The 288,358-nt window shown below is 45.0% G+C and overlaps 3 protein-coding genes across 4 annotated transcripts; 2 read left to right on the top strand and 1 right to left on the bottom strand.

The window, feature by feature from the left end:
• Window positions 1–72,650: 72,650 nt before the first annotated feature.
• PPARA (peroxisome proliferator activated receptor alpha) lies at window positions 72,651–186,715 on the top strand. The gene is made up of 8 exons (XM_040345778.1): window positions 72,651–72,795; window positions 131,204–131,300; window positions 135,100–135,354; window positions 164,371–164,528; window positions 167,646–167,784; window positions 177,395–177,594; window positions 181,104–181,551; window positions 185,286–186,715. Exons 3-8 carry the CDS (start codon window positions 135,126–135,128, stop codon window positions 185,531–185,533), a joined length of 1,422 nt encoding a protein of 473 aa, XP_040201712.1. The 5' UTR covers window positions 72,651–72,795; window positions 131,204–131,300; window positions 135,100–135,125; the 3' UTR covers window positions 185,534–186,715.
• Window positions 186,716–217,289: 30,574 nt separating this feature from the next.
• On the bottom strand, window positions 217,290–223,930 carry CDPF1 (cysteine rich DPF motif domain containing 1). Of its 2 annotated transcripts, none has more exons than XM_040345776.1 (4): window positions 223,823–223,930; window positions 223,294–223,406; window positions 222,994–223,105; window positions 217,290–217,492 (listed from the first exon to the last, which is right to left on the bottom strand). In XM_040345776.1, the coding sequence occupies exons 2-4, from the start codon at window positions 223,404–223,406 to the stop codon at window positions 217,376–217,378; spliced, it is 342 nt and encodes a 113-aa protein (XP_040201710.1). In that variant the 5' UTR covers window positions 223,823–223,930; the 3' UTR covers window positions 217,290–217,375. The 2 variants fall into 2 exon arrangements, with proteins under 2 accessions (XP_040201710.1, XP_040201711.1); XM_040345777.1 differs by lacking the exon at window positions 223,823–223,930 and adding an exon at window positions 223,590–223,633.
• A 712-nt stretch (window positions 223,931–224,642) lies between these two features.
• Window positions 224,643–275,225, top strand: TTC38 (tetratricopeptide repeat domain 38). Its single transcript, XM_040345775.1, has 14 exons — window positions 224,643–224,802; window positions 228,926–229,003; window positions 235,826–235,907; window positions 237,375–237,546; window positions 238,255–238,428; window positions 240,661–240,736; window positions 244,365–244,484; window positions 247,928–247,987; window positions 249,283–249,321; window positions 251,712–251,784; window positions 261,821–261,986; window positions 267,344–267,503; window positions 270,678–270,751; window positions 275,063–275,225. Exons 1-14 carry the CDS (start codon window positions 224,773–224,775, stop codon window positions 275,154–275,156), a joined length of 1,398 nt encoding a protein of 465 aa, XP_040201709.1. The 5' UTR covers window positions 224,643–224,772; the 3' UTR covers window positions 275,157–275,225.
• Window positions 275,226–288,358: the final 13,133 nt, after the last annotated feature.

The following is a 288,358-nucleotide window of genomic DNA, read 5'->3' as shown; positions in this document are numbered from 1 at the left end:
ATAGTGTTTATCCAGCTTTAGGGTGGACTTATCCTTTAATAACTACCTTTCCTAACTAATATAGCAGTGTTTGGGAATTGAATTACTCAGGTGTGAGCATGGCATTGTGAAAAGAACAGACGGAGGCCACATGTTCCCCCACACCTGGAAGCATAAAGGTGGAGTGGTGCACCAAAGGTCCATATCAGCGGATGTATCAGCAAAGTGACAGAGCTTCAAAAATATAATTTACAATTATCCAACTGGGAACAATCATAAGCATGTTTTTGACCATTCAGTGAAGCATTCTGCAGCAAAACTGCTCAATAAAGGGCAACCACATGCAGTGTTGGGACAATTCTTCTGGCACCCAAGGGAAAAAGGTCAAGGTTACCCCCTTCTTGATAGCAAAAAATAAACACTCCTGCACACAAGTGAGTTACAAGGTGGACCAGTTCATAGTGGATAATGCCTCAGGCCTTGCTGCCCTCAAGGATAGGGGTATCCTAGCAATCAAAAGAGAAAAAAGGAAAAGAGGGCGCACCAACCCTGTGCATTATCTTTGGGTATATTTTAGGGATGCACCGATACCAATATCGGTATCGATGCCGATACTAGGCATTTTCGTGAGTATCGGTACTCGCGAAAAATGCTCCGATACCGGGAGCTGATACCGGAAGTGACGTCGCTTAGGAGCGAACTGCCTCCTCCGCCTCCCCGGGGCCAATCGCAGCTTGTCACTTGTGGAGGCGGGGCTGGTCTGTGAATGATCGTGGTGTTCCCGGAACAGCGGCACGTGTGAGTCCTGCCTTTCTGCCTGTCGTGCTGTGTGTCTCCTGAGGTCTCCCTCTGTTAACTCTGTCAGCGCCCCCCCTCCCTCTCTTACAGAACCCGCTCCCCCTCTGTCAGTCAGTCCACCTCTCTCTATCAGCCCCCCTCCCCTCTGTCAGTCACCCCACCTCTCTCTATCAGCCCCCCTCTCACTCTGTCAGTCAGCCCACCTCTCTCTATCAGCCCCCCTCTCACTCTGTCAGTCAGTCCACCTCTCTCTATCAGCTCCCTCCCCCTCTGTCAGTCATCCCCCCTCCCCTCTCTGTCAGCACCCCCCCTCTATCAGCCCCCCTCCCCCTCTGTCAGTCAGCCCACCTCTCTCTGTCTGCCCCCCCCCTCTGTCATAAGAGTCGTGGTACAAGGACGGGGTCCCATGAGGACCAGAGTGAATGAAAGTGTTCACTGTACACTTTGTTAGAAAGGGCCCCCCCTCCGGGTCCCATTATACTCCTTTTTAGTGTCTAATGGGGCCTGTAGGGGACTCTTTGTAATAGACTCTCTAATGGACACTGAAAGGGCCTCTGTTAGAGAGACCCCCCAGGTCCCATTAGACTCCTTTGAAGTCTCTAAGGGGTCCTGGAGAGGGGTCTTTCTCTAACAGAAACTTTCTAAAGGACACTGTTAGGGAGAGACCCCCCTCCAGGTCCCATTAGACTCTGTTGTAGGCTGCACTGATGGGGCTGCACGGGCAGGGCGGGTCTTAAACAGGAGGGGTGTGGCTTTAACAGGAAGGGAAGGGGCATAATTAAATTAGGGGGTGCAAAAGGAGGAGCAGAGACAGCCACCGAGGGACCCCAAAAGACGAGGATCGGGGTAACTCTGCACAGCGGAGGTAAGTATAACATATTTGTTATTTTTTTGTAAAAACATTTGAACCTTTAGTACCACTTTAAGTTAAAAAACTACTCACAAACATATGAAATAAAACTCGAGATACAAATAATCTCCAGATGACAGCAAATGGTCTAATGACAACAGACTCCAGATGGTAATAGAGGAGATTTCAACGGCCACTGCCGGCTGACACGTTTCGAATGAATACTTTCTTCCTCAGAGCCTAGCAGTGTTGCCTCCTTCAGCTTCCCATATATATATATATATATATATACACATACACCAATGTGCATTCAAAAGGCACCTTACTGGGTGGCTCACGGCCAAAGGGTAATGCCCACTAGGCAAATAGGGACGCCACACAAAAAAGACCCCCCCGGGGGGGGGGGACAAAAGAAAATGTATCCTCCTGGAGATAAAGATGCCAAAAGTGGGCCGTGCCGCATAAAAAAGGGGTTTATTGATACAAAAAATTAGCAATCACATAAAATCAGACACTTTAACATCCAAATAGGGACGCCAACCATAATGGCACCTACATAGGTAAACAAATGACACTGGGAGGTGCCTTTTAAATGCACATTGGTGTATGTGTATATATATATATGGGAAGCTGAAGGAGGCAACACTGCTAAGCTCTGAGAAAGAAGGTGAGTGTTGTCAGCCCTAGGATAGGAAGGATGTTACTGGCAAATTGCCAAGGAAAAATAAAGGAAAAAATCCTGAAAAAATATAAAACAAATGCAGCCACCACAACTAAAGTCTTATAAATATAAAATTGTTGTTCTTGAGTTTAGGAACACTTGTGTGCACTATAGCATTTTTAAACTGCTCTCCAAAACATAAAGCAAGGCACAGGTCACCTCAGTTTTGTTTTTGAGTTTCCTTAAAGCCCACGAAGCCTTCTTGTCATACACAGACATTGTCTACATGTGTGAGGCCGGAAATATGGAGCCATGCCATAGTTGGAAAAAGTGGCTCATTTCAGAAGATACAGGACTGCCCAGAGAACATTGTGGAGAAAAGGAGGGAGGAAGGAGTTACGTGTCAACACTGATTACTACAGAACAGGAGCCAATTATTTCCAGATACCAGGGCCATATGGGATTGCAGCCTTTTTGATGCCAGAGGCAAACACTAACATCAATACTATATTTACAATTCATCAACCAATGTATACAACCTGACACCCACAATAAAATTCAAAATAATAGTATATAGTATAATATACAAACAAAACACCACAGTTTATATATATATGACTTTAAGAATTATGCTCAGCAAGATCATTGGGATGTGTCTGACAAGTTTCCCCAATGTACCTCATGGTGTGTTATGTACTGTAAATGAATTCTGAGTAGGTGTTTTCTTCTGTCCTCTCAGTGCTGGTACTGAGACATCTTTTGGATGTTTAGAATTTTGTCTTCCCCTGACAACAGAACCTCACTATCATGTGGTTGGCTTGTACAATAGTAGAAGGCCATCTACCCTGTTTCCCCAAAAATAAGACCTACCCTGAAAATAAGACCTAGTGCTATTTTCCAGGAAGGCTGCAATATATGCCCTACCCCGAAAATAAGCCCTAGTTAAAAATGCTTGTAAAATCCTATAATCCACTATATTACAGTAGTTTATAATGTACAATGTGTGTGTTTCTGTAATATAATTGCGGGGAAGAGAGCTGCGGCGGGTAACAGAAGTGCAGAGCGGCGCTATAACAAATGTATTTGGCACAATTATATTACCCAAACGCACACATTGTACATTATATACTACTGTAATAGAGTGGATTATAGGATTTTACAAGCATTTTAACTCAGTTCACACTGGGGATTCCTGACAGGCAGGGAGAGAGAGGGGAGAGAAGACATCACATTACATGGTAAGACCTACCCTGAAAATAAGCCCTACTATGTCTTTTGTTGACATAATTAATATAAGACCTGGGCTTATTTTCGGGGAAACACGGTATTGCTCCTCTTTCTACTCCTCAGTAACAACCAGCCACCCCTCAATCGCTTAATTTCACCCCAGTATATAAACAACTGACAATCTTCATTTTTTCCCTCCACCATGATGATTTTTCCCTTCTTCCCAGGCATAATAAACTTGAATTATTTGCCTATAGTTTCAATAGTTCTCTGTCCACAACCAACTCCAGCTGTCCCTCCTCTCTCATCCTGTAGTTCACAATCAGCTCCAGCTATTTATTCTCTCTTTTCCCATTGTCCCTATGTTAGGATTAAGTTCATCTCCTGGTGGCACTATCCTGCTCTGGGCTGTCTGCTGCAGTTCCAGCGTCCACCAGCAGGTGTCTCCCAGAAGCCAGCAGGATCAGCCACACCTGGCTCCAGCTGCCAGGTGGATATTTAAGGCTGCTCCTCCCTTCCCCCAGTGCGTCATGATTCTGGTCCTTTCCTGTCTGCCTGCTACCAGCTTGTGCCTGATAACCTGCCCTTGTCCTGATCCATCCTGCACCCTTGTTCTATGCTCTTGTCCCCAGCCGTGTCCCTTTCCTTGCATCCCTGTTGCCTTTTCCCTTATGTTGTATATAGATAGCTGTTAGGTTTATTAGTTATTCTTGTTCTTGTTTGCTGGAGTGGTTTATGTTTTCACTGGTTGCTGTATATGTTTATTGGTGTATGTTCACTGTAAATAAATATCACTTTAATGATAAATGCTTGTTTGGTCTCAGTTCCTCTGTGTAGCTACGGGTCTGGTGGTCTTAGACGCTGAACCTGACACCCTAATTACCTGCAGCCCAGTCTTCTCTCTCTTCCCAGAGTCCATGCCACCTCTGCCTTCTGTATTCACCTTCCCTGGTCATCTTTAATCTCCTGTAGCTCCATAATGTTTAGGCAGGATTGCTCCTAAATTTATCTGCCAGGTGTAGTTACCTTGGCTCTTTATTAGGGATCAATTGACTTCACCTTAAGTCTAGAATTGCTGTCTTCTCTCCTCTGCCGCTAGGTGGCCGGGTATCTGGTGACATTTGATAAAACAAGGGCAAAGCAAGGACAGATTAGGAGTATCTGGGGTATCTCAGCCAATGAGCAGGGGTTTTCTTAAATCCCTTAGCCTGGTGGGAGATCCTATATATATTTGGGTGGAGTCAGGTGATAATTTTCCTGTGCCACCTGGATGGCTGTCTGGGTTGATGTGTGTTGTATTTGCCGGGCTGCTAGGCTGGAGTTTGGGCCTATCCTGGGGGCATCTGGTTGCTAGGCTGTCTGAGAGCCTATCCGGAAGCAAGAGAGCAGCGTAGGGTTGCGATTGCGGCTTGCAGTCCAACCAGAAGTGACGGTTCTGCCCACCGGAGAACCTGTCGTGGTCCTAGGTAGAGGGGAAGCTGTTGCCACTAAAGGACCAACCGTGAGAAGCTGAAGCAAGTACCAGATCAATATTCCCACCAACCAGGGATGGTAAAGAATTGGGAAACTTGAGCAGGTGTCAAGCCAGGGACCCAGCAGAGCAGAGGTGACACTTGCAGAGAAGCCTTGTGTGTCAAGCCAGGGATCAAGCATGCCAGTGGGGTGAAGCTTGAGAAGTATCTGGAGTGCTAAGCTAGGGACCCAGCAGAGAAGCAGGGGTGACACTTGAGGAAGATACTAAAGTGAAGATTGAAAGAGCTCAAGGTATTCGGTGGCAGTGAATCAGCAAGTTTAGTGAGAGAGACTGGGAGCTCAGTGGGTTGCGAACCTACACAAAGTGATTGTAGAGAAAGTAAAAGAGTTTGTTATAATTCGTGTTAGAGATCTGAGGGTGGGGGCAATGAAAGGTAATTGTCTCTGGAAGCTTAATCCATTCTGGCTGTCCCTCCTACCAGACCCTGACCTGATCCCAGTACTTCTTACAGATTTCTTTAGATTTAACATGGATTCTGCAGATTTAAGTACAGTGTGGGACACGGCTAAAGTTTACTTACGTGGCCAATTCATGAGAGTTATATCCCGGATTAAGTCTAATACTAAGGATTGGGAGATGCAGGTCCTAGAGGAGGCGCACCACTCAGAGGCAGATTATGTAACAGACCCTACAGATAATAACAAGAGAAAATGGATGGCTTCTCAGTCTATGCTTAAAGATTTGTCACTACAGTTAGCAGAGAATAAAAGGTTCTTTTTGAAGCAGAAACACTTTGAGGAGGGTGAAAACATGGGTCATATGCTAGCGCTCCTGGCCAAGTCACAACAACCTCCATATTGTAGCAGTGACCGATGCTAAGGGTGAACTATGTTACTCCACACAGTCCATTATGGACTGTTTCACTAAATTCTTCCAGGATGTCTACACGTCCAAAGTTCAACCTTCTCTGGAGGATCTCCATTCCTTTCTGGATAGATACCCTATACCTCGTCTATCCGTCTCGAGTGTGACCCTACTTAATGTCTCTTTATCCGAAGAGGAACTCCTGGATGCACTGGCGCATGCTCAGAATGGGCGAGCGCCAGGGGCTGGTGGCCTACCATCCGAGGTGTATAAACGCTATTCTGATCAACTGATTCCTACCCTCTTAAAAGTTTATAATACAGTCTTTGAAACTGGTACGCTCCCTCCCACCATGAATGAGGCTCTGATAGTAGTCCTGTTGAAACCTGGAAAGGATGCCCTTTCACCGGATTCGTACAGACATATCTCCCTGTTGACGTTTGATGTGAAGCTTTTGGCCAGGGTCCTAGCCACAAGATTATCCAAGTGTATCCATCATGTGGTACACAGGGATCAATCTGGCTTTATACCAACCAGATCCACATCCCAAAATTTACGTAACCTGTTCCTCAATATACAAGTACCCGCTGACAATCCTGGTAATAGGGCCATCTTCTCTCTGGATGCTGCCAAAGCGTTCAATACTGTTGAATGGCCCTATTTATGGGAAGTAATGAGTAGATTTGGGGTGGGTCCCTCTTTCCTAAAATGGGTTCAATTGTTATATAGCTCTCCCTCGACGATAATGAGAATCAATGGTAATGTATCTGAGCCCTTCCGACTTTTTAAGGGTACACGGCAGGGGTGTCCTCTTTCACCCCTGTTGTTCGCCCTGGCTCTAGAGCCATTGGCAATACACTTCAGGGCCTTGCCAGGTGTCACTGGCTTCAGGAGGGGACACAGGCAGGATGTTATCTCTTTATATGTGGACAACACTTTCATTTATCTTGGAGACAATGACGATTCTTTGAGGAATGCGATGAGTTTGATTGCAGACTTTGGAGAGCTGTCGGGTTTCAGTATTAACTGGAACAAGTCGGTGCTTATGCCCTTAGACCCTTTCATAAACCCCTACCTGATTGTGCAAAAACATACTTGTAGTTGACAAATTTCAAAGTCACCTGTACTTCTAGTGACTTCGGACCCAACCCAGTATCTGTCTCTGAATCGGGTTCCGTTGCTCCGTAAATTCAGGGAGAAATGCTTGGCTTGGACGAAGCTCCCCATTTCAGCGACGGGAAGGGCAAATTTAACTAAGATGGTTTGGGCCCCACAGCTCCTATACATTTTCCACAATACCCCAATTCGGATACCACATAAATGGTTTACTCAAATAGATGCCCAGTTTAGGGACTTGATTTGGGGCTATAAAGTAGCGCGGATAAGTCTTTCCACATTACAGTTAGCTAAACTGGGGAGATGGCGATTCAATTAGGTCATTGTTAGTCCCCTGTGGATCTGAACTTCCCATTCTATCCCACCTAGAGGCAGGATTTACTCATTTATCACACACCCTCCCTACCATAGATATGTTGAACTCCCTGTTATTATATTATATGATTTTGGTAAATCTGAAGACAAAAATCTGCAGAAATATGGGGCTTAAGGCGCTGAGTAAATTGACAGTGCTATAAGTAATGAATAGTACTAATGTACTTTTTCCACATTTGAAATTGACCCTTCACAACTTGTGAGAAACAGAACAATTAAGCAAAATGAGAGGAGAATGTAATTTTAAAATACCTGTGACTCTGCATTCAAGCCCAGCCATAATTGTGCAATGTGAATGCACCCTTTGCCAAGTACGTGGAGTTTAAGTAATTAGAAGTCTTTCTGCAAGTTTAGTAATTAAAGCTATTTGTCCCCCAGGGTCAATGCTGCAGAACTCTATAAGCAGCTTGTTAATTAAGTCCACAACAAAGATAGACGTCAGCTGGTACCTGGGGCTGCCGCTTTCATCTTTCCCTACAGTCTGGGCCGAAGACAGACTATAGATGACAGAAGTGTCTCCTGACACCCCGGGGTGACCCAGCAGCTACAGTATAGGTAGAAGAGAGGGTCCTGCGCAACATATGTGATGATTATGTAACATATACTTCTCAAAACAATGTTTGTGTATTAGCATGTAGATCACTATGTTTTTAATTATGTCCCTTTTTATAAAGCATTTTTCAGCTTTTTACAAAACATGTTGAACAACTTACATCAATCCCTGAAGAGCTTACAATTTAATTGGCAACCACGTTGCACTTAATGTAGAATCACTTAACCTTACAATATGTTTTAGGATTGGAGAGGAAAACGCAAACAGGAATCCAAAAAGAACATAAAACAGTGGAACTGACCCCAGAATACCTGCTCTGTGAGGTCTCACTGCTAAACCTTTTAGGAATTGCAATATTTCCCCATTGTAGGTGGTCTGCACTTTGATTAACGATTGAGCACCCAGGTGAGTAGGTATGGAATGTGGATTTTTACTCAGTTAGACTGATATAAAATGTGATCGTGGGTGTAGCCAACCTCATGTCTTACTATAGAATTTAAACATTCATTCTTAATGTGGGACTGTTCATGAATTCTACCCAGGATGCAGGAGAGCATTCTTGTGGGGTTTTGAACCTTTCAGCTTTCCCGGGACACAGCAATAAGTCAGTGTGACATCAATCTTCTGTATGAGTCTCTGGTACTTTGCCTGGGTCTTCCCCACGTTTTGCTCTGCAGTCAGTGACAAGGTATTTCTCACAGCCAGGTGCACACACACTTCAGCTTGTTACTCCAATAACCAGTGTACCGGATTTGTTTTGTTATTTTATTGGATAACTTGGATAGGGAAAGTATATAGTAGGATACGCCAAAATGAACTATTCACATGAAGGACTTTGACTTCCTGAAAATTACCCAAAGTCATTGCAAAGGCACATGCATACTCTTCACAGCAGCACAGAGCAATGTCCCTTAGTAAAGTAGTAGACCATTAGGAATGCCCGGGCACTGCCCCCTCTCTCCTCGCCACCCCCTATATGCATAGATAGATTCATGCATAGCATGAGTCTATCTATGGCCGCCTCCTATTCATGCGTCCGGCCCCTTTCGGGTCACCGAGTGCATGAATTACAGCTGCCAGGGTTTTTTCTTTAAGCACCCGATTAAAGCCATTGGCTCTAACAGGCTTCAAAATAGGGTGGACTCGGGACGCTGATGATGTGTCCGGTGCCCACCCGGGTGTGTTACACCAGCGAATGAATATTCACTATTGCAACACTGATCCTCCTTCCGGTCAAACGGGAAGCAGGACTGATACCCATCACCCGATTGGCTGAAAGGACAGGCGATCCTAAGACCAGGGTTTTCTACACAGACTTCAGGCTCTCAGATCCCCCACCTGAAGTCACATGGCAGCAATTCAGGCTCTCAGGTGGCCCATCTGAGGCCACATGGCCTAAAGTGCTGGGGGAACAAAGCCTCTCCCTCCAGCTTGGTGCAACCCTCTCCTGGGAATGACCCAGAGCCCATGTGCACCTCAAACATAAATACAGGCACCCAGCATGCCTAGGGGACCCCCCCTTACAATTGGCTAGGGCTGTATGCATATTCATGCTGCTCATCTGCCTATTCTCCACCTATAGCCCATAATCTTCCTAGTTTGTTGAGCACAGGGACACTCAGACAGCATAAGCAGCACCAGAGCACACAGAGCAGCCTATACTAATCATTCACAGCTCTCTGTTAGGCATACAGCACATACATTTACATACCTCCCAACAAGCACAGATTCTGCGGGATTTTCCCGCACTGACTGCATATTCCGAAAGGGTTAATTTTCCCGCACTGAGGGACAAACTGCAAGCAACCCCCCCCCCCCTTCCGCTCAACAAGCGAGCGGAGCTGAATGGGCAGTACTGTAGTAGGAGGCGAGCGGAGCTGATTGGGCAGTACTATAGGAGGAGGCGAGCGGAGCTGAATGGGCAGTACTGTAGGAGGAGGAACCCCCCCCACTCAACAACTTAAATTCGCGCCCCCCACTCAACAACTTCGACCCCCCCCCGCTCAACAAGTTAGATTCCCCCCCACCTCTCAACAACTTAGATTCCCCCGCTCAACAAGTTCGATTCCCCCGCTCAACAACTTTGATTCGCACCCCACCCTCGCTCAACAACTGTCCCGCAGTGGACTTTTTAAATGTTGGGAGGTATGCATTTACCTAGCTGTCTAAGAAGAGAAACCAAAAACTATAATACACTCATATCTAGGGTGCAACGGTCACCACCGTTTACGACCTTCCATCCCATCCAAGACAACTTATCGACACTTCACAATCAGGCAAATGAACACGACCCATAAGAATTCCCCCCCAGACACGAGACACACAGCTCTGTGCTTCTGGTTTCAAATGTAATACAACTTTAATGGTTTCTTCTCAGCTTTTTATGCAGTTACAATCATGTGACAGTATTCAAAGGGACAATGAGATCTCCACCCCCCTAATCACACACTAAGGCTAATTACTAAACATTCTAGACGTGTCGGCGCCGGCCTATAATTATCATGATCTAATCCCTGCACATTCCTTCATTAACAGCATAACAAACAAAACACCATCACACACTGAGTTCCCTAGGCAGACGTTCTGTCTCCGCATACAGCTTGACACCTATGCACACCTCTGAGCATCAATAGGCTTTAGACAGTGTTATCACACAATTAGAGGCCTTTCAAGAGCCAGCCTTATTTAACATGTTAACAGTCTTCACAGAGAGATGAGTCATAGAATATTCTTTGCAGGCATTAAGGAATATACTGTAGATCACTGTCCACGCCAAAACAATCCAACATGTGTCCCCCATCTCCTGGCTCAATCTGTGCCCAAAAGTCACTCCTGTTACATAGGGTGACCACATTTCCAAACTACAATTCAGGGACACCCCCCTTCCCAAAAATCAGCTTGAGCTGTAACGAATCACAGCATAGTGATTGGACACAAGTGGCAGGATTTATGATTTCTCCAATCACAGACAGGGGGCAGGGATTGTGCTCTTCCAGGCATTCCCGGCCAGGACAAGTATTGTCAGTGTCAGGGATCGGATAGGAGACTTATTTGATGAGGTCGGCCTCTCTTATATCTCCTGTCCTGGCTCCACTGAAGGTGAGACAGAAGAAGCCGGAGGACAAGAGGGACACGAGTGCCTGGAGCAAGAGGTCCAGCGAGAACAGCTTGGCAGGAGTTTCCCGGTGGGCCGATGGCTCAATGAGCTGGCTTCAGTGACAGCGGACCGCCGCCCCCCTCCGCTCTTCTGTCTCTCCCTTCCCGCAGCGCTCACCTCCTCTCCCTCCCCGCAGCGCTCACCTGGGGGGAACAAAGAAGCAGGGGGAGGACCAGAGGAGCAGGGGGGACGACAGAGGTGCATGGGGGAGGGGACAGACAGCTGACTCAACAGCTATGGCCTGGGAGTTTCTCACTTCTGCCTAATCTTGTCCCATAAGGGGGGGGCACCAAACTGATTCCTTTCCCCGGGTGAAATAATGTCTAGCTTCCCCACTGGTACTGCCTATAAGAGTACCAGTACCAGCTGTTCTACTCTAATAACCTGTCAAAGTGGGCCAGTCTGGATGAAGTCCAGGGCCAAATTTTTGTCCCGGTCCAGCCCTGGTACACGCTATCAGATTTTTTTTCATTCAACCCAGCAGGCTTAACAAAAAAACTCAGGAGCTCGAGAGGATCCCGGTTATCCAGCTGATGTACACACAGGCTAAATGCCGGCCGGCTTCCGCTGAACATCCTGATATTTAGCCCGTGTGTACCGGGCTTAACCCTCTCTTCCCAGGACACTGAGCCAAGACACTTTGCAAAAGAGGATTGCTGGAGTGGATGTCTATCAATCATATGCCACTGCTGCGTCAGGGAATGGTTTTGGGCAGCTAGGGGGCGGTTCAAAAAATCTAGCAGCGCCCAAAGGGGACACAAAGTTTTATCCTAGAGAAAGATGGTGGAAGCATTAAATGAAGCACCAAGCTCCAACATTTTGTAGGAAACTGTAATTTTTATAAACTGGGGAACAGCTGGAATCTCATTCCAATTACTTTAGGCTATAAAAAGTGCATGTAATCAAAAGAAAAAAAAACACCATTTTGACTTGCCTGTCCTAAACCTGAGGCGGTTGATTATTAAGAGCTTAGCTGGAACAAGGACTAATGTGATGGTCTCAATGTATTCTGAGAAGTGCTATGGGGTGTAGAATGTATTGGCACTGTATAAATTAATTTAAAAATTGAAGTGAAGCTCGTTTATTTTTTTCAGACAAAAGAATAATCGCCTCTCCGTTATGGAATATTGTCACACTTGTCCCCGGTGAAATCACGGTGCTGTCGGACACATTGCCTGACACACATTGTTTCGTGTATTTGAGGTGTGAGGTGAGTGCAGAGCTTGTGGTAGGTGTTCCTTGCTGCAGGCAGAACATGATACACACCCAGATCTGTGAGCTCATTAGAAGCACTCAAGGCATGTCAGGACACAGCTGTATCCCCACTAATCGGTGTGCATGGTATATTTGTATTTTCTGAAGCTGTTCACACACCATGCACAGACATGTTTCCACTTCTGCGTTAAATATCCTGGCACGGGATATCACAATTGATTAGTTTCATTGCTGACTTAAAGGACTCCAGGGAAAACTTAAAAAAGAAGTAATGTTTAGTGAAAACCAATTTATAGGATTTAAAGCAGATATAAGACACAAATTAATGCTACTCTGTATAATTAACTATGTTTGTTAATTCAACCAGTGTAAGTATATAACCATTATACAAAAAAATCCAGAGCTTAGGTTGTGAGACTCTGTTAGTCCAAACTTGGTTATGTAAACAATATCAACTAGTGTTAGAACCTGAATTTGAGCTAGAATCAGCCTCCTGCAGCAGAGTTTAGACTCAAAGAGGTGAGGGAAGAACTGGGAGCCAATGCTGATAGGAAGAGAGATTAGCATAAATAGGAGTAGCATCACTGTTGCTGCTCTTTTACTGTCTTGTCTGCAGGCTGGGAGTACAGAGATACCATCTTAATTGGTGGTACCCTCTGCCTGGCTGTTCTTAGTAGTGGCAGAGGTGTGTAAGGCTCCGTTTACACCTGAGCATACTGGAATCGCGGGGCAGAATTCTGTCCATGATTCTAGAATTGCGGCAAAGCATGGGACGTGTTATCTCTTAATGGTGTGTCAAAAATCGCACCGCCTAGCGCTCCTGGTTCTGTGCCAAACGCCTGTCAGGTTTTTTTATATATATAATTGACAATTTTTATAAAACAAAAAGAATGTAGGCATTACAAACAAAGGACATTGTATATCAACTCCTGACAAATTTTCAAGAAAAGCAAAGATCTAAGGGTGTTTAAGACTTGTATCCACAAGTTAGCTGCAGATAACAGTTGCATTATATTACATTAACCATTTAAAGAAGAACAGTCTAGCATTATGAACAGTATCCATTGAACCCAAAACTCAAAAGGGCCGTTTCAGACATAACAAGGCCCAGGGAAAAAGTTTAGCACCCAGAATGATGCCCTTGTATAGGAACCAGAAAACAACAGAGAGAGAGATGAGGAGAAAGAGAAAGAAGTGGGGAAGGGAAAGACCTGAGCTCATCACTCCTGGGGGGTATAGAGTGGTGGAACTACAACCAGAAAGAGGTAGTAGAGCCTTCCCGGGGATCTTCTCACAAATGCCAGGGCTCCCATATTGCATTATGATGTTCTACCGTATCGGCAAGACGTTCTGTGGGGGACTCCATAATCTCCACATAGCACATAGTTTGATGGAGGTTGGAGGTGTCAAGATATGAGACATGAATTTCTTAGCCAGACTGGGTAACCTTTGAGGAAGTAGCCCCAACAAGAACGTTTTCTGACAAGGGAAAGTCTACATCAAACTGTTGGTGGAGGAGATCATGCACTGTCAGCCAATATAGTTGTAGACGTGGACAGTGCTGGTGAATATAAAGCAAAGTGCCGCGGCCTTTACGGCAGCTCCAGCAGCGATCAGAGGCCGAGGGGTATATGGTCTTCAAGCAGGTAGGAGTAAGATACCAAAAGAATAACACTTTATACTTGTTTTCCTTATAAAGGGTACAGAATGAGCTTTTAGCCACTTGGGACCATATAATCTGCATTTTTCTATAGGTAGTTCTTCTTCAATGGCTTGTTATCATCCACTCATGTACCGGTGTTTACCTTGAGTATCTATCGAATACGAATTCAGTCGTTTATAAATATCTGAGAGTAAATCTTTTTGTGATGGGCCAGTGAGAACTAATCTCTCAAATGGGGTCAATTTAGAAACTTGGAGGGCAGGGGCGAAGGATAAAGCATAATGGTGAACTAAAGATAGCCAAAGAAAGCTCTGCGAGGCAAATCATGTTCCTCAAAAGATAGTAAAGTTCTCGTTATAGGGTTCACTAAATGACCAAAGTGAAATAGTTTCTCGACAACCAGGGGGAAATCATTTGGGAGATGAAACTATCCAGCATCTTTGGGTTATAAAGGAAAGCTGTCAATAAAGAAGCCTCAGATGGGAGGGAGTGTTTATGGCTCAGTGTCTCCAAATAGTACGAAGTAACGCCATATAGTGCAAAAGAGAGGCAGAAGGCATTTCTGCATCAACATTCCATAACAGGTTGTTCGGGTGAATAATTCCATGTGAAATTCAGTAGGTCGGTCTGAAAACTTTGAAGATGCACCATAGGGAAAGGGATCGGTAAAGTCATGAATGTGTATAGAATCTTAGGTAGAATCGTCGTCATTTTTACTGATGCTATGTAGCCCAGCCAAGAGATTTCAATATGTCTCCATTTAGTTAAAAGGGATCTAATTGATGCAAAGAGGGGCTTAAAATTAGCTCCGTAGAGGGAGTCATACCACAAGGTAATGTAAACCCCAAAGTATTTAATAGCAGGAGACTATTGAGCGGCGAGGCTTCTGATTTTATAACCAGACAAAGCGCCAAATTCGCCAGGAATCTTATGCAGATAAGAGAGTAATACCCAAGGTTGCGTCAAGGTAAGAAGGGGTCAAGGTAAGAAGAACATTGTCTGCAAACAACAAGATTTTAAACTCCTGTCTCCTAACTGAGACCCTGTGGACATTTAGGTCATTCCGAATCTGGGCTGCAAGTAGGGTGACCACATTTCCAAACTGCCATTCAGGTACACCCCCCCCCCCCTTCCTAAAAAAAGAAAGAAATGTTATACCTTTTTTTGTGACCCCATAGATTTCACTGGTTCATCCTGGGATCTGCAGTTCTTCGCTGGTTGGGGGGGGGGTCACATCTTCAGCTCTGAGGGGTTCATGGTGGGACCTGTAGTCCTTCACTTTTGGGGGTCACATAATATCTAAATGTGACCCCCCCAAATTTGAAGGGCTACAACACCCAGCATGAACCCCTGAGATCTAAGGGTGTGATCCCATAGATTTCACAGGTTTATGCTAAGGCCTGTAGTTCTTCACTATTTGGTTGGCGGGGGGGGGTCTCACATCTTCAGCTATGGGGGGTCATGCTGGTACCTGTAGTCCTTAACTTTGAGGAGGTCACACCCCCCAAAGTAAAGGACTACCTCTCCCAGCATGAACCCCTGAGATCTAAGGGTGTGACCCCCCCCCCCAAATTTGAAACTCCCAGCATGAACCTGTGAGATCTAGAGTGTGATCCCAAAGATTTCACAGATCTATGCTGGGATTTGTAGTTTTTCACTATTTGGGGGCGGGGGGTCACATCTTCAGCTCTGAGGGGTTCATGCTAAGACCTGTAGTTCGTCACTAGTTGGGGGGGGGTGTCACATCTTAAGCTCTGAGGGGTTCATGCTGGGACCTGTATCAGTTTCATCCTGGGACACTGTATTGTCCCAGAGTGAAGGTGCCCGGGACAGACCTGCAGAATGCAGGACTGTCCCGGGCAATCCGGGACACGTGGTCACCCTAGCTGCAAGAGGCTCGATATACAGAGTGAACAGCAAAGGAGAAAGCCCTGCCTCGTCCCATTAGATATAGTAAAGGGAAATGAACTAAAAGTAAAAGAAAATCACACATTTTGGGTTGTCCCCAGAAAAGCAATAGAAGGGAAATTTCCAAAGGGGACATTGGTTCTGGTTCATTTGCAGGGATTTCCTCCGACTTCCTGCTTGGCTATGGGACAGGAAGTGAAGGGAAATCTCTGCAATAGAACACAGATGGCGAAAAGAAATCAGGCAGGAGTTATAACCCCCCTTTACTCTAAAAATAAAAAATAAAGTTTTGCCTATAGTTTTACCGGCATCTTAGACCAGCATTTTATGTGTCTGTGAATTCAGAAAATGTATTTTAGCGTAAGTAGTGTTGCTGGTTTGTCTGTATTTGTTTCTATATAAAATTGCAATAAAATGTTCAGTAGTGGACAGCAAAAGCTCTAAGTGTCGTTTCTCTCTGGTGCTTCGTTCCTCTGTAATCAGCATGTGACACTTCTGAGAAGTTTTCCCAAAACATGAGATACATTTGTGGGGGGCAGGGGCTCAGCAGACAGCTTGTCTATTCAGAACACAGTTCTTCTGCTGGGTGGAGGGGGGGGGGTGTTTTTCCTCCAATCAGCTCTCACACCCCCTCCTATGTGCTCCTGACAGAACAAGAAAGATTTTGAACATAATCTTCTCTTTTGAATGGGTGCAGGGGTGAGAAGACTGCAGATAAAAAAATAAAACCTATATAGGAGGATCTTTTTTCATTTCTGTGTATCACCTCAGGCTGTTTACATCACTGGGTATATGTGAGGGTTTACAACCCCTTTAAACAGTAGAAAGAGAGGCACCGGAAGATAGAATGGTCGCCACTGTTAGTACCACAGACCAAAATTAAACTATCAGCCAGAAAAGGATTTTGTATATATGGACTTTCTCGGTACTGATGATTGGGGTCGTTCATCCCCCTCTCTATTTTACCTTTTGGTAACGATCCCCTGACCTGGCTTTCCAGGCCAGAGGCTATTCAAGTATTAATTCATGTTTATTTCAGTGAGTCAAATCAGAAAGTTATTAAACTTCAATCAGCCAAGGCTTATACTGTATTTAAAAATAAGAAATACAATTCAATTATTATTTCACCAGAGGGCAGCAGAGCACATTTTATCAGTTCAGTATTTTAAATGGCATGCTTATCAGCCCAAATGTTCTTCACAAAATATCCAATATTGCAAGCACCAAAAACAGTTTTTGGTAAATTCCCACCCACTTAGCTACCCAGTAGAATGAAGGAGATCTTTCCCTGGGGGATATTAAAGCGAAACTAAACTGTATCTGAGCACAGCAAACTTTAAACGCTATTTATTTTATTTTTAATTTTCAAAGCCAACTCCCTTATTCATCCATGTATCCATGCTTTTTTTTGCTGTAAAATCACTTTGAAAAGCACCCTACTAGCATTTCTAACGTGGACATCTTAAAGTGTCTGTAACCTAAAAAAAAAAATGATCCTGTTCCCTTAAAGCATGTTATACAGCACAGTGCTTGTGCTGTGAAATTTGGCCCCCTGTAACACCTGAAAAAATACTTCCATCCTGATCCTGCCAGTTTGTGCCCTTCCCTCTGTAAACTGATCACGATTCATTATGACTGCTGAGCCCTGACACTGTGGTCAGTTTATGTGCCTCCATCATCCGCAGCCTGCTGTCCTGTGACCGTGCCCTCCCTGCCTGTCAGCTCTCACTAGCGCCCCCCGCTGCTACAAAATGATGTGATCTTTATATCATCCCCATTGTTAGATAAAAACCTGTATCTTAGTGCATGTACTTTATTTGAGAAAAAAAAAAAAACGATTTCTACCTGTTTTAACAGCATCTCCCAGCGATCAAGTGACTCCCTCCCCCTCTCTTCCCCGCCTCCTCGGCTGACATCAGCGGGGAATCTCGGCCCCACCCGCTGGAGCTATCAGACTGGAAGAGAAGTGAGGCAGAGTCACGTGATTGCCATGAGATGCAGTTAAAATAGGTAGAAATCTGCTTTGTTTTTTTTTTAATAAAGCACAGGCACTAGGAGACAGGTTTTTATCTAACAATGTGGATGAGATAAAGATCACATAGTGGCTTAACAACCACTTTAAGTAAGGGCTGATCATTCATGTAGCATTTATTTCCTGGAATCCATCTGCTGTTTGCTCAGGCATGCAGGCAGGAGAGTGTGCTTAGCTAAAAAAGCCCATCCTCCACATAAAATGCCCAGGATGACTTCTTGAAAGTAAAACATCATTTTTGAGACAATGTAAAAAAAAAAAAAAAGTTAAAACAAGTAAATATACTATATCTTCCTATCTATTTACAAATGCTAGCAGCATAACGATAAAAATTGTTCTTATTGATCGAGAGAGTTTAGTTTGACTTTTAAAACCAGTGGGTGATTCAACCATCCAGCAACTGCCTGAAATTTAAAGAGTCAGCAGCTACAAAAAGCATAGATGCTGGCGTTTAATAAACATACACTTACCTGCTCCACTGTCCAGCGACGCTCCGCTCCTCTCCCCCCATCTCCGCCGGCGCCTCCATTCTAACTGTGGGCAGCCGGCCGTGACAGCTTTTGGCTTCACAGCCGGGCACTCACTGTGCATTCGCGAGTGGCGCTGCTCTAGCTGATTGGACAGGCGATCGCCTGGGACCTGTCATGTGTCCCAGGCGATCGGCAACAGGGAGGGGCCGCCGTAGGAGATATGACGTATCGCATAAGCGGTGCCTGGGCGGAAGGAGAAAGTGGGACAGGAAGTCCCACTCCTCTTGAAGCCCCCACTTCCCCCCCCCCCAGAAAAAAATTACATGCCAAATGTGGCATGTAAGGGGGTGAGGAGTGGTTTAGGCGGAAGTTCCACTTTTGGGTGGAACTCCACTTTAAATATTAGTTTTGAGGTTGGTTAAACTTTAAAGATATGCTGTTGTCTAACTAGGTAAACGACGTAAAAAAATGCGCCAGCCGGACGGACGTTCGTGGATTGCCGAAAATAGCTAATTTGCATACTCAACGCGGAATTTGACGGAAACGCCACCTAGCGGCCGCCAAAAAATTGCAGCTTAGATCCGACGACGTACTAAGATGTACGCCTGTCGGATCTAGCCGAGATGCAGTCGTATCTTGTTTTGTGGATACAAAACAAAGACACGACACGCAAAATTTGAAATTACGCGGCGTATCAAGAGATACGGCGGCGTAATTGTTCTGTGGATCTGCCCCATAGTGTATATATTTCTATTACAGAACATGTTTTTGTGGATGTCGTTTTTAGCTGGCACAAAAGTGACAAACACTTTAAGTAAGTGTAAGGTAACGTGTAGGTGGTTTTATATTTGGATCCTACTGCTCTACAAATCTGACACATGCCATTCAATCATGGAAAGCTGGTGGACCTACAAGTCAGCAATCACATGCAAACGGCAAACTTTTCCATGAACATCTGTAGGATGCATCTGTTATAGACATAGTCAGATGTATCACTCGCCATCTGTGTATCACATTAATTCAGCAATGTTTTTCTCACACAGAGGCACCTGTCACGCAGTTATAGCATATTACCATTGCAAACAGGTAATGCAAATGTTGAACTATTATCTATATTTGATGCTATGCAGGGTGTCACCAGCAGAGGGTGCTGCAAAGCTTTTGATCGTCCTCAGCACCCCGTTCCAGTAGCTGCCCTTTTTTTTCCTTCAAGAAATCAGAGTTTGATTGAAAGGTTATGCAGTGATTTGGATGTGCAGTTATCGGCGTACAACCGTAGCCTACCATTGATCTGTACAGGTGACTATACAAACACCTGTCACTCCCGGACACAGAGAAATTGTCCTTTTTCCTAGCGTATGGCTATCTGCACCTGTGTGAATGAGCCCCAATACTTTAAAGCAGGGCTTTTTTTCCAAAGAATAGGTGCAGGTACTTCCTATTGCAAGTCACCCCTTGTCTCCGCTTACCTACATCTCAGTACCACCCTTTTCAGAGAATACAGAACCAAGTATAATTTAGCGGTGCTAATTTATTTAGAATGTGTTAATAAATTTCATTGAAATCAATCAAACATTAACATCGCTGAAAGAATACAATAATTCATCTGAACTAAAAGTTCATGTAGCGCCCCCTTGCTTTCAGCATGGGCACTACGCTAAAGTTAATGGGGAATGGGAGAGTTACTTTGCTCCCATTCATAATCTGTTTAAATTTTGGGACTTCTGTCATTCCAGAAATGTCCACTGGGTCAGTCTGTGGTCCAGGGATGCAATACCATCCCTGGCCGGCAGTTGGCGCCAGTAAGTAAGTTTCTGGCGGAGTAAGTTTCTCCAGAAGCCAATCAGAGGAGCTTTTTCCCTCGTGGGGCGTGCTGGAGAGGATTATATCTGTGACAGGTGTCATGTGTTCTAAAATCTTTGCGGTGTCCCGTTCCAGGTGCGGCATTCACCTTCAGGGTGCGCGCATCTATGGACCCCGCCGGCACGGCCTACCTGGCCAAAGCTGCAGGCTGCATTGAACTTCTTTCGGAGGTAAGAGGGGACCCCAGTGTTTCACTGGGTTCCTGGACCTATTGAGAAAATCCCAGTCCGGGATCGGGTGACTGGGACGCTGACAGGTATGCTTGCTGTCATCCGGGTACCTATATAGAAAAGTTTACTGGGAGGATTCGCTCTCTTTATCTACCTAATTCATTTATTGTAATTGGCCTGTGGCAGAGGCCCTAGAGCCGGGTCTGTGAGAGGGGCCTGTTCCTCCCAGAAATCTAAAGTGACACCTCGGCTGCCAGGCTTGTGGCAGGGGTCTGTCCGGGGGCACTTCACCCACTCCAAGCAGAGTGGTGACGAGTTACAAATTGGTACTATATAGAGCAGTATTGCTCCATTGATATCCAGGCCTGATACCGCAAGGTTTTCTCTCTCTCTTCCTTCATCAACCTTGTTCTTCCCTATTGATGTTGATGTTGGCCGTGTTTGGCCTGGAAATAAAGCATTGGAAAAACCTTTATTCACTGGCTCACTAACTCTGTTCTCAAAACTACACCCCTAGACAACGCCAGGGTAACTTAGTAGGCCGATCCCAAATCAACCAGCGGCTCCTTCGGGGGTGAGCGCTACACATGGGGGCTCGTCCGGGATTCGGCTGTTACCATTGGCAACCAGAAAGTGAGAAAGTATTTACTAAAGAGTGGAAAGTGTCCGGTGTTGTGTACTTGAACTATCCGGCAACAAGGGAGTTAACCTTGCATCGTTAAGCTTGGGCGTACGTGCGGCCTAGCACGCGCCTGCAACGTGTCCGTACAAGTTCTTTCAAGTGGACGGAGCCACCCTCCCCTGCGTGAGACGTGCAGTGTGATTTCGCGCCAAACGGGGAGGAGAAACGCCCAATTTTGCGCCAGAGCAGCAGAACCACCTTTACTTCGAACAAGAAGTTTCGAAGGCCCCTGCTGCCCTGAGGCGCCCCGTGACTGCCCCGAGGGTCCTTTCTGTGACTGCTGCTGCTGATGTGTCGGTGATGGACACGGGCATCCGCTTGTCCCCGAGGGGACAGTTCGTGCTGCTGTCCAGCAATGGGGTGGAGATGATCGGGCTAGCCTGCCCCCAATGCACGGAGCTGACCGTCAGTCTCCTGCCTTTTGCCCGATGCCGTTGCCGGGCCCCTCTGTTCAAAGTCCTGCCACTAGTCCAACCTCCACAGGAATACCACCTGGATCGATCTGCGGGAATCCTCACCAGGGAGGAAGAGACTGTGGAACCAGAGATTGCCGCAGAGGTGGAGGCCTTGTGGCCGGAAGTTCCCCCCACCAAGGAGAACGCGGAGCCAGAGGCCCTGGATGATCGGAGTGCCATCGGCCTGTCCATTAAAGCTTCACTGCCAGCTGCCTGGATCGTTTGCCCCCGGGAGGCAAGCCCATTGGGCGAGATGGGAGAATTGAGTGACTTTGTGGCCCGCGCGGCCTGCATACAGGCCAAAACCACCCACGAGGCCGTGTCGGTTGGCGCGGCCTCCATTTGATGTGTGCCCACCGGAGGAATATCTCTCCGACCTATTGACTGGGGGGCAATGCGGAGGTCCATTTGGCCTAACCCGGGCCACTGCTTCGCTGACCTACCTCCCCGCTGGAGCGGAGGACTCTTCTGACCCGGAGTTCTGGTCGGGGACTCTACCATAGAGGGCGATGACTTGCCCGACCACCTGTTTAAGCCGCGATTCCCCGAGCAACAGGGCTTTGGGGGATGTTGGAGCTCTACGAGAAGAAAAAGGAGGAAGAAGAAGCGCCCTGTTCAGAGTGCACCTTGGGGGCCAAGTGGTCCATGTTTACCGTGAGGGGTGGGTGAGTCCATTGTGTGATGTTCCTGTTAGACTCACCGCTCTTCCCACCCGGGACATGCCGTCCCATTCGGGGTGCCTAGTGTTCCCGTTGCCGGGCCCTGTTTGTGTGATCAGGTGAGTTGCCTAGTTTGGGCGCTCACCCAAGAAAGGGGAAGGTTACGGACAAGTATGCCCCACTCTGTTTGATTGTTTTTTTTTTCTCCCGGTTTTCCTTTTTTCCCCCCTGCTCCTCCAGAACCACATAAACTTTTGGGTAGAACTCTTGGGAGGGGATTGGGTTCAGTCAGATAGAGTGGGGATCTTGACAACTTTCTTTGTGCAGCTTTGGAACGTCCAACTAGGAGAAAGAACTATTTTTTCTATTTTGTGTTCACTTCCTTTTGCTGCTACTTCTGCACCTTTGAATTTGTGGCTATTGCAGTACCAGCGCACTGACCGCTAGGGGCAGTGTTCTGCACCGTTCTTTGTAGGATAATATCGTTGAATTTTGGTACTTTGATATTTCTTGCATAAAGTATTTTCTTTTACAGCACTTGCAGTTTGGAACTCTTTGGGGGAGGAAACTTTGCGTTCAGGCTTGAGCGTGCAGTTTCAATCCCAACCTCAGAGGTTGTACATATTAGGAAGAATTATATTGACACATTAGAGAGTATATTGTACGTTTTTGTATGTTTTCTCATTTTTTCCTATACAGGATTTCTTCTGGACCCACCTGCTGTCGAACACTGCGGAGAATGGGCAGATAGATAGCAGGGTTGTGTATGTTGTATGTCTTAGGCCATTTTAAGAATTTGTATTACCATGTGTGAATTCTGTCCTTGCTTCTTTTCCTCCTTTTTCTATTTTTTTTAGCAGGTATCAGGTCAGCATTCGGGCTCGAATGCTTTAGGACACTGTGGACAGTGTCAATTCAAGTGGGGGGAGTATGTAGCGCCCCCTTGCTTTCAGCATGGGCACTACGCTAAAGTTAATGGGGAATGGGAGAGTTACTTTGCTCCCATTCATAATCTGTTTAAATTTTGGGACTTCTGTCATTCCAGAAATGTCCACTGGGTCAGTCTGTGGTCCAGGGATGCAATACCATCCCTGGCCGGCAGTTGGCGCCAGAGGGATTCTGGCGGAGTAAGTTTCTCCAGCAGCCAATCAGAGGAGCTTTTTCCCTCGCGGGGCGTGTAGACCACACAGGTTTCAGCCCAACCCAAACCACAAGCTCCACAGAAGATCAATGGCTATCGAGCAGAAGGCAACAGAGGCGGCTTGCGCGCATTCATTGAATTGAATCAAAGCATAGGGACACTCTTTAGCTGATCCATAACAATTTTTTTTCAAAGGTATTGTGATTTATAGATTCTTATAGACATTGGTTATTAATTATAAGAATCAGGATGAATGTAGTATTGTATAAATGTAAAACAAACATCCAATAAAGTGTATCAAGTCTAACAATGCACTAAGGAAGAGTAAGAGGCCACAAGATTTATGTATAGAGCTGGATGATAGATAACCGTGCAAAAGGAGAGCAATCTATATATATAAAACTCAACGTGTGTGTGTGTGTGTGTGTATGTATGTATGTTCCAGCATCACGTCCAAACGGCTAAAGATATTAACATGAAACTTGGCAAACATGTTACTTATATGTCAGCAACAAACATAGGATAGGTGGTTTAACCCTTACCCACCCCCATTTGCCATGGTCGGGGTTTTCCTTTAAAGTCCCATTCAACTCTATGGGAAATACATGTTACTTCATAACTTCCAAACGGCTGTACACATTTCGATAACACTTGGTCACATGTTACTTATATGTCCACTTAAACTATAGGATAGTTAATTTATCCCTTAACTACCCCCATTTGTGAGGGTCGGGGTTTTTGTTTAAAGTCCCATGCAAATCAATGGGAAATGTATGTTCCCACATAACTTCTATACGCCTGGAGATATTTCAATAATACCTGGTACACATATTGTCCAAACGGCTAAAGATATTAACATGAAACTTGGCACACATGTTACTTATATGTCAGCAACAAACATAGGATAGGTGGTTTAACCCTTACCCACCCCCATTTGCCATTGTCGGGGTTTTTCTTTAAAGTCCCATTCAACTCTATGGGAAATACATGTTACTTCATAACTTCCAAACGGCTGTACATATTTCAATAACACTTGGTCACATGTTACTTATATGTCCACTTAAACTATAGGATAGTTAATTTATCCCTTAACTACCCCCATTTGTGAGGGTCGGGGTTTTTGTTTAAAGTCCCATGCAAATCAATAGGAAATGTATGTTCCCACATAACTTCTGTACGCCTGGAGATATTTCATTAATACCTGGTACACATATTACTTATATGCCAAATAAAAATATATGACAGTTAAATTAACCCTTACCTACACCCTTATATAAAAGATGGGTATATTTATATTACTATGATTTTCCTCCCCAAAAGGTTAAGATAGGAAGACCGGGCAACGCCAGGTATTCAGCTAGTCTATATATATAAAACTCAACGTGTGTGTGTGTGTGTGTGTGTATGTATGTATGTTCCACCATCACGTCCAAACGGCTAAAGATATTAACATGAAACTTGGCACACATGTTACTTATATGTCAGCAACAAACATAGGATAGGTGGTTTAACCCTTACCCACCCCCATTTGCCATGGTCAGGGTTTTTCTTTAAAGTCCCATTCAACTCTATGGGAAATACATGTTACTTCATAACTTCCAAACGGCTGTACATATTTCGATAACACTTGGTCACATGTTACTTATATGTCCACTTAAACTATAGGATAGTTAATTTATCCCTTAACTACCACCATTTGTGAGGGGATCCTGGGGGATCCAAGAGACCAGATGAGTCACCACCGAGCAGCCACACCAAATGAGCCATAAACCTGAGATCACATAGATACTAACAATATTACATTTCGCCAGATTTATTGGATATTATTAAAAAAGTTCACAATTCTTAAAACTGGGACAAAAGATATTTGGAAATAAAGGTGACAAAAGCAACAAAAAAAAAGAAAAAAACACAAATCCAAGGATGATTATCTGTTTTACCTCATGCAAAACCCTTCAAAAAGAGCTTAAAGGTTATAGCATAATTTAACCCGGAGGGGAAGTGGCCCATAATTTGTATATCCATCTCTGTTGTGTTTATAAAAGTATCTTATTCCAATACCCATTTTTGGGGTATATGGCCCAGATTCACGTAGAATCGCGGCGGCGTAACGTATCGTAGATACGTTACACCGCCGCAAGTTTTCATCGCAAGTGCCTGATTCTCAAAGCACTTGCATGAAAACTTACGCTGGCGGCCTCCGGCGTAAGCCCGCGTAATTCAAAGGGGCGTGTGCCATTTAAATTAGGCGCGCTCCCGCGCCGGACCTACTGCGCATGCTCCGTTTTGAAATTCCTGCCGTGCTTTGCGCGAAGGGACGTCATTTTTTCGAACGGCGACGTGTGTAGCGTACATTTGTATTCCCGGACGTCTTACGCAAGAACAAAAAATGTTGAAATTCGACGCGGGAACGACGGCCATACTTTATACAGCACATACGTGGGCTGTGTAAAGTTAGGGCAGCAAAAACGACAACTAACTTTGCGATGGCAAACTAGACTAGCAGCGACGTAGCGAACGCGAAAAACCATTGTGGATCGCCGTAACTACTAATTTGCATACCCGACGCTGGTTTACGATGCAAACTCCCCCCAGCGGCGGCTGAGGTATTGCATCCTAAGATCCAACAGTGTAATTCAATTACACCTGTCGGATCTTAGGGCTAACTATGCATAACTGATTCTATGAATCAGTCGCATAGTTAGGAAGACCCTAAAACAGAGATACGACGGCGTATCAGGAGATACGCCGTTGTATCTCTTTTGTGAATCTGGGCCTATGTATCTTATGGAGTGCTGCGATTTACATTTTTGGACATTTACCCCCACCGATCTTCGTAACATGCCTTCCCAATGCATGCAACGGATATGTCTATATGATAGTTGTCATAGTTCTAGTTTGGTTTTACCAACATAGAAAGAACGGCAATCGCGTGTGATCATACTATATATACTAGTCCCTGTGTGTGACAATTTGCAAAATGTTTTAAATTAAGGGATTCACCATTGGGAAGAATCAAATGACTTTTCCCCATCATGTAAGTATAGTAAGGAATAACAATATAGGGAAAAGGGGAAAGACGAAAAAAGAAATTACTCAAAAAAAGGGTAATCAATGGTCGGACTTTAGAGGCAAAACAGACAGGAATATTAAAACATATATAATGTTATTACAAAAATAGGAAAATATACAAAACAACTCAATATACAAAAAGAAAAAAACATACAGGATGTAGAGTATGAGAAATATCCCCTATGCGTCGTCTATGCGTTTCACCGTGAGGCTTCTTTAGGACGAGCAAAAGAAGGTAATAGTGAAAAAAAACATTTCACTATCTTGAAATAATCCGAACCATATAGACATATGTCGGGAAGCTCATAGATAGAGAAATTCCATACATAGTAAAGGGTGGCTAAAAATATCTCCGAAAGCTCCAGAGAGAAAACTCCCTCTATACAGAGTATTAATTGCGGGAAGGTGCCACACATTAAGCAAGCCAAGCCGGTTCAGAAATGGAGAAACATTTATTCCGGGGCGATCCGAGGAGGGAACAGAGGAGGCTCATAAGCGCCCAGTGTGATACAAGTAAGTATTTTGATCCTGGATTCAGACAATTATATACTGGAAAGCCCCCCGAAGCAATCAAGCCAGATTAATATGGCGATTAATGCCGCAATGTTTGCCCCGGGGGATAGCCTGTGCTATACACGTGTATAGCACAGGTCTCAGAGGGCTTTTCCAGATTCAGATTGCTTCAGAGGGCTTTCCAGTATATAATTGTCTGGATCCAGGATCAAAATTCTCAACGTGTAGGTGGAAGATCACTAGTGACTTTTTTATATGTTTGAAGAGTAGCTCCTCACAAGGTAGTCTACTCACTTTATTAAAGGCTTTTCGAAGGCAATTTTTACTATAGCCTCTTTCCAAAAATATATTCTTTAATTTATCAGCTTCTAGTTTGAAGGTTGAGTCCAAAGAACAATTCCTTCTCAGTCGCAGATACTGACTGAAAGGTATTGAGTTGACAAGACTAATAGGGTGGAAGCTGTGAGCATTGAGTATGGTATTGCCAGCTGTACTCTTGCGATAGAGACTGCTAGCAAGATGTCTGTCTGGCATTTTGGTTATACTCTTTTGTCCAAAAAGGTCACAGTAGTCCGGTCATAAGTCATAGTAAATTTTAAGGTAAATTAATTGTTATTCCTAACTTCAAGACATTGGCATAGGATGTCTTCTGGGCCCTCCCAGATGAGGAATATTTCGTCTATATACCTTTGCCATGTAGAAACATGGCAAGTGTACATGGACAGCCCCTTGTCTGAGGCCCCGTACACACGACCGAACATGTCTGCTGAAACTGGTCCGCGGACCAGTTTCAGCAGACATGTTCGGTCGTGTGTACGGCCGACCGGACAGGTATCCAGCGGACATTTGTCCAGCCGACCGTTTTCCAGCGGACAAATGTTTCTTAGCATGCTAAGATACATGTCAGCTGGAAGCCTGTCCGTCGGACATGTTCGGTCGTCTGTACAGACTCACCGTACATGTCCGGTCGGCCGCCATCCCTCGCATGTGTCGAAGTGATTTGACGCATGCGTGGAAGCATTGACCTTCCAGGGCCGCGCACGGCCGTGTAATCGTCGTGGCGACGGCGCGGCCACGTCTCCGCGTATCGTGTGAGCGCGGATTTCTGTCTGATGGTGTGTACAACCATCAGACAGAAATCTCCGGGCGGACATGTCCGCTGAAAACGGTCCGGCGGACCGATTTTAGCGGACAGTCCGTCAGTGTGTACGAGGCCTGAGAGAAAGTATCGCTCCCATTCCCCCAGGTACAGATTGGCGTAGGGTGGGGCACAGCATGTCCCCATCATTATGCCCTGCACCTGGAGATACTGGGAGCCATCAAACAGAAAATAATTTTGCTGCAGGATAAATTCAAGTCCTGAACTACTTTAGAGACCAATCATGTATGCTCATATGCGACAGGATCTTTTTTACAGCTGCTAAGCCAAGATTGTGCGGTACTGAAATATTCAATGCCTCCACGTCAGATGTGACGAGGTAGGCATTGGCTGGAATTAAAAGATTATCAATAACCTGAAGGAAATTAATTGTGTATTTTGTGAAAGAGAGTAAGGAAATAACATGTAGCTGAAAATATGCATCAATGACTTGACTCTCAGACAGTCCATCATTGCCAGAAACTATGGCCCAGATTCTCATATAATTACGTTGCTCCTGGGCAGCGTAACGTATGTGATTTACGTTACACCGCCGCAGGTTTACAGCGTTAGTGCCTGATTCTCAGAACACTTACCTGTAAACTTGCGGCGGTGTATCGTAAAAGCGCTCGGCGCAAGCCCGCCCAATTCAAATGGGGGGGCACCATTTAAATTAGGCGCGTTCCCGCGCCGAGCGTACTGCGCATGCTCCATCGGGTAAATTACCCGACGTGCATTGCGCTAAATGACGTCGCACCAACGTCATTTGCTTAGATGTTAACGTAAATGGCGTCCAGCGCCATTCACGGATGTCTTACGCAAACAACGTCGATTTTTTAAACGAACGACGGCCATACTTAACATTGGCTGCGCCTCATAGACCCAGGGGCAACTTTACGCGTCGCAAAGGCTACGGAAACGTGGTAAATTCTCTACGTGGAGCGCGCGTACGTTCGGGAATCGTGGTAATTTGCTAATTTACATAAGCAACGGGGAAAACAACGTTGGCGACACCTAGCGGCGGGAAAAAAAATTGCATTTAAGATCTGACAGCGTAAGAGCCTTACGCCTGTCAGATCTAATGGGTATCTATGCGTAACTGATTCTAAGAATCAGTCGCATAGATACCCGGGGCCAGATTAGGACTTACGACGGCGCAAATGGTGTTGCGCCGTCGTAACGCCTTTAAGAATCTGGGCCTATGGGCTTACCATTTGGGTTTGTAGGGTTTTTATACAATTTCGGGAGGCTATAAAAAGTTGGAATTGTGGATGTGATGATAAGTCAACGTTTATTTTGTTCTTGTCAATTGAGTTTTTACTACATAGGGTTTCTATTCCCCAACCCATCCTTTGGGGGAGAGGGGGGGAACCTCTTCCCTGGCTAGGGGGAAAAACCTGAAGGTCTGAAAGTGTCAAGAGTGATAGTGCTAGAAGTGTCAGATAGAGAAGAATCAGAGTCACCCACCACCTCACCTTGTGTATAACCTGTTGGATAACCAGAAAGAGATCGTGAAAGAGAAACCATTTGTTCTTCTGCTGTTGTTCAGGTATCCCATCACCATGATAATTTTGAGGGCATGCAATATTAGGTCCCGCAGGACCTTTAACCTGTGTGAACTGTGGAGGAAAACCAGAAACATAATTGTGATTAGTCATTTGATGTGTAGTACTTTTGAATCTACCTTGTTGTGTTTTTTGTGAATTAATCCATTTATAAGCTCGGCCCTCATCTAAAGCTAGTTTATCTTGCCAAAAAAAATATCTCTTTAGACTGTAATGCCTCGTACACACAATCAGTTTTCCCGACAAGAAAAGTGTGATGTGAGCTTTTTGTCAGGAATTCCGACCGTGTGTATGCTCCAACACACTTTTTCTGTGAGAATTCCTGCAAAGAAAAGATTGAGAACAGGATCTAAAATTTCATGACAGGAACAATTTGGGAATCGCGGTTGTCTGTATGCAATTACGAAGCAAAAAAAACGTGCATGCTTAGAATCAAGTAGAAGAACCGAACTGTCTAATGAACTTCATTTATCTCGGCTTGTCGTACGTGTTGTATGTCACACGTTCTCAGGGCCGGACTGGGACTGAAAACCAGCCCTGGAAATAATTTCATACCAGCCCCATAACAGTATTATACCAGCCCCACAGCATAACGTCAGAGAGAGAGGGGGGGGGGGTGCAACAATATGAGAGAGAGATGCAATGCTCTGCAGGCCAAAACAACTATAAATGCACATTTATTTTTACCTGCTTTAAAAAAAATTAAATAAATTCATGAGAGAGCAAGAGAGGGGCCGGGGTGCAATGGTGAGAGAGAGGGGTGCCATGGTGAGAGAGAGAGGGTGCAACGGTGAGAGAGAGGGTGCAACGGTGAGAGAGAGAGGGTGCAGCGGTGAGTGGGAGGGTGCAATGGTAAGTGGGAGGGTGCAACGGTAAGTGGGAGGGTGCAACGGTGAGTGAGAGTGCAACGGTGAGAGAGTGCAACAGTGTGAGAGAGAGAGAGAGTGCAACGGTGAGAGAGAGAGAGAGAGTGCAGCAGTGAGAGGGGGAGAGAGAGAGTACAACGGTGAGAGAGAGAGTGCAACAGTGAGAGAGAGAGTGCAACGGTGAGAGAGAGAGAGAGTGCAACGGTGAGAGAGAGAGAGAGTGCAACGGTGAGAGAGAGTGCAACGGTGAGAGAGAGTGCAACGGTGAGAGAGAGTGCAACGGTGAGAGAGGGAGAGTGCAACGGTGAGAGAGGGAGAGTGCAACGGTGAGAGAGGGTGTGCAACGGCGAGAGAGTGTGCAACGGCGAGAGAGGGTGCAACAGTGAGGGGGAGGGTGCAATGGTGAGAGAGAGAGGGTGCAACGGTGAGAGAGAGAAAGTGCAACAGTGAGAGAGAGTGTAACGGTGAGAGAGGGTGTGCAACTGAGAGAGAGTGTGCAACGGCGAGAGAGGGTGCAACAGTGAGAGAGAGAGGGTGCAATGGTGAGAGAGTGCAACGGTGAGAGAGAGAGAGAGAGAGAGTGCAACGGTGAGAGAGAGAGAGAGTGCAACGGTGAGAGAGAGAGAGAGTGCAACGGTGAGAGAGAGAGAGAGTGCAACGGTGAGAGAGAGAGAGAGAGTGCACCGGTGTGAGAGAGAGAGAGTGCACCGGTGAGAGAGAGAGAGAGTGCAACGGTGAGAGAGAGAGAGAGTGCAACGGTGAGAGAGAGAGTGAGAGTGCAACGGTGAGAAAGAGAGAGAGAGTGCAACGGTGAGAGAGAGAGAGAGAGTGCAACGGTGAGAGAGAGAGTGTGCAACGGTGAGAGAGAGAGTGTGCAACGGCGAGAGAGGGGGTATCAAAGGTGACAGAGAGAGAGGGGGGGGGTGAACCATGCTATGGTGAGAGAGAGATTATTATACAGATTACAATTTGCAGGGGCAGCAAAGGTGACAGAGAGAGAGAGGGGGGGGGTGCACCATGCAATGGTGAAAGTCTGAGAGACTCTCACCATTGCATGGTGCACCCCCCCCCCCCTCCTCTGTCACCTTTGCTGCCCCTGCAAATTGTAATCTGTATAATAATCTCTCTCTCACCATAGCATGGTTCACACCCCCCCCCCCCCGAGATTAGTGTACAGATTACAATTTGCAGGGGTAGCAAAAACGACAGAGAGGGGGGGGGGCACCATGCAGAGAGGGGGAGGGGGGCACCATGCAATGCCTGGTGAGAGAAAGATTGTTATAAAATCACAATATGCAGGGCAAGCAAAGGTAGGTGACACTGACAGAGAGAGGAGTAGAGGGGGGGGGGGGCGGGCTGCACCGTGCAATGGTTCATTATACTGTGACCTGACCTGAATTCTTGAGCTCCGACTCCGAGGACGGCCGCTGCCATTCACTCCTCCTGTGCTCTCACTTGTTACCTCCCTGCAGACAGACATTGTGGGCGGAGCTGGCGCCGCACAGGCAGATGAAACTTGGAAGGGGGAAATAGAGCAGAAGAACCACGGTGTTCTGACGTTCTCCTGCTCGGCTCCTCCCCTCAAGGTTTACATGGTCACGCGATCAAGGAGTCCTCCGCAGGCGCCAGATAGCCTTAGACCTGAGGCTGCAATTGGACTATATACTTTCTATCACGTTCACCTACCACTTTAAGGGGATTGGTTTGCAGGGGGGGGGGGGGCAGCAGCCCAATTCACGATCCTAAGCGCAGGCAGATTATTTTTTTTTATTTTTTTGCATTTAACCACTTGACATCCGGGCCTATTTTGGCACTTTTCTCCTTCATGTAAAAATCTAAATTTTTCCCTAGAAAATTAATCAGAACCCCCAAACATTATATATATTTTTTTTAGCAGACACCCTAGGGAATAAAATGGCGGACATTGCAAGGTATTTGCGCAATAATTGTTCAAATGCCTTTTTTTGGGAAAAAAAAACGGTTTCATGGATTAAAAAATAACAAAACAGTAAAGTTAGCCCAATTTTTTTGTATAATGTGAAAGATGTTACGCCGAGTAAATAGATACCTAACATGTCACACTTTAATATTGCACGCACTCATGGAATGGCGCCAAACTTCAGTACTTAAAAATCTCTATAGGCGACGCTTTAATTTTTTTTACAGGTTACTATTTTCGAGTTACAGAGGAGGTCTAGTGCTAGTATTGTTGCACACGCTCTAATGCACGCGACGATACCTCACATGTGGGGTTTGAAGGGCGTTTACATATGTGGGTGGGACTTGAATGCAAGTTCACTTCTAAGAGCGAGCTACCGGGGACAGGGGTGTTTAAAAAAAAAAAAAAAATGTATTTTTATTTTACTTCATTTTTTAACTTTAACACTTTATTTTACATACATATTTTTTTTTTGATCACTTTTATTTCCTATTACAAGGAATGTAAACATCCCTTGTAATAGGAATGTGTGTGACAGGTCCTCTTTATGGAGAAGCCTACAGGCTTACAAGCATGATATCGGTGAAAAAAATTCACCGATCTAATGCCGACAGTGTATGATGTCACGCCCGGACCTCTGACGGTCATAGAGATGACTGGTGATCATCTGGTCACCAGTCATCTCTATGCTTTCCCAATGAACGCCGGCCGATTCGCTCTCCGGGCCCCCGATGGCACGGGAGAGCCCGGAGAAGCACCGGATGGCGGCGGGAGGGGGGGACGTCCCCTCCCGCCGCCTATAAGAACGATCAAGCGGCGGAACCGCCGCTATGATCATTCTTATGTTGCACAGAATCGCCGGCTGAAGATGGTGATATCTGAATTATGCCTCTAGCTGCAGGCATCATTCAGATATCACTGCACAAAGCTGAGGACGTCGATGGATCTCAAGTGGTTAAAAGGTAGAGGGGGGGGGGTTGACCATGGAATGGTGAGAGAGAGAGAGATTATACAGTCCAGATTACAATTTGCAGGGACAGAAAAGGTGACAGAGAAAAGGGGGTGCACCATGCAACCCCCCCCCCCTTTCTCTGTCACCTTTTCTGCCCCTGCAAATTGTAATGTGGACTGTATAATCTCTCTCACCACCCCCACCCCCCTCCCCTCTCTGAGATTATTAGACAGAAAATTTAGATTTTCCAGGGGCAGCAAAGGTAGGTAGGTGGCAGAGAGAGGAGGGGGGGGGTGCACCGTTATATGGTGAGAGAGTCGAGAGAGATACAGCAGGATTTCTAGCCTTTTTTTCCTCACCTGCTCCAAGGGTGGCTGGTTACCTTCTTCTCCTCTGCGACACGTGACTCTGCACTGGGCGAGTGGGCGGTGCTGGCGCCGCACGGGAAGAAGGGAGAACGTCTGACGTTTGTTTCTTCTCCTGCTCGGCTCCTCCCCTCCCTCAGACACGTGACACACACGATCGCTCCAGTCCAGAGTCATGACAGACACAGCCGCGAAAGTGCAGCGGCGACTCGGCGAGCATGGCGGCCGCAAATCGCCGGCGGCCGGCCGCCGCTGCTTTTAAACATAAAAAGATTATGTCACATGTGAGTGAGGTGAGAGGACAGTCTCTCCAGTGGGCTAAATTGAAAAGTGCGGCCGCGATGGCGGCCGCCGCCGCCCGTGGCCCGGCCACACAGGCAGCTACACTGGTTGATTTTTTACAGACAGCAGGCGGCCTACCGGGAATTTTCCCGCTATCCCGGTAGGCCAGTCCGGCCCTGCACGTTCTTGACATTCGGAATTACGGACAGGATTAGTGTGACCGTGTGTATGCAAGACAAATTTCAGCCGTTTTCCTGCTGAAAAAAAAAACATGATTTTCCTGTCGGACAAAACTGATCGTGTGTACAGAGCATTAAAGTTTTTTATTGTGACACGTTAGACTTTCTTTTAGTTTAATTTCATATTCTTTATAAAAAGGATTTGTATTAAAGGAAGTGAGTTGTGTTTCCAAAGCTGACAAATCACTGTCCAACTTTTCAGTCTGTTTCCTATATTCTGTACTCAAAATAGTCATAACTTTTTTAGTACTTGTAAATACAACTCACTTCCTTTAATACAAATCCTTTTTATAAAGAATGTGAAATTAAACTAACAGAAAGTCTAGCATGTTACAATAAAAAAAATCTTACAGACTAAAGAGCAAAGGTTTTGGCGAGATAAACAAGCCTTTGATGAGGCCCAAGCTTATAAATGAATTCATTCACAAAAAAAAGGTAGATTCAAATGTACTACACATCAAATGACTAATCACAATTATGTTTCTGGTTTTCCTTCACAGTTCACACAGGTTAAAGGTCCTGTGAGACCTAATAACACAAGCACAAAAAGAAATTATCATGGTGATGGGATACCTGAACAACAACCGAAGAAACAAATTGTTTCTCTTTCACGATCTCTTTCTGGTTATCCAACAGGTTATACACAATATAAGGCTGCATTCACACCTGAGCGTTTTGCCGCCTGAAGCGCGACGCTCAAAAACGCTAGAGGGGAAAAAATACATTATTCCCTATGGAGATGGTTCACATCTCCACTCCAATACGCCTGACGCCGAACGCCTGAAGCTCAAACAAGTTCCGGACCCTTTTTTGTCGTATCGGGCGGTTTGGTCGTTTTTGAGCGTTTCTATTTCCCATAGAAAGTAATGGAAACGCTCGATTCAAGCGACTAGCGCGACAACGATTAAAAAAATCTACCAACATAGCAACAAGTGATGAAAAGATGATCATTTTTCCTATTGGCTAAAATAAAAAACGTCGAAGTACAAAAACGTCGGACGACGCTGTATGCAAACGTGCAAATAAGCATGAATACGTGCGACAAAACGCCGGAAAAAAACGCCGGAAAAAACGACCGAACGACCGACGCTCAGGTGTGAATGCAGCCTCATGGTTTTACAGTAAAAGACAAATGTTTAAAAACAATCTTCATTTAAAGTCATGGCAAGCAGCTAAATACACAAGACCAAATTCAGGAATGGGAGCTATTTACCGGCCAAAGGGTTTGTATTTCTATCACTCCAGTTCTGAGATTTTAACAGCTATGTTTAAAAACACAGCACAGCTCTGGCTGGCAGGACAGGAGACCTGATTTTTCTTTGCTGCAGTTTAGTAGCACTTACAGGTCTTGTTCCTTTCCCATCCTGTGACTGGACAGTGAAAAGAGAAGCGGCATACTGATAGACAAGTCATAGGCTCCTTGTTGTGTGTCTAAGCTCTGCTGTACAGAGACTGCAAGAGGCTGATACCAGGTCAAATTGAGGTACTTAACGCTGCTTGCATTTAAAAACAAAATACATTTAATGATGTACTAATAAGTATAGAGCTGCAATATTTTGTGCCTTGTATATCTGATTGGATATGCTTTAATTACCATTCATTTCTAATTCTATAAACACATTACATGGGCTCTCCTGAGGAGGTGAACGTGGCATTCTGGCTGGACGCTAACTGTTCTAGCAGATTAGGGACAAGCTTCTCTTTCCAGAGTCGGGACAAGAATCCCACACGTGACACTTCTCATCGTGTGCCAGGGAATGCAGCTCCTTGGTCTGTGTGGGTGTTTGTTGGGCAACATCCTGAATTTACAGAACACTAATCATATTTTTCTGTACAGTGTCATCCAAACACACAAACACTTTATATGATTATATTACATTATAAAACTATTAAAATGACTCACAATAGAATGGTCTGTGTTACCCACAGCAAACAGAGTCTTCTGTTCAACAATTCATTGATCGGCTAAATCGGAAGCACTCTGAATATATCAGAACATTGGTTCAGTCCACAAAGGATCATTATTTTTAAAAAAGTGACAGTTCATTTCAGGTAAAGAAGAACTATGGAATACTGCAGCTGCTGACTTTTAAAAATCGGACACTAAGGCCCCATGCACACGAGACGCTGCTAAACTCGAGTTCAGAGGCATTTGGGCATTTTTTTCAACTGCCCCTGAACACATTTAATGTTATCCTATGTGTCCATGCACACAATCACGTTTTTTGGCGTTTCAAAGCAGTTGGGTTTAGGGCCGTTTTTCCAAACCCAAAATTTTGGGTTCAGAAGCTTTCAGCTTTTGCGTTTTAGACGCAAATCGCGGCAAAACGCCGCTAAACACGGCAAAACACGGCACAAATAGTTTGATTCTGAGCTTGGGGAGGGTCTACAGTGTTTTGGGGATAAACGCTGACAGCCGTAAATCGCGGTAAAACGCCGCAAATCGCGGCAAAACGCTGCGCAATTCGCGACAAAAACGGGCGTTTTAAATGCCGGTTTTTGCCTTTGAAAAGCTGAGATTAGAGGCGTTTGTAATAGCGTCTCGTGTGCATGGGGCCTAACTGTCCCACGGTTCAGCAGTACAACGGAACGAAGCCCCGCTCCTCTTCCCCTCCTCTCTGCCACGCCGGCATCACTACTGTGGGCGCCCGGCTGTGGCTTCACAGCCCGGCACGCACTGCGTATGCGCGAGCCGTGCTGTACACTGTGACATGTCCCAGATGATTGCCGAGAGGTACTTCCTTCCGTTACCGCTGTCCCCCGGGAGGAAGTGGGAGCTGAACGCTCTAAAAAGAGGGTTTCCACTCCCCCCTCGCCCCCAAAAAAATGATATGCCAAATGTGTCATGCCAGGGGGTCACCTTCCCTAAAAGCGGAAGTTCCATTTTTGGGTGAACTCCACTTTAACACAGCAATCTTTGTCCAGCCTCCAACCAAAAAGCATACTAATACACACTGCTGTGGTTGTGGTGTGGCAAAAATTATAACACAGTGAGGGGGAAAGGGGGTTTAGACTGTTTCAGCCCCCCTTTTCCTCATGGGATTTTTGCAGGGGACAGTTTCAAGGCTCCCCTAGGGTTTTTAGGCGGGAAGCAAAGGGATTGGTTAAGGGGTTTAGTTGCTAGGGGTGAAACCCGAGGTGGTGATAGGTCAAGGAGGTTTTTGAGCGGGAAAGATGTGGATTGGTTTAGGTACTTGGGTTGCTGGGGTAAATTTGTGGGTTTAAAGGATCCGGATAGGTCAATCCGGGTCATCTGATGTTCCAGAATTTTCCAGTTCTGGAAAAATCCCTATTTAAGGCGCTGGTTCCGTGGATCGGGGCCAGCCGTTTCCAAGGGAGAACTGACAGCGGATCTCGCCACCCCCCCCCCCCCCTTCCCTGGTCGCGGTATAACTTTGGTAAATCCATTTTGCAGGTTGGCAAAAGGGGATAGTGGTTGGAAGATTTAAGGAGTTTATGCAGCTTGAGTCGTAGTGGCTGAGCTGTAATCTTTTATTGATGTGATTGATATAAGTTTAATAAGTAATGGTATTATTTTAATAATCATTTAAATAAACCAATAGTTATGCCGCGGCCAATTTTATTCCAAAAAAAAAAAAAAAAATTCTTGTGATGTTAGTAAGGTTATTTAATAAAGTATCTTGTGTATTTATTTATTTATTTAAATTAAAAAAAAAAAAAAATCTTGATTTGGTGTGGTCTCAATTCTTGGGTATGTCCAGGCATCCTGCATTTAATCCCATGAGGCTACAACAAAATTGTGTGTAATTCACACAGTTGAGGCGCAGTGCTGTGGGCTTTTAAAAGTGAGAGTAAGCGACATATCACCTCAGAGCCCAGGGCCGCTGATAAGGCAGTACAGCCAGCCCTCCTGTACTGAGTCCGGGCCTCATCAGTTCAAAGGGGGGGCCCAGGCATCTGCTGAGTAGGAGGGCCGGCTGAACTGTCCATTTGTCAGACACCAATCCTCTTCTGCCTTCTCCTGCAGTGCTGCCAGCTTCTCCTCCTCTTTCTCCCTCTGGATTCACTGCAGGGGAGTGGGTTCTAGCACTTGTGCCCCTCCATCTGCTATCCGGTCCCCCATGTGTGCCCCTTTCCCCCGCAGGGCTTTCCTCCTATCAGAAACAAGAAAGTAGGTTATATGGTTTCCAATGGCATAGTTCACACCAGTGCAGCCAGTTCCAAGGCTTTTCAGTTCCCCCCAAAAAAAGTAGAGCATGCTGCATTTTTCCTGCACTGGACTGTACTGGAACCTAGTAAAATGCATCAAAAACACACAGAAACTCACTGGAATGCACTGAAACGTATCAAAAACACACTGGAGCCTAGTATAGTAAAAAAAAAAAAGAACGGGAAAAAAGAAGAAAAAAAGCACATGGAATGCATCTTGAAACGCATCAAAAACACACTGAAAAGCATCAAAAACTTGTAGAAACCCATCCGGAACAGATGTGGAGTGTTTTTTTGTGGTGTGAACCAGCCCTGACAGCGATCACATTTCACTGCCTCCAACTTTTATATAACAGCGGCTGGGTGTCCTGTCCTCCCTCTTTGCTGACAGTGGCCGTCTATCAAATGATCTAATGATAAGATTTGGGAACTGAGCTCAAAGAAAGGCCAGCAGAAGGCTGAGATAACTTTTATCTCATTGAGAACTCATAGGTTAGCCTTTTTAAAAGTGTAAACATTAAAGAGACCCTGTCACCAACCAAAAAAATGCAGGCAAACGCTTCTGAACCTGCTAGCAAATTTGACTACATCAGAAGCATAGGTGTGCGAAAGCCTATTGCATTTGGGTGTGCACCTCAAAGCTCAAATGCATATATATGTATATATTTATTTAAAATGTATTAAAACCTGGACAGTGTCAGTGGGGCAGTGGACGGTGTCAGTCAGTAGGGCGGTCGAAGGTACCAGTCGTTTTTTATTTTATTTTATTTATTTCTTAGGAGCCTCATTGGGAGCCTTTGATGAAATATCAGCGTTCTAAACAGATGTCTCACTTTTGCGACAGAGAAAGAGATGGAGGACAGAAATTTCCCAGTCCCTTTCTCTGTAGCCTCAGCTGCACTATACAGTGAATGAATGGGAAGTGCTCTGTGCTGAGCGGCTTCCTGTTCATTCACAAACTGAAGCATAGTAAACACAGTTTACTACACTTTAGTTATGAATTAACATGGTGAGTGATTGATATTGAAAAAAAGAAGAGGAACAGGGACAGTACAGGCGGCGAGGATGGCATATACTGGTACCGATCCACAGTATTTTCCTCCTCCAGCCGAAGGGAGAGGAAGTGAAGAAGACTTTCAGTGACTACAGGAGGAAAATACAGATCAGATCCAGTAAACGCCTCCCCTCTTGTCCAGGTACCAGGAGTTGGAGTATGGTCTATCCATTACCTGCCCATGATCAACAGGTAGATCGTGATCAATGGGTTGCCAACCCCTAGATTAGAGTATGCCCAGATACACCCAGCACACATCCTGCACATGCCTATGATCAGAAGAGTTAATCCCCCAGCACAGCCCCCTCCCTCCTTGTCAGAGGCGTAGCCTGAAGCTTGTGGGCCCTGATGCAAAAGTTACCCTGGGCCCCCCACTTCCACCCACCACTTCTACTATGTGTGCAGATACACCCACTGCACGCCAAGATACTCAAAGTGGCTTAAGAGTTTTGAGATTCCAGAGTTCCTCCTTGCATCAGGATAGGGACCCCTGGCATCAACGCTGTATCCTGGCCTAGGCCAACAAGGCCCAGTCCTAGGGCAGCACTTTGCAGGGGGGCAGCACAAAAAGAGTCCCGGCCAGCTTGCAGCACACTGTTAGGCAAATTAGTCTAGCGCCCCCATAAAGCAGCTGCTCGGCATTCCGCAACTGTGTGTGGGGGGGGCGCTTCTAATTTTGACTGTCCTATCATCCTGGACCACAAACCTTCCTCACTGTTCTATGTTTCTGTTGCACCATTGGCATGGGGTTATATTTTCTTAGTCCTCTAGTCCTCTCAATAAAATTATCAGAAATGTGTGCTTAAAGTAGGACTATAATCGATACTTTTTTTTTTAAATTTTGGATAGAGTAAGGGAGGGTTATAGCCCCTGTCAGTTTATTTTTTACCATCCCTGTCCAATTGCGGAGATTTCCCTTCACTTCCTGCCATATAGACAAACAGGAAGTGAGAGAAAAACTATGCAAATCAAGGGAATACATTGCCCACCCCCAGGGCCCTCAGAACTAGTGTCCCCCCCCTAAAATTTCAGGGGGCGGGTCTTAAAAAACAGGGTGTGGCCTTGACAGGAAGGGGTGGGTCATATTTAAATTGGGAGGTGCAGAAGTTTAGTCAGGCCTAGGGCAGCACAAAACCTAAATACACTACTGCCTGGCAGGTCACTTTCCCATCCCAGCACTGTATACAGTTCCTCCTCCACACAATACACAAGGCTGAAATCACTAGACATGTGTACTGCCGAAAAATGTATTCCTTTTCTCATTAATTTATTTTTATTTTTTTTGTTTTCCGGGTCATTCATTATGATCGCAATTTGTAAATTTGAAGATGTGAAAGGATAACTAACTAATAAGAACTAACTATTAAATTATAGGTATTGAAATTTCCTTTCAAATTCGGCTGTTAGTGAACGTAACGAATACGAATTTATCCAAATTTACAAATTATCCGAAATAATAAATGCCGCATCTAAACAAATGGAACGTAGCTAATTAATATTAAATAATAATAATACATTACTATTTTTATTATTAATTTGTTACGTTCCATTCGTAACTTCCGATAAATTTGTATTCGTTAAGTTCACTAACAGCCAAATTTGTAAGCAAATTCCAATGCCTATAATTTAACAGTTAGTAATAGTTAAGTTATTTCAGATTTTTCTAAATTACGAATATTCGTAAAAATTTGTTAAATGGGTTTTCGTTAATTCGGATAATTCCGAATGAACTAATTTGTCGAAATTCATAAAAAAATAAATTAGGAACGAAACACATTGCACATGTCAAGAAAACACAATCCATTACACACAGTCTGTCAGCCTTCAGAGTGAATCTGGCTTTAACCACTTAAGGACCGCCTAACGCTGATATACGTCGGCAGAATGGCACCGCTGGGCACAATCACGTACCTGTACGTGATTGTATAAAGCCCAGCGGTGGGACGCGACCTGGTCCGAAGCTCTGTGACCAAAAACGCGGGACTCGCGGACCCGATCGCCGCTGGAGTCCCGCGATCGGCCCCCGGAGCTGAAGAACGAGGAGAGCTGTGTGTAAACACGGCTTCCCCGTTCTTCACTGTGGCGCTGTCATCGATTGTGTGTTCCCTGATTATAGGGACGCACAATCAATGACGTCAGACCTACAGCCACACCCCCCTACAGTTGTAAACACACTTGAGGTCACACATAACCCCATCAGCGCCCCCTGTGGTTAACTACCAAACTGCAATTGTAATTTTCACAGTAAAACAATGCATTTTAAATGCATTTTTTGCTGTGAAAATGACAATGGTCCCAAAAATGTGTCAAAATTGTCCGAAGTGTCCGCCATAATGTCCCAGTCACGAAAAAAATCACTGATTGCCGCCATTAATAGTAAAAAAAAATAAAAAAAAATAAAAATGCAATAAAACTATCCCCTATTTTGTAAACACTATAAATTTTGCGCAAACCAATCGATAAACGCTTATTGCGATTTTTTTTTACCAAAAATAGGTAGAAGAATACTTATCTGCATAAACTGAGGAAAAAAAATGTTTTTATATGTTTTTGGGGGATATTTATTATAGCAAAAAGTAAAAAATATTGCATTTTTTTCAAAATTGTCGCTCTATTTTTGTTTATAGCGCAAAAAATAAAAACCGCAGAGGTGATCAAATACCACCAAAATAAAGCTCTATTTGTGGGGAAAAAAGGACGCCAATTTTGTTTGGGAGCCACGTCGCACGACCGCGCAATTGTCAGTTAAAGCGACGCAGTGCCGAATCGCAAAAAGGGGCCTGGTCCTTTACCTGCATTTTAAGGCGGTTGTTGCAACTTTTTATCTCAAACGCGTTTTTTGGTGAAAAAAAAAACAGTTTTGTGCTTTAAAAAAAACTAAACTGTAAAGTTAGCCCAATGTTTTTGCATAATGTGAAAGATGAAGTTACGCCAAGTAAATAGATACCTAACATGTCACCCATCAAAATTGCACACGCTCGTGGAATGGCGCCAAACTTTGCTACTTAAAAATCCCCATAGGGGACGCTTTACATTTTTTTTACTGGTTACATGTTTTGAGTTACAGAGGAGGTTTAGGGCCAAAATGATTGCTCTCAGTCTAACGTTCGCAGCGATACCTCACATGTGTGGTTTGAACACTGTTTTCATATGTGGGTGGACTTACGTATGCGTTCGCTTCTGAATGCGAGCACACAGGGACAGGGGCACTTTAAAAAAAAAATGTATTGTTCATTTTACTTTATTTTAGTTTGACACTTTTTTCCCCAAAAATGTTTTGTTTGATCACTTTTATTACTATTACAAGGGATGTAAACATGTAAACATCCCTTGTAATAGGAATATGGCATGACAGACCCCCACATCTCACCTCTAGGCTGGGAAGCCTGAAATAATAAAAAAAAACAATCCTGGCTTCGATCGTAGCGGTGAGTCGGTAGAAGCACCGAAGGGTGGCGGAAGGGGGGGACGTCCCCTCTCGCCTCCCGTAAGAACGATCAATCGGCGGAACAGCCGCTATGATCATTCTTATGGTAGGGAATTGCCGGCTGAAAAAGCTGATATCTGAATAATGCCTGTAGCTGCAGGCATCATTCAGATATCCCCTTGCGGCTTCACTGCCCGTTTCCTACTGCGCATGCGCGAGTCTCGCATCGCTTTTGTGAATGAGCGGCTGCTTTCTGGGATACACACAGTTCCCAGAAGGCAGTGCGTCCCATTTCCCAGAAGACAACACGGGGAGGACGAGGAAGAAGACCTGCCGCGGTATGGGAAGAGGCAGATTAGGAACCTCCGCATAGCAACCGCCATTTCTGGTAAGTAAAAAAAAAAAAATCTTCATTTTTTTTACAGGATTTTTGTGTATTTGTTTTTTTTTTTTTTTTTGAGTGGAACTCCACTTTAAGTAGTGCCTTGTTGCTCCCCTTTCTTTCTCTGTTTATACATGGCACCCTTGGCTGTCTAGAGTGGCACTGCCAAACAGTCATTGCATTTGATAGGATATAAACAAGTCAACTTTTGTTGAGCCGGGTGGTGCTTGCACAGCCATCAGCGGCTTGAATTTTGAAATCGGTCAAAATGTGAACCATCTATGGCCAGGCCAGGTTTAGACCTTGGTTCCTTTATTACATTTTTAATTGGACCACAGTTCTCCTTTAAAAATATAACTCATTTCATTAGACAACACATGAGGTGAGCTAAGTCTGGTGAAGTAATCTCTCAGTAGGGTTGGGTGCGATCAGTTATGTTTGTGCCAAAAGTGAATTGGACTTGTGTGCTACATACAAGATGAGCTCCACCTCTCCCGTATAAAGTACTTTAATCATATTAATAAAATAATTTCTGGCTTGAGGGGAAAAGGTTGTCTTCCAGCTGAAAAAAAAAATGACAAGTTCCAACGTGCCAGTTTGTGACATTTTCACAATAAATTAAACCTTTTGTTAGGCTAAACTGCTAAGATAAATCAAAGTTCTTAGAGGTTCCCTTCCAGGATCATTGATGTTAATGTTGACTTGAACCTGGAAAACCAAGCCCTTGCACGTCTCCTTTGACTTCCTATTAATCGATGAGTGTGCCCATTGGTGGACCAAAAAGGAAGGTCAGGGGGCTGAACAAAGGGGGCCAGAAAGTCATTCTCCCCATTTAACTAAAATATATATATATATATATATATATATATATATATATATATATATATATATATATATATATATATATATATATATATATATATATATATATATATATATATATTATAAAAGAGGGGAGTAGGAATGTTTCCAGAAACAGATAATGGCGTCTCACAATCGCAAGTAATCAATAAAAATAAAAGGAAAGAGAATGAGATGGGGACACAACGCTCCCATAGTCAGGGATTTTTAGTGAGAGACGTCAATGCTGTTTAAAGGTAAGCACACTGCACACATATAATTAAAAAAATGCATCAAAAAGGAATTATGAAAAAAAAAATGTATCAAAATGTATTAACAAACATTAAAAGCAGATAATCAAATATTGGGCATGGACCACAATAGTTACACAACCGAGATACAGCAAGATGCAGATGGCCAACAAGTTTCGCACAGTTGTGCTTCATCAGGGCCTTGCACCCATCTTTCGTGTTGTGTGGTCTGTGTAGGACATAAAAATATGTCATTAATATACAATGCATGACAACTTATTACTTGGTAACAGATATTGGTAACAAAGTTTGTTATGTGCTCACCTAATCTGCTAAAAACTGAATTAACCGAGCGCGGCCCAAAGGTCCCGATACTGGGAGGAGCAACCAGTTCAGCAATACCAGTGGTAGCCAGATCCACTGGATAAAGAGGTGCGGATATTAGATCGTTCAGGTCACCATCAACAGATCAGAATCTGTAGGTTATTAAGAAACGACATAATAGCACAGGAATACTGGCTTAATCTGGAGTTAGCTCAATGAGCCATGCTATACAGATTATGGTCAAAGAATAATATTGTTGTTCCTATATATACCCCAGGGTGGATGCATATAATGATATAATATATATATAGTGGATTTAGCCTCATAGAGAGAGAATCCCATATATACTAATTATAACCCCCAAAACAAAAAGGATGATACATAATGTATAGTAACACTTAGTTAAAACCAAAGGGCTAAAGAGCTAACAGCTAAAGTAGTTGATATTACAGATCAAAATTATACAGCAAGTTAAGCCTATATGGTACATAATTAGGCAGGGCTAAGGGTACAGAGCCTGGGATATAACAGACTACTGCAGTCTCGTATCCAAGGACATTGATCAATGTCCTTGGATACGTGAGGGTATTGGATGTCCTTTACCGAGAGGTGGTTTCCACAAGTCCAGGGTGTTTGTAGACTGCAGTACGATTGGAATTGTATATTTAGCCACATGCCGACGTGGCGCTTTTTACATCGGCAAAACGAAACGTCCTTTTGCTAAAAGAATTCAGGATCATCTATATTATTTGGACGCAGGCTTATTATATACTCCGATCTGCAAACATATTGGACTTAATCACAGTTATGACCGTTCATTTGTTTCGTTTTTTGCCTTGGAAGTCATCCTGTTCCCTGAAAGAGGAGGTGACTTTGACAAAAAGATACTTCAACATGAGGCCAAGTGGATTTTTGACCAACGAGCCACATATCCACTGGGCCTCAATACATCACTATCCTTTAAACCTTTTTTATAGGATCTCATGTGTTATCTGTTACCAAGTAATAAGTTGTCATGCATTGTATATTAATGACATATTTTTATGTCCTACACAGACCACACAACACGATGGGAGGCAAGGCCCTGATGAAGCACAACTGTGCGAAACTTGTTGGCCATCTGCATCTTGCTGTATCTCGGTTGTGTAACTATTGTGGTCAATGCTCAATATTTGATTATCTGCTTTTAATGTTTGTTAATACATTTTGATACATTTTTTGAAATATAGGTGTCCAGTGTGCATAGCTTTAAACAGCATTGATGTCTCTCACTAAAAATCCCTGACCATGGGAGAGTTGTGTCCCTCTCGTTCTCTTTCCTTTTATATATATATATATATATATATATATATATATATATATATATTAAGGTTTTGGAGTTTCCAATATGCTTAGGAAGACATTTTAGAGAAAATTCATACTTAAGAGGACCTCCCTTTATTTTTCAATTGTAACTTACTGTACCTTTTTTTTGCCAGGTTATCCTTATTAAAACCATTACCATTTTGTTCAGTTGTGTCATCAGGAGTCGGTCGTCGCTTCTTGAATCTTGCAGCTGGTCCATTGATGATATGCTATAACATACATTCTGTAGATTTCCCCAAAGGCTCCTGGGATGTAAGTATCCCAGGAGGTTGCAGGCAGCTGGGGGTATGACATCCTCAGCAAGATGATACATATGGATGGATGGAGCTGATTTAACTAAAACAGTTACCCCCCCCCCCCCAAATTATTTTCTCTCTCTATATCTATATCTATATATACATTTTTGTAAATATTTTACATCTTTTCATGAGACAATACTGAAGAAATTACACTTTCCTACAATATAAAGTAGTGAGTGTACAGCTTGTATAACAGTGTAAATTTGCTATCCCCTCAAAATAACTCAACACACAGCCATTAATGTCTAAACCACTGACAACAAAAGTGAGTACACCCCTAAGTGAAAATGTCCAAATTGAGCCCAAAGTGTCAATATGTTGTGTGGCCACCATTATTTTCCAGCACTGCCTTAACCCTCTTGGGCATGGAGTTCACCAGCGCTTCACAATTTGCCACTGGAGACCTCTTCTACTTCTCCATAACGACATCACAGAGTTGGTGGATGTTAGAGACCTTGTGCTCCTCTACCTTGCATTTGAGGATGACCCACAGATGCTCAATAGGGTTTAGGTCTAGAGACATGCTTGGCCAGGCAGTCCATCACCTTTACCCTCAGCTTCTTTAGCGAAGCAATGGTCGTCTTGGAGGTGTGTTTGGTGTCATTATCATTTTGGAATACTGCCCTATGGCCCAGTCTCCGAAGGAAGGGGATCATGCTCACGACCGGACTGGCCTACCGGGATACCAGGAAATTTCCCAGTAGGCAGCCTGACCAGGGGCTGCTTTGAGCTGCGGCTGCAGCGCTCCACTCCCTTCTGTCCTCCTTGGTCTGTGTGTGTACAGTAGTGCTCTAACAAGGTCCTGTCCCCCTAGACCGGCTTGTGAGATAGTCTTCTAGATGGAACACTGATTCAATCAGTGTTCCGCCTATCACACGAGCCGGTCTAGGGGGGCGGGACCTTGTTACATACAGTGGGAGATGACCGCTGTGTGTTCCATGCATGAAATGGTAAAGCTGTAATCATGGACACACAGAGGCTCCAGTGGTGGACACACAGAGGCTGCATTGGTGGGCACACAGATGCTTCATTGGTGGGCATAGAGGCTGCAATTGGTGGGCACAGAGAGACTGCAATTTGTGGGCACACAGATGCTTCATTGGTGGGCACAGAGGCTGAACTTTGTGGGCAGAGAGAGGCTGCAGTTTGTGGGCACACAGATGTTCATTGGTGGGCACAGAGGCTGCAATTTGTGGGCACAGAGAGACTTCATTGGTGGGCACAGAGAGGCTGCAGTTTGTGGGCACACAGATGTTCATTGGTGGGCACAGAGGCTGCAATTTGTGGGCACAGAGAGACTTCATTGGTGGGCACAGAGAGGCTGCAATTTGTGGGCACACAGATGCTTCATTGAAGGGCACAGAAGCTGCAATTTGTGGGCACAGAGAGGCTGCAATTTGTGGGCACACAGATGCTTCATTGGTGGGCACAGAGGCTGCAATTTGTGGGCACAGAGAGGCTGCAATTTGTGGGCACAGTGAGACTGCATTCACGGGCATTCCTTCTGAGACAACAGTCATGCAGACCAATTTGATGCAGTGTGTGGCGTATGGTCTGGGCACTGACAGGCTGACCCCCCCCACCCACACCCCTTTAACCTCTGCAGCGATGCTGGCAGCACTCATACATCTATTTTCCAAAGACAACCTCCGGATATGATGCTGAGCATGTGCACTTAACTTCTTTGGTCGACCATGGCGAAGTCTGTTCTGAGTGGAACCTGTCGTGGTATACCGCTGTATGGTCTTGGCCACAGTGCTGCAGCTCAGTTTCAGGGTCTTGGCAATCTTCTTATAGCCCTAGGCCATCTTTATATAAAGCAACAATTCTCTTTTTCAGATCCTCTTTGCCATGAGGTGCCATGTTGAACTTCAGGGGTTCAAATAATTATTTCCCCCACTGTATATATAAAGTCTTTCCTGAGAAAATATTTGTGAATTAATACTTGTCCTTTTGTCATCCACCCAACCTGCTGCATCAAACCATTACACAGCATGAGAAGGGTGACCTGCTTCTGCAGACTCTGTGTCGCTGCCCCTCCTCATCCCTGTCCTGTAGACCAAAAGTCTCCAAACTTTCTAAGCAAAGGGCCAGTTTACTGTCCTTTAGACTTTAGGGGGCCGGATTGTGGCAAGTGGGAGTAGAAAATGTCCCGGCGTCAGTGAAAGTAAACAATGCCCCATCTTTGGTATAATGGGGGGAATAGTGCCCGATCATTGGTGTCAGTGTGAGTAAATGTGCCTCATAATTGATTCCAGGGAGAAGAATAGTGCCCCATCGTTGATCTCATTGGGAGGAATTGTGCCCATTACTGTTGTCAGTTGGAATAAGTATGCCCCGTTGTTGGTGTCAGTAGGAGGAATTGTAGCCCATTTTTGGTGTCAGTGGGGGGAATAGTGCCCCATTGTTGGTGTCAGTGGGAGGAATAGTGCCCCATTTTTCATGTTCGGGGGAGAAAAGTGCCCCATCGTTGTTGTCACTGGGAAGCACCATGCCCCATCATTGGTGTCATTGGGAGGAATTGCACCCCACCATTGGAATCAGTGGGAGGATATGTTCCCTATTGCTGGTGTCAGTAGGGGGAACAGTGCCCCATCATTTGGTGCCATTGAGAGGAACTGTGCCCCATCATTAGTGTCAGTGGGAGTAAACAGTGCCCCATCCTTTTTATTAGCGGTGGAATAGTGCCTCATTGTTGGTGCCAGTGAGAGAAAGTGTTCCACATTGTTGATTTCAGGGGGAGGAATAGTGCCCCAGCATGGGTATCATTGGGAGGAATTGTGCCCATTGTTCTTTTGTGAATGGGACATGGCATGCCCCATGATCGGTGTCAGTAGGAGGAAATGTATTCCGTTGTTGATGTCAGTAGGAGGAAATGTATTCCATTGTTGGTGTCAGTAGGAGGAATTGTGATCCACTGTTGGTGTCAGTGAGAGGAATTGTGATCCACTGTTGGTGACAGTGGGAGAAATAGTGCCTCATTCTTGGTGTCATTGTGCCAATTGTTTTTTTGTGAATGGGAGATGGAATGCCCCATCATTGGTGTCAGTAGGAGGAAATGTGTTCTATTATTGGTGTCAGTGCGAGGAATTGTGATCCATTGTTGGTGTCAGGGAGAAACTGTGATCCACTGTTGCTGTCAGTGGGATGAATTGTGAGTCACTGTTGGTGACAGTGGGAGAAATAGTGCCTCATTCTTGGTGTCATTGGGAGGAATTATGCCCTATTATTGGCATCAATGGGAGGAATTGTGTCCTATCATTGGTGTCAGAGGCAGTATTTATGCCCCATTGTTGGAGTCAGTGGATGGAATAGTGCCCCAAGGACTGGATAAAGACAAACGAAGGGTCACATTCAGCCCCCAGGTCACAATTTGGAGACCACCGCTGTGTACTACTAGTGGACCCCACACTGGTGACAACCTTGAGCTCTCATTATCTTGTATACTCGCCTATGCAGCCACCATAGGTCATCAGATTACAGAGCAGGTACTCAGACTACAAGCCTGATCTCAACTTTCAGCCAGTGTCTGGCTGTTCTGCATCATAACAGGTTTCAGGGACCACTAATCAGAATGAAGAAGCAGCCTAAAACTATAATGCCGCGCACAGACGATCGGACATTCAAACAAGAAAAACGTGGATTTTTTTTCAACGGATGTTGGCTCAAACTTGTCTTGCATACACACGGTCGCACAAATGTTTTCAGGAATTCCGATCGCCAAGAACGCGGTCACGTACAAAACATACGACGGCACTATTAAAGGGAAGTTCAATACCAGTCGTGTTAGTAGAAGTTTGATGAGAGACGATTCGCACTTTTCAGCTTTGTGCTTTTCAGTCCGTTACAGCGCGACGAATGTGCTATCTCCATTACGAACGCTAGTTTTACCAGACCGAGCGCTTCCCTCTCGCACATGATTCAGAGCATGCGTGGAATTTTGTGCGTTGGAATTGTCTACACATGAATTTACGAGAATGGATTTTGTTGACGGAAACTCCGACAGAAAATGTCCGATGGAGCCTACACACGGTCGGAATATCCGACATCGAACATTTGTTGTCGGAAATTCCGAGCGTGTGTATGCGGCACAACAATAGATTTGTTTAAAGTTGTTTCTTTAATTGAAGAAAGTAAAAATATAGTACGCTGAAGAAGTAAATAGTAAACAGATAATCTGTTATAAAGATAGGTAATATTTCTCTTGGCAGATGTTAGGTTGCAGTGACAGATGACCTTGTGTGACTGGGATTAGTGTATTAGACACTGGATTATTTTTATATACTACAAAATAAGACCTCCACGGCACGCATTGGAACCTAATAGTGAGAACATGTTGGCCCCGATTCACGTAGGAGATACGACGGCGTATCTCCAGATACGCTGTCGTATCTCTGAGCCTGAGGCGTCGTATCTTGGCGCCTGATTCAAAGAATCAGATACGCCAGAATTTTTCTAAGATACGACCAGCGTAAGTCGCCTACGCCGTCGTATCTTAACTGCATATTTACGCTGGCCGCTAGGGGCGTGTACGCTGTAATCATGGACACACAGAGGCTCCAGTGGTGGACACACAGAGGCTGCATTGGTGGGCACACAGATGCTTCATTGGTGGGCATAGAGGCTGCAATTGGTGGGCACAGAGAGACTGCAATTTGTGGGCACACAGATGCTTCATTGGTGGGCACAGAGGCTGAACTTTGTGGGCAGAGAGAGGCTGCAGTTTGTGGGCACACAGATGTTCATTGGTGGGCACAGAGGCTGCAATTTGTGGGCACAGAGAGACTTCATTGGTGGGCACAGAGAGGCTGCAATTTGTGGGCACACAGATGCTTCATTGAAGGGCACAGAAGCTGCAATTTGTGGGCACAGAGAGGCTGCAATTTGTGGGCACACAGATGCTTCATTGGTGGGCACAGAGGCTGCAATTTGTGGGCACAGAGAGGCTGCAATTTGTGGGCACAGTGAGACTGCATTCACGGGCATTCCTTCTGAGACAACAGTCATGCAGACCAATTTGATGCAGTGTGTGGCGTATGGTCTGGGCACTGACAGGCTGACCCCCCCCACCCACACCCCTTTAACCTCTGCAGCGATGCTGGCAGCACTCATACATCTATTTTCCAAAGACAACCTCCGGATATGATGCTGAGCATGTGCACTTAACTTCTTTGGTCGACCATGGCGAAGTCTGTTCTGAGTGGAACCTGTCGTGGTATACCGCTGTATGGTCTTGGCCACAGTGCTGCAGCTCAGTTTCAGGGTCTTGGCAATCTTCTTATAGCCCTAGGCCATCTTTATATAAAGCAACAATTCTCTTTTTCAGATCCTCTTTGCCATGAGGTGCCATGTTGAACTTCAGGGGTTCAAATAATTATTTCCCCCACTGTATATATAAAGTCTTTCCTGAGAAAATATTTGTGAATTAATACTTGTCCTTTTGTCATCCACCCAACCTGCTGCATCAAACCATTACACAGCATGAGAAGGGTGACCTGCTTCTGCAGACTCTGTGTCGCTGCCCCTCCTCATCCCTGTCCTGTAGACCAAAAGTCTCCAAACTTTCTAAGCAAAGGGCCAGTTTACTGTCCTTTAGACTTTAGGGGGCCGGATTGTGGCAAGTGGGAGTAGAAAATGTCCCGGCGTCAGTGAAAGTAAACAATGCCCCATCTTTGGTATAATGGGGGGAATAGTGCCCCATCATTGGTGTCAGTGTGAGTAAATGTGCCTCATAGTTGATTCCAGGGAGAAGAATAGTGCCCCATCGTTGATCTCATTGGGAGGAATTGTGCCCATTACCGTTGTCAGTTGGAATAAGTATGCCCCGTTGTTGGTGTCAGTAGGAGGAATTGTAGCCCATTTTTGGTGTCAGTGGGGGGAATAGTGCCCCATTGTTGGTGTCAGTGGGAGGAATAGTGCCCCATTTTTCATGTTCGGGGGAGAAAAGTGCCCCATCGTTGATGTCACTGGGAAGCACCATGCCCCATCATTGGTGTCATTGGGAGGAATTGCACCCCACCATTGGAATCAGTGGGAGGATATGTTCCCTATTGCTGGTGTCAGTAGGGGGAACAGTGCCCCATCATTTGGTGTCATTGAGAGGAACTGTGCCCCATCATTAGTGTCAGTGGGAGTAAACAGTGCCCCATCCTTTTTATTAGCGGTGGAATAGTGCCTCATTGTTGGTGCCAGTGAGAGAAAGTGTTCCACATTGTTGATTTCAGGGGGAGGAATAGTGCCCCAGCATGGGTATCATTGGGAGGAATTGTGCCCATTGTTCTTTTGTGAATGGGACATGGCATGCCCCATGATCGGTGTCAGTAGGAGGAAATGTATTCCGTTGTTGATGTCAGTAGGAGGAAATGTATTCCATTGTTGGTGTCAGTAGGAGGAATTGTGATCCACTGTTGGTGTCAGTGAGAGGAATTGTGATCCACTGTTGGTGACAGTGGGAGAAATAGTGCCTCATTCTTGGTGTCATTGTGCCAATTGTTTTTTTGTGAATGGGAGATGGAATGCCCCATCATTGGTGTCAGTAGGAGGAAATGTGTTCCATTATTGGTGTCAGTGCGAGGAATTGTGATCCACTGTTGGTGACAGTGAGAGGAATTGTGATCCATTGTTGGTGTCAGGGAGAAACTGTGATCCACTGTTGCTGTCAGTGGGATGAATTGTGAGTCACTGTTCGTGACAGTGGGAGAAATAGTGCCTCATTCTTGGTGTCATTGGGAGGAATTATGCCCTATTATTGGCATCAATGGGAGGAATTGTGTCCTATCATTGGTGTCAGAGGCAGTATTTATGCCCCATTGTTGGAGTCAGTGGATGGAATAGTGCCCCAAGGACTGGATAAAGACAAACGAAGGGTCACATTCAGCCCCCAGGTCACAATTTGGAGACCACCGCTGTGTACTACTAGTGGACCCCACACTGGTGACAACCTTGAGCTCTCATTATCTTGTATACTCGCCTATGCAGCCACCATAGGTCATCAGATTACAGAGCAGGTACTCAGACTACAAGTCTGATCTCAACTTTCAGCCAGTGTCTGGCTGTTCTGCATCATAACAGGTTTCAGAGACCACTAATCAGAATGAAGAAGCAGCCTAAAACTATAATGCCGCGCACAGACGATCGGACATTCCGACAAGAAAAACGTGGATTTTTTTTCAACGGATGTTGGCTCAAACTTGTCTTGCATACACACGGTCGCACAAATGTTTTCAGGAATTCCGATCGCCAAGAACGCGGTCACGTACAACACGTACGACGGCACTATTAAAGGGAAGTTCAATACCAGTCGTGTTAGTAGAAGTTTGGTGAGAGACGATTCACACTTTTCAGTCTTTGTGCTTTTCAGTCCGTTACAGCGTGATGAATGTGCTATCTCCATTACGAATGCTAGTTTTACCAGACTGAGCGCTTCCCTCTCGTACTTGATTCAGAGCATGCGTGGAATTTTGTGCGTTGGAATTGTCTACACATGAATTTACGAGAATGGATTTTGTTGACGGAAACTCCGACAGAAAATGTCCGATGGAGCCTACACACGGTCGGAATATCCGACATCGAACATTTGTTGTCGGAAATTCCGAGCGTGTGTACGTGGCACAACAATAGATTTGTTTAAAGTTGTTTCTTTAATTGAAGAAAGTAAAAATATAGTACGCTGAAGAAGTAAATAGTAAACAGATAATCTGTTATAAAGATAGGTAATATTTCTCTTGGCAGATGTTAGGTTGCAGTGACAGATGACCTTGTGTGACTGGGATTAGTGTATTAGACACTGGATTATTTTTATATACTACAAAATAAGACCTCCGCGGCACGCATTGGAACCTAATAGTGAGAACATGTTGGCCCCGATTCACGTAGGAGATACGACGGCGTATCTCCAGATACGCCGTCGTATCTCTGAGCCTGAGGCGTCGTATCTTGGCGCCTGATTCAAAGAATCAGATACGCCAGAATTTTTCTAAGATACGACCAGCGTAAGTCGCCTACGCCGTCGTATCTTAACTGCTTATTTACGCTGGCCGCTAGGGGCGTGTACGCTGATTTACGCGTAGAATATGTAAATCAGCTAGATACGCCAATTCACGAACGTACGCCCGGCCGTTGCATTACAGATACGCCGTTCACGTTAGGCTTTTTCCGGCGTAAAGTTATCCCTGCTATATGAGGCGCAGCCAATGTTAAGTATGGACGTCGGGCCAGCGTAGATTTTTCCGTCGATTACGTCGTTTGCGTAAGTCGTTCACGAATAGGGCTGTGCGTCATTTACGTTCATGTTGAAAGCATTGGCTTTTTGCGTGTTATTTTGGAGTATGCGCACCGTTCGTAAAAAGCGTCATTTACGTGGGGTCTCAATACATTAACATAAAACACGCCCACATGTTTCATATTTGAATTAGGCGGGCTTACGCCGGCCTATTTACGCCACGCCGCCACAACTTTGCTTTGAGAATACTGCACTTGCCTGTCAAAGTTGCGGAGGCGTAGCTTAAATAGGATACGTTACGCCCACTCACAAATATGAGAATCTGGCCCGTTGTGTCTGAGCTGCCCAGATGATTTACAGGTGAATAAAATCTCCTCAGAGCCGTGCTGACTCAGTCTTATCTAACAATTGGTACTCGGGGCAGGTAGGTGATACAGCCTATCACAATACACACACTAAACCTCCAAATAGAATAGGAATAGGCAGGGGAAATTTTCAAAATTGTTAATGCAGCAAAATAACAATTTCAGCAGCAAAACATGAGACGCCAAGGTAAAATTTGCACTAAGAAAAAAATAATTGTTTTAACCACTTCAGCCCATTTGGCTGCCAAATGAAAGGGCGACTTTTTGCGATTCGGCACTGCGTCGCTTTAACTGACAATTGCGTGGTCGTGTGACGTGGCTCCCAAACAAAATTGATGTCCTTTTTTTCCCACAAATAAAGCTTTATTTTGGTGGTATTTGATCACCTCTGCTGTTTTTATTTTTTGCGCTATAAACGAAAATAGAGCTAAAATTTTGAAAGAAAATTCAATATTTTTTACTTTTTGCTATAATAAAATATCCTCAAAAAACATATAGGCCCAGATTCACGTTGGAGATACGACGGCGTATCTGCAGATACGCCGTCGTATCTCTGACTCTGAGGCATCGTATCTTGGCGCCTGATTCAAAGAATCAGATACGCCAGAATTTGTATAAGATACGACCAGCGTAAGTCTCCTACGCCGTTGTATCTTAACTGCATATTTACGCTGGCCACTAGGGGCGTGTACGCTGATTTACGGCTAAAAATATGTAAATCAGCTAGATACGCCTATTCACGAACGTACGTCCGGCCGTCGCAGTACAGATACGCCGTTTACGTAAGGCTTTTTCCGGCGTAAAGTTATACCTGCTCTATGAGGCGTAGATGAGGCGTACCAATGTTAAGTATGGACGTCGGGCATGCGCCGTTCGGAGAAAGCGTCATTTACGTGGGGTCACAATACATTTACATAATACACGCCCACATCTTCCACATTTAAATTAGGCGGGCTTACGCCGGCCTATTTACGCTACGCCGCCGCAACTTTGCTTTGAGAATACTGCACTTGCCTCTCAAAGGTGCGCGTGGCGTAACATAAATAGGATACATTACGCCCGCACAAAGATGCGCTCTCCTTCGTGAATCTGGGCCATAATTTTTTTTTCTCAGTTTAGGCCGATACGTATTCTTATAAATATTTTTGGTAAAAAAAAATAGCAAAAAACGCATATTGATTGGTTTCCGCAAAAGTTATAGCGTGTACAAAATAAGGGATAGTTTTATGGCATTTTTATAAATATTTTTTTTACTAGTAATGGCGGTGATCAGCGATTTTTATCGTGACTGCGACACTATGGCGGACATATCGGACACTTTTGACACTATTTTGGGACCATTCACATTTATACAGCGATCAGTGCTATAAAAATGCACTGATTACTGTATAAATGTGACTGGCAGTGAATGGGGTTAACCACTAGGGGGCTAGGAAGGGATTAAGTATGTCCTAGGGAGTGATGCTAACTGTTAGGGGGGGTGACTTACTGTGACACATCACTGATCGCTGCTCCTGATGGGAGGGAGCAGACGATCAGTGTCAGTGTCACTAGGCAGAACAGGGAGGTGCCTTGTTTACACTTGCCTCTCCCTGTTCTGCAGCTCTGTGACCCGATCGCGGGACACCGGCGGACATCGAGTCCGTGGGTCCCGGAGCTCGCGGCAGGGTCACACGCGTGCTGCCGCACGTCGGGAAATTCGAAGTGACGTATGCATACGTCACTTTGCCCAGCCGCGCCATTTGGCCGACGTATATTCTTGCGAGGTGGTCGTCAAGAAGTTAAAATGTATTTGGGGGTTGGATTTTTTTAAGGGTGTATTTAGGGTAACTTAGTTTATTTATTCTATTGCCCCTTGTATATGTTTTATCATTTATCATGTGGTTGGGAGTCGGAAAAAAAAAAGTGGTTGGACCACATTTTTACCGCCCCTCTTTAAAGAGGTTCTTCAGTCCCGCCCCCACCTCCCCCAAAAAATGTAATGCCAGCAGCTGCAAATTCTCCCAGATATGATCCCTGTGGATACAATGGGCCAGATTCTCAAAGGCGCTACGACGGTGCAAAGCCTTTTGTAAGTCCTAATCTGGCCCGGCCTATCTATGCGACTGATTCTTAGAATCAGTTACGCATAGATATCCCTTAGATCTGACAAGCGTAAGGCTCTTACGCTGTCAGATCTTAAATGCATTTTTTTTTCCCGCCGCTAGGTGTCGCCGACGTCTTTTTCCCCGTCGCTTATGTAAATTAGCAATTTACGACGATTCCCGAACGTACGCGCGAACGACGCAGAGAATTTACGTAAGCGTAAACTTGCCCCTGCTAATATGAGGGGCAAGTTTACGTAGGTCCGCCGTATGCCATGTTAAGTATGGCGTCGGGTCAGCGTCGGCTTGGTCCGTCGGTTACGTTGTTTTCCTAAGTCGTCCGCGAATACGACTTTACGTCAATGACGCCCACGTGGGCGTCATTGACGTTTTCCGTCAAGAACTGGAGCATGCGCACTGGGCTATTTTAAGCACGGCGCAATCGCAGTTCGATCGGCGCGGGGGCGCGCTTAATTTAAATACAAGCCGCCCCCTTTGAATTACGTGGCCTTACGCCGGGCCAATTACACTACGCCGACGCAAATTACGGAGCAAGTGCTTGGAGAATACGGCACTTGCTCCAGTAGGTTGCGGCGGCGTAGTGTAAATGGCTTACGCTACGCCGCCGCAGATTCTACAAGAATCTGTCCCTATATATGTCCATCCGTCACTGTCCATGGAGAGCTATATTATAATAGTCCAGAATTGGCATACTGGCTTTGGGCATTCCCGACGCTCCCCTCTCCCACCTCTCCCACCTTACTACTGTGAATATCCTTCCCTTCTCTTTCCTATTTCCTTGTTGCAGACATTACTGTTGATTCAGACTTGATTTGCTTATTGTTTCATGGCCTCTGGTCATATTAGCTGGTTCATCAATACCATATATGACTCACAGGCTACAAATTCTGTTTACTATTACGCAATTTATACTGTTAGATGTTTTTACATTCTCACTAGATATATTCTAGCTGTCTACAATTTTTTTGCCAATTTCAAAAGTTCTCATATGCTTTTAAATTCTCAAAAGTAGTTTGTTGGCGACTTCGGGGGGGCCATTTAAACAGACATCAGTGTAGGAACCCGCGCAGATGTCTGTCAAATCGTCCCCGAAGTCGGACTGCATTGCCGATTGCGCGTAAAGGCTCATACACACGGTCAGACATCCAACAAAATTTCCCTTGGATTTTTGTCCTAATTGATTTGTCCGGTCACACCCATAGCATACACACAGTCAGACTTTTCTGCAAACTTTTCTAAAACTTTCCCAACTTCACGTGTTTTTTTTTGCTCTTTTCTTTACCGCCACCCTTTGGTTAACTTCTGCTATTGTTTGTTGCTATTAACATTGGTTCTGAGCATGCGTATTTGCACTTTGTCCAAAAGTTGGCTGGCTTGCTGTACACACGGTCAGACAAGGCACCATCAGACTTTTGTTGTCGAAAAGTTGGTCCGTTTGCAGACCCAACTTTTTGTCGGATGAAACACGAAAAAGTTGGTCCGATGGAGCGTACACACGGTCGAACAAATTCGAAAAGTTGCAGATTTTGAAGTTGGTTGGCCAAAAGTCCGACCGTGTGTATGGGGCTTTAGAATTGTTTTCTAACCCGCAGCAATGTGAACCTAGGCTTAAGCTGCAATAGGCAGTAGGGTAGCATATTTTATTATATGTATTGCTCATGGGAATTGTGTTTATTACTTGTTTTTGTGTGTGTTTTCCTTTTTTTATGGGAGGCATTTGGGGGTTTAGTTTAATTTATTGCTCCTTGTATATGTGTTTTTCATTATTTACTTTTATCTTATAGATTTTATGGATTTTGATTTTGGAGGGGTGTATTTAATATAGCTTTGTTTAGTTTAAATATTACGTTTTGCATTTTTTTTCCCTTCTTTTTCCTTTGTTTTTAAAATATTGTCTTTAAGTTTATTTTTTTTATTTGTTTATGTTCTTGTGCTGTGGCCCGGTAGACTTGCATGGGTCATGTTCAGAGATGGTAACGTCTGCCGAATGCAACTTGCTGTTTAATTATTCCTAATTTATTATTTATAAACATAATGACATTAGTTTTTGCCAGGGCCGCGAAGTGCAGCATCATCGTTTTATAAATGAATAAATATAATTTAAATAAATTAATATATTTTTCTTGGATCTCTTTTGTAATCAGCATGATATGATTCACAACAAAGGAGAAAGAACTTTAATAAAACAAAGCAAATTCCCCATCACATCAGTGTCCTCACCAGAGTCCCTCCTTACATCAGTGTCCTCACCAGAATCCCCCATTACATCAGAGTCTCTCCTTACATCAATGCCTCATCAGAATCCCCAATTACATCAGTGTCCCCATCAGAGTCCTTCCTTACATCAGTGTCCTCATTAGAGTCCCTCCTTACATCAGTATCCTCATCAGAATCCCCCATTACATCAGTGTCCCCATCAGAGTCCCTCCTTACATCAGTATCCTCATCAGAATCCCCCAGTACATCAGTGTCCCCATCAGAGTCCCTCCTTACATCAGTGTCCTCATCAGAATCCCCCATTACATCAGTGTCCCCATCAGAGTCCCTACTTACATCAATATCCTCATCAGAATACCCCATTACATCAGTGCCCCCATCAGAGTCCCTTCTTACATCAGTGTCCTCACCGGAGATCCCTCATTACATCAGAGTCTCTCCTTACATCAGTGTCCCATTAGAGTCCCCAATTACATCAGGGTCCTCACCGGAGATCCCTCATTACATCAGAGTCTCTCCTTACATCAGTGTCCCATTAGAGTCCCCAATTACATCAGTGTCCTCATCAGAGTCCCCCATTACACCAGAGTCGCTCCTTAAATCAGTGTCCTCATCAGAGTCCCTCTGTACATCAGTGTCCTCATCTGAATCCCCCATTACATCAGTGTCCCCATCAGAGTCCCTCCTTACATTAGTGTCCTCACCAGAATCCCGCATTACATCAGTGTCTCCATCATAGTCCCTCCTTACATCAGTGTCCTCACCAGAAACCGCCATTACATTAGAGTCTCTCCTTACATCAGTGTCTCACTAGAGTGCCTTCTTACATCAGTGTCCCCATCAGAGTCTCTCCTTACAGCAGTGTCCTCATCAGAGTCCCTCCTTACATCAGTGTCTTTGCCTAAGTCCCCCCTTATGTCAGTGTCCTCATCAGAGTTCCTCCTTACATCAGTGTTCCCATCAGATTCCCTCCTTACATCAGTGTCACCATCAGAGTCTCTCCTTATATCAGTGTCCCCATCAGAGTGTCCCCTTACATCAGTTACTCTGTTGGGGACGGGAGAGAAGCAGAAACTGTGCACATCAGCTACAGGGCAGGTAAATTCTTATAGTGGGACGCAAGTGGAGCAGTATATCATTTATTTGCACAAGAATAGTAAAGGGAAAGGTGAACCCTCTTGTTTGTTTTAGGGCTCATGCACACTGCAGCTCAAAAATGTCTGATTTTGTTTGAGCTTTATTTTTTTCTGCCTCTGAATGCCCCTCTATGTTAGCCTATGTGTCCATGCACACATAGGTGTTTACGGGAGTTTAGAGGCAGAGGCATTCAGAAGCAGAAAAAAACGCTCACCAAAGCTGCGTTTAGGAGAGGATAAAAAGAGCTTAAATGTGCCCAGACACGTGTAAATGTGTCTAAACGCACGCTATTGCGCATGTAGGTGCATTAAGCACTTAAAGAGTTTGTTCATTTTAATGGCCAGAATAAAATAATATTCTGGCCATTAAATGAATTAACACCTAAGTGCTTGATGTGCCTAAATGCATTTGCAAAAATGCAGCTTTAGGCGCATATTTGATGCTGATGTGTACATTGGGCCTTATTTGCCACCTCTGTCTTATTGAGGATATTACCCTTTACTTTCCATCCCAAAGACATGACAGCAAATGTCTCCCCACTGAGGCAATCGTCAGTGACAAGTGTCACTGGAATAAGTGTCCCCATAGAAAGCTTCCCCTCTAGTGCTGTTCTGATGACAACATTTAATACTTGCCCTTAGGGCTGCTGACATAGGAGTGTCTATAGCAGCCTATAGCATTTGGGTGTGCACCCCAGAGCACAAATACACATGTCAGGGGAGGGCTGGCAGGGGGGGCAGGGTGGAAATCTCCCCCCGGGCTGGTGACACTATGCACAGCCACCAGCCGCCACTACCAAATGCTGTTTTTGCAGAGCAGGAATATGCCTGCTGGAGCTCTGTTAACACTGGTCATGGCTGCTGCTCACCTCCCACTGTGCAGCAGTGCCTGTGTCAGCTCCGAGGTAGATGGCTGCAGAGCTGAGCTATGTCTCGTCTCACACATAGCTCAGCCTTAGCGCACAACAAGGCGCTGACATCCCCTTCTCTCTCTGCACAGACTCGAGGAGAGATAGAGCTCATCTGCTCCTCCTTCTTCTGAGTCTGCCCTGCCCACACTCCCTGGGCATGTGTGGGCACTGGACAGGAAGTTTGAACCCAAAAAAGCATCAGACAGCCTGCCTGCGCCTCAGCCTCCATCCTGGTAAGCTCACCCTCTCTAGTCTCTCCTGCCTCCCAGTGTATAAAAAGGGGTGCTCTGTGGACTTTGTTAAAGGAGAGGGGGGGCAGGCTTTGGTGAGCAGAGACCCTCTTTACACAATAGTTCACAGCATGCACACTTAAATCACGTTTCCCAGAACACCCCTTACATCAGATCTGATGTATATGGGGTCTGTGCGGACTCTGATGTAAGGGAATGCTCTGTGCGGACTCTGATGTAAGGGGAGGCTCTGTGCGGACTCTAATGTAAGGGGAGGCTCTGTTCGGACTCTGACGTAAGGGGAGGCTCTGTGCGGACTCTGATGTAAGGGGAGGCTCTATGTGAACTCTGATGTAAGTGGGGCCTCTGTGTGGACTCTGATGTAAGGGGGGCCTCTGTGCGGACTCTGATGTAAGGGGGGCATCTGTGCAGACTTGGATGTAAGGGGGGCCTCTGTGCGAACTCTGATGTAAGGGGGCCTCTGTGCGGACTCTGATGTAAAGGGGGCCTCTGTGCAGACTCTGATGTAAGGGGGGCCTCTGTGCGGACTCTGATGTAAGGGGTGCCTCTGTGCGGACTCTGATGTAAGGCGGGCCTCTGTGCGGACTCTGATGTAAGGGGGGCCTCTGTGCGGACTCTTGTGATCATGAAAAATCTTATAGCTGGATTCAGGCACATTGCCGCATCTTTGCGGCGGCGTAGCATATCGTATTTACACTACGCCGCCATAAGTTAGCTAGGCAAGTACTGTATTCACAAAGTACTTGCCTGCTAAGTTACGGCGGCGTAGCGTAAATGGGGCCGGCGTAAGCGCGCCTAATTCAAATTAGGCTGAGGGGGCGTGTTTTATGCTAATGAAGGTGACCTGACGTGATTGACGTTTTTTACAAACGGCGCATGCGCCGTCCGTGTACATATCCCAGTGTGCATTGCGGCAAAGTACGCCGCAAGGACGTATTGGTTTCGACGTGGACGTAAATTACGTCCAGCCCTATTCACGGACGACTTACGCAAACGACGTAAAATTTTCAAATTTCGACGCGGGAACGACGGCCATACTTAACATTACTAGTCCAGCTATTTGATGGAATAACTTTACGCCTGAAAATGCCTTACGTAAACGACGTATCTTTACTGCGACGGGCGCATGTACGTTCGTGAATAGGCGTATCTAGTGATTTACATATTCTACGCCGAGCGTACTGATACGCCGGCCTAACTCTCTCTGAATCCACCTATATGACTGCTTTCCTCGATCCATCACTTTTCCACGCTCTATGGGCCACTTGACTGGACTTTCCCCCCAGGCCTAAGGCTGCCAGCTCTCCCCTGCGTGTGTGTATATCAGTAGAGCAGTGAACGGTGTCAGTAGCTTTTATTTTTATTATTTTGTTATTATTTTTTACAATTTCACTTATTATTATTAGGAAGGGACTGAGGAAAGTGAACAAATGGGAAGTGCTCTTTGCTTAGCAGCTTCCTGTTCATTCACAAACTGAAGCATAGTAAACCATTTTGTTTGGCGTGTAGTTGTTCTTATGCTGTGATGGTGTAGAACATAGGTGGCAAACACAAGGCCCGCGGGCCGAATCCGGCCCTCCAGGCCATTTCATGTGGCCCTCGCACCTCTCCTGCAGCTGCAGCAGAGCTCCAGCCAGGGCCGGACTGGCCTACCGGGATCCCGGGAAATATCCCGGTAGGCCGCCTGCACTCAGTGCCCTGTGGCCGCTGAAGGCTCGGAGCTTGTCCGTTGCCTGTCAGTCGGTTAAACAAAGAGCAGCGGCGGCCGCCGCAATACCTACTCTGATCCGGCGCCGCCCACTGAACTGCCTCCTCTCCTGCTTCCCTCAGTGATATCTATGCCTGAGTGGAGCAGGAGAATGCCGAGCTGCTGCTTGATTTCTCCTCCTTCCATCTATCCCGTGCGGCGCCAGCTCCGCCCACTGCATGAAGAAGAGCCACGAGTGAGAGCAGCAGGAGAATAGGAGAAGTGAACGGCCATGGAGGTTCTCAAACTCTCATCATTACAAGGTGCATCTCTCTCTCTCAAAGCAAACTACCGTAATTATTTTGTTTGCCTGTAAATGGTTTGCAGAGCATTTTAATCTCCTTCTCTTTCCCACCATTGCAGCCCCCCCTCTCTCTCTCTCTCCCCACCATTGCAGCCCCCCCCTCTCTCCCTCCACCATTGCAGCCCCCCCTCTCTCTCCCTCCCTCCACCATTGCAGCCCCCCCTCGCTCTCTCTCTCCCCACCATTGCAGCCCCCCCTCGCTCTCTCTCTCTCCCCACCATTGCAGCCCCCCCCCCTCTCTCTCTCTCTTCCCACCATTGCAGCCCCCCTCGCTCCCCCCCCCCCATTGCAGCCCCCCCCCCTCTCTCTCTCTCTCTCCACCATTGCAGCCCCCCTCGCTCTCTCTCTCTCCCCACCATTGCAGCCCCCCCCCTCTCTCTCTCCCTCCACCATTGCAGCCCCCCCTCGCTCTCTCTCTCTCCCCACCATTGCAGCCCCCCCTCTCTCTCTCTCCCTCCACCATTGCAGCCCCCCTCTCTCTCTCCCCCCACCATTGCAGCCCCCCTCTCTCCCTCCACCATTGCAGCCCCCCTCTCTCCCCCACCATTGCAGCCCCCCCTCTCTCTCTCCCCCACCATTGCAGCCCCCCTCTCTCTTTCTCTCCCCCACCATTGCAGCCCCCCCCCCTCTCTCTCTCCCCCACCATTGCAGCCCCCCTCTCTCTCCCCCACCATTGCAGCCCCCCCCTCTCTCTCTCTCTCTCTCTCCCACCATTGCAGCCCCCCTCTCTCCCTCCCACCCACCATTGCAGCCCCCTGTCTCTCTCTCCCCCACCATTGCAGCCCCCCCTCTCTCCCCCACCATTGCAGCCCCCCCTCTCTCTCTCTCCCCCCACCATTGCAGCCCCCCCCTCTCTCTCTCCTCCCACAATTGCAGCCCCCCCTCTTTCCCCCACCATTGTAGCTCCCCCTCTCTCTCTCCCCCACCATTGCAACCCCTCTCTCTCCCCCATTATTTCAGCCCCCCTCTCTCTCCCCCCACCATTGCAGGCCCCCTCTCACCATTGCAGCCCCCTCTCTCTCTCTCTCTCTCCCACCATTGCAGCCCCCTCTCTCCCTCCCACCATTGCAGCCCTCTCTCCTTCCCACCATTGCAGCCCCCCTCTCACTCTCCCACCATTGCAGCCCCCCTCTCCCACCATTTCAGACCCCTCTCTCTCCCACCATTGCAGCCCTCCTCTCTCCCACCATTGCAGCCCTCTCTCTCTCTCCCTCTCTCTTACTATTTCAGCTCCCCTCTCTCCCACCATTGCAGCCCCTCTCTCTCGCCCACCAATGCAGCCCCCCCTCTTTCCCACCATTAAAGCCCCCTCTCTCTCACACACACTATAGCAGCACTTCTCTCTCTCTCTCTCTCTCACCATTGCAGCCCCTCTCTCTCTCTCTCTCTCTCTCTCTCTCTATTGCAGCCCCCTCTCTCTCTACTGCAGCTCCTGTCTCTCACTATTGCAGCCTCTCTCTCTCTCCCTCTCTCTCACTATTGCAGCCCCTTTCTCTATGTCTCACCACTGCAGCCCCTCTATCTCTCATCATTGCAGCCCCTTTCTCTCTCTCTCACACCATTGCAGCCCCTCTCTCTCTATTGCAGCTCCTCTCTCCCACCATTGCAGTCTCTCGCTCTCTCTCTCTCTCTCTCTCTATTGCAGCTCCTCTCTCCCTCCAACCATTGCAGTCCCTCTCTTTTTCTATTGCAACTCCTCTCTCTCACTATTGCAGCCCCTCTCTCTCTTACTATTGCAGCCCCTTTCTCTCTGTCTCACCACTGCAGCCCCACTCTCTCACCACTGCAGACCCAATATATCTCACCATTGCAGCCCCTTTCTCTCTCGCTCACCATTGCAGCCCCCCTCTCTCTCTCTCTCTCTCTCTCTCTCTCTCTCTCTTGCAGCTCCTCTATCTCTCTCTCTATTGCAGCTCCTCTCTCTCACTATTGCAGCCCCCCCTCTCTCTCTCACACACCACTGCAGCCCCTCTCTCTCACCACTGCAGCCCCTCTCTCTCTCATCATTGCAGCCCCTTTCTCTCTCTCTCACAACTGCAGCCCCTCTCTTTCACCACTGCAGCCCCTCTAGCTCTCATCATTGCAGCCCCTTTCTCTCACTCTCACCATTGCAGCCTCTCTCTCTCTCTCTCTCTCTCTATTGCAGCCCCTCTCTCCCTCTCTCTCACTATTGCAGCCCCTTTCTCTCTGTCTCACCACTTCAGCCCCTTTCTCTCTCACCATTATAGCCCCTCTCTCTCACCATTGCAGCCCCTTTCTCTCTCTCTCTCGCCATTGTAGCCCCTCTTTCTCACCATTGCAGCCCCTCTCTCATGGAGTTAACTTATGTATTATAATAAAATAATATACTGTAAATAATAATAAAATGTGAATGTATTTATTATAATAATAAATAAAAAAAAATTTCAGGTAAAAAAAATGTGCATTTATATATATATTTTTTTTGCCTGTTCTCTCTGCATTGATCTCTTGTATCATGTCCGCAGTCTCTGACCATCTCCTGTATCATGTAAAGTCTGCAGTCTCTGAGAGAGTTTGGAGAGGAGTCAAGAGTGGGAGTGTCGCTGGGATGGGGGTCATGGGAGAAGTCAGAGGTGTGTGGACTGTGGAAAGGAGACTATAGGAAAACCAGAGCCACCAAGCTGGAGCCGCCTGACTGATCCCTGCAAGGTGCACCTAAAAGGAGGTCAGTGACAGCGCCGCAATGTGAAAGCAGCCTACCTTAGGCTGCTTTCACATTGAGGCGTTGGGGGCGTCGGCGGTAAAGCGATGCAATTTTTAGCGGTGCTTTACTAACTTTTTTGCAGTGCTTTTCGGGGGGCAGTGGGGCACTTTTTTTTTTATGTAATCTTTATATATCTAAGATATTTGCAGATAACAAACAGAATAACATGAGACAGGACAAAAAAAAGTAAGGCCACAATGCATGGGAAATCTATCGCCAGGTACACACAATCTGCAAAGTAGGAAAGGCCTAGGAATATTGCGGGGTGCAGTGGCGGAACTACCGCCATAGCGACCCACGCGGGCGCTATGGGGCCCGCAGCCGAGTGGGGCCCGGTGAGGATGAAGAGCCCCGCCATTTCGTTCCGCCCGCTCCACTCCCCCTGCATTTATGTGTGACAAATAATTGTTTGTGATCCTTGCCGCCGCGCAGTCCTGTGGAGGAAGAGGAGGCGGAGCTGGGAGGTTGTCACAACCTCGATCATCCAATTGTTTGGTCAGTAGGTGGTGTGCTCCTCCCCTTCTCCCGCGCTCTGCGAATCTCCTAACAGCTGTACCATGTGCAGAGCGCGGGTAATGCGGTCCCAGGAGCTCATTGACCTCACCCAGGATGGACGTTGGCCATAGTGAAGAAGACAGACCTGCCACTGTGATGCCACCTGCCAGAGCAGCGCGATCATCGGCGAGGTACTGTGCATGATGGTCCGCTGCCTGACACTGCTTGTGATGACCTCACACACAGCCCAAATGCCTAATGCCACCTACTGTCTCCTGTCATCATCATGCTTCCTGTCATCCCCCTGTTCCTGGAATCCCAGTGGGATGCCAGGAACAGGGGGATGACGAGGAGCACGATGATCCCACCATCCTACTTCTGAGGCCTGTCATACATTTTATCACCCCTGTCATCTCCATCCTCCCCGTCACCTCCCTACCGCCCACCCCTGTCATCTCCATCCTCCCCGTCACCTCCCTACCGCCCACCCCTGTCATCTCCATCCTCCCCGTCACCTCCCTACCACCCACCCCCGTCATCTCCATCCTCCCCGTCACCTCCCTACCACCCACCCCCGTCATCTCCATCCTCCCCGTCACCTCCCTACCGCCCACCCCTGTCATCTCCATCCTCCCCGTCACCTCCCTACCACCCACCCCCGTCATCTCCATCCTCCCCGTCACCTCCCTACCACCCACCCCCGTCATCTCCATCCTCCCCGTCACCTCCCTACCACCCACCCCCGTCATCTTCATCCTCCCCGTCACCTCCCTACCGCCCACCCCTGTCATCTCCATCCTCCCCGTCACCTCCCTACCGCCCACCCCTGTCATCTCCATCCTCCCCGTCACCTCCCTACCGCCCACCCCCGTCATCTCCATCCTCCCCATCACCTCCCTACCGCCCACCCCCGTCATCTCCATCCTCCCCGTCACCTCCCTACCGCCCACCCCCGTCATCTCCATCCTCCCCGTCACCTCAATACCGCCCACCCCCGTCATCTCCATCCTCCCCGTCACCTCCCTACCGCCCACCCCCGTCATCTCCATCCTCCCCGTCACCTCCCTACCACCCACCCCCGTCATCTCCATCCTCCCCGTCACCTCCCTACCGCCCACCCCTGTCATCTCCATCCTCCCCGGCTCCTACTGATTTTGCAATATGGTGAGTTGAACTATTTTATATAACAATGTAATAATAGAAATTATGCACTTCAAGCATTTTATATTATTATTATTTTTTTTACTAGTAATGGCAGTGATCTTTTTTTTTTGTGAGACTGCGACATTGCGGTGGACAGGTCAGAAACTTTTGACACATTTTTGGGACCATTCACATTTATACAGCGATCTGTGCTATTAAAATGCACTGATTAATGTGTAAATATCACTGTCAGGGAAGGGATTAAATGTGTTCCCTGGAAGGTGTTTCTAACTGGGGGGGTGGGACTGACTGGTGGAGGAGAGAGATCTCTGTTCCTAATCACTATGACACTATGACAGGTCCTCTTTATACTCCTATACATGTATAGAGCCATAACAGGTCCTCTTTAGTTATAATGATATCAAATAAAATCAAATAAAGGATGTGGGGCATTTTGGTTGGCGTGATTTTTTTTTGGGGGGGGGGGGGGGGCCCATACAACATTTTGCTATGGGGCCCTGTGATTTCTAGTTACGCCCTTGGCGGGGTGCATACAATTCTATCAACATATAACAACCATGATGTAAATTCACACATCTATGGATCACCCCTACCAGCTCCGGTCAGTGCATCCCAGTGGGGCACTTTTAACCCCCGCTAGTGGCCGAAAAAGTTTAAAACTATGGGGCTGGTATGACATTTTTCCAGGGCTGGTTTTTATTCCCAGTCCGGCCCTGGCTCCAGCCCTCCTCTGGTCCTACTTCAGACCCTTACTTTCTGCTTTTAACCAATGCATCCAGCTTCTTCCCAGCAGCAGCATAAGGAAAGGGGGGTGCACTGTGATGTAAGGGAGTGTGGGGGACTCAACTTCTGACGGTGGGGTGGCTCTTGACATCTAATGTAAGGGGAGGGGATGCGCTGGACATCTAATCTTACAGATACAACCGGCCCTTTTGAGGGCAATCATAATGCTGATGCAGCTAGAGTTGCCACCTCATCCCTTTAAAAAGGAACACATATGAATTACACAGGTTCTGAGGTTAATTTAATGCAGGTAAGGCACCAAATGAGTCTAATTACCACCTTAATTAGCCACAGAACCTGTGTAATTAATATGTGTTCCTTTTTAAAGGGATGAGGTGGCAACCCTAGATGCAGCCCACAATGAAATTCAGTTTGACACCCCTGGTGTAGAACATTAATAGCAACCATTTAAAGGTTAAAAGACAAGCTAATTTGTGGGACAAATGTACCCTCTTACCTGTCAATTACGGTCTGGGAGGACATCAATTATCATCTACTGTATCCCAACAATCACCCAACTGTAGGAGGTACAAAATGGAGCCCACAAGCAGATTAAACTGGAGCATTCCTCCTGCAGTGCCCCCTAGTGGGAGAAATGCTTATTTTTGCTGTTTGAGAACTGCATTGAGAAGTACAGTGTTACTTGAATTGTATTCCAGGATTTGCTTGTCTTGAGCTGAGAGAACTTGCAAAAATGTAAGACTTTACAAAAACCTTGGGTTCACACATGTGCGATGTAGACTCTGCGTGTGATTCGCACAGGGTGTCTGTACGGTGCAATTTCAGCCATACATATCAGTATCCCCCCCCCCCCCCTCATACACAAAGTGATGTCAGTATCCCCCCATACACACGGCAATGTCAGTATCCCCCCTCCCCCATACACACAGTGATGTCAGTATCCTCCCCATACACATTGATGTCAGTCCCCCCCTCCCCCAAACACACAGTGATGTCATTGACCTGCCCCCATACACACAGTGATGTCGTTGCCCCCCCACCCTTATACACATTGATGTCAGTGCCCCCCCTATACACAGTGAAATCAGTGCCCCCCTCGCACACACAGTGATGTCATTGTCCCCCCTATACACACAGGGATGTCAGTGCCCCCTCATACAGTGATGTCAGTGCCCCTTCATACACACAGTGATGTCAGTGTGTCCCCCCAATACACACACAGTGATGCATTGTCCCCCCTTATACACACAGTGATGTCAGTGTCCCCCCCCATACACACAGTGATGTCAGTGTGCCCCCCCATACACACACAGTGATGTCAGTGCGTTCCCTATACACAGTGTAGTGTCCCCCCTATACACACAGTGATGTCATTGCCCCCCTATACACACAGTGATGTTATTGCCCCCCTATACACACAGTGATGTCAGTGCCCCCTATACACACAGTGATGTCAGTGCCCCCTCATACACACAGTGATGTCAGTGTCCCCCCTACACACACAGTGATGTCATTGCCCCCCCCCCCCTTATACACACAGTGATGTCAGTGTGCCCCCCATACACACAGTGATGTCAGTGTGCCCTCCTCCTCATACACACAGTGATGTAATTGACCCTCCCATACAGTGATGTCAGTGGCCCCCCCTATACACACAGTTATGTAATTTCCCCCTTATTAGGGATGAGCTTCGAGTTTGAGTCAAACTCATGTTCGACTCGAACATTGCCTGTTCGGCGAACAACGAACAATTAGGGGTGTTCGCGGCAAATTCGAAAAGCCGCGGAACACCCTGTTAAAGTCTATGGGAGAAATCTAAAGTGCTAATTTTAAAGGCTAATATGCAATTTATTGTCCTAAAAAGTGTTGGGGACCTGGGTCCTGTCCCAGGAAACATGTATCAATGCAAAAAGAGGAGAGGATTCATTCATAAAAAAAAAATAAAAAAAATAGCGTGGGGGTCCCCCCAAATTCCCTTCAGGTCTGGAATGGATATTAAGGGGAACCCCGCCGTCAATTTAAAAAAAAATGACGTGGTTCCCCCCAAATATCCATTCCAGACCCTTCAGGTCTGGTGTGGATTTTAAGGGGAACTCCACCCCAAATTTAAAAAAAAATGGCGTGGAGTTCCCCCAAAAATTCACACCAGACCCCTTATCCGAGCACGTTAACCTGGCCAGCCGCAGAAAAGAGGGGGGGACAGAGTGCGGCCCCCCCCCTCTCCTGAACCGTACGGTACACACAGTGATGTAATTGACCCTCCCATATAGTGATGTCAGTGCCCCCCTTTACACACAGTGATGCAATTTCCTCCCTATACACACCCAGTGATGTAATTGTCCCCCCCCCTATATACACAGTGATGTCAGTGCCCCCTCCATACACACAGTGATGTTTTGTCCCCCCCTATACACAGTGATGTAATTGTCCCCCCTATACACACAGTGATGTCAGTCTCCCCACCCCCATACACACAGTGATGTCAGTCTCCCCACCCCCATACACACAGTGATGTCATTGCCCCCCCTCTATACACACAGTGATGTCATTGCCCCCCTATACACACAGTGATGTCAGTGCCCACCTCCAGTCCATACACATAGTGATGTCAGTGCCCCCCTCCATACACACCAGTGTTGCCAACCATCCGTATTTTTACGGACAGTTCGTAAAAACTGGCACTTTTTTCCCCCGTTCGAAAATGTCCGTGGTTGCGAAAATGTGCCAGTAAAAATAGACGAGATCGGTTCGGCTTGGAACTGCGCATGGAGATTGGAGGCAGGGGGTGATTGGAGGCAGGGGGTGATGGTGGCTGCGGTGGCAACGCAGAGGGGATGGAGGCAATAGAGGCAGGGGGAGATTGGAGGCAGAGGGTGTTAGTCTGCATTCACACCTCCGCGACAAGTAACGCCGCGTACGCGGCGTATTTTGCCGCAATTTTATTATTTTTTTTAACAAATCTTTCCCATTGCTTTCTATGGCCGAACGCCAATGCCGCCTGAAAAAAAGGGTCCGGGACTTGTTTTCAGGCGGCAGGCGTACGGCGTCTATGAGATGTGAACCATCTCCATAGACAGCAATGGGAATTCTCCCCTCCAGCGGCACGAGCGTCCGGCGTCGGGCGTTTTGTCGCCAAGGTGTGAATGGAGCTTTAGTGGCAGGGGGTGATTTGAGGCACCGCAGAGGGGGTTGGTGGCACCGCAGAGGGTGGGGGATGGAGACAGGGGTTGTTGGTGGCACCGCAGAGGGGGATGGAGGCAGGGGACGATGGAGGCGGGGGGGTGATTGGAGACAGGGGGCCTGGGGGAGATTGGAGGCAGGGGGAGATAGTGGCACCGCAGAGGGGGGTGAAGGCAGGCATTGTTGGTGGCAGAGGGGGATGGAAGCAGGGGGTGATGTGACTAAATAATTTGCCCTTATTATATCGAAAATAACAAAAATATGTTTTTTTACCTTAATATCTACCTTAAATCGCATTGCTATTTGCCTAGCGTACTTGTTTGTAGCCTAAATACTGAAATTTGCACCTAAAAATGTAATTTAGTAACTTTTGTGAAATGCCAGTAAAAACGTGGCTGTGCCAGTAAATTTCAGGTCTCGTGCCAGTAAATTTCAATCTGGTAGGTTGGCAACACTGATACACACAGTGATGTTATTGCCCCCTCCTATACACACAGTGATGTCATCGTCCCCCCTATACAAACAGTGATGTCAGTGCCCACCATACACACAGTGATGTCATTGTCCCCCCCTATACAAACAGTGATGTCAGTGCCCACCATACACACGGTGATGTCATTGTCCCCCTATACACACACACAGTGATGCCCCGTTCCCCTCTGCACGCGCACAGCGTACCGCCCCGCCCCGCCCTCTCGGCCCCGCCCATTCCCCCGGTTGCAGCCAGTGACTGTGGCCGGTCCGGGAGGTGTGTACGGGGGGCTCGGCCTCCTCCTCCGGGCGTCACATCCGGCGCTGTCAAAGGACAGCACAAACAAGGACGAGCCGAGAGAAAGCCGGACACCGGGCGGAGGGAGAGCACCGATCACCGGGAGGTCAGTGATCACCAATCGGTATAGGAGGGGGAGGGGCTGTCCTCCTCATTAACTCCTTCCCCTCCTTATAATCACAGCCCCAATAACTCTGTACAAGCCGGGAGGTGTACATATCCTTCCATGTCCACATACAGACGTTACACTCTGTACCATTAACCCTCCATAGCCCGAGGTGACCATGATATATATCATAGATTAACCCTTCACAGCCTTCTCCCCCTGACATCCCACACATGTCAGGGTACAGACACCTCCAGCGTCACAATAGTCACCCTCTATAATAATACCGGACCATATTCCCAGCCAAAGACCTTCTATAATAATACCGGACCGTATTCCCAGCCAAAGACCTTCCATAATAATACCGGACTGGTAACCCCTTCAGAGCCACATCGCTGTCACTTCATTGTAATGATCCCTTTCCCAGCTGATACAATGTAACTTCATGAATTCATCCACAGCCCCAGACAATGTATAACATAACATCAGTGACCTTCCATAACACATGCCATGCCTTTAACCCGTTCAGGGCCACAGGATTGTCACCTAAGGCTAATAATAATCCTTTAAAGGCCTCAGCTGATCTGCTGTAACCTAATAGTAGTATTGATCACCATAGACGCCCATAGACAATGAATAATAAAACACTAGAGTGCATCCCTATTCCTACTCTGTAATCTAATGCTGGTAACTCTTGCACAGCCTCAATTGGCACCTATGAGCAAGAGGTACTGTCCATCACCCACCTCAGTACTGTCCATCGCCCACCTCGGTACTGTCCATCGCCCACCTCGGCACTGTCCACCTCGGTACTGTCCATTGCCCACCTCTATACTGTCCATTGCCCACCTCTATACTGTCCATTGCCCACCTCTATACTGTCCATTGCCCACCTCTATACTGTCCATCGCCCACCTCAGTACTGTCCATCGCCCACCTCAGTACTGTCCATCACCCACCTCGGTACTGTCCATCACCCACCTCGGTACTGTCCACCTTGGTACTGTCCATCACCCACCTCAGTACTGTCCATTACCCACCTCAGTACTGTCCACCTCGGTACTGTCCATCGCCCACCTCGGTACTGTCCATCGCCCACCTCGGTACTGTCCATCGCCCACCTCGGTACTGTCCATCACCCACCTCGGTACTGTCCATCACCCACCTCGGTACTGTCCACCTTGGTACTGTCCATCGCCCACCTCAGTACTGTCCATTACCCACCTCAGTACTGTCCACCTCGGTACTGTCCATCGCCCACCTCAGTACTGTCCATTACCCACCTCAGTACTGTCCACCTCGGTACTGTCCATCGCCCACCTCGGTACTGTCCATCGCCCACCTCGGTACTGTCCATCGCCCACCTCGGTACTGTCCATCGCCCACCTCGGTACTGTCCATCGCCCACCTCGGTACTGTCCATCACCCACCTCGGTACTGTCCACCTTGGTACTGTCCATCGCCCACCTCAGTACTGTCCATTACCCACCTCAGTACTGTCCATCACCCACCTCAGTACTGTCCATCACCCACCTCTATACTGTCCACCTCGGTACTGTCCATCGCCCACCTCGGCACTGTCCATCGACCACCTCGGCACTGTCCACTTCGGTACTGTCCATCGCCCACCTCTATACTGTCCACCTCGGTACTGTCCATCACCCACCTCTATACTGTCCGCCTCGGTACTGTCCATCACCCACCTCTATACTGTCCACCTCGGTACTGTCCATCACCCACCTCTATACTGTCCGCCTCGGTACTGTCCATCACCCACCTCTATACTGTCCACCTCGGTACTGTCCATCGCCCACCTCTATACTGTCCACCTTGGTACTGTCCATCGCCCACTTCTATACTGTCCACCTCGGGAATGGTCCATCACCCACCTCTATACTGTCCACCTCGGTACTGTCCATCGCCCACCTCGGTACTGTCCATCACCCACCTCTATACTGTCCACCTCGGTACTGTCCATCACCCACCTCTATACTGTCCACCTCGGTACTGTCCATCGCCCACCTCTATACTGTCCACCTTGGTACTGTCCATCGCCCACCTCTATACTGTCCACCTCGGTACTGTCCATCACCCACCTCTATACTGTCCACCTCGGTACTGTCCATCGCCCACCTCGGTACTGTCCATCACCCACCTCTATACTGTCCACCTCGGTACTGTCCATCACCCACCTCTATACTGTCCACCTCGGTACTGTCCATCGCCCACCTCGGTACTGTCCACCGCCCACCTCTATACTGTCCACCTTGGTACTGTCCATCGCCCACCTCTATACTGTCCACCTCGGTACTGTCCATCACCCACCTCTATACTGTCCACCTCGGTACTGTCCATCACCCACCTCTATACTGTCCACCTCGGTACTGTCCATCGCCCACCTCGGTACTGTCCATCACCCACCTCTATACTGTCCACCTCGGTACTGTCCATCACCCACCTCTATACTGTCCACCTCGGTACTGTCCATCACCCACCTCTATACTGTCCACCTTGGTACTGTCCATCACCCACCTCTATACTGTCCACCTCGGTACTGTCCATCACCCACCTCTATACTGTCCACCTCGGTACTGTCCATCGCCCACCTCTATACTGTCCACCTTGGTACTGTCCATCGCCCACCTCGGTACTGTCCATCACCCACCTCTATACTGTCCACCTTGGTACTGTCCATCGCCCACCTCTATACTGTCCACCTTGGTACTGTCAATCGCCCACCTCTATACTGTCCACCTCGGTACTGTCCATTTTTGATAGATCAGAGTGGGATGAGAACACCTGTCAGGTTTTATTATTGTCTGTACCCCTGTTGTAGAGATTCACCTTATTTACAGCAGTTATGTCCCTCGTCAGCTGATGTCAGGTTTTTGGCCTCTTGATTGGCTGACCGGGGATAACATGATCCCAGGCATGTGCACCGGAGTCTGTCATTCTGGCACGTCAGCAGTAATGGTAAAAATGTTAGCGGGCATGTAAATGTGTCCTAACATGACATTACAGAAGAGACTTGGCATATGGTGTCTGCAATAAGGAGCTGCCTGCTCACAGTATTTTTATATTTTGTTGTATGTTTGGTTTCACTTTAAAATAGTTGTAAACCTTCACATATACCCAGTGAAGTAGTTGGCCTCAAGTGATGCACAGAGATGAAACAAAGCCTCCTACATAAGTTGTACCTGTTTATCTGTAGTCTTCTGTTCTCTACATCAATTCAAAGTACAGAATTTATAAAACTTTACACACACACTGCAGAGCTCAGTGAGGAGAGCTTATTGGAGGGAAGGGACCCCCCCCCCCATTTCACACAGCACACAGGGACAGAGCTGAGGCTGTCAATCACAAGCTGTGTGATGGAGATCTCTTCCCTTTCACCTTTTTTTCTCTTGTTGTCAGAATGAAGCAGCAGACAGAAATGACACTCAGTGCTCTGGATTGAGACAGGTACACACTATAGAGATTTACAACCTTGTAAACATTATTTTCAGTTACCAGTCAGTTTTGGATCCAGTTGGAGAAGACAGATGGAAACATTCTATTAACATTTGAGGAGCCACACAAATTTTAAATCTTTAAGTTTCAGTCCGTAAAAAATAAATAAGAAAAAATACTGTAGCTGCTTACTTTTAATTTAAGGACAGTTACCTGTCCAGGGATTAGAGCTGGGCGATTTTCTCCCAAAAAATAATAAAACTTGATTCACGATTTGAATCAAGTTTCTTTTTTTTTTTTTATGGACACCGCGCCGGTCCTGAGGAGCTGCAGGCAGGAGTTTTTAGGCAAGGCTACGGCTTCGACCTAGTTCACGGCGTCCAGCCTCGCGGACTAGGCCGAAGCTGCGGCCTCGCCCCAAAAACTCCTGCCTGCAGCTCCTCAGGACCGGCGCGGTGTCAGCGCCGGTCCTGGTGAAAAAAAAAAATCAAAAAAATCTATTTTCTGAAAATCTTAATCAATTTGGCCTCTCAACTCGATTCTAGATTCAAAACGATTTTTTCCCCAGCCCTACCAGGGATCCCGCAATGCCAGCACCCTAAGCTGATTTGTCAGTCGGCTTCAGGTGCAGGTGCAACAGTAAGGGAAACAGGAAGTGAAGCCTTGCAGCTTCACAACCGGTCTCCTACTGTGCATGCACGGGTCGGGCTGTGCTTTCTGAATAGTAGTCCTGTAGTCTTCTGGGGCCTGTGTGTGTGTGTCTAGGAAGGCAGTGGGAGAAGGACCAGAAATGTCATCGATTGCCGTGCGGTGCGGTGATCTTACCAGGAAGTTGGAGTGGGTACCTGTCTAAACCAGGTACCCGCTCTCCCCCCCAAAAAGTACCAAATGTGGCAGTGAAGGGGGGAGGGTACGAACAAGCGGAGTTCTGTTTAAACGGAAAACAGTTACAGATTTTTTTTTTTATATATATATTATTTTTAACCTGAAAAACTGTTTGAATCGGGCCTAAAAATTCCAAATGCATTCTAATTGGATCCAGCTGAATGGATGGAACAATTGGAATTGTGTGTGTACCATGTGTTACAGTTTAAAAGGAACACTAATCATTAGTAAAGATCATGATGATAACGGACACCATGACTGCGGTAGTCTGATAACCATTTCACAACTGACATTCAGTTATTGGCATTCACTGGACCAGACCTACAGACCATAATAATAATGCTGTGCTGGACTTCACTCCAGGCCATTCACTGGCCTGCCCCCTCCCCACCACCCTTCCCTTATCGAAAGCAGGTTTTACTGCTTCCTTTATCACTCTTCAGGCTCCCTGTCTATAAAAATAGACAGCTCAGGAGAAAAGTGTAGACCCTCCCATAGACTGTGTGTATGCAACCGCTTGTGCCCATAGCATGTAACTCCCATGGTTGGGTATTCTTGTTGGCAGCCTTTGCCTATGGTATGTCACCTCCTTAGACAAGGCATTCATGCTGGCAGCCTTTGCACCTGGCATGTCGGCCCCATAGCTAGAATATTTATGCTGGACAGCTTGTGCCCATAGCATGTTACTCCCATAGATATTCATGCTTGCATCTATAGCATGTAGTTTAGTGAGGGTATTAATGCTGGCAGCCTGTGCTTATGGCATATAGCTTCCATAGCCAGGGTTTTAATGCTGGCAGCCTGTGCCCGTAGGTAGGGTATTCATGCTGGCAGCCTCTGCCCGTAGGTAGGGTATTCATGCTGGCACCTATATCATGTAGCTTACTGAGGGTATTAATGCTGGCAGCCTGTCCTTATGGCATATAGCTTCCATATCCAGGGTTTTCATGCTGGCAACCTGTGCCCATAGATAGGGTTTTCATGCTGGCAGCCTGTGCTTTGTATATAGGCTATTCATGTTGGCAGACTGTGCCCGTAAGTGGGGTATTCATGCTGCAACCTGTGTCGGTAGGTAGGGTATTCATGCTGGCAGCCTATACCCATAGATGGGGTTTTCATGCTGGCAGCCTTTTGACATGTCAAATCGCATCAATGTGAGCTTAGGCTAGGTTCACACTGCTGCGAATTCAAAATCGCGGTAAAATCGCGATTTTACCGCGATTTTGCGGCTGCGATTTTGCCGCGATTTCGCGGCTGCGATTTTGCCGCGATTTCGCGATTTTTGCCGCGATTTCGATTAAGGAGACATCTGTGCAGGGTTCAATGTAAATCGCGGCCCGAAATCGCAAAAAGTAGTACAGGAACTACTTTTTGAAATCGGTGCAGCGCCGCAGATGCGGTGTCGCACCGATTAGGACAGTGCCATTGCCGACAATTGCCGGCAAATACCGCCGATTTGAGATGCGATTTGACATGTGAAATCGCATCTCAAATCGAAGCAAATCGTACCCAGTGTGAACCTGGGCTTAATGGAAGAAAGCGATTCTGTGGACAGGTTTATTTTATACACATAATGAGTTGTCATTAGGAGCATCTTTTTAAATTGACAGGACTAATCTGTGTACCACATGAGAACATACTGTGCCCAGTCTGTGGGAGCCAGAATTATTGTTGGTTGGTAGGGGATCAAATACTTACTTTATTCACTGAACTGCAACTCAGTTAATAACATTTGTATCATGTGTTTTTTCTGGATTTTTGGTTGATATTCTGTCTCTATCATTTAAAATACACCTATGAAAAGAATAATAGACTCTTCATTTCTTTTGTAAGTGGGCAAACTTACAAAATCTGCAGGGGATCAAATCATTATTTTGCGCATTGTATACTTTCAGTCTGTGTTCTTGGCATGCAACTTCCATAGATGGGGTATTTATACTGGCATCCTGTGCCCATACTCCCTATGAATTTATACTAGCAGTCTGTGTCTCTGACATGCAACTCTCATATATGGGGTATTTATTATGGCAGCCTGTGTCCATACATAGGTTATTCATTCTGGCAGCCTGTGCCCATGGCAAGTAGCTTACTTAGGGTATTTATACTAGCATACTGTGTCTCTGGTGTGCAAGGCTCATATATGGGGTATTTATACTGGCAGCCTGTGCCCATACATAGGGTATTCATGCTGGCAGCCTATGCCCATGGCAAGTAGCTTACTTAGGGTATTTATACTAGCAGTCTATGTCTCTGGTGTGCAACGCTCATATATGGGGTATGTATACTGGCAGCCTGTGCCCATACCTAGGTTATTCATGCTGGCAGCCTGTGCCCATAGCAAGTAGCTTACTTAGGGTATTTATACTAGCAGTCTATGTCTCTGGCGTGCAACGCTCATATATGGGGTATGTATACTGGCAGCCTGTGCCCATACCTAGGTTATTCATGCTGGCAGCCTGTGCCCATAGCAAGTAGCTTACTTAGGGTATTTATACTAGCAGTCTATGTCTCTGGCGTGCAACACTCATATATGGGGTATTTATACTGGCAGCCTGTGCCCATACCTAGGTTATTCATGCTGGCAGCCTGTGCCCATAGCAAGTAGCTTACTTAGGGTATTTATACTAGCAGTCTGTGTCCCTGGCATGCAACTTTAATAGATGAGGGTATTAATGCTGGCAGCCAGTGCCCATAGCATGTAGCTCTCACCAGAATGTGCATAGCTGTAGCCTGTTTACACATCATGTGTTCTGACTGTTGCTGTGTCTAGGACATCCCCCAACGTGCCCTTTAAACCCTGAGACTTGCAGAACAGGAAAACCCCTTAGACACATTATGGCTTGTTGTAAAGATGGGGGATGGGAAGGAATGCATAGAAGGGAGGGTGTGTGTATATGTGGAGGTCTCTGTTACCAGGAGTGCAGTGTATCCCACCCATGTGTGTGCCTGACATGGTGATATTAACATTGATGGTCTGCTATGCCCATCACCATATTGTAATCTGGTGTACGAGTGTTGGTATTGGGCATTGGTTGCTTATGCCACGTTGCTTGAAAAACTTCTCAGCGTGACTAAACAAGTGTTTCTTGGCTTGGATTTGCACCTTCTTGTGTGTTACCATGTGTTAACGCATGTTGATAATATGCACTACATATACATTCATATAGGCCCTAGATATGAGCATGTATGCGTTGTAGTGTGCTGTGTTTTCCCCCCCCAAAATTTTTTTTTTTTGGTTCATCGAACCTTGTTAAGGGTCCCTCAGAAATAGTTAACATACATTAATGTGCATTAACATACGCACACATAGACGTGAATGGGAACCAAAGAATCGGCATACCCAAAACATCAAAATATACCTTCTATGTTTTACGTGTAATCGCTACCAATATTGTTCATCTCTGTGTTGCATACTATATAAATGGTAGAAAAAATACTGCGCTTATCCAACAAAGTAAAAAACAGCAAGCAACTATAAGTGTTATATTACACTAAAAACAGAAATGGATACAAAAAAGCTGCGCTATAACATGTGACTAAATAAAAATCCCTCTCAGTAGGGAAATTAGAATGATGAATGATTGCAATAACACAAATGGTATTGAAATTATTAAATTATAGCTTTCACTGATTTGGATTGTTGCAATTTGTGTTCAATACCATTTGTGTTATTGCAATCATTCATCATACTATATAAATGGCTCTGTTTTGCCGCTTCTTTTGCCGCTAAACGTTCTTCAGTTTGTAATTTGAATAACAAGTGAAAAAGATGGAAATCAGATTAAAGCTGAACTCTGGGATAAGCAAATATTGTACAAGATCCATGTGTATTGTTCCTTGGTGTTCTTTCTGTATTTCTCTCAGATCTGTGCAGTAATCCGTGGTAAAATGTTGCCTCTGTTCAGGAGCTTCCTTCTAGGCTCCATTGACACCTAGGCGATTTGAATCGAGGGCGGAATCGGCACCATTCTGCCTGCAGTTCCACAATCGCGGCAAAATGCCGAGCAATTGTGACGCGATTGTCGCACGAAAAAATTGCACAAACAATATTGCGGGACGTGTCACCCAAAAGAAGTACTGGAACTTCTTTTGGGCAACACACATCCTGCGATTTTGTTTGTGCGATTTGATGCGTGACAATCACAGCAAAATCGCCCCCGTTTTGGGGTGCCATTGAGAAATAATGGCATTGCAAAAACATCCCGTGATTTGCTGCGATTGTGTAATCGCGGGCAGAATCGCTGCGATTCTGCCTGCAATTCAAATAGTTTAGGTGGGAATGAAGCCTTAATAAAGACCAGTTACTGCTGCTCTCTCTCCTTGTGCAGGGTGAGTGGTCCTATCTCCACGCCTCCTGTCGTTTTCTTCAAGCAGTCTGTAGTGGGTGGAACCTTCTGGGTCCCTCCCACAGCTCTGCTTTCTGCACAGGTTATTTATCACACAGTGGTGATTTCACTGCTACTTTTAGAAAGTAATATCTGGGTTTACAAAGACATTTGGTGCACACAAATGGCTAGATTCAGGTACGGGCGTGCAATTTTAAGACGGCGTAGCCTAGCGTGTTTACACTACGCCGCCTTAAGTAAGAGAGGCAAGTACATGATTCTCAAAGCACTTACCTCCTTACTTAGGGCGGCGTAGTGTAAACGCATCGGGGGTAAGGGCGCCGAATTCAAATGGGTTGGAGGGGGGCGTGTTTAATGGTAATGAGGCTTGACCTCACGTTTTTGACGTTTTTTGGCTACTGCGCATGCACCGGGCGCCTACATTTCCCAGTGCGCATTGCGGCTAAGTACGCCGTACGGGCCTATTGATTTCGACGTGGACGTAAACGACGTAAATCCCGATTCGTGGACGACTTACGCAAACGACGTAAAAATTTCAAATTTCGCGGCGGGAACGGCGGCCATACTTGACATTAATATTCCACTAGAGCCTAGCTCTAACTTTACGCAGCCTATCTCTTACGTAAACGGCGTAAAAGTACTGCGTCGGCCTGGCGTACGTTCGTGAATCGGCGTATCCCCTCATTTACATATTCTACACCGACCACAATGGAAGCGCCACCTAGCGGCCATCCAAAATATTGCAATCTAAGATAGGACGGCGCAAGCCGTCCTATCTTAGATAGGTTTAAGCGTATCTCTGTTTGAGCATACGCTTAAACTTAGGTCGGCGTAGATTCTGAGTTAGGTCGGCTTATCTACTGATAAGCCGGCCTAACTCTTTGTGAATCTACCTAAAAGTGTATCAATATCCTTTGTGGCTATAGAGCAGGTATAAGCAATTAGCAGACCTCCAGCTGTTGAAGAACTACAAGTCCCATGAGGCTTAGAAAAACTGACAGCCACAAGCATGACACCCAGCAATGACTCTCCTGGGCGAAATCCCATACATATATGGCTTTGCTCAGAAGAGCCACCAGAGGGGGCGTAAACCCGCTGCACAGCAGGGGACTCAATGTGCGTGGCCGGCGGGCGCAATTGCCACCGGCCACGCACGATCGCGTGCACGAGAGCCAACATGGAGATTTGTGTGTTTGTAAACACACAAATCCATGTGCTGTCAGAGTAGAGGAGACAGATTATCTCTTTCTACAAAGTAGACACAGCGATCAGCATGTCATCTTTCATAGTTAGTCTCATCCCCACACAGTTAGAACACAGTGAGGGAACACACGCTTAACCCCTTGATCAGCCCCTAGTGTTAACCCCTTCTCTGCCAGTGACATTTATACAGTAATCAGTGCATTTTTATAGCACTGATCGCTCTATAAATAATTTGTCAATGGTCCCAAAAATGTGTCAAAAGTGTCCGATCTGTCTGTCGCAATACTGCTAAAAATCACAGATCACTGCCATTATATAGTAAAAATAAATAAATAATAAAAACGCCATAAAAATGACATAAATCTTTCCCATAGTTTGTAGACGCTTTAACTTTTATGCTAAACAATCAATATATGCTTATTGCTAAATATCATCCCCTTGCCTCTACTGCTTGCACCACTCAAATCCATGCCAGGGGTGAGGAGAGTACCCGGTAACCAAGCTTACGACTCGATTGCCTTTAGTTTTGTTTGACATCATTGATTCTGGTGCCTGGTGATTTGAGTTGGGAGTCCTCTGCCTTGTGTAAACTCCAACTAGATGCATGTCTGCTCAACCTGTTGGCACTCCGCCTAGGTTCACACTGCTGCGATTTCGGCCGCAATTTAATGTAAATCGCGGCCCAAAATCGCAAAAAGTAGTACAGGAACTACTTTTTGAAATCGCAGATGCGGCGTCGCACTGATTAGGACAGTGCCATTGCCGACAATTGTCGCCGATTTGAGATGCGATTTGACATGTCAAATCGCATCTCAAATCGTTCCAAATCGTACCCAGTGTGAACCAGGGCTTAAGCTGTTGCGGAACTATGAGGCATTACAAAACTGACAGTTAGGCCCCTTTCATATGTGCGGACCGTATGCCTGCTTTTTCATCCATCCGTTTGTGGATGAAAAAGGGACATGCATTGGTCTCTATGGGATTGCGGGTGTCAGCGGATAAACATCAGCTGACACCCGTAATCACCCGCCTCCGCAAAGATCCGATTTTGCGGACGGAAGAAAACCCTAATTTTTTCTTCCGTCTGCAGATCGGATCGGATGAACACGGACACACGGTCCGTGATCATCCGATCCCCCATTGGGGAGAGCGGAGAAAAGACAGGGCGGTCCCTGCACAGTGTGCGGGGACCGCTCTGTCACCTGCCGGCTCAGCGGGGATATACGGAGCGATCCCCGCTGAGCTTACGGACACACGGAGGCGGATCATTACTGATCCGGCCCGTGTGAAAGGGACCTTACAAGTATGACACACAAAGGCAGAGCGAGGCATGATGAGATTTGTCCTGAAACAGCTGGAGGGCGACAGGTTGAGCACCCATGATTACTAGAGTAACTTAGAAATATCAAGGCGCATTCTTTCTTCACTCTTGGATGCTATATTGGGTAACGGAGAAGAAAAGGAACAGGCTGCTGAGGAGGACATCATTCTAGCCCTGGGCAGCGCAGGGCAAGGCAACAGGTTCACTTTAGGTTTTCTCTCTCCAGGTGTGTTCCTGGGCAACTGTTTAATGCTCCAGATTTTATTATCAGCTGGGCTAAAGGCATATTGGCATTTCTGCATTTGCAAAACACAAGCCATTATAATGTTTTGTAATAAATAATACTTTATACATGGTAATGTAGACTATACAAGGTTATTAAAATAATAAATAATAGACCAAACCAAGACCATCAAAGATGGTGATAAATTGGCCGCGGCACCTTTATTGGTATAATTTATAATACAAACATTAAATATATTTAAATAATTATCTTTATTAAAATATCCATAAATAAATATTTAATTTCAAATATATTTTCCAAATCTTTCAAAAATTCTCACTCAGTCATAAGACTCAAGTGATTGCCATAAATAAAATATCAACCAAGTGCCCCCTTGATTCAAGGGTGACAGACCACATAAAAGGTGCTGCGACACCTGTGGGCTTTATATACCCCTCTACCTCACGTGTATGAGTCATCAGTACACATGTTTTTCCCGCCTGAACTCACATGTCCTTCCCGCTCAAAAACACGCGCAAATCCCGCCTAAATCCTGTTTTCTTACCTCACAAAAAATGTGTTCACTGACTCCCATTTTTTTTTTTTTTAAACTCTATAACCCAAAAAAAAAAAAATGTTTTATATTAAATATTGTGATAGCCACAATCCCATGTAGTGGGCACTGATGATGCCCCCTTTTCCATTATGTGGCTGAAAGCTCTGTGGGCATCTGACCATCAAGCCTATATGAGTTTGTTGGACATCTTGTTCTGATGGCCTTATATGAAGTTGGTCCTCCCCTGTGGCTGCAACAGCCTCCACTCTTCTAGGAAGACAGTCAACAGATTTTGGAGTGTGTCTGTGGGACTGGAAACATTTATATGTAGGAGTACTCAAACACTTCTGATCATATAAGTGTAATGGTTAGGTGTCCAGAAACATTTATAAAATGAAGCTGCAGGACTGCATTAACAAAGGGGCAATTGGGCATTTTTCTAGACATGCCAAGACAGGCATCCATCAAGATGCTTGCTAGGGGATAGAACTTTAATAGAAACCTATGTTGTATTTAGAAGATCATCCTCTTTCACCTTTTTACATAGAATGGAGAAGGGTTATAATTAGTAGTTATTTTAAATGTCCTTTGAAATATGCTTTGATTCTCGTTCGAAATGATAAAAAATATGTTCTAAAGATTTTCCTCTCACTTCCCGTTCTGCTGACCACACAGGAAGTAAAGGAAAATCTCCCTACGGTGAGTCAGTGGCATCAGTTTGAGATGTTTCTGAGACTATTATGGGCTCCTGCAAACAGGTACGGAAATGTTATGCAGTCTTGCTGGCAGAAAGCTGAAGAATTATGCATAAAAATTCATAGATATCTGGAAATATACAGACCTATGTCCATATGAGTTGAGATGTGCACAGTGAGCTGTACTCTGGCTCTAACACTTTAATGTTTACATCTTTCCCCAGCCACTAGTCGCTCACTAGGCAGCGATGGCTGAGTCGGCGCAGAATGACCTCAGTTTTCAGTCATTCTAGGTTACTTAAAGCCAAGGTCATTCTGCGCCTGAACCACCGCAGATACCTACGTTTTGTTGATGTTTACATGTGCCTCTGAATGAAGCATTTACTAGGCAGCAGTGTTCATGACATGTATTTGTTCACACAAACCTTCACAGGCATACTTTGTAAAATGTGTCCAAATTTTACACAGCTCAACTATACAGGGCAATACTGACCGAAGCACAGCTCTGTGAATGGGCCCATAGCATACAATACTTCTGTATAAAACTGTAGACAGATGGGATCTAAACGCAGTATTTTATACTTTTATACGTCCTTGCAGTTAGCAAACAGTAGGCCCTAAAAAGCACAAAGATGGCGCTATAAACTGACAGAGGTTCTAAAATTTCTGCATTCTGTCCTAACAAAAAAAGTTTTGGAAAAAAGTTTGTGAGGGGCTTCTACTTTAAAGTGTTGGTTTCCTAAGATAACTGTTATACTTTCACCAAAACTCTTCAGGCTGGCTTCACAGCTAAAAGCACATTTACCTCATGTCACCACAACGTGGCAAACACAATGCACTTACAGGGGCATTTATTTAAAATGGCATCCCAATGCACATGTATATCGGGTACTAAGGCCCCATGCACACAAGACGCAGATGCAAACTCATCTAAACACACGTTTTCAAATGCAAAAACCGGCGTTTAAAACGCCAGTTTTTGCCGCGTTTGCGTTTATAAGCGTTTAGTTAAGAAACATCATAAGACTCCCTAAACTCAAAAAACAATATTATTTAACCATTTCAGCCATTTTGTGAGACCAGAGTGAGTAGCAGCTGAGAGAGCAGCAGTGTACGTGTATTTAGCGTGTCACTTGCCACATCACCTGCCACAAACTGCGGATTGTCCACTTGCCACAAGTTGTGAATTGTCCACTTGCCACATCACCTGGCCACTCCACCTGCCACAAGTTGTGGATTGTCCACTGGCCACGTCACCTGCCATGTCACCTGGCCACGTCACCTGCCACAAGTTGTGGATTGTCCACTTGCCACGTCACCTGGCCACGTCACCTAGTCACGTCACCTAGCCACGTCACCTGGCCACGTCACCTGCCACAAGTTGTGGATTGTCCACTGGCCACGTCACCTGCCACAAGTTGTGGATTGTCCACTTGCCACATCACCTGCCACGTCACCTGCCACAAGTTGTGGATTGTCCACTGGTCACATCACCTGCCACGTCAACTGGCCACGTCACCTGCCACAAGTTGTGGATTGTACACTGGCCACGTCAACTGGCCACGTCACATGCCACAAGTTGTGGATTGTCCACTTGCCACGTCACCTGACCAAAACACCTGCCACAAGTTGTGGATTGTCCACTGGCCACGTCACCTAGCCACGTCACCTGCCATGTCACCTGGCCACGTCACCTGCCACAAGTTGTGGATTGTCCACTGGCCACATCACCTGCCACGTCAACTGGCCACGTTACCTGCCACAAGTTGTGGATTGTCCACTTGCCACGTCACCTGGCCATGTCCCCTGCCACATCACCTGGCACATCACCTGCCACAAGTTGTGGATTGGTTACTTGCCACATCACCTGGCACGTCACTTGCCACGTCACCTGCCACAAGTTGTGGATTGTCCACTTGCCACGTCACCAGGCCATGTCACCTGGCCACATCACCTGCCATGTCACCTGCCCAAGTTGTGGATTGTCCACTTGCCACGTCACCAGGCCATGTCACCTGCCACAAGTTGTGGATTGTCCACTTGCCACATGACCTGGCCACGTCACCTGCCACGTCACCAGGCCACGTCACCTGCCACAAGTTGTTGATTGTCCACAATGCAATGCAAGCAATTACATTTTTATTTTTTTATGGTTTTTCATAATTTTCCATCATTTTGAGATTTCTAATGTAAAAACATCGGTCACCTTTAAAAACGCCTATAAACGAAATCGCGACAAAACGACGGTACCGCGTTTTGCATCTGAAACGCGAAAACATTTGCGTCTGAACCCATTTTTTTGCTTCTGAAAAAACGAGCATAAACGCAACTGCCAAAAAATGCAGAAAAACTTGACTTTGTAGCCTATATAATTCTGAGGGGACAGTTGTAGTTTAAAAGGTTTGTTTATCTAATTATTACATCTATTAAAAAAAAAACTACTTAGATAAGGGGTGTCTGTGGATAAAAAAGAATTGTACAGCTTAAGGGCTCTTTCACACGTCCGTTCAGTTTTTTTAGATCAGTTTTTTTTTCATCAGTTGATCCGTTTTTCCATCAGTTTTTCGTCAGTTTTTCATCAGTTTTTGCATCAGTTTTTCCATCCGTTTTTTCATTTATTTATTTTTTGGGGGCTTTTTACATAGAAAAACAGATGTTAGCGGAACGGATGATAAACGGATCATCCGTTAACGTCCGTTTTTCATCCGTTCCGTTTTTTAGACGGAAGAAAAATAGGGTTTTCTTCCGTCCAAAAAAACGGAACTGAACGCAGACGGATGCTAACGGACTTTAGCGGATGGGCTCTTTCACACGTCCGTTCCGTTCGTCCGTTTTTTGGACGTCCGTTAACGGACCGCAATGCTTCCCTATGGGCTAGCGTCCGTTAGCGGATGAGCATCCGCTAACGTCCGTTAGCATCCGTCTGCGTTCAGTTCCGTTTTTTTGGACGGAAGAAAACCCTATTTTTCTTCCGTCTAAAAAACGGAACGGACGATGATCCGTTTATCATCCGTTCCGCTAACATCCGTTTTTCTATGTAAAAAGCCCCCCCCAAAAAAAAAAAAACGGATGAAAAAACGGATGGAAAAACTGATGCAAAAACTGATGCAAAAACTGATGCAAAAACTGATGCAAAACTGACGAAAAACTGACGAAAAACTCATGGAAAAACGGATCAACTGATGAAAAAAAAACTGATCTGAAAAACTGAACGGACGTGTGAAAGAGCCCGAACTAAAGTTGAATAAAACCCTTGCTCTAGTTGTGTGCTATTTACATACCTCATGAAGCCTGACTGGAAAACTCTCAGGATGTTGCTAAAGGTGCCCAGCTATAAGGCCCCTTTCACACTGAGGCTTATTTCAGGCGTTTTAGCGCTAAAAATATTGCATAAATAACGCCTGAAAGAATCTTGCCCCAGCATTCTCAATGTGAAAGCCTGAGGGTGCACTGGCTGGAGGAGAAAAAATCTCCTGCAAGCGGCATCTTTGGATCGGTAAAAGAGCGGTGTGCATATACTGCTCCTTTACCGCTCCTTCCCATTGAAATCAATGGGACAGCGCGGCGGTTTGCAGGCGGTATTAACTCTTTTTCCGCCGCTAGCGGGGGTTAAAACCGCACCGCTACCGGCCGAATATCGCGGTAAATACGATAAAATCGCGCCGATATACCGCCACCGCACCTCCAGTGCCCAGTGTGGCCTTATTGTTCACCTTCTTCATCACAGGAGTGAGCTCTCAAACGCTAAGCTCAGAACTACTGCATCAGGGAAAGCGCATGTGAGGGGTTTTAATCTGAGAAAGACCTCACTCCTGTGATGGTGAACAGTAACAGCAACGTCCTGCGAGTTTCCAAGTCAGGCTTCATGAGGTACGTAAATGGTCTACATCTATAGCAAGGGCATTATTCAATTTTTGTCAAAGCTGAACAGTTTTTTATAGCTACAGATGTTCCCTATGTGTGCACATGCAGTGGTTTGGTAAGGATGAACTATGCCTTTAAATAAGAAATGCAGTGGACCCACTTTTCTGACCTCACACAGCTGTTAGTGGATGGTAGTTCTCCTGCGTAGAAATGCTCAGGAGAGCCCTTGGATGTCAGTGGGCCTTGAATCTGATGCCCAGATTTGCTCTTTGAGCTCAGAGTCAGCATAATTTACCTCTGCATTTTCCTATCATGAGAATTAGGGTGTTAATTTCCAATGACGTTACATCATTAGCTTTGCATGTCCTGGCTAAACTTGGCACTGGCAAAGCCACCTACAGAGTTTTTTAGCAGGCAGCCAACAACACACAAGAAACCATCTGTGTTCTCCATGACGCAGGAGAGACCCGTGACTGGGCCGTAGTGAGTCTGTAGGCTTATCCAGGCTGGCAGTGCAATAGTGCTGTGCTAAGTGCAGTAAGCCTCGGCATTGAATCAGATCATGGTTATCTGATCCTTGAAGGATACATTCTGATTAGCTGGTGTGCCAGTGCCCATTACCTTACTACTGGATAAGTCTGGTACTGTCACATGTAGTGATGAGTAAACTGTCCAGTGTTTTGCCTGAAAATTGCAAACCTGAACCCCATTGAAGTCTAAAGGATCCAAATCTTGTAATTTATTGGTATGGTAAAGCATAAGTGACGTTTTGAAACGATTGCCGCTAAATGACAGTTCCTTCCCTATGCCTGCTTCTGTTTGTGAACATAGGCCCGGATTCACAGACAGCGGCGCACATTTATGCCTGCCGTACCGTATCTCCTGTACGCTACGCCGACGCAGCGCAGAGAGGCAAGTATGGAATTCACAAAGGACTTGCTCCCAAAACTGCGCTGGGTTTCCTATGCGTAAGTCGGCGCATGCTCAGAATCACGTCGGAACTACTCCCTAAGATACGTCGGATCACTGCCTACGGCTTGAACGTAACCTACGCCTAGTCATATTCACGTCCAACGTAAACTACGTAAAATAAGCCGGATTGTTCCCTTTGCATGGATGCTGCTGAGTTACACCTCCTTTATGGGGCATAACTTTACGCCGGACGTATGACTTTACGCGCACTGCGTCGGGCGCACGTACGTTCGTTATTCGGCGTATCTCCCTCATTTGCATATGTGAATAGAAAATCAATGGAAACGCCAAATGCGTCCAGCGTAAATATGCGCCCACTCTACGTCGGCGTAGGCAAGTTACGTCGGTCGGATGAAGCCTGTTTTTAGGCGTATCTTAGTTTGTGGGCCCGGCGCATAGATACGACGGCGCATATTTGCACTTACGCGGCGTATCTGGAGATACGTTGGCCAAGTGCTTTGTGAATCCGGGCCATAGAGTCTGACAGCTCCTGGGTGACGTCATTGATCACATATGGTTATGATCAGATTGTGCCAGCAGCGTCAGCCAACTTTACTGACCAGTTTACCAAAATTCAGCTGCCAGCCAGGTTGCTGCCATTTGCTGTGAGAGTGCAGTGGAAGAGGATAGACATGGGTCATCATGTCTATGTAGGTGGGTAGTTGGGGCATTGTTCATTATGATTGATTATGGATTTAAATTGCTGAGTGACAACACTGACAATGCATTTACTCATTTACAAAAAAATGTACAATTTAAATAAAAAAATATCCTCCGTCCCCCTCCCCCCAAAAAATGTGTAACTTCACCGACGCTTTGTGTTCCATAGATGTAGATCCATTGTTAATCAATGCCCAGATGACCCATTAAACAGGAAAGTGATGACCTAAGCATGATGATCCACCTGCTGTACTCCTGTCACAGTTAACTGTTCCCTGGCACTGCTGGAGCATAAGCAACAGCACAGAGGAACCTGGTCGCAGTGCAGAAATTAAAGGGTTTGTAAAGGAAATTATTAATTTTTATCTTAATAGCTTCCTTTACCTTAATGCAGTGCTGTTTTCATGTCCTCATTGTTCGTTTTTGCTCTCAAGTTGCTGTAATTCTTCTCTGATCTCCACACTTCCTGGTTGTCTGTTTCCTGATAACCACAGTACTGGGAGCTTTCTCTCTGTGGTCACTAATCAAGGAGGTGTGTCTAAAACCCCACAGCACCAATCCGTTTCGTTTTCCAAACCAGGGTTTGACAAATTTGCTTGGAATCTAGGAGCAAATGGCGTTGCGCCGTCTTAAGGCCTTTGAGAATCTGGCCCAGTGTAATCTATTGACTGTGCTCAGGATACAGACCACATTTTAAGGAAGCTGCCTAGTGTCCTATGTTGCTAGGATGCAGGCGACTATTGCCGTCTAGTCTCCAATGTTGCTCGGATTCATAAACTGTAATTCATGGTACTTGCTCAGGACCTTACATGCAGATTTTGCTATAATTTTTTTTCTGTATGGATCTAAACGCAGCAAAAGTGTACGATCTTTATTCAGCTGTGTGCGAAAAATAGAATTATATCATATAGCGCCTAAATTCACATGCAGTTGTAAAACATCCCCAAAATGTAAAGGATTTGTGTATTTTTATTGTTGGCCTTTAAGCCACAAAAGACCCATGCCCTGCTGAATGGTAGTTTTGAAAAATGTAAAAATTATTTTGCAGTGGTACATGCGGTGCCCAGTTCACAATTTTTTTGCTTAGAATAAAGATTGCGATTCTCGTGGCGTAATATCATCTTTCACATTATACAAAAAAATTGGGCTAACTTTACTGTTTTTGTTTTTTTATTTTTAATTTTATTTTTTATTCATTTAAGTGTATTTTTTCCCCAAAAAATGCATTTGAAAGACCACTGTGCAAATAGAGTGTGATATAAAATATTGCAATTTTATGCTTTAGGGTCTCTGCTAAAAATATATATATAATGTTTGGGGGTTCTAAGTAATTTTCTAGCAAAAAATACTGATTTTAACTTAACAAATGTCAAGAAAAAGGTTTGGTCTTTAAGTGGTTAAACTTCCCTCAGAAGTTCATTCCTATGATCTAAGAACGAAAAGTTACAATGTTTCTAGTTATCTACCAGAGGGGACAATGGTGTGAAAAACTTGGCATGCTGCCCGTTTTTTTTTCTTTTGACAGCAGAGAACTCCCTACACTTATTACATGAATGAATTGGGGAATTCTGCATAGAGATCGTGAGGGGGGTTGAATCGAGATCATGATTTTTTAATGATTAATCATGCAGCTGTAATTTAGCATCTAATGTATATGTGTGTGTGTATATCTATACTGCTCAAAAAAATTAAAGGAACACTTTGAAAACATATCAGCTCTCAACGGGCAAAAAATCTCATGCTGGATATCTATACTGATATGGACTGGGTAATGTGTTAGGAATGAAAGGATGGCACATCATTTGATGGAAATTAAAATTATCCACCTACAGAGGGGCTGAATTCAAAGACACCCCGAAAATCAAAGTGAAAAAATTATGCAACAAGCTAGTCCATTTTGCTGAAATTTCATTGCAACAACTCAAAATGGTCCTCAGTAGTTTGTATGGCCCCCAAGTGCTTGTATGCATGCCCGACAACATCAAGGCATGCTCCTAATGAGACAACGGATGGTGTCCTGGGGTATTTCCTCCCAGATCTGGACCAGAGCATCACTGAGCTCCTGAACAGACTGAGGTGCAACCTGGCAGCACCAGATGGACCGAAACATAATGTCCCAGAGGTGTTCTGTTGGATTTAGGTCAGGTGAGCGTGGGGGCCATTCAATGGTATCAATTTCATCATCCTCCAGAAACTGGCTGCATGCTCTCACCACATAAGGCCGGGCATTGTCGTGCACCAGGAGGAACCCAGGATCCACTGCAGCGTAGGGTCGGACAATGGGTCCAAGGATTTCATCCTGATACCTAATGGCAGTCAGGGTGCCATTGTGTAGCCCGTAGAGGTCTGTGCATCCCTCCATGGATATGCCTCCCCAGACCATCACTGACCCACCACCAAACCGGTCATGCTGAACGATGTTACAGGCAGCATAAAGTTCTCCGTGGCTTCTCCAGACCCTTTCACGTCTGTCACATATGCTCAGGGTGAACCTGCTCTCATCTGTGAAAAGCATGGGGCACCAATGGCGGACCTGCCAATTCTGGTGTTCAATGGAAAATGCCAATCAAGCTCCACAGTGTCTAGCAGTGAGCACAGAGCACACTAGAGGACGTTGGGCCCTCAGGCCCCATGAAACTGGTTTCTGATTGTTTGGTCAGAGACATTCACACCAGTGGCCTGCTGGTGGTCATTTTGTAGCGCTCTGGCAGCGCTCATCCTGTTCCTCCTTCCACAAAGGAGCAGATACCGAGTCCTGCTGATGGGTTAAGGACCTTCTATGGCTCTGTCCAGCTCTCCTAGAGTAACTGCCTGTCTCCTGGAATCTCCTCCATGCTTCTGAGACTGTGCTGGAAAACACAGCAAATCTTCTGGCAATGACACGTATTGATGTGCCATCCTGGAGGAGTTGGACTGCCTGTGCAACCTTTATAGCGCCTTGTGCTACCAGTAGTGACACTGACCCTAGCCAAATGCAAAACTAGTGAAAAACAGTCAGAAAAGATGAGTAGGGAAAAAAATGTCAGACACCTCCACCTGAAAAAAACATTTCTGTTTTGGAGGTCGTCTCATTGTTGCCCATCTAGTGCACCTGTTGTTAATTTCAATTAACAGCAAAGCAGCTAAAACTGATTAACAACCCCCTCTGTATACACCTCTCCCCCTCTGCTACCTAACTAACCAGATCAATATGCCAGGAGTTCTGATTCAAAAGTGTTCCTTTAAATTTTTTGAGCAGTGTATATACAGGTCATTCTCAAAAAATTAGCATATTGTGATAAAGTTCATTATTTTCTGTAATGTACTGATAAACATTAGACTTTCATATATTTTAGATTCATTACACACAACTGAAGTAGTTCAAGCCTTTTTATTGTTTTAATATTGATGATTTGGCATACAGCTCATGAAAACACAAAATTCCTATCTCAAAAAATTAGCATATCATAAAAAGGTTCTCTAAACGAGCTCTTAACCTAATCATCTGAATCAACTAATTAACTCTAAACACCTGCAAAAGATTCCTGAGGCTTTTAAAAACTCCCAGCCTGGTTCATTACCCCAAACCGCAATCATGGGTAAGACTGCCGACCTGACTGCTGTCCAGAAGGCCATCATTGACACCCTCAAGCAAGAGGGTAAGACACAGAAAGGAATTTCTGAACGAATAGGCTGTTCCCAGAGTGCTGTATCAAGGCACCTCAGTGGGAAGTCTGTGGGAAGGAAAAAGTGTGGCAGAAAACGCTGCACAACGAGAAGAGGTGACCGGACCCTGAGGAAGATTGTGGAGAAGGACCGATTCCAGACCTTGGGGGACCTGCGGAAGCAGTGGACTGAGTCTGGAGTAGAAACATCCAGAGCCACCGTGTACAGGCGTGTGCAGGAAATGGGCTACAGGTGCCGCATTCCCCAGGTCAAGCCACTTTTGAACCAGAAACAGCGGCAGAAGCGCCTGACCTGGGCTACAGAGAAGCAACACTGGACTGTTGCTCAGTGGTCCAAAGTACTTTTTTCGGATGAAAGCAAATTTTGCATGTCATTCGGTAATCAAGGTGCCAGAGTCTGGAGGAAGACTGGGAGAGGGACATGCCAAAATGCCTGAAGTCCAGTGTCAAGTACCCACAGTCAGTGATGGTCTGGGGTGCCATGTCAGCTGCTGGTGTTGGTCCACTGTGTTTTATCAAGGGCATGGTGAATGCAGCTAGCTATCAGGAGATTTTGGAGCACTTCATGCTTCCATCTGCTGAAAAGCTTTATGGAGATGAAGATTTCATTTTTCAGCACGACCTGGCACCTGCTCACAGTGCCAAAACCACTGGTAAATGGTTTACTGACCATGGTATTACTGTGCTCAATTAGCCTGCCAACTCTCCTGACCTGAACCCCATAGAGAATCTGTGGGATATTGGGAAGAGAAAGTTGAGAGACGCAAGACCCAACACTCTGGATGAGCTTAAGGCCGCTACCGAAGCATCCTGGGCCTCCATAACACCTCAGCAGTGCCACAGGCTGATTGCCTCCATGCCACGCCGCATTGAAGCAGTCATTTCTGCAAAAGGATTCCCGACCAAGTATTGAGTGCATAACTGAACATAATTATTTGAAGGTTGACTTTTTTCTTATTAAAAACACTTTTCTTTTATTGGTCGGATGAAATATGCTAATTTTTTGAGATAGGAATTTTGGGTTTTCATGAGCTGTATGCCAAAATCATCAATATTAAAACAATAAAAAGGCTTGAACTACTTCAGTTGTGTGTAATGAATCTAAAATATATGAAAGTCTAATGTTTATCAGTACATTACAGAAAATAATGAACTTTATCACAATATGCAAATTTTTTGAGAATGACCTGTATATCTATATAGAGAGATATATATATATATATATATATATATATATATATATATATATATATATATATATATATATATATAAAATCTATTTGGCTTCCATAGAGTTCAGCACTATGTTAAGAGTTGGCTTCCATAGAGTTCAGCACTATGTTAGAGTTGGCTTCCATAGAGTTCAGCACTATGTTAGAGTTGGCTTCCATAGAGTTCAGCACTATGTTAGAGTTGGCTTCCATAGAGTTCAGCACTATGTTAGAGTTGGCTTCCATAGAGTTCAGCACTATGTTAGAGTTGGCTTCCATAGAGTTCAGCACTATGTTAGAGTTGGCTTCCATAGAGTTCAGCACTGTGTTCAGGGTTTGTGAGCTTCCTGCCGAGTTCATGAAATTTCCACCACTCCACTGGTTCATCCATAACTAGTATGAAATTTGTGTCTTTAAAACTGGATGGAGTTCACCTTTAAGGAATAATTCTGGGATATGCCAACAACAAAGTGCCAAAAAATCACCATAACGAACCGGTGTAAAAATGTTTACACAGAATACTGGTGATTGGGCGCAGCAGCACACGCCTGTAATACAAAGCTCCTATCTCTGCTGGGTCACACCAGGTCATGAAGTTTGGTTCAGCTGAGACTTGCACAGTGTGGTACCTCCCTACCTAATAAGTAGGTGATATTTTTGGTTGTGGCAGCAGAGCGAAAAGTGCTGGAAAACAACAGGTCTCAGGATGACGTGTTTTATTAAAAAAAAAAAAAAACAAGCAATAGAAGTACTGAAACATATTTTAATTGTATTGCAGATTTAATAGAGATCTTTTGCAGTGGCGTATTGCAGGGTCCTCAGACTCCAGTCTTCTTTTGAAGGTTTGCGTAGCCTGTTATTATGGGTCATTTCACAGGCCATCTTCTCTGATAGTAAATTAAATGGCGCCCTTCTCGTTCCTTCCGTATATGAGCTATAATAAACATTTGAGGATAAGTGGTGTGCATCTTAAAGTGACATTTGTATGGTCATTTATGTGCAAAAAATGGTTGTTGCATGAGATGCAACCCCTAATGAAATGACATTTAGTTTGTAAAAAATGGGTATACTAAACAATTGGCATTTTGTTTAACCCCTTCCCTCACTCCCAGGATCCCTTTAAAAGATTCTGAACACCTGGGGCAGGAAGGATTGGCTGATCTGTGAGACCGCTCTCAGCAAAAACAATGGCTGCCCAGTGATGCATATATGTGGCAGCACTCATGCAGCCCCAGACCAAGACACTCCCACCATCATGCTTGACTGTAGGCAAGACACTTGTCTTTGTACTCCTCACCTGGTTGCCGCCACACACGCTTGACACCATCTGAACCAAAAAAGTTTATCTTGGTCTCATCAGACCACAGGACATGGTTCCAGTAATCCATGTTCTTAGTCTGCTTGTCTTCAGCCAACTGTTTGCGGGCTTTCTTGTGCATCATTTTTAGAGGGGTCTTCTTTCTGGGATGACAGCCATGCAGACCAATTTGATGCAGTGTGCAGTGTATGGTCTGAGCACTGACAGGCTGACCCCTTCAACCTCTACAGCAATGCTGGCAGCTCTCAAAGTCAACCTCTGGATATGACGCTGAGCATGTGCACTCAACTTCTTTGGTCAACCATGGCGAGGCCTGTTCTGAGTGAAACCTGTCATGTTAAACCCCTGTATGGTCTTGGCCATCGTGCTGTAGCTCAGTTTCAGGGTCTTGCCAATCTTCTTATAGCCTTGGCCATCTTTATGTAGAGCAACTACCGTATTTATCGGCATATACCAGACACTTTTTTGCCCTTAAAATCAGGGCAAAATCGTGGGTGCGCGATATACGCCGATACCCGCTTCCCGCGCTGAGTTTGAACTGCGCCGCCGACCTATACCGAGCGCAGTACACTCGGGTACATTCGGCCAGGCTCGGCTTCGCTCGCGGTCACGCTCTGTGACGCCTCCTAGCCTTTATGCGTGAGAAGCCGAGCGTGGCCGAACGTACCAGAGTGTACTGCGCTCGGTATATGGCGGCGGCGCATGTTCAAACTCAATGTGGGAAGCGGGGATTCGACTGAGAGACAGCGCGGGAGGACACCACCGAGGCCGCAGATGGACGCCGGACCGGACAAGGCCGCCGATGGATGCCGGGCAAGACACAAACGAGGGGCATTCAAACTGTAAGTATTTTTTTTTTTTTCTAAAAAAAAATTCTAAAATTTCCCTTCTAGTTTGGGGATGTGCGCTATACGCGGGTGCGCACAATACCCCGATAAATACGGTATTCTTTTTTTCAGATCCTCAGAGAGTTCTTTGCCATGAGGTGCCATGTCGAACTTCCAGTAACCAGTATGAGAGAGTGAGAGCGATAACACCAAATTTAACACACCTGCTCCCTATTCACACCTGAGACCTTGTAACACTAACTAGTCACATGACACCGGGGAGGCGAAATGACTAATTGGGCCCAATTTGGACATTTTCACTTAGGGGTGTACTCTTTTGTTGGCAGCGGTTTAGACATTAATGGCTGCGTGTCGAGTTATTTTGAGGGGGCAGCAAATTTACACTGTTATACAAGCTGTACACTCACTACTTTACATTGTAGCAAAGTGTCATTTCTTCAGTGGTGTCACATGAAAAGATATAATTATTTAAAAAAATGTGAGGAGGTGTACTCACTTTTGTGAGATACTATATAACAGACTAATGGTGGATTCATGTAATTGTCTGTAATTGATGCAGAATTGACTCCAACCCACAAGAGGTCTAATTTACCGCCACGTTTCTTATCACAGATATGGAGACCATTCCTAATGAATTTGTCACAGCCACAGAACCAGAATGTAAAAGCAGCGCAAAAAAAGAACAACTTAAATTTGTCTCATTCATTGCACATGGCAGAAAAATATTTGCATGGCTGTTCTGGATTTGGCACAGGACTTTGCAATGCAGCCATAATGGCAGAAAAGTATCACAAATATGGCCTCCAATATTATTAATGTATCTCGCCTGTACAAAACTTTGCAGACAGATAACTGAGCAGTTTGAGGAAGCCTTGCAGAACTTGGGGCGATCCGTCCCTCTATTTGTACTGGTGGTGACAACTGTCACTGCAGAAAGTGAGGGAAAAATCGAACATTTTAGAGTTTTCCCCAGAACAGGAATATTTTATTTGTTTATTTATTACAGGTACTTATATAGCACCATTCATGTACGCATATATTATACATTCACATCGGTCCCTGCCCTCAAGGAGCTTACAATCTAAGGCTCCTAACTCACATTCATACATACACAGACTAGGGCCAATTTAGACAGGATCCAATTAACCTACCAGCATGTCTTCGGAGTGTGGGAGGAAACCGGAGTACCCGGAGGAAACCCACACAGGCACAGGGAGAACATGCAAACTCCATGCAGGTAGTGATGTGGTTGGGATAGAAGGGACATTTCCACTGGGGACACCTGTTCCTGTCACAATTGTCTAAGAAGGAATGCAAAAGGATCCAAAGGACTGCACACGTGAAAACAGCATCTACTTTATTGATAATCTTTAAAACGCCATATACAGCAACAGTAGACACCGTGGGAGCAAGGAAACGGTCAATGCGTTTTGCGCTGCTAGCCCTTTGGATGCTATTGAATTTGTTCCACATGGCTGGATTTGCGGTGCTTGCACCTGAAAACATTGGAGGTGAAAGGGACTGTATGGCCCACCTGGAGGAGCAGCAGCATACACATTCGGGTTGATTTACTAATACTGGAGAGTGCAAATTCTGGTGCAGCTGTGTATGGTAACCAATCAACTTCTAACTTCAACTTGTTCAATTAAAGTGTTATTAAAACATTAACAGTAAAATGAGTCTCTATATACAGTAAAGCATACTTGTTATACTCACTGTGGAACCTAAGGGGTTTGTCCTCCGCATTGTGTAAAAAGGCTGTTTGATCCTGGCTTCTCTGAGCCTCCCGTTCTTCCACTTCCCCCATCTCCTCATAGTACAGAGCCTTTGGAGTCACTCTGCACATGCTCAGTTTGGTGTGTATTGCTAGAGAGTTTTTTTGAGGGGGGGTGCATGTGATCAGCACATGGCCAATCAGCACTGTCCAGACAGAGGGTCAGGAGTCCTGCAGCCTCATAGGACAGTCAGAGGAAAATGAAAACTCCTCCTACAAGCTTTTTTTTTTGCATTTTCATGTTCTGTGCAATGTGGGAGACCAGATATAGTGAATGCAGGCTCCTGGGTTTAGCAACACTTTAAGCTTTGGCAAAAAAAACTATAAGCTGACTGGTTTCTATGCAGAGCTGCATCAGATTTTGCATGCTCTAGTGTGAGGAAATCAACCCAATTATTTCTAAGTAGGGGATTTCCCTAATTTTGGGGGATTTTCTTAAACTTATCGGTATAAAAAAAATGTATAGTCAAGGACCATATACTTAAGTTAGAATAATATTGTCATGGAGTGCCCAACCCTCAATATACACAATGGGAAAAGAGAATTTGTAACGGATCTGGGCGTTAAATGGTCTCCTTCAGACAATTAAAGATGCATATTTGCAATTAAATATTAGATAATAGAAAAAAGACATATAAACATAAAACAGTGGGGGGGGGCTAACACACACACATACACACACACCCCTAGTGTATATACAGAATATCAAACAGAGATGGTACATTAAAGTAGCCAACATGTTTCACTTTCAATGTATCCGCTTCTTCAGGGCTTGCTAGCTTCGTAACTAACTCAGAATCTTAAAGCCATCCAGGGCATCTAGATTAGGGGGGAGACCAAAAGTAACCCACATCATCAACAGTGACCACATGGCACAGAAAACACAGGTCTAATATATATACTCCTCACTTAGGATGGAAAATGAATAGTGCTCCATTAAGGGATCAGTTCACATCCTCAATATACTTGTTAGATCCACAATCATTGGTTAGTAATCCGATCCCAAGAAGTACTACAAGTATGGATGTCACATGAGGTCGCCCATGTGGAGATATAGGAAAATGAGTGTTGTCCTCCTGTGGAAACCGCCTACTATGGGACAAGTCTGGGGCTCCCGAGGATCCTGTACACCAACATTTTCCTATATCTCCACATGGGCGACCTCATGTGACATCCATACTTGTAGTACTTTTTGGGGTAGGATTACCAACCAATGATTGTGGATCTAACGAGTATATGGAGGATGTGAACTAATCCCTTAAAGTGGAAGTAAACCCTCCTATTTTTTTCAGCCAAGGAAGCAGCCATCTTGGCCTTTGTTCAATCTTCAACTGCCATGAAGCTGCACATGTGATCAGTTATGACACCAACCATTGGATGGTTTGACAGTTTGGTTGAGAGCACAAACAATGTGCAGTTAGCATTCCCACGACCCGGCCTGAAGCTCCATGACCGCAGCACTTTTCACATTTTCAGCACTTGTAACAGGCATGTAACAAAAAGCAGTATTGTCAGCAAATTCCCGACATGTTTCAATCTAAACGATCATCATCCACCCCAGATGATGATCGTTTAGATTGAAACATGTCGGGAATTTGCTGACAATACTGCTTTTTGTTACATGCCTGTTACAAGTGCTGAAAATGTGAGTGTAACCCCTTTTTTTGATTTTGCTACCAAGTAAACTTTTAAACGGATTTACACTATGTGCATCTTTGCCTTCTTTCTTCCTACTTCCGTGTCTGAACCTCCATATGGACCCAAGTCTACAACCTATTACAAGGTGCCTCTGAACCGACCTTCACCTGATCCTGTGTTGGACTTCACCTCCTCGCTGGTATCATCAACTTTAAGCGCAATTGACCCATTAGGTATATGCCTATTTTGGGTCCACAGCTTCTGGTAAGCCTCCATTCACTTCGGTGCTGGATTTATACATCTTTTACCTATTAGGATTTTTTTTTTTTTTTTTTATTGAAGCTTTTTGCACATTTACCCACTTTGAACTGAATTTTGAGGATCTATTTAGTAGTAACTTTTTTACAGTTTATGTTTATGGACTACTTCAACGTGTTTCATATGGACACTTTTCTATGATTGGCTAATTATCAATATACCCAATCCTTTATTTCACTTATAATTAGCGCTACACTTTGTTTTATTTTGTTTGTTTTTCGGAATTGATCTATTCTGTGGTGTTGGCTGCAATTTATACGTTTTTCATAGTAGCGCGGTGTTTATCTATACTTCCAGTATAGTTATTTTCGACAGCAAAAAATTACCTGACCGGTTTAACCCTTTCATGTTTCATCCAAATCTCAAAAAAAAAAGAAAAAAATATTCTGGCTTTACATACATTTTAAGGAAACAATATTATCATCAGTGCTGCAGTATGGTAACTTTTTCTTATTGGACAGATTCTGTATCTGGTGATCTTTGAACATACAAGGTGTGACTTCTTCTAATCGCTGCATGTCATTTCTAGCTGAATCACGAGGCCAGACAGGGCATGATTAACCTATTTTAATTAAGCCAGCTTTCTTCTGCGTCTTGCCTCATTCCTTCGCAGGCGTTTTCTGGGGAAGTGTTAGCCCTCTTGTTTGTTTTTTGGCCAGGAATGACATTGAAGAATTCCCGTAAAAGATGAGAGTGTAACAGACCTAGTTTAGCATTTTTTCCCCACACATCTGACGCTTTAATGTTGTAACTGTTGAGTCATTAGGAAGATCTCAGCAGAGGCATAAATGAATACAGTACTGTATTTATTCAGGGGTTGACAAATTTGCTTGGAATCTAGGAGCCAGCTAAAAAAAGTTAGGAGCCAGAAAACGCGCCCTGTCGAGCTTGCGCGCAGAAGCGAACACATACGTGAGCAGCGCCCACATATGTAAACGGTGTTCAAACCACACATGTGAGGTATCTAGCCCTAGACCTCCTCTGTAACTCAAAACATGCAACCTGTAGAATTTCTTAAACAACGCCTATAGAGATTTTAAAAGGTAAAAGTTTGTCGCCATTCCACGAGCGGACGTAATTTTGAAGCGTGACATGTTGGGTATGAATTTACTCGGCGTAACATTATCTTTCATAATATTAAAAAAAATGGGGATAACTTTACTGTTATTAATTAATAATTAAAAAAAGTGTAATTTTTCCCCAAAAAAGTGCGCTTGTAAGACCGCTACGCAAATACGATCGCCATTTTATTCTCTAGGGTGTTAGGATAAAAAATATATATAATGTTTGGGGGTTCTAATTAGAGGGAAGAAGATGGCAGTGAAAATAGTGAAAAATTACATTAGAATTGCTGTTTAACTTGTAATGCTTAACTTGTAATACCAACGGCCACCACCAGATGGCGCCAGCTTACACATCTGGTGTTAATAACTTGTAATACCAACGGCTCACCACCAGATGGCGCCAGCTCACCAGATGCCCCCCCTTCCAAGCCAAGTCGCCAGGACCCTATTTCTAGTCGCCATGGCGACCGGGATTTGTCGAGCCCTGATATTATTTCATTATTAAATGCAATATTTTTCTTTTTTTATAAATATACATACCTGACATTAACCTGGCATTAGCCTTTTAGAGTTCCTGTACAGCAGCGCTCAAACTGGGAGAGGAAGAAGCAGCACAATGGGCCAATCGGTTCACATGCTGTCAAGGAGCATGCTGATAGGAAGAAGAGATGATCACTGCGCTGCTTCTCCTTCACTGTCCAGTGTCCAGTCACAGGCTGGGAACTGGTCCATGACAGACTTGGCTCAGAGGGAGTGGGTTGAAGGATGCTGGTTGTCATTTACCCAAAAAGTGGCTGATCAAAGTATTGTGGGAGGGGATGCACCAAAACCGATCAATCATCTGTACATGATATATGTGAACCGGCACCGTAGGGAGCTGGTCACAATCTCCTGTCATGCGAATTGGATGCAGGGAAACAAACCCCCACATCCAATTGACACTAGTGTGAACCCAGCCTTAAAGTGGATGTAAGCCCACTCTCATCCTTTCTAAACTACTGCCATAGTGCTGATCTATAAGGATATACATGCCTCCTGCATGTATCCTTGCCTGTCAAATGTCTCCCCTCTGTTTGTTATACGACCCGAAAAACTGCAGATTCTGTGGGTCACTTACCTCATCCTTCCATTTTGCTTTTAAGTGTCCTTATTTCTTCTGAGAAATCATCACTACCTGTTCTACTGTCTGTAACTCCACACAGTAATGCAAGGCTGGTGTGGAGTGTCATGCTCACCCCCTCCCCTCTCTACAGGAGAGTCAGGATGCCCTCTAACACACAGCTCCTTTCTCTATCTGCAACGTAGAGGGTGTCCTGACTCTCCTGTAGTCCTCCTGTAGCATCCTGGCCTCCCTTTGCTCTTGTCTACCATCCTGGCCTCCCTTTGCTCTTGTCTATCTTCCTGGCCTCCCTTTGCTCTTGTCTACCATCCTGGCCTCCCTTTGCTCTTGTCTACCTTCCTGGCATCCCTTTACTCTTGTCTACCTCCTGACCTCCCTTTGCTCTTGTCTACCATCCTGGCCTCCCTTTGCTCTTGTCTACCTTCCTGGCATCCCTTTACTCTTGTCTACCTCCTGACCTCCCTTTGCTCTTGTCTATCTTCCTGGCCTCCCTTTGCTCTTGTCTACCATCCTGGCCTCCCTTTGCTCTTGTCTACCATCCTGGCCTCCCTTTGCTCTTGTCTACCTTCCTGGCATCCCTTTACTCTTGTCTACCTCCTGACCTCCCTTTGCTCTTGTCTATCTTCCTGGCCTCCCTTTGCTCTTGTCTACCATCCTGGCCTCCCTTTGCTCTTGTCTACCATCCTGGCCTCCCTTTGCTCTTGTCTATCATCCTGGCCTCCCTTTGCTCTTGTCTACCATCCTGGCCTCCCTTTGCTCTTGTCTACCATCCTGGCCTCCCTTTGCTCTTGTCTATCATCCTGGCCTCCCTTTGCTCTTGTCTACCATCCTGGCCTCCCTTTGCTCTTGTCTACCATCCTGGCCTCCCTTTGCTCTTGTCTACCATCCTGGCCTCCCTTTGCTCTTGTCTACCATCCTGGCCTCCCTTTGCTCTTGTCTACCATCCTGGCCTCCCTCTGCTCACATCTACCCTCCTGGCCTCCATTTGCTCATTTGTCCCATCCAAGTAAAATGTATGAGAGTGACACAACATTTAACAAGTCCTAAATACCTTGAACTCTGGTTACCATGAGAGATAGCCTTCTTCCTTACTCATGAGCTGAAGTTGTTTTGGACACAGTCTACCAAACCTCCAGCCAAACTAGATTTGCACATGCGTTCCACATGAACTGACTGTGCAATTTGCTGCATGCAGTGTTTTCAGGATGGTGTTTATCAATGGGTTAAACATTAAGGAAATGTCAGTCTGTTAAAGAGAGACCTTGGGACCTGGCCTATGACAACACTCACCTTCCCTGGGTTCATCTACCCTCACATCCAGTTATTCTCACATCAAAGATTTACTACAGTAAACACAAAATACACTTCAGCGTGTTGCACGTAACTATACTACATATGGAGGTATGTGCCCTAATGTATGTAGCCTGTTCTGGGGGGATAACATGGCAATGCCAAAGGCAGCTACAGCAGATGGCACAAAGGCTGATGTGGGTGTGAGATATGTTGTAATGTCTGCAGGTTCTTAGTGTCTGTCAAATTACTGTATTTATTGGCGTATAACACTCACTTTTTTACCGTGAAAATCGAGGGTAAACTGTGCCTGCGTGTTATACGCAGGGGGCTGTGGAAAGTTTTTTTCCTGAAACTTTCCTCTCAAAGTTAGGGTGCGTGTTATACGCAGATAAATACGGTATATTAAATCCTCTATTGAAAACTATAGCTTTGATTTTTCAAAAGACCAAGCTCTCTTGCAGATGTATCAGTTGGAGGGATGAAACAAACCTTTTACCACTGGCTGGAGTGCTTACAATTGATCATATTTTGTTTATTTATGTAAAACCTTTAGAGCCGGTTCACACAGGGGAGACTTGGGTTCCAACTTCAAGTCGTCCCAAGTCGCCGACATGAGAAAATCAATGTAAGTGAATGAGAGCCGTCTTAAAGCGGGGGTTCACCCTAAAAAAAAAAAATTCTTGGTCTACCATCCATTCCAGCATACTAGCGTCGGGTACAGTATGCATTTATTTATTTTTTTGGCGCTGCACTTACAGTTTAATCCTGTAGTTTAGTTTCAGACTCCCGCGGGGAGTAGGCGTTCCTATGAAGAGGGGAACATGATTGACGGCCGGCTATGGCGCGTCACGCGTTCCGAAAATAGCCAAAATAGGACTCGGATCTTTACGGCGCCTGCGCAGTCAGCTCCTAGTCTGTGCGCAGGCGCCGCATAGCGCCGTGAAGAGCCGAGTCCTACTCCGGCTATTTTCGGAACGCGTGACGCGCCATAGCCGGCCGTCAATCATGTTCCCCTCTTCATAGGAACGCCTACTCCCCGCGGGAGTCTGAAACGAAAGTGACGGATTAAACAGTAAGTACAGCGGAAAAAAAAAAAAAAGCATACTGTAGTAGACGCTAGTATGCTGGTTTGGATGGTACATTGTTGTTTTTTAGGGTAAACCTCCGCTTTAATGTACACTACTGAAGTCGCTCCAACTTCAGAAAAGGTTCCTGTACTACTTCAATCCGACTTCTAGGCGACTTGTACCCATTGATTTCAATGGAAGTTGCCTCCAAAGTCGGATCACTGTCTTAAAGGGGTTGTAAAGGTAAAAAATGTTTTCCCTAAATGGCTTCCTTTACCTTAGTGCAGTCCTCCTTCACTTACCTCATCCTTCCATTTTGCTTTTAAATGTCCTTATTTCTTCTGAGAAATCATCACTTCCTGTTCTTCTGTCTGTAACTCCACACAGTAATGGGAGGCTTTCTCCCTGGTGTGGAGAAAGCCTCTTGAGGGGGCGAGCAGGAGGGTCAGGACGCTCTCTACTTTGCAGATAGAGAAAGGAGCTGTGTATTAGTAGGCGCCCTGACACTCCTGCTCGCCCCCTACCCCCTCAAGAGGCTTTTTTCACACCAGGGAGAAAGCCTTGCATTACTGTGTGGAGTTACAGACAGAAGAACAGGAAGTGAGGATTTCTCAGAAGAAATAAGGACATTTAAAAGCAGAATCAATTTTTTTTTTTACCTTTACAACCCCTTTAAGGCTGGGTTCACACTACGGTTTTCCCGTCCGTCAGCCGCATACGATTTCAGTATTGAAAACGTACAGGCCCGGACGGGAAAACGTATAGATAGAGAATGCATTGCAAATCGTATGCACTCAGATGCATCCGGGTGCGTACGATTTGCTGGCAAAACGTTTTTTAAACGTCCGCAAAACCGTGTTCAACCACGGTTTTGCGGTCGTTTTTAAAACAGTATGGCAACGCATACGTTTTCCTTTAACATTAATGTTAATGGAAAACGCACATGTGTGCGGTTCCATACGTTCCCGTCCGTTTCAGCCGCATACGGTTTTCCATATAAATCGTATGCGGCTGACGGACGGGAAAACCGTAGTGTGAACCCAGCCTAACTGAAGCAACTTTACAGGAAGAGAAAATAGTTTTCTCAGGCAAACCCCTCCCTCCCACAGAGCTGATTATTGTTTGAGGCTGGATTGTGTTTGCATCGCACAGACATCGTATGTGATCTGCACAACACCAGTGTGAACCCAGCCTACGAGACAAAAGTCAAATGCCTATAAATGTGACATTTTGAAGCGTCCCGTGTACATGAGGCCTTAGAGCCAGATGCTCTAATATTTTGCCGAAGTGTTTCCAGAGATAACCTGCAATTCTGTAAAACATCAGTGATCATAAGCAGTTTGGTTCCTAAGGCAGAAAAGCAACCCCAGCCCCTGATTGTGCAAAAGGTGATTCAAAAATAGGGATAGAATCTATGTAATCATTACCCCTGCAGGTTAGACAGTACAAAGAGAAATGCAGATCATGCTTGCCAATAAAATGTAAAAATAGCTTAACACTGGTTAAAATCTTGCCACACTCCGACAGAAGCTCTGTGTACAGCAGTCCTACAGGTAGAAATGTTTGAAAAGCACTGCTAACAACCGAGGACCCATCAATACCCTAAGAGCCGGTTCACACTGTGGCGGCACGACTATGGGGGCGACTCCGCAAGGCGACCGGAAGATGACTTCAGAGGCGACCTGCAAAATGACCTTCGTATAGAAGTCAATGCAGGTTGACCCGAGCCGCCCCCGAAGTCGTACAGGAACCTTTTTCTAAGTTGGAGCGACTTGCGTCGCTCCTATTAGAACGGTTCTATTGCATAGAATGGGACGCGACTCGTCAGGCGGCTGAGTCGCCCCAGTGTGAACCGGCTCTTAAGTGTAAATGTTTCTTTTTATGTGTGGCATCATTGCTTATTGTACAGAATGCAGTTTTCTTGAGCAAATAGTGGGCTAGATTCAGAGAGAATTTACGCCGGCGTATCTATTGATACGCCGCGTAAATTCAAATCTGCGCCGGCGTATCTTCTTTCTGTATTCAGAAAGCAAGATACGCCAAAATTTGCCTAAGATCCGACTGGCGTAAGTCTCATATTTACGCTGGCCGATAGGTGGCGCTTCCGTAGTTTTCGGCATAGAATATGCAAATGACCTAGATACGCCGATTTACAAACGTACTTGCGCCCGGCGGAATTTTTTACGTCGTTTGCGTAAGGCTTTTTACGGTGTAACGTTGCTCCTGCTATATGAGGAGCAACCAATGTTAAGTATGGACGTCGTTCCCGCATCGAATTTTGAATTTTTTAAGCTGTTTGCGTAAGTCGTTCGCGAATAGGGCTGGGCGTAATTTACGCTCACGTCGAAAGCAATGACGATTTGCGGCGGAATTTCGAGCATGCGCACTGGGATTCTTTCACGCATGCGCCGTTCGTAAAAAACGTAAAATACGCGGGGTCAACCATAATTAAAATGAAACACGCCCACATCATCCCCATTTGAATTAGGCGGGCTTACGCCGGCCCACATACGTTACACCGCCGTAACTTAGGGCGCAAGTTCTTTATGAATACGGAACTTGCGCCCTAATTTACGGCGGCGTAACGTATCGGAGATGCGTTACGCTTGCACTAAATTACGCAGGGCTACCTGAATCTAGCCCAGTGGTTTTTTTTTTTCATTTGGTTCAGTTTTCTGCCTGGAGATTCGACCATTAACAGCACTTCCTGTTGCAGGCTGACCACACCAAACCACTGCCTTGCAATTAGCAGCAGCGTTGTCGGCCTGCTGTGTACACTTCTTCAGTGCCTATCAGATCTAGCAGATAGTTAGCTTAGTGACCAACCAAAGGAGCACACATGGCAGCCTGACTATGCTGTGAATTGCAAGGCAGCAGCTTAGCATTGTCAGCTGGAAAGAAGACGTGCTGTTAACGGTAGGATGCAAGAAACTGAAACATATTAGCGAAAAACAATTTGCTTAACCACTTAAGACCCGGACCTTTAGGCAGCTAAAGGACCCGGCCAGGTTTTGCGATTCGGCACTACGTCGCTTTACAGACAATTGCGCTGTCGTGCGACGTGGCTCCCAAACAAAATTGGCGTCCTTTTTTCCCCACAAATAGAGCTTTCTTTTGGTGGTATTTTTTACTTTTTGCTATAATAAATATCCCCCAAAAATATATAAAAAAAAATGTTTTTCCTCAGTTTAGGCCAATACGTATTTTTCTACCTATTTTTGGTAAAAAAAATCACAATAAGCGGTTATCGGTTGGTTTGCGCAAAATTTATAGCGTTTACAAAATAGGGGATAGTTTTATTGCATTTTTATTATTTATTTATTTTTTACTACTAATGGCGGCGATCAGCGATTGTTTTTGTGACTGCGACATTATGGCGGACACTTCGGACAATTTTGACACATTTTTGGGACCATTGTCATTTTCACAGCAAAAAATGCATTTAAAATGCATTGTTTACTGTGAAAATGACAATTGCAGTTTGGGAGTTAACCACAAGGGGGCGATGAAGGGGTTATGTATGACCTAATATGTGTTTCTAACTGTAGGGGGGTGTGGCTGTAGGTGTGACATCATCGATTGTGTATCCCTATAAAAGGGATCACACGATCGATGACGCCTCCCGTGGTCACGGAGCTTCGGACCAGGTCGCGGGGCGCACGCTGCTGGGCACTAGCACAGGACTTACCTGTACGTGCTTGTGCCCAGCCGTGCCATTCTGCCGATGTAAATGTGCAGGAGGCGGTCCTTAAGTGGTTAATCACTTGCTGCGGCTGGGTAGCAGCTCCAGGCTAAATGACTTACAGGTAGGTTACGGCTTACTTCCTGGTTTTCAGGCACGCTGTGCGCTCCCCCTGCTGTTCTTTGGTGTGATTTGGACACAGCATGAATCTGTCAGCAGGTTACAGCTAATTATATTGGCTGTTTACCTGCTGATTGGCTGTGGTCAATCACAGAACAGAACTCTGAGTGTTTCTAAACAGAATACAGGGGATCTGGCCGGTTTCTTTCTCTCTTTCGTTTAGGAAAGCCGGCCAGATTCTGTGTGAGTACAACCAGCACATATACACTTGTTAGGCCCATTTAACCCCTTGATTGCCTTCCACAGTAAACACGTTGATCGCCCTGTTCACCAAGCAAATGTGATTAGTACAGTGTTATCACTGATCACTGTATGAGTGTCACTAGAGAGGTCAGTGCTTGTTTGTCAGTTAGTGTCCAGGCAGTGTCAGTTAGTACCAGATTGTCCGCCACACTATCACAGTCACACTATAAGTCGCTGATCACCACCATTACTAGTATAATATCTGTACGAATCATGTATCTTGATCACGATCAGAACTATACTAGAGTCCCCAATATTATAGTGTCCCCAAAAACGCAGTTTGATTTTTACCAAAGACATGTAGCAGAATACATTTAGGAAGAAATTGTATTTTATTGGATATGTTTTATAATCAAAATTGTTGTTATTTTTATATTTATATAATAATAAAAAACCCAGTGGTGATCAAACACCACTAAAAGGAAGCTATATTTGTGGGGAAATGATAAAAATTTCATATGGGTGCAGTGTTGCATGACCGCACAATTGTCATTGTCAAAATGCTCAGGTCATGAAGGGGGTAAAACCTTCCAGAGGTTTAAGAAAACTTTATACAATGATTGTAACCTCCATGAACAAGGCCCCCTGATTCCTACTGTATTAAACAGTGGTGTAACTGTACTGTCTGCCCTCATGTTGGAAAGCACTGCGTAATCTGTCAGAGCTATAATAATAATACAGTGACACAATGAGGGTTATTTACAAAAGACAAATTCACTTTGCACTACAAGTGCAAACTACAAGTGCAAAGTGCACTTGAAATTGCACTTAGAAGTGCAGTCACTGTAAATCTGAGAGGAAGATCTGAAATGAGGGGAAGCTCTGCTGATTTTATCATCCAATCATGTGCAAGCTAAAATGCTGTTTTGTTTTTTTCCTTGCATGTTCCCCTCGGATCTACAGCGACTGCACTTTGCACTTGTAGTTTGCTCTTGTAGTGCAAAGTGGATTTGCCTTTCGTAAATAACCCCCATAATGTCAAACGTCCGAAAAATGTATGTAGAGTTTACATACACCATTTATTTCATTTTAATCTGTCACTTTGCCCACTTTGGGCAAAATAAACTTCACCCGCTGACGCTCACCTGTTCTATACCCCTCACTGCTCCATTTAAGGCATTATTAACCGATCGGCGTCCGTGCCATAGCCGAATGACAGCTTATTTTGCCGAGAGGGTGTCTATTGACGTCCTCCTGTGGTGCGCGGGCTGCGCGCTCTGTGATTGCCAAATCTGAAGCGCTTGAGGACCGCCGCACGATAATATACGTTGACAAAATGTCACGGTTGAGCACAAGGGCATACATGTACGTCCCCTTTAAGATCCCAGCCGTGGGTCGCAAGCGCAACGCCCCCCCCCCCCACAGTAAGAATCACTCCCTTAGGGCACACTTAACCCCTACAGCGCCCCTCCTGGTTAACCCCTTCACTGCCAGTGTAATTTTTTACAGTAATCAGTGCATTTTTATAGCACTGTTCGCTGTAAAAATTACAATGGTCCCAAAATAGTGTCAAAAGTGTCCGATGTGTCCGCCATAATGTCGCAGTCACGATAATAATCGTTGATCGCCGACATTACTAGAAAAATAAATTATTAATAAAAATGCCATAAAACTATCCCCTATTTGGTAGACGCTTAAAATTTTGCGCAAACCAATCAATAAACGCTTATTGCAAAAAAAAATTAAACAAAAATATGTAGAAGAATACGTATCGGCCTAAACTGAGGAAAAAAAATGTTTTTTTATATATTTTTTGGGGATATTTATTATAGCAAAAAGTAAAAAATATTGCATTTTTTTTTTTAAAATTGTCGCTCTATTTTTGTTTATAGCGCAAAAAATAAAAACCGCAGAGGTGATCAAATACCACCAAAAGAAAGCTCTATTTGTGGAAAAAAAGGACGCCAATTTTGTTTGGGAGCCACGTCGCGCGACCGTGCAATTGTCAGTTAAAGCGACGCAGTGCGGAAAATACTTTCCAATCAGCCGCAGTCACTATTTAGGTATTGTGACATCTGCAGGTGCTGGCTGTCAGAATACATCCTGCAGTGGGAAATGTATCCATCTGCATGAATTATCATGGATGGACACATCCATTTCTTCCACCCACAGTGTGAACAGACTATTAGCTGGATTCAGGTATACCGGCGTAACTTTGAGGCGGCGTAGCATATCGCATATACGCTACGCCGCCGTAAGTCAGAGAGGCAAGTGCTGTATTCACAAAGCACTTGCCTCCTAAGTTACAACAGCGCAGCGTAAATGGGCCGGCCTAAGCGCGCCTAATTCAAATGTGGAACAGGGGGGCGTGTTTTATGTTAATGACTGGTGACCCGACGTGATTGACGTTTTTAACGAACGGCACATGCGCCGTCCGTGGACATATCCCAGTTTGCATTGCTCCAAAGTACGCCGTTTCGACGTGAACGTAAATTACGTCCAGCCCGATTCGCGTACGACTTCCGCAAACGATGTAAAAAGATAGGCTTGTTCCGACGTCCATACCTTGCATGGGCTGCGCCACCTAGGGAGCAGCTTTATCTTTACGCCGGCTTATCTCTTACGGCGTAACTAATTGCGACGGGCGCACGTACGTTTCTGAATCGGCGTATCTAGTCATTTGCATATTCTACGCCGAACTCAACGGAAGCGCCACCTAGCGGCCAGCGTAAATATGCACCCTAAGATACGACGGCGTAGGAGACTTACGCCGCTCGTATCTTAGCCTAATTTAGGCGTATCTGGTTTCCAGAATACGCTTACATTTACGACGGCGTAGATTCAGAGTTACGACGGCGTATCTACTGATACTCCGGCGTAAACGTCTCTGAATCCATCTATAAATCTTTGTATGTATGGCCACTCCCACTGATCCTAAAGCCAATGTGCAGGGAAGGGGCAGACAACTGATGATTCCATCTCTCTGCTTTCCATCAGTTATTTTGCATATCAAAAGCCGCCCCAGCTTCCAAACCAAGACCGGTTTATGAAGAGGTTATTCAGAGATATAAAAGACTCTTCCGTTAGAAAAGCTTTTTTTGTGTAATCTTTCGACACATTTCTACAACATGACATTAAACCACCATTTACTAGAAAGGCTCTGCCAATCCTGAATAGCAGGAAAAGTGACTTCAGTGGCGGCATTCTGGTTTTCTCCTCTGGGGGCCCCGAGCTGGGTAAGCGATTATTTATACAGGTGAGAGAGGGCAGCGGGCTTTCTCTGCAGCCTCATACAGCCGTCCCATCACGTAGTGCGCTGTTTAGAAAACGCCATCCTGTATACATAACACATAGGGCTGCATTATTCATAATGGAACTTGCTGCCTGGCGCAGCACTTTACCCATATGAGATTTTTTTCATTTTTTTTTTTTCACAAATAGAGCTTTCTTCGGTGGTATTTAATCACCTCTAGGTTTTGTATTTTTTGCTAAACAAATGTAAAAAAACTTTTTCTTAGTTTCTTTTATCCAATTTTGCAAACAGGTAGGTTTTCTTTCCTTTAAAGCGGATCTCCACCCTAAAGTGAAGTCGCGCTGATTGGCACCCTCCCCCCCCTCCGGTGTCACATTTGACACCTTTCAGGGGAGAGGGGGGTGCAGATACCTGTCTAAAGACAGGTATTTGCACCCACTTCCGGCCACACGTCACAGGCAAAAGACGGGTTTTTCCTGACTTCCCGTCTGTCCCCCTTTGTGTGCTGGGAACACTCGGCTCCCAGCACACAGCGTGTGAGCCAATCGGCTGGCGCAGCGCGACTCGCACATGCACCGTAGGGAACCGGGCAGTGAAGCCGGAGTGCTTCACTTCCTGGTTCCCTCACCGTGGATGGAGGGGGGAGCAGCAGGGTGACGAGCGATCGCTCGTCCTCTGCTGCGGACGCCGCTGGACTCCAGGACAGGTAAGTGTCCTAATATTAAAAGTCAGCAGCTGCAGTATTTGTAGCTGCTGGCTTTTAATATTTTTTTTTGAGCGCACATCCGCTTTAATGATGGGCACTGATAGGCTGCAGCAGTGGGCACTCATCAGCAGCACTGATGAGGTGCACTGATAATCAGGACACTAATGATTAGTGCCCTGATTACCAGTGTAGATGTCCCCTTTCACACTTGCCACCTCTCCTCTTCTCTCCTCATGCTGTGACGGCGCAGGGAAAGGAATGTCCATAACCAGCAAGTGTGTTTACATCATGATCATCTGTGATTGGACACAACTAATCACATGGTAAAGGGCCGCTTTGATTGGCCCTTTACCTTGATCTGTGATCAACTGTGTCCCGAAGGACAAAGCGATCACAGTGCACGCTGGGCGCACGCAGCAGCAGGGGGACAGTTCTGGGAGGATGTCAATTCGGCTATAGTGCGGTCAGCAAGTGGTTTTAGTTTAAACACAGAGTACAATATAATAAACATTTCCCGGAAAAACGATTTCTTAAAATTCTTAACACTTGCAGTTTACAATTTATAATGCTACTGCTCTCTCGGTGCTGTTTTGCAGAACTTCCAGCCTTCACAGGAAAGAGTCAGTAGTGGACAGTGTAGTCTCCTACCAGTCTGTAAGCTTGGAGAAGGAAGAGGGAGGAGCAGGGAAGTGCCTTGCCACCCTAGGCTAGGGGGCTGTGTGATTCTACTGATGCACACCGTGTAGGGAGACACAACTCTAGTCCCTGCATACAAGGGTGGCTCCAAAGGATGCTGCAAAAAAGAAAAAAGAAACCATCCCAAACTGCTGGGGCAGCAGTCATGGCACTTACTTAACACTAACGCGGGAAAGGATTAAAGGATAAAGAAGCTGCAAATTCAGTAAGTGATTAAATTAGCTGAGGGTTCAGGATCACTTTAACAATTCCCTTGTTTCCCCCTCAGTTGTCCAACTTTTTGGTTTAATGTATAGATTTCTATAAAAAAAAAGGTGATCTGACTGGAAGTGGAAGCAGGTACCTACCAAAACTAGGTACGCAATCCCCATTTTTTTTTTTTTTTTAACGTGGTATAGGATGGGTGGGGGAGGACATAAAGCCGGACTGGTGAAGTTCCACTTTAAGGTGGTAAACCTTTATTTAGCCCTGGTTTACACTGGTGCGATTTGACAATTGGCAGAAATGGCACTGTCCTAATCAGTGTGGCGCCGCACCGATTTCAAAAAGTAGTTTCTGTACTACTTTTTGCGATTTCAGCCCACAATTTACATTGACATGTGTGCAGAAACTGCACAAATGTCTATGTAATTGCGGCCAAAATCGGGACTGAGAAGCGAGAGTAAAATCGTGTGAACCTGGACTTAAAGTGGTTCTAAAAGCTCCAGGTTTTCCTACGCAAGAAGGTAAAAAAACCTTCACTGTGCAGCAGCTCTTCAGCCCCCCTAATACTTACCTGAGCCCCATTGTGATCCAGCAATGTTCCAGCAATCCAGCAATGTTCAGGAGAGCCTCGACTCTCCAGGGACTCTCCCTCTTTATTGGCTGAGACAGTAGCGGGAGCTGTTGGATCCCACTGCTGTCAGTCTCAGACAGTGAGCCAATGAGGAATGAGAGGGGGCAGGGCCGAGCCAGGGCTGTGTATGTGAATGGACACACAGAGTAGTGGATTGGGAGTGAGCCTGCTCAGGTGCCCCCATTGCAAGCTGCTTGCTCTGGGGGGACTTGGCAAGAGGGAGGGGCCAGGAGCACCAGTGAGTGACCCGAGAAGAGGAAGATAAGGGCTGCTATGTGCAAAACCACTGCAACAGAGCGGAAAAGTATAACATGTTTGTAAATAAGTCCACCTTATAGCTGTTTTTCTGCTACAGGGTAGCAGCTGTGCGCTGGATATGTCCGTGATCTGACACTTTCGGGTAGGGGGCGCACTTCCACTGTGATTACACATAGACAAAGCTGATCAGTGGGTGCATGGTACTCGATGTCCTTCTGGCACCTGCTGATCGTCAGGCAGAAACACAGAATTGCGATCTGCCTATGTAAACAAGGCAGATTGCCGTTCTGACAGAAGGGATGGATCCTGATCCCTGCGTCTCTGCAAAGCAGGTAATAATTTCCTTCTCTTCTCCCAGTAAAAGCATCTCACACAGTATAGTAAAACACTGGCTTGGCACACAGTTAAACCCTTCCCAGTCAGTGCCATTCGTACAGTGACAGTGCATATTTTTTGCATTGATCACTGGATTAGTGTCACTAGTCAAAAAGTGTCAAAATTGTCAGTGTCAGAATGTCCGCTGCAATTTCACAGTCCCACTATAAGTCATTGATTGCCGCCATTAAAAAAAATCTCATCGTTTTGTAGACGCAATAACTTTCACGCAAACCAATCAATATACGCTTATTGGAACTTTTTTTTTTTTTTTACCAAAAATATGGAGCAGAATACATATTTGCTTAAACTAATAATTTGATAGAACAGAAATTAGATTTGTTTTTCAATTGTTTGGATATGTTTTGTATGTGTGTGTGTATCTCTCTCTCTCTCTCTCTCTCTCTCTATATATATATGTGTGTGTGTGTGTGTGTGTGTGTATATATATATATATATATATGTATGTGTATATATATATATATATATATAGGGCTAGATTCAGATAGCCCTGCGTAATTTTGTGCGGGCGTAACGTATCTCTGATACATTACGCCGCCGTAAATTAGGGCGCAAGTTCCGTATTCATAAAGAACTTGCGCCCTAAGTTACGGCGGTGTAACGTATGTGGGCCGGCATAAGCCCCCTTTATTCAAATGGGGATGATGTGGGCGTGTTCGTGAAAGAATCCCAGTGCGCATGCTCGAAATTCCGCCGCAAATCATCATTGCTTTCGACGTCAACGTAAATTACGTCCAGCCCTATTCGCGAACGACTTACGCAAACGACTTAAAAAATTCAAAATTCGACGTGGGAACGACGTCCATACTTAACATTGGTTGCTCCTCATATAGAAGGAGAAACTTTACGCCGGAAAAAGCCTTAAGATACACCTTAAGATACGACGGCGTAAGAGACTTACGCCAGTCGGATCTTAGCCTAATTTCGGCGTATATTGCTTTCTGAATACAGAAAGAAGATATGCCGGCACAGCTTTGAATTTACGCGGCGTATCTATAGATACGCCGGCGTAAATTCTTGCTGAATCTAGCCCCATAGTGTGTGTGTGTGTATATATATATATATATATATATAATCGTTTTTCTTTTTTTCCAAAATTGTTGGTCTTTCTTTTGTTTATAGCACAAACTGTGATCAAATATACCACCAAAAGAAATCTCTAATTGTTTGGGGAAAAAAAGCACTTAAATTGTATTTGGGTACACCGCGCAATTTTCAGTTAAAGTAACGCAGTGCCGTATCGCAAAAATGGCCTGGTCATGAAGGGGGGTAAATCTTTAAGGTCAAGTGGTTAATCTAACCTCCAAGTAATTGAATTTGTTACGAGTGCTTAACCAATCATTTTTATGTGTCTAAATACAACACTTGATTACATGGGCAGCAGCTTTGTCGCCTAATCTGTATACTGGATCCAGATGACTGCGTCAGGAAATATTGGAGTCATTGGAACAGCGGGACAGCGGGACAGCTAGCATTTTAGGATAGGTCATCAATAGCAGGCTCCTATTGTCCTTCAATTGATTTCTTCTGCTAAATAGCTGGCGTCTGGTTTGCATTGGGAAGAAATAGGATGTGGATTAGTGGAAAGGCTTTTCAAGAAGCACAGTCAGCATGTGTGAGATTATTGTGGAATTAGAGGACATTAAAGTTTATGTCCCTTGGGATAAACAAATTGTATACTCGGCTGGCATACAGGTAGCTGTTCTTTCTCTCTGAGTAGACCCTTCAGTCATTTTCTACATCTACTTGTCATGTCCCGATATACAGAAACAGTATTTTTACTTTTATTATTAAAGGGGTTGTAAAGGTTTGTTTTTTATTTTCTAAATAGGTTCCTTTGAGCTAGTGCATTGTTGGTTCACTTACCTTTTCCTTCCATTTCCCTTCTAAATGTTTTTCTTTGTCTGAATTTCTCACTTCCTGTTCCTCCTCAGTAAGCTGTTCTGGCTGACTAACCCCCAGCCAGATGATGAGGGAAAGCTTACTGAGGAGAAACAGGAAGTGAGAAATTCAGACAAAGACAAAAAACATTTAGAAGGGAAATGGAAGGAAACGGTAAGTGAACCAACAATGCACTAGCTTAAAGGATCCTATTTAGAAAATAAAAAACAAACCTTTACTACCCCTTTAAAAAGCCATCTTTACCCAATTCAGCTGCCGGTATTCCCCCCTATGTACCACAGCAATAGGGATGAGCTTCGTATTCGAGTCGAACTCATGTTCGACTCGAACATCGTATGTTCGATCGTTCGTCGAAGTACAAACAAAACGGGTCGTTCGCGCCAAATTCGAGTTACGTTTCACAGACCATAATTCACTGGCTGATGATTGGCCAAGCATGCACTATGGCCCGCATGCTTGGCCAATCACAGCGCGCAAAAAACGGAGAGCCATAATTGGCCAAAGCCAAGGTGGCTTTGGCCAATTATGGCTCAGGGGGTTTAGTACACGCCCCACACTATAAAAGGCCGCCTGCAGGGCGGCCTCGTGTAGTGTGTTGCGGTGGTTAAGAGAGAACAGAGAGAGACAGAGAGAGTGTCATTTTTTGCAGGTAGATAGAGCAGGCAGGCTAGTCAGTTAATGTTACAGTGTGTAGTGGATATATATACATCCCATGTGTTGTACATATATTTATACACTGTATAGTTTAGCTAGATCAGTTCTTCCTAATTTACTGGCAGGCAGGTGATTGTGCTATTTAAAGACGTTATCACAGGCATACTATAGACACCCAGCAGGTACAATATTTAAAGGAACTGATGCAGGAGCAGTGATTTTAATGGTGCTTAAATAAAAACAAAATGAAAAATTCCTTTTAATATTGTACCTGCTGGGTGTCTATAGTATGCCTGTGAAAACGTTTTTGAGAACCGGGTCTTGCCCGAGGGAACATGTATCAATGGAAAAAAAGTTTTTGAAAAAAAACGACCGTTTTTAAAACTTTTTTCCCTTTGATACATGTTCCCTGGGGCAAGACCCGGGTTCTCAAAGACGTTTTACGACAATAACTTGCATATTAGGCTTTAAAATGAGCACTTTTGAATTCGAACGTTCGAGTCCCATAGATGTCAATGGGGTTCTAAATGTTTGCGCGAACGGTCGGTCCGTTCGAAGGTTCTGGTGCGAACCGAACGGGGGGGTGTTCGGCTAATCCCTACACAGCAATATCTAGGTTTCTGCTATGGACCTGTTTATAACACTAATAACTTAGTCACTATTTAACAATGCTTTCTTTTGGGGCTCATCCAATATTGCGGCAGCCACTCCCACTTTTCTAAAAAGCAATCCACACTCGAGACGCTTTTCAGAGGTGTTGGGTGGCGAGGAGGGGATATGTCGCAAACCCTATAATTGCTGTATTACCATGCTGAAAGTGTGGTGCAGTGTTGGCATGGCCCCATACAGCTGCCTTAGTCACGCTTGGCGGTGGCACCGCCCAGCAAAAGCAGCTTGCTGTTTCAATTTTGCTGAGGCCGCAAAGCTAGGGTTGCCATCTAATCCCTTTAAAACCAAACATATATTAATTGCACAAGTTCTGTGGGTGATTAAGGTGGTAATTAAAATCACTTGGTGCCTTATCTGCATTAAATTAGCCTCAGAACCTGTGTAATTATATAGTTACATAGTTACGTAGTTTAGTCAGGTTGAAAAAGACACAAGTCCATCTAGTTCATCAACCATAAAAAAAATAAAAATAATATCATACAATCACATACACCCAATTCTATATCCACAGTTGATCCAGAGGAAGGTAATAAACACAGCAGAGCATGATCCAATTTGCTACAGCAGGGGAAAAATTCCTTTCTGATCCCCCGAGAGGCAATTGGATTTTCCCCAGATCAACTTTACCTATAAGGCTGGGTTCACACTACTACACTACTTTCATCCTACTTTGCTCTGTGTTCAATGTTTCCCTATGAGAGCGTCTTGTAGCGTCCTACACAAGTCGGTCCGACTTTGAAAATGCTCCCTGTACTACTTTTGGTCCTACATTGATCCTACTTCAGGCCCATTGAATATCATTGAAGTCGGACCAAAGTAGTATCCTGTTCATGAAAGTAGGATGGATGTAGGACCAATGTAGGATAAATGTAGGACCAATGTAGCAGAGCAAAGTAGGATGAAAGTAGTGTAGTAGTGTGAACCCAGCCTAAATGTTAGTACTCAGTTATATTGTGTGCACTTAGGAAAGAATCCAGACCTTTCTTAACCACTTGACCACCAGGCACGTAAACCCACCTAATAACCAGACCAATTTTCAGCTTTCGGTGCTCTCACAATTTGAATGACAATTACTCAGTCATGCAACATTGTACCCAAATGACATTTTCGTCCTTTTTTTCACACAAATAGAGCTTTCTTTTGGTGGTATTTAATCACCGTTGGATTTTTTATTTTTTGCGCTATAAGAGAAAAAAGACTGATAATTCTGTAAAAAAAAATGAATTTTTCTTTGTTTCTGTTATAAAATTTAGCAAATGTAGTATTTTATTTTTTCTTCATTTTTTTGCATAATGTAAAAGATGAAGTTACGCCGAGTAAATAGATACCCAACATGTCACCCTTCAAAATTGCACACGCTCGTGGAATGGCGCCAAACTTCGCTACTTAAAAATCCCCATAGGCGACGTTGCAGGGTATTGCCGGGTATTGCAGAGTATTGTGGGGTATTGCAGAGTATTGCACAGGGTATTGTGTATTGCACAGTATGGGCAGGGATAGATGAGCATGTAGGGATGGATGGATGGCTGGATCTGTGACTGCATTTGTCACAGATCCAGCCCACAGCACTCGTGCTGCATCTGCTCTCTCCCCTCTCCTCTCACACTGTACCCGTTCGGTAAAGAGAGGGGAGGGAGGAACCGGCGTCATCACATGACGCCGGTTTGTTTACAAGTGATCACTCCGTCATTGGACGGAGCGATCATGTGGTAAACCGCCGCCATCAGCGACGATTTACCGTGATCCGTCGGGTCCGGACATTCCCGTGTGTGCGATTCTGGGAGGACGTCCATGGTCGTCCTCCCAGAGTTAAGGAACCGCCTTGTAGACGTATATCGTCTATAGGGCGGTGATTAAGCGGTTAAAGCACTTTACTGGAGGGAGTCTATTCCACATTTTCACAGCTCTTACTGTGAAGAAACCTTTCCGTCTTTGGAGGTGAAATCTCTTTTCCTCTAGACGTAAAGAGTGTCCTCTGTATTGACCGTAAGCCCTGGTTCACACTGGGTACGATTTGGAACGATTTGAGATGCGATTTGACATGTCAAATCGCATCTCAAATCGGCGGCAATTGTCGGCAATGGCACTGTCCTAATCAGTGCGACGCCGCATCTGCGATTTCAAAAAGTAGTTCCTGTACTACTTTTTGCGATTTCGGGCCGTGATTTACATTAAATTGCGGCCGAAATCGCAGCCGCGAAATCGCGGTAAAATCGTGCATTTTACCGCAATTTTGAATTCGCAGCAGTGTGAACCTAGGCTAAAGTGAATAACTCAACACCAAGTTCACTGTATGGACCCCTTATATATTTGTACATGTTGATCATATCCCCCCTAATTCTGCTCTTCTCAAGAGTGAATAAATCCAGTTCTTTCCTGATTTGAACAGGGGCAAAATGATATCTCTCTCTCTCTCTGGAGTCCTTTTGGAAACCACAGCTTGGCATTGCATCCTATTCTTCACTACGGATCCCCCCCAGTTGTACTCCCCCTAGTATGCATGATGAATGCATATTCTTAGCATTTAACCACTTAAGCCCTGGACCATTTTGCATGTCAATGACAGGGCCACTTTTTGTGAATCGGCACTGCGTCGCTTTAGCTGACAATTGCGTGGTTGTGCGACGTGGCTCCCAAACAAAATTGACATCCTTTTTTTCCCCACAAATAGAGCTTTCTTTTGGTGCTATTTGTATTTTTTGCGTTATAAACAAAAATAGAGCGACAATTTTGAAAAAAAATCTATATTTTTTACTTTTTGCTATAATAAATGTGAGGCCATCCCACAGCTCTGCACTGGTCAGTGATGTGCCTACAGTATTGAGGAATACATTTAAAGGCTAAGTTCACCAGTTTTGTAAAAGAAATGTGCATTTATTATTTTTTACCATGGAGCTTGAAAGGCATTATACCCATGATCAGTGGATTGCAGGTGCAAAGTCAGGCTCCTACAGACACTCCAGACAGCTGCCTGCCTGTACCTCCTTGCAGGCAGACAATAACTGCAAGAAATGTCAGTGGACTATGAGGGTGCTGATGAGCGCCCTGATAGGTCATTGAGAGCTACAAGCTGTCTGCCGTGGTGGCAGATGGGACTTGTAGTTCATTCATTCACAGATCGCTGTGAGTGAAGGAACGTGGCTGTGTGAGCAGAGCACTGTTTTTATATTCTGATAGCAGGTGCAGAGAGGGGGTCTCCGTCCACTGGAACAGTGGGGGATCGGGGTGTGCGAGGCTTCTGTATTACTGATTATGTAACATGTTGCTGAAGATGAACTTTTCCTTTTTAAATTACATTTTTTTGTGCCCAGAGTTCAGCTTTAAAAAACAGTATTTGTTACAATAATGCTGTCCCTTCTGGAGAGATCCCCTGCAGACACAGCACTCTGTGGTCTAGTAATAGCGTTCTTCCGAAATAAATGACACCCAATAATTCCCATTACTTTCTGCACCTCTGACAATGGTGGGACCATAGAGCAGGGGTCTCCAAACTGCGGCCCGAGGGCCGGATGTGGCCCTTTGCTAGCCTTCATCTGGCCCTTGGGTCAGTATTGCTCCCAACGATATGAGGCACTATTCCTCATAATGACACCAACAATGGGGAACTATTTCTTCTACTAATTGCAATGATGGAGCACTATTCCTCCTCCTACTGCCCACCAGCACTGGGGCCATGGTTATTCTCACTGATGCTTGGCCCTTGGGACATTTTCTACCCCCACTGGTCAGAATCCGGCCCCCCTGAAGCCTGAAAGACAATAAACTGGCCCTTTGCTTGAAAAGTATGGAGACCCCTGCCATAGAGGACTGAACCTCCCCAGTGGCGAACAGACAGCAATATAAACAATATCGATAAAGACTACATAGAGGTGGATAGGGCCAGAGAACCATGGTATCGTTGGCCAGCTTTTGAGGTCTTTGTTTTGGAAATTGGTTGATCACCCCAGGGAAGTCCAGAGAACTTACTGGCCAGATCACCATATAAAAATAAAGGAAAGTAAAGCCTAAAAAGGAAAACAAATGCAGTCAACACTACTAAGAATTGGAGGAATTTTTTGGATATTGAGCTGATCATCCCCATCTATTCGGGTTATTCCATACTACTTCCCTGTTTGATAGGCTTATCATAGTCTGCGTTCTGGTAAGCAGACTTGTTTATCTGGTGGAAGCGCACGTGTGTCATTGGGTGATACTATAGGCTTTCTTCCAAACACTTCTACCACTTTGGACTTGCTGCTGATAGATACTTACCAGGATTTTCATCTTTGCTGGCATTTTTGCTGGCATTTGGACTTTTTTTGTTTGTTTTAACACGATACACGTTATAATTTAATCGTTATTTTTTATGTACTGGTTGTCTTTAGACTCTCACCACCTTTATATATATATATATATATTACTGGTTTATAGCGCAGTTTCTTTTCCTTTTATTTCTATTTTTAATGTGTTGTCACACATTCTAAAACTGCAGCTTCATATTTACAATATTGCCCCTACTTTATTGTTCGATGCATCCTAGTTATATATTTTTTCACTGTGTTTAGTCACCATTAGGGAGCGCAGTATTTTCTTTCTTTCTTTTTTTCTGCTTAGCAATATAAACCTGACAGAGGGTCTATCCCTTCCCTACTCTAGCCACAAGCCAAAAATGGCAATAAACACCTATTATTTTTCTACATTGCAGTGCAATTTCTGTCTGTGTGTATGTATGTATGTATGTATGTATGTGTGTGTGTGTGTGTATATATGTATGTATGTATGTATATATATATATATATATATATATTAGGTGTGCAATGGATCAAAAAACTCACAGTTTGGATCGTTCCTCAGATCAGAGTCACGGATCGGATCATTTTTCGGATCGGCAAAAACATTTTTTTCACCCCCACTGTAATATCCACATCTCCCCCCCACTGTAATATCCACATCTCCCCACTAATATCCACATCTCTCCCCCACTGCAGTGGTGTCAATAGGGTTGGTGTCACCCCCTCTCAGTAGTACAGACGCCCCCCCCCCCCTCTCAGTAGTACAGACAACCCCCCCTCTCAGTACAGACACTCCCCCCTCTCAGTAGTACAGACACCCCCCATAGTACAGACACCCCCCGTAGTACAGACACCCCCCATAGTACAGACACCCAGCGGTGTGTGTGTCCCACAAGTGCGAGCTTCTCCTCCTCTGTGGGTGTAAACTCCTCCTCCTTCTCTGTGGGAGGAGGGCCGCCGCTGGGTGTACCAAGATGGCCGCGGCTCCAGAGCTAGGCCGAAGCCGCGACCTTTCCTAATGTTATGGCCATGGCGGCAATCCGCGGAACACAATGTGTTCTGATCCGAAGGGGGTTACCCGTTTGGATCACGGATCAACGGTGATCAGTTGCACCTCTAATATATATATATATGTTGGAAAGTGACATTACCACCAAGGCATGGTCATGCATTAAATTTATTCTGCATTTACCTATATCTGTGTGTCAAGTTTAGTGACCTGCAATGTGTTTATAAACCTGGACAGACCTGGATAAACCTGGACAGCAATGTATCTAGGACACAGAGCCATTGTGTAATAACTGTACACACAGCATACCAATGTCATGATATGTTTCCTAAGTATATAACAATTAGTGTGTGATACATAGTAACAAATCTGTTTTATACTGGGTTGGTGGTTAACGTCCCTTAGGCTGTTTATAAACAGTGAGAGGAACTGATGTTGCTCCTTCCACTGTGACATCAGAAATCGGATATGACAAGGATTTTGTCGCTTCTGGTTTCGGACTTATGTAAACCGATCTTGGTTTGATCAGATGCTTTGGAGGCCAGAGGAGAGATATGACTTGTCACAGACCATTCTATCACAAGGGACATTGTTGATCCCGTGTGATAGCAATAAGGTTGATAAAAAAAAAAGGGAAAATTAAATGTTTTTAGTGTTAAAATAAAAAAAAAGTAATCGCCCAATGTTCAGGCGCAAACAGCAATCACACCACACGTGAGGTATTGCCGCAAATGTCAGAGCGAGAGCAATAAATTCTAGCACCAGACCTTCTGTGTAAAGCCTGGTTCACGCTGGGGTGCAGGAAAAAATATGGACAGCTTTGGTCGGATCTCCTCCACTTAGCCGTCGTATTCTGATAAGGGATACACCCCCCCCCCCCCCCAGAACACTGCTATTGGCTAAGAGCGCTGATCGGGAGTTGGTTGGCTGCTGGTTCTCCAGCATGCTCGTCCAACAGACTGACATACACACGGGCCGAATGTTGGCCGTTTTTTTTTTTAACCTGCAAATGTCTCCCAACATTTAGCCTGTGTGTACTCGGCTTAACTCTACACTGGTAACCTGTAAAGTCTTTTAAAATGTCAACCAAGTTTTTACTAGGTTATATACACCCCTCTTTGATAGGCCATTGTAGCCTGGGGATGAAACTATGACGCAACAAATTTCCCCATCTACTACATACCTCAGCCATCCAGAGGTGGACTATATGTTTTATAGCATAATTGCTCTGTATGATTGATGTTTTTATCAGTGTCGTTTTCCACTACTTTTTATCAATTATTAAAGTGTATTTTTTGCAATCATAGGTGTATGGTGAGTGGAGTCATAGACCCTTTTTACCATTGTGTTGGTTGAGCTACATCAGGTTTTTATTTTTGAGTTTCAATCCTACACTCACCATGAGCTCCCATCCTCATCCTCCTCCTCTTCGTTTTTTTTTTTTTTGAGGGTCTATTATTTATATGTGCTCTATTATATTACAAATAATATATTGGGCAGCACCTTGAGGGTCCTGTAACCTTCAGTGTATGATCCTGTGGTTGGCAGACTTCCCGTGGCCACATTCACTCCTTCACTGCATCTATAGAGGCAGCTTCTGCTACCACCCAGGCTGGATTTTAACCAAGTCAGCTTTGTTCACCTCCGTCACTTTAGGATTGGCAGTTTACACAAGAAAGATACCATTGATTTGCTTTGCTTTTAGTTGAGCTACAACATATAAAAGTTTTATTATTGGGTTTAAATTCCCTTTAATATTACAGAGTAATAACTATCGGATATAACAAGCCTATGATATTTCTCCTGTACCTCAGAGCTGTACAACCTTCAGTTTGCTGAAATAGAAACTGATTTATATTCCGTTACAATTCAGCTCTACAAAACAGGAAGCCTAAAAAAGGTTAATGAGTTTATGGGGAAGAATAGAGCAATCAGCTGATGTTACTCACAACTATTTCCAGACAGTGGCTTTGAAATAGTGGGTGAGGAATTTAATGTGGGTTTCTGACTAGTACTAAAAGCTATATTAGGTCATGAGGATGTTTTCTAATGTATACTATGGGGTAGATTCAGGAAGCTTTTACGGCGGCGTATCTCCAGATACGCCGCCGTAGTTTCAAATCTGCGCCGGCGTATCGTTACGCCGATTCTCAAAGGCAGATCCGCTAAAAAAAAAGGCTTCCTCTGCCGACGTAACTTGAATGCGGCGGCGTAGAATTGTGTGCAATATTACGTTGGCCGCTACCGTTGTTTTCGGCGTAGAATATGCAAATTACCTAGATACGCCGATTCACAAACGTACGTACGGCCGGCGCAATTTATTTACGTTGTTTACGTTAGGCTTTTTCGGCGTAAGGTTGCTCCTGCTATTAGGTGGCGCAGCCATTGTTAAGTATGGACGTCGTTCCCGCTTAGAAATTTGAATTTATTACGTCGTTTGCGTAAGTCGTTCGCGAATAGGGCTGGACGTAATTTACGTTCACATCGAAAGCAATGGCGGTTTGCGTCGGAATTTCAAGCATGCGCACTGGGATTTTTTCGAGAACGGCGCATGTGCCGTTCGTAAAAAATTTCAAATACGCGGGGTCAACCTAATTTAAATAAAACACGCCCCCCTCAACATCATTTGAATGACGCGCGCTTACGCCGGCCCCATTTACGCTACGCCGCCGTAAGTTAGGAGGCAAGTGCTTTGTGAATACAGCACTTGCCTCTCAAACTTACGGCAGCGCAGAGTAAATACGATATGCTGCGCCGCCGTAAGAAGGGGCGCAGCTACCTGAATCCAGCCCTATATCTATCTGCTTGGTCTGTTACATACACACAGATAAATATACACACGCGTGTGTGTGTATGTATATATATATATATATATATATATATATATATATATATGGTTTGTGTATGTGTGTGTATGTATATGTATATATATATATATATATAATGTATGTATATATAATGTGTGTGTGTGTATATATATATATAGGTATGTATATATAATGTGTATGTGTGTGTGTATGTATGTATGTATATATATATATATATATCGATAGGTCTGTGTGAAAGGGGCATTAATTTGCAGGATTTCCTCTCGCTTCTGTGTGACAGGAAGTGAAGGTAAATCTCTCTAATGGGACACAGGTGGCAAAAAAGAAAAACTGACAGGGATTATAACCCTCCCTTACTCTTATCTAAAAAAAAAAAAAAGTATCGCCTATATTTCTACTTAAAGCGGGGGTTCACCCTATAAACCCCAAAAAAAAAAAAAATGTTTTGTTCTACCATAAAATCAGGCATTGTAGCGCGAGCTACAGTATGCCTGTCCCGATTTTTTTTTTCCCCGTACTCACCGTTTACTCGTACATCGAAGATACCGACTCCCCTCGGTGAATGGGCGTGCCTATGGAGACGGAGGATGATTGACGGCCGGCTCTGGCGCGTCACGCTTCTCCGGAAATAGCCGAAATAGGCTTGGCTCTTCACGGCGCCTGCGCATAGCCTGTGCGCAGGCGCCGTGAAGAGCCGAGACCTACTCCGGCTGTCTTCGGGGAAAGTGACGTGCCAGGGCCGGCCGTCAATCATCCTCCCTCTCCATAGGCACGCCCATTCCCCGCGGGAGCCGAAATCTATAATGTACGATTACAAGGTGAGTCCGGGGTTAAAAAAATCGGGACAGGCATACTGTAGCTCGCGCTACAATGCCTGTCTCGATGGTAAAATCATGTGAGTGAGGGTGAACTACCGCTTTAATAATAAAATAATGTATGAAAAATATGGGGATTTTTTTTTTTGATAGTTACTCTATTTGAGATATTTATAACTTATGAGACATTCCATGTGTTTTTCTGTAACAAAAGTGGATTAAGTACAACTGTCCAGAATATGGAAACAAATCCAGGAAACTTTCCCAGACGCTCGGCCCTTCCAAACAATGAATGAACTCCTAGGGTTGTACGTTCTGTACAATGTAACTTTTCTGTTGTCCCAGCCATTGGTCACACAGGCAGTGTCATGTGAGACGCTTGTAACTCCATTATAATTGTTTAAACTGGGACGTGGGAGATAACAGTGCTCAAGGTCACACACCACGCAACGCCAAACCGGACTTACTACATACTTCTCCGTGCTGGCAGCCATCTGCATTTCCCCAGGTCAGCTGAGACATCTATCCCAGATTGTGAAAGTTTATCTGTATATTAAAACTTAGTGTTTCTAAAGCCTTAAGGTTTTTCACCCTAATACATTCTATGTATTAAGGTGAAAAACCTTCTGTGCTAGAGCTGCCTCCAGACCCCCCCCCCCCCCTTTTCTTACCTAAGCCCGATCCAATCCAGCGATGTGCCCGAGCGCAGCGGCTTCAGCTGCTGTCTCTGTCCTTATTGGACAGATTGATAGCAGCAGGAGCCATTGGCTCTCGCTGTTGTCAATAAAATCATGTGACGCAGGGGGAGGGGCCAAGTCCTGCTGTCTGTGTCAATGGATGCAGCAGTGGGACTTGGGAGCGAGCCCGCACGGGTGCCCCCAGGGAAAGCGGCTTTCCGTGGGGGTACCCCGATGAAGAGAAGCACTGGAGGGGGACCCCAGAAGAGGAGGATTGAGGCTGCTCTGTGCAAAACAATTGCACAGAGTGGGTAAGTATAGGCATGGTTGTTTTTTTTGTTTTGTTTTTTTAAAAGTGGTTTACAATGGCCCAGATTCAGAGAGCAATTGCGTCTGCGTAACCATAGTTACGCAGCGCAATTGCTTACTTGCCCCGGCGTAACGAGTTCTCCTGATTCAGAGAGCTTGTTACGCTGACTACAGCCTAAGATATGCGTGGCATAAGGCTCTTATGCCCTCATATCTTAGGCTGCATTCTTACTCAGGCCGCTAGGTGGTGTTCCTGTTGTGGTCAGCGTATAGTATGCAAATTGCATACTAACGCCGATTCACAACGTTACACGAGCCCTGCGTACGCAGTTTGCGTACGTCGGATTTCGCGTAAGGCTGCACATGCTAAAAGCAGGGGCAGCCAATGCTAAGAATACCCGTCGTTCCCGCGTCGCGAGGTTTGAAATTTACGTAGTTTGCGTAAGTGAATCGTGAATGGCGCTGGACGCCATTCACGTTCACTTTGAAGCAAATGACGTCCTTGCGACGTCATTTACCGCAATGCACGTCGGGAAAGTTTCCTGACGGAGCATGCGCTCTACGCTCAGCGCGGGAACGCGCCTAATTTAAATGATTCCCGCCCCCTACGGGATCATTTACATTAGGCGCCCTTGCGCAGGGCATTTTTGAAGGGCGCCCATGCAAATTACGTGGCTACTGCTTCATGAATGAGGCGTAGCGCAAATAATTTGCGTAGGCGTAGGGTAAAAAGGGTACACTGCGCCTACGTAAGGAGCGCGCAGCTGTATCTGAATCTACCCCACTGACTTTAACTCCAAGCAAAAAGCTGAATACACACTTGAAATATGTTTGCTGTTTTACCTGCCAAAGGATTTGAATTTCTGTCAACCCAGTCCTGACATTTACACAGCCTTACTCAACAGTACAGTCGGCCCTGGCATTTCTCTGCTGCAGTTAAGCAGCACAGTTAGGTGATTGGACGGTGAAGGAGCAGCAGCACACTCGGGTCATCTCTCTGCTCCTCCTGTCGGCATGTTTTCTATATATGCATTTAGGACATGTGATATAGTCCTTGTCTTGCCCCTCTGTACTGTAGTACAGAGGATCATAAGATGACTAGTTGTAATGTTTTTGATAAATACATAGCTGTACTTATATGTGTTTTACTCTATCTACCTGGAGTACTTTAAATGTCCCTTCTCCTTCACAGTATTGTATTACTATAAAACAGGTGCTTTTTAGTTACTATTAGGAAATTACCATATTAGATGTTTTGTAATTGTATTACAGCGCAGTTAAAATATATTCCAGCATAGACAAAAATCACACTGCGCACTGCATAGCAATAAGCCTGTGCTGCAATGCATTAGCCAGGGTGTCCTGTGAACACGTTAGCGGGTTAATGATTTGACGCGTAGTTGTAATGATTAATCCATTACCTCCTGCTAATCACACTGAGACGGAGAGAGATAGAGGGGAGCCCAGGGAGCCTTTCCATCATGAGCCGCCTTCCACGTGCCGCTGAGCCCTGACTTCTCTCCTGTCATAAGCCAATGTCCTGGAACTTTACATTTTGTTGCGTTGCTTACGTTTTTTTTTTTATACTTTGCAGAGGAATATCTTTTTTTTATCGCCTGGTCAGAAATGGAATGCTTGTGAAGCAGTGCCTCAAAACTCCTGGTTTTCCATGGTCAGCAGAATATAAGAGGGTAAGCACATTTATAATTACTTGGGCTGTTGCCATAAATTGGAGATAAAAATTATATTGTGTTTTCTATCAGCACATGTTGTGAGCTAAAGGGTATCCAAACCCAACATATTGGCTACAAGCCGTGTAAAAAAAATAAACTGTGCTTGCTGGCAATTTTTCATTTTCATTCAATTCTGCTGTCATACATCACTGATCTAGTACAAGTGAAAGCTAAAGTGATAATAAACACACACTGTTTAAATTTATATAATTAAATACTTTCTCTTTCTGTATGTGGATGATGGCATTGTAATTATTTAACCACTTGCCGCCCGCCAATGACAAATTGACGTCGGCAAAGTGGTTGTAGAATCCTGACTGGACGTCATATGACGTCCTCAGGGTTTTGAGCCGCTGCGCGCCCCCAGGGGCGCGCATCGCGGCGATCGTTGTTGCAGGGTGTCAGTCTGACACCCCGCAACACCGATCAAGGTAAAGAGTCTCTCACGGGGACTCTTTACCACGTGATCAGCCGTGTACAATCACGGCTGATCACGATATAAACAGGAAAAGCCGGTAATCTGCTTTTCCTCACTCGCGTCTGTGAGAGGAGTAGAGGAGAGCCGATCGGCTGCTCCTGTGACAGGGGGGGGGTTTGTGCTGATCGATTATCAGCACAGCCCCCCCGAGTATGCCCACTGAACCACCAGGGATGCCCACTAGACCACCAGGGATACAAAAAAAAGGTATGCCACCCTAGACCACCAGGGATGAGAAGGACACAAAAAATGGATGCCAATCAGTGCCGCAATGGATGCCAATCAGTGCCCACAATGGGCATTACTGATTGGCAGGCATTGTTTGGCACTGATTGGTATCCATTAGTACAACACATACGATAGTGCCCATCCGTACCGCCTATCAGTGCCCATCCATGCCGCCTATCAGTACCCATCCATGCCGCCTATCAGTACCCATCCGTGCCGCCTATCAGTGCCCATCCGTGCCGCCTATACGTGCCCATCCGTGCTGCCTATCCGTGCCGCCTATCCGTGCCGCCTATCTGTGCTCATCTGTGCCACCTATCTGTGCCCATCCGTGCCACCTATCCAAGCCCATCCATGCCGCCAATCAGTGCCCATCCGTGCCGCCCATCAGTGCCGCATATTAGTGCCCATCAATTCCACCACATCAGTGCCACCTCATCGGTGCCACCTTATCAGTGCCCGTCAGTGCAGTACCATCAGTGCCCATCAGTGAAGGAGAAAACGTACTTATTTACAATGTTTTATAACAGAAACAAAAAAAATTTTCGGTCATTTTTTTTTTTTTTTTGCAGAAAATAAATATCCCAGAGGTGATCAAATACCACCAAAAGAAAGCTCTATTTGTGGGTACAAAATGATAAAAATGTTGTTTGGGTACAGTGTTGTATGACTGCGCAATTGTCATTCAAAGTGCAACAGCGCTGAAAGCTAAAAATTGGTCTGGGCAGGAAGGTGTATAAGTGCCCTGTATGGAAGTGTGCCTGCCTGTCTGCAGGGAAACATAAGCAGGAGGAGCTTCTAGTCCTCTGCTGCTGGTCACTTGTTCAAAATAAAGGAAAACAGCCTTTGGAATACAGAGTAAAAATACAAAATGAATATCAGTAAACTGTTTTAAATCATCTTAAATTTTTTTTTTAAATCAAAGCTTTATTATTGTTTTAACAATAACATGGTGTGGGTGGATTTCTGCCAGTCACAGGCTGTGTCATGCCCCTTCAGCCTGTGTCTTAGAATTAAAGGGAGATGAAGCCTCCATTTATCTGCATATAATAGCCCGCCCCCATTGTGTTTAGCTGGTTAGTGGGCATGGCAGAGGAGTGGACTGTCATTTACCACTGTGTATACACCCACATGTGTGACTCTATAGTCACATGGGCTGCTCATATGTGATGGGGATAAAAAGCTCAGCATAGAAACTTGCTGAAAACTGAGCATGTGCAGAGCTGCCAACACTGCTCTGAAAAATCCCTAGCTGCATTGGGGACATGGACAGAAGGGGAGACAGAGAACAGCAGGATCACCAGGATTTTTGCAGAATACAGAAAACGAATCTCATAGTGACTGAGTATAAACAGCATGTAATAAACCATTTATTGATAGTTTTTTTTATGACGTGGGTTTATTGACACTCCACAGCAGTCACCAGTTTTCTCTTTCACAGTGTAATTTGTAAGCTATTTTATGACAGGGTTGATCTACTTGTGTTTGCCAGATGAATCATTTATGTCTGTTTTTTTTCTGTTTCCTAACTTGTTATACAGCCCAGGCTCACAGTTGGCATGCCAATGCATCTCAAAGGTTTTGTGTAGGGTTGAGGTAGGTGATCTGTGCAGGACACGCAAGTTCCTCCACACCAAACTGGTCGATCCATGGGCTTGATTTAATAAAACTAGAGAGTACACAATCAGTTTCTAACTTCAGCTTGTTCAATTAAAGCGGAGTTCCACCCAAAAAGGGAACTTCCACTTTTCGGAATCCTCCCCCTCTCCGATGTCACATTTGGCACCTTTGGGGGGGGGGGGGGGGGGGATACCTGTCCAAGCCAGGTATTTGCCAGGTATTTGCTCCCACTTTTGGGCATAGGTAGCTGCGTATATATACACCATGTCCGGCCCCTCCTCCGTCCCTCATGCTGTCTTCTGGGAGACGCACAGGTCCCAGAAGACAGCAGGGACCAGTGGGAGCGTGCAGCGTAACTTATGCATGCGCAGTAGGGAACCTAGAAGTAAAGCCGCAAGGCTTCACTTCCTGATTCCCTTACCGGAGATGGCGGCACCTCCACCCGAGAGCCGAGGGACAGATCGGCTTTGGGTGCCGACATCGCAGGCGCCCTGGACAGGTAAGTGTCCATATTTTAAAAGTCAGCAGCTGCAGTATTTGTAGCTGCTGACTTTTTGCGGAACTCCGCTTTAAGCTTTGACAGAAAAAAAATGGAAGCTAATTGGCTTCTTTGCGGAGCTGCACCATATTGTGCACCCTCCAGTTTTAGTAAATCAATCCACATGTCTTTATGGAGCCAGCTTTGTACACAGGGGCACAGTCATGCTGGAACAGAAAAGGGCCTTCCCTGAACTATTACTACAAGACTGGAAGCACACCGTTTGTCTAAAATGTCTGTGTATGCTGCAGCCTTAAAGTGGAGGTTCACCCTAAAACCTTTTTTTTTTTCATTAGATTGAGGCTCATTTTGTCAAGGGGAATCGGGTAGTTTTTTTAAAATCGAAGCAGTACTTACCGTTTTAGAGATACATCTTCTCTGCCGCATCTGGGTATGGGCTGCGGGACTGGGCGTTCCTATTTGATTGACAGTCTTCCGACAGGCTTGCGACGGTCGAATCTATCGCGTCACGATTTTCCGAAAGTAGCCGAACGTTCGGCTTCATTCGGCTACTCGTGACGCGATGTATGCGACCGTCGGAAGCCTGTCAATCAAATAGGAACGCCCAGTCCCGGAAGCGGCGGAGAAGATCGCTGCTTCGTTTTTAAAAAAACTACCCGATTCCCCTTGACAAAATGAGCATCAATCTAATGTTGAAAAAAATTTTTTGGTGAACTCCCGCTTTAACAGTACTTTTTATGGGAAACCCTTGAACTGTGTAATTTGGAAGGGTGTCCACATACTTTTGGCCATATACAGTAGATAGGTGTGAGGGTCAAGTGCCCATAAACTTTTGCCCATATAGTGTAGGTCCTTGTATGTTGATTTGGAATATTTAACTGATCTTGAATCACTGTTTTTGGAAAAATAACTATGTGTTTATTTATCCACAGTGTAATGGTTACAGACACAATCTACCATGTCCACCATCAAGGTAGACCCAGATGTGGAGTTTTGCTCCATTGCTCCCTTGGAGGATGATGATCTTGGGAGCCCGCTGCCTAAGGAGTTCTTCACAGACTTGGGGGACATCCAGGATATCTCTCATAATATCGGGGATGACGGTTCAAACTCATTCGGTGTGGCAGAGTACCAGTATCTGGGAAACAGCCCCGGCTCAAATGGGTCTATTAGCACAGACCAGACGGGTAAGTGTGAGGGAGCAGGCATGTCTGAGAACTAGTGCAACTACATCCTCATCTGACTAATCATGATTTCTTATGATACATCCTGGAATGAAAGTGGAGGTCCATCCTAAAAATAAATACACCAATAGTGTTGCTCACGAATATTCGCATTGCGAATATTCGACTCGAATATAGCATATTCGAGAAATCGCGCTATATTTCGAAATTCGCGGTGAATATTCGCAATTCCGAATATTCGATTTTTTACAATTTTTTTTTTGAATCAGATCACATCCTAGATATCTCCATCGACGTCTAAAAGCATTGCTGGTATCATTAGAGACCCTGGGCCGAGTAGCTGAAGCGTTCATTGAATTTTCCAGAAAGATCGCAATGCGATTATTCGGCAAACGCAATATCGCGCGATTATTTTCCTCGCCCCGATCTTCCGCATCAGAGCGATTTTTACAGTTTCATTTTTAAAACAGATCACATCCTAGTGATCTCCATAGACGTCTGAAAGCATTGCTGGTATGATTAGAGCCATTGGGCCGAGTAGCTGAAGCGATCATTTTATATTGCCGAATATTCGCAATGCGAATATTCGGCAATAGGAATATTGCGCGATTATTTGCTCCGCCCTTTTGCATCAGAGCCAATCAGAGTTCTCCTTCCACACTCGTCACAGGTTAGCAACCAATAGGAACCTGCCTGCATGGACATTATATAAGCTCACTCCCAGCACCATTTCATTGCAGATTCAGAAGCTTGCTATAGAGTGTGGAGGCTGTTTCTGTGTTCCTGGTTTCCTGGTTTCCTGTGTCTTTGTTCTTGATTGATTTAGATCATCACCAGCATTGCTATTTAGTGATTCCAGTGGATCTTTTCCAGTATATCAACTGCTTTTTTCAAAGCAATAGACCCAAGAGCTTTTTTCAAAGCTACGTTTTGTGCTGTTTTGTGCTGTTTTTTTCATTTGTGTTACTGTTTGATCCTGCAATCCTCCCTGTTCAGTTATATTTGCAAGAGATTTCAGAACACATATTGATCTGAGCTTTATAAAAGAGCTTTTCTAAAAGCTAAGTTTTGTTCATCTTGTGTTACTGTCAGATCTTGCAGGTTCACTGTTCAGTGATATTTGATAGGCATCTCAGTTCAAATTTTGTTTAGTTTTCCCTAAAGAGCTTTTATAAAAGCTAAGTTTTGTGTTCAGTTTAGTTAAATTTTGTGTAGTAAGTGTACACACTGTTAGTGTACATTTATTTCATCTAGCTTAGCTTAGTGTGTGTTTAGTGTCTGTGTTTTGTGTTTAAAAAAAAAAAAAAAAAAAAAAGTTAGTGTTTGTTTAGTGCTTTTTTTTTTTTTCTTTAATTTTGTAGTCCTTGTCTGGTGTACTACTTTTCTTATAGTTTAGTAGCTGTCTGTGTACGTCTTTGTCTGCGTGCCTGTCTTGTAAAAAAAACACAAAAACACATTTTGTTCACATTTTCCCCCCCAATAAAGTTTAACCCCCCCACACACATATCAGCAATTATGAGCGGCATCCGTGGCCGTGGCAGTAGGGGTAGGGGAGTTACTCCCAGTGCTGGATCGCTGCCAGCACGGGGTACCTCTCGTGCCCCTACTAGTGGTAGAGGATCGGGTGCAAGGGGAGTACGCCTGATCCGGGAGTTCTTCCCATCGGGCAGCCGCCCGATATTGCCATCTCAGGCTCAAGTAGTGGTGGACTACATGGGGCACAGCAGTGCCACTGAGTCGTCGGTCCCGACTCACAGTAGTACCACCATTACACCGTTGCCTGTACTACCCCCCCCCAGCCCCCAAGAGTCCAGCATCTTACTGTTCGACAGCGACAGTGATAGGGATCTCTTGGGGGAGGCCATGCATCAGGCAGACCTCCAGCTCTGTCCTGATGGTCAGGACCTTTTTGAAGGGATGGATGAGGAGGATGGGATACCTGCTGGCAGTATCCCAGAGACATCCCTTCAAACTGGTGCTGCTGTTTTGGTGCAGGAAACAGCAGCACCTAGTCAGACCCAGGCGTGGGTGAGGGGACAGCGGAGCCAGGCTAGAGGCTCCATGTCACGTGGTTCCCTCAGACCAACACATCTCAGCCCTTGGTCTGACATCTCTGGGGGCGAAGAGGGTGACCCATCATGGTTGCCATCTGACGCGTCGGCTCACTACGTCAGTGACGACGGGGAAGGTAGGCACCCTGGTGAAACGGTGCGCCAGGTCACCACCAGGGAGACCATCGTCAGGGTCTCCACTGGTGATGGCAGCAGGAGGTGTCAGGAGGAGGAGCAGCAGCAGCAGCAGCAGCAGCAGGCAGCTCCACCTGTGCGCACCGAATCCCAGCAGGTGCAAGTAAGCGTCACCCCATCTGACAGGAGGGCGGTGCTGAAGTCACCTGTCTGGAATTTCTTTACCCTGGTGGCAGACAACCCTACCGTGGCCATCTGCCGGATTTGTAAAGTGAGGGTGAAGAGAGGGAAGTGTTTGGCTCGGGTGGGTACCACAGCCCTGAACCAGCACCTCAGGATAAACCACTGGGCGTTGTATGAGGAGATGAAGCGTGGTGGTGGTAGCAGCGCCACCACCACAAGTGAGCAGGGTACAGCAGCCCCTGCCACATCTTCATCTGTTTCCAGCAGGTCATGCCCCCCCGCTCCCTCTAGTAGAGGTACTGGTACCGGCAGCCAGACCTCTACTTCCACAGCACCCTCCACGTCTGTGTCCCGCACTGCCGTCCGGCGCCAGGCGTCGATTTCAGACGCCTTTGACCGCACCACTCCCTTCCCCCCTGGAGACCGACGTGTGCGTTCCCTCAATGGGCTCCTGGCAAGGGTTATTGCCCAACATCTGCTGCCCTTCAACATAGTTGACAGCAACCCCTTCAGGCAGATGTTGGAGCAGGCCCAACCCCAATGGCGTGTCCCCAGCCGCCATTTCTTTGCCAGGACTGGTGTCCCTGCCCTACACCAGCACATTGTTCAGAATGTAACCCTGTCGCTGGATCACGCTGTCAGCGACAGGGTTCATCTGACAATGGATGGCTGGACCAGCAGGCATGGGCAGGGACGCTACATCAGCTTCACGGCCCATTGGGTTTCCCTCCGAGGCGTCGGTGAGGGATCGTCGGCAACCGATCTTGTGGTGCCGCCCCGGGGTGTCCAGGGGAGAACTGCTGGTCTCCCTCAAGCCACTGTCTCCGCAGCTGCTGAGCCTCCCAGCAAGCGCCCCCGTAGCTACTCAAGTGTGGGGCACGTGCGCTGTCAGGCCGTGCTCCAGCTTGTTAGTTTAGGGGACCGGAGACACACTGCAGAAGAAGTGCTGAAAGCACTTCAAGCTCAGGTCCAGAAGTGGCTGACACCCCGAAGGCTCCAGCCAGGTATGGTTGTCTGCGATAACGGCAGCAACCTACTCGCCGCCCTCCATGCTGGCAGTCTGACGCACGTGCCCTGTCTGGCACATGTCCTCAACCTGGTGGTGCAGAAGTTCCTGCGCACTTATCCAGGGTTGAGTGACATTGTGGCAAAGGCGCGTAGGATTGCCAGCCACTTCAGGCGCTCCCCAACCGCTACCGCGTCCCTGTCCAAATTGCAGCGGAAGTACAATCTGCCCCTTCACAGGCTGATTGTGGACAGTGTGACGCGGTGGAACTCCACCCTCCACATGCTGAAGAGGTTGTGGGAGCAGCAAAGGGCGGTGAGGGAGTACCTGATGGAACTAGGCACTCAGAGGGCTTCACCACAACTCCCTTTCATCGCCTGTGCGCAGTGGGGGCAGATAAACCAGGTCTGCCAAGTGTTGTCCTCCTTCGAGCAGGCGACCAAGATGGTCAGCAGTGAGCAAATTGGCCTCAATAGCGTGCTGCCAATACTGTTCATGCTGGAGAGGACACTAGATCGCCTGCTCGAGGCTGGGGAGAGTGCCTTGGTGGAGCAGGAGGAGTCAGCAATGCTCCACCGAGACCAGGGCCAGGACCAGGAGGAGGAGGAGGAGGAGGAGGATGATGATGAAGAGGAGGAGGAGGTGGTTGCTGGTGTCGTCCCGGAGTCAGGGCCTGGTCAGGAGGGAGAGCCGGTGTTGGGGGCACCGATAGTCCGGGGGTTGGGCATGTCTGAGTTTGACCAGCAGCGCCTCAGGGAAGAAGAGTCGCACCTCATTCACCTGGCCAGCATTGAGGAGTCACAGCGGGCTGTGCTCTTCCCCATGGCTGCCCACATGCTCAGATGCCTCAGGAGGGACCCCCGGGTTAAGACCATCAAGACGAGGGATGATTTCTGGATGGCCACCCTTTTGGATCCCAGGTGCAAGGGGAAACTGGAGCAGTTCATCCCAGCCAGCCGGAGGCAGCACCGGATGGAGGAACTGCAGGCAGCCATTGTCAGACGGTTGGAGCAGGCAACTCCCCGGCCTCCAGTTGTCCCCCCTCATCTCACCCAGCAGGTGGCTGCACCCAGCTGCAGCCGAGCAGGGGACCTAATGGAAGAGATGAGGATGTTCTTCCAAACCGAGCGACCCAGTACCACCACCAGCAGCAGCAGCAGCAGTCACCACCAGCGGCTGGCCCACATGGTGGCAGACTACATGGCGTCCGTCGGTGCTTCTGACAGTATGAGCACCGACGACCCCATGGAGTACTGGGTTGCCAGATTGGACACCTGCCGCGAGCTCGCTCAGTATGCGCTGGAGTTATTGTCTTGCCCCCCCTCCAGCGTACTATCTGAGCGGACATTCAGCGCGGCAGGTGGGGTGGTCACGGACAAGAGGACCCGTCTGTCCACAGAGTCCGTGGACAGACTCACATTCATAAAGATGAATGAGTCCTGGATCGGCGGTGACTTTCTGGCACCCGTCGTCGGTTCAGGGCGCTGAAGGGTCCCTTGCCATGCATTCCCTGATGAAGCCCCGGACCTGATGTATTTACAGTGCTGAATATAACTATTTCAACATCAGAGAAAATCAATGTTAATATTTGGTACAGTAGGCTTTCTTTGCAATTACAGCGGTCAAAAATTTCTTGTAGTTTTACACCAGCTTTGCACACACTGGAGGAGGGATTTTGGCCCACTCCTCCACACAGATCTTCTCTACATCAGTCATGTTTCTGGGCTATCGCTGAGAAACACGGAGTTTGAGCTCCCTCCAAAGATTCTCTATTGGGTTTAGGTCTGGAGACTGGCTAGGCCACGCCAGAACCTTGATATGCTCCTTACAGAGCCAATCCTTGGTTATCCTGGCTGTGTGCTTTGGGTCATTCTCATGTTGGAAGACCCAGCCTCGACCCATCTTCAAAGCTCTAACTCAGGGAAGGAGGTTGTTGCCCAAAATCTTGCAATACATGGCCCCGGTCATCCTCTCCTTAATACAGTGCAGTCACCCTGTCCCATGTGCAGAAAAACACCACCAAAGCATGATGCTACCACCCCCATGCTTCACATTAGGGATGGCGTTCTTGGCATGGTACTCATCATTATTCTTCCTCCGAACACGGTTAGTGAAATTATGATCAAAAAATTATATTATAGTCTCATCTGACCACATGATTTTCTCCCATGACTCCTTTGGATCAGTCAAGACAATTATGTCAGCAGTTATTTCACACCCTATATACTCTTATTAAGACTGCTGTACATCATGGCAACTCCTGCCCATGTGATATGACTCTGTATCAACTACTACTGTTAATACTACTACTGCTGCTTCTGCTGCTGCTGCTGCCCAGTCAAGACACCTATGTCAGCAGTTATTTGACACTCTATATACTCCTATTCCTACTGCTGTTCATCATGGCACCTCCTGCCCATGTGATATGACTCTGTATCAACTACTACTGTTAATACTACTGCTGCTTCTGCTGCTGCTGCCCAGTCAAGACACCTATGTCAGCAGTTATTTGACACTCTATATACTCCTATTCCTACTGCTGTTCATGATGGCACCTCCTGCCCATGTGATATGACTCTGTATCAACTACTACTGTTAATACTACTGCTGCTTCTGCTGCTGCTGCCCAGTCAATACACCTATGTCAGCAGTTATTTGACACTCTATATACTCCTATTCCTACTGCTGTTCATGATGGCACCTCCTGCCCATGTGATATGACTCTGTATCAACTACTACTGTTAATACTACTGCTGCTTCTGCTGCTGCTGCCCAGTCAAGACACCTATGTCAGCAGTTATTTGACACTCTATATACTCCTATTCCTACTGCTGTTCATCATGGCACCTCCTGCCCATGTGATATGACTCTGTATCAACTACTACTGTTAATACTACTGCTGCTGCTTCTGCTGCTGCTGCTGCCCAGTCAAGACACCTATGTCAGCAGTTATTTGACACTCTATATACTCCTATTCCTACTGCTGTTCATGATGGCACCTCCTGCCCATGTGATATGACTCTGTATCAACTACTACTGTTAATACTACTGCTGCTTCTGCTGCTGCTGCCCAGTCAAGACACCTATGTCAGCAGTTATTTGACACTCTATATACTCCTATTCCTACTGCTGTTCATCATGGCACCTCCTGCCCATGTGATATGACTCTGTATCAACTACTACTGTTAATACTACTGCTGCTTCTGCTGCTGCTGCCCAGTCAATACACCTATGTCAGCAGTTATTTGACACTCTATATACTCCTATTCCTACTGCTGTTCATGATGGCACCTCCTGCCCATGTGATATGACTCTGTATCAACTACTACTGTTAATACTACTGCTGCTTCTGCTGCTGCTGCCCAGTCAAGACACCTATGTCAGCAGTTATTTGACACTCTATATACTCCTATTCCTACTGCTGTTCATCATGGCACCTCCTGCCCATGTGATATGACTCTGTATCAACTACTACTGTTAATACTACTGCTGCTGCTTCTGCTGCTGCTGCTGCCCAGTCAAGACACCTATGTCAGCAGTTATTTGACACTCTATATACTCCTATTCCTACTGCTGTTCATGATGGCACCTCCTGCCCATGTGATATGACTCTGTATCAACTACTACTGTTAATACTACTGCTGCTTCTGCTGCTGCTGCCCAGTCAAGACACCTATGTCAGCAGTTATTTGACACTCTATATACTCCTATTCCTACTGCTGTTCATCATGGCACCTCCTGCCCATGTGATATGACTCTGTATCAACTACTACTGTTAATACTACTGCTGCTTCTGCTGCTGCTGCCCAGTCAAGACACCTATGTCAGCAGTTATTTGACACTCTATATACTCCTATTCCTACTGCTGTTCATCATGGCACCTCCTGCCCATGTGATATGACTCTGTATCAACTACTACTGTTAATACTACTGCTGCTTCTGCTGCTGCTGCCCAGTCAATACACCTATGTCAGCAGTTATTTGACACTCTATATACTCCTATTCCTACTGCTGTTCATGATGGCACCTCCTGCCCATGTGATATGACTCTGTATCAACTACTACTGTTAATACTACTGCTGCTTCTGCTGCTGCTGCCCAGTCAAGACACCTATGTCAGCAGTTATTTGACACTCTATATACTCCTATTCCTACTGCTGTTCATCATGGCACCTCCTGCCCATGTGATATGACTCTGTATCAACTACTACTGTTAATACTACTGCTGCTGCTTCTGCTGCTGCTGCCCAGTCAAGACACCTATGTCAGCAGTTATTTGACACTCTATATACTCCTATTCCTACTGCTGTTCATCATGGCACCTCCTGCCCATGTGATATGACTCTGTATCAACTACTACTGTTAATACTACTGCTGCTTCTGCTGCTGCTGCCCAGTCAAGACACCTATGTCAGCAGTTATTTGACACTCTATATACTCCTATTCCTACTGCTGTTCATCATGGCACCTCCTGCCCATGTGATATGACTCTGTATCAACTACTACTGTTAATACTACTGCTGCTTCTGCTGCTGCTGCCCAGTCAATACACCTATGTCAGCAGTTATTTGACACTCTATATACTCCTATTCCTACTGCTGTTCATGATGGCACCTCCTGCCCATGTGATATGACTCTGTATCAACTACTACTGTTAATACTACTGCTGCTTCTGCTGCTGCTGCCCAGTCAAGACACCTATGTCAGCAGTTATTTGACACTCTATATACTCCTATTCCTACTGCTGTTCATCATGGCACCTCCTGCCCATGTGATATGACTCTGTATCAACTACTACTGTTAATACTACTGCTGCTGCTTCTGCTGCTGCTGCTGCCCAGTCAAGACACCTATGTCAGCAGTTATTTGACACTCTATATACTCCTATTCCTACTGCTGTTCATGATGGCACCTCCTGCCCATGTGATATGACTCTGTATCAACTACTACTGTTAATACTACTGCTGCTTCTGCTGCTGCTGCCCAGTCAATACACCTATGTCAGCAGTTATTTGACACTCTATATACTCCTATTCCTACTGCTGTTCATGATGGCACCTCCTGCCCATGTGATATGACTCTGTATCAACTACTACTGTTAATACTACTGCTGCTTCTGCTGCTGCTGCCCAGTCAATACACCTATGTCAGCAGTTATTTGACACTCTATATACTCCTATTCCTACTGCTGTTCATGATGGCACCTCCTGCCCATGTGATATGACTCTGTATCAACTACTACTGTTAATACTACTACTGCTGCTTCTGCTGCCCAGTCAAGACACCTATGTCAGCAGTTATTTCACACCCTATATACTCTTATTAAGACTGCTGTTCATCATGGCACCTCTTGCCCGAGTGATTTGACACTGTATTGTCAATGTCTACTACTACTATTACAGCTCAGTCAAGACACCTGTGTCCCAATTTTTTGGTACACTATTGACTACTATGACCACTACTGATGCTGTAAAGTATTCCCCAAGTGTTTTTATGCTATGTATTACTATTACCACTACTGCTTGTAAATCATGCCTGTGTGATACTTAGTGGGAATGCTTTAATAAGCATTCCTAGTATGGATACCCGTAAATGTATTAATCTTAATTAGTGTGAATGCTTTAATAAACATTTCCAGTATTGATATCCGTAAATTTAGTAATCTTATTATTCCTTAAGTTTTTTGGTTCTGCGTAACTTCGGCATACTTTCAACTATTGAGACCATTCAACTGTAAAAATGTTCGTCTCGTTCAGCTAATGATGGGACTTCTTCAAGTTTTTTTCTACTTTTTACACTTTTATAAATTTTAAGCTTTTAGACCCTTTTTTTAAACATTGAAGTCAATGAGAACATCCTTTTCCCCTTTGAATTCACATGCCATGCCAAAAGTTTCAGCTACTTCATACTTTCACTTACAGACACTGAAAAAACTTTAAAGCGGTCACAAAATATTTAGCTATCCGGCTATGACTTTTCAAATCGTTATCGTTTACAATTTTTTGGTGAAAACGCAATTTACGTTTTGCGAATTTTTCACAAAAATGCAATAGGTTATAATGTAATCCTATGGAGGGGATTTAGAGTCTGTCAGGTGACCTTAACATTGGAGATCTTTGTAATTAAAAATATCTTTACAAAAAGGGGAAACAAATTGGTCTCACGCCCACAAGATCTACTTTTCATACACAATTTTTAGATCAAAACGTAGCTATGCTTGTCTGGTTTATGGCAATGTGACCAATTCTGCGATACGTATTTTAGTTTTAATTATTGGAGCAACAGCCAGAAATTATGTCTCATAGACTCTCATGTGAAATTATCTAAAAAATGTTGCTGCAGAACTCACAAAGACGCTCTTTTCTAAATCGCAGAAATGGCCACATTTTTAAGTTTATCTACATAAATTTCATATCGATGCGTTTACAAGGGCCGTGTATTTCAAACGGTGTAGTCGTTGTATCAATTGCATGTACGTTTGAGGATTTATTAAGCTTTGTTTGGAGGCTTAAATCATGTATTAGATCTGTGAATTAAAAGCGTTTGTAATGTTATTTCTTTCCATAAATAACTTTCCTGACCTCAGTGCAATATTCCTCCTCACTGACCTGGGGGGGAGGGGAAACCTATTGAGGGGGGAGGGGCGACCAGGAAGTCAGCATACTCTATACTTTGCAGATAGAGAAAGAAGCTGTGTGTCCTAAAGATAGTGTAGTGGTTATGGTGAATGTCTTTGGCAAGGGGCTCACCAATTAAGCTATTCAGCATTCCCACTCGCATTTTCCTCAGGAAATGCATTGTCTAGTTATATTATATTTTAATACTCCTGCTGCTGCCTCCATGCTGAGTAAAGCTTCATGAGCTTTCTGGCACAGCGGATCCACCAACAGCCTCCGCTACAAGCTACCAGACCGGACTACCAGACCGGATCTAAACAGCAAGTGTAACTATAACAATGAACCTTATGTTAAACCCTGTTTTGCGGCATTTATACTGCAACCATTGGGCTGACTGCAAGAGCTCATCTGCATTCTCTCTCTTTCTTGCTCTCCCTCTCTCTCTCTTTGTATATATATATATATATATTGTTGCTTTTGTTATGTTCATTTTTCAACAGTTTATTTTGTGTTCGTCGTGTCTGTGTCGTGTGCTTTAGTTTGTCCTAGGTTAATGTTAAATAAAATAATAGTATAAAATGTTTTTGCTTATTATGAAGTTAAATGTGTTGATGTTGATTTGTTTGATGTGAAGTTAGATGTGTTGAAAAACCTACAACTCTATCTCAAAAAGAAATGAAACATTTCCAAAAAATAAGTTTTTTTAATACAAAAATAAATTTAAATATAGCTCTCAATCCGTTTTTGAATGCGGTGCATTTCCGCAATCTGACCCGATAGCTGCTGCTCTAGCAGAGCATTTTGTTGGTTGAGGTAGCTCATCTTACGCTGGTTCTGAAGGATCTTCTGGTGCGTCTTTTCAATGAGTATATTTTGCCTCTTCAGATCTCTTGATGCTTTTAGGATATAATAAAAAAACATTTGGATTTCAAATAACGTTACCAAATAAATAAATATTTTTTTTTGCTTATTAATCAATCATTATCATGTGTATACACTTGTTATGTGTCTAACACATCCCGGGAGTGCAGAATTATTAGGCAAATGAGTATTTGGACCACATCATCCTCTTTATGCATGTTGTCTTACTCCAAGCTGTATAGGCTCGAAAGCCTACTACAGATTAGGCATATTAGGTAATGTACATCTCTGTAATGAGAAGGTGTGTGGTCTAATGACATCAACACTCTATATCAGGTGAGCATAATTATTAGTCAATTTCCTTTTCTTTGGCAAAATTGGCCAAAAGAAGGATTTGACAGACTCTGAAAAGTCCAAAATAGAGAGATATCTAGCAGAGGGATGCAGCACTCTTAAAGTTGCAAAGCTTCTGAAGCGTGATCATCAAACAAAAGAAGCGTGTGGAAAAACAAAGGTGCAAAATAACTGCCCATGAACTGAGAAAAGTTAAGCGTGCAGCTGCCAAGATGCCACTTGCCACAAGATTGGCCATATTTCAGAGCTGCAACATCACTGGGGTGCCCAAAAGCACAAGGTGTGCAATACCCAGAGACATGGCCAAGGTAAGAAAGGCTGAAAGACGATGACCACTGAACAAGACACACAAGCTGCAACGTCAAGACTGTGCCAATAAATATCTCAAGAAAGATTTTTCAAAGGTTTTATGGACTGCTGAAATGAGAGTGAGTCTTGATGGGCCAGATGGAAGAGCCCGTGGCTGGATTGGTAAAGGGCAGGGAGCTCCAGTCCGACTCAGACGCCAGCAAGGTGGTGGTGGAGTACTGGTTTGGGCTGGTATCATCAAAGATGAGCTTGTGGGGCCTTTTCGGATTGAGGATGGAGTCAAGCTCAACTCCCAGTCCTACTGCCAGATTATGGAAGAGACCTTCTTCAAGCAGTGGTACAGGAAAAAGTCACCATCCTTCAAGAAAAACATGATTTTCATGCAGGACAATGCTCCATCACACGTGTCAAAGTACTCCACAGCGTGGCTGGCAAGAAAGGGTATTAAATAAAAAAAAGTAATGACATGGCCTCCTTGTTCACCTGATCTGAACCCCATTGAGAACCTGTGGTCCATCATCAAATGTGGGATTTACAAGGAGGGAAAACAGTACACCTCTCTGAACAGTGTCTGGCAGGCTGTGGTTGCTGCTGCACGCAATGTTGATGGTGAACAGATCAAAACACTGACAGAATCCATGGATGTCAGGCTTTTGAGTGTCCTTGCAAAGAAAGGTGGCTATATTGGTCACTGATTTGTTTTTGTTTTGTTTTTAAATGTCAGAAATGTGTATTTGTGAATGTTGAGATGTTATATTGGTTTCACTGTTAAAAATAAATCATTGAAATGGCTATCTATTTATTTTTTGGTTAAGTTGCCTAATAATTCTGCACAGTAATAGTAGTCACCTGCACACACAGATATCCCCCGAAAATAACTAACACTAAAAACAAACTAAAAACTACTTCCAAAAAAATTCAGCTTTGATATTAATGAGTTTTTGGGGTTCATTGAGAACATGGTTGTTGTTCAATAATAAAATGAATCCTCAAAAAATACAACTTGCCTAATAATTATGCACTACCTGTATACTTCTAGCATCAATACCATATTATGGTTATACAATCTGACAGGTGCGCTTTATATGTTGTCCATTTTTATATCTACATTTTGTTGTTGAAATGTTATTAATCATTGTGCACATATTTACCTTCCTGAATGAGGCTCACAGGACCGCTCTCTTCCTCCTGCTCTTCTGCTTGAGAAGTTGGGGTGGTGGGGGGGGGAAGCTCCTCAGCTTGCTCCTCAACAGGAGCTGGGGTTGGGGAGTGGGAGGGCCCTGGCTGCTCCTCCTCATCCATGTCCTCCTCTGCCGCATCCTCCTCTGCCGCATCCTCCTCCTCCTCCTCATCGGCCTGGCGCCTTCTGCGCTTGGCGCGGACAACTGGCATTGGAGCTCCTATAATAACACAATGTTCATATATTATAAAAATGTTTTCTAATGACGTATGCAAATTCTGTGTACTGTGCTGTATTGTATATGAATACAAATTGATTTATATAGACAGTTAACCAATGGGACAATGTTATATTAAAGGGTCTTGTGGGCACTACAGGGGACTGAGCGTGAGCTGGGATGCAACCATGTTAAAATGAGCTGTTTTTGTCTCCTTTGTTTTGTTCAGACCATCTCATGTTAAAAAAAGGGCCTGATGGAGCACACGGGATTACTATAACAACCCCACTCCTAACACAGGAATTTAGTGGTAATCTATATATATAAAACTCAACGTGTGTGTGTGCATAAATGTATGTATGTATGTATGTATGTATGTATGTTCCAGCATCACGTACAAACGGCTAAAGATATTTATATGAAACTTGGCACACAGGTTACTTATATGTCAGCCACAAACATAGGATAGGTGGTTTAAACCTTACCCACCCCCACTTGCCATGGTCGGGGTTTTTCTTTAAAGTCCCATGCAAAGCAATGGGAAAATTATGTTCCCACATAACTTCTGTGTTCCTGTCTGCTGCCCCATGTCTTTTTTCAACAGTACTATGAATACCTTGGCCGGTGGTGATATATGTTAGCACAACATGGCATCTTGGTTAACAACATCTGACCTTACATGAATTACATATGACCTTACATAACTGTCACCAAAGGAGCTGCGGTGGCTCCACGCGATTGCCACTGCACTGACAACTGATTCACCTCTGCAGCTAGGGGTTCGGATCCCGCTCTCGGCTACCTGTGAATTGAGTTTGGTGGTCTCAGCCCCGCCACTGGTGGGTGTGCTATGCGAGGTTGGGTTGGGAGGACCCCCTCACACCCGCCATTGCCAACCGGGGCATGGAGAAAGGTGGCAGATTGCCTCTGGGGGAGGCCTCCCAACTCCTGCAGGCCGGCTCCTCTCTCTTTCGAGTTCACGCACAAAATACACTTTTTTTAAAAAAAACATAACTGTCAACAATAACTTACCTGGATGATATTTAGCCCGAAGACGTCTGACATTACCCATTTGGCGCCTCTTGAGGTCAGACCACTTCTTAACAATGGCCTTGTGGTCATGTTGGCCGCCAAAGTCAGCGATTAGGGCGCTGACCACAGCCCTTTTCTGTGGCTGCCGCCGCAGGTCATCATATCCTGTTTCCAGGAACTTCTGCAAGATGAAGAACAAAGTATATTGTAATACTTCTGTTGACAGCCTTATGGATATATGACGTAAATGTATGCTATTCAACAATTGGAAGCATTCTCGCCTTATTAATCAATGACAGGGGTAACATGAAAGATTTTATATCCTGCCATTTCGGTCGCCACCTTTTTTGCATAAATATAGCAGCCATTATCATTTGCATAATTATGAATATATTATTAACAACACAGGATACACGTATAGGGGAGATATGCGTTGCTAACTCTTTTCCCTGTCAGGAGCCTAACGCCCCGGGGGGTCAGAGACGGGACCTTTTTCGGAGGACCACTGACGTATGTACCAGTCGCAGTTTTTTGTGATGTCACTCTTTAGGTGTGTGCACATTTTTCACTGCATCCGGGTGGAGTTTTTGGGTTGTGTTTTGCACGCCACAGGCTTTTCAACAGGAAAAAAACAGCTGGAGGCAGAATGGTTGCAAAACACTACGTGTTTGTTACTTAACTCTGGGTTTCAAGACCAGTCCACCTCCAGCTGTTGCAAAACTACTACTCCCATCAGCCACGGTCTGTCAGTGCATGCTAAGAATTTTACTTTTGCTGCATTTAGGGTGCCACAGTTTAGAGACCCGTGCATAAAGGCCTGAAAAATGGGGGCCTGCAGAACTTACAATACTAGAAGTGCCAGCATTCCCAGGCATGCTGGAAGTTGTAGTTCTGCAACATCTAAAGGGCAATATGTATTCGAACGTCCTTGGGCCTTGAGGACACTGAAGTCAGGACGTTCGCATACGTCCTATGTCCAAAAAAATTTTAAATTCATTATGCTAAATAACAAGGAAAAGTGCCAATATACACATTTGCCAACCAGGGTGTCTGCAGCTGTCCAGGCATGCTGGGACTTGTAGTTTTGTAAAAGCAGGAGACACATTTTTTGTGAAATACTAATATATGATCATATATACTAACTTTTAAACTAGACTTAAATGCTGGGCTGGGCTGGGACTTGTAGTTTTGTAAAAGCAGGAGACACATTTTTGGTTAAATACTAATATCTGATCATATATACTAACTTTTAAACTAGACTTAAATGCAGTTGAAGATGATGAAATAACAGTGGTCAAAATACTTACACAAATCAGCAACTTTTCCTCAGACTTAGTGAAATTGCTTCCAACCATGTTGCTGTGTGATTGCGCTGCGATCATAAGTTGGAAACTGGCAAGGCTCCAGGAAATGGTCGCGTGTTGTTCGCGTGTTGATTGCGCTGCTTGGACCGAGATGGGTCCATATGGCTTCGGCTGTATGGACCACAGTAACTCTTTTCCCTGTCAGGAGCCTAGGAGCCTAACGCCCCGGGGGGTCAGAGACGGGACCTTTTCGGAGGACCACTGACGTATGCAACCGTCGCAGTTTTTTGTGATGTCACTCTTTAGGTGTGTGCAAATTTTTCCTTGCACCGGGTGGAGTTTTTGGGTTGTGTTTTGCACGCCACAGGCTTTTCAACAGAAAATAACCAGCTGGAGGCAGAATGGTTGCAAAACACTACGGGTTTGTTACCTAACTCTGGGTTTCAAGACCAGTCCACCTCCAGCTGTTGCAAAACTACTACTCCCATCAGCCACGGTCTTTCAGTGCATGCTAAGAATTTTACTTTTGCTGCATCTAGGGTGCCACAGTTTAGAGACCCGTGCATAAAGGCCTGAAAAATGTGGGCCTGCAGAACTTACAATACTAGAAGTGCCAGCATTCCCAGGCATGCTGGAAGTTGTAGTTCTGCAACATCTAAAGGGCAATATGTATTCGAACGTCCTTGGGCCTTGAGGACACTGAAGTCAGGACGTTCGCATACGTCCTATGTCCAAAAAAATTTTAAATTCATTATGCTAAATAACAAGGAAAAGTGCCTAAATACACATTTGCCAACCAGGGTGTCTGCAGCTGTCCAGGCATGCTGGGACTTGTAGTTTTGTAAAAGCAGGAGACACATTTTTTGTGAAATACTAATATCTGATCATATATACTAACTTTTAAACTAGACTAAAATGCTGGGCTGGGCTGGGACTTGTAGTTTTGTAAAAGCAGGAGACACATTTTTGGTTAAATACTAATATCTGATCATATATACTAACTTTTAAACTAGACTTAAATGCAGTTGAAGATGATGAAATAACAGTGGTCAAAATACTTACACAAATCAGCAACTTTTCCTCAGACTTTGAGAAATTGCTTCCCACCATGTTGCTGTAATATTGGGAAACTGGCAAGGCTCCAGGAAATGGTCGCGTGTTGTTCGCGCAATTGCGCATGCGCGATCGAAAAATCGCAATCGCAATATGTATTTTGGTTAAAATATCATACATATTCGATTTCAGAGTGCTGCTACAGCAGTTTTCGAAATATCTGCAATAAATTTCGCATTCGCATGTTGCGATATTTCGATAAAATATCAGGAATATTCTGAGCCAATCAGAGCGCTCCTCCAGCATATCTCGAAATTGCGCAATAAATATCGCATTCGCATGTTGCGATATTTCGATAAAATATCAGGAATATTCTGAGCCAATCAGAGCGCTCCTCCAGCATATCTCGAAATTGCGCAATAAATATCGCATTCGCATGTTGCGATATTTCGATAAAATATCACGAATATTCTGAGCCAATCAGAGCGCTCCTCCAGCATATCTCGAAATTGCGCAATAAATATCGCATTCGCATGTTGCGATATTTCGATAAAATATCACGAATATTCTGAGCCAATCAGAGCGCTCCTCCAGCATATCTCGAAATTGCGCAATAAATATCGCATTCGCATGTTGCGATATTTCGATAAAATATCACGAATATTCTAAGCCAATCAGAGCGCTCCTACCGCAGTTATTAAAAAATCGCAATTATTTTCGCATTCGCAATAGCGAAAAATCGCATTCAATTAATTTCGATAAAATATCACGAATATTCGAATTTAGCGAATATATCTCGAATATTCGAATATATATTCGAGATATATCGCGAAATCGAATATGGCATATTCTGCTCAACACTATACACCAAAATGCTACAAAAAAAAATTGAAAAGAAAGTAGAAAAAAAAAGTTTTACTTTACTTTTACTTACCAGAAATTGCGGTTGCTATGCGGATCTTCCTAATCTGCCTCTTCCTAGTCCACGGCTAGTCTTCATCCTCGCGTTGTCTTCTAGGAAATGGTGCGCGCTGCCTTCTGGGAACTGTGTGTATCCCAGAGAGAAGCCGCCCATTCATACAGCGCCGCAAGGCTCCACTGCCTGTTTTCCTTAGTGAGGATGTCGGTGCCGGGACCTGCAGCAATCGAGGGATCAGCCTCGGGGGGCTGACATTGCGGTGCCTAGGACAGGTAAGTCAGCAGCTACAGTGTTTGTAGCTGCTGACTTTAAGAGCCCATTTATGCTGGATGTGGGTTGCAGAGGTTTTGGACCCATCCTGATATCAAATGCACCACAAGGAAAGTTCATTGAATTCTGTCCATCTATCGCTCTTGTCCATCACTGGCTTATGGACAAGATAGCTTTTCATCAAAGTAGATTTTGGAGCCTAGACTGACTGCTGTTAGAAGGGCTAAAATACATCCCTTTCTTTTAAGTGCTTGCCACATGTCGGATAGCTTCACAAATAAGGGGAAGTTCTGCTTTAAGGCCTTCTCCACCGCTCCTCATCAAGAAATGGCACTTTTTTAGGTGGGGGGTGGGGCAGGTACCTGGTTTTGACAGAATGGAGTTTCCAACTGTTAACAGAAATGAAGAGTAAAAGAGAAGGGAAATTATCAAATATAAAGTATTATGGAGTAAAGTCAAGCAGAAGGAAAATCAAGAGGTGTTTTTTTTAGGAGGAACAAGCCAGAACTTTTCTTGTCAGGACCAATGAAGATGATTCTCTAAGACTGGATGGGATTAGACCCTTTTGTAAAGAGATTCTAAGTAATCATGGAGTAGAATGAGCTGTAATAAACAAGCAGGTTTATTAGTATTTCAGCAAATTTTATATGATTGTGAGCCACTAAGATGACCTATCTGTGTGCATTGGAGGCTCATTTGGGTCTTTACTGCTAACAGACCCAGAGGTGGGATCACCCCCAAACTTCTAATACAGTATCGAGAGGTTGAGCAGAATGAATTCTCTACACATTGCTTGAGAGAATCAGCTAAGAGGTTTAGAACACAGTAATGGATCATGAATATGTAAAAACCTTGTGAGCTGCTATGTTAATCCACAGAAGCCGCCGGCACTACCAACACTTCCTAATAATGTGACTAAATAAGATCTATCAAAATTAGTGCAGCAAAAAAAATCATAATAGTATCCACCAAGGATATAAGGTGTATATATATATATATATATATATATATATATATATATATATATATATATATATATACAATTATAAATTAATACTTTGAAGTGCAATGTGCAAAAAGTTCTTCACACAAGTGTCAAGTCACTGAGACTCACGATTGCAAGATCTGATTGCTTTGCATGTGGCCAATGAGACTGGAGTTCACGGGCAGCAATAAGGAGGCATTATACTAAAAGGTGATCGATCTGACCTGAGCTTGTGGGCAGTTTATAAGGAGGAATATCATAAACGGCACCCCAGAGGATTGATTACTAAGGCAGTGGTCCTCAACCTGATGATTTGCCAGGGGTCCCCGAATCATGGGCTGTTCTTGAAGCCCGCACCACTCTCCCTGCCTTTTTGTGGCTTCCCAGCTGGGCTGTTCCTGGAGACCGTCGCACCCTCGTCGCAGCCGCCCATTCAGTTCACGGGATTGGGTGGGGGGAAAGAGGCTAGAGGTCAGCTGACTGGTGAGTAATGTGAAGTGGGAGGGGCTGGAGGAGACCCTATCTCCTGATTCCGGCATAGGTGTCACTGCTACGAGACGCCACAAAGTCAACACTACCTATGATTATAGTTGCCATTTAAAGTCCCCACTACAGTTCTCAGATCAGCAGATGACCTTGTTCAAGAGCACCCAGGGCCGGACTGGCCTACCGGGAGACCGGGAAAATTCCCGGTGGGCCGCCTGCTGTAGGTCAAAAATGAGTCCGCTCAGCTGCCTGTGGGCCACGGCGGCGGCCGCAATTGCGGCCGCGGTCGCACTTTTCAATTATACAACTGCCCGTCCAGTGTCAGTGTCTAGATCACATCATGTCACAGAGAGACAGAAAAAAAGCAGCGGCGGGCCGGCCGCCGGCGGGTTGCGGCCGCCATGCTCGCCGATGCACTTTCCTTCCTTCCCGCGCTGACTGGAGCGATCATGTCACGTGTCACGTGAGGGAGGGGAGGAGCCGAGCAGGAGAACAGATCTTGTTCCATCGTCCCGTGCGGCGCGTGTGAGGGCAGAGCCGCCCGCACTCGCAGAGAAGTGAACGCCCGGCCACCCTTGGAGCACAAGGTGAAATCCTCCTGTATACTGTCTGTATTCTCTATTTTTTTTTTACCATATAACGCTGCACCCCCCCCCCCGGGCCCCCCCTCCTCTCTCTGTCACCTACCTTTGCTGCCCCTGGAAATTGTAAACTGTCTGTATAATAATCTCAGAGAGAGAGGGGGGGGGGGGAGTGCACCGTGCTATGGTGGTGTGAGAAAGATTATACAGTTTACAATTTTCAGTAGCAGAAAAGGTAGGTGCAGAGAGGGGGGGGGTGGCCATGCAATGGTAAGAGAGATTATACAGTCCAGATTACAATTTGCAGGGGCAGCAGAGGTGACAGAGAAAGAGGGGGGTTGCATGGTGCACTTAATCTGGACTGTACAATCTCTCTAACCCCCCCCCCCCTCTCTGCACCTACCTTTTAAATGCAAAAAAAACCCACAATAATCTGCCTGCGCTTAGGACCATGAATTGGGCTGCTGCCCCCCCTGGAAACCAGTGGCGGCTGGTGCTCAAACATTTTTTTTGGGGGGGGGGACAAAAAAAAATCGCAGCCTCACTGTGCCCATCAAATGCAGCCACTGTGCCATCAATTCGCACCACTGTGCCATGCCATCAAACGCAGCCACTGTGCCATGCCATCAAACGCAGCCACTGTGCCATGCCATCAAACGCAGCCACTGCCATGCCATCAAACGCAGCCACTGTGCCATGCCATCAAACACAGCCACTGCCATGCCATCAAACGCAGCCGCTGCCATGCCATCAAACGCAACCACTGTGCCATCAATTGTCATCACTGTGCCATGCCATAAAATGCAGCCACTGTGCCATGCCATCAAACGCAGCCACTGCCATGCCATCAAACGCAGCCACTGTACCATGCCATCAAACGCAGCCACTGTGCCATGCCATCAAACGCAGCCACTGTGCCATGCCATCAAACGCAGCCACTGCCATGCCATCAAACGCAGCCACTGTGCCATGCCATCAAAGGCAGCCACTGTGCCATGCCATCAAAGGCAGCCACTGTGCCATGCCATCAAACGCAGCCACTGCCATGCCATCAAATGCAACCACTGTGCCATCAATTGTCACCACTGTACCATGCCATAAAATGCAGCCACTGTGCCATGCCATAAAATGCAGCCACTGTGCCATGTCATCAAACACAGCCACTGTGCCATGCCATCAAAGGCAGCCACTGCCATGCCATAAAACGCAGCCACTGCCATGCCATCAAATGCAACCACTGTGCCATCAATTGTCACCACTGTACCATGCCATAAAATGCAGCCACTGTGCCATGCCATAAAATGCAGCCACTGTGCCATGTCATCAAACACAGCCACTGCCATGCCATCAAACGCAGCCACTGTGCCATGCCATCAAACGCAGCCACTGTGCCATGCCATCAAACGCAGCCACTGTGCCATGCCATCAAAGGCAGCCACTGCCATGCCATCAAACGCAGCCACTGTGCCATGCCATCAAACGCAGCCACTGCCATGCCATCAAACGCAACCACTGTGCCATTAATTGTCACCACTGTGCCATGCCATCAAATGCAGCCACTGTGCCATGCCATAAAATGCAGCCACTGTGCCATGCCATCAAACGCAGCCACTGCCATGCCATCAAACGCAGCCACTGTGCCATCAATTGTCACCACTGTGCCATGCCATCAAACGCAGCCACTGTGCCATCAATTGTCACCACTGTGCCATGCCATCAAACGCAGCCACTGTGCCATGCCATCAAACCACTGTGCCCTTTAATTGTCGCCACTGTGCCCATTTATGCCGCTGTGCCAATTGTCCCCACTGTGTCACTGTCCAGACATCCATCCACCTCGGAGCTTTATATTATAACCTGCTGGGACTTGTAGTTCTCCATCTTCTCCTGGGCTCAGGTGCATGCAATCCACACCCATCCACCTCAAGGCCTTATTGTATGTATAACCTGCTGGGACTTGTAGTTCTCCAATCTCCATCTTTTCTATGAGCCTCAGGAGAAGATGGAGAACTACAAGTCCCAGCAGTCTTACTAAAATTACAGGCTCCGAGGTGGATGGGTGGGGGGATCAGGCAGTCCACTGCTGATTTTGAGTAAAAAAAAACGAGGCGATGGGATGAGGCCATGCCGCAATGGCATGGCTTACCTTCCCAGCTCCGCTGGGGCAGTGTAAACGACAGGGCTTTCCCGCGTGACTTCACTTTCGGTTTTCGTCTGTAACAACAATAGTAATGCTCCCGGCGCCCATAGTGGATACAGACGCACGGGAAGCTATTCATAATACATAATACACTCTTCAAATGTGCTTTAAAATGTTTTTTCGTTTTTATGAACAAGAAAATAATGACGTTATGCTGTGGGGCTGGTATGAAATTATTTCCAGGGCTGGTTTTCATTCCCAGTCCGGCCCTGAGAGCACCTAATCCACTCATCCCATCCAGCCCCCCCCCCCCACCAAGGAGTAAGAGAAAGAATAAAAATAAAGAATACATGGAAGGTAAAGGAAAAGAGGGGTGAACAAAGGGAGATAAATAGCAAGAAAGACGGCTATAGAGAGGGATGGGGAAAAAAAACAAGAAATTAGGACAGAGAGATAAAAGGGAAAGAGTGGTACATCCTAAAATGTACCATAAGGGGTTTTAATACTGTACAAGTGGAAGGGACTCAGGGAGCGCTATATGTCTCAATGGGTTAGAGGTGCAATTGTCTTGCCCCGGGTGCTGACAACTCAAGCTACGAAAATAATTTTACTGTTAGGGGTCCCCACAACTTGGGAAATTTTATCAAGGGGTCACAGCACTAGAAAGGTTGAGAACCACTGCTATAAAGTGAGGGCACAACCGGTGGAGGGAGCACAAGGATTTTGAGTATATACACAGAGGTGGATGAGTGTGGAGAGACTGTTTATTTAACTGTTTCCAATATTCACAAAATGGACCGACACACGGTTTTCATCATCAATTTAATTTATATTACTGCGTGAATTATCTGTGCACTTTATTGCACATCAGACAGTTTGATTTATATAAGGACCTTGTGTGGGGAACTTTTTGCACATTGCACTTTAAATTATTAATTTTATAATTGCATATACCTTCGCACCTTATATCCTTAGTGAATACTATATTTTAGCGCTGCACTAATTTTGATAGATGCAGTAATGGATCATGTAGTGGATACTCTCTAGGTGAACTATGACTGGCAATGTCACAACCAGATACATGGCCAAAGGAGATCCTCCTACTGGGCTCCTGGGAACCATCTGACAGCAGTAAAGACCCAGTTAAGAATGACACTGTGACCCACTTCACCTTTGCATAGTTGGTATTTCTATTTTTTCCAAGGTATTGCATGCATCATTTGTTTTACTTCTTAGCGCCGACTTATTCAGTTAACAGCAACATACATACTTGACCACCGCGAGTCAACTCTGAATTGGCCATAAGTCAGGGCAGAATCCGGTCACTAACCGGAAATTCAGAGAGTTTTCTGTAAGAACAAGGAGGCTTAGGAATTTGTGGGAATAATTCTCCGTCTGTTATTGGTGGGGGAAGGTGACCCATCGAATAAACTGTGGAATGGATTACAGCATTGCCATTGATGAGAAATTCTGCCGTGACTCAGAACTAGTAAACTGGTTGTACTCCTCCAATCTAAACACACACTTTTTTTTTTTTTACAGTTTTGGGTTTACTAACTAAAATATACTGAGGTGTTAAAAAAATAAAAAAAATAAAAACAACTTGTCCATCTCTTGATTTCTGGACCCGGGTTCATGAAATCACTAACATTTTCAGACCGAATGCTTCCTAAAGCACCCGAATTCTCTCTCTTACACCATAACTTGATTCTAAAAAAAAGTCTACAAAAGATCGATATTGCTCCATCTGGTGAACGCAGCACAATCGTGTATCTCAGCATTATGGAAATCTTCACAACCACCGATGATCCAACAATGAATCAGGAAGGTAGAGGATATCGGGGTGATGGAAAGTCTTACAAGCACAATATAAGATACACATGAGAAATTCAGAAACTTGGGGTTCTACTGGATTTAATTCTCATGAACGGACAACTTCTAACAATTACGGTTTTGGCTGGACAAGCGGGTCACGTCACGGCTATGTTGAATGAGATTCCTTGGTGTCTGCGAGTTCTTTACTGTCAAAGTCCTATTGGTCGGGATTAGATCCTCTTTTTCTAAGGTCAAGGCATACCCCCTCATTTTATGTTCTTTCCTCTATCTCCCTTCCCAAATATCTCTTCAAATTGATAACTTTATGGGCATCATTGGGCCCCTCAGAAACCATGCAGTGAAGTTTATGACGGGTCCACTGTGTAATTTTTCAGACCGGCTTTGGGACCCTTCATTTTTTACTTTTAAATTACTTAAACCAGGGGTGTCCAAACTTTTTTCAAAGAGGGCCAGATTTCATGAAGTGAACATGCGTGAAGGCCGACCATTTTACCAGACTTTCTTTGAACCATTAAGACCCATTTCACACTGGGGTGGTTTGCAGGCGCTATTGCACTAAAAATAGCGCCTGCAAACCGACACTAAACAGCGGCTGCTGTTTCTCTGTGTGAAAGCCCCGAGGGCTCCAAAAGTCCTGCTAGCCACATCTTTGGAGCAGTGTATATACCGCTCCTCCCCATTGAAAACAATGGGAAACTGCGGCTATACCGCCGGCAATGCGCCTCTGCCAGCGGTATTAACCCTTTTTGGCTGCTAGCGGGAGTTAATATTGCACTGCTAGCGGCTGAATACGCTGCAATTCTGACGGTATAGCGCCGCTAAAAATAGCGGCGCTCTACCGTCAGCGCACCTCCCGCCCCAGTGTGAAAGGGGCCTTAAATGAAATGCAAAAAATGAGCTTGGGTGTTTTATGTACTTTTTCAAAATACTATTCTTTCCTTCTGCAGCCAGCCAGTGCCTCTCACTAAAGATAAGCTTTTTGTATTTTTGTAGTGAAGTCTCCCTCAGCCATCCAGCCCTCTCACTGACTGAAAGGAAGGTCGGGCGTGTTCACAAGTAGATATTCCCGAGCCTGCAAGGAAGATGACAGCGCAGCGCCACCGTCAATCACAGGCACTGTGACATTTTTCAAAATCTCTGCCTCTGTGTGGTTAGCGTCGCTCTCATTGTTAGGATGAGCGGGGCATGTATTTACATATACATTCTAAAGTGGCCCCCCAAGCACATCTGCGTGTTATTTTTTATTTTATTTTGGATTCATCTTCAGCATGACAAATCCCGAGCGCCGCTCTCATTGTTAGGGTGAGTGGGGCGTGTAGCGGACTGCAGATGTAGACATCTGGAAAATGTCACATTGCCTGTGATTGGCTGTGCGCGCTGTCCGCTTCATATCGGCTCTGGCAAATAGACGTGTGAACACGCCCAGCTACACGTCCCGCTCACCCTAACAATAAAGAGCAGCTGTCCAAATATTGTTCTTTTGTTCTCTGCTATATGCATTGCCAGCACCCGTGATCTCCAGGAGGCGATTGACCAGCCAAGCAGCTCTGGAGAGGTATTTCTTTTCTTTCCAATCATGGTAGAGGTTCCACTTATTAAAGGTTGCTGCTCATAACCATAACAGAACCATAAGAAAACGCCTCCTGAAAACTCCTAGGATGTATGACGTCATTTGCAGAAAGTAACTGAATAAATGTTAAAAAAAGTTTAAAACAAGTAAATATATTGTTTCCTATCTATTTATTTATGCTAGCAGCTTTAAGTAGTACTAAAGACTTGTTTTTTTTTTTGTTTAAAATTAACAAACATGTCATACTTACCTGCTCTGTGCAGTAGTTTTGCACAGTGAAACCTCGACCCTCCTCTTCTTGGGTCCCTCGCTGGCCACATGTCTGTGTGTCCATTCAAACAAGGAGCTGTGGCTTGATCCCGCCCCTCTATCTCCTTATTGGCTCACTGACTTTGACAGGCGCGGAAGCCAATGTCGCCCCCTGTCTCTGCCAATCAAGAGGGAGAGTCCCAGGCAGCTGAGTCTCTTGTGCAACATCGCTGGATCGAGATGGGGCTCAGGTAAATTTTAGGGGGGCTGCTGAACAGAGAAGATTTTTTTAGCTTAATACATTGAATGCATTAAGCTTAAAAAAACTGCTGCCTTTAGAATCACTTTAACCACTTGCCCACCGCCCACTGTAAATATACGTCATGTTTTTAAAGATGAATATCTCGGTAACGGCAGCAGCTCCTGTAAACGATAACGGCGGTCTCCGCGGCAGATTCGCCGCAAGATCGCCGTTATCGGTGGCGGGAGAGGGCCCCCCCCCTTCCGCCGCTCTCCCGCGCCCTCCGCCGCTTACCGCAGCCGTCAGTAGCGGCGGAGGAGATCGGGTCCGTTCGGCACCTGTGTGGGGATGCGACTGAAGGAAAAATCTCCTTCACCCGTCCCCATAGCTCTGCTGGGCGGAAGTGACGTCAAAACGTCAGTCCCGCCCAGCGTCTTAAAGCAACATTTTTTTTCCTGTCATTTAAAAAAATGACAGTTTAATTTTTTTTTTCTTTTTTTGCATTTAAGCCTAAATATGAGATGTGACGTCTTTTTGACCCCAGATCTCATATTTAAGAGGACCTGTCATGCTTTTTTCTATTACAAGGGATGTTTACATTCCTTGTAATAGGAATAAAAGTGATTTTTTTTTTTATTTCAGTGTAAAAAATTATAAAAATAAATAAGAAAACAAAAACATTTTTTAAAAATGCCCCGTCCCGACGAGCTTGCGCGCAGAAGCAAACGCATACGCGAGTAGCGCCTGCATATGTAAACGGTGTTCAAACCACACAAGTGAGGTATCGCCGCGATCGTTAGAGCGAGGGCAATAATTCTAGCCCCAGACCTACTCTGTAGCTCAAAAAATGCAACCTGTAGAATTTTTTAAACGTCGCCTATCGAGATTTTTAAGGGTAAAAGTTTGACGCCATGCCACGAGCGGGCGCAATTTTTAAGCGTGTCATGTCGGGTATCATTTTACTCGGCGTAACATTATCTTTCACAATATATAAAAAAATTGGGCAAAAATTATTGTTGTCTTATTTTTTAATTCAAAAAAGTGATTTTTTCCCAAAAAAAGTGCGCTTGTAAGACCGCTGCGCAAATACGGTGTGACAAAAAGTATTGCAATGACTGCCATTTTATTCCCTAGAATGTCTGCTAAAAAAAATATATAATGTTTGGGGGTTCTGATTCATTTTCTAGCAAAAAAATTGAGATTTTTACATGAAGGAGAGAAGTGCCAGAATAGGCCCGGTGGGCAAGTGGTTAAGGATTAAAAATGGGTAATGTTGATTGAGAGAGTGAAGTTCTGCTTTAAAGTATATCTAAAGGCATTTTATTTTATGGGAAGTGTGGAAGGATTAGAACCCCTGTTAGGTCTTTATTTCTGTCTGTGTCCCCGCTGGGGGGATTCCCCCTATATTGGTCCCGGTGTTCTTTGTCACCTGATTGAAATAAAAGGAAAATCCAACATTTTGAGTTGTTACCAGAAATGGAATAAGGTTGAAATCTTCCAATGTTAGTATGTGTTCTGGTGACAGAGAGGGGATTTCCCTCAGGCCCCATACACACGAGAGGATTTATCCGCAGATACGGTCCAGCGGACCGTATCCGCGGATAAATCCTCTCGAGGATTTCAGAAGATTTCTATGCGATGGCGTGTACACACCATCGCATTGAAATCCGCGCTGAAATCCTCTGGCGATGACGTGTCGCGCCGTCGCCGCTATTATGACGCGGCGACGGGCGCGACGCTGTCATATAAGGAATTCCACGCATGCGTCAAATCATTACGACGCGTGCGGGGAATCCCTTTGGACGGATGGATCCGGTAAGTCTGTACAGACGAGCGGATCCATCCGTTGGAATGGATTCCAGCAGATGGATTTGTTCTGCATGTCAGCAAATATCCGATCTGCTGGAATACATCCCAGAGGAGATTTCTCCGCGGAAACAGATCCGCTGGCGTGTACACACCATAGGATCTATCCGCAGAAACCCATTTGCTGGGATTTATCTGCGGATGGATTCTATCGTGTGTATGGGGCCTCACTTTGGAGACATTTCCTCACTTCCTGTTGTGTTTGCAGGATAGGAAGTGAAGGAAATCTTCAACAAGGCAAAAAAAAGTGTTTTAATCAATCTCTACTCAAGTCAAAATTGATATATTTCGATCTGAACTCCAGCCTCCCCTTCGGTCTTGCACAGTTTTACGGGCTTATCCCATGTACTGGAACTGTTTACTCTGATTGCACTGCACACTGTAAGCTTCTCAGGTTGCAGCAGGTCAAAGAGAGCCTGCCTCATTTCCTGGTTGGAGGACATCCAGTGTCATCTTGCTCTTTTCTCCCAGGCTGACTGTCCCTGACCCACCCCATATAAATAATTGGATTTCTATTCTTTCCATTATTAAGGCTTAGCATCATATGTAGGCATTAACGGAGAAAAAAAACCCTGGGAATCAATCACCCCATCCCTGAGGACCCTCCATTGGCTAACCGTAAAGGATCGGCTCACATTTAAGACCCTCTGTCTCACCTACAAATGCACACAAGGAAACGATCCTCAATACTTATGCGAGAAAATAAAACACTACACCCCCAATCGCATTCTCCGATTAACTAACCAAAACCTCATCCACATGCCAAAGTCCCACTACAAATCGAAGGGAGAAGGAAGATTTGCAGTCCAAGGACCACGGCTATGGAACGCGCTACCCACCGACATCCGTATGGAAGAAAACCATCGGGCCTTTAGGAAAAAACGTAAGACCCACCTCTTCTGAAGGATCAGGACGACACCAGATGGAAACAAGCGCCTTGAGACGATTTTTGTAGCTCTACAAGTTACTCACTCATCTACAAGTGCTAAAGGCGCCTAGGGTTAATGTGCATTTAGCCACGTGCATCAAGTGTTTTTTTGTGCCAAAACGCCACTGCTCCTTGAGTGGCATTCCTAGGCAGGCGAATGCAGCCTGCCTAGGAATGCCCATTCCTCCAAACTGTTATCCATCCATCAAGGCATTTTGATATTTGCATAACTGCTCCCAAAAGCCAACCCACTGCTTGCATCAAGGCTAAGGGCTCTTTGGAGGAGTACTGAGGTTGGCGCTGTGATGCGTTTAGGAAGCACCCTGCCACCTCCTCCCACCAGCTATGGTATGTCTGAATTAAATAGAGAAGCACTGAGATCTAGTGATGACCTCACAGGGTCTAAAAAAAGGTTTGTAAAGAAAAAATTTTATTTAAAAATTTTAAGACAAACTATAAGCAGATTAAACTTCAGCTTTCAATAGAATTTATTTGCAGATAAGTTCTACAGTCGAATTCATAGAAATCTTGTTTGTGCAGACCAGGGATCTTCTCAAAAGAAAACTGCAAAACTGCAATAAAAGATTATCAGAGGTTTTTCATACAATGCATTCAATTCTCCCTTTACCCCTTCGTTTTGCTGCAGATACCCTCTCACCAGCGTCCAGCCCATCTTCTATCACCTTCCCAGCAGCACTGAGTGGCACAGAAGACCCAAGCAAATCTCTAAATATCGAATGCCGGGTGTGTGGAGATAAGGCGTCAGGATTTCACTATGGAGTGCACGCCTGCGAGGGCTGCAAGGTATGGAAAATAAAGTGTGTGTGTGTGTATGTTTTGGATAAGCAATACACTGGGCATCATTTAGCCTGGAAGACTGAGGACATCTAAAAGAATTACTGTGGGGGACAACTCCTGAGAGGACAGGAGTATTGCACCTTGGAGCTCCCATGTGTTTGTGGTGTGAGTTTTTCTTTTTTTTTAAGGATCCTCTTTAAAAAAAAAAAAAGTCAACTTGGATTTTAAAGTGATACTAAAAGATTTTTTTTTTTTTTTTAATAACAAACATTTCATGCTTATCTGCTCCGTACAATGAATTAGCATAGAGCAGCCCCAAGCCACCTCTTCTTAGTTTCCCCGCCGACACTCTGGGTTCCTCCTCTCCTGCTGAGTGCCCCTATAGCAAGCCACTTGCTATGAGGGCCCACATGCATGCTCACTCCCAAGCCACTCCCAAGCCAGGCTCAGCCCTTCCTCCTCACTGGCTGAAATTGACAGCACTGGGAGCCAACGGCTGTCGTTGCTGTGTCTGAACCAATGAGGAGGGAGAGAGCTGGGCGAGCAGCTGCTCTCGTGCACATCGCTCAATCTGGCTCAGGTAAGTATAAGGAGGGTCCACCAGCACCCCAGTTGGTGATGCATAGAGAAGGCATTTTACCTTCTTGCATAAAATGCATGAAAGTAAAAAACTTCAGCCTTTAGAACCACTTTAAGGCTTATTCGGTTATGATTTTTAAAGCGTTTGTGCCGCCTTTTAGATTATGTAAGGTTTCTAAAGATATAAGATTTTGGTAATTTTATCAAGGCTTTGATGGAAATGTCTCAGGTTACAAAACTATATGACCTTAATTTTTATTTTGTCAGGTTTAATTTAAGGGCAATAAAGCAATGAGGATAGTATGGAGGTACAAAGCGCAGGAGCTCTGTGGCTATTGTTTAATTGTCAGAGGGCTGTGTACATAGAACTCTTTGCTTTAAAAAATTACCCACGACATGTCACATATGCTCTTTCATATTTATAAATCAGCAACAGCCATTATTTTATGTAAAGTACTTGTTGTGCTGTATATGTAATGTAATATTTAACTGAGCATTGTAAATAGTCACTATCAGATGAGGTTGCCAGGTACAATATAATGTGCAACAAGGTATGTATTCCAGGAATCCACACGCACTTATTACCCTTAGTTTGTCCAGTTAAATCTTAGTAATACAGAATACATCCTCATCAAAGGAAACATTTAGTGTGTTTTCTTGGCATATGCATTTACAGATAATATTGTAACTTTTTCCTGGTGGATGCTTTTTAAAGTAACAGTCACATTTTAAAAATATCCCAAAAAATATTTTAATCCAGAGGGTCCCTGCCATAGAAGACAGTATATACCATAGTTATTGGCATATAACACGCACAGGCGTATAGCATGCACCTTCATTTTAAGAGGGAAGTTTCAGGAAAAAAACTTTAAATAAAGAGCTTTGAAGCAAAATAAGGGTCAGTGCCCATCAATGCAGGCTGATCAATGCCCATCTGCAGCCTCCAAATTGCCCATCAATGCAGGCTGATCAATGCCCATCAGCAGCCTCCAAATTGCCCATCAATGCAGGCTGATCAATGCCCATCTGCAACCTCAAAACTGCCCATCAATGCAGCTTGATCAATGCCCATCTGCAGCCTCCAAATTGCCCATCAATGCAGGCTGATCAATGCCCATCTGCAGCCTCAAAACTGCCCATCAATGCAGCGTGATCAATGCCCATCTGCAGCTTTACAATTGCCCATCAATGCAGCGTGATCAATGCCCATCTGCAGCTTTACAATTGCCCATCAATGCAGCTTGATCAATGCCCATCTGCAGCTTCACAATTGCCCATCAATGCAGCTTGATTATTGACAATCTGCAGCCTGATCAATGCCCATCTCAGGGAGGGGGGCGGGATGAGCGCCGTCGGATTACATACAGCGAGAATCTCCTGTTTACTTGGCGGCCTTTGTAATACAAAGTCCCGCCTCCTGGACCAGCTCCTATGATAGATAGAACACTGGTCCAATGCCAGCCCAGGAGATAGGACTTAGACCACTGAGTAAATAGGAGACTCTCGCTGTATGGAATCTGACGGCGCTCGTCCCGCCCCCTCGCCGTTCTCTCCGAGGCAGCCCAAATTGCAGTATCGGCATATAACGCACACACACTTTTTGCAACCGATTTGCAGGGTGAAAAAGTAAGTGTTATACGCCAATAAATACAGTACACATCTGGTTCGTGTTCCTAACTTTCCTCCATCTGGAGTCCCCACCACGCAATGGTTCCTTACATTAACCTCTTATGTCAATGCAGGACTCAGCAGTGATGTAGGAGTGGAAGGAAAGGAACTAAGTGCAGGGTGGGGACACTGACCTCTGACATTCCCAAAAAGTGCCACATGCCAAAGAGTTTTTGGACAGGTAGGAGAAACGAAGTACCAGAGAGGTGAGTATATGCTTCTTTGATTGCAAGGAACATATTAGTTCTAACATTTGGAGACCTGGCAGGGTATTTAACTGTTTTGCTGTGTTGAATTTCCTATACAGGTGGGTAGATGCTACCTGTGGGAAGTGACCTCCTGAACACTGTTCCTCAGAGATCTTCCATTGTGCAGGCAATCTGTTTTTTGTTTTGGGTGATTTCATTTTTCTGTCTGCAAAGAGCCGGAGGGAGGACAAATTTGTAAATGACATCACAGAATTTATGGGATAACTTGCAACTGGTTCAAGAGAAAGTACAGCTGTAAGCTAAATACAATCTGTTACTGAGTAGAGAATGTATTGAAATATTGGGAATCTGTCTGTTCTCCTAACTAGTACATTTAAATAGCTGATGGTCTGTGATGATTTCATTGTAAAGGGTCAGTCCACCAAAAACTGAACACAACTTCACATACATATCTAGTGGACTCCAGTGGTGGGAACTAAGAATGCAGGTTTCAGGATCTGCCCCCTTGTTTATTCATTGCAAGGGGGTCTCACTCTCTGTCTTTTGCATTCATTATTTATTTGGAGAACCCAAGGGTTATAAGAAGTTGGTGGTTTATTCAGCCCTCCGGGCTTCCAGGTATAACTGGAATAAAGAACAGATAGATGTATATATATTCTTCTTTTAGGGCTTTTTCCGAAGAACAATACGCCTGAAACTGGTTTATGACAGGTGTGAGCGGCTCTGTAAAATCCAGAAGAAAAATCGGAACAAGTGCCAATATTGCCGGTTCGAAAAGTGCCTTAGTGTGGGAATGTCCCATAATGGTAAGCTACCAGCACCTCTTTCTTACATTGACATCTATATATGAAAGTGTCAGGTTCTTCTGCATGACCGTTCTTTACAATGGACTGTGTCTTTGAACCCTTCTTTTCAAGATCCTATATTGCAACCATGGGTCAATGCAGAGCTGTCAATCACCCCGGGTCTACTGAGCCCAACCATTTTCTCATGGTTGTCACAGTTTCCTGATAAATTTGCCCAAATAATTTTAAAGTTTTATAATAATATTTTAGTCCCAGAGCCATTTTTTGCATTTTTGGTACATGTTAAAATGTAAATTGTAGGCTTAAAGATTAGTTAAACCCACCAAACATATTTTCTGACTAAAACAATGGTTTATCAACCCCACATTTTTTTGTAAAAAAAAGAAATACATTGAAGTTAATTCTAGTGTACACAAATGTAGTCTATTACCCAATTTTTTGGTGAAATACAAAAAAATTAGGTTGTGCTGAGTAAATCGATACCCAACATGTCAAACCTTAACCACTTCCCATCCGGGCCAATTTTGGCACTTCGCTCCTATATGTAAAAATCATCATTTATTTTTCTAGAAAATTACTCAGAATCCACAAACATTATATATGTTTTTTTTTTTAGCAGAGACCCTAGGGAATAATATGGCGGGGGTTTCAACATTTTATGTCACATGGTATTTGCGCAGCAAATTTTCAAACATGTTTTTTTGAGGGGGGAAAAAAATTACTTAGCTCAATTTTTTTGTATAATTTGAAAGATGATGTTACGCCGAGTAAATAGATACCTAACATGTCACGCTTTAAATTTGCACACACTCGTGGAATGCCGCCAAGTGTTGGTACTTAAAAATCTCCATAAGCGACGCTTTAACAATTTTTACAGGTTATCTGTTTAGAGTTACAGAGGAGGTGGAATTGTTGCTTTTGCTCTAACTAGGGTTGCCCCCTCATCCCTTTAAAAAGGAACACATATTAATTACACAGGTTCTGTGGCTAATTAAGGTGGTAATTAGACTCATTTGGTGCCTTACCTGCATTAAATTAACCTCAGAACCTGTGTAATTCATATGTGTTCCTTTTTAAAGGGATGAGGTGGCAACTCTAGCTCTAACGCATGTGGCGATGGCTTACATGTGTGATTTGAACGCCGTTTACATATGTGGGCGCGACTTACTTATGCATTCACTTCTGTGCGCGAGCACACGGATGGGGCACATATATATATATATATATATATAATTTTTTTTTGTACTTATATTTTTTTATTTGGATCACTTTTATTCCTATTACAAGGAATGTAAACATCCCTTGTAATAAGAATAGTGCCTCACAGGTCCTCTTTATGGAGAGATGTGGGGTCAATAAGACCCCACATCTCTCCTCCAGGCTGGAAAGTTGAGATCAAAAAGGAAAAAAACTCTCTCTGCCCTTCCAGCCACGTCCCTGGCATTGTTTACTTCCGCCAGCCCAGACGTGATGTCAAAACGTTGCGCCCTGGCCTCCGAGGTCATAGAGATGACTGGAGACCATCTGGTCACCGGAAATCTTTATGCTCAACTTTCGGCGGCGACTGATTTGTTCTCCGGCTCGCCAATCGCAGGGGCAAGATGGGAGAACCACCGGAGGGCGGACGTCCCCTCCCGCCGCCTGTAAGAATGATCAAGCAGCTTAACGGTGCACAGAATCGCCGGCTAAAAAGGATAATATCTGGATGATGCCTGTAGCTGCAGGCATCATTCAGATATCCCCACTCAAAGTCCAGGACGTCATATGACGGCCTATGGGTGGGAAGTGGTTAAAATTGTGTACCATTAATTTTATCCATATGCAGTGCAGATTTATAAATATATCCCAAAACAAAATGTTCCGGGTAAAAGTAAAAAAAAATATTTCAGTTTGTAAATCCAAACTGTGATCACTCCTTCCACTGTGACCCACTCCCAATAGGAAAATCGCTCACTGAATAGATATGGCTTTCTGAGCTAACAGAGCAGCTTTATTTCACTCAATGGTTAGGGGCTATTCCGATCACCTCTGGCCAGCAATCCACCTTCAAAAAATGGTACAATCGTGTAATACCACCAACTTAAATCTGCACTCTATAGAACTGCACGATTCTGGCTAAAATGAGAATCACGATTTCTTTGCTTAGAATAGGGATCACTATTCTCGTGGCGTAACATCATCTTTCACATTATACAAAAAAATTGGGCTTACTTTACAGTTTATTTTTATTTTTTTAACTAATTAAAGTATATTTTTTTAACTAAAAATTGCATTTGAAAGACCGCTGCTACAGTGTGACATTAAATATTGCAACAAAAAACGTTTTATTCTCTAGGGTCATTGCTAAAAAAATATATACAATTTTTGGGGGTTCTAAATAATTTTTTAGCAAATAAAAACTTGTAAGCAACAAGTATCAAAAAAGGTTTAGTCTTTAAGTGGTTAAACTGACCTCATTTATAGACAGAAGTACATCTCTTTGATCTAAAAGAACCAAATGATACAATGTTTCTCTTTCTCCATGTTGTGAGAAACTTGGCAGGCTGCCTGTTTTCTGTGTTTTGTTTTTTGACAGCTGTTGGCTTGAGCAGAGAGCACTGCACTGAATCCAGGAGATGCTTTTTTTTTTTAAGATCGGGAGGGAGGTAGAATTGTGATCTCGATTCTCAGCTCTAGCACTCTAAATGAATTAATTAATTACACACTTTTATAGCACTGCAGAATGAATCTGGGAATACTGCGATCCATAAGATATACTGTATTTATTATTATATTCAACTGCAGCAGTAGGTGTTTATTTAGATAAATAGGAATGTTGTTAATTATTGTAACAGGTGATTTATTTTATTTTTTTATAGGGAAATATAAACCAGTTTTTATTTTATTTTTAAGCGTGGAGTGGTGGACCTTTTTTAAAATTCTTTATTTATTGGTATGTGTCAAAGAAACATTTCAAGACAATGTGAATGGGTACAAATTGGCCATGAAGAACAGTCGAAAACCATAGAACAAGACAGAAGTGTACAGAAGATTGCACTACAATAAAAAAATTGTTACTAGCACCATAAAGGCACACTTCCCAATCAAAACTACCATTGAGATGAAAGGTGTTAGACCTAATAAAAGTGGTTGCAAATAAACCTTTGGAAAAAAAATAAGAACCCTGCAAGACAAAGGCATAATGAGCTAGTATGCATAGCGTACTAGCTGATTATGAGTTACTTACCTTACATCGAAGCCCCCGCAGCTGTCCCCCACCCCACCCCCCCTCTGGCGGTGACATCTCTCCCGGGGGGTTACTTCCGGGTATCGCGGCTCCGGCGCTGTGATTGGCCGGAGCCACAATGACGTCGCTCCCGTGTGGGAGCCGCCAGTAACGCCCTGATGGACCGTTTTCATCGGTTAACCGATGAAGCTGACTGATGGTCAGTCGTGCCTACACACCATCGGTTAAAAAAACTATCGTGTCAGAACGCGGTGACATAAAACACGACGACGTGCTGAAAAAAACGAAGCTCAATGCTTCCAAGCATGCGTCGACTTGATTCTGAGCATGCGTGGATTTTTAACCGATGGACGTGCCTACAAACGATAGTTTTTTTTTCTATCGGTTAGGTATCCATCGGTTAAATTTAAAACAAGATTGCTTTTTTTTAACCTTTGGATAAATAACCGATGGGGCCCACACACGATCAGTTTGGTCCGATGAAAACGGTCTATCAGACCGTTCTCATCGGTTTGACCGATCGTGTGTATGCGGCATAACACTCACCTCCCCCTAGATAACAATGCTGCTTTCACCTGGCCAGATCACCAGGTAAAAACCGAGGGGAAAAAGCCTTAGCAAAGAAAACTGATGCAGCCACCACATCTAATGATTGGTAAGCTGCAATAAATGACACTTTAGTTTTGGGTTTAATACTCAAAAAAAATACTCAATTTCAAAAAGCTGCAAACAAATACCACAGATATTTAAAATCGCTTTAAAATGGTAATCCTGTTAGGCATGCATGTAAATTCACAAGCAATACATATAATGGTAACTAAGAAGTTTCTCGCAATATCCTATTCTTAAATTGTAGCAGCACCAAGAACCATGGGCCAGATTCACGTAGAATCGCGGCGGCGTAACGTATCCTAGATACGTTACACCGCCGCAAGTTTTCATCGCAAGTGCCTGATTCACCAAGCACTTGCGATGAAAACCTACGCCGGCGGCCTCCGGCATAAGGTGGGCCAATTTAAATGGGCGTGTGCCATTTAAATTAGGCGCGCACCCACGCCGGACCTACCGCGCATGCTCCGTTTCCGAACTCCCGCCGTGCTTTGCGCGCCGTGACGTAATTTTTTTGAACGGCGACGCGCATAGCGTACTTCCGTATTCCCGGACGGCTTACGCAAACGACGTTGATTTTTAAATTTGGATGCGGGAACGACGGCCATACTTTAGACAGCAATACACTTGCTGACTAAAGTTAAGGCACCAAAAAAAAAGTGTAACTTTGCGACGGGAAACTAGACTAGCGGCGACGTAGCGAACACGAAAAACCGTCGTGGATCCGCCGTAACTCCTAATTTGCATACCCGACGCTGGTTTACGACGCAAACTCCCCCCAGCGGCGGCCGCGGTACTGCATCCTAAGATCCGACAGTGTAAAACAATTACACCTGTCGGATCTTCTGGCTATCTATGCGTAACTGATTCTATGAATCAGTCGCATAGATAGAAACAGAGATACGACGGCGTATCAGGAGATACGCCTTTGTATCTCATTTGTGAATCTGGCCCCATAAACCTAGATACACACCCTGTTACAAATTCATATGTTTTATTAAGGCTCAAAGTGTGCTAGATAGAGAATTGTCCTGTTAAGCAGGTGTGTGAACCTAGGGGGTATTGCGCCCGCTATATGAAGTAAACTCTAAAGTTGCAAGGCAAGTATGTGGCATCACCACAATATGCAGAAATACTATAATGCAAGCCACTGCACTTGGCCGAAATAATAGATGATAGCTATAAACATGTAGAGGTAAAGTCCATAGATGTGTCCTTTTTATATACACTGAATAAATTGTGTTTCAGCAAGTCATGCGTGTGTAATATGTTATCACATGGGCAGTTTCTTGCATGAGTGATGTTAGACCCACATAAAATATCCCCATTGTACATATCCCTGGGCAAGGTCTGAAGAAGGGGTCCTGCAGCAACTGGCAGTAGGTTGACTGGTATCAGCATGGATAAGAATATAGGCCCGGATTCACAAAGCACTTGCGCCGACGTATCTCGAGATACCCTGCGTAAGTGCACATATGCGCCGTCGTATCTATGCGCCGGACTCAGAAACTAAGATACGCCTGAAAACAGGCTTCATCCAACCGAGGTAACTTGCCTACGCCGGCGTATAGTGGGCGCATATTTCCGCTGGACGTATTTGGCGCTCCCATTGATTTTCTATTCACATATGCAAATGAGGGAGATACGCCGATTCACGAACGTACGTCCTTCCGACGCAGTGCGCGTAAAGTCATACATCCGGCGTAAAGTTATGCCCCATAAAGGAGGTGTAACTCAGCAGCATCCATGCAAAGGTCTGCACCAGGGAACACAAGCCAACGTATTTTACGTAGGACGTGAATATGACTATGGTCATTCAATATGGTTACGTTCACGCCGTAGGCAGTGATCCGACATATCTTAGGCAGTTGTTCCGACGTGATTGTGAGCATGCGCACTGAGATGCGCCCACGGGACGGCGAATGCGCAGTTTGCAAAACGTATCTATCAGGCGCTCGGCCCATCATTTGCATGGGGTCACGCCTCATTAGCATGGCTCACGCCCACTTCCACTTACGCCGACTTACACCTGAGAAACCCAGCGCAGATTTGGGAGGAAGTGCCTTGTGAATTCAGTGCTTGCCTCTCTGCGCTGCGTCGGCGTAGCGTAAAGGAGATACGTTACGGCGGCATAAATATGCGCCGCTGTATGTGAATCCGGGCCATACTGTATATTGCCAGAACACCATGGATCTGCAGTAGCTTTTTGCTCCTATAATATTATTGCAGTGTCTGTAGGGATCCATTGTGTGCTGGAGACATGATGTCATATCTAAATCTTCTGCCATGAGAGTCCCATATCATCCAAATATTATACCATACAATTCTCCACATTAGTACACTGTACTGTATAATGTTGTCTCTATATATAAATAAAGGTGAAATGCAGTCTCATGTCCATAGGTGTGCGCAGCCTATTACATTGGGGTGTGCACCCCAAATCTCAAACACACATTTTAAAATGTATTAAAACTTGGACGGTGTCAGTAGTTGTTTTTTACATTTTTATTATTTATTCATTTTTACAGGGGTTTTTTTAGGAGTCCTGTTGGGGCCTTTGGGAAAATATCAGGGGTCTAAACAGACCCTTGATGTCTCACTTTTGAGACAGAGAAAGGGACAGAGATGGACAGTCCCTTTCTCTGCAGCCTCAGCTGCACTGGACAGTGAATGAATGGGAAGTGTCTGTGCTGAGCAACTTCAGTTATGAATGAACACAATGAGTGATCGGTACAGCAGGGGGAATCTGTGCACGCCTATGCTCATGTCTCTTATATAAGATGATGTGCTACCTTCCTCTATTTGATGCCACTTATATATATTTCTGCTATAGTATCACAGAAGCTCTGTATTAGCTGCTCTAAGCCTAGTTTCACACTCATGCAATGCGGGAACCAGGGCGATTACAACGCAGGTTCTCGCATCGCATCTCCCTCGCAGGCAGTTCACACTGCCTTCTGGGAACCGCTGCAGGTGTCATTACATTGTTACATTGTTAATGACCCCCCCAGATTGGTTCACAGATCGCAGTTGCGAACTGTGAACTCACACAGGAATCGTATCGCATAGGTGAGAACACCCATGCGATTCAATTCTAGTATGGGGAAGACAGGTCCCTGCACTTTTTTCTGTGCGAATCGGATGCAAGTTCAGCCATACAACTGTATGGCTGAACTCGCAACTCACAGACATCGCATGTGATCGGCGTGCCAATCACATGCGATGTCTGTGCTTGCACTGGTGTGTATGAACCTAGGCTGATAGTCAATTGCTCAACAGGGCATGTGCTAAAGTACACTTTGTGCAGTGACATACTGCTTGGCCCCAATACATTTATATAAAAAGAAAATAGCTTGACCTCTGTGCAACACTAATATGGACCTTCATAAATGCATGTTTATCATACAACTTGTAGTTATCAATACTGATAACTGTATCGGTGGCTGGGTGCCATACAGGAATGCTGTTGTCATGCCATGTTTTCCATAACACGTATCCTCCTCACCGGGACTTACTCAGTGGGGGTGATTATCATTCCTGATAGCTATTCTATCTACATTTAGGAATGTGTATTTGTTGCACACATTTTAATATATGTAAGCCCATATCAGTATGTTTGATATTATATCTCACTTCATACAGATAATTGTTTGTGAATTAATTGCAACGTTTTTATTATTCCTGACGATCCTGCCAGTAACATCACTTCTTGTTGCAGGCTGACCACACTAAACCACTGCCTTATATTTAGCAGAAGCAGTGTCAGCCTGCCATGTGCACTTGTTTCGTAGGTTGTTGGGTGGTCTATCCATTCTGATAGGCAACGCAATAGCGGAACACATGGCATGTTGACCACGCTGCTGCGACTTTCTAGGCAGTGGCTTAGCGTTGTCAACCTACAAGAGGAAGTGCTGTTTCTGAAAGGATCTCTAGATAAGACATTTTGCAAAAGATTTGTTTAGGAAAACTACAGTACAACAGAGAAACATGACCTCAGATATACTGGAATACTGATTTTGGCAGACAGAATCCTCTTTGAACTTGCATTGGCAGTTGGAGAGCGAATTTCTAGATCTTGTTGTGTTTGTGGCACAACACGGACAATAGGGTTGATTTACCAAAACCGGAGCATGCTAAATCTGGTGCAGCTCTACATGGCAGAGGCGTTGCTAGGGGGGTGCGGTCCGCACTGGGTGACGCCTGCCCTGTACCACCCCAGCCTGCTCTGTGCCACCCCAGCCTGCCCTGTACCACCCCAGCCTGCCCTGTATCACCCAGCCTGCCCTGTACCACCCCAGCCTGCCCTGTACCACCCGAAACAGCCCTGTACCACCCCAGCCTGCCCTGTACCACCCCAAACTTTCCCATGCCACCCCAACTTGCCCTGTGCCACCCTAACTTTCCCTGTACCACCCCAATCTGCCCTATGCCACCATAACTTGCCCTATACCACCCCAACTTGCCCTGTACCACCCCAACCTTTCCCATGCCATCCCAACTTGCCCTATGCCACCCTAACTTGCACTATACCACCCCAACCTGCCCTGTACCACCCTAACTTGCCCTATACCACCCCATCCTGCCCTATGCAACCCTAACTTGCACTATACCACCCCAAACTACCCTATATCACCCCAACATGCCCTATACCACCTTAACCTGTCCTATACCACCCCACTACACCAACCTGCCACTATACCACTCTATACTACCCTAACCTGCCACTATACTGCCCTATACTATCATTTACAGGGGCCGGTTTGGGGTGCGCCCTGTGCCCGTGCGCTGCCTGCTTGGTGCTGGACAGCATAGACAGAGGGGGGGTGACACCATGTTTTACCGCACCGGGTGACACCAACCCTAGTGATGTCACTGCTACATGGTAGCCAATCGGCTTCTAACTTCAACTTGTTCAATGAAGCTTTGACAAAAAAAAACTGGAAGCTGATTGGTTGGTATGCAGAGCTGCTCCAGATTTTGCACTCTCCAGTTTTAGTAAATCAATCTCTGTTCTTGTTTAAAGCTCTTGGAGAAGTGAGGTCCATTCTTTTTGCTAATTACAAAAAACAAACAAATACCCCCCAAGGTGAGTATTTGGGATTTTACAGGCAGCAAAAAAAGAAAATGAAAATATAAGCAAACTGTAAATTAATTAATATTTATTATTTAAAAAATTTGATCAGGTGCAGATATCACCAGCAATAAGTATTATTAAATACAAGATATACAGAGAATCGTTTGTGCATATTCATCCTGAAGCGTTTCAGGACAGTTTTGGGGTCCCTTCATCAGGAGCGTTCGAGACAGGGTACTACTACCGTAGCACATTGTAAAAGAAAAAAACTAAAATATAATAGACGACGAAACAAAAACATATATACAAAAACAACAGAAGCATATTTCCACAGTGTACAAGGGCAGGACAAAGGTAAGCATTGTTGAAGCCATGGTTGGAAAGGTACCTACTGATTCAGATAAGTATCATGGCATTAAACCTCCAGACACTCAGCCAGATGATGTAATACGACCATATGAGTGCAGCACTGTCACAAACAATCTGGGATAGTGGTGGCTAAATACCAGTAAATGGACACAGTTTTGTTTTTTAATGGGATTTTTTTAAGCACACATTAACTTAGAGTCCAGATGTATTTTAATACTGGTGTCAGAAAAGATCTCATGTGCATGGGGTATCTGGAAAAGAAAAATATAAAGAATATATATGTACATAGTATATTCTTTTTGCTAATTACAAGGCCCCTTGTGTCTTTTCAGCGATTCGATTTGGGAGAATGCCTCGTTCAGAGAAAGCGAAGCTGACGGCAGAAATTTTGACCAGCGAGCAGGATATCAAGGACTCTCAGATGGCCGACCTTCTGTCCCTAGCCAAACTCCTCTATGACGCCTATCAGAAAAACTTCAACATGAACAAATTAAAAGCTCGAGGCATTCTCACGGGCAAAGGCAGCAACCCAGTAAGTAATTTTCGAATTGCTGTTCTCCCTCCAGAGACCCAAAGGTTCTCTTTGATGATTGTGGCCGCCTTCAAGGTCGCTCTGACCTTCCCTGAACTTGTGTGTAGACCGTGCATTGCAGGTGTGTCCTCCACTGCTCACTTTACTGATAAAAACTCTACACTCCCCTCCAACAAATACAGAAAGCTTCATTAGATAGAATGCTTGTTGTTACAAAGAAAATCACAATGTGGCTTACACAAAAGAACAATCCGTTACTTGTGCAGAATTTTATGGAAACATTTCAGGAGTGTATCAAAACTGAAAGGCATTTTGATATCTCTTTGTGATTAGAGAAAGCTTGTCACATTTAAAAACAATCCCCAGTAGTTATGTAAAGAACAGAGAAAATACCAAGGGAGGACTAGACTGAGAGGGCGGGTGCATTTGCCTCCTGTGCCAGAATAAACCGTATATACTTGAGTATAAGCCAAGTTTTTCAACACATTTTTTGTGTGCTGAAAATGCCCCCCTCGGCTTATACTCGAGTCACCTTTTTGCGCCTGATCTCCCGGACTTTGGGGACCCAGTCCCCTGGACCCCAAACTTGGCATCCATATAGCCCCACTCTTCTTCTACAAGTGTGCAAAGTTGGCACACATGTAGCCCCAGTTCTCATCTACAAGTGTACAAAGTTTCTGGGGGGACCTATGGCCAGGGAGCACCGATTTTTTTTTTCTTCAAAGCCAGGCACCCCTTCTATATACTCCCATGTTAAAAGTAAGCCTAGTCATGGGCACAGTGAGGCATGGACAAAGTGAGGCATACAGATGAATACCCTAGGCTTATACTCGAGTCAATACGTTTTCCCATTTTTTGTGGTAAAATTAGGTGCCTCGGCTTATATTCGGGTCGGCTAATACTTAAAGTGGAGGTTCACCCTCAAAAAAAATTCTGACATCACACGGAGTCGAGCCATACCTCGTTATCACGATTTTCACCCCCTGGCAATCCCGCGGGACTGGGCGTTCCCAAGCACTGCCTGTGATTGCAGGTTGCCGACAGAACCCGAACGTCGGTGACGCGCAGTATGCGCCGTTCGGAAGCCTGTCAATCACAGGCAGTGCTTGGGAACGCCCAGTCCCGCGGGATTGCCAGGGGGTGGAAATCGTGATAACGAGGTATGTGCTGAGAAAAAAAAAAACACACCGGCATTCTGTCGGTAGGATGGCTCGACTCCATGTGATGTCAGAAATTTTTTGGAGGGTGAACCTCCACTTTAAGTATATACGGGATATATAATAACTTGTTTTCTCGGGGTACTTTTGCCCCCTCTGTTCATTGTAGGTATTACACTGATCCTAGCAGGTAAATTCATAAGTAAAAAATGACTTTGTTATCCAGGCTCAACCTTGTACCCGCTCTTTATGCAGGGCAGTGTCTGGTTAATAGATACAGAATAAACGTACAAAGTTCAGGCACTCAGAGTTTGTGAATGAACTTGTTCCCCTTGCAATGTACCTGTATCGCGTCACTCACAAGTATTTATGCTTAACCTTTATGCTACTGTCTGATCATCAGCCTCTGGGGCAAATGTTTTAGTACAAACATGATTGGGATTATTCTGTTAGGCTGTACAAAGATCAGTGGCGTGAGCAGAGGGCAATGACCCTCAGCAGCCAATCAGGCTGCAAAGTATTGAAGTCAGGTGGGTGGAAAGGGAGAGTTATGATTTGTTCCTGTGGTTTACTGCTTTTTTCTTCTGGTCCTAAAAAATGAAACACAAGGACACAAACATGGGGGCGCCATTGTGGATTTGTTTTTTAAATTGTATGTAAAAAAAAAAGAAAGTAATATATTACAGACATGGCCAAAAGTTTTGAGAATGACACAAATGTTAATTTTCACAATGTGCTTTATGATCTTTTTCCAGATGTTACTATGGTATACTGAAGTATAATTACAAGCATTTCAGAAGTCTCAGGCCTCGTACAGACGAGAGGATATCCGCTGGATAAATCCTCTGCCGGATTTGGATCTGATGGCTGTACACACCATCAGATCGAAATCCCCGCGGAATACATCCGCGGTGACGTGGCCGCGCGCGACCCTGGAAGGTAAATACTTCCACGCATGCGAGGGATGGGAGCGGACGGACTGATCCGGTGAGTCTGTACAGATGACCGGATCAGTCCGCTGGACTGGATTCCAGCGGATAGATTTCTTAGCATGCTAAGAAATTTTTATCCGCTGGGAATCCGTCGGCTGGATTTTTATCCGCTGGGAAATGTCCGCTAGGCCGTACACACGACCGGATCTATCTGCTGGAACTGATCCGCGGATCAATCCCAGCGGATAGATCCGGTCGTGTGTACGGGGCCTCAAAGGCTTTTATTGACAATTACATTAAGTTTAGGCAAAGAGTCAATATTTGCACTGTTGACCCCTTCTATTTCAAGACCTCTGCAATTCACCCTGGCATGCTGTCAGTCAATTTCTGGGCCACATTCTGACGGATGGCAGTCAATTGTTGCATATTCAATGCTTGGAGTTTGTCAGAATTTGTGGAGTTTTTTTGTTCACCCGCCTCTTGATGATTGACAACAAGTTCTCTATGGGATTGAGGTCTGGGGAGTTTTCCTGGCCATGGACCCAACATTATGATGTTTTATTCCCCAAGTCACTTAGTTATCACTTTGGCTTTATGGCAAGGTGCTCCATCATGCTGGAGAATGCATTGTTCTTCACTGAACTGTTCTTGGATGGTTGGGAGAAGTTGCTCTCTAGGGATATTTTTGTACCCTTCTTTATTCATGGCTATGTTCTTAGGCAAAATTGTGAGTGATATAACTTCCACCGAAGGTGAGTATGCCCCTAATATATTCCATTCATTATAGCCAGAGACCCTATTAGGTAGTCACTCCTCCTGTCAGGAGGTTACCGTCATAGCCAAAAAATTGCATGAAAAATTAGGTAATATCCCACAGGAGAAAACCAAGGTAGGGGTACCCCCGGGGATATGAGGGGCTACTGTAGGCAGTAACAGACAGTATTAAGGGTTATATAGTACAAAAGATAATACTGGGTAGACTAAATTACAACATGTGCTATCAATAGCCAATATTAAAAAACAACTTGGAATTGCCGGCAATTGTTGCACCAATAAACCGAGTTTATTGTGTTGTGCAGACAAACAATACATAAAAAATATAGACTAACATAAACAACAAATAACCAAAAGCGGTCCGGACGCCAAATAGATCGCACTTGCTTGAGGTTCCCACACGGTGTATACCCGTGTATTCTAATTAAATAATCGTAGTGAAAATTGTGAGTGAGCCCACTCCCCTTAACGCAAAAAATACCACCAAAAAGAAAGCTCTATTTGTGAGGGAAAAATGGGCCTAAATGTATGTACAGTGTTGCATGACCACGCAATTGCCAGGTAAAGTTACGCAGTGCTGTATCGCAGTTAGGGTGTACCTATACTTGAATCTCACATTCTCCATCTACATTTGTTTTCCTTGCAGCCATTTGTAATACATGACATGGAGACGTTGTGTATGGCAGAGAAAACACTGGTAGCCAAACTAGTGGCCAACGGTATTCAGAACAAAGAAGCTGAGGTACGCATCTTCCACTGCTGTCAGTGCACTTCTGTGGAAACTGTCACAGAACTTACAGAGTTTGCCAAATCCATCCCGGGTTTTACTGAATTGGACCTGAATGATCAGGTGACTCTATTAAAATATGGAGTCTATGAAGCCATGTTTGCCATGCTGGCTTCAGTGATGAACAAAGATGGGATGTTGGTGGCCTATGGAAATGGTTTTATTACCCGGGAGTTCTTGAAGAGTTTGAGGAAGCCAGTTGGTGACATGATGGAACCGAAGTTTGAGTTTGCCATGAAGTTCAATGCCCTGGAACTGGATGACAGTGATATTGCATTATTTGTTGCTGCTCTTATTTGTTGTGGAGGTAAGACTTTCTTTATTAGATAAGCTATCATCGGAGTACATCTGTCACAAGAGCAATAACGTCTTACCCTCTTCCTGGCCATGCATGCAGTCATAGTTTTATTGTTAAATTACCCAACGTGCGGAGATACATTAAATTAGTAGACTCGTAATGAAAAACAGTGTCCACAAATCACAAAAATGATTCACTCCCTCATTTAGGTGCTCTGTCCCAATGATGCTGTGTCCAAGGCTGCGTCCTAAGATCACAATATCGCCCTTATTTTTGTTAAAGAATGCAAGGTAATGCAAAAGTTGAACTTGTCTAGATTGCCTTTACTGTAAGCAGATCCCAAGGGTGCCAACACAGCCCGTCTGTGGATACATGTGAAGAAAGAAATCCAGAGTTTGTTGCACTCCTCAATGTCTTTTATTGAATGTCACATACACGTCACACACAGTATGGGGACATTAAATGTTAATGCGTTTCATGCTATAAACGGCGCTTACTCATAACCACCTGGTAATGAGTAAGCACCGTTTATTGACAAAAACGCATTAACATTTAATGTCCCCATACTGTAAGTGATGTGCATTCTGATATACTGTATTCAACAAAGACATTGAGGAGTGCAACACAATCCGGATTTCTTTCTTCACAACTCAGAGCAAGGTATTACAGAGTAGACTGGGACTGTGAGGGTAGGACTGCACAGAAAGTGGGCGTGATCTGGGCAGGACCACCTGGGAAGTGGGCGTGATCTGGAAGGGACTGCCGGAAAGGAGGGCATGATATGTGTGGGCCGTGGGTGCCACTGCTTCAGGGACTGGGATCAAGATGTTGGCAAATATAACTTGTCACCTTGAGAAAGGGGACCTGTGTGTCCTTAAATGGGTTGTAAAGGTTCATGTTTTTTCACCTTAATGCATTCTAGCATCTGATGTTTTCTGGCTCCCCAGTTTACTTACCTGAGCCCTCGAAAGTCCTGCGTCGTGAACCAGCAGGCTTCTCGACTGAGCTTTTCGGGTTTCATTCATTGGATGATTGATAGCAGCCATTTGCTCCCACTGCTGTCAATCAAACCAATGACGCAGTGCGTCGGGGGGAGGGGCCGATGGATACAGTCAGCGGCTATATCACGGGAGCGCCTCCGCAAGCTAACCCCCTTGGGAGAGAGCTTCCCATGAAGGGGGTTAGCTGATGCGGGGAGAAGCCGAGACAGCCGCCGAGGGACCCCAGAAGACATGGATCGGGGCCACTCTGTGCAAAACGAGCTGGACAGTGGAGGTAAGTTTGTTGTTATTTAGTTTTTTATATTTAAACCTTTACAACCCCTTTAAAATGTTGGTGGAATGCTGTACGGTTGCATATGCGGTCTCAGAAAAATTAGAAGATCTACCATATGGTGTGCTGGCTATTTCCTGCATTTAGTTTTTTTTCCCCATCTGTATTTCTTTGGGGGGATTTTCTTTCACATCCTGTCCCAGAGACACAATAAAAGGTGAGAGAAAAACTCTCCAAAGTGAGGAGACATCTGGTTAGACAGGTTTCATTGAAATTGGCATCCCAATTTTCCTACGCTGGTGACAACTGGAACACAAATCGCCTGAACAGAGATGGTAAATGTCCTTCCCCAGGGACATTGCAAGAAAAACCTGATAGTCCATACCTACTTTATCTAAAGCTAAAAACAAAGTATTTTTGTCTGTAGATTTTTTACTAAACTATTTTCCATGACACAACAAAAGAAGCAAGTTGTGTTTAATGAAATAATATTGGTTGACATATGATGTTTATCCTGTACAAGAGAGCTTTGTGGAATTAGGTGGCATGGTTTTCCTAAAATCGGTAGTGAGTTGTGGTTTAAACAGGAAGGCAAAAAATTATCTATTGAGTCAATATTTGTTAAAACATTTTCAGTTTGTCTTTTTGGAGCTCAGTAAGCCTGGGTCTTATATTAATTTTGGCAACCAAAAACACGGTAGGGCTTATTTTCAGGGTATGGCTTGCTATTTTTTGTGGGGTCTTCTCTACTTCTCTCCCGCCCTGCCTGACAGGAATCCCCTGTGTGAAGTAAAGTAAAGTGTATTGTGTCAGGTACCGCCGCTCCTGGCTTCCATAGCCTGTCTGAGCTCTCTTCCACGAGCCAAACTTTGCAGAGGGAGGGGGGGGGCAAGATTCCCCCACTGATGGGGGAAGGAGATCTGAGGCCCGCTCTGGGCTTCCATAGCCCACCTGAGCTATCTTCAATGAGCCGAGCATTGCAGAGGGAGGGGGGTCGAGATCCCCCGCTGACAGGCATGAGAAGAGGAGTATACAACCACTTCAAACTAGGTCTTATTTTCTGGGTAGGGCTTATATTGCAGCCTTCCTGGAAAACCAAGGTAGATCTTATTTTCAGGGTAGGTCTTACTTTCGGGGAAACACGGTAGTACAATGTAAAGATTTTTCATGCTTTTGCAATCATCGATTTAGCTGCTGCAAAGATGTACTGTAGGTTTTCAGCTGGAACTGGCTATGGCAACATAAATTTAGTTTTTACACAGGAGAGCTTCTGATGGGTTCATTTAAAGTCAGAAACCCAGGGTTTTTTGTATTTTTAGGTACACACGGGACCAAAACATTTGCACAGTTTTGCACTCCCACCATATATGTCCAAAGGTGCCCTGCAAGGAGCATCCTCTGAAACAAGTTGCAGGATATGAAGGAATTGCTTTAGATATTTGGGAAGAGACGAAGTACCAGTAGCTTCTAGTTTGTGTCAACTGACAGAACTTTTGGACATCTGAAGCTTATCAAGGCTAGCTGTCACGTACCTGGTGGAGGGCTTCTCTTGCATCTCTTGTTCAGCACCGCTTGAAGTGGTGACAGTAAATGTGAGGACACAGAGTCGCCCAAGGGCCGATATTGCAGGTAGTACCAGCTTTCAAATGTGTGGGTAAAACCACTGGCTCGGACCAAATGCAGGAACACAGCAGTACCCAAGTAGGAGGCAGGAGCATAGTCAACACAAGCTGAGGGTAACCGCCAGACAACAAGGTAATGAATCAAGTTGCAGAGACCGTGTCAGGATACAAGCTGAGATTGTGGGGTACAGCATCATGGCAGAAAGCCGAGTCCAAAATACAGGCTGGGAAGGACCAGATCCAAAGACAGGTCAGAGGGCAAGCTGGGTTGTATACAGGAAGGTGGAAGAAGCTGGTCTGGTCGCAGGTTAACGTGAACTAGCTGAAGACCACTTGGCAATCTCTCCATGTCTGTCTCCAGTTTTGGTAGGCCATTTGGCGCCAACACTCACACACGGCATAAAGTCCACAGTTTGAAGTGACCCTATGTATAAGTCCACACACCACAGTATGCACACCAAATATACAGGTCTTCAGGCTGGTCATGTGATGTGCAGGTTCCTCTTAGGGGTCCTCAGGATCTTCACTGAAGTGGTAACATCAGCACAATTCTCTGCATCATTTCACTGTAAATGCAGACCACCACGTTAGTGTGAACCCTGGGGGTCGGCCTGTGATGCTCTGCACTCAGATAGTCGGACAATGGGCCTAATTTAGCCCAGTAGATGACCAGCGCTGGATTTTAGAGCAGGGACTATGCACGAGACATATTGCCAAGGTGAGCATTGTGGCAAGACCTACTTTTATTTTTAGAAGTGCCTGGTTACCTATTATATATGTATATTTTTTTGTAACTGGAATTGGGGTTTAACGCCTCAATAATACACCTACCCTTTTGTCATTTAACAGACCGTCCTGGACTGCTCAATGTCCCAAGCATAGAGAGAATGCAAGAAAACATTGTCCATGTACTGAAGCTTCACCTCCAGTCCAACCACCCAGATGACGGCTTCCTCTTCCCAAAACTTTTACAGAAAATGGCCGACCTGAGGCAGCTTGTAACGGAACACGCCCTCCTCGTCCAGACCATCAAAAAGACTGAAACCGATGCAGCTCTTCACCCATTACTGCAAGAAATCTACAGGGACATGTACTAAGGGCTGGAGGAATTGTTTCGAGGATTCTTTTTTTTATTCGTTCTGATGGGAGCAAGGTTATACCTAACCATTTTCCTCCTCTCGCGGATTTGGTTAAAACGCATCCGTGCCTTCCACTTTGCCAGTGCTAAAAGACAGCGGTTTTAAAGTTGTTTTAATGTGTCACAAAGAAAATATCCTGAAAACAAAATTCCTTGTCATATTGGTCTTCCTAAAAAAAAATCCAAGAAAAGGATTATATTTTAATTTTGTCACAGGATGTCTCCGGTTTTACAAGCAGTCTAGATTTAGTAGATAATCTAGCAATATTTAAATCAGGTTTAACTCAGGTCAATCCAAGGAGAGGGATGTCCTTGGTATCATGGTACTCCACTGTCCTTACACTTTCTGACCTACCATTTCATAGACAGCCTAAATCAAGAGCCTTTATGTCTTGCTATCATCTTGGTTAGATCAAGGTTCGGAGTATCACACAAACCTTCATACTTCTCAGAAACGTTTGTTGCTCACTGCCGTCCTTATTGAAACTTTCCAGCACATCGGATGTTAAATGTGTTCTAGCAGAACATTGGAGTTTGGGGAATGAAGATACCATTGGCGTAATTTTTTTTTTTTTTTTTTTTACTAAGCGCAAATGTATGAAACTTTGGTACACGGGTAAAGTTGGCTGCTTCTACAGAAAAAGTTCATTTTTAATGGCGAACAAGAAGATTCGGTTAAGGCACTATAAGATGCATCGCTACCATGGGCCTAGAGATGGGCTTTCAGGCTCCCTAAACTGAGAAATAGAGAATTTTATTACAGAATTTTATGTTCAATACTTAGAAATGTTTATGGAATATATTTGTAAGGTACTTTGATATAAAAGAAAAAAATAAAAGATATTTTGTAAAGCCTGCACACTACAAAACCTTCAGCACATGATCGCAAAAGGGGATCTTTGCTACCAGAGGATATGTTGGCATATTTTTGAAATAGAACCAGATGATCAGCTCCTTTGGAGGATACAAAAGGTCACACTAAAATGTACTGAAGATGCAGCGTATCTTTCTATCCTTTTAATATTCAGAAACTCATTGGGGGCATTTATCAATTCTGCATATCATGTCAAACAGATAAATTCACTATAATTATACATAAATTCCTCTCTCAGCTACTCAATTAAAAATACAATTGAGCACATTGTGTTATCTCTTTCGTAAGTTCAGACAAATACCTATTGATCCTGCCAGAAATCTTGTGAGCTGATAACTTCCTGTGCCTGTTTTTTATTTATGTCATTGTGGTATTGAATAGTGATTAAAAGTTGTCATCTTAGGGCTGGAAGTGTTTCCAGCAGAATTACCAGATAAAAGAAAAAAGGAAAAAATAATTATAATATAGCAACCACATCTAAAGACTGATAAGCTGCAATATATTAAATTTTTGTTTTACTTGGATACACTTCAGGCTGAAATCAAGTGCGATCACAGACATTGCATGTGATTCACACCGCATTGCTGCGCAGATCACATGCCGGTGCGATGCAAATTCAGGCATAAGAACTGTATGGCTGAAATCAAATCGCATTCAGACCCTTTTGTTGGTCCGCACTGGAATTGGATTGCATGGGTGTTGCTCCTGGTAGTATTCAAGGCAGCTCAGCACTAGATTTTTACCCAGGTTGGGCTGCAGACAGTGTGTTGGGGCTGGAGCTGTAGGAGGAGGTAGGTACAGATCAAACGGGGACACAGCTGATTTTATTGAGGAGACTGGGGGGGGGGGAGTAGGGTTATTGAGTAAATGTGAACTTATTCTATGCATGTGTTTAAAATGATGCTCTGCCTCATCCTATGTGCTAAATCTATCTCTGGATACACACTATACAATTTTATTTTAATTTTTTTTTTCTCAGATTTACCAAAACCATATAATATGAGTTCAAACCTAAACACTTTCACTTTGTATGCAATCAGGCAGGTCCTTGCATTACACAGTTAAAGGTAAAGGAGATTAAACAACAGTTGTATAGTGTGTATCCAGCTTAAAGGGGTTGTAAAGGTTCATTTTTTATTTTCTAAATAGGTTCCCCTAAGTTAGTGCATTGTTGGTTCACTTACATTTTCCTTCAATTTCCCTTCTAAATGTTTTTTTTTCTTTGTCTGAATTTCTCACTTCCTGTTTCTCCTCAGTAAGCTTGCCCCCATCATCTATGAGGGTTAGTCAGCCAGAATATCTTACTGAGGAGGAACAGGAAATGAGAAATTTAGACAAAGAAAAAAAACATTTATAGCTAGATTCACGTCGGGGAGCCTAACGTTAGGCAGGCGTAGCGTATCGCATATACGCTACGCCGCCTTAAGTTAGAGAGACAAGTGCTGTATTCACAAAGCACTTGCGTCCTAAGTTACGGTGGCGTAGAGTAAATGTGCCGGCCTAAGTGCGCCTAATTCAAATGAGGAACAGGGGGGCGTGTTTTATGTTAATGAATCGTGACCCGACGTGATTGACGTTTTTAACAAACGGCGCATGCGCCGTCCGTGGACATATCCCAGTGTGCATTGCTCCAAAGTACGCCGCAAGGACTTATTGGTTTCGACGTGAACGTAAATTACATCCAGCCCCATTCACGGACGACTTACGCAAACAACGTAAAATTTCCAAAATTCGACGCGGGACCGACGTCCATACTTAACATTGGCTAGGCCAGCTTTTTGGTGGAATAACTTTACGCCTGAAAACGCCTTACGTAAACGGCGTATCTTTACTGCAACGGGCAAGCGTACGTTCGTGAATAGGCGTATCTCGCTGATTTACGCATTCTAGGCGTAAATCAGCGTTCACGCCCCTAGCGGCCGGCGGAACTAGACAGCTAAGATACGACGGCGCAGGCAGTCGTATCTTAGCTATATTTAAGTGTATCTCAATTTGAGAATACACTTAAATGTACGACGGCGCAGATTCAGAGTTACGACGGCGTATCTACTGATACGCCGGCGGAAACCTCTCTGAATCTGGCTATTAGAAGGGAAATCAAAGGAAAAGGTTAGTAAACCAACAATGTACTAGCTTAAATGAACCTATTTAGAAAATAAAAAACAAACCTTTACAACCCCTTTAAGTCAGTCTCCGTTGATGACCCAGGATTTCTGGCACAGGGGTCGAAAATACACAGAAAATATGTTGAATAGATTTTGCTAAATGAAAGGCAGCCTGATTTGCAAATTATGTCACTTATGTGCATGATAAATGTCCCCCATTATATAATTTGTTAAAGGCTAAATTCTCCTTTAAGACAAAAACGATAAATCCACATATTTTTTTCAGGGAAAAAAAATGTGCACTCATTTTTCCACAGAAGCTTGCAAAGCATTGGCACCCATGATCAGTGCATCTCGGGTGCAATGCCAGGTTTCTGCAGACACTTCCTCTCTGTCCATACCCCTGTACGGGCTTTCAGGTAAAAATCTGGACTAAGTGTCCATTAAGAATTATGGCCCGGATTCACGTAGAAGCGCGTATCTTTGTGCGGGCGTAACGTATCCTATTTACGTTACGCCTCCACAACTTTGACAGGCAAGTGCTGTATTCTCAAACCAAAGTTGCGGCGGCGTAGCGTAAATAGGCCGGCGTAAGCCCGCCTAATTCAAATGTGGTTGATGTGGGCGTGTGTTATGTAAATTTAATGTGACCCCACGTAAATGACGCTTTTTACGAACGGCGCATGTGCTGTCCGTGAAAGTATCCCAGTGCGCATGCTCCAAATGAACCCGCAAGAAGCCAATGCTTTCGACGTGAACGTAAATGACGCCCAGCCCTATTCACGAACGACTTACGCAAACGACGTAAAATTTTCGAAAAATTTGACGCGGGAACGACGTCCATACTTAACATTGGTACGCCGCATCTACGCCTCATATAGCAGGGGTAGCTTTACGCCGGGAAAAGCCTAACGTAAACGGCATATCTGTACTGCGTCGGCCGGGCGTACGTTCGTGAATTCGCATATGTAGCTGATTTACATATTTCTAGGCGTAAATCAGCGTACACGCCCCTAGCGGCCAGCAGAAATATGCAGTTAAGATACGATGGCGTAAGAGACTTACGCCGGTCGGATCTAATACAAATCTATGCGTAACTGATTCTAAGAATCAGGCGCATAGATAAGACGGCTCGGACTCAGAGTTACGACGGCGTATCTGGAGATACGCCGACGTAACTCGTACGAGAATCCGGGCCTATGAGTCCACCTGCTGCAGTGGAGGATGGAACTTTTAGTTAATTCATTCATAGATCTCTGTGAGTGAATGTGAAGCAGGTGCTGCTTAAGAACATTATACACCCCAAATACAGGTGTAACATGGGACATATTCTTAAAGGGGAGCTTAGTTTGTAACAAAAAGGAGGAAGATCCCATTTCCGATGTATTCGTTTTTAACACAATATATATAACAAATTCTGTCCTGACAAGAACCTGTTTTAAGAGAACGCACTGCTTTGTGTTTTTGGTTGTTGAAAGTTTTTTCTCAGGGATAATTTTTTCATTATTTTTTTTTCTTTGTTTTTCATATCCTTACAAATAAGTTAGGAAAGCACCTTCTTCACAAAATAAATCTATACAATTGTAGACTGCCTGATCTGTCAGCTACAAATTTATAACCTACATAACCTGTAGGGCGATCAGTTATAGCACCCCCCCCCCATCCCCCTCTATCAATCTATATAGATCTATAATATATATATAGCTAAATAACAAATTTACAAAAATTGGAAAAAGATTCTGAGATTACTAGACATACCCCTTTTTAAAAAAATGATTAAAATGTGGGTCACTAGAGGCATGTTCTCACTCTTGGGAAGAAGTTTTTTTTAAAAAATTTTATTCAGTTTTTATAACTGAGAAAGTTTATCTTTGTTCAGCAATAAACGTAATGGCCTCCTAAATTTGATCATGTGTTCAGCAATAAACTTGGCTGCCTCCTAAATTTGTCCATGAGCCCTAAATGTTGAAACAATAACATAGCTATATACGTTTGTGGGTTCACTGTATTTTAATGAGCCTTTAGAATAGTACACCAATTGAACTGGGATACAAATGGGTTAGACCTCAGTTCTGGTTCTCAACCTCAGTCCTCAAGTACCTCCAATGGGCCATGTTTTGGGAGCTTCCCTTAGATCAGTGGTTCTCAACCGTACTAGTGCCGTGACCCCTTGATAAATTTTCCAAAGTTGTGGGGACCCCTAACAGTAAAATTATTTTCGTAGCAAGGGTTGTCAGCATCCAAGGCAAGCCAAGTAATTTGAACCCCTAACCCACGTACATTTAGCACTCCCTGAGTCCCTTCCACAGTATTAAAACCCCTTATAGTACATTTTAGGATGTACCACTCTTTCTATTTGTTCTCCTTTCTTTCCTTTTTATCCCTCTCTATCCTAATTTTATTTTATTTTTCCCCCATCCCTTGCTCTAGCCTTCTTTCTTGTTCTTTCTATTATTCTTTCTCTCCCTTTTTTCTTTGTTCCTCCCCCTCTTTTTCTCTCCTTTCCATGTATTCTCTATTTGTATTCCTTCTCCTACTCCTCGGTGGAGGGAATTAGATGAGTGGCAGTGCTAATGGGGGTGGGATCAGTGGCAGTGCTGGGGGGAATTCTGATCAGCCAACTTAGGTGCTCTTGATCAAGGTCATCTGCTGATCTGAGAACTGTAGTGGGGACTTTTAATGGCAACTATAATCACTGGTAGTGTTGCTGTGTTTCTGGCTCGGTCGCAAAAAGGCTGGGAGAGTGGTGCAGGCTTCAGGAACAGCCCAGGATTTGGTGGCCCCTGGCAAATCGCCATTCGACCCCCTGGTTGAGAACCACTGCCTTAGATAAAATAGTTTTTATCAATACCATGTCATTGATATTGATTTAAAGCAGCTGTGCAAAGTAAAGGAAAACATGGCCCATTGGGGGTACTTGAGGACTGAGGTTGAGTACAACTGAGTTAGACTAAGGCCGCGTACACGCGATCGTTCCAAACCGATGAGAATGGTCCGACGGGCCATTTCCATCGGTTCACCGCTGCAGTGGCCTGATGGTCTGATGTGTGTACACACCATCGTTCTAAAAACCAATCGGGTCAGAACGCGGTGACGTCAAACACACGGCGTGCTGAATAAAACGAAGTTCAATGCTTCCAAGCATGCGTCGACTTGATTCTGAGCATGCATGGGTTTTGAACCGATGCTTTTCTGTACTAACCATCGGTTTGGACCGATCGGGCAGTGGTCCATCGGTTCGATTTTAAAGCATGTTTTAAAACTGATGAAACTGGACTTAAGGCCGTTTTCATCGGTTTGGACCGACCGTGTGTACGCGGCCTAACACTCAAGTTCTGCCATTCACAGCTAGGGTTCCTCCAAAGAGGTTGCTGTGAGTTTCTTGAGCTATGGCTAAGTGACCTCCCATGTGGTGGTGCCTTCAAATTTGCAGAGCCAGTATGATGACACCAACAATAATTTTAGCTGACTGTAAGGGTGGCATTGTAACCACCACTGTGGTCTTCAGGTTCCCTTAATTCCTGAAAATTATTTTAAGAGTCGAGGGTAAAAAGGTTAAAGAAGGCTGCTAAAGACTCTCCTGGCTATAGCTAGGTGGATTTTTAATGGTTTTTTTTCTTTTAGGGATTGTTTCACGCTATGTGTGGTGACCTGCATTAATCTGCATTCATCCTTACATGTTCCCTACTAGAAAACAATTGTGCAGACATGCTGATTTCTGCAATGCTCACCTGAAGTAAGCGCTGGTCACTACAGTGCATTGGAATACAAAATGTCATGTTTTATTGTGTGGGCTGGCCTTATGCTGGCCATACACTATACGAAAAATCAGCCAAACCCATTTTTGAAAAACGAACCCTCGGCCGTGAGCGCAAAACGATAGTGCCATCAAGTAATGACTGATAAATTGTTCAGTGGACATAAATGAATACATTTTTTGTTGTTTTTTTTTTACATATACCTAGTGCAGACAGTTTGCACGGGAAACACATTAAACCTTTCAATTTATCGTTTGTTCAGCAGAAAATTTCCGAACTTGTCCTTCGTTTTTTCAGCTGAAAAACGTCCCAACGTTTATCAATTTTGTGCCTATTAACTAGATGACCAAATTTCAGACGATTTTTCATATAGTGTATGGCCAGCATTAGGCTCTGTTCACACTTGTGCGATTTGATTGCACCAAAAGTCGCACTGGAAATTGTGTAACTTTGGAGACGCTGGTAGCAGTTTGGCGTGTTAGGACGCAACATACTTTCTTTAAAAACTTAACACCAACTTTTTCCACTGTTTTGAGAAATTTGATTTTGTGAAATTCGGAAGTTACTTTTTTAAATAATAATCATTACCTGTCTTGTTGGGTTATGCCTGTACAGCTTTTACCCAGTGGGACAGTCTCAAGTTTTGCTGGTAGACATGCTGTATATAGAAGTCTATACCATACAACATATTCCAAAGAAATTCTTCACATGGCACAAGTCCTCCATAATATATAATGATCATTTTACAAATGGCTCCAAAAGTATAGGGCAGTTATGCTTCACGCTCGTGGCTATCTGATAGTTCAAAGGTAACTCAGATGTTCACAGGTGTAGATAGTTGAATTTTTGTTCACTTCGCACTTGGCTATGATAAGTCAATATGTTTCAGGCAGAATGGCCTTTTAACTGCCTTGTTTTTATGAAGCGGTTTATAGAATAATCATTTATCAAGAGTTTTTTTTTTTAATTATTTTATTACTTGTACCTTTCTTGGAGGATTGTTTTGTATATGGGTAATCAGGAGCCTTGAACCTAGCGCTGGAGTTTCCCCAAAGCCTGAATGGTAAGCGGAGGTAGAGGGGTAATAACTTAAGGAATGTTATGCGAACAAGTGGCAACTGTCCCAAGCCGTGAGTGACCTTTTTAAGTTAGGGCCCTTTCACACGGGACAGATCCGTGATGATCCGCCCCGTGCTTTGAAATCGTGCAACTGCACTTGAAAAACGCAACATCTAAGCCGTGTGTCAGTGCGACTTCGGGTGCAACTTGGAAGACATCTGTGCGACTTGTCTATGCACATTGCACCTGAACATGCAAAAACTAGTGCAAGAACTACTTTCAAAATCGACCGTTCCCATTGCGGACAATGGGGTGTGACTTATGCGATTTGAAACAATCGCACTGGTGTAACAAGGAGCTAAGAGAACGAGACCTGAGAAAATATGGTGACATTGCTGTCTTGATCGGGGCATTTCCATTCTCTTTTCATCTCTGTGCCAATATGGCTTCTTCTAGAAAGTAGTAAAAGGGAATTCCTATTAGTCTTCCATTGATAAACAGTTCAGTTTTTTTTCTTATTTTCATTAACAATACAAATTTCTATTTCAGACATTTATTGGTAAAACTAACACTTTATGGAATTGCTGCTTTTATTTTCCATGTGCAAAAAGATGAAAAACTTTGTGTATGATGGCAAATGTGTATTTGATAAGACATTGTAAAAAATTAAAACTGTAACTTTTTAACAAATTGTTTAAATTTGTAACTTTTCGTGAGGGGAGGGCATATCCAAAAGTGGGGATGATGGCTCAACGTTTTTTTTTTTTTTTTTTAATTTTACATTTGCAGTAGTAAAACAATGATTTTTAAGAATCTGTTGTTTGACGTTTGCTTTAAAACAAAAGTGTTGCCAGGTTTTCTCTGTCCATCCTGTCTGGTCTCATTAATATAGCAGGGTTGCACCAGTATTGTTTTTTTTTATCGGCAAGTATGAGTAACTATTACTTTCGGCCAAGTATTCGCCAGTACTGATACTTTGCGGAGCAATTTGCATCAAAAAGAAAAAAAATGGCGGAAATCACACGGTGTAGTGTCAGTTTGCTGCCTATCGTAGAATGCTGCGGAAGTCACGTGGCGGCCAACTGCGTATGCGCAATGCGTTCCAAACGCAAGTGCGATGCGTTCCAATGGATTTTCGACAGTACACACCAGCGAACCTGGCATTCAGGGCGACGTGGATTTAGAGGAAAGTGGCCAGTCGGCCTCACGTCCTCACTTCGCTCGGACGGCTCGCTCCGCTCGCTCGGCCTCCTGGCTGTTTTTTTAACATCCTCCAATCCACAGGGATGTTAAGGAAAGAGCCTGGATGCCGACCGAGGTTTCACTGGTGTGCACTGTCGTGAATCCATTGGAACGCATCGCATTTGCGTTTGGAACGCATTGCGCATGCGCAGTTGGCCGCCACGTGACTTCCGGAGCATTCTAGGATAGGCAGCAAACTGTGACAATACAACGGCAAAGTATTCCTGTCCGAATTGAATGCTATTTCCTCCACCGCTCAAGTAAAAAAAGGGAAAAGCGCCATCTAGTGGGCAGTTTAGAAAATGTTAGAACTCACAGTAAATATCTGGTCACATGCAAAATGATCTACATAGGTGTCCCAGTCCTGCCGATGATAGTAAATCAGGGCTGCTGGAGATGCTCACAGGGCTGGTGGAGAAGTTCCGGGACCCCCCTAGGTATAGGGTGGAAGTGGTGTCGGCTTGGGGGCCGGACCACCTCTACATCTCCTCCAGCGCTGTGAGCACCTCCAGCGGCCTGTGCGTGCATGCTCTGTGTACTGTAAATGAAAAAAAAAAAATTAAACCGTCAACTAGATGGCATTTTAGGTGTCCTTTTATGAAAGTGCAGTAAAATACTGCTATTCAGTTCTCAGGCATTCTCAGGTAGATCGGTTCTCATGTTGAGATGAGGAGCGATCTACAAACGGCTGGAAACTCCTGAGAACTGCTTCTCTCACTGTAATCTCGCGTGATGTAGCGGGATTACAGTATGAGGAAGTGAAAAATACAAAAGTTGAACACGAATCAGCACACATTATACACCACATATTATTAAAATAATAAAGTTACATTCCCACCAAACAATATACATTAACCTAATTATATATCAGACAGGAGGCTCATATCTTATGCATGATCTTTCTTTATTCATGCTCACAGCAGAAAACCAACTTTAGTGAAATCTTATAGAAAAAAATGTTTCTTTAAAAACTGACAACAAGAAAGCTACACCCCCGGCAGCCCTCTAGATGGGTCTGCCAATCACGAGATAGTCCAGTCAGTATATAAGGCCTGCCTCTTTTAGGAACTTCCTCTTTCTTTCTGCTCACAGATCAGAACTCAGATAAGTAGATTCATTGAACTCTATAGATTATATATATATATATACTTTCATTGTTTTGATTGTAATATCTTATATACAATTTTCATTGTTTTGATTGTAATATCTTTATATACAATTTTCTCTATGGATTCCTGTTGATTCGCCCCCCCTTCGGGGCGCTAACTATTTCCACCCTTCTGTATATATATAATTTTTCTGCCTTGCAGAATCCGTGTATACACTCCCTTGTTTGCACTTTATCCTAGTGTTACCTTGCTGTTTCGATGGGGCTCCGGTCAGCGCGCACCCTCTTGACGCTCTGACCAGTCCCGAGCTCCTTCACACTCTACCGCGCGGTCTCGCCAAACATCGCGAGACGTCGGCGCCATCTTCATTGCGCCTTCTCTCCCTTCTCCTTCGCGCCTTCTTTTCCACTCTCAGCGCGCTCTTACAGACAGGGGGGCGTGTCGCGACTCCTCGGCCTATCACACCAGGTCGGGAGTTCTCGCGAGACTACGCCCTCCTCCCCCGTGCTCCGCTCCTCCGTCACGCTCAGCCAGTGTGTGAGCGAACGGAGAGGAGAACGGAGCACGGACCCACGGTACTCTAGATAATTCTGGGAATTTATTCCCCTCTTAATAGCCATAGTGTCAGCATCCCTAATCTTCCCTAGTTTGGCGCTGCATTGCATTACCATCAACATAGATGTGATATTGCATGCTCAGTGCTTGCTTACAACCTAGCTTCTTTTCAGCATCCCTAGTCTCCCTTATCTAACACTGCAGTATATCCTAAAAACAGCAGTTATAACCCTAAACAGCATTTATAGTGCTACTACACTATTGCTTGCAACTGTTTCATAATGGCAGAAGACAGAGATCTCGCCATGAACATGCCAGCAGGGCTATTAGAGCCTTCACTAGACACATCTGTCGTTATGTCTGCAGCACAATTACAGGAATTGATCAAACAATCAGTTCAGGCTGCCATGGCCTCGGTGGTATCTACCCCACCTATACCCCATATGTCCGGAACTGCCGATCCCGGCGTACCTATCATAAGAAAGGGTAAGGCGCCTCAGAAGCGCCGCCACATTGACGTGGCTCATGACTCCCCGGCAGGGGAAGTAATAATCATGCCCCAGACAGTACCATCCCAGGACTGTCGACCCACTGTTCTCCCAGACTCTGTACGACCCCCGGGCCTCGGGGAGATAGATTCACAGAGGCATCGATCCGCCAGGCGGACTAAACCGACTCTCCTGAGTCGTCCGCGGAGTCCGAGGCGTCCGACGCCTACGAGTCTGGAGAAGATGAGGATGATGAGGATTACGAGAACAGTGGGCACTTGGCGTCTAAGAACGGCGCTAACCCTGTACCCCAGGGTGAAGTTTTATTGGACTCCCACGGAGAGCCATTCTTCGATCCCGAAGCCATTAGTCACCCCCGATCCGGGGATTGGACACCCCTTCCCGAAGTGGCTCAATACATTGAGTACTGGGCTCGGAGGTCGGTCGACAAGACCAACAGAAATAAGTTGCGCGCGGAATGCCCCCGCCCTTCTATCACCAAAAAAAGTAGTGAGCACTCCTGAAGTGGATCCCATACTATTGAGATACCTCACTAAAAGTGGGAAATATTCAAAAAAGGGGATAGAAAGGTCCTTCAAAATGATTCAGGACAGAGTCTTAGACCTTTTTGGCCCCGTCACGAAGATTCTAAATCTCAGTGAACAGGCTTCCCCCTCTGGACAACCCGTCGACTTGTCCCAGCTTAGGGGATGGGCCCAGAGAGCGGTTTGTCTCCTGGGTTCAGCAAACACTGCATGCTCCATGGAGCGCAGACGATCAATACTCATGAGACTTGATCCCCAACTTTCCCATCTTGCTGAATCTGAACCAGGTCCGTCAGCCGACGGCATGCTGTTCGGAGATTCATTAATAAAGGACATTAACAAGATGGTAGGGCTCTATTCCAGTCTGGACAAGGCCCAGACGTCTCTTAAGAAAACTAACAGTAGAGTTTTTCACAAGGCCGGCAGATATAGAGGCCGCTCTGCCGGCCGTTTCTCCTCTTCCAGGCCATACCAAAGGGCTCCCGTGCAGTACCAGACTCCACCGTCCTACTCTGTACCGGTTGCACAACCAGCACCCTTTTTCCCCCCCCCGGGGACGTCCATGGAGAGGCCGAGGAGCTAGAGGCTACCCCGTTCCAGACCATCTTCCGGTGAGTACGACACCTCTGCATTTTTCCCACACACCTGTAGGGGGAAGGTTGAGACATTTTACCCACGCCTGGTCTGCGATTACGGCAGACTCATGGATACTCAATACTGTGGCGGGCTACCAAATAGAATTGTATGCCCTTCCAGTGATGGACCGAACCCCTCACCCCATTCGGTTTTCTATCCCAAACGCCAACCTGATGGACAACGAATTACAGGATCTCCAATCCAAACTAGCTGTAGTAGAAGTGGATCCAAATTCCCCCGGTTTCCTCAGCAACCTTTTTCTAGTCAGAAAAAAGGGCGGGGGTTTCCGACCAGTCATAAACTTGAGGAACCTCAACCAACATGTCGTCTACCGACATTTCAAAATGGAGGGCATTCACTGCCTAAGAGACCTCTTACGCCCCGAGGATTGGTTAGTCAAGGTGGACTTGAAGGACGCCTACCTTACGGTTCCCATCCACCCATCCTCCCAACACTTACTCCGCTTCCTGTGGAGGGACAGAGTATGGCAGTTCACTTGTCTTCCCTTCGGCCTCTCCTCAGCTCCATGGTGTTTTACCAAATTACTAAAACCTGTGATAGCATCCCTACGGAGCAGAGGTGTGAGGTTGATCGTCTACCTAGACGACATACTCATAATGGCACGCTCCCCCCACCAAGCAAACGTCCACGCTTCCTGGACAGTTACCCTACTTCAAGACCTGGGTTTTCTCGTAAACCACGAAAAGTCGGTCCTCACCCCATCGCAGGAGATGGAGTTCTTAGGTTTTCTGGTAGACACCAACCTAGCAGTCCTTCGTCTACCCAAAGCCAAACTCCTGACCATACGCAAGGAAATCACCCTCGTGCTCAACAAGCAGAAGGTGTCCTTACGCGGACTGGCCCGCCTCGTCGGTCTATTGGCAGCGTCGATTCAAGCCATCTTCCCTGCCCCCCTTCATTATCGAGCCCTTCAGAGGCTCAAAGCCCTTCATCTCCGCCAAGGGCTACGCTATGCGGACGAGGTCCATTTGGACGCGGAAGCCATAGTGGAGCTTCGATGGTGGCTTCGTCATGCCGTAGAATGGAACGGCAAGACCATATTCAGCTCCAACCCGGACTTCATTCTGGAGTCGGATGCCAGCCGCCATGGCTGGGGTGCTCGGTGCGGTTCAGCTTCGACAGGAGGAACGTGGTCTGCGGAGGAATCGCTACTTCACATCAACGCGTTAGAGCTCTTGGCGGCCTTCTTTGCCGTCAGGAGTCTACTACCTCACGCGTCCAACTGTTGTGTGTTGCTTCGCATGGACAACGTCTCCGCTGTCCAATACGTCAATCGACTGGGTGGCTCCAAATCCAAGATCCTAGCGGAACTTGCGAAGGACTTCTGGCATTTCTGCCTGAACGCAACATCATTCCGATCGCGGAATATATTCCGGGCGTCTCCAATATGGTAGCGGACTGGAACTCCCGTTACCTGTCCGATTCCAGCGATTGGCGCCTAGATCAGTCAGTATTCCTAGCCCTCGCTCACCTGTGGGGTCCCTTTAGATCTCTTCGCATCCCGCCTCAACCGCCAGCTCCCACACTTTTACAGCTGGAGACCGGATCCAGAAGCACAGGCGGTAGACGCCCTTCGCCAGACCTGGCCCCTAGGGAGGCACTATGCGTTTCCCCCTTTCTCACTAATCCTCAGGGTTCTTCTTCACATTACACACCTGAGAGCGTCGGCCGTACTAATCACCCCGTGGTGGCCGACGCAACCGTGGTTCCCTCTCCTCCTTGGGATGACGGTGGATCTCCCCAGACTTCTCCCTCACTCCCCTCACCTCCTCACCGGCCCGAACGGGGACCTGCATCCGTTACTCACGGACCACACCCTCCCTCTCCTCGCGTGGTTGGTCTCGGGGTGCCCATTGCAGACTGCGTCCTTTCAGGAGCAGCTAGGGATCTCCTCACCATGGCCTGGGCCCCCGGAACTAGAACGGCATACCAATCAGCCTGGCGAATCTGGGTTCGTTGGTGTGATCAACGACAGGTTGATCCCGTTCAAGCACCTGTTCCCCTAGTGGTCAACTACCTAGCGGAAGCTTATGGATCTGAAAAATCCTACAATTCCCTCAATGTATATCGATCAGCAATCTCAGCCTTCCATTCTCCTGTTGACTCGCTACCGGTGGGTAGACATCCGTTGGTATGTCGCCTGTTAAGGGGCGTTAGGTTCCAACGGCCCCCACGACCCAAGTACCAACACACTTGGGACGTGACCAAAGTTCTTTCCATGTTCTCGGACTGGGGCGACAATGACTCTCTGTCTTTAAAATTACTATCCTTCAATTTGACTGTTCTCTTATGTCTGATTTCTATCAAACGGGTGTCAGACGTCAGAGCTCTGGACATCTCCAGACGCCAGTTCTCACCTCACGGGGTGAAGTTTTCAGTCGTACGTCGTACTAAGACCGGACTCCAATCGGTCTTTTACCCTTTCTTCCCATCTCACCCACACCTGTGTGTGGTTCGCTGCCTTCAAGCTTATGAGTCTAGGACGTCCCCATTACGGTCCTTATTTTCTTCTCAACTTCTTATTTCTTACGCTAAACCTCATCTTCCAGTTTCCTCGGCCACTTTGGCCAGGTGGGTACGCTCTGTCATGGACATGGCAGGGATTGACACAGCCCTATTTGGCGCCCACTCTGCCAGAGGGGCGATGGCTACTAAAGTCATCACTTCGGGAGGTTCCCTATCGGACCTATTACTGGCAGCAGACTGGTCTTCAGCGACCACATTCCGTCAATTTTATTTCAGACTGGAGGATCACGTATCTATGTCTGTGTTATAATTGTATGACTCATGGTTTTAATGTATGCTTTGTATAGCTTTAAACTTGCATAAGATATGAGCCTCCTGTCTGATATATAATTCTAGATTTTCCTAGCTTGTGACGGAAAATATTGATTATATGAAGACAGGAGGCGAGTATCTTCCCTCCCAACCCATCCCTTTCACGATATTATTTCTCATTTATTCCAGGTTATTGAACCACGCATCTCCCAGTTCGGTGGCTGATTATTCCAGCGCATCCTGTTTGATCTCCTGTTGGGATCCTGTTTTCTCCTGTTTCTTTCGATAACTTGGACCGGTCGTCTCCGCAGATCAGAAGTGGGTATCCCCACTGCATCCAGATGTCCGGCTGTCGTCTGTCTACGGCTCCAGAGGTCCAGTTCCAAGGCTTAGATGTCGGCCTGTTGTCGGTATCCGGGTTTGTCTACAGTTCGCCTCAAGAAAGAGGAAGTTCCTAAAAGAGGCAGGCCTTATATACTGACTGGACTATCTCGTGATTGGCAGACCCATCTAGAGGGCTGCCGGGGGTGTAGCTTTCTTGTTGTCAGTTTTTAAAGAAACATTTTTTTCTATAAGATTTCACTAAAGTTGGTTTTCTGCTGTGAGCATGAATAAAGAAAGATCATGCATAAGATACTCGCCTCCTGTCTTCATATAATCAATATTTCTTTATCGTACATCACGGGACACAGAGCAGCATAGCCATTACATATGGGTTATATAGTGTACCTTCAGGTGATGGACACTGGCACTCTCCGACAGGAAGTTCCCTCCCTATATAACCCCCACCCATAGTGGGAGTACCTCAGTTTTTTCGCCAGTGTCTTAGGTGTTGGTGCACGTTGAAGGTTGTGCCTGCAGTTTGTCCTTGGGACCAGGGCCAGCCGACCGGATCCGTCCAAGGTGCTTCATAGCCAAAGTGGACGGTACCCGGGCCCCAATTCGTGGATGGGGTTTTGCCTATAATGCCTCTCCTTGGAGGGCTGGACTCTGGGTTCCAGGACTGGGTTTTTTAACCTATGAATACCTGCTGCCAGTAGTGCTGTATAGGTCCAGGTGTGTGGTGTTCCTGACTTGGACCCCGGTCCCTGAAGGTCTATGACCATACCCACGGTGAAGGGGGAAGATTGGGCCTCTTGCATGAGCAATACCCTGCGGCGTGGAAAGGTAAGCGGGGGGCCTACGGAACTTGGTTTGTCAGTGGGCTCCCCACAGGGGACTCTGGGGAAAAGCCTTTTTTATGCCTCTGTGCATGGGCTAAAAGAGAAACCACAAAGTCTGCATGACTGGATGGCTCAAACACCCAGGTATACTGTTCCTCTGGCTGGGCTAATAGACTGCTGCTGCTGCTACAAGGTGTTTTGCTCCATGAAATGTAAAAGGGAGCATGTCAGGTTTAAATTACTTACTTCCTGATGTCTGTGTGTCTCCAGCAGCTCCCGGGCTCCTCTCCCCACATGGATTCTGCTTCCTGCTTCCTGAGAGCGGCGTCGGGAGCGCGCGCGCGTGCGCGCGCACTGTTATAGGCGCCGACGCTGCGTGGAGGGGCGGGGGACGCCCAGGGAGTTCCCTCCCCTCTGTACATCAGAGGGAAAAACTCTATTTAGCCTGTCAGTTTGCTGAAGGCTGTGAAGGGACACGGAGCAGCGATGCTGAGCTGAGCAGGATAGGTTTGCCTATGTTATGCTGACACAGTGACACCTAGTGGCCGTTTTTTTGTACACACCTTGCTAAAGAGCTGTTTAAGCTCATATTTTCTCTGAAAAGCCGGTGTACTAAGTAGCAGTCAGAGTACTTAGTATTTGGTACTCTCTTAGCCCAGCATTAAGGGAAGCAATATTAGGATATGATTAAGCCCTTGGGGCTCAATATTGCTATCTCTTGTTAGGTTTTGGGAAGTTTAGTTTCTGTCTAACATTACCCTAGCCTAAATTTTTTTCCTCATTTATTTAAATGTGTGTTTTTCTCCAGCTATTACAGTTAGTTGTATATTAGCGGAGTATCTCAGATTTGTTATTATGGCTCCTAAGGGTGCAGGGAACGCTAAAAATGCTAAAGGTGTTAAAAAGCCGAAGGGTTCCCCATCGGGCTCGGAGGATATTTCCCAGAATCCACCTGCCCCTACCTCCCCGGAGGATCCGGAGGTTGCTGCCCTGGGTGAGCCATCGGGGTTGCTAGGTGCTATGGCGGGCCCTATTCAACCAACTCCTTCCTATGTCACGGAATAGATGTTAGCCTCCACCTTGGGTGGATTTGAAAAGAGGATGGCCGCTCTTATTACGGCCTCTTTATCCGGGAAGAAGCGGGCTAGGTCCCCGTCTCCCAGGTTTGAATCTCCTGAGGAAGATGTCCTTTCCACTGAGGAATTGGATGATACAGGAGACCAGGCTGAGGATCATCTGGACCATTTGGGTTCTGAAGATTCTACTATAGAAGAACCTTTTTCAGCTTCTCACGCAGAAAAATTGTGGGTTCAGTCCTTAACGGATATGGTGCGGTCAGCTTTTAAAATGCCTTTGCCTCAGCCTCTGGCCTCCGCTGTGTCCTCATTGGGCTCCCTAAAAGCGCCCCAAGCCAACCTGGTGTTCCCGGTCCATCCTTTGTTAAAGGACCTGATATTTCAGGACTGGGTTAAGCCAGACAGGATTTTTTTGCCTCCTAAAAGGTTCGCAGTTATGTACCCTTTAGAGGAGGAGTTTTCAAAAAAATGGGCTGTCCCCACTGTTGACGCAGCCATATCATGTGTCAATAAAGCTTTAACATGTCCAGTGGACAATATTCACATGTTCAAAGATCCTGTGGATAAAAGGCTTGAGACCTTACTAAAGGCATCCTTTTCCACAGCGGGGGCAGTGGTCCAGCCAGCTGTAGCTGCCATTGGCGTCTGCCAGGCTTTAAAAGACCAGGCCAAGCAGGCCCTAAAGGACCTCCCGGCTCAACAGGCTCAGGACTTAGCCGATCTACCTAGAGCCTTATGTTTCGCGGTAGACGCTATCAAGGATTCAATCCAACAGGCGTCCCGCCTATCCCTGTATTTGGTCCACATGAGAAGATTACTTTGGTTAAAGAACTGGTCTGCAGAAACCCCCTGCAAAAAACTCCTTACAGGATTCTCCTTTCAAGGAGAGAGATTGTTTGGAGAAGATCTTGACAAATATATTCAAAAGATCTCTAGTGGTAAGAGCACCCTTTTGCCGGTTAAGAAAAGGTTCCGAGGTCCCTCTTTTAAGCGCCCAACCTCTCCAGTTCCAGGGCCCTCATTCTCTAGGCAGTATCGACGGCCTCCTGGACGCGCAGCTGCAAACAGGCCCCAGGGGCAAGCTGCAGGGAACAAGAGACCGTGGAACCGTAAGCCGGTTAAGGCTGCCCCTAAGGCAGCCTTGTGAAGGGGCGCCCCCACTCTCTCGAGTGGGGGGAAGACTCCGGTTGTTCTCGGAGTTGTGGGGGGCCCAAGTTACCGACCAATGGGTTCTGTCCTCAGTAACTCAGGGGTACAAGCTGGAGTTTCGGGAGTTCCCCCCTCCTCACTTTCAAATGTCAAGACTTCCAGGCGACCCTCAGAGACAGGCATCGCTTCTGTCCGCCCTAGAGCGACTCCTGTCTCAAGGAGTGATTATGGAAGTACCAGCAGGGGAGCAAGGACAAGGGTTTTACTCAAACCTCTTCGTTGTCCCGAAGCCAAACGGCGACGTCAGGCCTATTCTGGACCTAAAGTTATTAAACCGCTTTTTAAGAGTCCGGTCTTTTCGAATGGAGTCCATTCGTTCGGTGGTGGCCGCCCTCCAAGGAAAGGAGTTCTTGGCCTCCATCGATATAAAGGACGCATACCTGCACGTTCCGATTTTCCCAGGCCATTACAGGTATCTGCGTTTTGCCCTAAACTATCGGCATTATCAGTTCGTGGCTCTTCCGTTCGGACTAGCCACGGCCCCTCGGGTTTTTACGAAGATCCTGGCCCCCGTATTAGCCATCCTAAGGGAACAGGGCATTCTGATCATGGCCTACCTAGACGATCTTCTGGTAGTCGACCACTCAGCGGCCGGTCTAAATCGGGCAGTGTTGCTAGCAGTAAACTGCCTAGAGTCCCTGGGTTGGGTTCTAAACCGGGACAAATCGGCTTTACAGCCCACAAGAAGGTTGGAGTATCTAGGTCTGATTTTAGATACAAGACAACAACGGATCTTCCTGCCCCAGTCCAGAGTGGACTCGATAAGGGAGTTAATCCACATAGTCCTAAGCAGCACAAGGCCATCTATACGCCTCTGCATGCGCCTGTTGGGAAAGCTAGTGGCCACCTTCGAGGCAGTGCCCTATGCCCAGATCCATTCTCGAAGGCTACAGAGAGCAATTCTCGCGGCCTGGGACAAAAGACTCCAGGCCTTGGATCTTCCCATTTCCCTTCCCTATGCGGTAAGGCAGAGCCTGTGTTGGTGGCTAGTCACAAAAAATCTTCTGAAAGGAAGATCGTTCAATCCCCCCTCATGGAGGATAGTAACCACGGACGCCAGCCTATCAGGTTGGGGTGCAGTCCTAGACGATTTAACCCTACAGGGGAAATGGTCAAGGGCAGAATCAGCCCTACCCATAAATGTCTTAGAGATCCGAGCAGCTCGGTTGGCTCTTTTGGGCTGGACGGAGGTTCTGCAGGGCTCCCCAGTAAGGGTACAATCCGACAATGCCACTGCCGTAGCTTATATAAACCACCAGGGTGGCACCAGGAGTCAGGCAGCCCAAAGGGAGGTAGATCGGATCTTTTCATGGGCAGAAGCCCATGTCCCCTGCATCTCAGCTATCTTTATCCCCGGGGTGGACAATTGGCAAGCGGACTTCCTCAGCCGCCAACAGATGTCCCCAGGGGAGTGGTCCCTCCATCCCGAAGTGTTCCAGGTCATTTGCCGGAAGTGGGGTACTCCGGAGGTGGACATTATGGCGTCCAGATTCAATGCCAAAGTAGCAAACTTTGTCTCTCGAACGAGGGATCCATTGGCCTGCGGGACAGATGCCTTGGTGTGTCCTTGGCATCAGTTTGCGCTAATCTATGCCTTCCCTCCAATACGGATGCTACCCCGTCTTCTTCACAGAATTCAAAGGGAACGCAAGCCAGCGATTCTAGTGGCCCCAGCGTGGCCCCGAAGACCTTGGTACTCCTTGATAAAAAGGATGACCGTAGAGGAGCCTTGGGTCCTCCCTCTACGTCCGGACCTCCTCTCACAAGGGCCATTCTACCACCCTGCCTTACAGGCCCTAAATTTAACGGCCTGGCGGCTGAGTCCCTGATTCTCAGAAACAGAGGCCTTTCAGGGCAGGTCGTTTCTACCCTTATAAACGCAAGAAAACCAGTTTCCAGGTTAATATACTATAGGGTGTGGAAGGCCTATATTACCTGGTGTGAAACCAGGAAATGGGATCCCCGCAAATATACTATTGGGAGAATCCTGGAGTTTTTACAGTTGGGAGTGGAAAAAGGTTTGGCGGTCGGCACAATCAAGGGGCAGGTGTCTGCCTTGTCGGTCTTCTTCCAGAGATCGTTGGCTGCCCATTCCTTAATGAAATCCTTTTTACAAGGTGTTATTCGGGTGAATCCCCCGATTAAAGCTCCCCTGTATCCTTGGGATCTAAATTTGGTTCTATCGGCCTTGCAAAGGCAGCCCTTTGAGCCCTTGTCCGTGATTCCTTTGGTCCTTTTGACTAGGAAACTAGTGTTTCTGGTGGCCATGGCATCCGCCAGAAGGGTGTCGGAGTTGGCAGCCTTGTCATGTAAGGCACCTTATTTATTATTGCATAAGGACAGGGTCGTTTTGCGGCCGCTTCCGTCCTTCCTGCCTAAGGTGGTATCAAATTTTCACCTTAATCAAGATGTGATTCTTCCATCATTTTTTCCAAAGCCTTCTTCTAAGGAAGAGAGGTTACTACATTCCTTGGATGTAGTTAGAGCTGTAAAGATTTACTTGGAAGCTACAGCCCAGATTCGTAAGACGGACGTCTTATTCATTCTGCCGGAAGGGCCCAAGAAGGGCCAGGCAGCGTCTAAGGCCACTATTGCTAAGTGGATTAGGCAGACGATTATTCAGGCCTATGGCCTGAAGGGGAAGAGTCCACCCTTATCGGTTAAGGCTCATTCCACTAGAGCTATAAGTGCCTCTTGGGCAGCGTATCACCAGGTCCCTATGGCTCAGGTCTGCAGGGCAGCAACCTGGTCATCTGTCCACACATTTGCAAAATTTTATCAAATGGACGTTAGGAGGAACGCTGATTCAGCCTTTGGGCAGGCGGTACTGCGGGCCGCAGTTTAATCTCCTCTTGTCCGGTGGCACCTCTTGTTTGTTTTTTTCTGGTTGTCTCCCTCCCCTCATGGAGCATTGCTTGGGGACATCCCATATGTAATGGCTATGCTGCTCTGTGTCCCGTGATGTACGATAAAGAAAAAGGGATTTTTATTAACAGCTTACCTGTAAAATCCTTTTCTTGTAGTACATCACGGGACACAGAGCTCCCACCCCTCTTATGGGGAATTTTGGGATGCATATTGCTTGCTACAAAACTGAGGTACTCCCACTATGGGTGGGGGTTATATAGGGAGGGAACTTCCTGTCGGAGAGTGCCAGTGTCCATCACCTGAAGGTACACTATATAACCCATATGTAATGGCTATGCTGCTCTGTGTCCCGTGATGTACTACAAGAAAAGGATTTTACAGGTAAGCTGTTAATAAAAATCCCTTTTTTCCGTCACAAGCTAGGAAAATCTAGAATTATTAATAAAACATTGTTTTTATCAATATTTAAAGCTCATACATGTGCCTATTTAAATGTGAATGGTGTATAGTACATGAATGGAATCCACATATCTAATGCAGCTATACACCATTCCTATAAATGAAAAATAAATTTATAATCATTAAATATTTTTTTTTAATAAACTATACAAATATAAACCCGTATAACTGTAATAGAACAGTCCATGTGTAAAACATATTTTAGGGTTTACAATTTTTTTGTTACCAATAAATTAGAAATTATATAAAAATGAATAATAACAGCATTTTAATGCAGGTAGAATTTTTATATATATATAGTGTGTGTATATATATATATATATATATATATATATATATATTATTTTTATTTATTTATAAATATCTATAGATAGATATATAAACACATATACATACACTATAAATTCCTAACCTGCTCATTTTGGGGTGTGTAATAGTGGGGAAAATGTGATCTGACTGTATGGCTGCTTGTGTGTGAAGCATGGAAGTCAAAAGACTTCCTTCTTCCTCCACAATACTCAGCCAGCTTCACGCTTCTCACTCTGATTCTCCACCTCTGAGATGGTGAATCAGAAAGTGAGAATTCTGTCACAGATCGCCAGTGAGGTGCTGAGATCGCACCTTCATAAACTGGGCGTTTCTGTGACAGTCAGTTACAGATTCTCACTGTGGTGAGATAATCAGTGAAGAACATGTTCTCAGCTGATTACCTCAGCTTCATAAACTGTGTATGACCTGAGATCAGCAGTGAGAATCGGGATCACCGCTGATCTCACTTTCCTAAATGGATACCTTAATCCCTTTCTATACACACAAGAGCGGTGGGGGTGCATTCCTTTTCAAATCGCATATGATTCTTTGCAGTGCGATTTACGCCCATTAATTTTTTATTGTAAGCTCTAACGAGCAGGGCCCTCTGATCCCTCCTGTATTGATTTGTATTGTGACTGCACTGTCTTCCCTGATGTAAAGCGCTGCGCAAACTGTTGGCGCTATATAAATCCTGTATAATAATATTAATATTGACACAAATCGCACCGCAAAGTATCAGTTTGGGTATCAGGAGCATTTGGATGAGTACCGATACTCGCACAAATGCTTGGTATCGGCACTGATACCAGTATCTGTGCATTCTTAGTTATTAGTTCATTGGTGTGTGTGTGTGTGGAGGGGGGGCGCCGCTGGTGACTGGTAACAATGCATGGATTTCCAAATTGCCTTTTAAAGCTCAACTAAAATAAAATCTGTCGAATACCTAAGAAGTGCATCAAAATAAAGGTGTGCAGACACGCAAGTTTTATGCTAGCCATACACTATACGAAAAATCGGCCAGTTAATGGGTACAAGATTAAAAATCGTTGGGACGTTTTTGAGCTGAAAAAACAAAGGACAAGTTTGGAAATTTTCTGCCGAACGAACGATAAATTGAAAGCTTAATGTTTGCACTAGGTAGATGTAAAATAAAAAAATTTATTCGTTTATGTCCACCGAACGATTTATCGGTCATTACATGATAACAAACGATAGTGTCATCACGGTCTAATGTTTTTTTTTTTTTTAAATGGGTTTGGTTGATTTTTTGTATAGTGCATGGCCAGCATTACAGTTAATTTTTTCTACAAAAAAGACTGTCCCATTCCAGCATGCTACAAACAGAGTCCTGCTCTTGTTGCAGAAACAGTGCTCTCTCTGCAGAGGTCCGACGCGTGTAAGGCGTCCCCTACTGAATACGTTTAAAAGCACTTCAATCAGCAGAGTGCTTTACTGATTAGAAAGCTATTGATCTGACTTAGCAGGCCGTGTGTGGAGCCTCTATAGCAGGGATCTTCAAACCATGGCCCTCCAGCTGTGGTAGAACTACACTTCAGGCATTGACATTCACAGACATGACTAGGCATGATGGGAATTGTAGTTCCTGAACAACTGGAGGGCCGTAGTTTGAAGACCCCTGCTCTATAGAGAGACCACCGTTTCAACACATGTAGCAAGGTTCCTTCTCTACAGCATGCTGACAGTGGCTGGCTTGTAAACAAAAAAAAACTGCAAGACTTTTCACTTTTGTTTTAATGCACTTGCAATGTATTTAGCCAATTTAAACTAAAAAGTGAAATTGGACATTAAAGGGGGGGGGGGGGGGCGCCCAATTACTAAAACTGGAGAGTGCAAAATCTGATGCAGCTCTGAATGGTAGCCAATCAGCTTCTAAGCTTGTTCAACTAAGCTTTGACCATAAAACCAGATTTTGCATGGTCAAGATTTAGTAAATCAAGTGTACTTCTCATTATCCAAGTGGTACTTTTAAACCTAGATATTTGAAAAAATATGTACTGCTGGAGGTCACGTCAGTCTACAGCCACAAACAGTGAAAACAAATGTCAGGCATTTACTTAGCCCCTCCCCCAATCAACCCAAATGCCGGCCTCACTTGCTTTTGACAAGCACAACCTCTTTTGAGACATTGCAAACATGACAACTGCAAAGATTAGAGCCATTAGAATACATAATGTAAACCTCCAAGGGGCACATTTGCCCAAATTATTTACTCACTTTTTACTGGGAACTGGTGGGTTTGATACCCTTCATTTTATACAGCGCATACTGAATTCTACGTATAGTCTGCAAATTTATAGCCTATAAATTTCAAGTTTCTCTAGAGCAGTGGTCTCCAAATTGCGGACTGCTGGCTGGACGTGGCCCTTAGGGGCACTATTTTATTCACTGACCCCAATGAAGGGCACAATTCCTCCCAATGACTCCAACGATGGGGCCTAATTCCTCCCGATGACACCAATGATGGGGCATTGTTTACTTCAGCCCCGGGCCATTTGTCACTGATTGATAATAAATATCCCCAAAAAATATATAAAAAAAATAATTTATCCTCAGTTTAGGCCGAAACATATTCTTCTACATATTTTTGGTAAAAAAAAAAAAAAATTGCAATAAGCGTTTATTGATTGGTCTGCGCAAAAGGTATAGCGTTTACAAAATAGGGGATAGTTTTATGGCATTTATATTCATCTTTTTTTTTTTTTTTTTTAATAGTAATGGCGGCGATCAGCAATTTTCATTGTGACTGCGACATTATGGCGGACACATTGGACACTTTTGACACATTTTTGGGACCATTGTAATTTTTACAGTGATCAGTGCTATAAAAATGCACTGATTACTGTAAAAATGACACTGGCAGTGAAGGGGTTAAGTGTGCCCTAGTGAGTGATTCATACTGTAGGGGGAATGGGCTACATGTCACAAGACAGTGATCACTGCTTCCGATTACAGGATCGGTGGTCACTGTCATTGTCACTAGGCAGAGCGGGGAGATGCTTGTTTACATCAAAAAAACCTGACCAGGGTTTTTCCCTTCCCTGTTATACCAGGAAGATTGAACGAAAAAATAGGCTTTACATATGCTTTAATCAGAAATAATTCCTGGGGAGGAGGTGAAGAGAGATATTTTCCATTTGGTATGTTGTAGACATACTTCTCTCTGCAGAGCCCATTTCTGGAAATACACTTCTGTACATAAATGTTGGAGATCTTTTTCTTTGATATAACCACAGCTAAAAGGAGCCATGTGTGGTCAGTTTAACCGTTTGCTGACCGCCTCCTGCAGATATACGTCGGCAGAATGGCACGGCTGCACAAAGCAACGTACAGGTACATTGCTCTGAATTTGCCGCTGTGCGGGTGCGCGCCCCTGCCGCGAGCTCCGTGACCGTGAGACCTGCAGAACAGGGAGATGCCTGTGTAAACAAGGCATTTCCTTGTTCTGCCTTGTGACAGGACAGAGATCTACTGCTCCCTGTGATCGGGAGCAGCGATCAATGTCATTTCACTGGCAGCCCAGCCCCCCACACAGTTAGAATCACTCCCTAGGACAAACTTAACCCCTTCCTCACCCCCTAGTAGTTACCCCCTTCCCTGCCAGTGTCATTTACACAGTAATCAGTGCATTTGTATAGCACCGATCACTGTATAAATGACAATGGTCCCAAAATAGCGTCAAAAGTGTCCGCCATAATGTTCATTTTGCCTAGCGTGAATAGGCCACAAGCCTGTCTCTAGGGTGAAAATACCTCAAAGGGAGGCCTTCCAGAGTGTGCACATCCAGAATAAAGTATTATGAAAAGGTTGACATCATCACCGTGTGGCCACTCCACTGTTAAAACGTTTCATGTTACACTCATATTGAAGTATAACATGAACCAAGGTTACATACACCAGCCCCTAAACACAAACCATTCTTACCTGAATCGCAGGAAGCCTCCTACTATAGAATTACTTTTTTTTATTTTATTTAGCACAGCTAAGCGTAGATCTGCCCACATGTGATTAAGTTACTGGAATCACTCAATGAAAATGCTGCCACCCTGGCAAAGGGACCTAGCAGAGTTCACTAGTACTGGGCAGTGATGTCATGGCAATTGTAGTCCATTCACAACTTCCTCCAGTCTCAAGGTACACAATGCAGGAGCTCTGAGCGCTGTTGCAATGCTCTGCAGGTCTCAATACAAAAGCTTAATTAATACACATTTTTTATTATATTAAAGCGGTTGTAAACCGCATATATAATTTTTTTTTTTTTTTTTTTAAACCTGCAAGGCAAAAAGGCATAATCAGCTAGTATGCACCGTATACTAGCTGATTATGAAATACTTACCTCGGAACGAGGTGAAGAACACTTACCTGGTCCACGCCGAGCGAGATGTCGTCTTGCTCCAGCGTGTCTTCGGGTATCGCCGATCCAGCGCTGTGATTGGCTGGAGCGGCGATGACGTCACTCCCGCGCGCGGGAGATTTAAAACCGTCAAGGTCCGGCGGCTGCCTGTCCTTTCGCCGTGGATTCCCCCTGCGCATGCGCCGCTGCAATCAGCGGCGCATTGCGAGGGGAATATCTCCTAAACCGTACAGGTTTAGGAGATATTCTTTATACCTACAGGTAAGCCGTATTATAGGCTTATCTGTAGGTAAAAGTGAAAAATAAGGGTTTACAACCACTTTAATATTGGTGCATTTACTGAATTTCTGTAAAGGTGGACTGTGCCTTTAAAGAAATAATCTTTCTCCATCTGTCTGCATCTGCACTGTATTTTCATTGCTAGTAATGAAACCGTGAAGAAAAGGGTCTGAGCTTCACAAGAAGGGGGAGGGGCTTCCTATTTTCAGGATGCAAGCACATGAATGAAAGGTCACCTGATTTTTTATCTGCGTTCAGGAGTTGAAGTGTTAATAAACCCTCAACAGTAAAATCTGTATATGCAGAATAGCATGCTTGTTATACTCACTGTGGAACTTAAGGGGTTAATCCTCTATTGTGTAAAAAGGCTCTTTGATCCTGTATGGACAGATCCTCCCCCTTCTGACGGGTCTCTCTTGGCAAGGCCAGATAAGACACAGTCAGAATAGTAAAGCTGCACATGCTCTGTTTGGTTTCTATTGCTGGAGATTTCCTTGTTGAGCCAAGCTTTTCAGGTCACATGATATTGACATCACACCTGGGCGTGTATACAGATTCTAAATGACAGCACAGTCCCTCCCTCCCTCCTCCATGCCCAGTAACTAAAAAAAAGAACACAGTGGGTGAGATGTCACATCTTGATTCATGGATGATCTCCCGCCCATAACAGCATGAGGACACAGGCTATAGTGGAAATCTCCTCCTACCTTAACACTCAGGCGGACCCTGCAGTTTATCATGTGACCATAGCATACAGATCAGCCAAAAGTTATATAGTGGCAGTATTTTAATGTAAAAAGCACTGCGGGGGAGATGAACTATTTTCAGATTACTGGATTTAGTAACGCTTTAAGACACGCAGGACAATACAGCGGGTGTAGTGAAATCAGAATGGAAGGTCCAGGAAGCTTTATATATGAGCTTGTTTGCCAGTTGTACCAAAATGCAGTAAAAAGGTAGTGAATGATGTCAGATATGAAATGCATTTAGGCTCCTAGGCCCAGAATCACAAAGCACTTACGCCGACGTATAACAAGTTACGCCAACGTAAGTGCAAATGTGCGCCGTCGTATCTGTGCGCCAGACCCACAAACAGATATGCGCCTAAAACCAGGCTACACCCCGCCGGCGTAGGGTGGGCGCACATTTAGGCTGGGTGCATGGTGCCGCTTCTATTGATTAGCCATTCAAACATGCAAATGAGGGAAATAGGGCGATTCACGAACCTGCGTGCGCCCGACGCAGGCTACGCGAGGTGCGCGTAAGTTGTACGTCCGGCGCAAAGTTATTCCCTATAAAAGGAGGTGCAACCCAGCAGCAGACATGCAAAGGTCTGCACCAGGGAACATAAGCCGGCGTATTTTACGTTGGACGTGTGTCTGGCTGGGCGTAGGTTACGTTCACGCCGTACGCAGTGATCCGGCGTAGTTTAGGCAGTTGTTCAGATGTGGTTGTGAGCAGGCACAAGGGGATGCGTCCACGTCTCGCCGCAGTTCGTGATACGTATCTGTCTGGCGCTCGGCCCATCATTTGCATGGGGTCACGCCTCATTTGCATGGGTCACGCCTACTTCCACCTACGCCGCCGTACGCCCTCAAAACCTACGCCACGCTGACGCAGCGTTGGGAGCAATAGCTTGCTGAATGCAATGCTTGCCTCTCCACGCTACGTTGGCGCGGCGTAATGTGCGCCCACACGCTGTGAATCTGGGCCCTAGGTGCTAGATCCAACAGTTCTGTAAGACCATGCGGGGGGGGGGGGGGGGGGGTCTTTTTTTTTTTTTTTTTTTGCCTTAACATTGTAAAAATAAATTTATTTTGGCAACCTGTTTGTCTGCCAAGTTATTATATAGAAAATGTTAATGAATCTTCATGACCTGTTTTTCAGCAATTAATACACTGGAATGAAATTTGGCACCATAAGCTATAATAACATTAAGTGGTGGAACTGTAATAGTCCAATATAAAACGTCACAATTAGATGTAAACCCACTCACTAAAATCTCATGTAATCTTTGACTTGTAAATTGACTTTGTCACCTACTTAAAGTAGAACGATGGCCTCCCATTAAATAAAAAAAATTGCTCCTGCATTTCTTTAAGCATATCTGCACTACACTTATAGTCTGCCTGCAGTCCCAAAAAATAAATATAAAAAAACTGTTAAACCTGCCAGTAAAGTCCTAACACAGCTTCTTGTGATGGGGTGGGAACGATGCTGCACTGCTCCTGAATTCAGAGCAGAGTGGTCACCATCATGTAGACTGTGCCTGCTGGCAATACAGTTGGAGGAGCAGATGTTGTAAAACACAAACGAAGAGGAAGATAAATGAAGCTGTTTATTTTATAAGGCTTGGGCCTCATATATAGGTCTACTTTATTTATAAAACATTTATTGGACAAATAGCATTTGCCCAGCCTGCACACATTTTTTCCTGTATTTTCTCCATTACGATTATTTACTGTGATCTTTGGCTCCATCTAGTGGCCAAAATGTGTATTTTTTTTCTGAAATACTGTACCTCAATCAGGAAGACAGTACAACACAGGAAATAACTGTAATTATTGAAAACTACAGGGAACGTTTGTGCAAACTGGGCAAATGCTTCTGACCTTTATCCAACAAATGTTTTATAAATAGACGGTATAGTACGTGTGTCAAACACCAGTCCGTTTCATGAGGCCCCTGCACCCAGGGCTTTTTTTCAGCTCGAAACCTGCACACAGCACACCACTAAACCCTGCACTATGTATGTAGTGCACTCCTCAACCCTGCACTCTATACACATTGCACCACTGAACGCCGCACTCTGTGGTAGTGCAGTTTGGCCACACCCACTGTTTGGTGTGGTTTGATGGGAACAGGGGTGTGGTTAGGTTCTTGCACCTATCCTGGATAGCTTTAGTCTCACACATAGAACAGGCCCTTTGAGAGCAACCCCAATTCTGATGCGGCCCTCAATGAAATTAAGTTTGACACCCCTGTAACTGGATTTGGTACCTGTTCAGGCAGTCATACAGGAGCCTTTTGTTTTTACTTTATATCGGGGGTCTACAACCCCTATGATCGCAATATACCCAGGCAGGTGATGGGTAGATTGCGAACATGTCCCTGCCTTGCCAACTCATTGCTTGCCTCAAAGTGGCAGAGCGGCCCATGTGCACACTTAGCCAATCCAAGGCTGCAAAGGCTGTCCCCGCCCCTTGCACACTTGCTGTGAGGCAGGTAGAACCTCCAGAGCAGCTCAGGCTCTTGTCCTGAGTGTAGTGCACTGATCCCCCACAGGCCCTCCTTCTCTCTGATCTATCTAAGGCATTTTTTTTAAGCAATATCATGTGGGATGGATGAGAGAGGGGGGCCACTGGGGATCAGCAGTAAGAGAACATGTAGATCACCCAAGGCAGCTTCCCTGCGCCATTCTGCATCAGGAAACACACTTTTGTGGCCTCTTGACACCCCAGCTCTCCTGATCCCTCAGTACCATAATCTTTCTGATCCCCCAATACCATACCCTCCTGACTCCCCCGATTCCCCAGTACCATTCCCTCCAGGCCCTCCCAACATGAAACTCTCCTGACCTGACCCCCCCCCCCACCCAGTACCATACCCTCCTCATCCCCCTGCACTGTACCCTCCTGACCCCCCCCCCCCCTAGTGCCATGCCCTCTTGTTCTCTGCCCTCCTGACCTCTTCCCTACCAATTCCTATACACTGCTCCTCATACTGCTGACCTCTGTACTATTCTCTACATCCTACTGACCTCTGCACACTGCCCTATTGACCTCTGCACACTGCCCTACTGACCTCTGCACACTGCCCTACTGACCTCTGCACACTGCCCTACATCTTACTGACCTCTGCACACTGCCCTACTGACCTCTGCACACTGCCCTACATCCTACTGACCCCCGGACACTGCCCTACATACTACTGACTATTTGAGCAAATCAGCCTGAACTACCATGATGGATTCCAGCATCAGTCTTGTGGGGGTGCCCAATTACTCCCCAGACATGAAAACAATTAATCCAGAGTTTCTCACTAAAGCTACATTTTAAGGTAGGTTAAGGTTTATATTTTATCAGTGCCGTTCGTTTTATTAGAAGTTTTGTTCGCACGGTTGTAACTCTTTATTGGGGGCTTGCTAGTTCATTTATTTAAATACATCTGCTGCTGGAACAAGTGCATGTGAACTGGAAGTGGCTGCAGGAGATCGGTAGCTTTGAGATGGAAGATTAACATGGTAACGGTTTATAAAACAGCGTTTAAAGGGATTGTAAAGGGAAAAAAATGTTTTCATAATAAGCATCCTTTACCTGCAGACATTCCTCTTTTCACTTCCTCATTGTTAGTTTTTGCTCAGAAGTTGCTCTATTTCTTCTCTGTTCTGTTCACTTCCTGCTTGTCTGATTTTACATGACAACCATGATGGGAGGCTTTACTGCGGTGGTCAGTAACGTGCTCACCCCCTCCTGGGAACTACATCTGTGCGGCAGGATGCTCTCTACGTGTTAGAGAGGTGTGAATTACTGTGCGTGCCGCAATTCATACTGGGAAATGTAGTGCTTACATGAACGAGCGATGCAAACCAGGAAGTGAATGAGAGAACAGAAACTAGAATGCCGGAGGTGATATAGATGAAGGAATTTAATAGGTATTTACTAGTTTTTTGTCTACCTTGCAGACAATTTTAGGCAAAAACATTTTTTCCTTTACAACTCCTTTAAGCCATCTATATGTCATCCAGTAGGTGTTACATCCACTTGGAGGAGTAGCACCTACTGTAAGGAGTAAAACAAATAAAACCTGAAATTTTACCAACATATTTATTAATGTGACAATGTCTTCAATCAATGCAAAACACGGCTTCTCAAACTAAGCAGTTCATTCCTGTCACCTTGACTGAGCCTTTCTCTTCTCCAAATCTTGCCGGATTTCAGGAGGAAATTCACTTTTGTTCTTTGCGACACAAGGCAGACAAAATCGTTTGGAGTAAAAGAGACTACATTCCTAAAAAAAAAAAAAAGGCAAAGTTACAAGATCTTAAGACTTCTGATCCAATCTGTCCTATATGTGCTCGGTGTACATCCCTTTCAAACCACGACCATCAATATGAAGTTGCTCCACTTTGCAATTATTACAACCACCCCTTCTTGGGAAGACTTTCCACAAGATTTGGATTGTGTCTGCCCACATTCGGGCAATTTTCCCTTACTTCCTATGTAGTCGCTGGGACAAAAAGTGAAGGAAACCTCTCCAACAAGGAAACATACACTTTTATTTTATGAGCTCCTAGAATTTCTTTATTGCTGTCTGTGTCCTCTCTGAGAATGATGTATATGTGTCACCTAAGTTTCTCATCTATACATGGTGAGGGGCGCCAATGTTTGATATGTTATTCAGGAAATTGTGCCGCTTTCTCAGATCCTAATAAATTCTCCTCTAGGTCCTGGAGTCAGGAGGCTTTGTAGAGTTCTGGGTGGGATAAAGCTTGCAATTCTTTTTCCATATTTGACTTGTTCTCCAAACTTTACTAGCTAATCAGATGCTCACAGGCCTTTATTGATGTGAGCTGACTGAGGTTCAGTGGTTCTCCCTGCTAATGTCGGAGCTACGGGGTGAAAAACCGACTGCTAACAGAATTTTGATGACATGCCCACTGCCCTATAGCAGTTTTAGTGCTACAGGGTGGAAGCTCTGTGCTGGCTCATATATATATATATATATATATATATATATATATATATATATATATATATACAGTGAGGAAAATAAGTATTTGAACACCCTGCTATTTTGCAAGTTCTCCCACTTGGAAATCATGGAGGGGTCTGAAATTGTTATCGTAGGTGCATGTCCACTGTGAGAGACATAATCAAAAAAAAAAAATCCAGAAATCACAATGTATGATTTTTTTAACTATTTATTTGTATGATACAGCTGCAAATAAGTATTTGAACACCTGAGAAAATCAATGTTAATATTTGGTACAGTAGCCTTTGTTTGCAATTACAGAGGTCAAACGTTTCTTGTAGTTTTTCACCAGGTTTGCACACACTGGAGGAGGGATTTTGGCCCACTCCTCCACACAGATCTTCTCTAGACCAGTCAGGTTTCTGGGCTGTCGCTGAGAAACACGGAGTTTGAGCTCCCTCCAAAGATTCTCTATTGGGTTTAGGTCTGGAGACTGGCTAGGCCACGCCAGAACCTTGATATGCTTCTTACAGAGCCACTCCTTGGTTATCCTGGCTGTGTGCTTCGGGTCATTGTCATGTTGGAAGACCCAGCCTCGACCCATCTTCAAAGCTCTAACTGAGGGAAGGAGGTTGTTGCCCAAAATCTCGCAATACGTGGCCCCGGTCATCCTCTCCTTAATACAGTGCAGTCGCCCTGTCCCATGTGCAGAAAAACACCCCCAAAGCATGATGCTACCACCCCCATGCTTCACAGTAGGGATGGTGTTCTTGGGATGGTACTCATCATTCTTGTTCCTCCAAACACGGTTAGTGGAATTATGACCAAAAAGTTCTATTTTGGTCTCATCTGACCACATGACTTTCTCCCATGACTCCTCTGGATCATCCAAATGGTCATTGGCAAACTTAAGACGGGCCTTGACATGTGCTGGTTTAAGCAGGGGAACCTTCCGTGCCATGCATGATTTCAAACCATGACGTCTTAGTGTATTACCAACAGTAACCTTGGAAACGGTGGTCCCAGCTCTTTTCAGGTCATTGACCAGCTCCTCCCGTGTAGTCCTGGGCTGATTTCTCACCTTTCTTAGGATCATTGAGACCCCACGAGGTGAGATTTTGCATGGAGCCCCAGTCCGAGGGAGATTGACAGTCATGTTTAGATTCTTCCATTTTCTAATGATTGCTCCAACAGTGGACCTTTTTTCACCAAGCTGCTTGCCAATTTCCCCGTAGCCCTTTCCAGCCTTGTGGAGGTGTACAATTTTGTCTCTAGTGTCTTTGGACAGCTCTTTGGTCTTGCCCATGTTAGTAGTTGGATTCTTACTGATTGTATGGGGTGGACAGGTGTCTTTATGCAGCTAATGACCTCAAACAGGTGCATCTAATTTAGGATAATAAATGGAGTGGAGGTGGACATTTTAAAGGCAGACTAACAGGTCTTTGAGGGTCAGAATTCTAGCTGATAGACAGGTGTTCAAATACTTATTTGCAGCTGTATCATACAAATAAATAGTTAAAAAAATCATAAATTGTGATTTCTGGAATTTTTTTTTTGATTATGTCTCTCACAGTGGACATGCACCTACGATGACAATTTCAGACCCCTCCATGATTTCCAAGTGGGAGAACTTGCAAAATAGCAGGGTGTTCAAATACTTATTTTCCTCACTGTATATATATATAATTAGGGCTGTGCAAATAAACTTTTAATTAATCGATTAATCTAATTTTTTTGATCAATTAAAATTCTTTTGATTGGTACTCACCTCTCCGCCGGCTTCTGGGCCTTCAGGGAGTTCCTTCGGAGATCCAGTAACGTCACGGACACCGGCGGGGCTTGCCGTGTCCATCTGAAGGGCCTCTTTGCTGTGCCTTCATATCTGCATGCCGGCGGGACCTTACTATCTGCCACACGCAAGGGCTGTTACACTTCTTTCTATCAACCTGGGATTCTACAATCATCCACTGGGAGATGTGATAGTTCCCTTCATGGGACATCTACATGCCGGCGGACTGATGTTAACCTCTCCTCATCTGGATTCAGCAGTGGTATCGTTGTACACATTTTTATACCAGTATCATACTTAGCTACATGTTTTTATGACTGCTTTTGGTACCATTTGGTATTACTCGCACCATTTTTACAGTTTATGTAGCTACAACGATTTTATTTCCAGTGCATTTTTTATTTTGTTACCTACTTGAAGACTATAAAAGTTTTAATGCTATTCCCATTGAGCGCTGCCTTTGTGTGTTTTTTGTATCCTGCTATCCATTTTTCCAGTGGTTGGTAGCTGCACTGGGAATCAGCCTGCAAGGAGATCAGCTAAAAGTAGTTGGATCTGTATGTGTGTTATAATTAATCGAAATTAGTCAAATATAAAAAAATAAAAAAAACTAAGACTAAAATTTTAAATCGGTAACAGCCTTTATATATATATATATATATATATATATATAAATTACACACACGATCCAGCACGTCCGGGCGGGGGAACTGGATGTCCACCGGCACCAGCCGGTCATCAGGCAGAGACACAGAATTGAGAACTACCTGTGTAAACCAGGCATATCTCAGTTCTGACAGGGTGAAAGGAAGGGATGGAGTTAGTCCCCCTGCAAAACAGGGAATAAATTCAATCTCTTCCCCTAGTAAAAACACCTCCCACAATTCACATAAACTCTAGTAAGAGCCGGTTCACACTGGGGCGGCACGACTTCGGGGGCGACTCGGCCAGGCGACATGAAGACGACATCTAAGGCGACTTGCAAAATGACTTCTGTATAGAAGTCAATGCAGGTCGCCCCGAGTCGCCCCCGAAGTAGTACAAGAACCTTTTTCTAAGTCCGAGCGACTTGCGTCGCTCCTATTAGAACGGTTCTATTCACTAGAATGGGACGCGACTTGTCAGGCGGCTGCGTCGCCTGACGAGTCGCCCCAGTGTGAACCGGGTCTTAGGCACACAGTTAACCCTTTGATTGTCTGAGATGTTTAACCCCTTCCCAGCCAGTGTCATTAGTACAGTGACAGGGCATATTTTTAGCACTAGTGTCACTGGTTCCCAAAAAGTGTCAAATATGTCAGAATGTCCACCGCAATATCGCAGTCCTGCTATAAGTCGCTAATCACTGCCATTACTAGTAAAACAAATAAATAAATCTATCTCATAATTTGTAGACGCTATAACTTTTACGCAAACCAATCAATATATACTTATTGGGATTTTTTACCAAAAATTTGTAGATAAAAAATAGATATGGCCCTAAATTGATGAAGAATTGTTTTTTTTTTATTTTTTATTTTTTTAAATCATTGGATATGTTTTATAGCAGAAAGTAAAAAATATTTTGTATTTATTTTTTTCAAAAACTGTCAGTCTTTATTTGTTTATAGCGCAAAAAAAATTATAAAAAACGCATGAGGTTATACAATACTACCAAAAGAAAGCTCCATTTTGTGGGGAAAAAATATATATAAACATTTTACTTGGGTACAGCGTTGCAGGACTGCACAATTGTCAGTTAAACTAATGCAGCGCCATATTGCAAAAATTGGCCTGGTCATGAAGGAGGGTAAATCTTCTGGAGGTCAAGTGATCTAGTGGATAAAGTGGTAAGTGTCTATTTTTTTTAGTTAATAACAACAACAACAACAACATGTTATACTTACCTGCTCTGTATAGTGGTTTGCACAGAGCAGCCTAGATTCTCCTCTTCTCGGGTCCCTCTTTTGTGCGACTGGCCCCTCCTGTTGAGTGGCTCCACAGCAAACAGCTTGCTATGGGGGCACCCGAGACCCTCCCCCTTCATCTCCTCATTGGCTGACTGAATTTGACAGCAGGGGGAGCAAACAGCGCTGCGCTGCTGTCTTAGCCAATGAAGAGGGGAGTCCTGGGCAGCCGAGACACTTCTGCAACATCGCTGGATCTAGAGGGACCTCAGGTAAGTATTAGGGGGGCTGAGGGGGGCTTCTGCACACAGAAGGCTTTTTATCTTAAATGCATAGAATGCATCAAGTAAAAAAAAAACAAAAAAAAAAAAAAACTTCTGACTTTACAATCACTTTAAACTGTATCAAAGCCTTTTTTTTTTTTTATGTATTAAAAATGTCCTCTTCATGTCACTTTATCAGTTTAGCTTTCTTCCCCTTATTATACTTTTAAGTTTTCTCCTTCACTCATGGGCACTGATGAAGTGGCTAGGATTGTCACTGATGATGGGGCACTGATAGGTGGCACTGATGGGCACCAATAGATGGTTTTGATAGGCAGCACTGATGAGGAGGCACTACTGATGAGCATCGATTGGCAACCCTGGTGGCCCTGTCAGAAGAGCAGCCTATCGGCTCTCCTCTATTGGCATCTGTCAGCGCGAGTGGAGGAAAAGCCGATACATGGCTCTTTATGTTTACACTGCGATTGGACACAGCTGATCACATGGTAAAGAGCCTATGTCAGAGGCTCTTTACCGAGATCGGTGATGCGGTGTGCCAAATTGACACACCACACCAATGATCGCTGCACGCCCCCCATGGGCGCACAATTGTTGGTTATCCTGCTGTCCAGTCAGGATAACTTAACCACTTTGCGCACGTTATTCTGTTATATGGCGGGCAGGAAGTGGTTAATAATGCCCTGAAGGGTCCTGGGGTTTTTGTTGGAACAATTTAGTTATAATCTGAAAAAAAACTGCGAATACTATTTATTAATAAAAAAACAAATGACCAAACAATCGCGATCATTCACTTACTTGCACGAGTGCACGAGCCAACCTCACATAATGGAACACACAACGGAAACAAAATGGCGTTCTTACCGTCCCAATGCAGACCACTTGTTTACATAAGCTGCACGCAGAACCGAGAACCAAAAATTTCTCTTTCTCTGGAGTGAAGGGATCCATCATAACATAACATTCTTCCAACAGTCTATCAAAAACATGCAAAAAACAATATTCAAAAAAAAAACAAAAAAAACAATATGGCTGACAAATTATTTAACCAATAAAATGTGTTATTTTCTAAACAATCTGTAGCATCTTGGTTTAGGATAGAGTTGTATTTACAGCACACTACCGGTATGAGCAACAAAAACAGCGCCACTTATTGTTACTTACATTACAGAGTGCGCATGTGGCGGCTTTTGTCCAAAGTAAGTGTATGGAACCGATAGTCCGCACAGGTGGCATACAAATATTCCTTTTGGAGGATTCGATTCGCCCAGATCCATCTGAAAACAAATAGTATGTTTAGAAGCAAGATCCTGGGCAGTCAGCTATGGATTCTTTCACATAGACTTGCACTGATTAGAAAACAAATAAACAGCAAGGTGGGCATAGGATGCATTAAGCTGAAAAAATAAATAAAATTAAGATAAAAAAACTCCATTGTTCAGCAGCCCCCTCACACTTATCTGAGCCCCATCTCAATCCAGTAATGTGACTGAGTTCTTTGGCTGTCCGGGACTCTCTCTCCTGATTGGCTGAGACAAAGCAGCGGTGCCATTGGCTCCCGCTGCTGTCAATCAAGTCAGTTAGCCAATGAGGAGAGAGAAGGGGAAGGAAGGAAGCTAAAGTAAGGAAGGGGAAGAAAGGGTGTGCCCGGGTTTATTTTTAAGCAAGTCTGAAAACCCAATCGCCTCCTCACCTCTCTGTACCGAGTGCACGCAGTAACGCACAGTAAAGCAAACCACGCCCACCTTCCATCACACCAATACAGTCACATAGCAAAGAAAACCGCGCCCACCTTCCATCACACCAATAGGGTCACATAACAAAGAAAACCACGCCCACCTTCCTTCACACCAATACTGTCATATCATAGCAAAGGAAACCGCGCCCACCTTCCATCGCACCAATACGGTCACATAACAAAGAAAACCACGCTCACCTTCCTTCACACCAATACTGTCATATTATAGCAAAGGAAACCGCGCCCACCTTCCATCGCACCAATACGGTCACATAACAAAGAAAACCACGCCCACCTTCCTTCACACCAATACTGTCACATAGCAAAGCAAACCACGCCCACCTTTCCTCCCCACCGTTCCTGTCAGGAAGCACACCCATCGAAGTAAGCCACACCCCGCTCCCTCAACTATGGGATGTGGTTAGCCTGCCATACGTAGCGCTGACCGAAACAGTGTCCTTAGAATCTCACCTCATATCACAAATATGTCAAAACCTTCCAATAACTCAACTCTCAACACTCCTTTGAACCAACAAACAAGAAAAAAAATCGAAATCTGCCAGCAACCAGGATGGCTCCGTATTATTTTATATATGAAGGAAGCACTGTCGGCCATATTGGTTTCTGGCAAACATAATATCGCTTTTGCGCAGGGTAGAAGATGCACAGAAGGGAACAAATATCTTTACCGATTAAACAGAACGTCTGTGGTGATTCCTGATACCTTACTGACTCCCACCTCCTAAAATTAGATGTACTTTTGCAATTGAAAATAAAAATATTGCAGAGCACATGACTTGGTAGCTGTGTACAGACTCCTCCCCAGGGTGAGAGCTTCGACCCCTGGACTGGTGAATGATTCTGTCACAAGGTGTGTGGTACTTGGAGCCAGAGTGTCAGTAAGAATGGCACAGGTCTGCCTGAGAGACTGCAAGGTGAGTCACTAATGGAGGCAGCAAAAGTGCAAATCACTTGTAGGAGACTTCTGCTTCCTCTCCTGCCCAGCACACAGGACATTGAGGAACTTAGGGGTTCTTCAATGGAGAGCTACAAGCTGCACCACACCATCTGTGCCTGGGGCTCACACAAAACTTATTCAAGGGGAATGATTAAAAAACTTTTATTGTTCCTTCATTTTTTGTCATTTGTGTCTCATTAAAGAGATTCCCCTTCACTTCCTGTCCTGTATACCCAACAGGAAGTCAGGGAAAATCTTTGCAATGAGAGGAAAGCCCTTTATACTGGTGGGTTCTCACAATGCATCACCGTTTACTTTTCTTTCTACTTATTAGCTTATTGCCGCCCGGGGCAATTTTGACACTTCTCACAAACGTTAAGTGTATTTTTTCCAAATATTGTGCGACATAAAAAATGGCAACAGTTACTGTTTTATTCTCCAGGGTCCCCGCAATTCAGAAAATATATAATGTTTGGAGGTTCTAAGTAATTGAAATGCTGATCGCTCTGCTTTGTAGAAGCAAATGTAAATGCAACATTTCTATGTTGTGCTGTAGTGATGTCATAGCACTTCCTCTGAGCATAGAGAGCAGGGCAAAGCGGTACCAGCTCTGTCACCCATCTCCTGGCAGCTATAGATCACTGCTATTGCCGTTTGATCGCCGCCAGTATTAGATCATTATCTGCGCTAATCACAGCCAGGGAGAAATTGCCCCGATGCTCGGCTGCAGAGATCGGGAAATGTCTCCCTGGCTGTGATTAGCGCAGCGCCATGCACACCATGCACACTTCCTGGCGGGCTCTGCACGTGTAGCATGCAAACACGCCAGAGCTCATCCTTACCCAAGACAAAGTGCATGTAGGTTGGCGTATAGATGATGTCCTTTCCTACCTGTTCCCTTTAAAGCTACTTTCACACTGGGGCGTTAGCGGTAAAGCTCCATTAGTTTTAGCGGCGCTTTACCGTTATAGATGCGCTTTCCGGCCGCTAGCGGAGCGCTTTTATCCCCTGCTATTGGGCAAATAAAGGGTTAAAAACGCCACTGCCGAATCGCTTTGTAATGCCTTTGCCCATTCAATGACATCTCAAATCACAGGGTGGGTTTGCCGCGATTGTCATGCGATGAATCGTGCTGCAATCAATATTGCGGGACGCATGTCTCCCAAAAATTGTTCAATTGCTACTTTTGGGTGACATGCGTTCCGCGATTTATCACAATACAATTGCGGCAGACACGCATCGCAATTTAAGGTGTCATTCAAATGAATGGCGTGTGGAATGCGAGTCCCGCGTTTTGGCATTCACACCTCGGCACTGTCAAATCGCGGGCAGATTTGCGGCAAATCTGCTTGCGATTTAAAACGCTGTAGTGTGAATGCAGCCTAAGACTGGGATCACGCGATAGCAAACACAGACATCCGATGCGATTCGCACCTGCACTGTGGTGCCGATCACATGTCTGTGCAATGCGAGTTCAGCCATACGGTTTGTATGGCTGAACTTGCATTGGTTTTCCCACAAAAAAGGTGCAGGGACTTTTTTCTCGCACTGGAATTGGATCACAGGACTTTTTTTCCCGTCCTGCAGGCGCACTGCCCCAATGTAAAAGCACTCAGGCTTTTCACATTGGGGAGGCGCTTTTTTAAGCGCTAAAATGCCTAAAAAGTGCCCCAGTGTGAAAGGGGTCTAAATGTCTGGTAATACTTTCAGCCAGCCTGATAAAGAGCGTGGTATGCTCAAAACTTGGTGTTATTGAAATAAAATACAGAAGTGTGCTGCAGCTGCCTGTCTTGGCGCCTATATAAACATACGCTATATTGTGAAAAGTATTGGAACGCCTGCCTTTACACACACACTTGAACGTTAAGCCTGGGTTCACACTTGTACAAACACAGACATTGCGTGTGATTTGCACCCGCACTGCGGTGACGAGCACATTCGAGGTCTGTGCAATGCGACTTCAGCCATACAGTTGTATGGCTGAACTTGCATTAGATTCGCAGGAAAATGGTGCAGGGACTTTTTTCCCCGCACTGGAATCAAATCGCATTGGTGTTCTCACCCATGCGATCTGACTCCTGTGCAAGTTCACACTGCGATCTGTGAACTGATCTGGGGGAGTTCATTAGCATTGTATTGACACCCACAGTGGTTCCCAGGGGGCAGTTAGAACTGCCTGCGGGAGAGATGCGATGCGGGAACCGGCACTGAAGTCCCGTTGGACCTAGGTTCACACAATATGTGTGAACCTAGGTCAAAGAGAAGTAAAGGAATTTATGTTTTTTCCCCCCCATTATACTTACCTAGGTGGATGCAGCATGGGTCCCCCATGCACTGAGAACCGAGTGATCAAACACCACTAATCACTCGGTTTTCACAGCTCCGTGAGCAGAGAACTGTAGGCATTCACAGCTCTCTGCTCTGCTCCTTCTTCGCTCATTACAGCTCTGGGCTGTGAAGGGGGCAGGGGTGGCCAGCTCAGTCTCTCAGCAGCTTGCTGAAAGGCTGAGCGGGGTGTCAGTCCAAGCACCTGGCGGATCCAGACTCAGTGGTCGGGATGATGCAGTGCCTGGACTGACATCCGTGATGTCAGCAGAGAGCGGACTTCAGCCTGCTCTCTGCTAAAAATTGGTTACAGGAGTGCAAAATGAATTGCACTCTTGTGATCCATACGAGAAGTACAGCCAAACGAGCTTTGGCTATACTTCTCATTTAATGGCATCCCAGTCTTAGTCCGTAGGGCTCAATATTGAGTTGCCCCACCCTTTGCAGCTATAACAGCTTCAACTCTTCTGGGAAGGCTGTCCACAAGGTTTAGTGTGTCTATGGGAATGTTTGACCGTTCTTCCAGAAGTGCATTTGTGAGGTCAGGCACTGATGTGGACGAGAAACTCTGGCTCAGATTCTCCGCTCTAATTCATCCCAAAGGTGTTCTATCGGGTTGAGGTCAGGACTCTGTGCAGGCCAGTCCAGTTCCTCCACCTCAAACTTGCTCATCCATGTCTTTATGGACCTTGCTTTGTGCATGGGAGGCAGATAAGTAGAGCCTCCCCTTTTGGGTGGCGCTTTGCTTTAACATCACATGGAGGTGTGACCTAGGGTGGTCTGTATGCACATAGGGAACTATGTAAAGCTCCCTGATGACCCCTCCTGGCAGCCATGACCTGTCTGGATTGCATAGAAAAGCACAGAAACCATTTGTCTTCATTACATGCCTTATTTTAGACCCAGTAATATCAATAAAGGGCCAAATCCACAAAAGGGATACAACGGCGTAATTGCTGTTACGCCGTCGTATCCCTGTTCCTAACTATGGAACTGATCCACAGAATCAGTTTTCCATAGTTAGGCAGAAGATCCGGCATGTGTAAGGGACTTACACTGCCGGATCTTAGGATGCAGTACCGCGGCCGCCGCTGGGGGCATTTCGTGTCGAAATGCCGCCTCGGGTATGCAAATTAGCACTTACGGAGATCCACAAAGCTTTTCAGCTTTGTTTTTTCTCCGTAAGTTTTAGTTTGCATACGCAAAATTAGGGCTGCTTTTACATGGTGTAAAGTTAGTACACCTTGTAAAAGCAGACCTTTCTGTCCAGCGACGCGATTTTTTTAAAATTTTGAATTTTTTTTTTCCCGCCGTATCTTTTTTTTTTCCCGACGCAACTTTATTGACCCGTCGCAATCCACAAAGCTTGTCGTAACGTAATTTCGCGCTATGCACGTTGGGAAAATGACGTCACGGGCATGCGCAGTACGGCCGGCGCGGGAGCGCGCCTCATTTAAATGGGAATCGCCCCCATTTGAATAGGAACGCCTTGCGACGGCGGAATTTAAGTTACACAGCCCAAAATTTCTAGGTAAGTGCTTTGTGGATCGGGCACTCTGGTAAAAATTTTAGGGCAGTGTAACTTCAATGTAAAAAATTAAGTTAGGCACGATCTTTGTGGATTTGGCCCAAAAGGTTTTATTTAATACATTATTAACATGTTAATGTGGGATTGGGGGGCCAAAAGGTAAAATGTAAACAGAATAAACTTCACCTTTACTTACACATGTAACATCCTTTGTACCTCCTGTAATTCTGTGTTCTTTACTGCCCAGGCTTGGCAGGATGCTGGAATGACCTTTTCGACTACAAGCAATGAAGCTTGCAAGCTGTTTGATGCCACATTGCATCAGGTAACACGTAATCCTTTTCTCTTTCCCTGTGCCAGAATATACTGCACTTTGCCCTTCTGCATTATTGATTTTTTTTTTTTTTTTTTAAAGGGCTAGTAAATAAAAAAAATAGGAACAATTTATAAAAAGGATAAACTGATCTCCAAGCACTGGAAACAATATCATATAAGGCACCCCTGGCATTCCTTTATATATACATGCTCCTAGGCCAATGTCCAGGAAAAGGACATCAAACTTCCCCATCTGCCATTCTCTCACGTCCTCAGCAAATTACAAGAGTCCTGTGTAGTCTTCCTTGAATCTTGGCATACATGTATTTCTTCCAGATTTGTGCAGCAATCCAGTGGTGGAACCTTACTTCTGTGCAGGAGCTTCCTGTAATAAAGACCGCTCACTGCTGCTCTCTTTTCTTGTGCAGGGTGACTGGTCTTGTCTACGCCCCCTACTGTGTTTTTTGCTGGCAGTCTGTAGTGGGCGGAGCTGCTAGGTAACACTTTTGCCTCAAAATGCATGCAGGGTTTGACAAATTTGCTTGGAATCTAGGCGCCAGCTAAAAAAAGTTAGGAGCCAGAAAACGTGCCCATCCCGCCAAGCTCGCTCGCAGAAGCGAACACATACGTGAGTAGCGCCCGCATATGTAAACGGTATTCAAACCACACATGTGAAGTATCGCCCCGATCGTTAGTGCGAGAGCAATAATTCTAGCTCTAGACCTCCTCTGTAACTCAAAACATGCAACTTGTAGAATTTTTTAAACGTCGCCTATGGAGATTTTAAAGGGTAAAAGTTTGTCGGCATTCCACGAGCGGACGCAATTTTGAAGCGTGACATGTTGGGTATCAATTTACTCGGTGTAACATTATCTTTCACAATATAAAACAAATTGGGATAACTTTACTGTTGTCTTATTTTTTAATTAAAAAAAGTGTATTTTTTTCCACAAAAAAAGTGCGCTTGTAAGACCGCTTCGCAAATACGGTCTGACAGAAAGTATTGCAACGATCGTCATTTTATTCTCTAGGGTGTTAGAATAAAAAAATATACATAATGTTTGGGGGTTCTAATTAGAGGGAAGGAGATGGCAGTGAAAACAGAAAAAAAACACACATTAGAACTTAAGTTTTACTTGTAATGCTAACGGCCACCAACAGATGGCGCAGGTCACAGAAGGAAGCTTGGGCCTTCACAAGGCTGCAAAGCCGCGGCCTAAATTACCGGCCGTCGTGGGCCTGCCGCGATCGCGCGGCAGTGGAGGTGGGGGCGCACGGAGACACAGGATCCTGTGCCTCGGTGCGCCCCTGCCACGCGATCGCGGCGGGCCCGGTCACAATTTCTTGTCGCAATTGCGACCTGGCGCTCGGATTTTGTTGAGCCCTGGGGTAATGCACACATTGATGCTTATCAGTGCACACTAGGAAGCATTGATTTGCTTGGAGTTGCATTTTAACATACTTCAGCCCATTAGAGCATGCTTTACAATGCAGGGTGGATTTGATTTAAATCATCATTTTTAAAGAGCAATTGTCATCTCTGTCCCGCAGTGGTTCATCCTCTGTCCCACTATTGACTCACGACAGTCCCATTCACTTTAATGGGACAGCTGGTGATGCAGGAGCAACACAACAAGATGAGGGACGTGGTGGAAGCAGGTGAGTGGATGCCCGCTAACAGGCGCTGCCATGATGGATCTAAAATGACAGGTGCTCTTTAAATGTAAGGACTCATTCTTGCTGGTAGTTAGGCTATTTATTTGCAAACAAATTGAAGGTTTCTTTTTTAGAATAATAAGCTGTCAGGTTGGTAAAACGGCAATATCAGAACTGATTCAGTCATACAGTTTGTAGTGTACATAGATTTGCAAAACAGTGGGATAAATGAATATTCCTGAACTTTGTTTTATCTCATGGTTATTGTACAATTGTGTGAATTCATCAATACAATGCATGCTATCCCAGCTTGCAGAGCTTGGATTTATTGAATGAGTTTACCAAAAATGTAAATATTGTAGAATATACAGCCTCATGCTACATAACCAAGCTTCATTTCATGCTGAATAAACTTAAATTATTAATGTATTCTAAATTGAAAACTATATTTAGATAGATTTTTACTCCAAAAGCATTTTATTAAAACAAATTTGATAAAAATTGAATAAATCCACCCTGCAAAGGTGTGACTCCAGCCTTAAATCTCAATTGGGTCAAATTTAAAGGGGTTGTAAAGGTAAATACATTTTTTTCCCTGAATAGCTTCCTTTACCTTGGTGCAGTCCTCCTTCACTTACCTCATCCTTCCATTTTGCTTTTAAATGTCCTTATTTCTTCTGAGAAATCCTCACTTCCTGTTCTTCTGTCTGTAACTCCACACAGTAATGCAACACTTTCTCCCTGGTGTGGAGAAAGCCTCTTAAAGGGGGGAGGGGGGAAGCGGGAGTGTCAGGACGCCCACTAACACACAGCTCCTTTCTCTATCTGCAAAGTAGAGAGCGTCCTGCCCCTCCTGCTCACCCCCTCAAGAGGCTTTCTCCACACCAGGGAAAAAGCCTTGCATTACTGTGTGGAGTTACAGACAGAAGAACAGGAAGTGAGGATTTCTCAGAAGAAATAAGGACATTTAAAAGCAAAATGGAAGAATGAGGTAAGTGAAGGAGAACTGCACTAAGGTAAAGGAAGCCATTTAGGGAACATTTTTTTTTTACCTTTACAACCCCTTTAAAAGTATGCAGAGGCATTCAATGGTGAGCATTAATTTCCATTTAGGCTTTTGAAAGATCCCCAGTGTCAGCCAATGATGTGAGAAATGATAAAGGACAGTCGTTTTCGGTATGAAAGCAGCAGTCCCATGTACATCGCTCTGACGCACTCGGCACTCCCTACCTTTTCTACCTCTTCCACTCACTAAGAGCAGCATCTGTACTTTTCTGGGGCGTTTCGGACCAAGACTAATGTTCTCACACAGAGAGCAGCAATCCTTTTCTGCAGCATTTTGCCCATTCTTAGGATTTTTAGCAGGCATTGGAGAGCTTTTTAAATGCCTGCAGAACAAAATACATTTTAATTTAAAATTAAGCTCTGTATTCATTAATACAACATTAAAGTGGAACTAAAAACTCGGTCTTTCAAAATGATGTTACACTTGACCCTATACTATGCCTGTTAGGAAGTTTATATGGATACCAGCTGTCAGACGCCTCCGAAGCAGCTATCATTAGGGCATTGTTTCAAACTAGTGTAGCACTACCCCGTAGGAGCTGCTACCGTGTTTCCCGAAAATAAGGCCTACCCCAAAAATAACACCTAGCGCTGTTTTCCAGGAGGGCTGCAATATAAGCCCTACCCTGAAAATAAGCCCTAGTTTGAAGAAATTGTTTGCTTTTCGAGGAAACATGGTATAATCCTATTAAGGCAGTGTGTGTGTGTGTGTGTGTGTGTGTGTGTGTGTGTGAGACTCTCTCTCTAGCGGTGTCAGGTGACTTTGCTACAGAGCGGCACTCGGCTAATCTCCCCCCTGGTCTCCTCTTCTCCCGCCTGTCTGTGGGGGATCTTGCCCTCCCTCCCTTCACAGAGTTTCAGCGGGTCACTGAAAGTACGGTGCTGAGCCTCTGCAATCAACATGTGTGCGGTATGCAGCATGGATACTCCACAAGGTATTTACAGATTATTTTTCTTCACATGCTGGTGTGCTCTTTTCCCTGCTTTCAGCATTGCAGAGGGAGGGGGGCTGGGGTCCCTCGCTGGTGGCTGGGAGAGGCGGAGGAGAGCTGAGGTGTTTGGCACTGTTAAATTGCAGGGGAACACACATTCTGTATTGTGTGCTACTGTAAAAGAAAGGATTTGGGCATTTTAATTTTGTTCAAATTAGAGATTTCTGAATATGTTAAGACCTACCCCGAAAATAAGCCCTACTGGGTCTTTTGTTACCAAAATTTATATAAGACCCGGCTTATTTTCGGGGAAACACGGTAAGTTCACTTTCTCTTTCGTTTCTCGCAGCCAAGAACACAGTTCCGATCACTATTCAGGCTCATTAATCAGCCTAGGGTATGCTTTTTTTTTTTTTTTAATACTTTAATAAGAACTTGGATAGGTAGTGGGTATTAGTAGGATACTCTTAGTAACGATTTGAAGGCACTGAACATTCTTGCAATGCTATGAGCCAAGTCCTTGCATAAGAAAAGAAACTGAGCTTTGTACTAGCAACTTGAGGAGACTAATCTACCTCTCAGTCTGAGCAAAGTCCTTCCAGACAGTCCAAGCAAAGTCCCTTCACTTAGGCGGCATTCACACCTGAGCGTCGGTCGTTTTTTTGGGCGTTTTGTCGCGCGTATGCATACAGCGACGTTTTTGTACTTCGGCGTTTTTTATTTTAGCCAATAGGAAAAATGATCATCTTTTCATCACTTGTTGCTATGTTGGTAGATTTTTTTAATCTTCTGCATGGGCGACAAGTTCTATTTATTAAAGCGACGAAACGTCCGTAGCAAACGCCCGTTGTCGCGCGATACGCTCAATTCGCGCGTTTCCCATTACTTTCTATGGGGAAAAAAAAAACGCTCAAATACGCCCAAACCCGATACGCGCGACAAAAAAAGGTCCGGGACTTGTTTGAGCTTCGCGCGACAGGCGTTTGGGCGTTCAGGCGTTCAGGTGTGAACAGTCACCATAGGGAATAATGTTAATTCTCCCCTCTGGCGTTTGTGAGCAGTGCGCTTCAGGCGTAAAAACGCCTAGGTGTGAATGGGGCCTAAGCATTATAGACTGAGCTTTTTAGGACACCAGACACAATGTCCCCTTTACACAATGACTCTAGCACAAGAGGGATGGCAACAACTCACTATTGTCCTAGGGAAAATTGGTTTCCTCCTTCCAATACCCTTCGCACACTTTCTCCCCATGGTACCAGGCTAGATCCTCAGATGGCACAGTAAAGACCTTCAGGTTGCCCAGTTGAGCACTTGACAACTTTTAGGCATGTGGCAGAATGGCCTAGGGGGCTAACAGCCCCCCTAGTCTGCAATTCTCCTCTTCAGGAAAAAGAGTAGGCTGCTCTCGGTCTTAGGGTATATACAGACTCCCATCAGTCACCTTCTAGACACCTCTCCCCAGGGATTGGCCAGGACTGCCTAAATATGGGTCATTCACATATTTTACAACACAGAGGGAGCCTTGCAAAATGTTATAAAGTGTTGGATATCCAGTTAGCAACACCTGGTTTATCACCTCTGGACCTTGTGACGGATAAACTCTTAACTTGTTTGTTGTGTTGGCTACATACTTGAAGGGTAGGTGTACTTTATATATTCTTCCTTGTTTTGAATGAAGTACAATTTTTATTCCTGACCCTATATTGTACCTTGTATCTCTTCTACAAGCTGTAATTGAACTGTCATAATAGTGCATTCAATGACTGTTTGCTCTGGACAACTTTAATACACTGCCTGATTTAAAAAATAAAATAAAATGTAGAGCTAAACTCATCTGTCCACCAGCAAAAAACCCAAACCCAATAGCAAAAGTTGTCCAAATCTTGTCCATATGTTGAATACACAGGGCTTTTTTTCAGGGGGAACTTGGGGGAACTCGGTTTCACCACCTTTGGCTCAGACCCTTTGGTGCCTGCTCACCACAATCACTTGTAAACACAGAAGTCTGGTTTCTGTGTTTACAAGTGACAGCTTTGTAACCCTCTGAACGCTGCACTCTGTATGTAATGCAATTCTGGTATTTAATGCCCCTTTAAGACCCTTCTACTGTTTGTGAAATCTGAAAGGGTCGTGGTTGAGTTCCTGCACCTATTTTCTGAGAAAAAAAGCTCTGTGAATACATCATGATCCTTACCATGCCACCAATAAGTGCTATGGTGTTATGGTGTATATCAAGTATGTACTATGGGCCAGATTCACAGAAAAAGTACGTCGGAGTATCTGCTGATACTCCGGCGTACTTTCAAATTTGCCGCGTCGTATCTTTAGTTTGAATTTTCAAACCAAGATACGACAGCTTCTGCCTTCGATCCGACAGGCGTACGGCTTCGTACGCCTTCGGATCGTAGGTGTAATACTTTGGCGCCCGCTGGGTGGAGTTTGCGTCGTTTTCCGCGTCGGGTATGCTAATTAGCTGTTTACGGCAATCCACGAAGGTACGCGCGTTCGTCGCATTCTCTTACATCGTCGCTAGTCGGCTTTTCCCGGCGTAAAGTTACAGCTGCTATTTCGTGGCTTATATTTAGACTGCCCATGTTAAAGTATGGCCGTCGTTCCCGCGTCGAATTTAAAATGTATTTATTTTTGCTTAAGTAGTCCGTGAATAGGAAAGGACGTAACGCACGTCGCCGTTCAAAAGATTACGTCGGTGCAACGTCATTTCACGCAAAGCACGGCGGGAAATTTTAAAACGGAGCATGCGCAGTACGTTCGGCGCGGGAACGTGCCTAATTTAAATGATACACGCCCCATTTGAATTAGGTGGGCTTGCGCTGGACGGATTTACGCTACGCCGCCGCAAGTGAACAGGCAAGTGCTTTGTGAATCAAGCACTTGCGCTTAAAACTTGCGGCGGTGTAACGTAAATGGGATACGTTACGCCACCGCAATTGTATGTGAATCTGGCCCTATGAGCTTTCTGATGGGGAGGTTGTAAAGCTGTGTTTAATTCCAATTTTACTAAGGGTGTTGGTAGGCACTGTATTTATAAAGGGCACAAGAAAACTCGAGCTACTGGTTTCACAGCTTGCATTATTATGGATCCTTATTTGCGTAAATGGGTTACTCTTAAACTTTGAAGTGGAACAATATCTGTAAGTTAATGTATTTTCATCTTCCAGTATATCACTTGGACAAATGACGCAACCTTTGGAGGAATTGAAGGATGTCTATCCAATATTCAAGCTGCAGATCCTAATTTTGGTAAGTGCATTTGGAAACTGCAATATATATTAAAGCAAAACCCCAGTAAAAAAAAAAAAAATCATAGTCTATTACAGGGGTGCCCAACCTTTTGAAGGCCGAGGGCCACTTAAGCGACTTAGTAACCAGTCGCGGGCCACAATGAGCGCAGTGGGCAGATGACAGGTCTGTGTCCAGTCTGCATATGCAAAGCAGACACAGCCCAATCTACTCTATGGGCCCTCCGATCCAATCAGATAGTCTTTTTTTTTTTTTTAGCAGATCGGATTGGAGGTAGGTAGGTGTTTACATCTACCGCTCCATAGAGGTGATTAGAGGGTCAAATTGGGTCGGACCGATCACGTGAAAGGGGCCTAAGGCTGCTTTTATACTGATGGTCTGCAGTCAATTGCGGCGCAGTGTACCTGTGGTTTTCCCGCCGGTTAGCTGCACTTTGGTATAGACGTCTATTATATTCTGCAGGTGTGGTGCACTCTCTGAAAAGTCGCTTGCTTCCTCTACCGCCAGCTTCATTTACAACACTGATGCTCTTGGATGGCAGGTCAGCAACCTGCAATCTGGGCTTGCCAGCCAGCCATTCCAGAGCAGGAGGTCACGGGCCACATCAGAGGGCTCCGTGGGCCACATGTGGCCCCCGGGCCACTGGTTGGGCACCCCTGGTCTATTAGAAGATAAAATAAAAAAAAACACGTATTCTGCAGTCCTCGCCCTATAATATAAAGCATTAATCCTTTCCACCAATAGATGTCCTCAGTCTACAAGGTTCAATAATGGCCAGCCTATACTATACACCATGCTGGACCCCCACCTGTAGTCTAGACATGGGATTAAGGTACTGTCGCATGTAATACCATAGGATTCAACATGATCTCGGCCAGGGATAAGTTTATCTAACTCAAATCTGTCCACTGTGTTTATTACACCCCCAAAAACTATCAACTATTTGCTCCCACCTCTCTAGTGTCTACACAATATGGGGCACTGACATGGGCACCTTCTTTCATGCCCTAGACTGCAGCAATACTGGATGGAGTTTGTGGATTCCATCAATGTAATGGGTGACCAGACACTGACGATCGATCTTGATACTTTTTACTAGGTATTGTTGACACGCTTGATACTACTAAACATATGAGACTCTGTATTTTCGACTCTGTTTACTACGCAAGAAGAGACATTTGATAGTCTGGGTCAATTGAATTGATGAACAGGGCTTGACTATTTTTGAAGCTGTTTCACATTTGCCTTTTACTACTGGTTGGTCTTATTGTAACAGGGTGTGATGCTGTCTCACTGTGTGCAGTGAAATCAAAGTAAGCAATTTCAATTTCAGAGGAGCCTGTACAACTGGCAAGACCAATGGAAAAGCTGGAATTTAACTTTATTAGTACTCTATACCCAAAGTTGCAGATTCTATTTAGAAATGTATATACCTGACCATTCTAATGTCTATCTCCTGTTTTCTAGTGATGGGATATGTGCTTTCCAATGGTTTGGAACTAATCGGCACAGGTCGTCCACCTCTATTGGATAAGGAGCTGCAAAATGATCTGAAGACCATGTCAGATCTGGCCAAGGCACAATCCTTGACAGAACGGGAACAGTCACATGTAGCCGCAGTTGAAACCTTCGCTAAAGGGTATGTAGTGAGCTTTCCTTTTGCAGCTGTGTAGTTGCTGCCATTAGTAACGCTAAAGTGTATCTATACCAGGGATCGGCTAACTAAGGTACATGTACCATTGTGGGCACCTTGTGTCATTTTCAGTGGCATCTGGAAGACAGCCATGTGACGCAGGCTCAGACTGGCCCATTGGAGGACCCGAGGATGTTTCAGTGAGTCCCTGCTCCCTACAAATACAGCACTGCTGCCATAGGCTGTATTTGACTACTCAATTGTCTCTCTGTTGCAAAACACGACCTGCCCCTCTGTAGAAGCAGCTCACCCGCTTGCTGGCCCTCCTTCCAGTCATAGGCCACCTGTGACTGCAGATTGCATTATGTGAAGAAGCCTGTCTGCCTGTCTTCCTTCTCCTAGTGGAAATGCCACCTGCAGCATGTATGAAGTGTATTTCATGGTGTAGGAAATGGGGCTGATCTGAGGTGTGAAGGTGCATGAATTGTGGTTGATCCGAGGCTACAGGAATGGGGGCTGATTTAAAATCTGACCATTCAGGAATTGGGGCTTGAGACTTAATGTGGAAAAGGTTGCTGACCCCTGACCTAAACCCAAGAACAAAAACTTACCAGTCCTTTGATGTGGTGGGCTAGTTGTTTCAGTATCTTACATTTTTTGTAATTGATTAAAATGAAAGAAGTCTTAATTGATCCCTTTTTATTTCCCCCATAGAAACCTCGTGAAGGCTGCTGCATTTTGGGAAGAGATCCTGCAGAATCATCCCCTGGATCTGCTGGCACTGAAATTTGCCCATGACACATATTTTTACCTTGGGCAACAGATGCAAATTAGAGATTCTATTGCCCGGGTTCTTCCACACTGGACTCCAAAAACCCCTCTAAGTAGGTGAGTACACATACTGTAAGCCAGGGAAAAATAATGGGGAAAAAAAACATACTCTGTAGATCTCAATGCATGCACATTTCCTTCTTTTAAAAACACTGCACTTAAATAAAAATGCCTGTTGATCTGCAAGAGGTCTAGTGTGTTCCTAGCTTCCTGCTTGAGCTAACACAGTGGGGCTGATTTACTAAAGGCAAATCCACTTTGCACTGCAAGTGCATTTGGAAGTGCAGTCGCTGTAGATCTAGATTTTATCATCCAATCATGTGCAGGCAAAAATGCTGTTTTTTATTTTCCTTGCATGTCCCCCTCAGATCTACAGCGACTACACTTGTAGTGCAAAGTGAATTTGCCATCAGTAAATAATCCCCAGTCCCTCTGCTGCACTGAAATCCCAAGTAATATTGTCAGCCCTGCCTGACAAGAGTTCTCCTCTGCTGCATTATAGACTTAAGAACTCTATTGCCGCGTACACACGATCGGTCCATCTGATGAGAACGGACCGATGCACCATTTTCATCGGTTAACTGATGAAGCTGACTGATGGTCCGTCACGCCTACACACCAGCGGTTAAAAAAACGATCGTGTCAGAATGCGGTGACGTAAAACACTATGACGTGCTGAAAAAAGGAAGTTCAATACTTCCAAGCATGCGTCGACTTGATTCTGAGCATACATGGATTTTTAACCGGTTAGGTATCGGTTAGGAATCCATCGGTTAAATTTAAAACAAGTTGGCTTTTCTTTAACCGATGGTTAAATAACCGATGGCTAAATAACCGATGGCGCCCACACACGATCAGTTTTGACCGATGAAAACGGTCCATCAGACCATTCTCATCGGTTTAACCGATCATGTGTACGCGGCATAACTCCACCCTTCTCAGTCTTCCACATACTGTGTGTGTGTGTGTGTGTGTGTGTGTATATATATATATATATATATATATATATATATATATATATATATATATAGTATTTCGTTTTGAGATATGTAGTTCTGGGGGCGTGCCAATGGAGTTAAAATTTTCATTTAGATTACTGAGCACTGTTAACAGAAGATCCTTGAACACAATAGAAAAGGCACAAAACAAATCACCATGAGCAATGTTTTGACCTGGCAAAAGTTAAAAAAAACATGAAATATACAACTTTACATGCCTTTTAAAGTCCAACTCCAGTTTAATAAACGTGTGTGTGTCGGTGTGTGTGTGATATATATATTATAGTTGTGCTCATAAGTTTACATACCCTGGCAGAATTTATGATTTCTTGGCCATTTTTCAGAGACTATGAATGATAACACAAAAACTTTTCTTTCACTCAGGATTAGTGTTTGGATGAAGCCATTTATTATCAATCAACTGTGTTTACTCTTTTTAAATCATAATGACAACAGAAACTACCCAAATTACACTGATTAAAAGTTTATATACCCCAGTTCTTCATACCGTGTATTGCCCCCTTTAACATCAATGACGGCTTGAAGTCTTTTGTGGTATTTGTGAATGAGGCTCTTTATCGTCTCAGATGGTAAAGTCTGTAATAGACTTTTCCCTGGTTCAATTCCAGGATACTAATTTTCTATTCTTGCCGCTGAGCCAAATATATGATGATGTGAGCATGCATGTAGAAGAAATATCACACTGCTTCAGTCTCCATCATCAACTCCAACAGAAAACTCTTTATTAAGGTTACAGCTTTTATAGCCAAAGTGACATAAGCAAACGTCACCACATATGGGTGCATCTGATTGGTTCATCCACATATGGTGTTCTCTTGTTACATCTGTTTCTTGACCACGAGCCAAGCACTCAGTCGCCATTTTTTTTTTTTGCTCGGTGGGAGGAGGGAGGAGTAGTAGTTAATTGACATCTGTTTTTCATCTTTACTCTGGGACGATTAACTCTGTCATGACTTTCATTCAAGGAAAATAATGCTAATGTTTCTCACGTGAATACTGAAATACACATATATATATATAGTGTATGTGTAGGAGAGTGCAAACTAAGCAGTTGCCGGAGCCATGCATCCAACACTCTGTACATCCTTCCATCTATTCTAGACGGAACATAGAAGGGAGGACAATGGAAAAAGCAGCTTATAAAGTAATCATTCTTTTACAGAATGAAGCACTGCATATTAATGTAATATTAAATTAAGGGTGAACTAATCCTTTAACAGAAGTAGTCAAGTGAATTGAAATGTATTCTTGTTCTTTCTCTTTCAATCAGTTATGTCAGAGGCATGTACTCTTTTGGACTACTTGAAACAAACTTTTATGACCAAGCTTTTAATGTGGCCAGTGAGGTAAAGATTTTTAATGATTTTACTGTTACTTGTACTTAAAGCCGAACTTTAAGAAGGCAGATGTAATGGACAAAAATGATTGCAGGCGTGTCATTTGTAATGCAGCATTAAAGAGGAAGTAAACCCTGATGGGTGCTACTTCCTCTTTGTTTCCCTGCAAAGGTAAAGTATAATGGGCTACTATGCATGGCTTAGTAGCCCATTATGTGACACCTACCTGCAGGAGAAGCTCACGATGTCCCCGTCTTCCTCACTGGCAGTGAGCGTCCATTGTTCACCCCTCTTCCTTCCAGGGCAGCAAACTCCAGCTCTGTAACTGGCCGGATACATGTGACATCTCTCCCGCGCGCATGACCCGAGCTAGAAACGGCACAGCGTGAACTTTCTAACTTCAGCGCATGCGCAGAAAAATCGTTGTACGGCGATTTGCAAATATCTCCTAGACCGTGTAGGTCTCGGAGATATTTCAAGCACCTACAGGTAAGCCTTAATCTAGGCTTACCTGTAGGTTAAAGTGGTTCTAAAGGGTTTACAAACCCTTTAAAGTCGTATTCTGGGTTATATCCAACTACAGGGAGTGCAGAATTATTAGGCAAGTTGTATTTTTGAGGATTAATTTTATTATTGAACAACAAACATGTTCTCAATGAACCCAAAAAACTCATTAATATCAAAGCTGAATATTTTTGGAAGTAGTTTTTAGTTTGTTTTTAGTTTTAGCTATTTTAGGGGGATATCTGTGTGTGCAGGTGACTATTACTGTGCAGAATTATTAGGCAACTTAACAAAAAAAAAATATATACCCATTTCAATTATTTATTTTTATCAGTGAAACCAATATAACATCTCAACATTCACAAATATACATTTCTGACATTCAAAAACAAATCAGTGACCAATATAGCCACCTTTCTTTGCAAGGACACTCAAAAGCCTGCCATCCATGGATTCTGTCAGTGTTTTGATCTGTTCACCCTCAACATTGCGTGCAGCAGCAACCACAGCCTCCCAGACACTGTTCAGAGAGGTGTACTGTTTTCCCTCCTTGTAAATCTCACATTTGATGATGGACCACAGGTTCTCAATGGGGTTCAGATCAGGTGAACAAGGAGGCCATGTCATTAGTTTTTCTTCTTTTATACCCTTTCTTGCCAGCCACGCTGTGGAGTACTTGGACGCGTGTGCTGGAGCATTGTCCTGCATGAAAATCATGTTTTTCTTGAAGGATGCAGACTTCTTCCTGTACCACTGCTTGAAGAAGGTGTCTTCCAGAAACTGGCAGTAGGACTGGGAGTTGAGTTTGACTCCATCCTCAACCCGAAAAGGCCCCACAAGCTCATCTTTGATGATACCAGCCCAAACCAGTACTCCACCTCCACCTTGCTGGCGTCTGAGTCGGACTGGAGCTCTCTGCCCTTTACCAATCCAGCCACGGGCCCATCCATCTGGCCCATCAAGACTCACTCATTTCATCAGTCCATAAAACCTTAAAAAAATCAGTCTTGAGATATTTCTTGGCCCAGTCTTGACGTTTCAGCTTGTGTGTCTTGTTCAGTGGTGGTCGTCTTTCAGCCTTTCTTACCTTGGCCATGTCTCTGAGTATTGCACACCTTGTGCTTTTGGGCACTCCAGTGATGTTGCAGCTCTGAAATATGGCCAAACTGGTGGCAAGTGGCATCTTGGCAGCTGCACGCTTGACTTTTCTCAGTTCATGGGCAGTTATTTTGCGCCTTGGTTTTTCCACACGCTTCTTGCGACCCTGTTGACTATTTTGAATGAAACGCTTGATTGTTCGATGATCACGCTTCAGAAGCTTTGCAATTTTAAGAGTGCAAGATATCTCACTATTTTTGACTTTTCTGAGCCTGTCAAGTCCTTCTTTTGACCCATTTTGCCAAAGGAAAGGAAGTTGACTAATAATTCTGCACACCTGATATAGGGTGTTGATGTCATTAGACCACACCCCTTCTCATTACAGAGATGCACATCACCTAATATGCTTAATTGGTAGTAGGCTTTCGAGCCTATACAGCTTGGAGTAAGACAACATGCATAAAGAGGATGATGTGGTCAAAATACTCATTTGCCTAATAATTCTGCACTCCCTGTACTCTTAAAACTTCTCCCTCCTAACACCTATACTAACTACCCTGTGGAAGAAAAATCTGAATCTCTTTTCCGGTCACATGTTTGACTCCCCAGTGCCAGCAGTGATTTTACAGGAGAAAAGGGAGCTCTGAAAATGGATTGACCATTGTAAGCCTATGAGTTACATCACCGCTCAGGTATTCCAACTGTTGTTGAGCGCTCTCTTTGCCCCTGCAGCTGGTACTGGCTGATACAGGGGAATTTACGTGATCAGGCCAGAGTGACCTAATAATAGGTAAGTACAGATCTGTCTTCCACGAGTCAGTGTTAGTATAGGTGTTAGGAGGGGGAGGGAGCATTTTTAGGAGTAGTTGGATATATCCTGGATTTCTTCTTCAAATGTATTTTTAAATTCCAGTTGAATTCCAGTTTTCATTAGTTTGATGCCAAGTTGGTTTGGACTAATTATTTCCATTACAGAATGATGCAGGTGTTATGTGCACTGTATTATACTGTTGTGGCATTGTGCGCTGTATTATACTGTTGTGGCATTGTGCGCTGTATTATACTGTTGTGGCATTGTGCGCTGTATTATACTGTTGTGGCATTGTGCGCGTATTATACTGTTGTGGCATTGTGACTGTATCATACTGCTGTGTTCCAGCAGTAGTATGGCAACTTCACATCTTCTGCTGGGAAAAAATAGTCAATCTGAATGCCTCTCCCCCATTTTTTGTATTTTCTTATCAGTGAATACAAGGACTCCTCGGATTGGCCAAGGTTGATATTATCTCCTTACCTCTCAACCTTGGCCAATTAGAGGAAGCGTTGTATTCATTGATTAAAATACAAGACTTCTGAATGGGGAAGAAGCATTCAGGCTGATTCTATTTTGATCCAGCAGCAGATTATTATTATTATTATTATTATTATCCAGAATTTATATAGCACCTACAGTTTGTGCAGCGCTTTACAATGTAATGGGGGGATAGTACTATTACAATACAGTTATTATTATTTTTTATTATTATTATTATAATAATACAGGATTTATTTAGCGCCAACAGTTTGTGTAGTGCTTTACAATATGAGGGCAGACAGTACAGTTACAATACAATTCAATACAGGAGGAATTGGAGGGCTCTGCTTGTTCAATACAGTAGGAATAGGAGGGCCCTGCTCATGGAGCTTGCAGTCTAAAGGTTGATGGGACGGTAAGTCACTGATACTGCTGCAGGAACACAGAGCCACCAGAACACAGCAGGTCCGTATTCCCACTTTGGTTTATATTACTGAAAAGGTATTGTGCTAGTGACTCAATTACAAGTATGCATATGGGTAAATCAGACTCCACTTGCTGCATACTTGTTCTAAGTCAATGACTTTTTATGTTGTATAAACAAGCACATTTTCAAAAAAAATTGGGTAGCTAAATCTCTTTACAGGAAACTGTCCCATTCTGTGTATTTGCTAGTGTTTCCTGTTTTATGCATTGCTTTAAAATTTTTAAGTTAGTGCTGTTTGTCTTGTGTATGTCTAGGCATTGGCCATAGAACCAAAGGATGCCTGGTCTGTCCACACCATCGCTCACGTCCATGAAATGAAGGCAGACATAGAAAACGGCCTTGCTTTCATGCAGAAAACCGAGAAGAACTGGAAGGTAAGAAATTGTTGCCTCCAGCACATCTCCTGCCAAACAAAACATTTAAAAGACAACGGGCCAGATCCACATACATCTGCGCCGGACACAGCATATCTAAGATATGCTATGCCGCTGTAACTTACTTTTGTTTTGTTTGAATCCTCAACAAATTTGCGCCTTAAATTACGGCGGCGTAGTGTATCTGTTGCGGTGTAAGGGCGCGGAATTCAAATGGAAGTGATGGGGGCGTGTTTTATGTTAATACGTCGTGACCCGACGTAAACAACGTCCCTGGGGGTATCCCAGTGCGCATGCTCGAAATTAAACCGGAACCAGCCAATGCTTATGACGGTGATGTCATTCTACGCAAATTCCTATTTGCGAAAAAATTCAAAATTGTACGCGTGAAGAACGGCCATACTTAACATTGAGTACACCTCAGAACAGCAGCTTTAACTATACTCCGGAAAAAGCCGACCGCAAACGACGGAAAAAAATGCGCCGGGCCGACGTACGTTCGTGGATCGCCGTAAATAGCTAATTTGCATACTCGACGCGGATTTCGACGGAAACGCCACCTAGCGGCCGCCGAAAAATTGCATCTAAGATCCGAAGACGTACGCCTGTCGGATCAAGCCGAGATGCCGTTGTGGGAATTTTGAAATTACGCCGGCGTATCAATAGATACGCCGGCGTAATTTCTTTGTGGATCTGGCCCAACGTTGTTAAGTTGTCCATTGAAGTTCGATTTAAGTCACAGAAATAGCAGTTAGATTGACCTTGGACAAACAATCTCCATTTTTATAGTCTTACCTCCACTTTTCCTGTTATTTTTGGTAGTACAGTCCAATAAGCACCAGAACTGGACCACATGCTTTTAATAATTAGCACTCCGCAACAGAACTGGTCAAACGCTCCCCTCTCTCTTAATTTCTTTACAAATAAACTTGTGCTGAGGGGGGTGGTTGTTACTCAGCTCTGCCGGCACAGAGCACTGCAGTGTAAAGCTAGAAAGCAGCATTTGCGCTGAGAGAAGCAGGTATTTTTAGGCATTTCTGAGTAAAAATATTTTACAAGTTTTATTGGGGTACAGAACTGTAATGAATACCGGCTCTCATGCTCTTTATAAGGGTTGAACTGAGATATGTTTGAATCCTAGCCCAAACCCACCTGAACTATCCCGCCTGGAGGCTTCTGCTACACAAAGCCAATCCTAAGCAGCTGAGGTGGTCCCTGCCCTGCATGTATAGAAGGGGAAAGTATACATGCAGCTGCAAGGTGAGGAATGCCTCGTCTGCTAAGGTCTGGCTTTATGCAGCTTATTTCTGGGATAGCTCAGGTGGGTTCGGACTAGGATCTGAATGCTCCTGTTCTCATCCCTGCTGTTTAGTACTGCGCTTGGGGCTTTAGGAGGAGAGTCTGACAAAAGAACCCCAGAAAGTGGTGCATGATTATAGGAGGATTAAGTACAACACATCCTCCCCAATCCTTGTTTAATTGGTAAAGGGGTTCTTTAACTGTTTACCATAATACATGAATAGGTGAAAAAACTGAAACGAGCTAAAAAGACAACAGAACACACACACGCCTATGTTCTTGAATAACAGAATCAGTTGGTTGAACCTCAAGCTTGGCTTATTTATGGCTGCTGTCATGTTAAGTTAAATCACTCTGTGGTTGGACGCTTTACAGTCTTAAGCCACCTTTAGAGAGACACCAACCGTGTTAGAACTTAGAAGATTAGTTAGCACTAATGAGCCTGCTGTCCGCTTTTGGAGTGAGAACAGTTAGTGAATGGATTATAAAGATCTTTTAAGTCAAGAGGGAGAATTAGGTAGACAACTGACAAAAGGAAAATTCACTCAATCCTTAGCATAGGATTAACCGGTTCCCGATTGGCTCCTGTACATATACGTCGGCAGAATGGCACGGCTGGGCAAAATAACGTGTGTGTGTGTGTGTGTGTATATATACGTCACTCAATGTCTGCTGATGTCCCGCAATCGGGTCACAGAGCTGCAGAACGTGAGAGGTAAGTGTAAACAAGCATCTCCCCGTTCTTCCTAGTGACACTGTCACTGATCGTCTGTTCCCTCTCATCGGGAACATCGATCAGTGACATGTCCCTAGTAGCCACGCCCCCTAACAGAAGCACTCCCTAGGACATATTTAACCCCTTCAGCGGCACCTAGTGGTTAACCCCTTCACTGCCAGTGTAATTTTCACAGTAGTCAGTGCCTATTTATACCACTGATGGCTGTCAAAATGACAATGGTCCCAAAAATGTGTCAAAAGTGTCCACCATTCTGTCGCAGTCACGATAAAAATCTCTGATCGCCTACCATTACTAGTGTAAAAAAAATGCCATAAATCTATCCCCTATTTTGTAGACGCCTAACTTGATTAAGTTCACCTAACTTTTACGCAAACCAATCAATTTGCTCTTATTGTGATTTTTATTTTTTTTTTACCAAAAATTATGTAGAAGAATACTTCCCATTCACACCTGAACTCTAACGAGTCACACCGGGGAGCTATAACGCTCAAAATAGCGCCTGCAAACTGACCTGAAACAGCAACTGCTGTCTCTCCAGTGTGATAGCCCGAGGGCTTTCACACTGGAGCGGTGCGCTAGCAGGACGGTAAAAAAAAGTATTTTGGAGCGGTGAAGGAGCGATGTGTATACTGCTCCTGCGCATTAAAATCAATGGGGCACCGCGGCTATACTGCCGGCAAAGCGTCTCTGCAGAGGCGCTTTGCCTTCGTTTTTAACCATTTCTTGGCCATTAGCGGGGGGTAAAACCGACCCGCTAGTGGCCAAACAGTGCCGAGAAATTGACGGTAATGCGCCGCTAAAAATAGCATCGCTTTACTGTCGCCCCCACCCCAGTGTGAAAGGAGCCTTAGGGGTGTACTCACTTTTGTTGTCAGCGGTTTAGACATTAATGGCTGTGTGTTGTTATTTTGAGGAGACAGCAAATGTACACTGTTATACAAGCTGTACACTCACTACACAACATTGTATCAAAGTGTAATTTCTTCAGTGTTGTCACATGAAAAGATATAATAAAATATTTACAAAAATATGAGGGGTGTACTCACTTTTATGGGATACTGTATGTTCAAACCCTTGAATTAAAGTCTGCACTTCAAATTCATTTGGATTGTTTGTTTCGTTTTCATTTTATTTTGGTGGCACACAGAGCCAAATGTATGAAAAGTGTGCCTGTGTCCAAATATTTTTGGACCTAACTGTATGTCCTGTAGTAATGTCCAAGCTGTTGGGAGAATATGCAGCATGCAGCAAAAGCAGATGTTCACATACTGGAAAGTGTTGAATAAGGTCACTTTAAAGCTAAATTTTAAAAACAGGCTGTCATTTTTCTTGATATATGACATAAGTACATTTCTCTTTTTTTTGTTATTACAAGAAATTAGAGAATATTTTTTTTTCCTTGCAGGATAGTGATATGCTTGCCTGCCATAATTACTGGCACTGGACTTTGTATTTCATCGAGAAGGTAAGATCACTTGTATGACTTGGCAAACGTTGGACAGTTCATTTACACCTTGTGATGCACATTAATGTACAACGTGTTAAGGAAATCCATTCATCTTGAATGGACTGCAGTGCCAACACACCTTAATGGACCAATAAACGGACACAAACCTTTTTTACTGGCACAGCACAGAACACTCACAGTATGTGTGTTGTGGTTCACTTGCATTGGCAACCACTCTACAGTGCATTGAGTGCCATTAATAATGAGTGGCACAAATGTTAAAACATGTTTTGTTTGGTAGTATTCTGCTGCCCTCAGGACATGGTTGTATTGTGCAGTCCACTGGATGTGTCAAGGGCTGCACTTGAGGCCCACTATATTTACCAGGTTGACCAATACCTATGAAAACTGGCATCTGGTTGGATGGTGTGGGTTAGAACATCACAAGTCTTCTCATTTTTAAGGGAAAATGCATTACATTGTCATAACCGTGTATTAAATCCAAGGAACCTTATTGTTGGCTCAGTTATTTATGACTTTATTGAGCTGCATATGTCGCTATTTGTACCAGTTGTGTTGGTAGTTAAATAATGACAATGCTTGGTATCGACAAGAGATAATGCGCTTTTGATTGGCATTAAGTGATATTGGGGTAAAGTCCACAATGTGATTTAATATAAAGCATGAGTGTTTTCACATCATACAGACTTGAGTTCTGTGACTGGCACACCATCAGAAAATCTCTCTGGGTACCATACAATCCTTGGAGTCCCATCGTTTGGAATTTGAGCCCCGAAGAAGATGGATTTTGTTTAACCCCCTAAAAGCATTGTGTGTATGTGTGTGTGTGTGTGTGTGTTTCCTTGCTGTGGCTTAATGTAATATTTAAAAGGTTTTGGAATCTTGGATATTTACTTTTGTGCTCTTACTAGTTTGTCCTCAGATTAAATCTCAACTCTAAGCAAACCCCTTTCCAAAGAGGTATCCCCGTTTTGTGGAGAGTTGCTGAACCAGACCCATTGGAGTTGATTTATTAAAACTGGAGAGTGCAAAATCTGGTGCAGCTGTGTATAGTAGCCAATCAGTTTCTAACTTCAGCTTGTTCAATTTAAGCTTTAAAAAAATAAAAATGGAAGCTGATTGGTTTCTATGCACAGCTGCACCAGTTTTTGCACTCTCCAGTTTTAGTAAATCAACCCCCTTGTACCCAGTGATAATTTAACTTGCCTCCCAAAAACCTGTATCCAACGCCTCATTTTTATCTTTCTTTGGACAATGTGATCTAATGGCAGTCTTCATTATCTCTCTTCCAGGGTGAATATGAGGCTGCCTTAACTATGTTTGACAATCATGTGAGTACCTGATATGTACAGTAGAGGACATCCATTCTTCTTCAATTTTAACTACAAGCAGAATCAAAAATGATCCTTGGAAGTAAGCACACTTTGTATGAAACGTGTCAAGCCTACTGTGGAGTCTTCATTTTCAGTGCCTCCTCCTGGTAGTAAAATTTCCATTTAGCAGCAAGCACAAATGTCCTGTTTTTTTCTTTTTTTTTTCTCTAAAGCGGTAGTAAAGTTTCTGAATAGAAGAAAAAAAAAATCTCCCTGCAAGGTAATATGGTCTTTCTTCCGGGTTTGTGGGCTGTGCATGTGATATCACCGGCTGCTGCTCACTGGAATATCTCCTAAATGGTGCACTTTTAGTAGATATTCATTTTACCTACAGGTAAGCTTTATTAAAAAAAAAAAAAAAAAAAAATATATATATATATATATATATATATATATATATATATATATATATAATTAAAGCGGGGGTTCACCCTTAGAGGGCACTTTTCCCCCTTAGATTCCTGCTCGTTATTACTAGGGGAATCGGCTATTTATTTTAAAATATGTGCAGTACTTACCCGTTTACGAGACGCATCCTCTCCGTCCCTTCCGGGTATGGGCTTCGGGAATGGGCGTTCCTTCTTGATTGACAGGTTTCCGAGAGGCTTCCGACGGTCGCATCCATCGCGTCACGATTTTCCGAAAGAAGCCGAACGTCGGTGCGCAGGCGCAGTATAGAGCCGCACCGACGTTCGGCTTCTTTCGGCTACGAGTGACGCGATGGATGCGACCGTCGGAAGCCTCTCGGAAGAATGTCAATCAAGAAGGAACGCCCGCTCCCGAAGACCCATACCCGGAAGCGACGGAAGAAGATGCAGCTCGAAAACGGGTAAGTACTGCACATATTTTAATATAAATAGCCGATTCCCCTAGACCGAACGAGCAGGAAGCTAAGGGGAGATTTTTTTTTTTTTTTTAAATGGGTGAACTCCCGCTTTAACTTACCTGTAGGTAAGAATAGGCAAAAAGAGTTTACTACCACTTTAACCAGTGAAGATCCAGGAACAGAAGGGTGCATCTTCAATGTGAAATTTAAAAGCTGGTTTCCCTCGGCAGCTGCTTCTGAGATATGTCAAAAATGTCATACTGCATTAATACAGCAGTGTTCCTTTATTTCAGTTTTCCCTGTGATAATGCTTTATGGATGCCAGTAGATTCTTTGCTTTTCCACGTATTGAAGGGTTCTGTAGTGAAATTTCACAACAGTGTTGTTACCCTGTGGACAGCATAGTCTTATACGGAAATGTCGCTTTTAAATGGACTTTAGGTATGCAGAAAATGAAAGCCCAACTCCAGCCAACAATTTTAAGTAGGTATAGAAACTGCTTTTCTTTCTGTTTGGAGATAAGGTTTAAGGGCTCTTTCACACGGACTCGCTCTGTTGATCCCCGCTGAGCAGGCTGCAGATGACAGCTCCGTCTCCGCTCACTGTGCAGGGACGAACCTGTCGGAGATCCGCTCACCCCTATTGTGGATCAGATGAAAACGGACCGCCTGTCCGTTTTCATCCAATCCGATCCGCCAGCCGGATGGAAAATAGGGATTCCAATCCGTCTGAATTTAGCGGATCAGATGTCAACGGACATGTCGTCCCTACATAGACCTGCATGGAGCGTCCGTTCAGGTCCGCCTAAAAAACTGACAGTGTGAAAGGGGCCTTAAATTGTATAAATAAAAGGCGACGGTTGTGACCACCCTACCAATGTTAGTTTGTCCCAACCCCTGCAGTTGTAATGCAACCCCTGCTCGCATGGTGGAAAGCTCTTGCTGCCGTGCTCCCGTGATACAGCGGTGCCCATAGCTGCTCACTGTATCACTCGGCCCCGGCGCGTCCTAGGATGTGATAGACAGCAGCACCAGCCAATGGCTGCGCTGCTATCAATCTATCCAACCTAGCCAATCAACGGCCACAGACAGAACCGAGGAGGATGACGGGGGCGAGCGCGGGACTTTAGAGGATCAGGTAAGTAAAACGGGGGGGGGGGGGGGGGGGATATAGGATGCATTAAGGTGAAAAAACATTTACCTTTACAACCCCTTTTAAAAGCATGTGAAATACAAAAGGAATTAAAGCGTAGTTCCACCCTGAAAACAGGAGGTACAAACTAGCAAGTACTACATTTTTATTTTAGTATTATCCATATTTAAAATTATATAATATTTTTTTATTTAAGAATAAATTATGCTTAATAATAATGTGGCCGGAACTCCACTTACTCAATTCTCACATTGCAGTTATTGTCCGTATACACTTACCAGAATACAATATTTTTCACTATAGTGGGCCTTTAAAGAAGAACAGAAAGGTGTGAATAGAGCCTTAGTATGACGGATATTCTTCTCCACAGATCGCCCCCTCCTGTGGAAGCATGCTGGATATTGTTGATAATTCATCGCTGCTGTATAGACTTCAGATGGAAGGTATGATTCTGTACATTTGTCTGTCCATACAATAAAGACACCAGAAGCCTGTTATACAATCGTGCTTTTTCTGTATATTTAGCAATTGTACAGCCAGCCTCTCGAATTTTCAGATAACTGCTAAGGCACAATTAACATTTCTAGATGTTCCATATAACATAGCAAGTCTTCAGCGTTTAATCCCTCTTTACATTTATACAATACAAATACACCAAGAGAAAGGATTTGGTAGTCCTGGTTAGACCATCCTATCATTGCTGCCATTCTGAATTGGCGGCATACTTTTGTCCAGCATGATTTCTATGATTTTTTTTGGTACTTCCATTACCTTCACTTTCCATTGATCCCTCTGGTACACTATGATTTCTCTTCTCCCGCCGAGTCTGTTTGCTTCATATTCGAAACTATTTTTTGCATTGCCAATATTTTTTTTTTGTGTGTGCGCATTAGGGGGCAGATCCACAAAGATCTTTTCCCCCGGCGCATCGTATCTGAGATACGCTATGCCGCCGTACCTTACCTGGCTTTGGTGTAGTGTATCTCAAGCGGTGTAACGGAGCAGAATTCAAATTGGGCGGGTAGGGGGCGTGTTTTATTTAAATGAAGCGCGTCCCCGCGCCGAACGAACTGCGCATGCGCCGTCCCTAAATTTCCCGCCGTGCATTGCGCGAAATGACGTCGCAAGGACGTCATTGGTTTTGACCTGGACGTAAATTACGTCCATCCCGATTCACGAACGACTTACGCAAAAAAAAAAATATTTGAAATTATACGCGGGAACGACGGCCATACTTAACATTGAGAACGCCACGAAATAGCAGCTTTAACTATACGCCGAAAAAAGCCGACTAGAGACGACGTAAAGGAATGCACCGGCCGCTCGTACGTTCGTGGATCGTCGGAAATAGCTAATTTGCATACTCGACGCGGAAAACGCAGGGAACGCCACCCAGCGGACTCTGAAGAATTGCATCTTAGATCGGAAGGCGTACGCCTGTCGGATCTAACCCAGATGCCGTCGTATCTTGTTTTGAGGATTCAAAACAAAGATACGACGCAGGAAATTTGAAAGTACGCCGGCGTATCAGTAGATACGCCCTGGTACTCTCTCTGTGGATCTGCCCCTAGTTATTTAGACAAGTAAATAAACCAGATTGGACCTCATTAAATCCATCATATCTTTTATTGTATACTGTTTGTGCCGATAGTCCATTGTGCATGTCGCGTTGTCTCAAGATGTTCCATGACAAAGCCGCCTTTGCCTTTTTATCACAATTTACATTCAATGTAGATTGCAGATATGCTGTGAAAATTAGTGCAAAATACCCAGATGATCTATACAGCAGGTAAAATAAGTATTGAATACGTCACTGTTTTTCTAGGTAAATATATTTCTAAAGGTGCTATTGATGTGAAATGTTTACCACATGTTGGTAACAACCCATGCAATCCATACATATAAATAAACCAAAACTAGCAAGTTCAGAAATTAAGTTATGTGTAATAAAATGGAATGACACAGGGAGTGTCAAAAGTATTGAAGACATGAAGAAGGGGAGGTGCAAAAAGACATGGAAAGCCAAGTCACCAGCTGAAATCTATCAGTAATTAGAAAGCAATCCTGCCACTTGTCAGTGCAAACTAATATCAGCTGGTTCAGTCTTAACTGATGGCCTATAAAAAGGTGTCTCATTACCAAGGTGTCACACAAGAAACATCTCATGATGGGTAAAAGCAAAGATCTCTCTCAAGACTTTCACAACCTTACATAACCTAATTTCTGAATGCATTTGTTTTGATTTCTTTGTATGGATTGCATGGGTTGTTACCAACATGTGATGAAAATTTCATTGGCACCTTTTAGAAATATATTTACCTAGAAAAATGATGACGTGTTTGTAACGGCTACCCATGTAGTGAGAGGGTCTCAGCCATTGGAGACGTCCTTTTCCCTGGCAAGCTGCAATATGCAGGTACCGCCGGTATATCCCATCGAACGCCCTTTCAAGAAACGAGACGGGCTACGTTTGCAGGGTCAAGCAGGACTGACTTTTAATGCCACATTTTTCTTCCTTATATCTGGTTACAAACTGTACAGAAACAAATGACACTCCCCCCCCCCCCAGGGGGGACTTCGATACACATACTTTGAAACAATGACATTCCCTTGAGCCAATCAGCCGCTAGACGTTTTGGCTCCTAAACTTAGCTCGATCAGACAATAGAATTCAATTAACCTTTAAAACAATTATCACTCACACATAATCCCCATCAGCATACACCTCACAGGAGGCTGTTACCTACACAAAAGAGAGTTCATTAGCTATGCGAAGGGTACATTAGCATTCAGCAGTGAAAGAGACCCTTGACCAATTAACCCTTTGAGCTCAGAATACAATGTGGTACATCCAATTGTGACAAGCCATGCAGTTCCTTGTAGTCCTCCCTGCATGAAGATTATCGATGTCCAGGCAGCATGCATATGTCCGTTACAGTGTTCAATACTTATTTTACCCGCTGTATATAAGGAACACGTTTCAGTTACAAAATGATTTGTATTTTTGTCCATCCAGCTCTGAGATTTACACAATCTGCTGCACAGCACAACCAGGCATTTGACACAACTTATGCCGCGTACACACGATCAGTCCTTCAGAATGGACCGATGGATCGTTTTCATCGGTTAACCTATGAAGCTGACTGATGGTCCGTCACGCCCACACACCATCGGTTAAAAAAAACGATCGTGTCAGAACGTGGTGACGTAAAACATGACGACATGCTGAAAAAAACGAAGCTCAAAGCTTCCAAGCATGCGTCGACTTGATCCTGAGCATGCGTGGATTTTTAACCGATGGCTGTGCCTACTAACGATCGGTTTTGTTCTATCGGTTAGGAATCCATCGGTTAAATTTAAAACAAGTTGGCTTTTTTTTAACCGATGGCGCCCCCACACGATCGGTTTTGACCGATGAAAACGGTCCATCAGACCATTCTCATCGGTTTAACCGATCGTGTGTACGCGGCATTACAGTACAGTTGGGGTATACAGCATTGTCCTCTTTCTAACCCCAGAAAAGAACATGCCTATTGCCAAGTACCTGGCAGTGGTACTAGTAAGTAAAGCTCCAAATCACTTGCTGTCAGGGTGTAACAAACTACAATTTCCACAATGCCTTAGAAATGTTAGTAGCAATGGGGTGAATGAGGGAGGCAGTGGGTGCCAGTAAGTGAGTGGGTGGCGCAGACTGGACTTGTAGGGTCCTCCTACTACAGCAGGTTGCAATGTCATTCCATTGTTGCTTATTATTAAAGGAAATACAGTGGGGATGTTACAAGATCGGTGGCTGGGGAAAAGCAGGCACATTAGTCACCAGTCTTATGAAATGAATATCCAGGAGAATGATCAGCTCCTTGTATGTAAAGCAGTGTGTAAATTGACAACGCTATGTACTGTAAGTACTTGTAATCAAATAATATAATACGTTGTTATGCTGCATTCAAGTGAGGATTTATCAGTGGATGGGTGACTGATTGAAATAGCATGTAGATATTTGTTAAAGGTAATCAATTATATAAATATGCTCCAATTCAGCTCTAATAAAGTATTCAATTAAGGGGTTACTAAACCCTCGTGTTTTTTTTTTTTAAATAACAAACCTGTCATACTTACCTCCACTGTGTAGTTGTTTTTTTCACAGAGTGGCCCCAATCCTCCACTTCTGGGGTCCCTCGGCGGCGCTGATGGCTCCTCCTCTTCTCAAGTGCCCTGTCGGAAAAGCGCTCTCCTATGGGACACCCATGCGGGCGCCTTATCGTGTCCTGCATCTATTGACACAGAAAGCAGGACTTGGCCCTGGCGCCCGCATCATTGCATTTGATTGACAGCAGTGGGAGCCAATAGCTGCACTGCTATCAATCTATCCAATCTGGACACGAGACACCGGCCATAACTGGTGTGCTCGTCCCCGGGGCAAGAAAGATAGACAGCGCTCAGGTAAGAAAAAGGGGGGTGGGTTTGGGGGGCTGCAGCATGAGAGAAGGGTTTTCACCTTAATGCATAGAAGTTTACAACCCCTTTTAATAGAGAGCTGCATTAACTTGTGTTATTTTTACATCTGCCTAGAATCCAGCTTTAAAACCGTCTTTTATTTTTTTTTTTTTTATTTTTTTTACACCTGTATTTAGGTAACATGGTGCAAATGGGACTCCCCCCCCCCCCCCCCCCAGACCTCCCTACCATGTGACAGTGTGAAGGGGTCCCCCCCCCCCCCAGGGGAGGTGGGCATTTACTGTATTTATTGGCGTATAATTTTTTACCCTGAAAATAGAGGGTAAACTGTGCCTACGTGTTACACGCAGGGGGCTCTGGAAAGTTTTTTCCCTGAAACTTCCCTCTTAAAGCTAGGGTGCCTGTTATTTGCCAATAAATATGGTATATAGGCCAACAAGTTGTATTCAGATTTGAAAAAAATGAAGTACAATGCAGCGTCTTGAGCAGACAGAAATATAAAATATTTTCTTTTCCCTATCCGTCTTTCAGGACAGCCACAACTTGAGAGATAGGCTCCTCCTCTTCCTTAGGAAACACTGCCCAGCCTTTAAAATCTCTCCTCCCCCTGCTAGACCTCAGTTCTTAGTGTTTCCTCCGGTGGGGAGACACTGCTAAGGAACCAGGCAGAGCAGTCAGGGGACTGTGGCCATCATTATTTTTCCTATGGAGAGGCAAGGGCTTCCTAAAGGAGATTGGGCGAAAGAACTTACCGCCAAAAGAAACGCACCCCAACCAGGTCGAGCGCGACAGACGGTTTGTGGGGGGGTCCCTATCGTGTCCACAGGACCACGGCGGGGGAATTCAGCTCCGGGCACCCTGATTACAGGCCGCACATTGTTTTTTTCTTTTAAAAAATGCGGGCCGAGTGGCGGGCGACGTCATTTCCGGTGCGCCTCGGAAAGGATTCCCTATGACCCGCGACTTCCGGTTCCGGGTCGCGGCGCTGATAAGAGACCCACGCGTCCTGCTGGAGGTGTCGGATACTCGTTGGGACGAGTTAGACACAGCACAACCACCCCGCTATGTCGGTGACCTCTCCGGAACGGGACCCGACTAGGGACGCTACCTCCAGCCAGTCCAAGGTAAGGGTTCCTGGGGAGGGTTCCCAAAACTTTAGACTATGTCTCTTTTCCTTCCTCTATTTTTCCCTTGGTGGTTGGGGGAGAGGAGGGAAAGACAGCAGGGCACCTAGCAGTAGTGTCTGTCTAGTGCTTCCCAGAGGGTTGTAACCATGTTGTTATTTAAAAAAAAAAAAAAAAAAAAAAAAACTTTTTTATATCTCTGCTCTTTTAATGTGGGTCCTTATGTCTTCTATTTTCCAGAAGAGCCTAGAAAAGAGCCAAGAAAAAACAGGAAGGACACATAGTTCTAGAAAGAAGTGTGCTTCCTGTAGGGATTCCCTTCCTGATTCTTGGACAAAAGTTTTATGCAGAGATTGCATAAACTCTCTAGTTAGGGAAAGGGATGCAGAACAGGAGGATAGTCTAGCTGCTTCAGTTAAGGAACTAGCCTCTACCTTTTCCTCTTTCAAGACCTTGTTTGAAAGGGTGCAACCCCCCCTGGTACCCACACAGGTTACAACCCACCCTGATGTTCAGGGTCCTGCACCTGCCTCTCCTGATCCTTCAGCGGAAGCAGTTGATTTTGCAGGCCCTTCTCAGGGGCAGCACTCCTTAATGGAGAATGTTGCTTTCGACTCGCAGGCAGAGTCAGGTGAAGAAGACCAGGACAGTGAGTCCAAGAAGTCTTCCAGATACAAGCTATCTCTTGATGAGGTTGAGGAACTACTAGGGGCCATTTACACGACCCTAGGCATTCACACGGATATTAAACCTCTTAGTCTCCATGACCAGATGTACAAAGGTCTAGGGGAACACAAGGGCAGGGTTTTCCCAGTGCACGATCTTCTGGTTGATACTGTTAAGAAGGAGTGGCAGGACCCTGAAAGAAAGCCTTTCTTTTCTCAATCCCTTAAGAGAAGGTTTCCCTTTGCGGAAGATTCCACGTCTGTTTGGAATAAGAACCCTAAGTTAGATGCGGCCTTTTCACAAGTCTCTAAAAAGACTGATTTAGCATTTGAGGATATGGGCAACCTGACGGATGCTATGGATAAGAGAATGGACTCGCTGTTGAAAAAAGCATGGGAGTCCATAATTGGCAATTTAAAACCAGAATTAGCAGTTACAGTAGTGGCCCGTAATTTAGAACACTGGCTCTCAAAGATCCAAGAACATATTGAGGCAGATACGGACAAGGACACTATTTTGGCTTCCTTCCCCACAATTTTAAAAGGGGTAGCCTACATTGCGGATGCCTCAGCAGAATCCATCCGCATGTCAGCCAGGTCAGCAGCCCTGGCTAATTCTGTCAGAAGAGCTCTCTGGCTCAAGACTTGGTCAGGAGACATTGCGTCCAAGTCTAAGTTATGTGGGATTCCCTTTACAGGAGATCTCCTATTTGGTCCTGACCTGGAGTCAGTCTTAGACCGCACTGCGGATAAGAAAAAATCTTTTCCTTTTAAACGTAAAACTCCACAAAAAGGAAGAGGGTTTCGTCCCCAAAGACAAACAGGGGTCCCAAAACCAGAGACTCAAAAAAGGATCTGGACACCTAGGGGTAGGGGAAGAGGAGCGATTTTTCGCCCACCTGACCAGCCCCCCAAAAAACAATGACTCCCAGATCAGAGTGGGGGGAAGGTTGGGGGCCTTCCTCCCACAATGGGAGTCTTTTTCCCCAAACAGGTACGTATTGGCGATAGTGAGAAGGGGGTATTCCCTAGAGTTCTCATGCCTTCCGCCACAAAGGTACCTGGTCACTCAGCTTCCCAGAGCCAAGGAAAAAGCAGAAGCTCTAGTGGGGGCCTTGAGGGATCTGGAGGTCCAAAATGTTGTTTGCAGAGTCCCAAAAGGAGAGGAGAAAAGAGGGTTTTACTCCCACGTTTTCGTGGTAAAGAAACCCTCTGGCAAGTACAGGTTAATCTTAAACCTGAAACCACTGAACAAGTCAGTAACATACAAAAGATTCCGTATGGAGTCAATTTTCACGGTAAGGGCCCTCCTACCACAGAATTGCTTTATGGTCTCACTGGACCTCAGGGACGCGTACCTGCACGTACCTATTGCAGAGGGGTCTCAGGAGTTTCTACGGCTAGCGATAGACTTGGGAACTTCGGTGGTGCACCTACAGTTCCAGGCCTTGCCATTCGGTCTATCCTCCTCACCCCGCGTGTTCACAAAGGTCCTGGCGGAACCAATAGCTTTTCTGCGTCTTCAGGGAGTGGGTATAATAGCGTACCTGGACGACCTGCTTCTTTTTGCAGCCTCTCCGGAACAAGTCTCCAGGGACCTGGAACTAACCAAAAAGACCCTTATGGACCTAGGTTGGCTGTTAAACCTGGAAAAATCCAGTCTAATACCATCGCAGCGCATTCCTTATTTAGGGTACACCCTGGACTCCACCCTGCTAAGGGTCTTCCTTCCATTAGAGAAGGCTCTAAAGTTAGAAAAGTCAGTCTCTGCCCTCCAGGGCAGCCATCAGGTCTCAATCAGATTCCTGATGTCAACACTAGGACTGTTAACTTCCACTCTACCGGCAGTCCAGTGGGCAGGGATTCACTTTCGGGCCCTGCAGGCCTTTGTACTCAGAATCTGGGACCACAGCTCAGAACACCTAGACGTCCTGGTACAGGTCCCAAGTCAGGTAAAGAGATCCCTCTGGTGGTGGAGAAGGATCACCAATCTGTCACAGGGTCGCCTATGGCATATCCGGTCTCCATTGATTGTCACCACAGACGCCAGCGGCAGAGGTTGGGGGGCTCACCTGGGGGTACTTCCAGCACAGGGTGTTTGGGAAGTGGCAGAGCTGAAACATTCCTCCAACTGGAAGGAGCTGAGGGCGATCGGTTTAGCTCTCATCTTCTTTCAGGAGAGACTTCGAGGACACCACGTCCAGGTGAGGTCAGACAATGCGTCGGCCGTGGCCTATGTAAACAAGCAGGGTGGCACCAGGTGTGTAGCCCTGTCGGCCATAACAACAAGAATCTTTCGCTGGGCCGAAACAAACACCCTGTCCTTATCAGCAGTTTTTCTAAGGGGGATAGAAAACAGTACAGCGGATTTCCTCAGTCGAAGTCAACTGAGGGAAGACGAGTGGTCCCTCAATCAGGAGGTCTTCCATCTTTTGGTCAAGAGATGGGGGTCTCCGGAGATAGATCTCTTCGCATCCAGGGAGAACGCAAAAACACATTGGTTTTTCTCTCGGGGCAGGGGAGAGGGAGCAAGAGGGATAGATGCCCTATCCCAGAGCTGGCGATTCGGAATTTGTTACGCCTTCCCACCCCCAGCTCTTCTACCACTGGTCCTGAGAAAATTTCAGCTGGAGAACACCTCACTTATCCTTGTGGCACCCCACTGGCCCAAGAGGGCTTGGTTTTCGGTTCTCAAGCAACTGACCACAGAACCCCCTCTTTTTCTTCCTCTTCGAGAGGATCTCCTCTCGCAGGGTCCAGTTCTGTGCCCTCAGGTACACAGGTGGAACCTTGCGGCGTGGTTACTGAGGAGTCCTTGCTGAGGTCCAGAGGTTTTTCGGACAAACTGACTGCCACCCTTCTCAACAGTAGGAAGAAGGAGACACGTTCTATTTATAGAAAAGTTTGGATTCGTTTTAATACTTGGTGCCAGGAATTTTCCTTTTCAACACAAAGCCACAAGTCCGTTCTGGAATTTCTCCAGTGCGGAGCGGATAAAGGCTTGTCAGTGAGTACCCTTAAAGGCCAGGTCTCAGCACTCAGTGTGTTTCTAGAGAGCCCTCTAGCATCCAATCCCTGGGTCATCAGGTTCTTTAGGGCTTTGTCCAGACAGAAACCTTCCCAGGGACCTTCCTTCCCCAAGTGGGATCTATCACTAGTTTTACAGGTGCTAACAGGGTTGCCCTTTGAACCCTTAGACAAGTGTTCTTTAAAGGAGCTAACATTTAAAACAGTCTTTTTAGTTGCAGTGACTACTGCCAGGAGGGTCAGTGAATTGGAAGCCCTGTCCATTCGTCCTCCTTTTTGTGTAATTTTCCCGGATCGAGTTGTTTTTAAAACCGATCCGGCCTTCCTTCCGAAAGTGGCTTCCAAGTTCCATAGAAGCCAGGAGGTTGTGTTACCCTCATTTTGTTCCAATCCCTCTGGTGAAAGGGAATTTAAGTTTAGTACACTAGATGTTAGGAGATGTATCCTACAGTACTTGGAGCTGACTCGAGCTTTTAGGAAGTCAGACTCTTTGTTTGTTTTGTTTTCTGGGACCAGAAAGGGACAGAAAGCGTCTCGGCGCACTATTGCTAGGTGGCTCAGACTAGTTATTGGGCAGGCTTACTCCTTGACTGGTAGGGAAGTCCCTACAGGAATTAAGGCACACTCTACTCGGGCGGTGGCTACTTCTCAGGCTGAAAGGGCTGGAGCGACGCCAGATCAAATATGCAGAGCCGCAACTTGGTCCAGCTACGCCACTTTCATCAAGCATTACAGAGTAGACCTGGTGTCAGCAGGTGAACAAGCCTTTGGGAGAAAAGTCTTGCAAGCCGTGGTCCCACCCTAAATTGTAAGTACTCGATTATCCTCTCAAGTTGTGGCTGTCCTGAAAGACGGATAGGGAAAAATGGAGTTACACTTACCGGTAACGTCCTTTCCAGTAGTCTTTCAGGACAGCCCTAGTTACCCTCCCGAAAAGTAAGAAGAAGGGGTTTCTAATCCAGGAACATAGTATGATATTGATGTGTTAACTATGGATTACTAACATGTTCTTGTGTCTCCCCAGCGGACCGGAGTGCTCGTATAAAAACTGAGGTCTAGCAGGGGGAGGAGAGATTTTAAAGGCTGGGCAGTGTTTCCTAAGGAAGAGGAGGAGCCTATCTCTCAAGTTGTGGCTGTCCTGAAAGACTACTGGAAAGGACGTTACCGGTAAGTGTAACTCCATTTTTTTTTTCATGTTTGGTGTCCAGGTGTGGATGTGGGTGACAGATGGAACAAAGTTGTCCAAACTACGAAGAAGCATACCGACGATCACTTGCTGATCTTCAATGATCTTCACTTCCTGATGTCATCATTGGGTGCAAAGGATGTTGGGATGACAAAGCAGTTTCTGGAAGCATTGAAAGAACTTTCCAAGTATGTTACAAAAAACAGAAAAACTATATACTGCACTTAGGTGCATATACTAAAGACCAGTAGTATTTGATGAAGGTTACAAAACTGTACATAGAAAAATAAAGAATAATAAAGATAATGAATGTTTTCCCCAGTAGGAATCTTTTGTTGCAATCAAACTAATGTAACATAAATTAAAACGGAGAGCTCGCTATATAAGTTTACACCGCAACCTGCTTATTATTGCTCATTCATAACGTGTGAAGCTTGCAACTGGAAATCCAGTCAATTCATTTTGATAGGCCCTCCTGAATTTTTTATTTTTTTTTTTGTGGCCCTACAACGGTCTTTTAAATGTTCCCCTTGTAAAGGTTGTGGTAGGTAGGCCACTGAAGGACTATGTATCGTAAACCATCATAAGACATTTTTAAAAATATTAGTACTTGTTTTTTACCTTAATTTTATCCTATTTTGCATATCAGTGATGCTGATCTTCTGCAGCCTTCGTAGAAACCGTGGGCCAGATTCAGATAGGTCAGCGGATCTTTAGATCCGCGTAACCTATCTGATTTACGTTACGCCGCCGCAAGTTTTTGAGGCAAGTGCTTTATTCAGAAAGCACTTGCCTCTAAAGTTGCGGCGGCGTATCGTAAATCCCCCAGCGGAATTCAAATTCCGCGGCTAGGGGGCGTGTAAAATTTAAATCAGGCGCGTCCCTGCGCCGAACGAACTGCGCATGCGCCGTCCGCTAAATTTCCCAGCGTGCATTGCTCCAAATGACGTCGCTAGGATGTCATTGGTTTCGACGTGAACGTAAATTACGTCCATCCGTATTCACGAACGACTTACGCAAACGACGTAAAAAGTTAAAAATTCGACCCGAGGACGATGGCCATACTTAACATAGGATACGCCGCATATAGCAGGGGTAACTATATGCCGGAAAAAGCCGAACGCAAACGGCGTAAAAAAAATGCGCCGGGTGGTCGTTCGTTTCTGAATCGGCGTAACTCCTCATTTGCATATTCCTTGCGTATTTAAACGGAAGCGCCACCTAGCGGCCAGCGTGAGAATGCAGCCTAAGATCCGACGGTGTAAGTCACTTACACCTGTCGGATCTTAGGAAGATCTATGCGGAACCTGATTCTATGAATCAGGCGCATAGATACGACGGACGGAACTCAGAGATACGATGGCGTATCAGGAGATACGCCATCGTATCTCTATCTGAATCTGCCCCCTTCTGTCTATATGCACTCCAGTGATAGCTGCATGGCATTAGATGATATATACCGTGTTTCCCAGAAAAAAAGCCAGTTCTTATATTAATTTTGGCAAAAAAAGACACAGTAGTGCTTATTTTCAGGATAGGTCTTACCATGTAATGTGCTGTCTTCCCTACCCTCTCTCCCCCTGTCTGACAGAAATCCCCAGTGTGCACTGAGGTAAAATGCTTGTAAAATCATATAATCCTCTCTGTACATGATATAATACTGTAATAATGTGTGTGTTTCTGTAATATAATTGTGCCAAATACCTTTTGGTATAGTGCCGCTCTGCACTTCAGTAAACTTCCCCGCAATTATAATAGAGAAACGCACACATTGTACATTATATATTACTGTAGTGGGTTATAGGATTTCACTAACATTTTAAACTAGGGCTTATTTTCGGGGTAGGGCTTATATTGCAGCCCTACTGGAAAATAATGATGGGTCTTATTTTCAGGGTAGGTCTTATTTTTGGGGAAACCCATAAGTTAGACTTTTTTTCCCGCTTTAAAGCTGATCTCCATCTTTTTTTTTTTAAGTTTTAAATAGCTAATTTTGACCATGCAAGGCTAACAGATGAAGTAGCTGGGAGCGCTTTATAACCTGTATGTAGTCTCAGCTGTGGGATGGCAATTTCCTGTCCTATTCCCAACAAAATGCACAAAGAACATTATATTCTATGAATGAATAAAAAAATTCCTCTAGTTGGCTAAGGTGGACAGATGACATCCCAGTCTCCCGAATCAGCCAATCAGAGGAAGCTTTTCATTCACGCTTGCAATTTGTTCACCCCACCCCTAAATCCAACATGCCTCTCTTCTTTTGCTGTTTGAGCTTGTGCTGATCTTCTCAGGTTAAGCCCTGGTTCACAATGGGCTGCAGGAGTGAAGCCGTGCGAGTTCAGCTAAACTCGCACGGCTTCACTCCCGCTGGCAGTCCCAATTTCGGCCGCGATTTAAGAGACATCTGTGCAGGTTTCTGCACAGATGTCAATGTAAATCGCAGCCCGAAATCGCAAAAAGTAGTACAGGAACTGCTTTTTGAAATCGGTGCAGCGCCGCACCGATTAGGACGGTGTCATTGCCGGCAAATGCCGCCGATTTGAGATGCATTTGATGCATCTCAAATCGAAGCAAATCATACCCAGTGTGAACCTGGGCTTACAAACAATGGCCCAGATTCAAGAAGCACTTGCGCCCGCGCAACCATAGTTGCGCGGCGCAAGTGCTTACTTGCTCCGGTGTAACAAGTGCTCCTGATTCAGGAACCTCGTTACACCGAATGCAGCCTAGGATGTGACAAACATAAGCCTCCTTATGCCTTCACATCCCAGGCTGCATTCTTGCGTTGGCCGCTAGGGGGCGCGGCCTTTGTGATCGGCGTGTAGTATGCAAATTGCATACTACCACCGATTCACAAAAGTTGCGCGGGCCCTTCTCACGCAAGGTACGGAGTTTCCGTACGGCGCCTTTAGCATAAGGCTGCTCCTGCTAATAGCAGGCGCAGCCAATGCTAAAGTATTGCTGCGCCTCCCGCTCGCGACGTTCAAATTTCACGTCGTTTACGTAAGTGAACCGTGAATGGCGCTGGACGCCATTCACGTTCACTTACAAGCAAATGACGTCCTTGCGACGTCATTTGCCGCAATGCACGTCGGGAAAGTTTCCCGACGGAGCATGCGCTGTTCGCTCGGCGCGGGAGCGCGCCTAATTTAAATGATTCCCGCACCCGGCGGGATCATTTACATTAGGCAGCCTTGCGCCCGGCTGCTTAGCATATTGCCCGCGCAATTTACGGAGCAACTGCTCCGTGAATCGCGGGCAAAGCGCAATATTTGCGTGGGCGCAGAGAAAAAAATTTGCTCTTTGCCCACGCAAATATTGCGCGATTCTACTTGAATCTGGGCCAATAAGAGGACTGACCATGATTTTTGTAAAGGCCACCAAAGCCCCATGGCTTTTATTGGCCTGATTTGCAAATTCATTCTTTCAGGTGCATTGCTTTGCATTTGAGATCAGTTTATGATGTCTCTGACATCATGAACAGTTCATTGATAAGTGCATTTGATCTAATTCTGAGCTGCTTTGTATTCCCATTAACAGTTTTAGGGAGAAACATGTAGATCTGACATAAACAAAAGCCCGTCAACACTGAGCCTGTCACGATGATCCTGCTGGGGGATACCGAGCAATCCCTGAGCACGACAATGGAAACGGTAGTAAAATTTGGGGAGTTCTCGGGCCTAAAAATAAACTGGTCTAAGTCCGCTTTGATGCCCCTGGATGACGCCCAGCTGCAACATGGAGACAGTGTGGGTGGTATCCCTGTAGCTACTACCTTTAAATACCTAGGAATACAGGTGACGCCGCGTATCGGGGAATATGACTGGTTGAACATTTCCCCGCTGCTGGCTAGATTTCGCTCCCGGGCCAAGACGTGGAATGCTTTATGTATGTCGGTTGCGGGCAAAGTGAATCTGATTAAGATGATTCTCATGCCCCAACTGCTCTACATGCTGCACAATTCCCCGCTGGTAATTCCCCTAAAGACCTTCAGGATAATTAATACCATCTTTCGAGAATTGATCTGGAAGAACCGCCCGCCCAGGATAAAATTAGAGCATCTGCAGCGTCCCAAGGATGAGGGGGGTCTTGCCCTGCCGAATCCTTGGCTGTACTACCTGGCGTCGCAACTGCAGCACTTGATAGGTAGCATGGTCCGAGAGGGGGGGCGGTCGGACAGGGTCCCCAGCGCCGCTGAGCATATTATGCTCAGGACGGTGGGGGGAGAGTCAATCCCGACAGCGCTTGAGTCCTTGGCCTTTGAAAGATCCCATAAAAGCTTTCCCACATATAGCCTAATACAAAAGATATGGAACAAGACCAAGTATTTACAAGGGGCCTCGGGGGTTACCGAGTTTAGCCCTATTTGGGCAAATGACTCCTATCCCGAACTAGCCAAACTGCAACAAGGGGAAAGGTGGAAGACGTATGGGATCCGCTATTTAACACAGATTTTGGGTAATGGTGGCTTATTGCCTTTTGAGACGCTGAGGGAGACATACCAGCTACCAGCGAGCATGTTCTTCTACTACATGCAGCTTAGACATGCATTTGTCGCCCAGTCCAGGGCCTCGGAGTGGCATGTGGACTCCCTTCCAATCCTCTCCCAGCTTAAGAGTGCAGAGACGTCTAAGGGGTTTATATCCCAGAGCTATAATATACTGCTTTGCAGGTACCTTAAGAAACACCCTCTGACAGTCAGGAGGAAGTGGGAAGTGGACGTAGGCCCCCTGGATGAGGAGCAATGGGAGGAGGCCCTGCAATCGGTTACCAGCTGTTCCCTGAATGTAACACAGCACCTGACACAACTGTATACACTCCTACGAGTATACTATACGCCCCACAGATTGCATCTTATGGGAGTGCGGCCCACACCGATATGTGCAAGATGTAAAAGGGATCACGGGGATTTGATACACATGCTTTGGCGCTGCCCCAAGTTGCACACCTACTGGGTGGGAGTGACAGAAACACAGTGTTCCAGGTTTCGATCCCATTAGACCCTAAGCAGTGCCTCCTGAATCTTCTGGACGAGCTAGAGTGGGAACCCCACACTAGAGAGGCCATCACCAGGGCCCTATTCATGGCCAGGAAACTGATTATGCTGCATTGGATATCCGAGGAGCCCCCCACGGTTAGGGAGTGGATCACTGCACTTGGTAATACGTTAAGGATGGAAAAGGTTATATACCAGCATAGGGGTTGCTCCGGAAAATTTGAGCGGTTGGGGGACTTGTGGTTGGGAACGCCGGGGCTGGCCCTGAACGACCTGGTCATGGACAGACTCTTGGGCTAATGGGACAGGAGGGGGTGTGGGGGTGGGAAGCGGTCTATAGGTCCTTTCAGTATGTTGTTTTATATCTACATTTACCACTGCTTTGTATGTGGCCATGTATGGGTCTGCTATATTGGTTATGATTGCGGTACTTTGGACTGTATGTGTCAAATTTGTGATTAATAAACTTGTTTTTGGATTAAAAAAAACACTGAGCCTGTCACATATCTGCTATCAGACTGACATACAACATTGTGTGGTGTGTTTTAGATCACCGGGTGAAAGCTGTCAGCATGCTCTTATCGGTCATCTCGGCCTGCCCCTGTGTCAGGCACTTGTGGAATTTGACACCGGAAATTACGACAAGGTGATAGAGCTTATGTACCCGATTCGCTACCAAGTTTTAGAAATAGGGGGCAGCAACGCACAGGTAAGCAATTTTGGGCTTTTAAAATTCTTATTATAAATGTACATAATAAACTGGCACATCTACCTTCTGTCCAATATTTCATAGACCCCCCCACACACACATACAGTGGATATAAAGTGTCTACACACCCCTGTAAAAATGTCAGGTTTCTGTAATGTAAAAAAAATGAGACAGAGATAAATCATTTCAGAACTTTTTCCACCTTTTTAATGTGACCTATTAACTGTTCAACTCAGTTCAACAACAAACTGAAATCTTTTGGGGGGGTTGGGGAGTAAAAATAAAATAATGTGGTTACATAAGGCCTGGTTCGCACCTATACATTTTCTACTGTGTTTTCAGTTTTGCAGAAACACACTGCAGTCCATTTAAAGTGGTTTCCTATGGATGTAGTTCACATCTGTGCATTTTATAGAAAGGGTCGTGGACTTTTTTCTGGTTTTTGGTTTCATAGACTTCAATGGATGCATGTATTTGAAAATGCACCTGCGACCTGCATAGTTGTGAATCAGTACACACCTGCCATCATTTAAAGTGCCTCTGATTAACCCCAAATAAAGTTCTGCTGTTCTAGTAGGTCTTTTCTGACAATTTCTTAGTCTCATCCTACAGCAAAAGTCATGGTCCACAGAGAGCTTCCAAAGCATAAGAGGGATCTCATTGTTAAAAAGGTATCAGGAGAAGAGTACCATTTTTTTTTCCAAGGCATTAGATATATACCATGAAACACAGAAAAGACAGTGACATTACCAAGAACTGGATGGTTTCCAAAATTGATGAAAAGACAAGAAGAACTGGTCAGGGAGGCTGCCAAGAGGCCTACAGCAACATTAAAGGAGCTGCAGGAATATCTGGCAAGTACTGGCTGTGTGGTACATGTGACAACTATCTCCCATATTCTTCATATGTCTGGGCTATAGGGTAGAGTGGCAAGACAGAAGTCTTTTCTTAAGAAGAAAAACATCCAAGACTGGCTAAAATTAGCAAAAACACATCTGAAGTCTCCCAAAAACATGTGGGAAAATGTGTTATGGTCTGATAAAACCATGACTGAACTTTTTTGACCAGAATTCCAAAAGATATGTTTGGCACAAAAACAACACTGAACATCACCAAAAGAACTCCATACCCACAGTGAAGCATTGTGGTGGCAGCATCATGCTTTGGGACTGTTTTTCTTTAGCTGACTTTTTCCATTGGATTTTACGATCGTGTGTAGCCCCATTGGAGTTTTTTAATCCGAAATTCCGATGAATTCCAATCTGACTTTAGATATAGAACATGTTCTTTATTTTTCTGATGGAATTTCCGATGTGATTTGGCCAGGCAAAACCCCAATCGTGTGTACGCGGCTATAGTCAAGGTAGAGGGAATTATAAACAGTTCCAAATACCAGTCAATATTGGCACAAAACCTTCAGACTTCTACTACTGCTAGAAAGCCAAAGATGAAGAGAAACTTCATCTTTCAGCATGACAATGACCCAAAGCATGCATCCAAATCAACAAAGGAATGGCTTCACCAGAAGAAGATTAAAGTTTTGGAATGGCCCAGACCTGAATTCGATTGAAAATCGGTGGGGTGATCTGAAGAGGGCTGTGCACAGGAGATCCCCTCGCAATCTGACCGATTTGGAGTGTTTTTGCAAAGAAGCGTGGGCAAATATTGGCAAGTCAAGATGTGCCGTGCGGATAGACTCATACCAAAAAAGACTTGAGTGCTGTAATAAAATCAAAAGGTGCTTCAACAAAGTATTAATTTAAGGGTGTGCACACTTATGCAACTATATGAGTTGTACAGTTTATAGGTCACATTAAAGGTAGAAAAAGTTCTGAAATGATTTATCTTTGTCTCTATGGCCCGGATTCACAAAGCACTTACGCCAACGTATCTCCAGATACGCCGCGTAAGTGCAAATATGCGCCGTCGTATCTGTGCGCCGGACCCACATACTAATATACGCCTAAAAACAGGCTTCATCCCACCGACGTAACTTGCCTACGCCGGCGTAGAGTGGGCGCATATTTACGCTGGACGCATGTGGCGCTCCCATTGATTTTCTATTCAAATATGCAAATGAGGGAGATACGGCAATTCACGAACGTACATGCGCCCGACGCAAGTGTGCGTAAGTTATACGTACGTCGTAAAGTTATGCCCCATAAAGGAGGTGTAACTCAGCAGCATCCATGCAAAGGGCTGCACCAGCGAACACAAGCCGGCTTATTTACGTTGGACTTGAAAATGGCTGAGCGTAGGTTACGTTCACACCGTAGGCAGTGATCCGACGTATCTTAGGGTGTAGTCTCCGGCGTGATTCTAAACATGCACACTGGGATGCGTCCACGGGACGGAGCATGCGCCGTTCGTTATACGTATCTGTCTGACGCTCGGCCCCATGGCTCACGCCCACTTCCACCTACGCCGGCTTACGCCTAGGAAACCCAGCGCAGTTTTGGGAGCACTGGCTTTGTGAATTCAGTGCTCGTCTCTCTGCGCTGCGTCGGCGTAGCGTACAGGAGATACGCTACGGCGGCATAAGTGTAGACTTTTTATATCCACTGTATATGTAACTATGGTATTCCTTCTTCCATTGGGTATGGGGGCTTCTTGGCCCCACAACTTTAGCATCTGTCAAATTTTGTACTGATGTCTGTTGTCCCCTTTAGGTAGCATCACCCTTGCTATTTGTCCTGGTTGCCATTGTCACAAGACAGAAAGTAGTAGTAAGTCCATAGTTTTAGGCCCTACTCTAAATTCATTGTTGCATATAAACATATTGTGCCAGTACCAACAATGGGCTGCCAATGCATGCAATGGACTAAAGACCAAATAAACAGGCAAACTAGCACACACTACAGCCCATGGTATATGCACTGTGGTGCACTGCATTGTGTGTTGCCCTCTCATATAGTGCGTTGGGGTGCCATTCAAAATCATTGATTACACAGAGCAGGTGCGTTGCGATAATGTGCATGTTTTCATTTGTGTCACTACAATGTGTGAATAGGCCTTACAGTTGTCCCCAGAACAAAAGGGGAGATATTATGGGGTAGACGCTGTGTTATTTCCCAAGTGTGATATTCCCCTCAATAGCTTTTAAAGTTTGATGTATCACTGTACTTTGTTTACCTATCAAATATTTATTTTGTGTATGTGTGTTCTAATCTTCAGAGAGACCTCTTTAGTCAAGTTCTTATACGTGCAGCAATGAACAGCAGATCCAAGTCACATCAGAACTTAGCACGGTATGTGGATTATGTTTAATTGCTGAACCACTTGAATACCAGCCTGCCCTTCATTATAAGGCCATTGTTTGTTTTGTCATGCAACATTCAACCCACATGAATTTTATATCATTTTTTTTTAAAGATAGAGCTTTGTTGTGATATTTAACCACTTCAATACCGGGCACTCTTACCCCCTTCCCACCCAGGCCAGTTTACAGCTTTCACATTTTGAATGACAATTGCACGGTCATGCAAAACTGTACCCAAACTAAATTTTTAACAATTTTTTTTTCACACAACTAGCGCTTCCTTTTTTGTGGTATCACCGCTGGCATTAAATTTTTTGCTAAATAAACAAAAAATTTGAATTTTTCTTGGCTTCTTTTATAACATTTTGCTAATCAACAATTGTTCTTCACAAATTTAGCCCAAAATGTATTCCGCTACAATTCTGTAGGAATGTGTCTGAAACCATGAATCAGAATTACAGTTAAATCACACTTGATTAATAATAAAAGTTAATAGAACGTAGTCAAAAGTTTGGTAATCGGAATGGATAGTCAGACAAGCCAGAAAGTCGGGAAGCCAGGGATCATCGTAGTGAAACAGCAAGCAGAATCTGATGCCAGAAGTAATGTCAGCCAAGCAAGCCTTTTTAACAGGAATGCAGGACATGGTCTCTGTGATGTTGACCAAGGCGTAGGCAGAGATCACCTGGGTTGGACGGCTTAAGTAGGCAGGACTAGTTGGTGAGTCACTGTGGAGATATAGGAACTGGCAATTAGCCGACAGCTGAGCGGCCAGCTCAGAGAAGGAAGGGCTGAGCCTTGACACTATGGTACATAAATTGATCAGTCCTGATGGCCTCATTTCTTTAAGCCTACATTCCTTTTCGGAATATAGAACGTCCAAGGTATTTAGTAAGAGGCATGGCAAGTTTTTTTTTTTGAGTTGTAATTTTTTGTCAAAAGTTTTTGGACAATAAAGTCACCAGTGCAGTACAACGTTGTCATATAACTATGGCAGTGATCAGGGGACACTGACTGGTGACACTAATATTTCCCTTTAATAGTTTTTTTATGACTTTTTTTTTTAACACATTTTGACCAGAGCAATATAATGTTTCCATAGTAACATTGTACTACTTTTTTGTACATTATGTTTGCATTACATTATGTAGCAATGAATTTTATTAAAATATGCATACATTTTACTGAATGAAATTGCTTTATTCTGTTTGTTTTGTTGTGATCAGCTGTGATTGGCCATAGCTGATCACATGGCACAGATGGACTGTGATTAGCAAAGTATGTACCATGTGATCACTGTGACCAATCACAGATAGCAAAACAATTGTACACAATGGAAGGCTTGAAAGGAAGCCATTCATTGTTTACAACTGTCAGATCATTTTTTATGATACAAACACCACACTAATTACACAAAATATTTTTGTTCTGTTATCGTACCAAAAAACGTTTTGTGTTTGTCCCTATTTTTGCATGAACTGTCGTGATTGGCTCTCGAAAGCTGTGTACTATCAGATTATTGGAACGATTGCTCCGAAAGCGGTATTTTTTGCACGATTTTCTCATTGTGTGTGTGTGTGTGTGTGTGTGTGTGTGTGTGTACGTACTAGGCATTGCTCTCCTTTTTCCGTTGTAAAAGGGCTCAATGTTTGTAAAGACTTGCATCATTTATATGTGTGATCGCTTCACAGCAATCGCAAGGTTCAGAGCCTCTGTAAATTGTGATGGCGATCTGAGCTGCCCAATGACAGCCATTTACAGGCACACTGGCTACCTGTGTGTGTTTTTCAGAGAGGTGGAGCACATATTTCCGCTGCTTTGGAGATATTAAGGAGGTCAAAGCTAGTTGGAGCATTAGACTTCTGATTGTTTAACAAAGCTAGCCACAGTAATAAAATACCTTATTTAAGTCTATTCAAGTCTCTGCATTTTTTTTTAATGTATTGCACTGTGTTGCTTGCTCCCAGTGCACAATGTGCCTGCAGTCATATTGTCAGCCTGTGACATCACAAGCTGATATGTCCCCTGTCCTGCTCTAATGTGTATGATTGACAGAGGCTCCTGTCTGGTTTTAAATACTGTAACTACTGCAAAGAAAATGAGTGGACAACCTCACTGGCTTCAATCTTGTCCAGGTACACTGTCCAGCCCAGAGGTACTGTATTCACGTGACAGTAATACACAGTGATGGGGTGTTAAAGAAACTTTTTTGTTATAATACAATTTTTTTTGTATGCTATTAGAGCCTGTTTTTATGCTTCCTTTGTTGCAAAGTCATGAGTAATAAAGGGTTAAACTTTATTACTTCCAAGTTTTTATGTTTAAAAAACCTTTCAGATTTGTGGATATAGGGCAACTCAGAAGTATATTAATAAAAATAATTTACTTAACGTGGTTTGCTAACTGGTTAACCGCCCTATAGACAAAATACGTCTACAAGGCGGTTGCTTAACTCTGGGAGGGTGTCAATGTACGTCCTCCCAGAGTCGCGCACACGGGAGTCTCCGTGACCGCCGGATCACGGTAAATCGCCGCTGATAGCGGCGATTTACCACGTGATCGCTCCGTCCAATGACGGAGCGATCACTAGTAAACAAACCGGCGTCATGTGATGACGCCGGTTCCTCCCTCTCCTCTCTGTACCGAACGGTACAGTGTGAGAGAGGAGAGGGGAGAGAGCGGAAGCGGAAGCAGCTGCTGCTGCTGCGGGCTGGATCTGTGACACATGTAGTCACAGATCCAGCCATCCATCCATCCATCCCTCCCTGTGCAATACTCTGCAATGCCCCGCAATACTCTGCAATGCCCCGCAATACTCTGCAATGCCCCGCAATACTCTGCAATGCCCCGCAATACTCTGCAATGCCCCGCAATACCCCGCAATGCCACGCAATACCACACAATACCCTGCAACGTCGTCTATGGGGATTTTTAAGTAGCAAAGTTTGGCGCCATTCCACAAGCGTGTGCAATTTTGAAGGGTGACATGTTGGGTATCTATTTACTCGGCGTAACTTCATCTTTCACATTTAAGCAAAAGAATGAAGAAAAAATACTAAATGTGCCAAATTTTATAACAGAAACAAAGAAAAATTATTATTTTTTACAGAATTTTCAGTCTTTTTTCTCTTATAGCGCAAAAAATAAAAAACCCAACGGTGATTAAATACCACCAAAAGAAAGCTCTATTTGTGTGAAAAAAAGGACGGAAATTTCATTTGGGTACAGTGTTGTATGACTGAGTAATTGTCATTCAAATTGTGAGAGCACCGAAAGCTGAAAATTGGTCTGGTTATTAAGGGGGTTTACGTGCCCAGTGGTTAAAGTGGTTGTAAACCCACTTGTGGGGGAAAAAACCCTAACCCCTGCAAGATAAAGGCATAATGAGCTAGTATGCATAGCATACTAGCTCATTATGTAATTACTCACCTGAGATCGATGTCCTCGTTGCAGTGCCCGTACACAGCACTGGCCGCCGACATCACTGCAGGGGGTTACTTCCAGTTATCGCAGCTCCGGCGCATGTGTGCGGGAGCCACCGGTAACGGCACAGTCTAACTGAAGCAACGGCGTGACGTGCCATTGCTTCATTGCGCATGTGCCGATGACTTCAGCACATGCAGACACAGGGGATATCTCCTAAACTGTGCAGGTTTAGGAGATATCCAGGCTGGCTACAGGTAAGCCTTAATATAGGCTTACCTGTACAGCCACTTTAAAGACGTATTACAGATGATAAAATAAATAAATATGGCATGTTCAATCCAAGGAGAGTCCGCCACTTCACTGGAGGAATAGTCCTGTCTGTCCTTGTTTCAGGCATATTTCTTAAAATCCTGAAAGAACTCCAATAGTCCTTTGTCATCCAGCCATATACTGTATCTAGCAGCCCAAAAATAAGTCAAAACTGGTTTGAGCCTCACCACAGAATAGAGAGACCAGATGTTCACAACTTCCCACAGAACAATGAAATCAGATGTCTCGTTATACATTAAAACATGTTGTGCATATAACCTATTACTAAGTTTCTTGTAAATCATTAACTCTTAAAAACCTACAGGCATGCATTCACATACGCTTTAACTTTCCAGCACCTCTGAGAATCTGAAATCTGTTTTGGGTGGAGTGATCCTTTAGAAAGGCGTGGTACTGTAATCCATATTGGCTGGATCTTTATTGCTGCTACATTATTGGTTACTACACATTGCAGTTCTTCTTTGCACCTCTTTATGTAATGGGTCTAAAAATTTCTCTCCGATTTTATTTTTTAATCTTCCTAATCAGATTTTCTTTTATATAGATGCCTTTTACTTGAAAGAGATGCCCTGAGGCCGAATTCCCCTATGACAGAGCGACTTATAAGGAAGACAGCTGCAGTCCACAACATGGCATAGAACCCGTCTACCTGGACTTTTCATACATCAGGAGCTATTTCTATTTACCAGAACACAAATTCAGTTATATACATTTCAATTTGGGTTTTGATTTTTATATGTTTTGTAATCATGTATGATCCAAAAAGGCACGATTTGCAAATTACGTTTTCGTGTTAATTTTTAAATTTGATTCTACCAAAAAAGGAATGTCATCTTGCCTTACATTAAATGCAAAAAGGTTTGATTTTTCAGGATTTAGCTGGGAGAACAATGTCACCACCCCTAGTGGATTATTTGTAGGAATAAATATAGAATGCACACCAGAGTCCTGGGTGCCACCAGAAAATCAATGGCACAATTGGGCCATGTACTTATTGCAGACTTCATTACCTGGACATACAGTGGGGAAAAAGATGTATTTGATCCCCTGCAGATTTAGGAAGTTTGCCCACTTACAAAGAAATGAAGGGTTTATCATAGATGTATTTTAACCACTTGCCAACCAGCCGTCGTCATGATACAGTGGCAGGTAGGCTCGTTCCCGCAAATTGCTGTATGTTGGCCCTTTTAAACAGCTATAGCAGGCGTGGGGGCCGCCGCAGAGCTGATGCGCATGGCCAGCGCCCGCAATGTCCGTCAGCTAACCGCAATCCCTCCACAGAGAGCCAGAAGGGGGATCTGTCAATGTAAACAGACAAATCCCCATTCTGACAGGGGAGTAGAGAGTAATAGTCTGTTTCTAGTGATTAGAAGCGGCAATCTCTCTCCTCCAGTTTAAAAAAAAAAAAAACTCCAGGGAACACATTTAACCCCCTGATAACCACTAGTGCTAACCCCTTTCCCTGCCAGTGACATTTATACAGTAATTCATGTATTTTTATAGCACTTATCGCTGTATAAATGTCAGCGGTTCCCAAAAAGTGTAAAGTGCCCGATCTGTCCGCCGCAATGTCAATCATTAAATAATAAAAATGCCATAAATCTATTCCCTATTTTGTAGATGCTATAACTTTTGAGCAAACTAATCAATATACACTTATTGGGACTTTTTTTTCTTTTTTCAAAAATATATAATACGAATTCATATTGGCCTAAACTGATGAAGACATTTTTGTTTTGTTTTTTAATTTTGGGATACTTATAGCAAAAAGTTTAAAATATATTGCGCTTTTTTTTGTTTTATAGCGCAAAAAATAAAAACCGCAGAGGTGATCAAATACCACCAAAAGAAAGCTCTATTTGTGGGGGGGAAAAAGGACATTAATTTTGTTTGGGTACATCATGGCACTACCATGCCTCAGACTGTCTTATTATTACAGGTTTTATATAACAGTTTGCACAGCGCTTAACAAAATAAAGGCAGACATTACAGTTACATTACAATTTGGTACAAGAGGAATCAGAGGGCCTTGTGTATTAGAGCTTACAATCTAAAAAGGAGGGTCAATTGATACAAAAGGTAATGGCTGCGTGGGATGAGCTGATGGAAGAAGTAAAACATTGTTAGTTAGAAGCAGGATAAGCTTCTTTAAAGAGAAGAGTTTTCAGGGATCGTCTAAATATGGATAGATTAGGGGACAGTAAGACAGATTGGGGTAGGGAGTTCCAAAAGGATGGGAGAAGCTTTAGAGAAATCCTGGAGGAGAGCATGGGAGGAGGTGACCAGGGAGCTAGAGAGCAGGAAGTCTTGAGAGGACCGAAGAGAGTGGCTTGGTTGGTATTTTGAGACTGGGTCAGTGATGTCGCTGGGGGCAGCGTTGTGGATGGCTTTGTAAATTGTTAGTACTTATTTGTTGGGTGAGTGGAGGGATTGGCAGAGAAGGGTGGAGGACACTGAACGATTGGTAAGGTGGATGAGTCTTGCAGCGGCATTCATGATGGACTGAAGGGGGGATAGTCTATGTAAAGGTAATCCCATGAGGAGTGAGTTGCAGTAGTCGAGGTGAGAGTGAATTAGAAGCTTGGTGGTGTCATTAGTTAAAAAGGGGCGTATTCTGGAAATGTTGCGGAGGCTAAGGCGGCATGATTTGGACTACTTTCCAAAAAGGTGTCATTTGGGGACCTGTCATGTACTGACGGCATATGTCATTTACTGGGCCGCTAAAATAAGGATTGATCAATATGCAAATATACATAACATAGTTTGTAGACTAACTTCCCCATAAACCAATTAACCATTTCAAGTGCAGATGCTTTCACTGCCCAGGCCAATTTTCAGCTTTCTGCGCTGTATTTTGTGCTATATAAAAGAATACTGAAAATTTTGAAGAAAAAAAAAAAAAAAAACACATTTCTCTTGTAATTAGACACAAAGTGCCTGTAAGGCAGCTGCAGGAGATGAGCAGTGCTGATTTGAAATGAATGTTGGAGAAAAAGGTAAAGATGGAAAAAAAAAAAAAAAAAAAAAGGAAGGATGATTTTAAATTATACAAGCACACAAAGTATTCAAACACTCTGCTTGAATGCTTTTAGGGGAGAGATTATTTTTATATATTTTATATATATATATATAGTGTTTCCCCGAAAATAAGACCTAGCGTTATTTTCCAGGAGGGCTGCAATATAAACCCTACCCCGAAAATAAGCCCTAGTTTAAAATGTTTGTAACATCCTATAATCCACTCTATTACAGTATTATATAATGTACAATGTGTGTGTTTCTGTAATATAATTGCGGGGAAGAGAGCTCCGGCGGGTCAGAGAAGCCCTGAACGAAGGTATTTGGCACAATTATATTACAGAAACACACACATTATAACTTTCTGGCCTCAGGGAACCTCTGCTTACAATTACTATATCTACAGCTCACAGTACTTTAGCATGATGGTTAGTGGGAAGAATGCTCTTCCCTTACAGATCGCAAAAAGATCATTGGTGTCTAAAGATATAGACAGTATAACCACCGAGGTAAACATTCCTTATAGCTCAAGGGACACCCTTGCAACCTGGTTGAGAGGCTGGGCTAAAGGGATCCTCAACCACACCCTTGCTACAGGTTTGATATAATTCTTTGACCACTTGTATACTAGTGTACAAAGTTATTCTTGCAGATCATCAGCATTTCTAATCTAACCATACCTAGAACAGCACAATTCTATCAGACTAATTGCCATTTAATTGAAGAAATCTTCAAACATCTTAGAAGTGTTTTAGGCTTGGAATTACTGCATTTCATGTACAGTATATTCGAGAGATACAATGTGTGGAGTTACTATTGTTGGGCTTTGATATTGTCAGTTGGTTGGTTATGTAAAATGCCGACTGGTCTGTTTAAAGGGGAGGTTCACCCTAAAAACGACTTTACCTTATTACACTGGCCCCCCACATTACAATACGATTATGCCTATTAGGTTTTTTTTTTATGCTGTACATACCTTCGTACAGCCAATTCACCCGTGGCTTCCAGGTTGCGAGTCCCGCGGGAGTGGGCATTCCTAACATGCTGGTGATTGACGTTTTGACAAAAAACGAGCTCCCCCGTCGCATAAGCCGCGTCACGATTGGCGAAAGGAGCCAAACGGCGAGTCGGCGCTATACTGCGCATCACCGTTCGGCTCCTTTCGCCAATCGTGACGCAGCTTACGCGACGGGGGGGGGAGCTCGTTTTTTTGTCAAAACGTCAATCACCATCATGTTAGGAACGCCCACTCCCGCGGGACTCGCAACCCGGAAGCCACGGGTGAATAGCTGTACGAAGGCATGTACAGCATCAAAAAAAAAAACTAATAGGCATAATCGTATTGTAATGTGGGGGGCCAGTGTAATAAGAGAAAGTCGTTTTTAGAGTGAACCTCCCCTTTAATGATTAATAAAAAAAATCTGCACTGTGATTAAATTTATTACACACAAACCTTTAATTCCACTTTGGACAGTACTTGTACTAATCTTGTTCTAGAAAAGATGGACTTAACAGGTTGGCTCTCAGCTATTATCTTGTATTTCCCAAGGCCCATTTTATGCGGGCAAAGACTGCTTAATTTTACAGGGTGTTTGCAAATTATAAATTGTACACAAAACTGCCTTAAAAAAAAGTACCATATTTATCGCGGTATACCGCGCACCCCTAAAGTTGCCCCCAAAATTCCTGTAAAAAAAATGTTATATATGATTTTATTACTTACAGTTTTGGTGTCTTCCCAGCGTCCATCGTCCGTCTGCGGCCTCGATGGTGTCCTCCCGGCTTCTCCAGCGCGCACCTCAAGTCGAGTTCCCGCACTCAGTTCGAATGCCTCCGCCGACATATACCGAGTGCAGTACACTCAGGTACATTCGGCAAGGCTCGGCTGCACTCACGCTGTGACGTTTATGCGTGAGCACGACGAAGCCGAGACTAGCCGAATGTACTGCACTCGGTATATGTCGGCGCAGGATTTCAAACTGAGCGCGGGAATCGGCTATCGGCATATATCGCGCACCCACGATTTTCCCCTTATTTTAAAGGGGAAAATAGTGCGCGATATACGCCGATTAAATACGGTACCTTGTCACTTACTGCTTACACAGGGGATTGGTTGGGAAACAGATTGTCAGGAAAAGGCCATTCAAAAGTGTTGGGGACTTTCACAAGGAGTGGACTGAGTCTGGAATCAGTGCATCAAGAGCCACCACACACAGACGGATTCCTGGACATGGGCTTAAAATGTTGTATTCCTGTCAAGCCTCCTGAACAACAAATAACGTCAGAAGCGTCTTACCTGGGCTAAAGAAAAACACACCTGGTCTGTTGCTCAGTGGTCCAAAGTTCTCTTTTCTGATGAGAGCAAATTATGCATCTCGTTTGGAAACCAAGGAGCCGGAGTATGGAGGAAGAATGGAGAGGCACACACTGCAAGATGCTTGAAGTGCAGTGTGAAGTTTCCACAGTCTGTGTTGATTTGGGGAGCCATGTCATCTGCTGGTGTTGGTCCTCTGTGCTCCCTCCTTCCTCAAACGAGCTCTATGGGGATGCAGATTTCATTATCCAGCAGGACTTGGCACCTGCCCATACTGCCAAAAGCACCAAAACCTAGTTCAATGACCGTGGGATTACTGTGCTTGATTGGCCAGCAAACTCACCAGACCTGAACCCCATAGAGAATCTATGGGGCATTGCCAAGAGAAAGATAAGAGCCATGAGACCAAACAATGCAGAAGAGCTGAAGGCCGCTATTGAAGCATCCTGGTCTTCCATTACACCTCAGCAGTGCCACAGGCTAACTTCCATGCCACGCCACATTGAGGCAGTAATTGCTGCAAAATGTGCCCAAACCAAGTACTGAGTACATTTGCTTGCTTCTACTTTTCAGAGGTCCGATATTGTTCTAGGTACAATCCTTGTTTTATTGATTGCATGGAATATTCTAATTTTCTGAGATTGTGGATTTGGGGTTTTCATGATTTGTAAGCCATAATTATGACAAATCATGACTTGAACTATCTTGCTTTGCATGTAATGAGTCTCTTATATTAGTTTCACCTTTTAAGTTGCATTAGTGAAATAAACTTTTTCTTGATATTCAAATTTTTCGAGTTTCACCTGTAAATATGTTTTATTTTTTTAACAGGGAAACTGTCAATATTTTTTAAATGCGCATTGCAATACCTCTACTGCAGTGCAATCAGGACAGGTTTATGTAAAGTGTGTCATTTGGCAATCAGGGCAAAATGACCATCTCACCCCGTGATAAGCACCTCCACTGCAGGGCTCACCCATCAAAAGCTGGTGAAATTTGTGCTCATGTGAGAAAATCCACCAATGGTATTTTCCAGCAACCAAATGCCTGGAAGAGACCAGGGGCGTATTTGTGTATGCAGCCGTTGCTAATCTGAAGAGGGAGGTCATTTGGAAGCAGTCAAGTTCTGCTTTAATTTAAAATGACCATTTACACTTCTGATTTTGAATGATATATTAATGAATACAAAGCCATATCTGCCTTTGAGTCCTGCTTTAGGCATTATACAGTGCGACTAGAGCTGAAACAACTATTCGATTATGAAGTTAATCTATTATTTTCATAATTCATTAATCGGTCAGTAACATAATGGTGTTTAAAAAACAAAAAAACTAAAATTAGCCATTTACAGTACAAAAAGTGCAAATTGCTACTGTAATTACTAGGGTTGTCCCGATACCGATACTAGTATCGGTATCGGGACCGATTCCGAGTTTTCTCGGCGGTACTCAGACGCCGATACCCCGCCCCGATACCTAAATAGAATACTTGCGTCCCCCCCCGCCGACCGCCGCAACCGAAGCCGCAATCCGCCGCCGTTACGCCGCATCCCCGCTACCGCCGACTGTGTAATACGGGCGGGAACATTACAGCTTTGAATCGCTGTAATGATTTGCGCATAGACACTCCCCCTTGCTCGGGTGAACTGTCCAATCCCGAGCAAGGGGGAGTGTCTATACGCAGCGCGGGGCCAATCATTACAGCGATTCAAAACTGTAACGTTCCCGGCGTATTACACAGTCGTCGGCGGCAGCGGGGATGCAGGTAAGTGGAACATGGCTGGATGGGGGCAGACCAGGGCTCGAGTCCTGCGGGAACGACGTCCCCGCACACGTCGTTCCTGTTGCAGGACTCGAGCAGACGCATTGTGACAGGCAGCGAATTTACAACTGTACCCGAGTCCTGTCTCCTTCCGTCCTTTTCTGTCACCACGGCAACACCCACGCTCCCGATGACGTCATACGAGTGCGCCCGGCTTGTCCCGCCAATTGCTACACATCCATCGCAGAGGCTCCTGCCCAGTGCCCAGCTCAGCTACTTCCATCGCCTCCCGCCCGGTCCAGGTCCCTTTGCGGTCCTTGCTGCATTGCTGTACCCTCTTTGGGAACACACGAACGCGCTCAGACACTCGACTGGAGGACTTCTCACAACAGAGGTACCCTTGAGTTACTGAGCTGTTGTAAAAAGTGCAATGTGCAAGAAAATAGCCAAAAGTTCCAAATCTTATGTGCTGTTGCTAAAAAAAATGTGGAACAAAAAAATAGGATTTTTTGTACTCACCGTAAAATCCTTTTCTCTGAAGTCCATGGACGGACACAACTCCTTAAATCTTGACAAGTGGGTTATGTTCCCTGTTTACAGGAGAGGACTAGGCAGAAACATGTTAAATAGTTAAATACATGTTACATTAACAGAGTTGAACAGCCCCGCCCAGGGGGCGGTCCCTCCAGACATAACCCTCCTCACTGCAGCATGCAGCCTCAGTTCGTAACAAGCAGTACAAACCTAAAAAGGAGGGGTGGGAGCTGTGTCCGTCCATGGACTTCAGAGAAAAGGATTTTACGGTGAGTACAAAAAATCCTATTTTCTCTTATCGTCCATGGACGGACACAGCTCCTTAAATCTTGACAAGTGGGACGTCCCCAAGCAGTGTCAAAAAACAAGGGGTGGGAAATATATCAGTAAAAACTATTTTTAACTTCACCCCAAAACAAGCAGAGCTCCTCAACGGAGGAGGTGCAACTTTAAACAGCCGCCGGCAAAAACTAGCGGCTGAAAAAAACATCATAAGATGCACTCACAGCAACCATGTAAATTCTGGAAAAAGCCTGAACGGACGAGCAAATCCCCGCCTCGCACACCTGTGAGACCGACGCATGATGTCGAAAAAAAAAAAAAAAAAACCCCAGGAAGCACCAATTGCCCTGGTCGAAAGTGCCGTGACCGGAAAGGGGGGCCCGCCCCTTAGGAGCATAGGCCTGTATGACGGCCTGCCTGATCCACCGAGAAATGGTGGTCGACGAGACCGCCAGGCCCTTTTGTGGACCAGACACCGACACAAAAGAGAGTCAGAAGCTCCGAAATGAAGCTGTAGTAGGCTGGCATACCCGCAAAGCGCGTACCACGCCTAAAGTATGAAAGGCCGAAACCTCCTTCGGAAGAAGGGAAGGTCGCGGGCGCACCATCACCTAATCCTTATGGGGGATCAAGCATGGCGGCTTGCAAGACAAGACCGCCAACTCAGAAACCCCTCTAACAGAGGTAAAGGCCACTAAAGGGGCCACCTTCTGAGATAGTGTCAAGAGAAAATCTCTCTGATGTTTCCAAAAGGAAGGTTCCTGAAGAACCGAGAGCACCAGAGTCAAAACTCATGGGGGAAGAGATGGGCCAAGAGGGGAAAGTATATGACAAGCCCCTTGCACACAAAAAAAGGGGACCCACCAGGGAACGGGCCGCAAAAAGGCCACTAAAAGAACACAGCCAAGGCTGAAATCTGCCCCCAAACGGTGCTTTAAGCAATTTTTAGATCCAATCCAAGCTTTAAAAACAGCAGGACCCTGGACACCGAGAGTACGCCCGTGGACGTCACTCCATCCCTTCGCACCAAGAGAGGTGCGACGGTAGATCCTCCGGAAGAAGACTACAGTGCCCTGTTGAGATGACCGAGTCAGACAGACCCTGGTCACCTAAAGTCTGGCTTCCAATAACCATGTTGAGCAAGTCAGTGACTGTACAACAGGAGGAAGTATGGGACCTTGAGACAGGAACCTCCTGCCCTGGCAATCACCAGGGTGCCTCCGCTACCAGGCGCCCGATATCAGCGTACCAAGGACGCCAAGGTCAATCTGGAGCGATTAGAATCATCGGGATCTCCTCAGCATCCACTCTGTGGAGCGGCCGAGGAAGCAACTACCATGGAGGAATGGCAAAAAAATCACCGATACAGACAACACAGGGCCTCCAGCGCGACTGACGCGTCTGTACAAGATCACAAGACCTGGCCACTAACTTTGACACCCTTGCGGCGGAGACAAGCTGCCAGGAGATCCATGCCATGTGAGGCTCACCTCCTGCAAGGGAGCCGAAACACCCCAAGCACAAAGACCAGTCGCCCTGGTCCAGCATCTGGCGACTCCAGTAGTCCGCCTGCCGGCATACCTGATGGTAGACTGAAGCCACGACCGTGGCGTTGTCCGGCTGAAACCAGATCGGTCGACCACAAGGAGAAGCATAGCCTGATCGCCTAAAATAGTAGGACAATGAACAGTAGACAGCACCTGGTATTCCCAGGTGGTCTCCCACCAGGCACTAGCCAAGCCCGACCCTGGGTAGCTACCGAGACCAGACACATTCAAGGAGGTGTGGTCATAGGTCCACGCAAGTCCAGCGACTCAGGGCCGACTGGCCCCCCCAGTTTTGTGAACCTCCAGGTTCACAACCCGTGAGCTGGCATCCGTCGTAAACACCGACCACTGGAAGGAAGGAACAACTTCCCGGACCGAAGAGTCGGGAATCTCTGTCACCAACTCAGAGAGACTCTGACTAGGTGGCGCACAGGAATCTAATGATTTCAGAGACAGGAGATTTTTACCACCTGGACAGTAGTTCCCCTGGAAAACCAGGGTGTGGAACTGGGCATACAGTACCACCTTGAAGGAGGCTACCCACAGACCCCGAACCAGCAGGCGCCCGGAGAGAAGACCGATTGCGTGATGCCAATACCTTCACCGCAGACTGAAGAGTCTGCAATTTCTCCAGGGGAAGAAGGAACTTTGCCACTGAGGAGTCTGGATCAACACTAGATACTCCAACGCTGAGTCGGAACCTAGCATGCCCATTATTTGAACCCTGGGTCGCACACATGGAGGGCAGGTTTGCTGCCACTGAGCTACACTTTCTGGCCTAAACGTTTAACATCCACCCGAATCTTCGGAGGGTCTGAATGGGAATAACCCATCCACTAGGTCGGAGACAGAAGCTGCTCTCAGAAGAAAGTCGTCCAAGTAGCCAATGAGGCAAAGCCTCGCTGTCCCAACAAAATTCAAATAAGTGCGAGCTCCTAGCTGAAAACCCATGGTGCTGACGCCAGATCAAAAGGGAGGGCCACAGGCTGACAGAGACCCTTCTCTCATCACGAAGCACAGAAAAAAACACTGTGACATGTGCAAAACGGGACATGCATGTATGCGTCCCTGATGTCCGAGGACGTCAGGACATCCCCCGGATGAAGCGCAGCTACCACCAAACAAATGGATTCCATGCGGAACTACCCGACGTTCACAAAGGTATTTAGGGCCTGAGGCCCATAGAAAACCCCAAAACTCTCGTCCTGCAGGAAAGGTAAAATTACCTCACAGCTTAGCAAATCCCACACTGCCCAAGGCAGACCGACGGGCCGGGAGAGGAAGACACAAGGACAGAACTTTGTTCTGTGGATAGTACTAGTACTAGTACTACCTAGTACTCCGAAGAGACCACCTCGCAGACCCACTAGTCGGAGAGCAGGGAGGTTTCACTGAATTGTGAACCTGCAAGCCGCCCCTCCCACCTAGAGACAGGGAGGGAAGGCTATATACATTGGCAGGATTTGGGTGCCGGCGTGATCGGCTTATGCACCCAGGGACAGATTAGTCCCCCAGCTGGGCCTTTGACGGCCTGGGAGGGTTGCCCCTAAATAATACACACACATAGTGTGTATGTATATTATGTAGGTGTATGCACACATGTCTTTGGAGGAAACCGGAGTACCCGGAGGAAACCCACGCAGACACAGGGAGCGACAATGCAAGCTCCAGGCAGATTGGCGTCAGTGTGCGGATTCGAACCAATGACTCTTTTGCTGCCAAGTAATGGAGTTAAGCACTACACCACCGTGTGCATAAAACCATTCTGAAACAGACACCCTGGATAACAAGGGCGCAGCATTCAATGAAGCATCACAGACCTATATGAGGCCCTGGACCAGCTGGTCCGCTAGGCTAATAACCTCAGGAGAGAGTCGGTGCTCCTCCAGTGTCTGGTGCAAAATGCTCACTCTGTGAGTTGTATACAGCACTAGGGGTCAGGACTACTCCAGGATGGCCGCCGAGCGTTCAGAACGCGGCCACAGGAAAATGGCCCGCACAATGTAAGCTGCGCCATAGCGCGGCTACAACAAAATGGGCGCCAATGGGAGTTTTCAATGTAATTGAAAAACCTCCCAAAAAATGGCGCCAGCGTCGACTGAGACCCCAGTGTAGTGGCCACAATAGGCCCGCAAGCCAGACCCCAGCATGGTAAACATGGAACGGGTCAGTACTTCGGATCTTCTATCAGTCAGATCCATACAAGCGGGGGTTACCGCCCGGCGGTGAGGGACTACAAAAGCCCTCAGCGGCTTTTCTCATTCCGCATCTCAGAAATTATCAAAGAAGGGCACAGAAGGAAAAAACCTACACAGCGGTCTGATTTGTGTGATCCAAAAAAGACCGAGCCCTCGGCGGAAACCCATCTGCACTATGCAGCTTAGGAGAGTCCCTTGCAGCAGTAAAAAGCGCACCCATAAATGCCTTATTCTGCCTTTTTTTTTAACTAGGTACCTGGTCCATGGCTCCATAACAGAGCATTCCCCAGGGGATAACGGGGGAAGGGGGCACTCTTTTACCGCCCGCCCGCAGTCCACCCCCACCCTGGCACAAACTGTGTCCAGGACTAACAATAAAAACTCTGTGGGAATCCCAGGTGCTAACACCTGCTGCCACCACCAGCATGTGGGGAAGGACCCAGATACTGACTCCAATTTACATAGTGTGTATTATAATATGCACACCTGTCCATACAAATAGACAAAAGCTCCTAGAGCCCTATTCAGGGCCTCTCACCCACTTGCTGCGCTGACCAGGGGTAACCAGGGGACTCCCTCAGGAGGAGACTGCCTAGCGCTGCCTGTGAGGAAAAGAACCGTGAGGTAACTTTTGCAGGGACCTGTGTTTAAACAGGAAAAGCCTCCCAGGGCTGTTTTATTTAAGGATAAGACACAGATACAGCATAAAAAGCAAAACCGTTACAGGTGTCACCAATCAGTCAGCGTCTGCTGAAGTATAATCATAAACATCTGTGCTCATCACAGGGCTTTTTACCTCACAGGAAAGCCCAATACAAAAAAGAAAAAACACAGTCCCCTCAGGAAGGCCCCCTCCCCCCTGACAGCAGCAATGTTAGCAATGCAGCAAGGGAAAGGAGCAGGGAAGTAAGGGGAAGGGACCCCCGAACCCCAGGAATGCCCAGCCGTACCAACCCACCGAAGCAGGAGGGACTGTACTTACCCGTCCAAGCGAGGACTCGCTGACGCATTCCTGACAGAACTACAACCGCAATGGAGGTAGCTGTCGGCCCGGTCCACTGTGAGTGAGACAACACCACAGCCCAGTCATATGTGGACCTCGGAGCAAAGCTCACCGGCCACCCCAGGAGTCATGGGGTATGGCGTGGCAGACCAAGCCTCTTTGCAAAGGTGTGCCCACGCTTGCTGGTCGGACTGAGTAGACTACAAGGATCTATATTATCCAGCCTGTCTCTCAGCCGACAGTTGAAAGAAGATTCTTCAAGAAAAAGTAAAATAAAATAACATTTCTCCTCAGGGCGCTGGGCCCAAAGGGAGCCATACGTCCTTCTCCTTGCTAGGCAGAACGAAACTGAGGCTGCATGCTGCAGTGAGGAGGGTTATGTCTGGAGGGACCGCCCCCTGGGCGGGGCTGTTCAACTCTGTTAATGTAACATGTATTTAACTATTTAACATGTTTCTGCCTAGTCCTCTCTTGTAAACAGGGAACATAACCCACTTGTCAAGATTTAAGGAGCTGTGTCCGTCCATGGACGATAAGAGAAAAAGTGCTATGTGCAAACCTTATTATTATAGTAACTTAACTTGCCAGCAAGTACTATAGCAATGGTAAAGTGAAAATACAGAACAAACAAGTCCTTAATAACACAAATGCTAAATATGATAAAAGTGCCAAAACAACTGTGCAAAGCATGTGTGGCAATCCAACTGATGCAGTACAAAATAACTTATTTCATGATATAGTATATAGCAATCATTCAAAAATGTGAAAGTCCATTGGATATGTGCTGAATGTGGTGACGGTATCTTCTCTATAATATCCACACTGTGAGATAGTGAATGGGTGGCCCGTTGCCTCACTGCTGTGAGGTTACAGCATGTAAAGTGAACCCACTCCTGATCCTGTTTTAACCGTGCTGTGTAATGTAAAGGGGGTCCAGAGGTGCTGTGTAATGTAAAGGGGGTCCAGAGGTGCTGTGTAATGTAAAGGGGGTCCAGTGATGCATGGTGCTATGTAATGTAAAAGGGTGTGAAATATATATGCATATGAGCGTATCTTTATTTTTTTATTTTTTTTTGGGTGGGGGAGTGGATCTTGGGTGGGAGTTCCCACACTTTTTCCCCCAGGACTTGACCCCTGGGGCAGACGATGGCTGGATGGGGGGGAGACATGGCTGGATGGGGGG

Source organism: Rana temporaria, chromosome 3 (genome assembly GCF_905171775.1).
Source record: "Rana temporaria chromosome 3, aRanTem1.1, whole genome shotgun sequence".
In the NCBI taxonomy this organism is placed as follows: Eukaryota; Metazoa; Chordata; class Amphibia; order Anura; family Ranidae; genus Rana; species Rana temporaria.
The sequence above is the reverse complement of the archived record's forward strand: the minus strand, read 5'-3'. Positions and strand labels throughout refer to the sequence as shown.

Excerpts from the sequence above, each read along its gene's own strand:
- CDPF1 (XM_040345776.1), bottom strand. The coding sequence starts at position 223,406 with ATGGATCTGGGCGAATCGAATCCTCCAAAAGGAATATTTGTATGCCAC. Across the intron at positions 223,106-223,293 it reads CCACATGCGCACTCTGTAAT|ACTGTTGGAAGAATGTTATG; the intron begins GTAAGTAACAAT and ends TGTTTTTGATAG. Across the intron at positions 217,493-222,993 it reads AAGTGGTCTGCATTGGGACG|GAATGTAGTCTCTTTTACTC; the intron begins GTAAGAACGCCA and ends TTTTTTTTTTAG.
- TTC38 (XM_040345775.1), top strand. The coding sequence starts at position 224,773 with ATGGCACAGGTCTGCCTGAGAGACTGCAAG. Across the intron at positions 237,547-238,254 it reads GTTGAAACCTTCGCTAAAGG|AAACCTCGTGAAGGCTGCTG; the intron begins GTATGTAGTGAG and ends TTTCCCCCATAG. Across the intron at positions 238,429-240,660 it reads CCAAAAACCCCTCTAAGTAG|TTATGTCAGAGGCATGTACT; the intron begins GTGAGTACACAT and ends TCTTTCAATCAG.
- PPARA (XM_040345778.1), top strand. The coding sequence starts at position 135,126 with ATGTCCACCATCAAGGTAGACCCAGATGTGGAGTTTTGCTCCATTGCT. Across the intron at positions 135,355-164,370 it reads TATTAGCACAGACCAGACGG|ATACCCTCTCACCAGCGTCC; the intron begins GTAAGTGTGAGG and ends GTTTTGCTGCAG. Across the intron at positions 181,552-185,285 it reads TGCTCTTATTTGTTGTGGAG|ACCGTCCTGGACTGCTCAAT; the intron begins GTAAGACTTTCT and ends GTCATTTAACAG.